The 240,236-nt window shown below is 39.8% G+C and overlaps 6 protein-coding genes and 1 long non-coding RNA gene across 16 annotated transcripts; 3 read left to right on the forward strand and 4 right to left on the reverse strand.

Annotated features, from left to right (window-relative positions):
- The first annotated feature begins 3,970 nt into the window (after nt 1-3,970).
- MCUB (mitochondrial calcium uniporter dominant negative subunit beta) lies at nt 3,971-99,187 on the forward strand. Its single transcript, XM_082389181.1, is given in 9 exon segments — nt 3,971-4,177; nt 78,360-78,435; nt 78,953-79,123; nt 83,155-83,259; nt 94,643-94,803; nt 96,677-96,880; nt 97,491-97,607; nt 98,978-99,006; nt 99,008-99,187. Coding segments are annotated over 9 exon segments (1,002 nt in total). The 5' UTR covers nt 3,971-4,081; the 3' UTR covers nt 99,051-99,187.
- Nucleotides 49,316-78,352, reverse strand: LOC309627327. Its single transcript, XR_014243675.1, has 2 exons — nt 78,230-78,352; nt 49,316-49,631 (listed from the first exon to the last, which is right to left on the reverse strand). It is a non-coding gene; the product is annotated as an uncharacterized lncRNA (long non-coding RNA).
- Nucleotides 99,188-99,710: 523 nt separating the features above from the next.
- CASP6 (caspase 6) lies at nt 99,711-119,672 on the reverse strand. 6 transcript variants are annotated; one of them, XM_082389183.1, is made up of 8 exons: nt 119,560-119,672; nt 118,806-118,984; nt 111,491-111,530; nt 109,525-109,671; nt 109,011-109,087; nt 106,943-107,118; nt 103,661-103,820; nt 99,711-103,007 (listed from the first exon to the last, which is right to left on the reverse strand). In XM_082389183.1, exons 2-8 carry the CDS (start codon nt 118,849-118,851, stop codon nt 102,769-102,771), a joined length of 885 nt encoding a protein of 294 aa, XP_082245309.1. In that variant the 5' UTR covers nt 118,852-118,984; nt 119,560-119,672; the 3' UTR covers nt 99,711-102,768. The 6 variants fall into 6 exon arrangements, with proteins under 6 accessions (XP_082245309.1, XP_082245308.1, XP_082245311.1 ...); XM_082389182.1 differs by lacking the exon at nt 119,560-119,672 and adding an exon at nt 119,327-119,428; XM_082389185.1 differs by lacking the exon at nt 118,806-118,984 and having other exon boundaries at nt 119,560-119,636.
- PLA2G12A (phospholipase A2 group XIIA) lies at nt 110,582-146,178 on the reverse strand. Its single transcript, XM_082389199.1, has 6 exons — nt 145,694-146,178; nt 128,849-128,925; nt 127,671-127,836; nt 119,560-125,651; nt 111,491-111,530; nt 110,582-110,885 (listed from the first exon to the last, which is right to left on the reverse strand). The coding sequence occupies exons 1-4, from the start codon at nt 145,899-145,901 to the stop codon at nt 125,533-125,535; spliced, it is 570 nt and encodes a 189-aa protein (XP_082245325.1). The 5' UTR covers nt 145,902-146,178; the 3' UTR covers nt 110,582-110,885; nt 111,491-111,530; nt 119,560-125,532.
- Nucleotides 146,179-155,151: 8,973 nt separating this feature from the next.
- Nucleotides 155,152-205,350, reverse strand: CFI (complement factor I). Its single transcript, XM_082389172.1, has 17 exons — nt 205,124-205,350; nt 195,066-195,246; nt 194,033-194,172; nt 193,552-193,689; nt 180,073-180,352; nt 178,087-178,240; nt 175,072-175,238; nt 174,089-174,202; nt 173,834-173,944; nt 170,255-170,278; nt 170,068-170,088; nt 167,421-167,456; nt 165,477-165,580; nt 165,202-165,305; nt 161,767-162,044; nt 156,970-157,074; nt 155,152-155,567 (listed from the first exon to the last, which is right to left on the reverse strand). Exons 3-17 carry the CDS (start codon nt 194,048-194,050, stop codon nt 155,350-155,352), a joined length of 1,872 nt encoding a protein of 623 aa, XP_082245298.1. The 5' UTR covers nt 194,051-194,172; nt 195,066-195,246; nt 205,124-205,350; the 3' UTR covers nt 155,152-155,349.
- Nucleotides 205,351-205,590: 240 nt separating this feature from the next.
- GAR1 (GAR1 ribonucleoprotein) lies at nt 205,591-212,176 on the forward strand. Of its 4 annotated transcripts, none has more exons than XM_082389194.1 (7): nt 205,591-205,741; nt 206,081-206,291; nt 207,788-207,942; nt 208,412-208,471; nt 209,762-209,900; nt 211,428-211,499; nt 211,859-212,176. In XM_082389194.1, exons 2-7 carry the CDS (start codon nt 206,093-206,095, stop codon nt 211,870-211,872), a joined length of 639 nt encoding a protein of 212 aa, XP_082245320.1. In that variant the 5' UTR covers nt 205,591-205,741; nt 206,081-206,092; the 3' UTR covers nt 211,873-212,176. The 4 variants fall into 4 exon arrangements, with proteins under 4 accessions (XP_082245320.1, XP_082245323.1, XP_082245322.1 ...); XM_082389196.1 differs by lacking the exon at nt 205,591-205,741 and adding an exon at nt 205,752-205,872; XM_082389195.1 differs by lacking the exon at nt 205,591-205,741 and adding an exon at nt 205,827-205,953.
- A 151-nt stretch (nt 212,177-212,327) lies between these two features.
- Nucleotides 212,328-236,272, forward strand: RRH (retinal pigment epithelium-derived rhodopsin homolog). Of its 2 annotated transcripts, XM_082389179.1 has the most exons (8): nt 219,389-219,414; nt 221,459-221,634; nt 227,083-227,273; nt 228,802-228,901; nt 229,441-229,594; nt 230,520-230,688; nt 234,659-234,837; nt 236,145-236,272. In XM_082389179.1, exons 2-8 carry the CDS (start codon nt 221,529-221,531, stop codon nt 236,257-236,259), a joined length of 1,014 nt encoding a protein of 337 aa, XP_082245305.1. In that variant the 5' UTR covers nt 219,389-219,414; nt 221,459-221,528; the 3' UTR covers nt 236,260-236,272. The 2 variants fall into 2 exon arrangements, with proteins under 2 accessions (XP_082245306.1, XP_082245305.1); XM_082389180.1 differs by lacking the exon at nt 236,145-236,272 and having other exon boundaries at nt 212,328-221,634; nt 233,800-234,776.
- Nucleotides 236,273-240,236: the final 3,964 nt, after the last annotated feature.

Below are 240,236 nucleotides of genomic sequence, written 5' to 3' on the forward strand. Positions count from 1 at the left end.
CCTGTCCACATGGTGGCTCAGCGCACGTGGGTCACTTTGGTGCACGACACACTTCACCACAGTGTGTGGGAATCTTGGTGAGACAGAACAGTTACTCCGAGCTAGTTCATTCATATACTTACATATTAGAACCTCTTCACATTTGAATCTCTGCTTTCCCTTTTCAGAAACAAACCAACCAACCATAAACAGCTTTGTTGGTGTCATTTATATACCACAAATTTCACTCAAAGCGTACAAATGATTTTCAGCAAATTTACAGACTTATGCAATAATCACCACAAATTTCGCTCAAAATGTACAAATGATTTTCAGCAAATGTACAGACTTATGCAATAATCTCCACAATCCAGTCAATTTAGGACGTTTCCATCACCCCAAAAAAAGATTCCTCATGCTTGTTTGCCTCACTCCCAATTCCACCTCCAGCCCCAGGCAACTACTAATCTACTTTCCATCTCTATAGATTTGCCCTTTCTGGACATCATATATAAATGGAATCACATTGGTTGTTTTAAAGGCCCTTCCTGTGCCTGTTTTCCATCTCTTTAGTCCTGAGGTCTCTGATCCTTGCCCTCCAGCCCTGGCAGGGCTCTTCCTTCTCTGCATATTGTTATCCTTCCCATCTGGAGCCACAGCTCCCGGACTTTTCTCCCGGCGCATTGGTTTTAAGTTGTTCTTGCAGTATCTCTTCCCGTCTATTGGCATAGTTTCATCTATTCATTGTTGCCGGAGTCTCTCATTTAAAGCAGGTCTTGTGCTAGGCACTCTGACACAGCACCTGCCCCTGCATTTATAATTGAGCTGGAGAGCCTGATATGAGTGTAAATAAAAAGTGTGATAAGTTCTACAAAATAGACAGGCACTAAGTGTTATGGAATGGTTTGGAGTAATAGTAATAGCATGTATTGATGACTTAGGTGTCAGCAAATTTGATTTAGCTTAAGCTTTCAGGGGTCTTCACTTGCACAAGCCTTTCCCAAGGCACCTGGTGAGGCATTGGTCCCTAGCAATGCATTCACTTGGTGATATGTTTTTGTAATATTTCTAAAAGTAAAATATTTTAACTGGAATCGATTAAGACCACTGTCTCTTTCCTCTCCAACCACCCCTCTGTCACATGTCCCCTTGTGTCAGGTGGCTGAGTGGCCACGGCCATTTTCAAGATCCAACAAAAAGTAAGTTGAGTTGGAGATACATTTATTTCGGGTTTAGTGGGATAACTGTACGTGGCTCACAGTGATTTCCATGTATTATTAAGTATTGTTAACCACGCCCATGTAGGAATGACTTCCAAGAATACTCCTCTCACTTACTGCTGTGACAGAAGTGCAGGGCCAGAGATTGCACTGCAGTATGAATGTGCCCTGCAGTGCCAAGTGACCAGAGTGTGTGGCTAGTAAAAAGAAATGATGCCAAAAAAGCAAACAAAAATAACAACCAAAAACCAAAAAACCCCCAAAACAACAAAAAAGAAATGATACTTGGAATGAATGGACTCAGAAGCTACTTGTGGACTATTCTTCCAAATGTTACAGCTCAGGTATGAAAAACACTTGATAGAACTTTTGCCAAATTTAAGAACAATCATAAGAATTGACATGACATTACCAATAGTGACTTTTAATGCTTAAAAACATTTTTCTAAACTATCAATGATATGTAAAAACAAATCAGCATGCTAGAGAGAAGACATTAATCTTTTCTATTCTCTCCATAGAAAGTATTACAAAATTGTTGTCCTATGAAAAGGCAATTGAAGGGAATGTAGCCCCCAAAAAACCTGTTGGAAAAAGAGTAATAGAGTGATATAGCAGCAGATTCTGTGCTCAAAATGGACATTTTCTCCTCCTCTTCTCCATTTCTCTCCAAATAAAACTCTTCTTTCTCCGACCCCCCTCCCAGCTCTATTGAGGTATAATTAACTGACAAATAAAAAGTGTATATATTTAAATGTACAATGTGATGGTTTGATATATGTATCCATTGTGAATGAACACAAGTTGATTAACACATCTATCACCTCATAGAGTTACCTTTTTTGTTTTTTTGGTGTGGTTAGTCCAGTTAAGATCTACTCTCTTGGCAAATTTCAAGTGTATAATACAGTACTATTAACTATAGTCACCATGCTGTACATTAGATTGTTAGAACTTATTCATCTTATAACTGAAAGTTTGTACTTTTTGACCAACATCTCCTCCATATTCCCCAACTTCCTGCCCCTGGGAACCACTGTTCTACTCTCTGGTTCTATGGATTTGACTTTTTTAGCTTCCACATATAAGGGAGGTCAGATAGTATTTGTCTTTCTGACTTATTTCACTTAGCATAATGTCCTTCAGGTTTATCTATATTGTCAAAATGGCAGGATTTCCTTCTATTTTATCGGTGAATAATATCTCATTATATATATAAACAGCATCTATATATCATTTTCTTTGTCCATTCATCCTTTGTTGGACACTTGGGTTGTTTCCATATTATGGCTACCGGAGAAAAGGGATGTCTTGTACACTGTTGGTGGGAATGTAAATTGGTGCAGCCATTATGGAAAGCAGTATCATGGTTCCTCAAAAAATTAAAATAGAACTACCATAGATCCAGCAATCCCACTACTGGGTATATATCCAAAAGAAAAGAAATAAGTACCTCAAAAAGATACCTGCATTCCCATGTTTATTGCAGCTTTATTCACGGTAGACAAATCTCTTTCATTTGGAGCACTAGCATATAGAAGGAAAGGACTCAGGTAAGGTAAGTTACTTCCCCTGTGGACTTAATGTTTAATGCATCACTATCTGTGCAGGGCAACGGTATTTTGAAACACAGATGCTCATTAACACATATGAATCGGCCTTAAGTGGTGACAAAGTTTTTGCTATCATAGAAACTTGTATCTTTTTTTCAATAAAGAAAGGAGATCGTCATCAGGTGAGATTTGCCACTTGTTGCACTGTTTGCCAGCTTTGATTCATTAACTCAAGCCTCTTGCAGATTTAGCAAATAAAAATACGGGATGCCCAGCTAAATTTGAATTACAGATAATAAATAATTTAGTATAAGTATATCCCAAATATTTCATAGAAAAGTATAAGTGTGACCCATGCAATATTTGGGACATACTTATGCTAAAAATATTATTTGTTGTTTATCTGAAAATCAAATTTAACTAGGCATTCTGTATTTTATCTAGCAACTCTGTTGTAAGTAAGCTATTTGAAAGTTGGACTAGGTTGCTCTTAAATGGTTTGTTTGTTTTCACAAACAAAAAGTCTCCAAGAAAAAACATTAGATTTCCCAGCTGTCGAGAAGACAGTTCCTGTTCCTTAGCTCCTTCAGTTAAAAACGTGCTTCAAAGGAGAAGCCAATTCGACTGTGGGAGAGATCATCCCAAAGAGCTCTGGGTGGGTCACCGCACACGTCTGGCAGAGGTAGGTCTGGGGTGACCTTCACAGCGCTCAGCAATGAGCGGCGCAGCCCGCAGCCCGCACTGAGCCAACTGAGAGGTGGCGCCTTGGTGGACCTGCTTCTCTCCCTCCTTTCCTCTCAGTCCAGGAGGGAAACTTCCAGAGAGACCCTGCCTCTCTCCAGATGGCCACTCAGGCCCGCACCTCCCTGCCGGCGGGGTGGAAGGCAGCAGACGGCCCCTAGGGCACTGAGTACCCAGAATTACTCGCGAGTTTTGAATTCAAGCGCCCGCAAGGTGCGAGGAGCCCGTTCTCGTTCATTTCAGAAGGGGCTTCCCCTGGAAGAAGCGAGGCGGTCCCAGCGTCCGCGCTGCCCCTGGAAACCCGAGATGCGGAGGGCGGTACCCCCACGCTCTCTTTCTCGCCCCCTTCCCTTTTAAAATTTTGGTCGGAGGAAAGAAAACAGTCTGGCGCCCAGCTGCGTGCGAAGACGAGAAGAGAGGAGAGCGACACACCCTCCCTTTAGCCCGCCCCGCGCTGCGCTGCGCTGCGCTGCGCTGCGCTGGGAGGCGGGGGCCCGGCGAGGCTGCGCCCACCGGGAACGCCCTCTCCCAGTCGTGCGGCTCGGAGGATGGCCCGCTGACAGGGGCGGGAGCGCCGCGCCGGGCGGAATGATGCTCCGGAGGGGCCCCTGGCCCTGGCGCGCGCGGCTGCTGCAGACGCCAGGAACCCAAGGCCGAACGCATCCGCGACCGCCGATGCCCCAGGTTAAGCCCGAGCCGGCGCCGGGGCCGGGGTTGGGGAGGGAGCTGGAGGGAGGCGGCTGGAAAAGTTTGCGTGGGGCAACTTCCGCGGGAGCGAAAGCCCAGCGGCCGGGACGTTCACTGCGTTTTGCTGACTCCCCGGCTTCGCGCGCGGGAGGACCCCGACAGGCGGTCGCCCGGGCCGCGGAAGTGGGCCCCGGGGTCCAGAGTCGGGGTCACCCCCAGGGGCCGAGGGAAGGAAAGGCCAGGAAGGAAAGGACGTGCGCCGGCGCATCACCTCGGTTAAGTTGGGGTGCGGGGACCATGGGGCTGCGGCCCGGGGAGCAACACAGTTACCCCGGCAGGCAGTTCCCCCGCGTCCAAACTACGGTCTTGAATAAGTTTTTAGAGCCGTTTTGCTGTCGGCTCGATCGTCGGTGCCGAAATGGCCGAAAGGGGCTAAGAAAACGGTAGCGCGAGCAGAGTACAGCCCCGAGTGTGCATTGTCGTAGGAGAGTGGAATTTCCATCCTGAAAACCGCGAGCACCTCCCTTTCAAAGAGGGAAGACAAATTCGCGTTTTGTTCCGAGACTCGAGAGACGGGGGAATCATGAGTGTGTGCTGGTGAGTAACGGTTGGCCTGACCCAGTTGTATTGTGGTCTGTGAAGGACCGTCGCTTGGGAGGAGGGAGGAGAGTGGATGTGCACTGAAAAAGACACAGGAAGACGGGGGAAAGTACTGATTGTAACTGGGATTGTGATGGAGCCTGACAGGCGCCCAGGAGCCCTAACTCTGAGCGTGATGCGGAAAGACAGCCTTTAAACTAGAGCCTTCCAGGTGTGCGCGGTTGCGGAGGGCGTGGTTTGCGTTTTAGTTCCCAGCACCGCCCCCCCACACCCTCATAAATCAGTTTCAGATTGTTAACCGGAAAGAGATTTATTTTTTCTTCCAGTTGTGCAGTTTGAAAGAAAAGCAGAAAGTAAGCGATGTCATTACCAGTATCTTGTCACTTTCACGTCCGCTTCATTTTTTCTCTTTTTTTTCCCCCCTCCAGCTCTCTCAGGGCTTCAGAGTTTGGAATGGTGGAAGAAATGTTTAAGTGCATTTTTAAAATGCCTTCCCTGAATGTTAGAAAGGGAATGAGGAAGGGCATTTTGTTCCTTATAACTAGGACAGGGGCAAACTTCTTAAAATGTAAAAGGGTAGACTTAATAGGCTAACGGGAGAGAGAGGCTTTTTTCATTTTGTGAAATTTGTGATTTTATTATAAATGTTGCACTTTACAGTCAAAGATATACCAAACAGTAAGACAACCCAATACAAGGAACCCCCTTCACTGGACACCATTTAAACTTAAATGATTGATTCACTTTTCTGTTAAATCTAATTAACATTTTGAGTAGAATGTTTGTGGATCCTAAGACTGGCTGCTCTTTCTCAGATTATCAACTCTAAACTCTTTTCTCCATGTTTCCCACCTGATGCTATCCAGGGTAGTGCCATTGCATGCCCCAGCAGGAATTAGATACTCTTTTAAAAGAGGTCGAAAATGATACAGTGGGGCTTACTAGGCTTAATCATAGGGGAATCATCTTAAGAAGCCTTATGTTTGACTGTCTCTAATTTACAGATTTTTGTTTTAGGTCTTGACTGTCTGTGCTATTAAGTCAATTTGCTGAACCTTAGAAATAGAAATGTTTCCATCATTTCACTTGTCTGATTAAAGACCCCCAAAGAATAAAGAGAAGCTTTGAGTGTGCTTCTGTATATGCTCTTTGAAATTGTACCATAAAGAAACTGACATATATCCTGGCTGCCTAGGAGTTTTAGCTAGGGCTACTAAACCATTTTCTGCAAATCAAATTAACTGGTTGTAGGGACATCTTTCATTCTAAGGTCTCACTGTTTTGTGATTGCCCCACTTGATATGAAAAGTCCTGTGGCTAAAGACAGGTGTTATTTCCATACATTTTTGCTGTAAACATTCAGATCTCTAGAGCCTGTGAAAGCAGCAGGAAAAAAAGAAGTGATACATGTGACCTGACAGCTCATAAAATCCTGGCTTGAAAGGACTTGTCATTAATAGTATCTCAAGTAAGCGTTCCCAATTATATTTGGCCTCTTCTGAAAGTAGGAGTGTGCCTTACAGGAGCATTTAGTGTTTTTGAAAAATAGACAATTTTTATGCTTCACATGGTAGGTGAGTAATTGCCAGTGATTTTTGGGTAGAAAAAAAGTTTGTCAACATGGGTATGTTTATTATAGCAGAATTGCTTTTTAAAGGACACATTTAGTCTGAAGCATAAGAGAGCCAGAGCACGCCATATTACCTTTGGCCAAGGCATGGCCTGGTGTCCATGGTTACGTTCCAGTCACAGAATCTCTGCTTGTCTGCAGCGCTGTGGCTGAGTGGTTGTCCCAGCAATCCACAGCTCCTGCCGGCCTGTCTTGTTCTCTAGGACGCAGCTTTGAGTGATCATGGTGCCTGATAAATTATCACTAAACAGAAAGCTCTTGCCTAATTGTGCCTTTCTTAATTTGGTTCTTCTGCTACTTAGTTGGAGAGACTCCCTGATGTGATTTCAAGCCGCCAGTACAGTATTTGGGTCCCTACATTGGCTATGTTTAAAATTTAAAAAAAATCAGGTGTACTTTGCAGAGAAGTTTGAGTGTGCTTTTTTTTTTTTTAACTCACAGAAACAAAGCATATACATGTTATAATGCCACCACCAAATGTTAAGAAGTTGTTTTCATCTTTTGAATTTAATAAACATGTCATTCTCGTTTGACACATTCCTATGATTCTACCTCATGTGTTTGTAATTGGTGCGTTGTATACTATAATCCTCGTTTCAGAGCTCTCTCCTGAGGATAGTGATTGATTTGTATGTTGGTGATCGTACTTACATTGTAGAAAAGACATGGATACTTTGGCCTCAAAGTAATTTTAGACCAGTTTGTTTATTAAATGTTAAACATTGCTACCTTCCCAGCACTTAGGTATTAGGGCTGGGTTTTTTGTTTGCTTATTTTTGTTTTTGTTTTACTTTACTGTTTATTGCAATTTAACAGTATTCTGTTTTACAGCAAACTCTAAGCTGGGAAATCATTTTGTGGCTTGGCAGATAAATATTTGTTGAATGAGGTCTCTATGAAACTACGGTAGAAAACCAGAGGCTAAATGTTGGTTAATCTAATAGCTATATAAACCAGATGTATTTACTTCATAGAACAGAAATGAGCAGCTAATTCAGTTGGTATTAGGCAACTGGGACATCTGAGGGCCAGCCCGGCCCTGCCACCACTTAGCTCCTGAACTTAGCCAAGTCATTCAGTCTACTTTGAGCCTGTTTTACTCCCTTTTCAAAACAAGATTTGTCTAAGTGGTCTCAAAAGCCCTTTCCATCTCTAAAATTGCCATTTTATTATTTTACTGTGGGTTGTAAATACTATAAAATAATAAAATATTGTCAGTGTCAGAATGTTTGTCTTAATGGTTGAAAATCCTCTTTTATGATCTTAGGCAGCCAGTAAAGTGGCAGTTTTAACTAATGATTGTAATAACTTTTCCCCTTTAAAAAGAAATTGGAATTTATTTGACATGGGGCAAGCATGGCATAATAGTATTCTCTTAGGAATTATGAATTGTCTTGCTCTAATACTTAATTCTGTCATTGCCGGTGATTTCAACTGTGAATTGTTGCTTATTCAAGAGAATCTAGCATTAGAACCCTAAAGCCATTATATAGTAGACATCTTGGCATAACGTATAGGCTATAAACCAATAGATAATAAAATAGCATTATCTTAGCTATATTCTAGAAGTATCTAATTTTTGATCCCATTTAACTTACCACAGTATTAACTTTCCTGGTTTTTAAAACAAATACCAGCTCTGTTCTCTGAGCTAGGTATTTAGACTGTGTGGTATGGGATCCCTCACCCAAATGTTTTACTAAACTTTCCTCATTGGCATACCTTTTAAGAAACAGGCCTATGAAACTTGGTAGTCAGTTAAGAGGTACTCTTTACGAGGACCCATGAAAGAAACTGCTGTGTAGTCTTAGTCTTAGAATTGGGTTTCTCCTGAGCTGATTTGGGGTTTATTATGCAGTGAGGTATACAGCCACGGGTGTTCTCTCTACACACTGGCTGCCAGAAAGCTTACGGTCAGATTTCCAACCCACCTTCTAACAAATGTTTAAGACCTTGTGACATGCCTTTTATGTATTTACCATACTTTTGGTTTCATCCTCTCTGCCTTCATTTTCCCTCCATTCATATCCTCACTCATTTTTCTGTGATCTCTTTTAAAGGGAAAAAGTGGTGCATAAATAAGATTTTATTAAATTTCAAAAATCAGCTCTTTGGTGTTCGAACAAATATGTTCTAAGTAGTTAATGGTGGAAGCGTGGCAAACCAGGCTCCTTGTTCACAGTATCCTTGGTGCTTCACTCATAGAAAGTGCTTCACACATACTGACTGCACTGAATTGAGTTAGTTGCTCTAAGAATCTACTTTTGATGCTATGGTTCTCTTTTTGTTTTAATTGAGATTTAATTGACAAATATTGTTGTCTCTTAAAGGTGGTGGTTACTCTCCTCTCACCTTTTTTCTTCTTACCACCCTCACCTGTTCTAACTCTTCCTATTTCCTTGCTACCTCCACTTTCCTCACCTGGGTAAAAATCGAGTTTGGGTCAACTACTAAGTCCCGTTAAATCTCTTAATTCTGAGTTTCCTATGTAAATTAACTCATAAATGATGTTATTTGATTTTACATCATTTTAACCTTAGTTTGCAGGAATGGAGAGCACGCAGTCCAGGCTTTTGTTTGGCAGCTCTTTTGAGGATAATTAGAGCTCAATGTAGGATTCACAGTACTGGTGAGAAATGATATGTGAAATCTGCACTATCAACAAAGTCCATTGAAGAGAATATCTCTGATTTGAGGGCCAGAAATAGGGAGCAGTGAAAAGAGAGGGGAGAGATGGAGCTAGAGTTGAAATTGTTATAGCCTGTGAGCAGAAACAAGAAGTAACATAAAACATTGAACCTCATATTAAGAAACTGACATGTACACAAGTTTTTATTGTGGCAGACTTAAGGGAGGAAAAAGTCTTCAAGATTTGACAAGGGTCACACCATGAATCTGGGTTCTGTCTGAGGGTCTTACGGTATTTACCAGGTTGAGTAGGTGGTTTGGTTTATAAAAGTGCTGTGGACACAGGTGGTAATCCTAAAATATTTAACTCCACTGGGAACTCTCAATTATTTTGTTGTAGTAGGAGTGTTTTTATAATGAATGCATTGCTCAAATCTCATTTCTGGGACCAAAAGATGGATTTGCTTATTTTCAACCTCTTAGGCATAACAATAAATAATAAATGCCCTGAACCTGTTTGGAGGAAAGAAGTTATCATTCTTCTTGATGAATTCTTGTTGTTTTTCTGACTGTGTGTGTGTTGGTGTGTGTGTGTGTTCATGTGTGGCTGTCTCTTTTGTTAAATATTTTGTTTTGGTATATGAGTTTCCCTAGTAGGGGAGTGGGCTATTTGAAGAGGGGATTTTAAAAGCTGTTGATGAATAACTTCTTTTTCCGCCAGTAATGCAACTGGAATACAAGTGTGCATTTTTATTAGAGAGACTGACAGTAATGTGGCCGTAAACCTGAAAAAAATTTTTTTTAGAAAATGTGTGCAAACAGATCAGCATAGCATTGGCCATCTAAGCCCTTGCTAGAGGATATTTGTTGTGACATTTTATAGTCTGATAACTCATTTCTGTAACTCTGCTTTGGGAATGTTTCAGATAATGCATCATGAAGCAATTTTCGTTTTTCAGGAGAAAGAATGGTTTCTTTTGACCTTGTAAATACGCTTTTGTGGGTTTGCTATTAGCGAAACCAAGGTAAGCCAGCTGTAAAACATAAGCAGCAGTTGATCCAGAAATCATGTGGCTTCATCCCTCCAATCCCACCTGCTACTCCATGCCCTGCGAGGCCCACATCCGGCCACGATGGACTAATACCTCTCCTTGTGGCTTGTCCCTGGTGGCGTTTATGATGTTCCCTGGGCAGCGTTGCCCCCGCCCCCATCACCCTCCCTCTTCACCTTCCTGAATTCTCGTCCCCCAAGGCTGAGTTCCAATACCTACCCACCCCCACCTCACCCCAGTTTTTATGTGGTTTCTGCAGGTCTCTGCCGGCAGAATTAATTACACCTTCCTTTTCACTCCCACGGTAACTGCAGTACTTCATCTTACCCTGTATTATAGTTAGTTGGGTTCATATGATTTTCCCACCTGGATTCTCTCAGCCCTTTGGTTTTTTGTTTTTTAATTTTTATTTTATATTGGTGTATAGTTGATTAACAATGTTGTGTTAGTCTCAGGTGTGCAGCAAAGTGATTCAGTTATACATATACATGTATCTATTCTTTTTCAAATTCTTTTCCCATATAGGTTATTACAGAATATTGAGCAGAGTTCCCTGTGCTATACAGTAGGTCCTTGTTGGTTATCTATTTTAACTATAGCAGTGTACACATGTCAATCCCAAATTTCTCCTTATCTCTGATGGCTTCTGCCCCGTCACAGTAGGTGCATAATAAATGCTTGTTGGGTAGAGGAATGAAGGGATAGATGATAAAGAACTGAATATCATATAGACTCCTTAATGGTGTATTCTCTTCAGGTCTGAACTTCTCAATTTCCTCTTCCCCACTGACTCTAGCCAGGGGGGCACCTAAATCGTTATTATCCAGCTTTTGTGATATGAGGCTTGAATAGTGAAGATTTTTTAAAGTTAATCAAAGTAATCTTTGTATGTATTGTATTTTCTAGTGAAAGAAAGCAGCAATCTTCAATTATATTTTGGTTAATTGTTTTGTTGTAGATATGCTTTCACATCAGGAGTTTTAAAGGACATAATCAACATAGTTTAGTGAAACATAAATTCTGTAAGGACAACCTGGCGTGTAAGTGTTTTCTTGGCTGTTCTGAAAGTGTGGTGGTGATTTAGGATGATTGTATGTGGGTAAGGCAGCGCTTTTCTCCACGGATGAGGACTTTCCTAAATGGCATTCTCAGAGTGTTAGATCATATTGGTTTTTGTTTTGTGACATGCTGTTTTGTGATTGCCAAAAATTATTAGTGTTGGTACTAAAAGCTCAGTCATGAAAACTTAAATAATTTAGAATGGTAATTTTATTTTATTTATTTATTTATGGCTGTGTTGGGTCTTTGTCGCTGCGAGCAGGCTTTCTCCAGTTGCGGCGAGCGGGGGCTACTCTCCGTTGCTGTGCGCAGGCTTCTCATTGCGGTGGCTTCTCTTGTTGTGGAGCACGGGCTCTAGGCGCGCGGGCTTCAGTAGTTGTGGCCTGTGGGCTCAGTAGTTGTGGCTCACGGGCGCCAGAGCACAGGCTCAGCAGTTGTAGTGCACGAACTAGAATGGTAATTTTAAAATCAATTATAAAAATTTTTATTTGTAAGATACAGTTTTATATTTTCCTGGGCAAAATATAAAATTAACCTTTTGGAAACCGCCCCCCCAAAAAAGGAATATAATTTTTGACATTAAGAAACATGCAGACCTTTACCTATTACAAGGCCCCCGTTACCACTGCAGAAGTGGGACATATTCCTCTAGAGCATGGAATTGCCATGAGTAAGATTATCATCCATTGGCCTTCCAGAACTTGGGGGCTGGTTAAGGGAGTGCCTTCAGGATACATAGCAAAATGTGTTGACTACCGTTGAATGTTCAAATATTGGATCGGTAAACCTGTATAGTGGTTGCCATTCATCTCTTTTACTGTACAGCCTAGAATCTGAGGTCTTTGAATAGGGACTTTTGATAAATCCAGAAGATTCATGCCACTGTCCCAGCATTTCTGGACTTTGGGGACAGAGGGGGTAAACAGGATGGCAGTGGAGGTTCCAGCTGCTACCTGAACTTGTGCTGCTGTCACCCTCACGAGCTCCAAGAGCTGGTTCTGGCTTGATTCCTCAAAATGTTTTAGCTGAAAGTTTGGCTTCTATTTCCCCCATCCTGGTGTTAGGTTCGTCTACTCTGAGATGTAGGTGCCACTTCTCATGCTTTTGGTTTTTCAGAGCCAAGCCCTGGTCTGTCGCATTTTAATTGCCCGTATTTCCCTTGTCTCTAAAGTGGGTTTCGACTCTTATCTAAGCCCTGAGATCTCAGTGGAGGAGTTGCGGTGCTTCATGCTAGGTCTGAAAGCTTGCAGAGAAGATCCTTAAAAGTTATGTGGAAGACAAGACACGTAAAAGAGATACATACATGTTCATTCACCAGTTGGCTCATGAGAGTCAAATATCAGAGACAATAAATACTAAAAGAATTCAGAGAAGAAACATCATTAGAAATTGAAGAGATGAAAAGAGGTGAGATTTTGACTAAGCTCTGAGACCAGGGTAAGGAAGGGTTTAGCAGACATATTTGGAGTAGGAAGAATGGGCATAAGCACAGAGGGTGGAATCTGAAAGGAGTTGGGGGTCTAGTAAGCACTCTGATGAGGCAGCAGGAAGTATTCTCTGGGAAGTGTGGTCCTTGATTTGACTTGTATTAGAGTTTTAGACACCATATTAAAACCTTATAGGAATTATGTTTATTAAATTAAACTGTATCACAAACTGATATCCTGTAGGACATTGATTCCTAGGATGTTAATAGATGTTTCAGAAAAACAAATTCCCTGTTCTTATAAGTTTGAAGAATTCTGGGTTAAGCCATACCAAGTTAGATGTGCTCCTTCACTACATACCTTTGCTAATGGGCGTTGGGACGATCTGAGAGCAGGAAGGAGGTTGATCACAGATCTCTATTACTCCACAGCATTCCTAGTAACTTCTCCCAAGAGAGTGGTCTACAGGATACAGTTTGGGGAGCACTGCATTAAAAAATTAGATTGGGGATGGATTATGTTGAAAAACACAAGAAATCCTCTTACTTCCGAGCCTATTTCCTCAGGTATAACTAATCTTGCCACTCCAGCTCTAGTGTATTGGACCATTCCTAGATACTACGTTCTTCAGCCTTCTTTGCAGCTAGCATGTGACCAAGTTCTGGATATCTCATGTGACATAGAAGTGTAATTTCTGTTCACATCCTTAATTAGGAAACTGATTTCTCTCTTCTACCTTTTACTCTCTCCCATGGGCTGCAATGTAGATGTGGAAGGGGTGAGCCAGCCTGGACCCTGTGGAGGCATATAACCCTCTAGATGATGGTGGGACAACTAGATAGAAGGGACCTGCATCCCTGGATGGCATTAATGTCCTCTTACCCTCAACTGCCTACCTACCAGAAAAACAAACATCTCTCTTGAGTCCATGTGCTTTGAGGTCTCTTTGTTACAGCAGCTTAGCTTGTGCCTTATCTTGTGCAGTGGAAGAGCAGCCCAACCAGAAGTCTCTGAATGGAAGGATTAAAGCAGAAGAGCAGGAAAAGAAAAAACAGGAGAAAAACCAGAGACATTATGAGACGGATGCTATTGGAGGCTCACAGAAAGCAGTACTACAAAAGCCCAAAGCATGGTTACTGATGGTTGAAACCTGAAGTTGAAAAACAACCAATTCGTGGCTGGAATATGTTTTATAGAGCATAAATTACAGTTTACCTTGTGCTGTCTCCACCTGCCATGCCCATGTTCTATTCCTGGTTAAAAGTCTGACCTTGGCTTCACCATTTTCGTAAATGAAACCTGTCTTGATTACTAGATGGAAATCATCTTTCCTTCTTTTTTTTTTGAAATTGAGATAGAATTGACATATAACATTACATAAAACATTAGTTTTAGGTGTATAGTATAATAATTTGATATTTGTATGTGTTATGAAAAGATCATCACGATAATACAGTTAACATCCATCACCACACATAGTTACAATTTTTTTTCATGTGATAAGAATTTTTAGGACTTACTCTTAGCAACTTTCAAATATACCGGGCAGTATTATTAACTATAGTCACCATGCTGTGTATTACATCCCCAGGACTTATTTATTTTATAACTACAAGTTTGTACCTTTTGACCTCCTTCATCCATTTCACCCACCCCTCAAATGGCAGGATTTCCTTCTTTTTATGGCTGAATAATATTCCATTGTGTATATGTACACCATATTTTCTCTATCCATTCATCCGTTGATGGACACTAAGGTTGTTTTCATGTTCTGGCTATTATAAATGATGCTGCAGTGAACGTGGGGGTGCAGATATCTTTTCCAGTTAGTGTTTTCATTTCCACTTCCCAGAAATGGAATTGCTGGATCATATGATAGTTCTGTTTTTAACTTTTTGAGGAACCTCCATACTGTTTTCCATAGTGGCTGCACCAACTTATGTTCCCACCAACAGTGCACGTGTTCCCTTTTCCCTGCCTCCTCACCATCACTTGTTATTTCTTGTCTTTTTGAATGGAGCCACTCTTAACAGGTATGAGGAGATACTTCATTGTGGTTTTGATTTTCATTTCTCTGATGATTAGTGATGTTGAGCACCTTTTCCTGTACATATTGCCATTTGTATATCTTCTTTGGAAAAATGTATACTCAGGCCCTCTGCCCATTTTTTTCCCCCATCTTTCCTTCCTGTGTCTGCCTAGTTGACTCATTTTACTACTCGTTTGGTACTTGTACACTCCCTCATATCAGGGCTTTTTGTGTCTGTATCTTACCAGCATGCCTGCTCCCCCTCATGAATATTCTTTTTCTCTGTACACTAGTAATTGCTGAAGAGTAAGTACCATATCTTTTAAATTTTTGGCGCCATATATACATGTTTATATATCTTGGTTTTTCTTATTCTGCTAGTACAGGTGCTTGTAGTGGTGCTAAATGAATGAGGTATAAGAAGATAGCTGCCATTGTCTTTCTGAGAAATGATGTTGGTCTATACCAGGTGTTGGTAAACGTTTCCTATAAAGGTCCAGAGGGTAAACATTTTAGGCTTTGCAGCCTATGAGCTGTCACAAGTCCTCGGTGTTGCCGTTGCAGTGCAAAAGCTGCCATTGAGGGCATGCCTGTGTTCCAATAAACTGTATTTACAAAAATGGCAACAGACCAGATTCAGCCCGTTTTCCAGCTGTAGTTTGCCAGCCCCTGATCTGTAGACTCTATACCAAGATTTTGGCAGTAGTAATAGAAATGTTATTTTAGAAGATGAATCTGGATTTAGTACTTCGGTGTACGTGTAGTGGGATGAGGCAAGTGAGTACGTTAATAAGGACCAGTCACGAAGTCATGGTCACTGTACATGGAGCTGAAATAACAGGACCTGGTACACTGGACAGACAAGAGGAAAAATGTGAAGACGTGTAGGAATTCCAGCGGTTTTCCACTATTAGGCTTACGTCTAACCATGAGGCCACAGTGCCTGGCACGTGAGAGAAGGAAGAGAATGGATGGCTGGGACTAAGATAATGAGCTGCTGTCTGAAATCAGGGGAGGAGTCCGAGTCCTGTGGTGAGGTCTCTTTCCTGTGGGAGAGGTGGCGTGATGGGTGAAGACGTGAAGACTTGGCTGAGTAATCTTCAAGAGGCCGTGCATTGGCCCAGGCATTTATTCCAGTAGGTTATTTCTCTCTGGAATTATTTAACCACGGGCATCATTTGTCTTTCATGTGAACCCAGCATTAGAGGTTACAGTCTTTTTTTATTTATTTATTTTTAAAAAATTTTTTATTTATTTTTTTAATTTTTATTTTATTTTATTTTATTTTTTTATTTTTTTGGCTACATTGGGTCTTCGTTGCTGCGCGCGGGCTTTCTCCAGTTGCGGTGAGCGTGGGCTACTCTTCGTTGCGGTGCACAGGCTTCTCACTGCGGTGGCTTCTCTTGTTGCAGAGCATGGGCTCTAGGCGCATGGGCTTCAGTAGTTGTGGCTCGTGGGCTCAGTAGTTGTGGCTCATGGACTCTAGAGCACAGGCTCAGTAGTTGTGGCGCACGGGCTTAGTTGCTCCGCGGCATGTGGGATCTTCCGGGATCAAGGCTCGAACCCGTGTCCCCTGCATTGGCAGGCGGATTCTTAACCACTGCACCACCAGGGAAGTCCCGAGGTTACAGTCTTTATGTATGTTTTTCCTCCATTTTCTTTCCCCAAACCTTTTTTCTTTTTTAAATGAATTTTGTTATCTCTGTTGATTAGCATAAGCTGTGCTGCTGAAACAAAAGACTCAACAGTACTTGAACTTCTGTATTCTTTAAGTCAATTTTCTCTCTCTCAGGAAATGGTTCTGAGGTAAGCTTTTCAGGTCAGCAGTAGGTCTGTTCCACACAGTCATTCAGGGACCCTAAGCTGACCAGTTCCTCTCTCGTCTTCAACACATGGCTTCCAAACTCAAAAGAGCCTGGAAGGGTTTTTTTAGGCTTGCGATAAAGGAGTAAAGGAGTAAAGGAGTGGTCGTTTTGAATACTGGTAAAGGAGTGGTCGTTTTGAATACAGCGCTGTAGTCTAGACCAGGGATCAGGGAACTTGACTGTTCTAGGAACAGAGAATGCAACCCAAATGAGAACAGATAAACCAGAGAGAGAGAGATTTAAAAAAAAAAAGTGGGAGACCTATAAGTGCATGAGGAAGTTAGACTGAGTAGATAGGATGGTGAGGAGTGGATTATCGAGAAGCCAAGAAGTAGGCTTAAGTAGGGGTGGTTGGAACCTGGGTGGGGTCCAGGTCAAACTGGGAGGTCAGCAGAGGTGAACTCTGAGGTTCCTTTCATCTCTGTGAGGTCCCTCAGGTGTACAGCCTTCGATATCCATCACAGAGTCAGAAACTGCTGCAGTCTGAGATTGATAAACCCAAACAGCTAGCTCAGAATTGATCCACTGCTGTACTTCCCTTGCTGACCACCTTGCTGACCACCTGTTACCGTCTGCCTTCCCCGCCAAGAAAAGGCTTTGGATTGTTCATAGTGTATTAGCTATTTAGTTGGGGTGGTTTGTGTTTTGGCCTTTTATTTGTATGATATTATCAATCTTTCTGTGAAGGTTTACAGGTTTAGAATGTTTGCTGTGAGGTTTTGCCTGGCAGTGACCCAGGCGTGCTGCTCATAACTGGTGTCCATTTGAGCTTTAAGCACCAGTGCTCTTTTAACAGGCTGTAGCCCTTCTTCACATATGAAAGTCACTTTATAATGAACCCAGGCAGTTTCATTTAATTAGTTTATTTAGTGGGATTGTGCCTCCATTTAATTAGTGAAGTCTGAATTCGTGCCAGTGACTAAGTTTTGTAATCGACAGTTGTGATGCCTGCAATTATGTGGAAACATCCAAGTCTAACCTCTCTTACAGAGTAATTGTATTACCTGAATGTGCCTTTGGAACTGAATTAGGGTGAAATACCTTAATATTCATAATTATCCTGCTTACTTAAAGCTATAGGATCTTAGAAAAGGTCTTCGTAGGCACAGCAGTGACCATTGAAAACTATTACTATTATATTTTGGCATGGTAATGCTCTTGGTTTTGAAACTTTAGAAAACATCTTTGTGGTCTCTGCTAGTCCTCTTGCTTTCTCTGGACACTTCTTTGCTCTTAAATACATGGTTATAACAGAATTGGCCATCTTAGTAGGACATGACTTTCATTCAACTGGTCACCTGACCGAGGAACTTGGAATTGGGTATAGGATTGCCATCTCTGCTGGCTGCCCTTTTGAATAGTGGAGTTATACACTTGGAGCTGTTGCATAATGATCATTTTCTACCCTGTGGACCAGGAAGCAGTGCAAATCATTTTGTAGTGATAAAGCAGAATGACGCTGACATGCAGAGAAAAGGGGGAATGAACTGTGGATCAAGAGGACTTCCCAATCTGAATATGACCCCCCAGTCCCTAGTTCTAGCCCATTCCCAGCACTCAGCTGAATCCTTCATTTAGGCTCCATGAGAGATACCCCTCTGTCCTTAAACTCCCATTCGTGCTTAAGCTAAGTCAAGTACATGTTTACTCCTTTCATCCAAGTGACAGATATATTTGAAGATCATTCAGACTTATTAAAAAAAAAAATCTAAGATCTTATAGAGAAATGGGCAAAGGGCATAAGTGATTTTCAGAAAAAGGAAATTTAAAATGCCTAATAAGCATATGAAAAATAGTAAACATCACTGATAGTCAAAAAATACAAAAACAACAAATAGCAAAGAAAACCAAAGACAATACTCAAAGTGTAAAGCATGTCACGATGTGGGAACTCCTCTGGACTGTTAAGAGTGTGAAGCCATTGTATAATCCAGAGTCCCAACAGGAAACAGATGGCTCAGTCAGGACAGGGTCATTAGAGGAGAGTTTATACACAAAGGGCTCTTCACAGAGTTGTGGGTACAGGGGAACTGCCAGGGATGGTGCAGTAACCCTGGGCTGGTGGTGGCAGGTTGGGGTGAGACGGACCCAAGGCCACCTCGAGGGGAGTACTGGCCCTGAGTTGAAGGACCCGGCCAGATAGTCACTCAGAAATTATTTTCTTATTGTTCCTTTAAATATTAACATTCATTAAAACTGAAATGACAAAATTCGCAGTCTTACCGGTCCAGTTTAAGATTTCAGGTGCTTTATTAACTCATTTTTAATGAAGAAGCTAATATTTTCAAAGTCAAGCCTCTAGGTATTGTTCTCCCTCTTTGACACCAGTGGCAATTGAAGTCAGCACTGCTTTTGTTTGATTCATACTATACGTGATGCTAGCTCAGACAGACCAGCTCTGTCAGCTCTCTCCCTGTGTTATCTCACAGCCCCCTCACCGAAGTCCTGGGAGACGGGTTCCCACATTGCCCCCCATCTAGTGATCATCTAAGGAAGCAACTAAGGCACAAACTCAGCCTGGCCCCTCTCAGGCCTCCACTCCCAACAGCTAGTCTGCTTTATAGTTGCCAGTCTGCTTTACAGTCGCCTTATCTTCTCTCCTACTTTGAAAAAAAATTATAAAATGATATCTTTTCAGGCTTTGAGTATGCAGATTCATTTGAAGAAGAGCTTTCAACCCCACTAAAACTTGATTGTTTCATAGTCTGAAATGGATACTTGAGTTCTGTAAGAGCCATGGGATTAAATTTTAAAGTGTACCACAAAGATGACCTCACTCTACCAGTTTCATGTGGAAATTTGTTTACGATGTAAAAGTATAAGTATAAAGTTTCCTAAAACCTTTTTAAAATGTTTCTAAATAAGTAAATAAATTGTTGAATAAAGTTCCAAATAAACTTTTTCTCCCAAAGAAGCAGTTGGCTTTCAAAAGAGAAAATTAAGTTAATTAACATGAATTAATTAAAATAGAATTCTTTGCAGAGTCAGTCAGTGTCGTGTGTGAATTCAGACAGTCCAAGAATATTGGGCAAGGAACTGCAAAAGACAGTTTGGGTCAGCATCATATTTTGTAGCAAGATTATAGCAAAATTATAGTTAAACTAGTACATGGCCATCTCCTGTCACCTAAAATCAGTCATTCAATTAATCTCTTTCTCTCTCTCTCTCGCTCTCTCTCGCTCTCTCTCGCTCTCCCCCGCCACAAAGAAAGTAGTCCAGTGTCTTAAATTTTTGACTTATTCTCTTAAGTACTCATGAAATAATACATAGTAATATAGTTCTTGAAATCTGAATTTCAAGACAGTTGATGGATGAAAATTTGATAACTCACTAAGAATAACTTACTACCTAAAAGTTTAAAAGATATTTTCTGTACACATGATCTCAGATCTCATGTAACTTCTATACAGCCTTGTCATACAGGTATTACTCTTTTACAAATGGGAACACTGAGGCCCAGAAAGGTTAATTAAATTATTCACACAGTCATTGGTGGAGCCGAACTTAAATCGAGGTCCTCTGATGATGAATCCCACAGAGACTTTCAGTAAACTACACTGCCCCAGTTTTCTCCTCTCCCTTTTGGAGCACAAAAATAATACCTAGACTTGGGCAAACCCCAGATTACCTCTAAAGAGGGAATTCTCTTAATTCCTGGATGATCAAAATGAGTAAGACAAGTAGCAAGAAAAAGCAGCTTGATGTTTGAAGGTGCCCTGACTTTCATATCCACTTCCATCTTTTTGAATATACAGGTCCCGCCCATTGGAGTCCCGCCTCCGACCTTCTGTTCTCTTCACTCTCCTTAGCTCTGGGTGGTGGATTGCCACTGATGCTTGATTCCACTGTTTGTGTCGTCATTGATTCTATTATACAGTGGGTTGATTTTCCCCATGTTTTGTACTTGTTAATTCAGTTAGCCTAGACATTCTCTGAGATCAGGGGCCGTATGTGAGACTTCTGTTTTGTACTTTGAAGTGTATTATTCAGGATTAGAAACTCAAGGTGTGGGGATTAATTTCTGTTTTTCCTCCATAGCGTATTTTATTGTTGGGACTCTGATTAAACCTCACATTTAAAGAAAAGCAGGACCACCATGTAGAGTTGTGCAGGCTTTGTATTACTCAAGGGCATACATCGAAGTGGGGACATTTTATCATAGACATTGTAGATAGGTCAGTTTATGATGCTTTTCTGATAAATGGCCATAAATGTATATGAGGAAGGAGAGCTGACTTTTAAATTCATTTATGGGTGACTATGAGTCAGTGCAAAAGCCCTGACCACTGCCACATAGAAGAGATTTATGTATTATAGTCAACTTGAAGTTTACCAAACTTATGGTTTCACAACTTTATAAATTTACTGCAAATCATTGATTGTTTCATACTTGAAATTAATGAATTTTATGGCATGTAAATTAAGCCTTAATGAAGCTGTTAAAAAAAAAAAAAACAAAAAAACCCCGAACAAACAAAAGAACTTTATCCAGAGATTGAGTCTAAACTAAAAATATTTGAAGCCTGACTGAGAATGACAATTAGATGGGCGGAGAAATAACCAAATCCCTGTAACAGAACAAAAAACTTTTGAAAATTACTTCCACAGCAACCTTGAAACAAAAGTTTGTGGAACTCAGCATATTCCTTTAAAAGATAGAGTTCTAGATTTTAGTAAGAAACAGTGACTGAATGACTAAATTATAAAGCTCTGTTTTACGTATTGCATCATTATTGAGATCATAATCTTTTTCTAAGACTTAGGCACATATAAAAACACATATAAGCCTATGCTGAAAGCTTTATAAATGAATTAAATTCAGAAGTATTTCTTTTCTCAGATATTATAAGTAGTAATTTTGCTGCCTTTGTTGTACTGGAAGATGAACACAGTAGAAATGAAAACTTGTTAACTGTTTCAGTTGATATGTTTGAAATAGTTAGAAGCAAAATCCTAAGTGGTTAATGGCTATAATATGGTCTAAAATACAGAAACTTTCAAGAGCTACATCCAGTATCTAAAGGACAGATCTGAAAATGTTGATTTGTTTGTCATGTAAGAAGTTAGTTTTTCAAAACTAAGTTGAGCTGTAACCTTCACCTTATGGTCATAGAAGCCAAATCACAACTTTCACCTTAATGCCCCAACTGAAGGGCCAGGTAGAATTGTGATGGAACTGGTAAGACTACATCTTGAAAAATGTATCACCTATTTCTCATCTTTAAAAATATTCATGCTAACAGGTGACATATCAAAGGGAGGGTGAAATTTTGCAGCCGATAGATGTGTGTTTGTTGTCTTGCTGTTGTGACGCAAACCATCAAGTAACTTGTTCTGTTTCCTTGGGCAGCAGCCTAGAAATTGCGTGTGACTGCAGTGAGAATGAACTCAGTATTTGAGTCAGTAAACTCAGTTGTGTTTTACTCCGTGGCAGCTGAACTGACATTTCTGTCTTCTGCTGAGTTTTTGGTAGTTGCATTCTGATGCTGAAATGATAGCTTTTAGCAGCATTTGATGCTGGAAATGGCCAAGTGAAAGAAAATCTTGTTTTACCCTCACCCCCAAATTGAGGATTCCATCTGCTATTTTTATCCCTTAGGAAGGGTTACATTTCCTAGTTCAGGACTAGCAAAAATTCCTTTCCTGACAAACTGCTTCCTTTTCTGTTGGGTGATAAGGGTGAGGTAAGTCAGTCTGACCTTTTTTCCTGCCATGCCTGTCATAGACAAGGGCCAAGTTTTCTGCCTCACTGTGATAGCTTTCATTGGCCAAGCATCACCAGTTCTTGGCTTTTATTTTTTAACACCTGTTTTAAATTATGTCTGTCATTTTTGGTAATTCCATATTTTGTGGGAACTGAATGGGGTCATAAATAATGATTGATAAATCAACCTGTAATGTCAGTGCAGTAAGATTTTCATGGAACCTGATAAACTAATTTTGAAATTCGTTTGGAAAAAAATAGAATAGTCAAAATTTTGCAAAAGAAAAATGAGAGGGACTTGTCCTAACAGATGTCATCTAAGACTATCATAACTAAGTGTAGTATCGGTTCAGGAATATCTAAATGGATGAGGGAATAGAAGAATGAGTAAAGAAACAGACTATATACTAATGGGAATTTAGTATATTATAAAAGTGGCATTTCAGACCAGTAAGAGAAGGGTAGATTATTCAGTCAGTGATTTGGGGATAATTGATTATCCATTTGGAAAAATAAAGAAGTGTAAGTTTGTACTTAATACATTCACAAGATAGACTTCATATGATTTGAAAAACTCAATATGAGAAACTTTGGAAGTACTAGAAGAAAATCTAGGAGAATATTTAAAATCTTAAAAATGAGATATAAGTGAAAATATTGATAAATTTCATTTTAAACTAATTATACCAAAGTAATAAAATTTGTAATAAGATTTGTGCAGTTATTAGTGTATTAGTAAAACTCTTAAGCATAATTTTTAAAAGCTGCGTAATAGTCCATAATGCAGCTGTACCATAACAGTTCTCAGTTGCATTTCAAGTTCTCATATAAAATTCCTGACATCCTTGAGTGAATTTATGTTTTCTAAAAGATGATATCTCTGAACTGGTTCAGATAATCCAGGAAAAACATTAAACTAGAAGCACCTCTTGGTCCAGATACTTCCTTTCTTAACATTTCACATTTGACTTTCTGATTAACTTAAAAAGTGCCCTTTTACATTTGTTCTTTTTATTTTTTAAATTTATTTAAATTTATTTTTTTTAATTATTATTATTATTTTTGGGCATGCTGTGTGGCTTGCAGAGTCTTAGTTCCCCAACCAGGGATTGAACTGAGGCCCTGGCAGTAAAAACGCCGAGTCCTAACCACTGGACCTCCAGGGAAGTCCCTGGTTTTTTTAAAAAGTGACTTTTTAAGTTGCATTTTAACATTTTTCTTTTAAAGTTAGTTTTTAGATGTATTTTATTCTTACCAATTTATTTGTTCCCCTATTTTATTTATGACTACCTGGTAAACCATTAGGAATCTAACAAGGTATAAACAACCTAGAATTAAAAGATTTTCAAATTTAGGTACTGGAATCTTGTTTTCAAGGGCTGTGTTTGGATGAAACCCCAAATACGTATTTTTTTCAATTTATTTTATTGACGGATAGTTGATTTACAATGTTGTGTTAATTTCTACTGTACAGCAAAGTGATTCAGTTATATATACATTTTTTTTTTTTTTTTTTTTTTGTCTGTGTTGGGTCTTCGTTGCTGTGCGCGGGCTTTCTGTAGCTGCGGTGAGCGGGGGCTGCTCTTTGTTGCGGTGCGCGGGCTTCTCATTGCGGTGGCTTCTCTTGTTGCGGAGCACGGGCTCTAGGCGCACGGGCTTCAGTAGTTGTGGCACTTGGGCTCAGTAGTTGTGGCACATGGGCTCTAGAGCGCAGGCTTAGTAGTTGTGGTGCACGGGCTTAGGTGCTCCGTGGCATGTGGGATCTTCCCGGATCAGGACTCGAACCCATGTCCCCTGCATTGGCAGGCGGATTCTTAACCACTGCGCCACCAGGGAAGTCCCTATATATACATTCTTTTTCGTATTCTTTTCCATTATGGTTTAACACTTAATGAATATAGTTCCCTGTGCTATACAGTAGGACTTTGTTGTTTATCCATTCTCTATATAATAGTTTGTGTCTGCTAATCCCAAACTCCCAATCCATCCCTCCCCCACTCTCTCCCCCTTGGTAACCACAAGTCTGTTCTCTATGTCTGTGAGACTGTTTCTGAAACTCCAAATATAAAACAGATGAAATGGACACCTGTGGTGAATGGCGCTGGGGTTCCAGACTCTGATGTGTCTGGTCATCCCTCCAGGTTTTTGGGGCACCTCTGCAGATTTCTTGAAACATGCTTTGAAAACCATTGATTGACAGTAAGAGCGCCTGGGTAAAAAAAGCAGAAAGGTGTAGTGAATAGGCTGACGGACTAGTGGGGTTCCCAGGATTTAAGTGCCGGTCTTCTTGAAAGTGAACGTGTTGTGCTTTTGGAAGTTACTTTTGTGGAGCCATGTTGGCGTTCTCCTAATAGTCCTCCAAATGACAGCCACTGCTGCTCTCATAAAGTTCTTTGGAGGGTGCAGCCTAAAGTATATGGTCTTTAGCCACTCCTTTTGCTTCAAGGTGAATTCCATGCCTGGCCCAACAAGTCCTGCCTTGTGTGGATGAGTAGGGCTGATGTACCAGAGCAGCGGTCCCCAGCCTCTTTGGCACCAGGGACTGGTTTCATGGAAGACAGTTTTTCGACGGGCGGGGGGCTGGGGTGGGGGCGGTGTTCAGGCGGTGAGGCGCGCGATGGGCAGCGATGGGGACGGCAGATGAAGCTTCGCTCGCCCGCCGCTCACCTCCTGCTCTGCGGCCCGGTTCCTAGCAGGCTGCGGACTGGTATTGGTCCATGGCCCGGGGGTTGGGGACCCCTGTTCCAGGGAACCCTGTTTGTCAGAAGGCAGGGCGGAGGGGTTTGACTCCTTGGTCTAACTCAGTATCTACGCGCTGGCATTTACCTCCCCTGCAGGAGTAACTTTCAAGGCGGTCTGTCTGCAGTCTGTCTTCTTGGTCCTTAGTTATTCTGTAGGAATAACATTCAAGTACTTGGAGCTTCAGTGTTTTCCCTCTCTCTGCAGACATGGATGGCGTGCTGGATACCTTAGCTCTCACCCCGCTTGCTTTAGTTCAAAGCAATAGAGAGAGCCTTTCGGTTTAGGCATCTTGGCCAAAGTTCTACAAATAACCTTCATTTCAGTCACTACCTCCTGTTCTGGGATATGGAAACTAAGATGTAGACAGGTTTTCTTTTATGGAATTGTCTTTTCAGTGGTGTTGCTTAAGATTAACTCCTGGGTGAACTTTAATCACATTTCTCATGGTGTCTTTCTTTCTTTCAACTCTGCTGACCAGTAGGTTTTATGAGGGCAGGGAGCATTTCGTGTCCCTTTCGTATCCCCAGGGCCTGGAGTAGTACCTGGCGCCTTGTAAGTGCTCAATACATGTTACTTCCCTGTCTGACTTTTGTCCGTCTGCCTGATTGGGTAGGAATCCTACTATTTCTTTCTTAGACACGGCCTGTATTCAGAGCTGCTTTATCATAAGAATGTTAGGAACATTTTGTGTTTCTTCCCTCAGTTGATACAGATCCAAAAAAATTACCATTGACAATTCATCTGGTGGTAGGCCCCCTACAGTGTTTCTTTTTTTAACTAGGGAGAAGTTCCCTTCAACAAATTCTTACCAGTTATCTGTTTTGTTTTTGTCATTTTATGAGGCTGTTAGAATTATGCTAAGAGTAATATCATAAGTCTGTTTTCTCTTAATTCTTACAGGAAGTTAGTAACCTTGTGATCCCCAGTTTCTCCACCTTTGGGAATTTTTATGAATTAGGGGTACGTTTGGAAGTATTTTGTGAACAGTAAGGTGCTTATGAAGTTGTCGTTGCTCTATACCTGGCTTCCTTTTGCTTTTGTTTGCTTATAGTTTACGTCCTTCCTAATCCAGTTTTAAAATATCGTTTGATTAAAGTAGTGAAAACTACATCTAATGCAATTTCCATCTTATCTAGCTGCTTTATGGAATTTTAAAATTGAACTTCTTTTTTATTGGAAAGACTGTGAAAAAGGTAAGGGAAAAAAAGCCAATTGAGTTTTTTTTTTGTTTTTTGTTTTAAAAATTAATTAATTAATTAATTTATGGCTGTGTTGGGTCTTCGTTTCTGTGCGAGGACTTTCTCTAGTTGTGGCAAGTGGGGGCCACTCTTCATCACGATGCGCGGGCCTCTCACTATCGCGGCCTCTCTTGTTGCGGAGCACAGGCTCCAGACGCGCAGGCTCAGTAATTGTGGCTCACGGGCCTAGTTGCTCCGCGGCATGTGGGATCTTCCCAGACCAGGGCTCGAACCCGTGTCCCCTGCATTGGCAGGCAGATTCTCAACCACTGCGCCACCAGGGAAGCCTCCGCCAATTGAGTTTTTAAAATTTAGTTTTTATTTTTATTGGATTTATACATGCAATCATTAGGAGTCAAATAGTTATACAAGTTGCTGTGAAAACATCATTTCCTAAAAGCAGGCACTTCCTCTTTTTAGCTGATAGGCTTGATTTACCATCATGGCTCTAAATGATATGCTTATATTGCTGTCCTTTGACATTTCAGTTTTAGGCACTTTCTGTTGACTTCTGCGGAAGATGAGGATTCAGCTGTCTTCACTCTGGCCTCATACTTCTGTCTCCAATTCTCTCTGTAAAGTTTTAATCTTAGCTCAGTGTTCAGGGCTTACTTTTCCTTTTCTGTCCAAGATTTGTCTCGCCCAAAGTTAAAAACTGTTGTTCTGTATCCAGGTGTGCACACACACTTGCACTGAATTTTCTTCCTACTACTCAGTAATTCAGTCTTAGACCTCCCTTCGGTTGGGTAAATCTCCTCTCGATGTGTTGAAAGTCATTAGAAATGCTTTCAATTGTATCTTCCCGAGGAGCTCTTTCTGGAGGCTTCTCCCTGCAGCTGTGCCTTCTGATCTGCCTTTGCCATCGTCTTCTGACGTGTTGGATCCTGACCCCTGGAGAGCTTTCTTGGTTTATTAAGTCAATTTGCTAGAGCAGCTCTTCCAGTGGATTTGGCGGGGGCGGGGGTGAGGGTCGGTGGGGGGGGGGGTTGACATATACGAATGCTAAATATTTTAAAGACTTTACATTGAGTAGTTTGCTTGCGTTAGCTGTGTATTGAACTCTGGATAGAAAAGCATTTTCCTCGGAATTTTGGAGGCATTTCTGCATTATATTTTAGCTTCCAGTGTTAAATCCAGTGCCATTCTGCTTCTTGGTTCTTCGTATGCATTTTTTTTTTTTTTTTTAATTTCTTGAAGCTTTTGGGGCCTTTGCCCTACAGAGAAATTTGACATTCAGAAGTTTCGTAGGGATGGGCCCGAGGCAAATATCTTTATTGTTGTGCTAGCTATTGGTAGGCTGTTTGAATCTGGAAACCATGTCCTTTAGCTCGGGGAATTTTTCTGTTTAATTGGTGAGTTCTCACATTCTCTGAGTGCTCCCTTACTTTGTGGTGCAACAAGATGTTCTAGGCTCATTTTGTGTTTTTGCTGCCATAACCTTGGCTTTTCCTCCAAAGAATCCAGGTTTCTTTTAGTGCCTAATGGTGATTTAAAAACTAAGATCTGGTGGCTTTGTGTGTTCCTTGCTACCAGTTGTAGCCGTTGCTACCAGTTGAAGACCAAGCTAGTAAGAAAAATAAAAAATAAATATATGTATACTATTCCTGTATAACACAGTATGTATATTTTATGTAACACACACACATATACCATGAGTTCATGTTTGATACCAACAATTCCAATCTAACACCAAAGGTTGCATATCTAACAGTGAGGAACCTTTCTGTATTATTTCAATTTATTTAATTTGGTCAAGCCTTGAATATGCATAAAATAGAAGTTTTCAAATAAGCATTCTGTACCACTGCTTAGAAAAGCTACTCCCTAGAGTTCAATATCTGTTTATAGTTCTTTTTTAGGTAAAATTTACATACAATGAAATACACACATCCTGTGTGCACAACTTATGAGTTTTGACAGGACATAGACCTGTGTAACCTATCCCTCTATAAAGCTGTAGAATATTTCCATCACACCAGAAAGTTCCCTTATGCTTTTTCTCCATCAGTCACGGGAAGAATTTAAAAGTAGTAACGTACGTGTGGAGATATTGAAAGTAAGAGAGCCAGGAAAAAAAATTAAGATATGTTCTGTGTTATAAATTCAGTCCTTTTTAGGCACTTACTTGGGAGACTTCAGTCATGGTTTAGTGTTTTCTTCATTTTTCCAGACAGCAGACTAATGTTTCTTTCAATGCCGAAAGTGCCAGTACTCACTTCAAGGCTAAGCATGTATGTGTGTGCAAGTGTAAACACACACATCTTATTTCATGTCAACCAGTATTTTTCTACATAATTAAGGAAAAACAGGAGCTTTCTCTCAAGACTGGGGACAATGTGCAGGGAATCACTAGAGTGTTAAGAACTGCTATAGTCCTAGGAATTCCCTGGAGGTCCAGTGGTTAGGACCCCATGCTTTCATTGCCGAGGGCCTGGGTTCTATCCCTGGTTGGGGAACTAAGATCCCACAAGCTGTTCCAAAAAAAGAAAAAGAAAGGAAGGAAGGAAGGAGGAAAGAAAGAAAGAAAGAAACACTGTAGTCCAGTCTTCTGTTGAAAAGCAAACTTGGGGAAAGATACCAAACACTCTTTATTTCCAGTTTTGTCACAAATTTGGGTAAAGCAACTATTGGAACTTGAAGACCCACCTGGTGTAGCCCTCTTGCCTTTCAGTATATGTAAGATGGAGACTGAATGATTATTTGAGGTCACTTCTGGGCCTTCTGAGAAGTACATGTGTCCCATTCCTTTCTGTGTCTGCATGTAATACTGATCAGATAAAGCATCCAAAGCATGAAATGATGATTGTTAGTAGAATTTATTTAGAACACCAAAGTGCATGTTCTTATTCAGAATGATGGAAAAGATTTGTTTGTAAACAGCCCCTATAATTGAGAGAACTTGATTTTAAGATTGTCAGTGCAGTATACACTTATATCTCCTACCTTGGATCTAGTCATAAAGTGAGCTAATGATGCCACATTAGAAGTTTTAGCCATTTGGAACTTTTCTGTAATCATCACCTTCAGTAATATAAGACAGTAAGTATACTTTCTAGATCATTTAGCTCAGTTACTCCCTAGCATTTTATCAGAGAGGTACAGTCAGGGAGGCAGAATTCAAGTTTGTGCAAATTTCCCTGGTGCTGCCTCTCTGCCTTTTGGACGTGCGGCCAGTCCAGGGGTAGTGTCAGCCCCCCAGAAGTGCTTGTCACCTTATTCGCAGACACAGTAATTGGCCAAGTGTTGCTCCTCTCACTGGAGCAGAAAAGCCTGGGGGAAGAGGTGTAGCCTTACTTCTTCCATTTATATGTGATGACACCTGCTGCCTTGCAGGCTGCCACTTCTAAATTTAGCAGATCTCTGAGCATTTCTACAACAGGGCATTTACCATGGCGAACAATCTGTATGGATTTCGGGCCCTCAGTAAATATCTGCCTTGAAAATCACTTCTTAGATTCCCTGCAGGTTGCTGAAAAGTGTGGTTCTGTTGTGAGGGTTACAGTGGGGTCCAGTCTGCATGTATTCTTCAGGAATGAAGCAGCAGTCTACCTGGTGACCTATTTGCATGAGATTCCTCAGCTTTCCAGGACCACCGTGAGGGGCAGCATGGGGGCATACTGTCAGGGCTAGACACTGGCATTAAAAAGAGGGAGAGAGGGACTTCCCTGGCAATGGCTAAGACTCTGTGCTTCCAATGCAGAAGGTGCGGGTTTGATCCCCGGTCAGGGAGCTAAGATCCCACATGCCGTGCAACGTGGCCAAAAAAACTAAAAAAAGAAAAAAAAAGAGGGCAGGAAAGGCAGCCCCCTGACTAACCCCTGGAGAGAACTCCTCACAAAGACATGGCAGCTCAGCCTGCAGTTCGGATGGAAAGGGGTGACCAGCAGGAGAAGTGTCCCAAATTGGGACAGAGGGACAGTGGGGAGGGCCTGCTACTGCAGTAACTATGAACGAAGGTATTCTGGAGTGAGTTTAGATCTCAGGAACATTGGGTTACCTTCTCTTTTACTTTTGATCTGGGCCCTTGATTTTTCGTATTGCCAGTGAGGCCTGATTAAAAATGATTTGTTTAGGGACTTCCCTGGCGGTCCAGTGGTTAAGACTTCGCCTTCCAATGCAGGGGGTGTGGGTTCGATCCCTGGTTGGGGAGCTAGGATCCCACGTGCCTCGCGGCCAAAAAGCAAAACATAAAACAGAAGCAATATTGTAACAAATTCAATAAAGACTTTAAAAATGGTCCACATCAAAAAAAATCTCAAAAAAAAAAAAATAAAAAGGATTTGTTTAAGAAAAAACTAAGACTTCTCTCACTGAATTCCTTTTACTTTTAAAATACATACATGCAGTTGTCTTTCCGCAGTCAAATGGTTTATTTTGTTTTGTTCCCTGAATTGGCATCAAAAGAAAGAAATTGTGAACGTATTTCAATAGACCAATCTGTATTCAGCTGTTCAAAATATAGTCAGTCAGCCATTCTACATCAGCCAAGTGTTGTGTCAGAATAAATAGGGTGGACATTTCTCATCTCTGAAGCATGCTTATATTTTAACTTTTGGATGAAAAGGCATTGACTGTCCTTGACATTTAATATGTTAAAAAAAAAACAAAAAAAACAAAAAAAACAGCCAGCTATCACTTCATTTGGAGAAGAAAGGTGAAAGTGGAGAAGGTAGAAGGCACTTTAATGCTGGATATTCAATTAAGCCCTGTGGTCCAAGAACAGAATTGGATATCATGGCTTACTGTGGAATTTGAAGCCTTAATTAATTGCTGAGCTTTGCTGGGGATTGAATGTCAAATCAGGTGAAACTCATACCTCATTTCCATTCAAAACCCCCTTCCATCCCCCGCACGGTTGTCTGATCCTCTTGGACCTTTTTTGGCTGTATATCTTATATGACAGAATAAGTCTTGGGAGCTATGGAAAACATCGGAGCTACTGGAAACAACTTTGCAGTCTTTACTCTTTTTTCTGGAGTTAAGTATTTTTAGCCCCAAAGCATGTGTTTAGAGTATCTAGGGTCTTTATACTGCATTAGTGTTGAGGGAAGGCTGTCTAGAAGGTCCTTGGAGGCAGCTCTACCTTAGAATGTTCTTCTCTGCTGGATCCTCTGAGTGGTCTCTTGGATTCAAAAATTTTGGTTTTATCGGTTCACTGTGCTGGTCTAGCCCCAGTGAGAACTGAGCTGTGCTGGCCAAATTTAGACCTCTTATTAAAACCATGTGAACATGAATTGGTAGTTAGGAATATTGTATGTCAGATGCGGGACAGTGTTTTCCTTGTATTGGGGTACCTTGGAGATGCCAGTCAATCAGAAGGTTGCTCACTGGACAAAGGCTTAAGGGATGTATTGTCCACGCTGTGATGAACAACCCATTTCCGCTATAGGAAATGCAGATTTTTAGTGATTAAATAGCAAAAGTACTTTATCGTGATTCAAGAGTCCTGGGTTCTAGTTCTAGTTCTGCCACTACCTGTATGACCTTAGCAGTCCTTTTACCTCTTGGGGCCCTGGTGCCCTTGTCTGAAAAAGAAGGGATGGAATTAGGTGGCCTAGAGTCTGAGCCTTAGCAGCTCAGATGCAGCATTTGCTTTGCCTTACTAGTGTTCAATGCCTGTAATAAATTCCACCTCTCATCCAGATACCAGGAGTAGCCTACATTTTCCTCCTTCTACTTTTTTGGTGCTATTGTAGTAAAATGGTCGACTCATAGATTCAAAGCTATTTTAAAGATCAGGCCAACACAATCATCCATCTGATGCTTGGGGGAGCCCACACTGATTTAAAAGCTATCAGCTCTTTGGGACTAAAACATTGCATTAGGTATTTAGACATCCCTGGGGCCCTACTAGCTAGGGGTCGGAGTAGGTCTTAGAGAGGGCTGGGAAAACCCCTGATCCCTGAACTTAGCTTGGAGAACGGGGTCTACTTAGGATGGGCTAGAATTGAGAGGCCCACGGCCCCTCCATGGGGGATCTTGAGGGGTTTTGAGACATGTTTTTATTATATCTTTTAATTCCATGATCCTGTATGAATCTCTCACCTCTGTGAAGGCTTTTCCTGTTAGACTTAATCTAAAATATATTGAGGGAGTCTCGTTTGCTTCCTAGTGGATGTTCCTTTTCTAACTTGCTTGTTTGCTCTTAGGTCTGCTAATCTGGACTGTTTTGTTAGGAACTTTGAAGGGTTTGAGATGCTAGCTTAGTGGTGTAGTTATGTGATTGATATGTGTGTGTGTGTGAGTACCGTAGAAAGATGTGGCATCTGGGTCAGGGAAAAGAGTTCTTTATTCATACAACCTGATCCACAACCAGAGTACCATCGCAGTGTTGGGCCCCTATACCTGGGCCCACAGGCAACACCTGAAAGCTCATGGAATTTCTCTATGGAGGTGGCAGGTTTCACCCCACTGACGAGAGACAGAGAACAGTGTATTTTCTTCTTTTAGAGAAAGTCCCTCCCCTCCCCTCACAAAAGGAGGGAGGAAAACCTTTGCTCCTTTGAGATAAGATGGAAAGTGACCTGGGTTCTGACCCTAACCTTTTAGAATGTAAATGCATCTTTGTGAGGGCAGGTTAAGCATTCCTGAAGGTTCTTATGACCAGGAGATGTCTCCAAGGCCTGGGCTTCTGTAAATACCTAGAGAGGTAGCCGTAGCTATCTGGAGATGATAGTTCTCCAGTCTTCCTGGCACTTTGGGAACTCAGCCAATGGGCCTAGTCTGGACTGTCACCATTTGGCTTCTTATAGAGATAAGAAAGTTTTATCATCCCTTTCAGATCAGAGCAATTAACTAGACAGATGGCTATAGATCTAATCCTTAGGGTACGTGAAAAGTAAAATGCATATAAGCGATGTGAAAGCAAGCATTCATTATCTTTATATTGTATATATTTCCGTGTCTCAAGGGGCTAGGGCTTTTTACAGGAGCACTGAGAAATCCAGGGGAGTTTTATTTCCCATCTACCAAGGATGCTTACACAATTCTGACATTCCCTTTTTTTTTTTTAAATAGAAACTTAATAGAGAAGTAAAAGGAGTAATTCAGTTGCTTCTATATCATATGAGTGAAGATTTCTGGAAATTAGGGCCAAATCTCACTGTGATTCAAATAGAACCCATAGTCGAGGCATGTATTTCTTTTTCTCTGTTAAAAAAAAAAAAAGGCTGACGTTTGAAGGCTATTTCTTTTTATTGGTATTACTCATGCTGTTGAAAATGAAGCAGATGGCAAACTGGGGCATTTTAAATTCCATTGCTAGCTAAGGCTATAAGAAAATAAAGCCCTCTGATTACGCTACATTGATCAAGTGATTAAAATGAAAAGGGTCATTTTGTAGCAGAATTCTCCTCATCTTCTGGACTAGACTCATGATGTGAAAATTTTAGAATAAAATGACTCATTTAAAAGAGACTGCTTGTTAATTTATTTTTCTCATTAATTTTGTTGGTCTTATGGTATATTAGTCATTTCCGGCTGTTATAACACAGTACCACTGACTGGGTGGTCTAAGCAACAGACATTGATTTCTCACAGTCCTGAAGGCTGGGAAGTCCAAGATCAAGGTGCTGGCAGATTTGGTTTTGGCGAGAACCCTTTTCCTGGGTAGCTGACAGCTGTCTTCTCACCGTATCCTCAACGTGGCGGAGAGAGAGAGCTCTGGTGTCTCTTCCTCATCTTCTAAGGGCACTGGTGCCATCATGGAGACTACACCCTTAAGATCTCATCTAAACCTAATTACCTCCCAAAGGCCCCGCCTCCTAATATCATTGCATTTGGGGTTAGGACTTCAACATATGAATTTGGGGCAGGAGTGGGGGACACAAACAGTTTGTCCCTAACAGAAGATTTGAGAGTGACTTCCAGTAAAAAATGGCAGGTTCAACAAATACATAATGGCTTCCTTCCTGAAACCCTAAGAAAGGAAGACTACAGGAATAAAAAAGAGATATAAGCCCACAAGGATGAAGGTGGTTTCTCTCGTTGCAGAGCACGGGCTCTAGGCACACGGGCTTCAGTAGTTGCGGTGTGCAGGCTCAGTAGTTGTGGCTCACGGGCTCTAGAGCGCAGGCTCAGTAGTTGTGGCACACAGGCTTAGCTGCTCTGTGGCATGTGGGATCTTCCCGGACCAGGGCTCGAACCCGTGTCCCCTGCATTGGCAGGCAGATTCCCAACCACTGCCACCAGGGAAGTCCCTGTGAAAGACTCTTTTTTTCTTCCAAGGGCACATCTGAGAAGGGTCACTATATGTAGTGCTGAGGGAGAGGACCCTCTTGACTAGCGACACCTGTCATTCATATCAATTCCCAAGCTCAGTGAGCAACAGGTGTCATCACTTATGCACCATCATGTCCACTTAGGCAAGAAAAGGAAGTACCTCCAACATGGTGAGTAGTAACTTATGAAATGGAGGGCATAGACCAAAAGTATAAGTTCAAAGAGGATACAAGTAAAATGAGGAGTGATAGATACATGGTGCTTTGGGGTTCTCACTCAGCAAACACTTGACAAAGGAATAAATGACTGAATATTTTGATACTTGTTTTTCCCCTTTAGTGCATATTTCTAAATTATCTTTCTAATTATTTCCTTTCCCAGTAATCAGCTTTGCTTAAATTGTAACTACCTCCTGCTAGAGAATTTTATGTGCTATTTTTACTGCTTTATCTTAGTAGTAGAACAAACTTCAGGTCTTCATTATGTGTACTATCCTGACTAATGGACCTTTTGCTTGTATGAATCTTAAAAGTCTTGCCAGTGAATTTTTTTTTTAATTAATTAATTTTTATTTTTGGCTGTGTTGGGTCTTCGTTGCTACATGCGGGCTTTCTCTAGTTGCAGCGAGCCGAGGCTACACTTCGTTGCGGTGTGCAGGCTTCTCATTGCGGTGGCTTCTCTTGTTGTGGAGCACAGGCTCTAGGCATGCGGGCTTCAGTAGTTGTGGCTCATGGGCTCTAGAGCACAGGCTCAGTAGTTGTGGCACACAGGTTTAGTTGCTCCGTGGCATGTGGGATCTTCCTGGACCAGGGCTGAAACCTGTGTCCCCTGCATTGGCAGGTGGATTCTTAACCACTGTGCCACCAGGGAAGTCCCTTGCCAGTGAGTTTGGATAGTACCTTACCTCTAGTAGAGAATACACAGTGGGGCTGTATTGACCATGGTCTGAGCCACTTATTGCCCAGCAGATAACCAACTATGAGGACGTAGCTCAGCTCTGAATCTTGTCATCCTTCCTTTCACTGAGCTTATTTTGCTTTCATTTGGACTTGACGCTAACCTTAAACACGTGTAACTTAGCCTGTTTTGCTGACTTTTGGATTTTCTTGAGGGCATTGCAGACTTATGTCTTTCATTTAAAATTTCAGTAAAGAAGAAAATGAAAACCTCTGATAATTCCACCACTGAGGAATAACCATACTAATATTTTGCTGTTTTCCTCACAGCCTTTCTCTGTACACAGTCATGTTTGTACATAATATGTTCTTAAAAACATGTACTGAAGTCAAAAGTACAAATGGTGTATAATATACTTTATGTGGATTTGTTCTCTTCCAAGAAAGTAAGAACATGTTATAAAATTGGAAACAATACCTCATCTGTTGGACACAATTTGTGATTATGAATTTCTATATTTGGAACATGGGGTTTAATTTTGTTCTTTTGATTTGCAACTGACTATACAGTTGGCAGAAGCCTAAATATGCAATTTCATGTTAAAAAGTCACCACTCTTTGCACCTCTCTTGATTTCCTTCTTTGTCCCAACCATGTTGTTGTAGCCTCTCTGCTTTGTAACACTAATATTAGCATTTTGAGGTACCCATCTCCACTCAGTTTTATAAAATAGTAGTGATATATGCAAATTGTAGTCCAAATTTGCTTCAACCTTCTGGCACAGATGCTTGCAAAACTGAGCTGTTGTCTGGCGTAGGATCATTCTAAGTGTTTATTCCTTAGCTTGTGGTTTTTACTGTTGGTGTTTTGGCAAGGCGGGTTTCTGTTCTCTTTAGCTTATTGCAGAATGTTTAGCGTCTCTGTTGAGCTATCATGTTTGTAGCACCCGCCAGTCGATATGGCAACTGAGAAAGGCTACCCACACATTTCCACGTGTGCTTGGGCTGCCGGGGGGTGGGGGCAACACACCACAGTTGGTTAGCTGATGCATTGGAGTCCAAATTTGGTGTAAAGGAAGTGAAAATGTATAGTTATGAAAGTGCTGGTTTTGAAATACAAAAATTTTTATTTATAAATAAACAAATTTATTCATACTTTTATACAAATGCATTAACATTATATGTAGTTTTGGATCTAACTTCTTTCAGATATCATTATCATGAGTCTTTCCTCATGTGGTAAATACTTTCTTGAAAACAGTTTTCTTTTTTTAATAAATTTATTTATTTTATTTTTATTTATTTTTGGCTGCGTTGGGTCTTCGTTGCTGGGCACGGGCTTTCTCTAGTTGCGGTGAGCGGGGGCTACTCTTCGTTGCGGTATGCGGGCTTCTCATTGTGGTGGCTTCTCTTGTTGCGGAGCTCGGGCTCTAGGAGCATGGGCTCAGTAGTTGTGGCATGTGGGCTCAGTAGTTGTGGCTCACGGGCTCCAGAGCGCAGGCTCAGTAGTTGTGGCTCACGGACTTAGTTGCTCTGTGGCATGTGGGATCTTCCTGGACCAGGGCTCGAATCCGTGTCCCCTGCATTGGCAGGCAGATTCTTAACCACTGCGCCACCAGGGAAGCCCTTGAAAACAGTTTTAATGGATGCATAATAATTGTATTTTATAGATTAATAATTTATTTAACGCTTCCATTATTATTGGATAGTTGGGTTGCTTCACTTTTTTTTTGTTTGTTTGTTTTGGTTTGCTGTTGTAAATAATATTGCAGTTAACCTCTTTGTGGAGATAAAATCTAATTAGATACTTAAGCCCACAATAAGGAATATGCAAAGATTTTATTTTCCTACTTGATCTCTTTTTAAACCTACTTTAGATAATGATGCTCTCAGAACTATTTGGGGAAGGTCAAAATAAGAGTACCTTCCCTTTATTCCTTGGAAGAGCCTGGGAAGTCTTGTTTTCACATGTAGCTTCTTGGTATTTTATGTCTAGTGGATGCCCCTGGTCCTTGCGCACATCCACTTTGTCGGCCTCTGATTTGTGGCTGTGATGGATGGTGTCTTGCAAATTCAGACTCACCTTCCACTGCAGGTGTTCCACCTCAAACTAATGTACACCCTATCTTTCTGCAAGCGCAGCCTGGAAGGGCAGTGGAGTTAGTGCCCCTCCCCCTCCCCCCAGGGGGCAATCCTCAACCAGGCTGAGTCAACGCTCTGGCCTCCTGTCTTCCAGATCGACGATCCTGGGAGATAGTTAAATGCTTCTCGTGGGTACTGGCAGAGTTTGTCCCCTATTGTCTCTAGCAGTGGCCTCAGTAATGCTCGTAGATTTAGCTTTTCTTCCTTCCCTGTCTCATGCCTCCCATCTCTCACTCTTGTTTCATAGGATCACCTCCAAAATACATTACTGCACCCACATCCTTGTCTTAGGCTCTACTTTCAGAGAAACCCAAACTAAGACTCATATAATAATTAACTTTTTTGGTTACTATATTTCTTATTAAATTAATATATTGCATTTTTACCTAACCAAATGGCAAGTGAGGAAACAGCCTAATAACAAATTATGGTTAGCAAAGATACAGAACAACTGCACCAAAGTCAAGTAGGAACCGTAGTAGAAATAAAATATCATGTGACCTGACTGAGGGTATGATTTTTCTAGTAAGTATCATTAGTCTTTAAATAGCTACATTGTCTAAAGTGTACTTTAAGTAGTGGTCTTTTTCCATAGGCTCTTTCTTGTTTATGACTTACATGCAGCAAAGAAAATTGTCAACTTAACTATAAGCTTCTTAGAGGATGCGCTTACTACCCTCCCCAAACTGGTGTCTTATATATTATACCAGCCATCCCAGTTGGTTTCATTCCATTATTGAGTATTGAATCTCTTTCTATGTTGTGCTGTTCTTCAAGAAATTAACAAAGCTTTTAGGTTATCCATGGAGTTAGTCTGTAATTGTGTATTGGAGTCATGTTGCTTCTGCCGAGAAATTACAATAATCATAACAGTAGAGTAATAGTAATGTTGGACTCACTGACTGTTAAGGTACTTTACACACCGGCTCAGCTTCAGTGCTTATGCGAACTCTGAGAGGTAGCAGTGTGATCCCCGTTGTGTAGATGAGCACACTTGAGATTTAGAGAAGTTAATGTACCCAGATCACATAGCTGCCGAGTGACAGTTTGGATGCTCATTCCTGTCTGCCTAACTTAACTCTGCCTTTAAATACTTTATCCTTTCTCATCAGATAGTTTCTGAGGGACTGACATGATGTCTCTGAGACGGGGGTAGAGGCACTACCTACCAAGCCTTCTGTTCTTCCGCTTTTTGTGCACAGGCCGTGCAGATGCCAGGCAGATGCCTTGATAACCTCTAACACCAGGGTCAATTTAAATTCTGGAACCCCACAGCAGAGGTTTACAGTGACTCCTTCTGGCTCACCAACCCCAGTGACAGGACAGGAGTGAGGCCTGCCCTTATCTGTTACTGATTTCTTTCTTTATTGCATATTGTGTGCAGGAAACAGTTCATCACTGGACAGTACTAATTCCAAGTTATTGCACCACAATTATCTTCCTTTTCTAGCCTTACTATTCAAACTTATACCATAGAGGGATTTTAGTTGGTCCCATTCACTGCTATAATTTATGGTACATGTGCCCTAAATAGCTCTTTATGAGGAAACTTCAAGTAACTTATTAGATGTAACAAGAATATGAGGTTAAGGAAAGGAATGTTTGTTGAGAGCCTCCCAAATGCCAGATGTTGTAATCTCACACATGCATACATTAATGTTCAGTTTTTATCATAACTGATTCTATGCACCAGTGATTTGATGGCAATAATTTATATGTTTTTTCTCTTTGTTACTGATATAAAGAGATAGGCAGTTGATTAAGAATAAAGAGCAATTAACCAAAAATCAGGCCCTCGAACGGGTGCATGGCATAGTGAGTTTAGTTTATTTCTTGTACTTGGTTGTAATAACAATGTTCATTAGAATATTTCTGGCCATGTTTGTACTAGATATGTTTTTCGAGTTGGTTTTAAAATTTTACCTTACTATGGGATACTTTTCATATATACAGAATACCATACTTCAAATTGTATGTTGATATAATAAATATTTTTAAACAAGCAAAAAAAGGTAAAGAGCATTTATTATATTAATAACACATTGTCAGGCTTCCCTGGTGGCGCAGTGGTTGAGAATCTGCCTGCCAATGCAGGCGACACGTGTTCAAGCCCTGGTCTGGGAGGATCCCACATGCCGCGGAGCAACTAGGCCCGTGAGCCACAACTACTGAACCTGCGGGTCTGGAGCCTGTGCTCCGCAACAAGAGAGGCCGCGGTAGTGAGAGGCCCGCGCACCGCGATGAAGAGTGGCCCCCGCTTGCCGCAACTAGAGAAAGCCCTCGCACAGAAACGAAGACCCAACACAGCCAAAAATAAATAAATAAATAAATTAATTAATTAAAAAAAAAATAACACATTGTCTTTATGATGCATGATAAATTTACAGACCCCCTTCCTCTGTGCTGTTAAGCACCTCCAGGTGGTAAAGAGGCAACTTGATCCCCATTTACGGGTGATGAGACTGAGGCTCAGAGGTACTAGATAACTTGCTCAAGAAGCCACAGCATCGACGTCTTCTAGCTGTAAGCTATAGTAAACCTCGCCAGTTTGGTTGAATTTATTTCTTTGATTTTCCATAACTATTAATAGAGTGGATTGGTTAGAAAGGAAAAATGGGTTGAAGAGAAAAGATTAAGAGACTAGAAGGAGTGGTTTTGGTTCTAAATTTTACAATTGAAGGCTCAGAGTCTGGGTCGTAGGAAGAGTTTGTATACTCCTTCTCCATCTTTTTCCTACACATTTGAGAGAAGTTAGTGATTACCCTAGTTATTTCTAATATACCATGCAGAAATGTTGCACCATAGATGGAGTGAAGGCTGTCTAACACTTTGAAATGCTTAGAAGAAAAACCATGTGAATCCGAGTTGGCAGTATGGAATTATAATATAATACCCTGAGAGAAAGGGACACAGTGTTCTATAGTAGCTGCACTCAGAGGCAAATTTTATCCCTCAAGATTTTATAGAATATACTATAATAAAGTAAGGGACGGAGCACATAAAATAGAGCAGTTTTATACTTGTTTCTGCTTAATGCCAAGTCACAAAATTATAATGTCACTACCAGTTATTACCCAAGAATAATTAAATCACAATGAAATGACTTTAGTGTACTTGCACCTCTGTAGTTGATCCATAGAAAACATGCACATCAAACAGTGTGTGGATTCTGTGGCATTATTTATTTATTTATTTAAAATTATTTATTTATTTATTTATTTTTGGCTGTGTTGGGTCTTCGTTTCTGTGCGAGGGCTTTCTCTAGTTGTGGCAAGCGGGGGCCACTCCTCATCGCGGTGCGCGGGCCTCTCACTATCGCGGCCTCTCTTGTTGCGGAGCACAGGCTCCAGACGCGCAGGCTCAGTAGTTGTGGCTCACGGGCTTAGTTGCCCCGCGGCATGTGGGATCTTCCCAGACCAGGGCTCGAACCCGTGTCCCCTGCATCGGCAGGCAGATTCTCAACCACTGCGCCACCAGGGAAGCCTGCGGCATTATTAATAAGTACATGTTTGTCAGTTACAAAAGGAGTATGTGCTTATTGTAAGCAACTTAAAGAATCCATTCTCCACATTCCCTCTCCCTTCTCACACCCAGTGGTAACATGTAATAATACATGTTTGTTTATTTTAAACATAAAGATGGAATAAGGAATATAAAAGCTAATGTTTTTGAAATCTGGGATGAAATATGTAAAATAGCCAAATTATTTATCGGCAAAGAGTTTTGAATGGATGGAAACTAAAAAGTTAAAACCTATAGGAAAGATCTTAAAGGATCTTCAGGATTTTGGAAAGTAATTGTGTGACTTCAAGGCTGTTTTATTTTTAATAGAAACGTCAGTATGATTTAAAATCGAGGACCATCTGAGGCATTTAGAAAACCAATTATTTAATTTTGTTAAAATATGCCCTAATTACTTCAAGATGGAATCCTATAGGTGTCTCTGTGGACGGACTCAGAGCACCCTCACCCATCATAGGTCTATCACACAGTATTACAACTGTTTATTTACCCCTTTGTCTCACAGTGTAGGGATTATATCTCGTTTACCAGTATATTTCCAGGGTACATTATATGGCAAATACAGTAAGTGCTCACTAAGTGGTTTTCGCTGAAAGGGAAAGAGGATGTTACAGCTCAGAAGGGATTGAGTTTTCATCTTTTCTGTGGTTATTTCAATTACAAATGAGTGTCCTAGATTAGGGTTCCTGTTAGCCAGTGTCCTACATTCTAAGGCAGCACCCCAACTGTAGTGTAGATGTCTGAGACTCTGCCAAAACTGACTTGTCAGCACTGTTTACTCTTAGCACTAGATTCTCTCTTCCTCACTTCCTTCCTAATTTTACAGTTCTCGCCCATTCCAAATTCCTTCTAGAAGTTTCTTACAGAAAATAAAGTTTGAAGATATTTCTTTTTTTTTAATTTTTCATCAGTCATCAATTTTATACACATCACTTTATACATTTCAATCCCAGTCGCCCAATTCAGCACACCACCATCCCCACCCCACCGCAGTTTTCCCCCTTTGGTGTCCATACGTTTGTTCTCTACATCTGTGTCTCAACTTCTGCCCTGCAACCCGGTTCATCTGTACCATTTTTCTAGGTTCCACATACATGCGTTAATATACGATATTTGTTTTTCTCTTTCTGACTTACTTCACTCTGTATGACAGTCTCTAGATCCATCCACGTCTCAACAAATGACTCAATTTCGTTCCTTTTTACGGCTGAGTAATATTCCATTGTATATATGTACCACAACTTCTTTATCCATTCATCTGTTGATGGGCATTTAGGTTGCTTCCATGACCTGGCTATTGTCAATGAACAATGAACAGTGCTGCAATGAACATTGGGGTGCCTGTGTCTTTTTGAATTATGGTTTTCTCTGGGTATATGCCCAGTAGTGGGATTGCTGGATCATATGGTAATTCTATTTTTAGTTTTTTAAGGAACCTCCATACTGTTCTCCATAGTGGCTGTATCAATTTACATTCCCACCAACAGTGCAAGAAGGTTCCCTTTTCTCCACACCCGCTCCAGCATTTGTTGTTTGTACATTTTCCGATGATGCCCATTCTAACTGGTGTGAGGTGATACCTCATTGTAGTTTTGATTTGCATTTCTCTAATAATTAGTGATGTTGAGCAGATTTTCATGTGCTTCATGGCCGTCTGTATGTCTTCTTTGGAGAAATGTCCATTTAGGTCCTCTGCCCGTTTTTGGATTGGGGTGTTTGTTTCTTTAATATTGAGCTGCATGAGCTGTTTATATATTTTGGAGATTAATCCTTTGTCCGTTGATTCGTTTGCAAATATTTTCTCCCATTCTGAGGGTTGTCTTTTCGTCTTGTTTATGGTTTCCCTTGCTGTGCAAAAGCTTTGAGGTTTCATTAGGTCCCATTTGTTTATTATTGTTTTTATTTCCATTACTCTAGGAGGTGGATCAAAAAAGATCTTGCTGTGATTTATGTCAAAGAGTGTTCTTCCTATGTTTTCCTCTAAGAGTTTTATAGTGTCCAGTCTTACATTTAGGTCTCTAATCCATTTTGAGTTTATTTTTGTGTATGGTGTTAGGGAGTATTCTAATTTCATTCTTTTACATGTAGCTGTCCAGTTTTCCCAGCACCACTTATTGAAGAGACTGTCTTTTTTCCATTGTATATCTTTGCCTCCTTTGTCATAGATTAGTTGACCACAGGTGCATGGGTTTATGTCTGGGCTTTCTATCCTGTTCCATTGATCTATATTTCTGTTTTTGTGCCAGTACCATATTGTCTTGATTACTGTAGCTTTGTAGTATAGTCTGAAGTCAGGGAGTCGGATTCCTCCAGCTCCGTTCTTTTCCCTCAAGACTGCTTTGGCTATTCGGGGTCTTTTGTGTCTCCATACAAATTTTAAGATGATTTGTTCTAGTTCTGTAAAAAATGCCATTGGTAATTTGATAGGGATTGCATTGAATTTGTAGATTGCTTTGGATAGTATAGTCATTTTCACAATATTGATTCTTCCAATCCAAGAACATGGTATATCTCTCCATCTGTTGGTATCATCTTTAATTTCTTTCATCAGTGTCTTATAGTTTTCTGCATAGAGGTGTTTTGTCTCCCTAGGTAGGTTTGTTCCTAGGTATTTTATTCTTTTTGTTGCAATGGTAAATGGGAGTGTTTCCATAATTTCTCTTTCAGATTTTTCATCATTAGTCTCTAGGAATGCAAGAGATTTCTGTGCATTAATTTTGTATCCTGCAACTTTACCAAATTCATTAATTAGCTCTAGCAGTTTTCTGGTGGCAGTTTTAGGATTCTCTGTGTATAGTATCATGTCATCTGCAAACAGTGACAGTTTTACTTCTTCTTTTCCAATTTGTATTCCTTTTATTTCTTTTTCTTCTGTGATTGCCATGGCTAGGACTTCCAGAACTATGTTGAATAATAGTGGTGAGAGTGGACATCCTTGTCTCGTTCCTGATCTTAGAGGAAATGGTTTCAGTTTTTCACCATTGAGAATGATGTTTGCTATGGGTTTGTCATATATGGCCTTTATTATGTTGAGGTAGGTTCCCTCTATGCCCACTTTCTGGAGAGTTTTTATCATAAATGGGTGTTGAATTTTGTCAAAAGCTTTTTCTGCATCTATTGAGATGATCATATGGTTTTTATTCTTCAATTTGTTAATATGGTGTATCACATTGATTGATTTGCGTATATTGAAGAATCCTTGCATCCCTGTGATAAATCCCACTTGATCATGGTGTATGATCCTTTTAATGTGTTGTTGGATTCTGTTTGCTACTATTTTGTTGAGGATTTTTGCATCTATATTCATCAGTGATATTGGTCTGTCATCTTCTTTTTTTGTAGTAACTTTGTCTGGTTTTGGTATCAGGGTGATGGTGGCCTCATAGAATGAGTTTGGGAGTGTTCCTTCCTCTGCAATTTTTTGGAAGAGTTTGAGAAGGATAGGTGTTAGCTCTTCTCTAAATGTTTGATAGAATTCACCTGTGAAGCCATCTGGTCCTGGGCTTTTGTTTGTTGGAAGATTTTTAATCACAGTTTCAATTTCACTACTTGTGATTGGTCCGTTCATATTTTCTATTTCTTCCTGGTTCAGTCTTGGAAGGTTATACCTTTCTAAGAATTTGTCCATTTCTTCCAGGTTGTCCATTTTATTGGCATAGAGTTGCTTGTAGTAGTCTCTTAGGATGCTTTGTATTTCTGCAGTGTCTGTTGTAACTTCTCCTTTTTCATTTCTGATTTTATTGATTTGAGTCCTCTCCCTCTTTTTCTTGATGAGTGTGGCTAATGGCTTATCAATTTTGTTTATCTTCTCAAAGAACCAGCTTTCAATTTTATTGATCTTTGCTATTGTCTTCTTTGTTTCTATTTCATTTATTTCCGCTCTGATCTTTATGATTTCTTTCCTTCTGCTAACTTTGGGTTTTGTTTGTTCTTCTTTCTCTAGTTTCTTTAGGTGTAAGGTTAGATTGTTTACTTGAGATTTTTCTTGTTTCTCTAGGTAGGCTTGTATAGCTATAAACTTCCCTCTTAGAACTGCTTTTGCTGCATCCCATAGGTTTTGGGTCATCGTGTTTTCATTGTCATTTGTCTCTAGGTATTTTTTGATTTCCTCTTTGATTTCTTCAGTGATCTTTTGGTTATTTAGTAACGTATTGTTTAACCTCCATGTGTTTGTGTTTTTTACGATTTTTCCCCTGTAATTCATTTCTAATCTCATAGCGTTGTGGTCAGAAAAGATACTTGATATGATTTCAGTTTTCTTAAATTTACTGAGGCTTGATTTGTGACCCAAGATGTGATCTATCCTGGAGAATGTTCCGTGCGCACTTGAGAAGAAAGTGTAATCTGCTGTTTTTGGATGGAATGTCCTAGAAATATCAATTAAATCTATCTGGTCTATTGTGTCATTTAAAACTTCTGTTTCCTTATTTATTTTCATTTTGGATGATCTGTCCATTGGTGTAAGTGAGGTGTTAAAGTCCCCCACTATTATTGTGTTACTGTCAATTTCCTCTTTTATAGCTGTTAGCAGTTGCTTTATGTATTGAGGTGCTCCTATGTTGGGTGCATATATATTTATAATTGTTATATCTTCTTCTTGGATTGAGCCCTTGATCATTATGTAGTGTCCTTCCTTGTCTCTTGTAACATTCTTTATTTTAAAGCCTATTTTATCTGATATGAGTATAGCTACTCCAGCTTTCTTTTGATTTCCATTTGCATGGAATATCTTTTTCCATCCCCTCGCTTTTAGTCTGTATGTGTCCCTAGGTCTAAAGTGGGTCTCTTGGGCTTCCCTGGTGGCGCAGTGGTTGAGAATCTGCCTGCCAATGCAGGGGACACGGGTTTGAGCCCTGGTCTGGGAAGATCTCACATGCTGCGGAGCAAGTAGTCCCGTGAGCCACAACTACTGAGCCTGCGCGTCTGGAGCCTGTGCTCCACAACAGGAGAGGCCGCGATAGTGAGAGGCCCGTGCACTGCGATGAAGTGTGGCCTCCGCTTGCCGCAACTAGAGAAAGCCCTCGCACAGAAACGAAGACCCAACACAGCCAAAAATAAATAATAAATAAATAATAAATAAATTAAAAAAAAATAAATAAAGTGGGTCTCTTGTAGACAGCATATATATGGGTCTGTTTTTGTATCCATTCAGCAAGCCTGTGTCTTTTGCCTGGAGCATTTAATCCATTCACGTTTAAGGTAATTATCGATATGTATGTTCCTATGACCATTTTCTTAATTGTTTTGGGTTTGTTTTTGTAGTCCTTTTCTTCTCTTGTGTTTCCCACTTAGAGAAGTTCCTTTAGCATTTGTTGTAGAGCTGGTTTGGTGGTGCTGAATTCTCTTAGCTTTTGCTTGTCTGTAAAGCTTTTGATTTCTCCATCAAATCTAAATGAGATCCTTGCCTGGTAGAGTAATCTTGGTTGTAGCTTCTTCCCTTTCATCACTTTAATTATATCATGCCACTCCCTTCTGGCTTGTAGAGTTTCTGCTGAGAAATCAGCTGTTAACCTTATGGGAGTTCCCTTGTATGTTATTTGTCATTTTTCCCTTGCTGCTTTCAATAATTTTTCTTTGTCTTTAATTTTTGCCACTTTGATTACTATGTGTCTCAGTGTGTTTCTCCTTGGGTTTATCCTGTATGGGACTCTCTGCGCTTCCTGGACTTGGGTGGCTATTTCCTTTCCCATGTTAGGGAAGTTTTCGACTATAATCTCTTCAAATATTTTCTCTGGTCCTTTCTCTCTCTCTTCTCCTTCTGGGACCCCTCTAATGCAAATGTTGTTGGGTTAAATGTTGTCCCAGAGGTCTCTTAGGCTGTCTTCATTTCTTTTCATTCTTTTTTCTTTAGTCTGTTCCGCAGCAGTGAATTCCACCATTCTGTCTTCCAGGTCACTTATCCGTTCTTCTGCCTCAGTTATTCTGCTATTGATTCCTTCTAGTGTAGTTTTCATTTCAGTTATTGTATTGTTCATCTCTGTTTGTTTGTTCTTTAATTCTTCTAGGTCTTTGTTAATCATTTCTTGTATCTTCTCAATCTTTGCCTCCATTCTTATTCCGAGGTCCCAGATCATCTTCACTATCATTATTCTGAATTCTTTTTCTGGAAGGTTGCTGATCTCCACTTCATTTAGTTGTTTTTCTGGGGTTTTTTCTTGGTCCTTCATCTGGCATATAGCCTTCTGCCTTTTCATCTTGTCTATCTTTCTGTAAATGTGGTTTTTGTTCCACAGGCTGCAGGATTGTAGTTTTTCTTGCTTCTGCTGTCTGCCCTCTGGTGGTTGAGGCTATCTAAGAGGCTTGATGGGAGGCTCTGATGGTGGGTAGAGCTGACTGTTGCTGTGGCGGTCAGAGCTCAGTAAAACTTTAATCCACTTGACTGTTGATGGGTGGGGCTGGGTTCCCTCCCTGTTGGTTGTTTGACCTGAGGCAACCCAACACTGGAGCCTACCTGGGCTCTTTGGTGGGCTAATGGCAGACTCTGGGAGGGCTCACGCCAAGGAGTACTTCCCAGAACCTCCTCCGCTGCCAGTGTCCTTGTCCCCACGGTGAAACAGAGCCAGTCCCCGCCTCTGCAGGAGATCCTCCAACACTAGCAGGTAGGTCTGGTTCAGTCTCCCCCAGGGTCACTGCTCCTTCCCCTGGGTCCTGATGCGCACACTATTCCGTGTGCGCCCTCCAAGAGTGGAGTCTCTGTTTCCCCCAGTCCTGTTGAAGTCCTGCAATCAATTCCCACTAGGCTTCAAAGTCTGATTCTCTATGAATTCCTCCTCCCGCTGCCGGACCCCCAGGTTGGGAAGCCTGACATGGGGCTCAGAACCTTCACTCCAGTGGGTGGACTTCTGTGGTATAAGTGTTTGCCACTCTGTGAGTCACCCACCCAGCAGTTATGGGATTTGATTTTACTCTGATTGCGCCCCTCCTACCATCTCACTGTGGCTTCTCCTCTGTCCTTGGACGTGGGGTATCCTCGTTGGTGAAGTCCAGTGTCTTCCTGTCAATGATTGTCCAGCAGCCAGTTGTGATTCTGGTATTCTTGCAAGAGGGAGAGCATGTCCTTCTAATCCGCCATCTTGGTTAATCTCTCTCTGAAGATATTTCTAGCAGAGAAAATTTACAAGAAAAAAGTTTTTATCACAATTTTCTTTTTCTTTAAAAAAGAAACTAGTCTGAAGAAGAATACAAAGACTTTAAAGAAGAGATTTAGTAAATTTAACATTCAAAAATTTAATATTCAGAATCATGGCTCTAGTACCTAAGTGATATCATATCCACTGCCACATGGATAAGTAATTATAGTTCTGAATACTCAGATTTATGAAAAGTCCTTTGAAAGCCAGGGGGTTTTGAAAATAAAAATAATAATATTAAAGGCAATGTGGCCTGGTGACTTTGAAGTCAGACCAGCCTGCATGTGAACTTGGACCCTGTGATTTGGGCCCTGTAAGCTACTTAACCCTTAGAGTCCCCTTAGGGAAACAGGAAGAAGAACACCTACCTCATGGGGTTTACTTGAGGATTAAATCATGTAACACAGACAAAGTGCTGCTATATAGATTTTCAATAGATGGTAGCTCCTGTCTCAACAGTAATATTACAGTTAAAGCAATACAGCACATTTGTATTGTCCTGTACCTTCCCTATATTAATTACAATTAATCTTGGTGAAAACAACAGAATCCTACTCTGACTTTCTTAAACGATGAGAAATCTATTGGAAGAACATTTTGGTAGTTTCTAGAAGGAATAGCTGGATACCTGTTTTCTGCAGGGATGGGAACCAGAGCAAGTCCGTGAACTTTGCATCGGGGAATCATCTGTCTCTCCAGGGCACTTCTATATGATGCTCCAACACCCTCGGTCACTTCCTGCTTGTTCCAGGAGAAGGTGGTGGCCTGGCTCAGGTCTGTAGCCCTGGTCAGCTAAGAAGGCTAAAGAGAGTCTGGCCATTGGAAAATCATTCTAGACAGGCCAGCTGCCCAACTGCCTCTCCTCTGTATAACATTTGAAGTATTTTTGAATTTTTTTCATTTTAATTTGTAAAACTTAGGCTCTTGAGGTAAGAAGCAAAACCGTGTATGTATTCGTCCAAAGTTAAATGAATAAATGTATTCATTTAACAAATTTTTTTGAGTACTTACTACGTGCCAGTCCCTGTGCCTGATTTCACAAATGACTAAGAATTTATTTCTGACTAGCCTAAGACATGCAGTTAGCGGCAGTCTGATTTTTCTGCAGTTTACTTCAGAGACAAAATGAGAGTAACTTTGAAATTTGATCGCCAGTAGGCGCCCGACATAATCTGTTCTTCACTCCCCCCCACCATCCTCCGTCCTCGTTTCCTTGCGAGAACACTTCATCTGTTTTTTTAGGAAGTAATGGTTTTATTGATTGACATTTGTGTTTTCTGCATCTATTTGTAGTATTAATTGTTGTAATGATTTATGAGTTTTCACAAGGACAGAATTTCAATGGTGATGGTAATGTAGAAATCACCTCGTCCCATTCCATCTTTTTCAGATGAATATATTGAGGTTAGGTGGCTTGTCAGTCATGCAATTTGTCACAGAATCAGGATTGGTGCTCCAGCTGTTATTCATTTCAGTCCAGGCTGTTTCAGAAATCCAGTCTTTCCTCCATGTATGAAAATTTTCAAGTAGTTTGGGATAAAGATACATGGAGCAGAGATGAGAGACCTCTGAAATAGGAAGGTATAGCAGATACTAAGTTTCTCTGGGAAAATGCTTATACCATACTTACCTATTATCATTAAATGCTCACCTCTTTTTTTTTAAAAACTAATACAAACTTTGATCTTAATACCTGATATTTTCTTTAAGAAATCAGGACTGTAATACATAAGTGACGTTATGTTACTTACCAAACAAATGCCTAGCTACCAGTTCAGCTGTTTAGACTTAATTATGCTCTCAAGGTGGTGTCTCAGTGTTTTGACTAATTTGTTTTCATTTTGTTAAGCTAGGTTTGTAATCTAGCTCAAAGAAAGAGCTAAAATTGTAAAAGGCTGGATGCTGTTGTCTACAGCTTTTGGAAGTTCAAGCTGGGTTTTAAGATAAATGGGAGCTGGCAGAAGTGTTAGGAATTTGCTGTTGTTTGTGTTTCTAAGAAGAATTCTATCTTAAGGAAGCCTGGATAACATTCTTACTTGCAGGATTGAACTGAATACGTTGAGGTGTATTTGCTGTGTTTTATTCTATTATGATTAAAACAGGCTCCTTTTTTTTTTTTCTTTCTTCATCGCACAACAGTTTTTTATTTGTGGATATTTGTTAAACATTGCAGGGTAGAGATGAGAAAAGGAAGAATCGTGGAGATTAATATGTGAAAAATAATGCTAGTATTACATGTTAGAGTAATGGATAAATGATTCCATTATTCACTTTTGCTAGGGAGATTAGGTTTTTTTTTTCTTTTAATTTCTAATAAAATTAACATAGCTCAAGATGCACCACAGCTTTCAATTCTAATCTTCTGACCATTATCGTTATTTCTAAATTTAGTTTCTTGAGATTTAAAAAAATGTCCTCAAAAGATACTAAGTTTATCCCCAAGTAGATCTTAATCCTTCAAGTTTTTCTGTGACCAGTAGAAGATGACCGATGTTTACTGGCATGTATCTGGAAGCATTTTGGAAGGAATGACAAAAGAAGTTTAATTTTTTATTGAAATATTTAGAGTAACTGACAAATCCTAAGGGTACTCAGGAAGAATTAAATTCATATCAGTAATTATTTGAGTAGAAGGGGATGTGCTGCATGATTTAGGGGAATTAAAGGGTCCGGGCTTTGCCTCCTCAAATAGAATCCATTAAGTAATTTAGGAGGTGAATAACTTTTGATGCGGTTCGGGATATGTGAGCCCAGAATATGGCTCCTTGACAAGAGAACATGAGTCAAGATCCCTGTTCTCTTGAAGTTTTAGTGGGGAGAGGCTAGTGAAAAGTGAACATGTAACTGATTTGATTGCAGGTCACAATAAGAACTAGGAAGAAGATAAAACAGGGAGAGGTGAGGGACGAGGAGTCCTGCAGCAGGAACACCATTGGACAGGCGGTGGGAAGTCCACGTGAGGAGGCAGCATTTGAGTGATAGCTGAGTGATAGCGGTCAGTGGTACACAGACTGAATGGAAGGGTGTTCCAGGCAGAGGAAGTGGCAAGCGCAAAGTCCCGGAGCAAGAATGAAATGGATGAATTTCAGGAACAGAGAGGAGGCCAGTAGCCTAGAGAGGACAGAGCGAAGGGAGGAGAAATAGAGGGGGACAGAGAGGTAGACAGAGGCCAGACAGTGGAGGAATTCAAATTTTATTCTAAGTGCAATTGGTGGGCTACTGAGTTTTTAGCAAGGGAGTAACAAGATTTAATTTATGCTTTTAGAAGATCATTTTGGCTCTTGTATGGAGAATAGATTGAAGAGGGCAAGAATAGAAGCTGGGAAACCAGTTAGGAGGTACTTAGAGGAGCTATGGAGAGGTGCTGGTGGCTTGGAGAAGGTTGGCAACAGTGGAAATAGGAAGAGTTTGCTCAATTTGGAGTTTGTTTTGGAAGTAGAGCAGATAGCACTTGCTGAGGGATTGTATGTGTGAAAAGAAAGGGCAATGAAGAAGGACTCCTTGGTTTTGAGCAGCTCAGTAGATGGTGGTAGCCTTTACTGAGATGGGGAGAGTCAGCAGTGGCTGATGTGGGAGAGAAAACTTAGCCTTTCTGCTTAGTTGGGGTTTTCTTGAGGGAGAGGAAAGTGAGGACCCAGAAAGGTTAGGACCTTGGGCATAGGTCCTGCAGCTAGAACCAGGACTCAGATTCAAACAGTCTGGCCTTGACCCTTGCACCCTTGTTTGGCTTCATGGCTAGAATTTTAAGGATAGAGTCGAGGAGGGGAGGGCATTTAAGGCAGAGGAGACTGTGGGCAACAAAGTGTGAAGCCTTGGAGCAGCAACGTGGGACTTGTTGCTGGAGAAGAGTTCTCTGTGGGTCCTGGCTGGTAGGGTCTCGGAGAAACCTACATCTAGTTTCCTTCTTGATCTCCCTAAGTTAAAATTCAGTCCATCCTCGAGACTTCCCTGGCAGTCCAGTGGTAAAGACTTCGCCTTCCAACACAGGGGGTGTGGGTTCTATCCCTGGTCAGGAAGCTAAGATTCCCACGTGCCTCGCGGCCAAAAACCCAAAACATAAAACAGAAGCAATATTGTAGCAAGTTCAATAAAGACATTAAAAATGGTCCACATCAAAAAAAAAAAAAAAAATCTTAAAATTCAGTCCATCCTCTTGAGAACTTCTAACAGCTGAAGCTAGAGCATTTCTCCAGGCTAGATGGTTTACTAGAAATTTGATTTGGGAAACATGGATTCTTTTTTCTTTTTCTTTTTTTCTTGTATCGGATTAAAAAAGAATCCTCTAAAATTCTTCTGAAGGGTTATTTTTAGCTGCAAAAGTCCTCTTTTTCCCTTGAATTATATGAACTGCCTTCCCTGGACTCTCATGTTGTATGAGCTGACTTGTTATTTGAAGAGTTCCTGAGCTTTGCCATTTCACAGATTTCAGAGCGTTTAGAATTCCCTTTAATTCTTTATGTAATAGTTTGCTCTCATCTTCATCTTTTCTGCCTAAATATCAATCTCCGGGTGAGGTCAGTGACATCACAGATGTGACCAAGCTAGGGTAATTTGCCGTGGAGGATATTCTTTCAGACGAAGCAAGTTGTATAAATAATTTCTGCTCAGGAAACAACTGAGTACCCATCCAGTCTCTATAGTTCTATTTAGTGTGGTATTTAATACCTGCCACACACAGTTGGGCAGCTGACTTGTAGCTTTCGATGATGAAGAACACATTTCTAGTTTATGAGTATTACCCAATCTCTTATGCTTTGGGACTTAGGAATTTGTTTTTCAGCTATCACATTTCCTTTTCTGTTTTTGTTTTTTTCCCCCAACACTGGATAACTAGATAGGAATGTGAAACTCCTCCAATTCACTAGAGGTCTTTTTAACTCTGAAAATAAGTTACATAATAGAATGAAGTTGAGTGCCTGTGGCTTGTTTTACTAAATACAGTGGGAAATATTGAATCTTACAATATATGCTAGCATGTTTTTCCTTAAAAAAAAAAAAAAAAGCAGGACAAAGTAGATGAGAAAAAAGAGGAAGTATGGTGTCAGTTATCAATTTATTATCCCTCAGCTTCAAATCTCCCCTTCTTTGCTTTGTGATATTGGAATTGGACCCTGTAAACCTTTCCCTTTTGCCAGCCGGTGCAGTGTTAGGCTTTGTCAGTAGAGGGACTGGAGAGACACTGCTAGGTGTATGGTCAGGCCACTCAAGATGGCTGCTCTCTTGCTCTCTGTACCGGCTCTGCTCGACCAGTGCCTGTTTCACCTACACCCTACTCACATGACTGACCTTCCTACATACTGGCCCCAGCCGAAGCTAGCGATTGTTCTTATCAAAGGGGTGGTGAGGAACGTGCCCCTTTGCTAGTTTCCCTGCTAACCGATGAGCCAACCTGACACCAATTCCCCCTATGACTGGCAATCTCCCCTTCCCCGGGAGTGAAGACTGCCACCATGTCCTGCCCACTGTAGGCCACACACAGTGGGGTGTTGCTCCAGGACCTTGCTTCAGACGTGTAAGCTGTCCCATCCATTAGACCATTGATGTCTCTGATGCTGACTCTGGGCTCTTTCTTTGGTCTTAAAGCTGAGCAAGCCTTGTAGATCTGCAGGGTACAGCCCAATACAAGGTGAGAGTAGCAGGAAGTACAGCTGACCCTTGAACAACAGGGGTTTGAACTGTGTGGGTCCAATTATATGTGGATGCTTTTCAATAGTAAGTACTACAGTACTATATGATCTGCAGCTGGTAGAACCCGTGGATGCAGAGGACCTGAGGATGGTGTGGAGGGCTGACTGTAAGTTATGTGTGGATTTTCCTCTGTGCAGAGGGGTCCCCTAACCCCCATGTGTTGTTCAGAGGTCAACTGTGCTTCTCTTCCCAGGTCTGAATCTCCGTTCTTTAGTGCAAGAGTTCAGGGGTCCTCACAGACCAATTTAAGCAACACCCTGGAGCCTTTGTCTCCTCATCTGCCAGCTGTTTCTTCAGCAGCTTCAGCTGTATCCGAGGCTGCATTCTTCCCACTGAGAGAGCTGGTCTTGACAAACGGCAGGCCCCTTGCACAGCCCAGCTCTGGCTGGTGCTCTCCTGGAAGTTTCGGTGCCACCAGCAGCTGCATGTTTCTCACGTAGCCAATAGCCACAGCCTCTGCGAAGGTGTCTGAATCTCAGCCTCAGGGAAAGAAGCCTCTCCTGAGTCCTCCACTCTTCATCAGCCTAGATGAGCGTTATTAAAGCCCACTAGGATGCAGACGATGAACTCAGAGCAGTACTTCCCTCCATTATGGGAGTTTATAGCAGAGGTCAGCACTCTTTTTTGGTTAAAGGCCAAATAGTAAATATTTCAGACTTTGTGGGCCACATACGGCGTCTGTTGCACATTCTTCTTCATTTTTTTAAAACAACCTTTAAAATTAAAAAAAAAAAAAAAAAGACTCAGGAGCCATAGTTTGCTGACCCCTAAGTTTAGAGGATGAATAGATTCGCACTTTTTTAAACTAGAAAGTTTAACCTAAAAAGACCTAAAACAGTGAGAATTTTAGATTTATCATAGACTTGTGTAACAATTCACCCCAAAAGTAAGCAGCTTAAAACAAAAATAATTTGTTAACTTTCCTGGTTTCTGTGTGGCAGGAATTGAGGAGCAGTTTGGACGGGCAGTTCTAGCTCAGTGTCTCCCGTGAGGTTGCAGGTCTGATGGAGCTGCCGTCACCTGCAGGCTCACGTGGCTGGCTGTTGGCTGGAGGCCTCAGTTCCTTTTCACATTGGCCTCTCCGCTGGGTTTCTTGGACATGCTCATCATGTGCTGCTGGCTTCCCCCAGAGAGAGTGATCCAAGAGACTAGGCAGAAGCTACAGTGCCTTTTATGCCTCAGAATTCACACACCATCACTTCTCTGGTATTGCGTTGGCCACTCAGGTCAGCCCTAATTCAGTGCAGGAGGGCATTACACAAGGGTGTGGATGCTAGGTTGTAGGGATTTGGGGGGACCATTTTGGAAGCTGGCTACCACAAGACTGTTACATGTAATTGTTTTTAAGTGTATTCAGTAATGCTTACTGAGTTAATGGTGTTGACAAGTAGAGAATCTTGCAAACCCAACTCTTTATTTAGCAATTCGATTAATGAAATAATGTATAATTAACACACAATTACATATACACAGCAGCTTCTAAAATGCTTAATTTATATTTATGCACAGTAAAAATGCTCTCTACTATCCATTTAATCAAATTCCTCTTAACCGAACCCCCCTTATACTTATTCCTTCCATCTGTAAAACATACAGGCATGCTTAATTCTTAAGGCTGTTACCGTCAATTGAATTGCTGACTTACCAAGAATTAACTGTTGGTTCCCAAGCATGTTTATTAGTTGTATTTGTTATTGTAATTATGTACTTCAACTAAATGTATATAAACCAAAGAAATATGACTATAAGAGTTATATCTATGAAAATTAAGTGAAATACTTTGGACGATTTGATGAATATGAGTTACTCAAATCTGCTGTTGAGTTAGACGTTGGCAAGCCAACAGTGAAAGCCTAGGAACAAAAATCATGAAAATCTAGAAAAGCTCTGAACTCAGATTGCTTTTGAGGGGTCTTAAAGGTCTTTCTCTAAAGAAACAGAAACTGGAGGTGTCAGAAGGTACCTTATGGGTATGGTTTTTGCAGAATACAATCAATGGATTCCCTCTCAAAGAAAAGAATTTAACCTTACAACAAAATATTGGCAAATGATTGAACACTTATTTGGTTTGGGTTAAAATTAAAATGTTTAAGGTATGTTTGTATTATTTAACATCTTTCCTCTCTACCAACTAACTACTCTTTGTGATTGCATTCGATAAGAGGAACAACCCCCCAGCCCCCCATCTTAAACTAGAAAGGCCTCTGGAAATGTGTAGTCTGGAGACTTATAACTTATGTTCCAGAGGGACCTACGGGCTTGGAAAATGTCTCTGGGGCTACATATTACAGGGAGGCAAGAGTGGTGGGATGGGTTAGGGAGAGTCACAGGGTCGTCCCGTCACTGGGGCTGTGGTCTTTCGGAACAGTTTCTCATGTGTCTATTTTATATATTCCTCCTGGGTAGGAATAGATTTGGACGTTCAAGGGTTTCACATTTAAAAAAATATTTGAAACCACTTATCTATTTAACTTATTAATTATACCCCTGAACAGGTCCTGGAAGAAGTTTTGGGATTTGCCCAAGAGAACATAGCTAGAGTGAATCAGTGAAAGAACCAACCAGATAAAAGGCTTAGCGAGCTGATGCCTCTACATTACTTTCCTGCTTCACTACACTCTGTCTCCTTAATAGATGAAGCAGTTTCTGAGAGAATTCTTTTTTTTTTTTTTTTTTGCCATTCTTTCCTTTACAAGCCTCTTAATCTTATATTGCATTTAAATACACTTTAACTGCATCTTGCTAAATTCAAAATGTAAGAAATCTAAGTCTAACGAGCTTTTATATACTGAAATAGTGAACTTCTATTGTTAAAAATGATGCTGTTTTGACCTGACAGATCAAAAGGAAACTCAATTCTATTTTATGAAATACTTTATTTCATCTTTTCCTGCATCAAAGCCATCAGTCCTCTGTTCTCCGTTCCCTCACTGCGTGAGTGCCTGCTTCCCATCTCTTGCCTCTGCTGATCTTCCACTTAGGTACCTTCTCCCAGGCCTTTCCTCCTTTACACTTCTACCTGTCTTCTAGGCCTAGCACGTTCAATGAATGTTTTTCTCCTCTGAAAGACTGTTGCACATGTAATCTGCCCCATGCCCCTTAGCAACCAGTTACACACTTTTTTTCCCTTCTGAGGTTATGTTGTCTTCACAGCCAGAGGGCTGGCTTCTTGAGGGCAAAGACAGTGTTCTGTCCCTACTGTGGTCCTAGACTCATATTCACTCTGCCATTATGTGTTGGGCTAATTGTCATTGGATTGCATATTATGGTTTCACTGAACCACCTTAAAAAATAATCATCTTTTCTAGATTTAATTAGATCTTTGTGTCGGTTTCTTTTCTGTTTTCTTTCTTTCTTAAAATAAATTACTGGATGCCGGTAGACCTAAAAGAGCATCTTGCCATAAGATGTGTTCTGCTGTATAGTTATTTTCAGGGGTGACTGACTAAGTAGTGATGATATTTTTAGTTGCTTTTTATTTTTGATCCCCTTGGAGTCTTCTGTCATTGCCAGTTTCTGTTTCAGCACCATCTTGATAGGTGTCAGGGTGTGGTGGCCAAGTGAATGTCAGGCCCTGAGGCTGATACTCCAAACTAATGATGGAGGCAGTAAGATGTGAGGTTAGAAAGCAGAGCTGTAAGAGGCAGACATGAGATAGAAATGCATACATTGTATTTTAGGAAGGAGTCCAAAATGAAATATATAATTATAAATTCATAACATTAGAAATGACAGAAGCAAAGAAATACCTGTTAAAGTTTAAATCATCCTGGCTTTCAGTTGAAGTCTTTTGTTTTGCATTTATTTGAATAGAACATAATATTTTACAAGAAATTTTTAAAAGAAACTGTAACTATGTCATTAAATACGCCTGCAGTGGAATAGATTGAAAGCATCTTGTGTGTTGGTTTACAGGACTTGAGTGGAGTTGCCAGCAGTGCTACCCCATGGGGCCCTCAGACTTCTATCATTTCAGACACCCAGGCATCAAAGCCAGGAAGACGACTTGATTAGCTCCATCTGGCTAGACCTCTCAAGTCTTGATTCTCTTCCTTTGAGAGAATTCTTGACAATAATTAGCCTAGATAAGGAGTAAAAAATTGGTAAATGTTCTTATCTGAAAGGCACTTCCCATGTAAAGTTTTTCTTCCTAAATGATTTCTTTCTCTGGGGCTCTATTATACTTTATTTGTTCTCTCCATTACTATACTTACTCTCATTATTCCTGTACTAAATCTGTTATTGTAAAGAATTATCACAAAGGAGAATTTAAATCTCAGTTCAAGAGTCCAGTTCAGATTTAGCTGAGAATCTTGAACAATAACATGCATATAGGAAGTGCATCGTGCATAAATTAAATGCATTTTCACAGAGTGAACATACCTATGCTATTAAAACCAGATCAAGAAACAGAATATTACCAGCACCCTAGAAGCCCCCTTACGCTCCCTTTTAGTCACTGCATAAACCCTGAAGTACAATCACCATCCTGCCTTCTAACACCATAGATTACTTTTCCCTGTTTTTGAAATTTATATAAATGGAATCTTAGAGCATATACTCTTTTGTACCGTTTTGCTTAGAATATTTGTGAGATTCATCCATGTTGTTGCATTGCTATAATAATCCATCTGATGAATATACCTCCATTTATTCATTGTACTGATGATGAAGATTTCTGTAGTTTCCAGTGTTTGCTTATTATAGAGAGTGCTTCTATGAATGTTCTTATGTTTGTCTTGTGAGCACATATGGGATTATTTCTCTTGGTTTATATCTAGGAGTGGAATTGCTGGGTCATTAGGTAGGTATGTATTTGGAGATACTGCCAGTTTTCAAAGTTGTAGTTTACACACTCACCAGCAGTGTTTGAGAATTCCAGTTTGAACACAGATTTAGCCTCAGTCAGATTCCTGGCATGGGAATCTGATTGGCCCAACTTGGAGCAGATGTCTCTTCAGTTGTGATGAAGGGACTGGGGCTCACATAATACAGACCTGGTTTTGGGCATCCTATCGTTGCTACGCTTTAGGTAGAATGAGAGGCAGTGTTTAGAAAATGGGAGATTGTATGAGCTAGGTAGATATCCTAAAAGATTTCATCATGTATACAAATTAGATGCATGAAGAGAGGCTCTGAATTGGGGATACATACAGCTTTGAGTCATCAGGAAAATAATGTAGTGGAAGCCATGTGACTAGGCGAGACTCCCCAAAGAGAATTCATACTGTGAGGTGAGAGAGGGTAGCGTATAGTGGAACTCTGGGAAACACCAACATTTAAAGGATGACAAGACAAAGACGCTCTAAAGGAGGCTGACTGAGAGGATGTGACCAGAGATCCAAGGGAACATGGTATCACAGAAGCCAAAAAAGAGAATGTTTCAAGGAGGGATCAAGAGTGACGGTTGCTTCTGTGAAGTCAGTGACTAAGGAGTTTTCATTTGCTTCGGAGACAAGGAGAGCAGTAGCCTTCTGTAATAATTTCAGTGAAACGATGAAACAAAAGCCAGGTTGCAGTAGGTAGAGAATGAGTGAAAGCTGAAGAAGTAAGACAGCAAATGTGACCAACCCTTTCGAGTCACTCAACTAAGAAGGGAAAAGGCAGATGGAGATGGAGGGAATACAGAAGGTAGGAGAGGCTTGAGCAGGCTTACCTGCTGATGATCTAACTGGGAAAATATTCAGAAAAGTGAGGTCTCTAGTGTAGCAGGGAGGGATGGAATCCCAAGCTCAGGGGAAATGTGTTAGCCTTAGGGGGACACAGAAAGACTTCATCCCTGTAACACTAAGAAGGCAGGGAAGGATGGCTGGATTGATGCAGAAGTTTGAAAGAGTTTGGTCACTCAGCACATAGCAGATACTCAGTAAATATTTGTTGAATTAACTGTTGACTGGAAGACTCCATATTTTCAGACATTATATACTGCGGTTTCATTTATCAGTTTCCTAAACATCCAGATCTCCGGTGCAAAGAGGTCTGCTGCATAGCTTCTGTCACTCTGGGGAGCAGTCACTTCCACGTCCCCCACAGTAGAGTGTGTAATAGACTGGAGTTCTGTGCTTCCTAAAGAAATCCTGATATGTTCCCTTTATATAACGCCCGTTTGTTTCCCGTTATGGAACTATCACTTTTGTCATAGAGAGATCTTCAGGTACCTTTGCAGTATATGAAGTTGTGACTATAAACAAATATGTGTGTATATGTATTCATTCTAATATGTATATAAATATATACATATTACATATATACTCTATAAATATACATAAATCTATAATATAAGTATATACATATTAGACCATATGTATCTAAATAAATATTTTTAGTTTGGGAAAATAGAGAATAATTACATTGACTTGGTAAAATACTATGACTCATTTTTGGAGTTGTTTTTAGACCTCGAGCCATGTTATTTTGCATATCTTTAAAGGTGATAAGAACTCACCATTTGATAGTTTCAAACAGCCAAATGTTAGGAAACAAGTCTGTTGCTTTTTCTTATCCAGTTTCCAGCTTCTGTCTTAAATCTTTTTAAAGTAAATTACACGATCTAATGATATCTATGAGATACAATTGAGCAATCCCTGAAAAGAAGCAATAATAATGGAGTTTACACTTGTGGATGTGGAAAGGGCAAATTGTAGTACCGCATTATTGTTGAAAGCCTCATACTGAGACTAGTGTCACATGGAGTGCTTTTGTAGTAGAGTAATTAAAGTCCTTCTAAAAATGCTTATATTTGGAAGTACTCTGATTTTGTTTTTCTGTATCAGTGTATCACTGTTGCCTTTCAGCTAAGAAATTTAAATATATACTGCTACTCCCTGATTTATATTCATTATGCAAATTAGGCTAGTTCCTGCTGTTGTCCATTATATACATCAGTATCTCTTCTTCACCCCACGTCAAAAAGTGGTTTCCTTTTATCATAAATGGGTGCTGAATTTTGTCAAAAGCTTTTTCTGCATCTATTGGGATGATCATATGGTTTTTATCCTTCAATTTGTTAATATGGTGTATCACATTGATTGATTTGCGTATTGAAGAATCAACATTGTGACAATGACTATACTACCCAAAGCAATCTACAGATTCAATGCAATCCCTATCAAACGACCAATGGCGTTTTTCACAGAACTAGAACAAAAAATTTCACAATTTGTATGGAAACAAAAAAGACCCCAAATAGCCAAAGCAATCTTGAGAAAGAAAAACGGAGCTGGAAGAATCAGGCTCCCTGACTTCAGACTGTACTACAAAGCTACAGTAATCAAGACAGTATGGTACTGGCACAAAAACAAAAATATAGATCAATGGAACAGGATAGAAAGCCCAGAGATAAACCCACACACATATGGTCACCTTATCTTTGATAAAGGAGGCAAGAATATACAATGGAGAAAAGACAGCCTCTTCAATAAGTGGTGCTGGGAAAACTGGACAGCTACATGTAAAAGAATGAAATTAGAACACTCCCTAACACCGTACACAAAAATAAACTCAAAATGGATTAAAGATCTAAATGTAAGGCCAGACACTATAAAACTCTTAGAGGAAAACATAGGCAGAACACTGTATGACATACATCACAGCAATATCCTTTTTGACCCACCTCCTAGAGAAATGGAAATAAAAACAAAAATAAACAAATGGGACCTAATGAAACTTACTTTTGCACAGCAAAGGAAACCATAAACAAGATGAAAAGACAACCCTCAGAATGGGAGAAAATATTTGCAAATGAAGCAACTGACAAAGGATTAATCCCCAAAATATACAAGCAGCTCATGCAGCTCAACATCAAAAAAAGAACAAGCAACCCAATCCAAAAATGGGCAGAGGACCTAAGTAGACATTTCTCCAAAGAAGATATACAGATTGCCAACAAACAGATGAAAGGATGCTCAACATCACTAATCATTAGAGAAATACAAATCAAAACTACAATGAGGTATCACCTCACACAGGTCAGAATGGCCATCATCAAAAAATCTAGAAACAATAAATGCTGGAGAGGGTGTGGAGAAAAGGGAACCCTCTTGCACTGTTCGTGGGAATGTAAATTGATACAGCGACTATGGAGAACAGTATGGAGGTTCCTTATAAAACTAAAAACAGAACTACCATATGACCCAGCAATCCCACTGCTGGGCATATACACTGAGAAAACCATAATTCAAAAAGAGTCATGTACCACAATGTTCATTGCAGCTCTATTTACAATAGCCAGGACATGGAAGCAACCTAAGTGTCCATTGACAGATGAATGGATAAAGAAGATGTGGCACATACATACCATGGAATATTACTCAGCCATAAAAAGAAACGAAATTGAGTTATTTGTAGTGAGGTGGATGGACCTAGAGACTGTCATACAACGTGAAGTAAGTCAGAAAGAGAAAAACAAATACCATATGCTAACACATATATATGGAATCTAAAAAAAAAATGGTTCTGACGAACCTAGGGGCAGGACAGGAATAAAGATGCAGATGTAGAGAATGGACTTGAGGACACGGGGAGGGGGAAGGGTAAGCTGGGAAGAAGTGAGAGAGTGGCATGGACATATATACACTACCAAATGTAAAACAGATAGCTAGTGGGAAGCAGCCGCATAGCACAGGGAGATCAGCTCTCGGTGCTTTGTGTCCAGTTAGAGGGGTGGGATAGGGAAGGTGGGAGGGAGATGCAAGAGGGAGGCAATATGGGGATATATGTATACATATAGCTGATTCACTTTGTTATACAGCAGCAACTAACACAACATTGTAAAGCAATTATGCTCCAATAAAGATGTTAAAGATAAATAAATAAAATGTGTTGGTTACTCTTAAAAAAAAAGTTGTTTCCTCTTCTAAGTCAGGCTGCTGCATCTTTTTCCTTTTCAAATGAGCTAGACTTCTTTTTAGGCCATATTTTCTACTTCTTGATACTTGGCATTTTCTTAATTCATTTAGAATATAAGGTTGGAGCACAAAAAACTGCTATTGCTACCTTAAAGGGATGAAAACAGTGAATTTTTTTTAAACTGATTTTTTCCTTCAGTCACACTCCCCGATGTATTTTTAGTGAATTGGCATGTAGTAGAGTTATTGTGATATACTCTCTACTAGACTTTAATACTGAAATAATTGATCATTTGTTAACATCCATGAGAAGCAGTATTACTCAAATTTGACTGTATAGGTCAGTTTATTTTACAAGTAACTGATGCTGTCCTGGAAATGTGAGCCCCTGACTGGGTTAGTACAGTAGCTGATAGACTTCTCAAGACGGGTCGCAGGCAGGATGTAAATTGAAAGAAGGAGCTGGGTTTGGGTTGAGTCAGTCTTGAAATAAACTCTGCGTGTGTGGTGTGTTTGTGTAAGATTTTCAGAATGGTCTTTTAATAATATCCTTCTAAGAAAGGGTTGTTGTAGGATAAATATGATAATTTCTCCTTTAAGCTTTACTGACATATGTCAGAAGGCTGCCAATTCCCTAAGTAATCATAGTTTCCCAGTGGCATGCAAAAAATGTTTGACCCCTTGTTAATAGGTCACTTCTCTCTATAAATGGTAATCTTGGTGTTTGTCTAAACCTATTGTTTTTAGCACTGTTTTATTTTGAAACAATTGCAAACTTGTAGAAAAGTTGTATGAATGCTTTGTTTCTGAACAATTTGAGAATAAAGTTGTTGACATGATGCCATTCCCTCTCAAGCGCAAGAACATTCTCCAACTTAACCATGAAGGGACATCAAAATCAGAAAACTAACATTACCACTACCTTAATTCTTAGACCGTGTGCAAATTTTGCTAGTTTTCCCAATAATGTTCTCTACTGCAAAAAGTTCAGAATCACAGTTGTGTTTCGTTGTCTTATCTCCAATCTGGAACTGTATCACATTCTTTCCTTGACTTTCAACAATTTTGACTCTTTTGAAGATTACAGTTATTTTGTAGAATGTCTCTGTTTGGGTTTGTCTGGTGTTCCCTTGGGGTTTGATTGAGGTTATACATCTTTGTCAGGAATATCACAAAAGTGTTGCATGTATTCTTTCTCACTGCATGATGTCAGTTTTCCCCATGACTGATAGTGTGCACTTTGATTGCTTGATTGAGGTGGTGTCTGCCAGACCTCTTCCCTTTGCAGTTACTGTTTTTCCTTTCGTATTAATGCTTTTGTGTGGAGGCATATTAAAACTTTGCAAACATCTTGTTACTTATCAAACTTTAAATTCATTTATTTACTTAATTATATCAGAGTGGGCTCATGGTTTCCTATTTTCTTCAATGGATTATAATCTGTTACTATCAGTATTTGTTTTAATGCCCAGATCGTTCATTCATGCCCAGATTTGATCATTGAGACTCCCTTCAAGCTGACTGGTGTGTCCTTTTGCTATGTCTCCTATCATTCATTGAGCACTTCCTTGCTTTCCAAGCTCATCTCGTCCTTTCCATGCCCCAGCCCTGGAAATTAGCCATTTCTTCAAGGAGCTCTGGTTCCCTTTGGGTAAGAATTGTATTTAGAAGACGAGAACTGGATGCCACATACGCTCATTATTGGGAGTGTTACTGTTCACAGTGCCCTTCAAAAAATTTTTATATAATTTTCTTTATATAAAAATATAAATATATAAAATTTAAATCTTTTACATTTATATACACATATACATTCAGTCTTTTTTGAAGTACTATATTTATTTTGTTGGTTTTATTTATTTATATTTTTACATATTAAAAACCGTGAATGCATACCAATACTTCCAATTTCATTCCAGTACTACAGGGTTCATTCCAGTTTTCTCCCTTTCCATAGTGTAGCTCCCTCCTTTGACAGAGTAAATCTGGCTTCCATTATTCTTGATATTTTTGCTTATTTGGTCAGTTTTCTGGTATGTGACAGCCTCTCATCTCTGCCACTAGTCCTTTCCTGCATAGATGCCTTCTTCACCCGATTTGAGGTCCAACACCTGGTTCTGAGCCTACCTTCCATGTGGATGCCCTCTTCACTCCCATTCAGGTTCTGCTATCCCCCACTAATCCCCCTTACACTATGTGGACAGCCTCCTTGCCATGCTTAGGTTCCGACACACCCCTGCCAGCTTCCCCTCTGCGTGGACGCCCTCTAGCCACGCTTGGATTCAGACTCCCCACTTCGGGCCACTCCTTTCCCCATGAGGACCCTTCTCAGAATGAATCTTTAAATTAAATAGAATGAATCCCAAGCAGGAAAATGAAATTAGATCTGTACCTGACACACTTTGGGGAAACTGTAGAACCCCAGAAGCAGAAAGATGGAAGAAAATCTTTCAGAAAGTCTTAAATTTACAGAAGATGTGATAATAGAGGGCAGAAGGCAAAGGAATATCTTCAAAGTTCTGAGGGCAAGTAACAACTTGGAATTTTATATCCAGTAAACTGTTATTTTCAACAGCATTAAGTTTAAGAGATTAAAAGATTCTTACTGAAAGTTCTTCTCAGGAAGCATGAAATTGAACACATAAACGGGGTGTAAGAAGAAATGGAGAGCAAAATAGTTGGAAAACTTACAGATGAATCTAAGAAACAATCACTATATAAAACAACATGAGATGCTAATTTGGGGGTTCTAAAAAAATAAGGTCAAAATAATTCATTCTTAATTGTGATTGATACTGTCTAAGATCCTGTTGTTGTTCAGCCGTAGGGTAGAGAAATTAACTTTACACACCAAGCCAAATAAGAATGTCTCAGAATGTAAAGGGCAAACACTAAAAGGATAGAAGAAAAAAAAAAACCCATATACTTCCAAACCAATAAAGAGAGATAAAGGAGTCTAAAAAAACAGTTAAATTATTAGGAGATAAGAAAGAAGAAGGAAGCAAAAGAAAATCAGGGTAAATAGAAAGCACAAAATAAGGTGACAGATATCCAAATTTATCTGAAATAACAATAAATGTAAACAGATTAAACTCAATAGGAAAAGGACAGAAATTGAATTTATAACATAGACTGAGGGTTTACTACTCATATATAGGCTCTCAGTGAAAGCACTAATCTAAGTTCTAGTGAGCAAAATTTACATGGAAGGAATAAGAATGCAGAAGAAGCGTTGAACAAGGAAATGGGTAAAATACAAGCATAAAAAAAGAATGAAACTCAATCATTTTAAACCATATTTTATGTACCACCTACAGTGGAGTTCTGTGGAATGTTTGAAGCAAGCAGATAAACTCCTTGGTTACATAATTGTTTTGCTTTGAAGCTTATCCTTGGGTTCATTAGTTTTCCACCCTGTGGTGCATCATGATTTTTTTGTAGAACCTCACACTGAGCTCCAAGCTTTCATGATTTCTTTTTGCTTCTCTGGACGAAAACAAAAATCAAACTCCTGTGTAGCAATTCTCTTTTGATGTTCTCTTCTGACTTGTCTCTAGATTTATATTTTAAATCTGCCCAACAAAAGTTGCATTTTGTAGCACACACTAGGCAGTTGTCTTAATTAATACTCCAGTCTCTTTCAGGTACTACATGAATCATCACTGTTAAAATAAATTTTTCTTTTTGATCTGAGCAGACCGAGAAGAGTAGTTAATATGCAACATGATTGAAACAAAAGAAACAGGAATAACAGCATATAGCACTTGGCTAGCAACCAATAATAACTTTCACTTGCTGACTGTAGATTCTCAGCCAGGCCACATTTATATCCCTCTAAACACTTGGCATTTAAGCCAGTGATCCTTCGTTCTCTGGACTGACCTCAGCAGGACCCCTGAAATTACTTTCGTGTGTGTTTGTGTGTGTGTGTGTGTATATGTGTATGTATCCCTCCCTCACTCCCTCCCTCCCTTCCTTCCTTCTCTCCTTCTTTCCTCCTTTCTTCATTCAACAAAGAAATGCTTTTGAGAGCAAAATTCTAAAGAAGGATTACAACCCAGAAAGATGATACTAGACTAATTTGCTTATCCTACTCTAGTCTGTTACAAAACATATTGAAATATTAGAGTATACTGGCTAAAAAATAAATTATTTACAATTAATAAATTGGTTTCAACATTATTGCATGAATGCAGTTTCTTAAGATTTGTTTGTGATAGAAGTACCTAGTATTTTATCCTTCTAGTTCAGATCGCTGGTACCTGGGAGCCTTCTTTACATGGGTTTCAATAGTGTGGAGCTGGTTTTAATAGGTGTTTCTATCTTCCCAGGATCCCTTCTTTACTCTTCATCTGGAAATAGAGCCCACTGCTCCCCACAGGTGTGGGCACAGCATGTGATAACCTGAGCCAGGATCCCTTTTCCCACTGGGTGACAGTACAGCGAAGCGATTTAAAGAGTCGGGGCTCCTAACAGCTTGACACTGTGCTCACTTATTAGCTGTGTGACTTTAGACAGATTACTTAATCTCCCTGTGTTCAGTATTCTGATAATTGAAATATGGGAAATAACCTGCACACATATGTTTATAGAAGCTTTATTCATAATTGCCAAATTCATAATTGGAAGCATTCAAGTTAAGTTAGCCAATAGATAAATTGTGGTACATCCAGACAAAGGAATATTAAAGCACTAAAAAGAAATGAGCAATATAGACAATAATGTGTTATAATCATTGAACTTGCTAGGAGACTAGATCTTAATTATTCCCACCACAAAATAGAAATGATACTTATGTGATGTGATAGAGATGCTAACTATCGCTACAGTGGCAATCATATTACAATGTATAAATGCATCAAATCAACATGCTGTACACCTTAAATTTACAGAATGTTGTATGTCAAATATATTTAAATAAAAAATTATAAAGAACAAAGAAATGAGCTATCAAGCTATGAAAAGACATGGAACAATCTTAAATGCGTATTACTAAGTGAAAGGAGCCAATCTGAAAAGGCTACATACTATATGATTCCAACTACTTGACATTCTGGAAAAGGCAAAACTATGGAGACAGTAAAAGGATCTGTGGTGGCCAGGCATTATAGAGGAGAGAGGGATGAGATGAATAGGCAAAGCAGAGGATTTTTAGGGCAGTGAAGCTACTCCCTGTGATACTACGATGGTGGATGTGTCAAAACCCATAGAATGTACAACACCAAGAGTGAACCCTAATATAAACTATGAACTTTGGGTGATAAAGGTGTTCAATATAGGTTCATGGATTGTAAAAGATGTACCACTCTGGTGCTGGATGAAAGGCCAGGAGTATATGAGAACTCTGTACTCTCTGCTCAATTTTACTGTTCTAAAACTGTGCTTAAAAAAAAAAAGAAGTGGGGGAGAGGCATGCTGGATTAGCCCCACATGCTCTCGTTTACCAACTCCATTCTCCAGTGACTTCCTATTATATCAATGTTCAGTTAAGTGATAAGTGAGCAGTAAATACATTTGAATGGAAAAAAGATGGAAAGTAATGGTATGTAGCTCATGCGGTTTCTATAAAGATTAAATAAGATACTGCATGTAAAACATTTAGTTATACAAAATGGGGGAGAAGAGCATCCTAGACAGAGAACAGCGTGTTATGCCCCTGAGATTTGAGAAACTTGTCATGTTCTAGGAATTGAGGGATGACAGTAGGATCAGAGTAAGGAAAGCAAGGAAGAAGAGGGGAATGAGATGAGATTGGCAAGACAAGCAGTGTCTAGGTCATGTAGCATCTCATTGGCCGTGATAAGCTTTTATTCTGTTGAAGTGTGAAGGGGAATCCATTGAAGAATTTTAAGCAAAGGAATGTGATGATACTATTTACATCTTAAGAAGATCACTTTTGATGCGTTGAGGAGGGTAGCATGGAGGAGAGCAAGGGTAGAAGCAAATAAACAAGTTTGGAAACTGCTGCAGTAGATAATGGTGGCCTGGACCGGAGCATTAACAATAAAAATGGAGAGAAATGGATGAACTATATAGGTAGAATGGATGGGTGGACGGAATTGACGGACTCAAGAATGACTCCTGGCTTTGACTTCAACAGCCAGGGAGGTGATGGGTCAGTTATTACAGGGAAAGATGAACCAGAGGAAGGGGTTTCAGGGGGAAATCAAGAGTTTCGTTCTGGATAAATTCACTTTCAGATGTGTGTGATTATGTGAGGGGAGATGTTAGTCAAGTATTGGATGTCCTAGTCTGGACCTCAGGAGGGGTCTGGCTACGTGGTTGAGGGGCTGGAGATAGAAGCCTGTTGGTAGTATGTTGGGTTTTTCTTTTTTTTTTTTTATTGAGGTTTAGTTGATGTACAATATTATATAAGTTTCAGGTGTACAACATAGTGATTCAAAATTTTTAAAGATTATACTCTGGTTATAGTTATTATCAAATATTGGCTATATTCCCTGTGCTGTACAACACATCTTTGTAACTTATTTATTTTATACATAATAGTTTGTACATCTTAAGATAGGTTGTTACCCCTGTCTTGCCTTCCCCACCCCCCGTTGGTAGTTTGTTTGACTGAATGGGAACCTTAAACTTGTACGGTGCTGTAAGTCTCAATAAAACTGGAAGAAAAACAGTTTTTTAAAGAGTGAATGGGAGTTGAAGATGAACCAGTGTAGACAAAATGAAAAGTTTGGCCAAGGAGAACATACAAATGTGCCAGAAGCTCGGGGGATATGTGGTTATTAGAAGGTTTGGAACTTTTTAAAGATGAGAGATATTATAGCATATTTGCTGATTGTATTGAACCTGTAGAGTGTGAGAGGCAGTGATTAAGAGGGAGTTAGGATTCTGAGAAAGCTTTGCCATGTATAAGATGGAGAACACCTGAGGAGGGATTGGCCTTTGAAAGTGAAGGTCACTTGACTGCAGTAGGAGGGAAGGAAGCAATGGTGGGAACAGATGGAGTTCTGTAGGTTTTATGGTGGGAAGGTGAGAGCACTAAGTGTAAGAGTTGGCCACGCAGGGTGGGTACATTGGGCAGGGCTTTCCAGGCAGGGATGGGAATAAGTGCGAAGGCAAGGAAGCATGAACAGTGTGCCATATTCGGGAAACGGCAGTACGCTCTGCATATCTGAAATAGCGGGTTGGGAGGGGGCCGGTGCTGGTCATGATAAGGGGAGGCGGGATAAGCGGACAGGAATCAGCTCAGGGAAAGTTTTCTTTGGAGTTGTTTCCCTTTGCAATAGAGAACAAACAGAGGTTTTAAAATCTAGAAATAGTTTGACTTTGTGTAATTTTAGAAGATTGGAGTAGATCTTAATCTGGAACGGATTGGTGGGAGAGGCCAGTTAGGAAGCTGTTACAGTGATCTGGGTGAGATGGTGAGGATCTGAACTAGGGCAGTGGAGGTGGAGATAGACGGGAGAGGATGGGTTTGAGAGCGCTGTAAGAAGTAGAACCGGTAGGCCTTAGTGACAGTTCAGTTGTAACTACTGGTCTACCAGCTATTTTATGGAATATTAGTTGTTTAGGATAACTCTCTAGTTATCTACGCCTCTAGTCTAATGACTAGTAATTAGTGGTGTGAGTCCATCAAGGAGAAGATCAGGTCCATGGAGGAACAAGAAAGAGCTTAGTTCAGGAGGTACTGAGCTTGAGGTACCTGTGGGCTGTCCCAGTGAAGATGTCTGGTAAGCCTGTCTGAGGATGAGCCTCCAGGGGGAAGCTTGTTGCTCCAGGGATGCCCAACTGGGTCTGTTACTGTTTGATTCTGAATCTTATGAAGATTTGCCTGTTTGGGTTCAGATTAATAATTTGGGTGTTCCATTGAGTAAAACAATGTGAAAGAAAGAAAATGTTCCCCCAAAAGTCTGATAATACATTATCAGGATCCTAAAACTATTACTACTTTGTGATCCAGTCACTCTGGAATCTACCCTAAAGGAAAAAAAAATGCAAACAAAGGACTTCCCTGGTGGCGCAGTGGTTAAGAATCCGCCTGCCAATGCAGGGGACACAGGTTCGAGCCCTGGTCCGGGAAGATCCCACATGCTGCAGAGCAACTAAGCCTGTGTGCCACAACTACTGAGCCTGCGCTCTAGAGCCCACAAGCCACAACTACTGAGCACACTTGCCACAACTACTGAAGCCCATGTGCCTAGAGCCCATGCTCTGCAACAAGGGAAGCCACCGCAATGAGAAGCCCGCGTGCTGCAATGAAGAGTAGCCCCCGCTCGCCGCAACTAAAGAAAGCCCGCGCACAGCAACGAAGACCCAATGCATCCAAAAATAAAAATAAATAAATAAGTAAATAAATTTATATTAAAAAATTGCAAACAGATTTACGTGCAAAGATGTTTTGAATCAGTTTAGTTGTAATGGTGAAAGCGAAATACAATACACATAGAAAATAAACTAGAAGGTATACGTCAGTGTTAACTGATAATTCTAGATGATGGCCTTATTGATGACTTTTATTTTCTTCTTTTTGTGAGTCTGTGATTTATAGATTTTTCTAAAATGAGCATGCATTCCTCTCTGACACAGAAAAAAACTTTGTAGAGATGGTGTATAAAATGGAAATGTCCAACAATAGGTATATAAATAATAAATTCTGTTACATCTGTAGGATAAGTGGCTATGGAGCAATTTAAATTATTTTGTTTATGAAAGTTTTTAATGAAGTAAGAAAATGCTTATAAAACATTAATGATGAGCTCTCAACTCTATGATTATATGAGCATATATATTTATGGAAAGGCTGGCATAAGTCAGGGGTTGGTGGAATTGTGTATGCTCATTTTCTCTATTTTCCAAGTTTCCACAATGAGCTTTTATTACATTTCTTTAAATCTTTTAAAAAATTTTTCTGGTTTCTATAGGGTTTTTTGCTTCTTTTTTCTACTTTCCTTGAAAAAGCTTGTTCTATTCTTTTTCCTTTTCTACCACTGTAGAAACTGTACTTTGAATGGTTTCCTTTAAGTGTTTAATATACACATACTCAACTATAACTTTCCTAACAAAGTCTTAGGTTTCTCACCATCTTTGCCCTCCTCTGAACGTGACGAGGATCTTCACATGTTCTAAGAATCCACTGAATATAGCATGCCAAATCTTGTTTAGCTTTCCACTCATTTTAACACAAGAAATGGTTTAAAATTTCTTACAATAAGTAGTTTATTTACCAACATATTTTACAGCTTTGGCTTTGTATTAGTTTCCTAGGGCTTCCATAACAAGAGTTCCTCAGATTCAGTAGCTTAAACAACAGATTTATTTTCTCACAATTCTGGAAGCCAGAAGTCCGAGGTAAAGGTGTTGGCAGGGTTGGTTTCTTCTGAGGCCTCTCTCCTTGGCTTGTGGACAGCTGCCTTCTCATTGTGTCCTCACAGGGTTTTCCTCTGTGTGCACACATGTCTGTGTCCAAATCTTCTCTTTTTATAAGGACACCAGTCACATTGGATTAGGGCCCACACTCATGACCTCATTTTAACTTACTTACCTCTTTAAAATACAGTCACATTCTGAGGTCTTGGGGGTTAGGACTCCAACATATGAATTTGGTGGGGAGGTGGGGACACAACTCAGCTCATAACTGTGTTCTCCTGCATCTGGGTTTAGTTCCCTTCTCTCTAGGAGGTTCCTTAGCAAAGATGTGTGGGAAAGAAACTATGATCTCTGTACATCTGAAAATCTCTTCATTTCCTTCAACCTTAAGTAATGTTCCTAAATATAATGTTTTAGATTGATAGTTATTTTCCCTTAGCACCTTGAAGATATTCATACATTCATTTACCATGTATTTATTGAGCCCCTATAGTATGTCAGGTACTATACTATTCCAGGTGCTGGAACTACAGTAGTCAGCCAGAGAGTATGCGCTCTAGAGGGACAAAATGAAATAGCATTTGTACAGTTGTATGAAGATAAGTTTTCATTTCTCTTGGGTAAACAGCTAGGAGTGGTATTGCTGGGTCACATGGAAGTGTGTGTTTAACTTTATAAGAAACTGCTAAAGGTTTTCCAGAATGGTTGTACCATTTTACTTTCTTGCCAGCAGTATATGAGATTGATTGCTTTTTAAAGGTTTAAAGTTTCTGTATCTTTCTGTGTTGTACCTGGGTGAAATATTGTCTAATTCACTCGTTTTCTTTTCTATTGACTTTATCTAGTCTAGAATTTATTTGGTTCATTAAAGCTGGGTTTTTTACATGTATATAGATTTTCTCCATTTTTGCCATAGAAATCCCTAATTAGTTGATCCAAGTTACTAATTTTTGTTTTATTTCTACCAGTTTAGTATCATAATTTCTTATTGATTTTCTGGAGGCTAATTCTCCTTTTTATCTCTTTGAAGACTCTAAATATAATTTGTGTTAAAGTCAGTTTTGGATGACTCTCTTATTTTTATTTTCCCTAAATGGAATTAAGGGAAATCGTCTAAATAAATTTGTTGGTTCCTTCTTAGCATTTAATTTCTCATATAGTAAAATTCTGGATTACAGACTCTAAGTAGGAGTTTATTTTTCATTCTGTACTCACCCCTTTCTGGCTAGTAATTTTATATTGCCTCCAACCAGGCTTTTGTGGCCAGAGCTCAGAATTGGTTCTTAAAGTGCCACCTTAAGGTCCCTGTCTGGGGAGGTTGCTGTGATATTGGTGATATCACAGATCAAGTCATCAAATCACTGGAAAGCTTAGCTTGATCTTGCCATGGGCTACTTTAGTCTGTCCTACCCCAAAAGAGTCAAACTCTTAGTTACTTCTTCTGTTCTGGACTATTAACAGATAATTTTTGGGAAAAGGTAAAAATACGACTCTCATACAGTTATAAGAATGAACATGCATTAAAGAATTTATTTTACTCTTATGATATGAAGGAAACCAGGCAGATGTAATATCCAGTTAAAAGGAAAAATCAAAACAGCACAAATTTATATGGAGAAAAGAATGTTAAGATGAATGCAGGTAGAGATAAAACCAGTGTTTGGGTTAGTGTGGGGTGTCAATTACATCACTGCCAGATTGGACAAAAGTGTGACATACCTGTCAATTACCTACAGCTCACAAGTAGTTCCAAAATGGCTTCAAACCAGTGAACAGGACTAGAATGTGATAACTTGAAAAAGTGTGCTGTGCACTATGTACAACAGTCAAGACATGGAAACAACCTGAGTGTCCGTCGACAGAGGAATGGATAAAGATGTGGTACATATATACAGTGGAATATTACTCGACATTTCTCCAGAGAAGATATACAGATGGCCAAGAGGCACATGAAAAGATGCTTAACATCACTAGTTATTAGAGAAATGCAAGTCAAAACTACAGTGAGATATCACCTCACACCAGTCAGAATGGCCATCATCAAAAAAGCTGCAAACAGTAAATGCTGGAGAGGGCGTGGAGAAAAGGGAACCCTCCTACACTGTTGGTAGGAATGTAGATTGGTACAGCCACTATGGAGAACAGTATGGAGGTTCCTTAAAAAACTAAAAATAGAGCCACCATATGATCCAGCAATCCCAGTCTTGGGTATACGTCCGGAGGAAAACATGGTTCGGAAAGATACATGCACCCCAGTGTTCATCGCCACTGTTTACAACAGCCAAGACATGGAAGCAACCTGAATGTCCACTGACAGATGAGTAGGTAAAGAAAGTGTGGTACATATATACAATGAAATATTACTCAGCCATTAAAAAGAATGAAATAATGCCATTTGCAGCAAAATGGATGGACCTGGAGATTATCATACTAAGTGAAGTAAGTCAGACAGAGAAAGACAAATATCATAAGATATCACTTATATGTGGAATCTAATAAAGAAAAGATACAAATGAACTTATCTACAAAACAGAAACAGACTCACAGACTTAGAGAATGAATTATCAAATTTATCATTACCAGGGGAAGGGGTGGGGGAAGGAATAGATTGAGAGTTTGGGATTGACATGTACACACTGCTGTATTTAAAATAAAATGCCTTTCCTGAAAAGAAAAAAGTTTACCAATAACAAGTACTGGAGAGGGTGTGGAGAAAAGGGAGCCCTCCTACACTGGTGGTGGGAATGTAAGTTGGTAAAGCCACTGTGGAGAACAGTATGGAGGTTCCTCAGAAAACTAAAAATAGAATTACCATATGATCCAGCAATCCCACTCCTGGGCATATATCCAGATGAAATTATAATTCAAAAAGATACATGCACCCCTATGTTCATAGCAGCACTATTTACAATAGCCAAGACATGGAAACAACCTAAATGTCCATCCACAGATGAATGGATAAAGAAGATGTGGTACATATGCACAGTGGACTACTACTCAGCCATAAAAAATGAAATAATGCTGTTTGCAGAAACAATGGATACAGCTAGAGATTATCATACTAAGTGAAGTAAGTCAGAAAGAGAAAGACAAATACCGTATGATATCACTTATATGTGGAATGAACCTATCTGTGAAACAGAAACAGAATCCGGACATAGAGAATAGATTGGTGGTTGCCAAGGGGAAGGGGGTTGGGGGAGGGATGGAGTGGGAGTTTGGGGTTAGCAGATGTGAGCTATTATATATAGAATGGATAAACAACAGGGTCCTACTGCGTAGCATAGAGAACTATATTCAATATCCTATGATAAACCATAATGGAAAAGAATTTTTTAAAAAAGGAATGTGTATATATATATGTATAACTGAATCACTTTGCTGTACAGCAGAAATTAAAATATTGTAAATCAACTAGACTTCAATTTAAAAAGTTGATTAAAAAAAGAAAGATAAATAAATTAAAAAAACATTGCCCACCCCCCACTCCCACCCAAAAAAAGTGTGCTGTAAACAGTACATCATTTTCCATTGAGACACTTTCCCTGCAGGACCCAGAACCTTAGCAGACTCCCTACTTGCTTGAGCCTTGCTTACCACATTGTTTCTGTCTTGGTTTTGGTACAGGGAGGGAGATACAGACGTTGTTTCTGAGCATGCAGCAGAGCTGACACTTAAGTGTTAACTTACACAATCTTGAATGTGAATTACATCTTTGTTTTGTTAATAATAATAAAGATATATACTATAAAATATGACGTAGCTCTCGAAGCAATCGGATCTTGTTAAGTGGCCCCAACATGTGATCATTATACATCTCCTTTCTGCCTCCCTTTTACTTTGAAACTCAAACAGATCTTTTCGTATTAATGACATTTTCCTTCTTTTAACTATAGCCCTGGCTTCTTTTTCTTTCCTTTCCCTTTCCTTTCCGCCAAACTCGTCCCCTTCTTTTTTCTCACAACCCGTTTCTTCCTGAACCCTCTGCCTGTCAAAGATCATGGCAGCTGCTATGTCTTGAAGCTGGGATTCCAGCTTGGTTCTGATGGCAAAGCCTTTGCCCTTCGCGCTCAACCATCATGACCCTGCAGGAAGGCTTAGGAAATGGCCTTTGAGCTGGGCCTGGAGGGAATGACAGGGTTTGTTAGGCGGAAGTGGATAAAGAAGGCGGCACTTTAATACATCGGTGGCGCACAGCTCGTCTGCCTGGGGCCTAAGCTCCTGCTGTAAGAGAACAGTAAGTGATGGAGCTGTGGAGGGAGGTGGCCTGTACTGCTCATGTGAGGCGCGTAGACCATACCTTACACTTGCTTGACGCTTTGTTTGTTTAATTTTTATATCTGCTCTGCAAGATAGATGTTGTTATCCCCACCTAACCCTTCAGAGAACAAAAGCACAGTCCTGTGACTTATCTGTGATCTCCAGCTATTAAGTGGTTAAATTGAGTTGAGAACTCTGGGGTCACTGTTCTTTCTACTTTATATAAACTGTTGAAGTCCCTGGGGTTTTAAGCAGGGTGTGAAGTGATTAGAATTGTATTTAGGAAAAAGATGTGATAAAAGAGAAGCCTGAGTCATCTTTTGACCTGATACTGAATATCATTTGAAGGCAGTAACCCTTGTCCCAGCGCTAAAATTTAGAGTTCAAAATGATTCTATGCAGAAGATTAGAAGTAGTGCCCTGAAGGCCTCAGAGGGTCTGCTAGAACCCAGCTACTCAAAAGGGTGAACTTCACACCTGTAACTTCAGTATAACCCTGGGGCTTATTAAAAATGCAAATTCTCATACCCCTACCTCAGACTTAATAGATCAAAAAATCTAGTAAAGGTGGAGTCCAGTAATCTGTTTTTAACAAGCCCTATCTATTTAGCAGTGGACAGTATTGTAGTAGCCAGGTGATTCTTAGGTATGCAAAAGCTTGAGAAAGCTTTAATATTCTTCCCTGGCCACTCTGCCTTCTTTCAACATTTCCTGGTTGTCAAGTGGTTGCCTCTAAAATGATAATAGTAGTAGAGAAACTTCATCAGCACATTAAATGATAAGTACTTTGTGAGCAGGAATTATCATCTTTGGCATCTAGGAATTTGACTTATAAACTGTCTTTAGCATTATATAAACTCTAGCATAAAATTTAACCCACGTGTAAAGGTGGCAGTATATGGGAAAAAGTTTGGAAGGATACACACCAAACCACTGTTAAAGAAAAAGTTATTCATGACACTTGTTAAGGAATGTAAGGTAGACTTTATTCAGGGGGACTGCTGCAGTGGGGTTTTGTAATAGGGGGGAGAGATTGGGCTCATCCCTTTCACAACTGGGAACAGTGGGGATTTATATCCAACGAGCAGAGTTGGAGGGGCGGTGAATGGGAATACTAAGAGGATGGAGTAATTCTTTGCTCACCTGACCTAGCAGGATTCTTGTTGAAGACAGACTAGGGTGATCAGATAATACCTGGGGAATGGTGGAGGATGAGGAATTTGATCGGATACTGAGGGTTGGGGGGTTCTGGCTAAACTAACTCGACAACATTCTTGCTAAAGCTGGCCTCCTGGAGGACATGCACGAGGATGGGGCTTAGTCAGGCTTAGAGGACCCTGACTAAAGTTTGGTTGAGGAGGGAGTCTTTGTCACCACTACCATGATTACCTAATACAGGGCTTCTCTGGTGGCGCAGTGGTTAAGAATCCGCCTGCCAATGCAGGGGACATGGTTTCGAGCCCTGGTCCGGGAAGATCCCACGTGCCGCGGAGCAACTAAGCCTGTGCGCCACAACTACTGAGCCTGCGCTCTAGAGCCCGCGAGCCACAACCACTGAGCCTGTGCGCCTAGAGCCCGTGCTCCGCAACAAGAAGCCTGCGCACCACAACGAGGAGTAGCCCCTGCTCGCCGCAACTAGAGAAAGCCCATGTGCAGCAACAAAGACCCAACACAGCCAAAAAAAAAAATTAATTAATTAATTAATTAATTAATTTTAAAAAAAAACAAACCACCAATACAAACCCTAGAAATACATCCCGTAGTAAGGTAGCCATTCAGATGTTCTAGACCCAGCAGTGCCGTCCAGTAGAACTTTCTGTGATGATGGAAATGATCTATTTCTGTGCTGTCCAATACGGTAGCTACTAGACCCAGAGCTATAGAGCAGTTGAAATGTGGCAAAGGTGACTGACTGTGAGAAACTGAATTTTTAGTGTTATTTAATTTTAACTGATTTAACTTTAAATGGCTGCATGTGACTAGTGGCTCCCATATGGGACAACACAGTCAGAAAGGTCTAGTGAGCTTCTCTAAGGGCTTACCTGGGTATGTGTGGGATGCTGAAGTTTTCGTCATGCTTGCCATACAACATTAAAACAGTCTTCTAGTACAGACACTTATTTCAGCTTTCCCACTTTTCCTAAAAGAAAAAAAATCATTTTTTTCTTACAGGTTTTGTGTGTGAAACTGTGTGGAAATCTGAAATTCTATCAATCAAATCTTTATAGTACAGTGGTGCCATCTGACGGTAAGTTTTCTTATCACTTCTTTGATTCCCCATGCTAATTTATTTCCGGTCTTCCAAATAAAGTGAGAAGTGTGAGTTTTGAGCAAAACAGACTTTTCTTGTATTGCCCCTCCCACCCCCCTCAGAGTTCAGTTCCTTCCTTTTCTGCTCCCATAAGATCTCTGATGTCTCTTGGCAAACTCCCACTCCAACAATCAAAGGAGCTACAGATGACTTAGAAGCAGTTTCTGCCCTCAATAAATTTTTACCTGGGAAGACTCTAAGCAGATAATTATAATAAAGTGTGATACATGCTTAATAAAATGTTATAGAATGGTGGGGAATATGTAAACTAGTATAATGAAGGCACAGTAGGCGTGATGTAAATTATTATAGGCATTCAGAGGGTTATGAATTCTATATTTAGGCATCCCTTCTAGAATTTTTGTAGTTAATAATCTTTTAATAATAATTTTAAAAGTTATTTTTAAAGGAAATTTTATCCATCCTCTATTACCATCTTTTTTTTTCTTAACAGAAATCACAATTAATTATAAACATGACCTTCCCTTGATAACACTTACTTTGCCATCCAGAAAAGAGCGCTGTCAATTTGTAGTCAAACCAATGTTATCAACAGTTGGTTCATTCCTTCAGGACCTACAAAATGAAGATAAAGGTATCAAAACGGCTGCCATCTTCACAGCAGGTATATACATGTTTTCTTCAACTTTGTCTTTTTCTCTTCTTCTGAACCTTTGTTTTGGTTCTTTACTTTTCTAGAAAATTGATTTTTTAATTCATTATATAATAAACAGTTGGCAGTTACTGAGTCCTTCATTTTTGAACATCAGTAATATAAAAAAAAATTAACTCTATTGAATAAAAAAGAAATGAAATAAGTTTAATGCATGTTTTGGTTACCTATTTCATAAACTTAGCCCCCAGATTTTTCTCTGAGAAAATTTTAATGACACAGTCATTAGCATCTAATTTTCTGTAAGAAATTTGAATAATTAGAAAATGAAATGCAGGCTCAATGATTGAAATAGGCAGTGAATAACTAAAATACACAAATAGTTCATTAATCTTTGTTATAAAGCAGTTATGGTCTAGCGTGTTTTTTGACAGCATTAGTTTTCAGGAAAGTATATGTGTGTGTGTGTGTGTATATATATAGTTTAATACCAGCAGAGGTGGTTAATCACATAGACATTTAAAATTTAGGATATAGCTTTTATGTTTTCATGGTCTGAGGACATAAAAGGAGGTCCTCCTGCCCCTAAAAGAGAATAAAGAATTCTTTACCCCAGTCCAATATACAGAGACTACTATAAATATAAATATGTGAATAAATTTGCACTGTTATTTTATTGTAGTATTACATACTTAGAATAAACTTATTTAAAAGTTAATGATTACTACTGCAATTTTGAAAAGGAAATTAACATTCTGCTTCCCTATCCAAGTTCAGAACCAATTAAGAGGTAGACATGGAAGTTGGAAAAATAGAGATTAAAGAATTTATTTACTCAGCAAATATTGAGCACCTAACAAATGTTGACCTGAAACAAAGAGACTGCCAGATATTTCTCCAGCAAAGATGGATTTATTGCAGATCAGCAGAGAATTGCAATTCAGGGTCTGCAACCATGGTGAGCCACATGTGAGGACTTGCAGGACAAGGGAAGGAGACCGCTTTTATAGAGGAAAAGGAAGTGAGGAGGGCTATAGTAAACAAACAGTCCGTGGCTTTTCATTGGCTGAGTCCTTGCTGGGAAAGAAGAGGAGTCTTTCTTCTTCCTGTTGGGCTCTGCTGTCCTCACAGGGTGTGAGAACTCCCCCTTTTGGTCTTTGGACTCTATTTAATTGAGGTTTCTGTGTATTAATTTTTTTACACTAACATATGCCAGGCACTGTTCTAGATGCTAGAGATAGAGCAAAGAACAACAGAGATTAAAACTCCTGTTCTTATGGAGCTTACATTTTAAGAGGAGAAAGAAACAAGGTAAAGAAATAAAATACATAATATGTTAGATAATTAGTGTTACAGTCAGAAATAAAGCAGAGTGATGGGGGGTGGGAGTTGTGTGTGTTGGTGGGAGGTGCTCACTCAGGTCACATTTGGGTGAAGACCTGCAAAAGATGAGAGAAGCTGTAGATGGGAGAAGAGCTCTCCAGGCAGAGGCCCTGAGGTGGGAGCTAACTCCATCCTCAACTGAAAAGGGAGGGAGCTGGGTCCAAGTAGGAGGGGAAGGGCAGGTTAGGGAAAGCCTTGTTGTAGGTTATTGTAAGGACTTTGGATTTAACCGGAAGGGGAGTTTCTTCCTGCTAAAACCAGGATCAGAGAAAGAAGGTTTTAGTCCTGTGACCACAGTGGCCTAATACTTCATCCCTGACTGGACCGACATCCCCTCCCCCCAGTCACAGGAACACTGAACCCCCTGGGCCTTCCCTGCAGGTCAGGGCCTGCCTTCCTCAGAGCAGGCAAATGCAAACCCAGAACTCAGAAGGGCACTGAGCACAGTTCTTGCCTGAAATTAGGTTAAAACATTGATGTGTACCCTGCTTGTTTCTAAAAAATAATTTGAGTAGCTTTAAAACGTAAAACACAAAGAAAAACCCTAGAAATCATAGAGTAAAGGGGCTCTTTGGACTGAGTGAAAACGCTGTGTTGGAGTTCATATCAGTACTTGCCCAAGAATAGGTGAAAAATTCATCACTGTATCGTTACCTCCTTAAAAGTGTTTCACATCAATCTCTTGCTGTTCCTATATTAGCATAAAGGATAATGTAGTACTTCAACTGAGAAATCATACTCAGTTGATTTCTTTTTATAATAATATTTTAAGGAGCATGTGTGAAGTCATTTAAATGTAAATTTTAAAATGACACTTGCAAAGTCAGATAAAAGGATTTGGTGTGTTGCTGATCTTTTTAAAAAGAGGCTCTGTGGGTGGAATTTGCCTGCATTTAATTTGGGCTTGAAAAGAGTGTTCTAAGCTTGTCACAGTTTTGCCCACAGTGTGGGCTGAGTTATTTGGCAATTCCTGGGAAGATGATCTCACCCCAGCTGATGAACAGGAACCCAAACAGCCAAATTCTAGGAACAGACCCAGGTGCAGACTTGACTTGCTGCCTTCTGGAACAGAAGAACTGCTGAGAGCCAGACAGGAGGCAGGCAAGCAGGTTCTTCCTGATTTTACTAGCAGTATTACTGTTGTCATGCATATCCGGTTGAATGCAGCTAAGCGATGCCAGGCCAGGCGAAAATATACATCCTAGACTCTATATCACGTAATTATATGTAGACCGTTCCGAAAGAAGAAGGATAGAGAAACCCCTACCAGCGCCAGTTTTTTGCTTATTGTTCAGTGAGTTTGAATCAACACCTGGGTTACATGAAAGTTCAAAAATATAACAGTAAAAGCTGGGCTATATAAGAAGCTGTGCAAAGCACGCTGACTCTGACATTCTCCTAGAGATTTTTTTTTTTTTCTGAACTGTTCCTGGGATATTTGAAATCACTATTAGAATCTCTCCACCTCTAGGAAATACACCGCACAAGTGCAGATTTACTCCTTTGGTTCAGCTGTGTTTGTCGCCCTCCCTGCCACCCCCAGCCGCTTGCAGTTTTGCCTCTTGTCGTCTTTGCTCGGCTAGAAAGGGAGGGAGCCCTGTGTGGCGGTGGTTGCGGTGCTACCAAGTTTCAGTCAACGCACATCAGTCCCTCTTAGCGGCTAAAAGTAAGAGAGAGGCGGGCTTCCACAACCGTTCCTGCCCGCATGCCTCCACAGAGCGGTTAGGCGTTTGGCTGCAAGCCGCCGAAATGGGCTCTGGCTAAGCAGGGGTGTGTGTCAGCAGGCTCTCTGACTGTAACTGGCAGAAAGCCAGGCCCAGAAGAGGGCAGAAGGGCTTCCCTGGCAGCGCAGTGGTTAGGAATCCGCCTGCCAATGCAGGGGACATGGGTTCGAGCCCCGGCCCGGGAAGATCCCACCTGCCGCGGGGCAACTAAGCCCGTGTGGCACGACTACTGAGCCTGCACTCTAGAGCCCACGAGCCACAGCTACTGAAGCCCGTGCACCACAACTACTGAGCCTGCACTCTAGAGCCCGCGAGTCACAGCTACTGAAGCCCACGTGCCACAACTACTGAAGCCCGCGCGCCTAGAGCCCATGCTCCGCAACAAGAGAAGCCACCACAATGAGAAGCCCGCACACCGCAATGAAGAGCAGCCCCCTCTCGCCGCAACTAGAGAAAGCCCGCGCACAGCAATGAACACCCAATGCAGCCAAAAATAAATAATTTTTTTTTTTTTAAAAAGAAGAGGGCAGGAGCCGAAGAAGGACGTGAGTAGAGAGGTTAGGCTGGGAACGGCGTGATGGGCTTTGCTGCCGACACCCACAGCCCCTCCACCGCCACCTCCACTGCTCTGGCCTTGCATGACCGTCTGCAGGTACAGCCTAACGAGGGACATCATCCTGGGTCCCAGCGCCGCCGACAGAGTGGGAGACGGGGTGCCTGCCTGTTCTTCTTGGTCCACTGTAATGGGCAGTAGAGCAGCAAGAGAGGATTGCTCCCGGTGGGAACAGTATCGGGTATGGGAAAGCCCCCCCACCCCCACCGAAAAGACAGATGTCTACTACTGTATTGTAGAGACCTGGATTAGCAAGTGTTTTTCCATATGTTGAAACATGGTTCTTACTATTGTAAAACAAGGACTTATTTTTGCATTTTCAGACGGCAGTGAAATTGCAGCTTCAACCTTGATGGAAATCTTGCTAATGAATGATTTTAAACTTGTCATTAATGAAATCACATACGATGTACAGTGCCCTAAGAAAGGTAAGAAACACAGCTATGCAAGTATCTTAACATTACCCTTTCTCTGTGGGCCTTTTTCAGGGAGCAGGCTTGTCCTAAGAATTTGTTTTAGTTAACCAAATGACCAAGAAGGCTTTGGAGAGCCAACGTTTAAGCTTTTCTAGCAAGGGTAGCAATGATTGGTAGAAGTCGTCTGTCAGGGCTTTTAGTCTCATATAGTCTTTCTAGACTTTTAAGGCTTCATTTTAGGATCTTGAATGCTTAATCTGACATTATTGGGTAAAGAAGAAGTGGACCTGAAAATCAGGAACTCCAGCGTATACTGTTGTACAGCTCTTAACTTTTTTTTTTTTTTAAGTAGGTTTTCTTTTTTCTAGGGCAGTTTCAGGTTCACAGCGTGGTGGAGCAGAGAGCACAGAGTTCCCATGAGCTCTACCCCTTGCCCACAGTCTCCCCCACTGTCAAGCACTGGAGTGGAACATTTTCTGTTGGGTGGGCCAAAACGTTTGTTCGCTTTTTTCCGTTTGATGGCTCTAGTAGCACTTAGCTATCTTTCACTTCATTCAAAACAATTTTGTTACATTGTATCGTGACAGCTGTCACATCAGCATGCATTTAAAAAAAGACATCAAAATTGATGAGTTTTTGTGTAGCCATTTTAATATGGAAGATGGAAGGAAAAAAGCAACATTTTCAGCATATTATGCTTTATTATTTCAAGAAAGGTAAAAATGCAACTGAAACGCAAAAAAAGATTTGTGCAGTGTATGGAGAAGGTGCTGTGACTGATCGAACGTGTCAAAAGTGGTTTGTGAAGTTTCGTGCTGGAGATTTCTCCATGATTGGGTAGACCAGTGGAAGTTGATAGAGATCAAATTGAAACAATAATTGAGAACAGTCAACGTTATGCCACTCGGGAGATAGCTGACATACTCAAAATATCCCAATCAAGCGTTGAAAATCATCTGCACCATCTTGGTTACGTTAATCGCTTTGATGTTTGGGTTCCACGTAAGTTAAGCGAAAAAAACCTTCTTTACCGTATTTCCACATGCGATTCTCTACTGAAATGTAATGAAAACGTTCCGTTTTTATCTTTTTTTATATCCTTTTTTTTTGAATTTTACTTAATTTTTTTATACAGCAGGTTCTTATTAGTTATCCATTTTATACATATTAGTGTATACATGTCAATCCCAACCTCCCCATTCATCACACCACCACCACCACCCCCCCGCCGCTTCCCCCCTTGGTGTCCATACATTTGTTCTCTACATCTGTGTCTCAATTTCTCCCCTGCAAACTGGTTCATCTGTACCATTTTTCTAGGTTCCACATATATGCATTACTATATGATATTTGTTTTTCTCTTTCTGACTTACTTCACTCTGTATGACGGTCTCTAGATTCATCCACGTCTCTACAAATGACCCAATATCGTTCCATTTTATGGCTGAGTAATATTCCATGGTATATATGTTACCACATCTTCTTTATCCATTTGTCTGTTGATGGGCATTTAGGTTGCTTCCATGACCTGGCTATTGTCAATGAACAATGAACAGTGCTGCAATGAACATTGGGGTGCCTGTGTCTTTTTGAATTATGGTTTTCTCTGGGTATGTGCCCAGTAGTGGGATTGCTGGATCGTATGGTAATTCTATTTTTAGTTTTTTAGGGAACCTCCATGCTGTTCTCCATAGTGGCTGTATCAATTTACATTCCCACCAACAGTGCAAGAGGGTTCCCTTTTCTCCACACCCTCTCCAGCATTTGTTGTCTGCAGATTTTCTGAAGATGCCCATTCTAACTGGTGTGAGGTGATAACCCCAGTGTAGTTTTGATTTGCATTTCTCTAATAATCAGTGGTGTTGAGCAGCTTTTCATGTGCCTCTTGGCCATCTGTATGTCTTCTTTGGAGAAATGTCTGTTTAGGTCTTCTGCCCATTTTTGTATTGGGTTGTTTGTTTTTTAATATTGAGCTGCATGAGCTGTTTATATATTTTGGAGATTAATCCTTTCCCCGTTGATTTGTTTGCAAATATTTTCTCCCATGCTGTGGGTTGCCTTTCGTCTTGCTTGTAGTTTCCTTTGCTTTGCAAAAGCTTTTAACTTTCATTAGGTCCCATTTGTTTATTTAGGTTTTTATTGCCATTACTCGAGGAGGTGGATCAAAAAAGATCTTGCTGTGATTTATGTCAGAGTGTTCTTCCTATGTTTTCCTCTAAGAGTTTTATAGTGTCCGGTCTTACAGGTAGGTCTCTAATCCATTTTGAGTTTATTTTTGTGTATGGTGTTAGCGAGTGTTCTAATTTCATTCTTTTACACGTAGCTGTCCAGTTTTCCCAGCACCACTTACTGAAGAGACTGTCTTTTCTCCATTGTATATCCTTGCCTCCTTTGTCAAAGATTACTTGACCATAGGTGTGTGGGTTTATCTCTGGGCTTTCTATCCTGTTCCATTGATCTATATTTCTGTTTTTGTGCCAGTACCGTATTGTCTTGATTACTGTAACCTGGTAGTATAGTCTGAAGTCAGAGAGCCTGATTCCTCCAGCTCCGTTTTTCTTTCTCAAGATTGTTTGGCTATTCGGGGTCTTTTGTGTTTCCATACAAATTGTGCAATTTTTTGTTCTAGTTCTGTGAAAAATGCCTTGGTAGTTTGATAGGGATTGCACTGAATCTGTAGTTTTCTTTGGGTAGTATAGTCATTTTCACAATGTTGATTTTTCCAATCCAAGAACATGGTATATCTCTCCATCTGTTTGTATCATCTTTAATTTCTTTCATCAGTGCCTTATAGTTTTCAACATACAGGTCTTTTGTCTCCTTAAGTGGGTTTATTCCTAGGTACTTTATTTTTTCTGTTGCAATGGTAGATGGGAGTGTTTCCTTAATTTCTCTTTCAGATTTTTCATCATTAGTGTATAGGAATGCAAGCGATTTCTGTGCATTAATTTTATATCCTGCAACTTTACCAGATTCATTGATTAGCTCTAGTAGTTTTCTGGTGGCATCTTTAGGATTCTCTATGTATAGTATCATGTCATCTGCAGACAGTGACAGTTTACTTCTTCTCTTCCAATTTGTAATCCTTTTATTTCTTTTTCTTCTCTGATTGCCATAGCTAGGGCTTCCAAAACTATGTTGAATAATAGTGGTGAGAGTGGACCTCCTTGTCTTGTTCCTGATCTTAGAGGAAATGGTTTCAGTTTTTCACCATTGAGAATGATGTTTGCTGTGGGTTTGTCGTATATGGCCTTTATTATGTTGAGGTAGGTTTCCTCTATGCATGCTTTCTGGAGAGTTTTTATCATAAATGGGTGTTGAATTTTGTCAAAAGCTTTTTCTGCATCTATTGAGATGATCATATGGTTTTTATTCTTCAGTTTGTTAATATGGTATATCACATTGATTGATTTGCATATTTTGAAGAATCCTTGCATCCCTGGGATAAATCCCACTTGATCATGGTGTGTGATCCTTTTAATGTGTTGTTGGATTCTGTTTGCTACTATTTTGTTGAGGATTTTTGCATCTGTATTCATCAGTGATATTGGTCTGTAATTTTCTTTTTTTTGTAGTATCTTTGTCTGGTTTTGGTATCAGGGTGATGGTGGGCTCGTAGAATGAGTTTGGGAGTGTTCCTTCCTCTGCAATTTTTTGGAAGAGTTTGAGAAGGATGGGTGTTAGCTCTTCTCTAAATGTTTGATAGAATTCACCTGTGAAGCCATCTGGTCCTGGACTTTTGTTTGTTGGAAGACTTTTAATCACAGTTTCAATTTCATTACTTGTGATTGGTCTGTTCATATTTTCTGTTTCTTCCTGGTTCAGTCTTGGAAGGTTATACCTTTCTAAGAATTTGTCCATTCCTTCCAGATTGTCCATTTTATTGGCATAGAGTTGCTTGTAGTAGTCTCTTAGGATGCTTTGTATTTCTGTGGTGTCTGTTGTAACTTCTCCTTTTTCATTTCTAATTTTATTGATTTGAGTCCTCTTCCTCTTTTTCTTGATGAGTCTGGCTAAAGGTTTATCAATTTTGTTTATCTTCTCAAAGAACCAGCTTTTAGTTTTATTGATCTTTGCTATTGTCTTCTTTGTTTCTATTTCATTTATTTCTGCTCTGATCTTTATGATTTCTTTCCTTCTGCTAACTTTGGGTTTTGTTTGTTCTTCTTTCTCTAGTTCCTTTAGGTCTAAACTTAAGTTGTTTATTTGAGATGTTTGTTGTTTCTTGAGGTAGGATTGTATTGCTATAAACTTTCCTCTTAGAACTGCTTTTGCTGCATCCCATGGGTTTTGGATCGTCGTGTTTTCATAGTCATTTGTCTCTAGGTATTTTTTGATTTCCTCTGATTTCTTCAGTGATCTCTTGGTTATTTAGTAACATATTGTTTAGCCTCCATGTGTTTGTGTTTTTACGTTTTATTCCCTGTAATTGATTTCTAATCTCATAGCGTTGTGGTCAGAAAAGATGCCTGATACGATTTCAGTTTTCTTAAATTTACTGAGGCTTGATTTGTGACCCAAGGTGTAATCTATCCTGGAGAATGTTCCATGCGCACTTGAGAAGAAAGTGTAATCTGCTGTTTTTGGATGGAATGTCCTATAAATATCAATTAAATCTATCTGGTCTATTGTGTCATTTAAAGCTTGTGTTTTCTTATTAATTTTCTGTTTGGATGATCTGTCCATTGGTGTAAGTGAGGTGTTAAAGTCTCCCACTATTTTTGTGTTACTTTCGATATCCTCTTTTATAGCTGTTAGCAGTTACCTTATGTATTGAGGTGCTCCTATGTTGGGTGCATATATATTTACAATTTTTATATCTTCTTGGATTGATCCCTTGATCATTATGTAGTGTCCTTCCTTGTCTCTTGTAACATTCTTTATTTTAAAGTCCATTTTATCTGATATGAGTATTGCTACTCCAGGTTTCTTTTGATTTCCATTTGCATGGAATATCTTTTTCCATCCCCTCACTTTCAGTCTGTATGTGTCCCTAGGTCTGAAGTGGGTCTGTTGTAGACCACCTATGTATGGGTCTTGTTTTTGTATCCATTCAGTGAGCCTGTGTCTTTTGGTTGGAGCACTTAATCCATTCATGTTTAAGGTAATTATCGATATGTATGTTCCTATTACCATTTTCTTAATTGTTTTGGGTTTGTTTTGTAGGTTCTTTTCTTCTCTTGTGTTTCCCACTTAGAGAAGTTCCTTTAGCATTTGTTGTAGTACTGGTTTGGTGGTGCTGAATTCTCCTAGCTTTCGCTTGTCTGTAAAGCTTTTGATTTCTCCATCGAATCTGAATGAGATCCTTGCCGGGTAGAGTAATCTTGGTTTTAGGTTCTCCCCTTTCATCACTTTAAATATGTCATGCCACTCCCTTCTGGCTTGTAGAGTTTCTGCTGAGAAATCAGCTGTTAACCTTACGGGAGTTCCCTTGTATATTATTTGTCTTTTTTCCCTTGCTGCTTTCAATAATTTTTCTTTGTCTTTAATTTTTGCCAATTTGATTACTATGTGTCTCGGTGTGTTTCTCCTTGGATTTATCCTGTATGGGACTCGCTTTGCTTCCTGGACTTGGGTGGCTATTTCCTTTCCCATGTTAGGGAAGTTTTCAACTATAATCTCTTCAAATATTTTCTCTGGTCCTTTCTCTCTCTCTTCTCCTTTTGGGTCCCCTATAATGTGAATGTTGTTGAGTTTAATGTTGTCCCAGAGGTCTCTTAGGCTGTCTTCATTTCTTTTCATTCTTTTTTCTTTAGTCTGTTCCACAGCAGTGAATTCCACCATTCTGTCTTCCAGGTCACTTATCCGTTCTGCCTCAGTTATTCTGCTGTTGATTCCTTCTAGTGTAGTTTTAATTTCAGTTATTGTATTGTTCATCTCTGTTTGTTTGTTCTTTAATTCTTCTAGGTCTTTGTTAAACATTTCTTGCAACTTCTCGATCTTTGCCGCCATTCTTTTTCCGAGGTCCTGGATCATCTTCACTATCATTATTCTGAATTCTTTTTCTGGAAGATTGCCTATCTCCACTTCATTTAGTTGTTTTTCTGGGGTTTTATCTTGTTCCTTCATCTGGTACATAGCCCTCTGCCTTTTCATCTTGTCTATCTTTCTGTGAATGTGGTTTTTGTTCCACAGGCTGCAGGATTGTAGTTCTTCTTGCTTCTGCTGTCTGCCCTCTGGGGGGATGAGGCTATCTAAGAAGCTTGTGCAAGTTTCCTGATGGGAGGGAGTGGTGGTGGTAGAGCTCGCTGTTGCTCTGGTGGGCAGAGCTCAGTAAAATGTTAACCCGCTTGTCTGCTGATGGGTGGGGCTGGGTTCCCTCCCTGTTGGTTGTTTGACCTGAGGCCACCCAACGCTGGAGCCTACCTGGGCTCTTTGGTGGGGCTGATGGCGGATTCTGGGAGGGCTCATGCCAAGGAGTACTTCCCAGAACTTCTGCTGCCAGTGTCCTTGTCCTCACGGTGAGCCACAGCCACCGCCTGCCTCTGCAGGAGACCCTCCAACACTATCTGGTAGTTCTGGTTCAGTCTTCTCTGGGGTCAGTACTCCTTCCCCTGGGTCCTGATGCGCACACTACTTTGTGTGTGTGCCCTCAAAGAGTGGAGTCTTTGTTTTCCTGAGGCCTGTGAACGTCCTGCAATCAAATCCTGCTAGCCTTCAAAGTCTGATTCTCTAGGAATTCTTCCCCCCGTTGCCTGACCCCCAGGTTGGGAAGCCTGACGTGGGGCTCAGAACCTTCACTCCAGTGGGTGGACTTTTGTGGTATAAGTGTTCTCCAGTTTTTGAGTCACCCACCCAGCAGTTATGGGATTTGATTTGATTGTGATTGCACCTCTCCTACCGTCTCATTGCGGCTTCTCCTTTGTCTTTGCATGTGGGTATCACCATGATCAGCCTCACTGATTCTTTTCCCCCTCTGTGTCTAGTTTACTGGTGAACCTGTCAGAGGCATTCTTCCTTTCTATTAAAGTGTTTTTGATTTCTGGCAATTCTTTTTGATTCTTTGTTACAATGTTCATCTCTCTGTTTACATTACTCATCTGTTCTTGCATGTTGTCAACTTTTTCCATCACAACCCTTACCATATTAATCATATTTGTCTTAATTTCCTGGTCTGAAAATTCCAAAATCTCTGGCATATCAGATTCTGATTCTGATGCTTGCTTTGTTTCTTTAGATTGTTTTTTCTTGCCTTGTAATTTTTGTTGAAAGCTAGACATGATATTATTAAAAATAGAAACTGAAGCAAGTAGGTCTTCAGTGTGAGGTTTTATGTGTATCTGACCAGGAGCTCAGCTGTTTACTGTTTGCTATAGCTGTAGGTATCAGAGGCTTCAGTTTTTTCTAGCGTCCCTGTTTCTCTACCCTGTTGTATTTGAGTTTCCCTAGAAATTCTTTCTTGAATGGAGTCTGTGTCTTGCACAGAACTGGAGCCCTGTTGATGTGGTGTTAAGGTGTTGGGGAGGAGAAGCATTCTATAATTTTATGATTAAATCTCAAGGTTTTTATTGGGCCAGGATTACTGTGCTGTAACCTTCAGAAGAGTTTCTTAGCCATTTTTTCCCTCCCCTATATGAGACAGGAAGGCTAGAGGGGGCTGGAGTTGGCTAATTGCCCTTTCTCCAGGCCAGACTAGGTTCTGATAAAGTACAGTTGACCCTTGAACAACATAGGTTTGAACTGCATGGGTCCACTTTACATGCAGATTTGTTTCAATAAGCACTGCAGTACTAAGTGGTCCACAGTTGGTTTAGTCCATGGAATCATGGATACACCGGGCCAACTATAAAGTTATACATGGATTTTTGACTGCATGTGGGGTTGGTGCCCCTATCCCCCATATTGTTTGAGGGTCAACTGTAATTTCCTTGGTATGGAGAAAGTAATGCTCAGGACTGTTTCAAAATGGTTACTTTTCTCCTTTCTCTGCTGGAAGCAGGGAGATATTTTTCTCTGATCTCTGACCTTCACTGTGAGAACCTGGTGGGACTCCTGGAGGTAAAACTCATGAACGTGTGACTGTTTTTATTTCTCAAACTAGTCAGCACTGAGCCTTCAGCAATTCAACAATTATAGTTTAGTGTTCCTATCAGTATTGGCTCCAGAGGTTTCTGCTCTCAGTAAGCTGTGGTTGTGGACTATCGGGGTTAGGATAAAGTAATACTGAGTCTATACCTTAATAAGTAGATGGTGAGATAAATAAATCAGTAAGTAAGGGAAGGTTCATGTTTGTAGTTGGAATGCCAAGTTCTGACTGGTAAATATGGGAGGGCTATTGTAGTTGAAAAATTATATTGCAGCCAAATTCAGACAAGAATCATCAGTAGATGCCAAGGGGATGGGGAGAGGTGGGGGGAGGTGATTTAGATACAGAAAATAAAACAGAGAAGAACTACGAAAACAACTAAGAAAAGTTAATAAAATGGCAGTAAGTACATACCTATCAATAATTACTTTAAATGTCAATGGACTAAATGCTCCACTCAAAAGACATAGGGGCAGCTGATTGGATAAAAAAACAAGAACCTTCTGTATGCTGCCTACAAGAGACTGACTTCAGAGCTAAAGACATACACAGACTGAAAACAAGGGGATGGAAAAATATATTTCATGCAAATGGAAACTGGGTGGAAGACCTGAATAGACATTTTTCCAAAGAAGACATACAGATAGCTAACAGGCCCATGAAAAGATGTTCAACATTGCTAATTATTAGAGAAATGCAAATCAAAACAATGAGATATCACCTCACAACTGTTAGAGTGGCTATCATCAAAACGTCTACAAATAACAAATGTTGGTGAGGATGTAGAGAAAAGGAAACCCTTGTACACTGTTGGTGGGAATGTAAATCAGTGCAGCCAGTATGGAAAACAGTGTGGAGGTTCCTCAAAAAAACTAGAAATAGGACTACCATATGATCCAGCAATTCCACTGCTGGTATGCCTATAGAAAAAAATGAAAACTAATTTGAAAAGATACGTGCACCCCAGTGTTCATAGCAACACTGTTTACAGTAGTTAACCCAAGTGTCCATCAACAGACGATTGGCTTAAGAAGATGTGGTATGTACACACACACACACTAGAATATTACTCAGCCATAAAAAAAGAATGAAATTCTGCCATTTGCAGCAACCTGGATGGACCTAGAAAATATTGCTTAGTCAGACAAAAACAAATACTGTATGATATCACTTATGTGTGGAATCTAAAAAATAAAACAAATGTATATAGCAAAACAGAAACAGACTCACAGGTATAGAAAACAAGCTAGTGGTTACCAGTTGGGGAGAGGCAAGATAGGGGTAGGGGATTAAGAGATACAAACTGTAAAATAAGCAACAAGGAGATACTATACAGCACAGGAAATTATAGCCATTATTTTGTAATAACTTTTAATGGAGTATAATATGTAAAAATACTCAATTACTATGCTGTATACCTGAAACTAATATAATATTGTAAGTCAACTATACTTCAACAAAAGAAAAAATAAGGAAATGCTAACAAAAAATGGGAGTAAGTCACAAGGACACAGGAGCCAGCTTAAGGGGCTCTTGCTAACCATATCTGGTACAATTTGAAGACCATTGGCTCCCATGTCCTTATGACTTGTCCCCATTTTTATTTTAAGCATTTTCTTACTTTCTGGTATAACTAGATGATCCAGGCTGATCTCGTGCTCCAGCACTGATATCAGCAATTACTCTGAAGATCCCTTGAGGAAAAAAATATATATATATTTTTTTTAAATTTTCAAACACAAATTAAGTATAGAGAAATTAAAACAAATCCATCATTTCAACAATTATGAACATTCTTCTATTCTTGATTCTTTTTAAAAATCAGGACAGTATTTAACACCAAAGACAAGGATGGAAGAAATTGAGAAAAATGAAAATGAAAATCCGTGTTGAGATAGAAATTTCATGTCCAGTGAGTTCCCAACACTCTGCAAGGTCTTCTACTTCCCATTTAGCATTTGAGGGAATAAGTGGAGATAAACATTTTCAGGGCACCTCATTGTTCTACTTGATCTTCCTCTTCTGGACAAGCGCCAGTTAACAGACCCAAATGGCCTGGTCACATTAAGCAACTTCCATTCCCACTTTTTGTAAATTTCCACTTCTGCTTAAGCCCCTTGATGTTCTCCTCCCTCCCTGAAAACGCCCCCCCACCTCTGCACAAATAGAAGTTGAGTTCAGTTCATGCCAGATCCCCTTCCCTAGTACAATAGTTACTGAATAAAATCTATCCTTACCACTTGAATTAGTGTCTGGCTTTGTTTATCTTTGTTATGTTCCACAGCTTTGGACAAAATCATGCCCCATCTCTGCCGTTTTTCTGTATGTAGACCTTTTATGTATCCATACATTTTTTTCATCACAGCAAAAAGGCTCTGACTGTTCTGCAAATCTCAGAAGGCTAAAAGGGAACTTCTCGTTTCTACCTCTTTGTGGAGCTTTAGCCTAGAATGTTGAAGGGATTAAAGACCACAATAAAGTCTTGAAGAAGTGGGTGGAGATAGAGGAAAATTAACTTCAGGACTGCTGTCACAGACTGGAAAACCTCTGGGATAATACTGACACTAGGATCATAAATCTCCCTTATCTGCAGTTGTTTCTGCTGCCCGGCAGGAAGGTCTGTCTTCTCTCCCCTCACTTTGTCCCCCTATCTCAAATTCTCTTACAGTGGTGGGGAACAGTTATAACCCTCAGAAAGGCATCATTACAGCCCAGTTTTATATAGATCTATAGATCCAGTGAAGTGGTAGTATGAGAGAAATCCAGAATCAAAAGAACTCTATGTTAAAAGCTCAGAAACTGATTCCCTTTCGTCAGTATGAACCTCCCTTCAGATCTATACCTTGTTGAAAAGAACTTACACTTGAATTGCTTTTCAAATGTATATTATACTTTTGTTTACATGTTTGTACACCAGTTTCCCTCCCCAGGGGATCCTAAAATGATTTTGGATAGATAGTTGAGGGTGAAGAAGGATCTTAGGTTAACTCAGGTATAAAAGTGAACCTGTAACTAATGTGTTACAAACTCAGGTGAGGTATTCACCTGGGTTCTGGTAGATGGATACTTCCTTTTCCTGTATTATTCTTCCTTTTTTAAAAAAAGAAACAGCACTAGTCATATTACAAAAGAAAAAAGACAAAAACATAATGAATTTTAAACCTACTGTCTGGTTATTTATTATTCCAGAGAGAGATGAATGGAATCACCTGAGACAGGAATAAAGGCTGGTACCAAATGCCCCCCGAGGAATGGGGAGCGCCCAAGTGGCCAGCCAGTGGAACTCAGATTTGGTTCCCTAGACTTACAAACCCTGGAGGAAAAGATGTGGTAACTGCCTTATGTTTCCCTTGTGTCTTCTTTTCTCAGAAAAACTGAGTAGTGAGCACACTACTGAGATGGAAAACATGAAATCCTTGGTTCACAGACTGTTCACAGCCTTGCATTTAGAAGAGTTTCAGAAAAAGAGAGAGCACCACCTGCTGGAGAAAATTGACCACCTGAAGGGACAGCTGCAGCCCCTCGAACAGGTTCGGAAGCATCACCCGTTGAGTCTGTTTGTAAATAATACCCGATATTTATTGGTATTATTGCTCCATGTTGAGTGTTTTTCTGAATGCTTTACATAGGCTTATTTTCTCCTTTAATCCTCACAATGAGCCTCTGAGTTTGGTATTGTTATCGTCCTCATTCTTCAGGTGAGGAAACTAAGACAGCAAAGGTATACAAGCTAATACGTATTAGAGCCAGAACTTGAACTCTGGTGGTCTGACTCCAGGCTGCTGTTGTAAACTCTGTGCCGTGCGTCCTTCCCATGGATTGGCCGTAGTATCTTGGTAACTGAGTATAAGATGAGCTGGGATGTGCTAGCTGGAGCATTGCCACAGTTTGTTTTTCAGAGAACAGGCCCACGGCTCCCAATCTGCTCAATGGAATTGCAGCTGGAAAGTTAGCAGTGGCTTCCTAACATCTGAAGTTAATCAGTGGTGGAGGAAAAAAAAAACAAACAGCTTTTCTGGGAAGGAGGGGCAGGAGTCTGTTTTAATTTAAGGGAAAAATGCATTTTTTAAACCTCTGATCCCACTTGTGATTTTTAAAAATGAGTAGGTGTATGTGTATCTTTGTGTATGAATAAAAAGTTTCTAGAGGTAGAAGAAACTTTTGTTGTTGTTTTATGAAAGTATAGTTGTGTTAAATTCTGTACAGCATTGATTTAGTTATACATACATTTTTTTAATATTCTTTTCCATTACGATTTATCACAGGATATTGAATATAGATCCCTGTGCTATATACAGTAGGACCTTGTTGTTAAAAGAAACTTTTTTGTGGGGAGGGGGCTGCGTTGGGTCTTCCTTGCGGCACGTGGGCTTCAGAGTGCTTGGGCTCTGTAGTTGTGGCGTGTGTGCTCTCTAGTTGAGGTGCGCGAGCTCAGTAGTTGGTGGCGCACGGGCTTAGTTGCCCCACAGCATGTGGGATCTAAGTTCCCTGACCAGGGATCGAACCTGCGTCCCCTGCATTGGAAGGCTAATTCTTTACCCCTGGACCTACAGGGAAGTCCCTAAAAGAAACTTTTGATAGTGATTACCTCTAAGAATACTTAGGGGATGCCAGAGAGAGGGACTTTTTCATTTGTTGGATGGTACGTTTTAATTTTTTCTTTACTTTTTAAAAAGTTGGTGATATTTACTTGTGTTAAGATTTTAAAACCTAAAAAGGTGGCCAATGGAAGGTTTTCCTCCTACTGTCCTCCCAGTACCATATCCCTGAACCTGTGAATCATTTCAGGTTTTCTTTATCTATGTGCAAACAAATGCAAATATATTATTATTTTGTTCCCTTTTCCAGGAAACAGTATATGCTATGATACACTTTTCTCACCTTTTTTCACTAACAATATATCCTGGAAAGATCTCCGTATTGGTACATAGAGAGCCTCCTCACTATAGCTGCATGATACCCTGATGAAAAATTGGATAATTTATGGTCTTTTACTCTTAAGAATGAACCTATGATGAATCACATGTGCGCAAGTGTACCTGTAGGATGAATTCCCAGAAGTGAAATTGCTGAGTCAAAGAAAATAGGCATGTAATTTTTAGTTAGGTTTCAGAGGATGACTTCTGAATTTTTCATTGTATACCCTTCTATACTATTTAAATTTTTTTCCATGGGCAGGTATTGCCTTTATAATTTAAAAAATGGTTTATTAGTGAACTGGTTTGGAAATAAGTGATCGCTCATGAATGTATATGTTTTATACATTCTATTTTTTCATAAATCAGACCTCTTTAAAGTAATACAGATGTGTATTACTTTACTTCTCTTCCTTTTCTGCTTTTTTTTTTTTTTTTAAGTTGGTGCACTGTAAACTGAAGTAACAGTCACTTTTTTTCCCCTCAGATGAAAGCGAGCATTGAAGCTCGCTCAGAAGTCAAAACCAACGGACTTCTGTGGGCTGGACTAGCGCTGCTGTCCGTTCAGGGCGGGGCACTGGCCTGGCTCACCTGGTGGGTGTACTCCTGGGATATCATGGAGCCAGTTACATACTTCATCACAATTTCAAATTCCATGGTCTTTTTTGCATACTTTATAGTCACTCGACAGGTGAGTAGTTTGTTAAGAAAATGGTAAGTTATAACATCTTTTATAAATAATTTCTTATCCAAGTAATGAGCAATAAAACCTTTTTATTTATTGAATTACTGCTATCTGGGTTTTTATCAGGTGTTAAATTTTGTTGTTTTCCAGAGGATGGAGATTTATATATACCACAGAGAAACTGTGTATAACCTCTATAGAGAAATAAATAGTACAACTTAACAAATGCCTCCGTTGAGATAAACACATCAAATTTGTGTACCCTGTGTCCTGTTTATAAATAAAATTGAATTTGTATTGCAAACCACCCAGTAACTTTAGCTTATCTCGTGATTATTTTGCCAAAAATCTGCATTTTCCTTTTTCTCTTTTCTTTCCCTATATGTGTAATTTCTCTTCCCAGCTTGCTTGCTTTTGAAAGGAGCAGCTGATCTCAAATGAGACTAAATGTTTTTCTTGTGTTGCCTTATGCTTGCTCTGATGGCCACTGCACGTATTTTACTCATCTGCCTTCCTTTGCTTTGTTGTTGCTAAGGCACGTTTCTTGCAGAGGTATTATGTTCATTTAAAGCATGTTCTGTTCTGGTTTTATGTCTTTTTTTTTTTTTTTTTTTAGGATTACACTTACTCAGCTGTTAAGAGTAGGCAGTTTCTTCACTTCTTCCATAAGAAATCAAAGCAACAGCATTTTGATGTGGTGCAGTACAACAAGTTACAGGAAGATCTTGCTAAGGTACCTTATTGCAAATACGACATCTTATAGCTGGTCTTGTTTGGAAGCCAGAATTTAGTGTCAGGGAAATACAATCGGTGGCTCATCCTCATGCGTTAAATCTTGGCCCTGCATAGGCTTCTCTGTATTGCGGTTTTGTTCAGTGAAATAGCTGACATGTCCCGATACTAATTTCCTACAGTTTTATTCTTGTCATCTGTATTCTACATTGGCATAGCTTTAAATGTATATGGAAAATGTCTTAAATGACTTTGAGATAGTAAAATAACAGTTTTCAATAGAAATCTATCTCTAAGTGAATATGTGTTTTTAAAGAACAAAGTCCAATATCAAGCTCAATCGCAGATTCTGTAACTATTAAGAACTAAAAGAAAGTAGAATTTTAGGAAGATGAGCACTCTGATAAACAATTTTAAGCTCTCGAAAGGTTTTTACAAGTTTCTTCTGCTTATAAATAGAATCAATGTGGTATTCCTCCTTTCATCATTTCCTTCTTTCAGATGGGAAAACAGAGGTTATGCACTGTTAGAAAGTGGGGAAACCAAGTTATGAAGCTAAAAGTTTGGATCCTGTGCTCTGGAGCACTTCCATATAATCTGTTTCCTAGGCAGCTTTTACCTTTGGCCTCCCAGTGGACTCATTAGCTTTTTAAATTTTTCTTAGTAATTTTATAAGAAAAAAGTTTTGGTAGAAATATCTTCCACTGCTCAATGCATGATCATTTAATAGCCAGTAATCATCATATCTTTTGTTACCCGTAACTTCTAAACTACCCATCCCTGAAATTTAAAAAAAGGAAGGATTTAACAAGAATTTGTAGTCCAAAAATTGGAGATAAAGAGCCTTTAAAAAATATGTTTAAATTCCATATAATCATTACTTAGGAAAAATATAATGATCTTTTTTTTTTTTTTTTTTTTTTAATTTAGTGGATACCTTTGCATTTAAATGATCCAATCCGTGAAGGCTAAGGAATGGTCTTTCAACTAGTTATAGCACTGGGCATTGAAGATTTAGAGTAGCAAACTGTAAAGTTTTGTTTTTTTTTTTTAAGGTAATAAAGTTGAGAAAAAAAAGGGAAACTGATAGGTCAGAGTAGTGGGGTTTTGTTTGGTTTTTTATAAACTGGAAAAACCACTGTAAAGGGGAAAACTAACATTACAAGAACTATAAGGATGAACTAGAAACTCTAAACTCATCTTTTACAAGAGGATCCACATAAATTGAAATATTGTAGGCAGTTTCCACTCATAGTTTAGATCTATATATTGACCTAAGGAGACGTTAAAGGTATAGAATTCCTTGTGAACAGTAATCTGATACGTTTGTGGTCCTCTCTGATCAGTGCCTCTTCTTCTTCCCATGGACAGGCTACTGAAGCCCTGAGACGGGTGCGCCACTCTATTTGCAATGCAAATAGAGGAACTCGATGAAAAGAAGTAATCTTACATTTTTAAATGTCAATGAATTTTTCCATTATGTGTTCATTTTGCAACTTAGCAACTGGAACTTTCGTCCCATAGTTCATTTGAATTTGACTGTTTCAATCTCTTGTTAATAAAAAAAAAATGCTTGCAAAACACAGGTATTCTTTGATGTTCTCATTTGAGATTTTCAGTTTGTGGATTTTCACAGCTTGTTGAGGTTTACTGCTGGAAGGAGCTTGGATGCGTCTGTCAAAATCAAAGCTGCTGCTATTACAGTTCAGCATTTAAGAAGCTTTGTCAGCCTGTCCTGTGTTCATTCCCGTGCGGAGGTGAAACGGTCGGTGTTCTTGGCTTCACTTTGATTTTTAGGCTTCATTTAGAATCATCTGGTCATTAATTTCTTTTTAAATTCACAGTAGTTGCAAGATTTTTATCATTAAATATAGTTAAAATTATTATAAAATGTCATTTGAAATGTTTCATCATAACTAATATTTACTTAGATACTATTTACCATTTGTTGTCAAGTACTGTTCTAGGCACTTCACATATATGTTATTTGTAATCCTATAATCCTAGGAGGTAGCTGTTTTTAATCCCAATTTAATAATAAGGAAACAGTTCAGAGAGGTTAATTTGCCCAAGTGCACACAGCTAGAAAAGATTTTTTTAAAAAAATTAATTAATTAATTTATTTATTTTTGGCTGCATTGGGTCCTCGTTGCTGCACGCGGGCTTTCTCTAGTTGCGGCGAGCAGGGGCTACTCTTCATTGCGGTGTGCGGGCTTCTCATTGCGGTGGCTTCTCTTGTTGCAGAGCACGGCCTCTAGGCGCGTGGGCTTCAGTAGTTGTGGCATGAGGGCTCAGTAGTTGTGGCGCACGGGCTTAGTTGCTCCGAGGCATGTGGGATCTTCCCGGACCAGGGATCGAACCCGTGTCCCCTGCATTGGCAGGTGGACTCCCAACCACTGTGCCACCAGGGAAGCTCCGAGAAAAGATTTAAGCATCTACTCATAGTAAATCATAAATCTTTATAAATGTACAACTAATGGTATTTAATCCATCATCCAGGATGTCACCTTTTACATGTTTGACTATGGGACAGAAAGGGTAATGATGACACCCTGATATTAAGAGATTTGCTTAAAAAAAATACCAGTGTTTGCAGGGTATATCTTTCAACCTAATCAGATTCAAACTTCCTACACCTTAAGTAGAGCAACACACTGTGACCACCTGCTGGTTTCTATCAGTATCTCCGAAACCTGGAGATTCTGAATTAGCAGTATGTTAGTATGTTTTATTAACAAGCTAAGAATATGCACTAATATGTTTTTATAATGAGTATCACCAGGTTAAGTATTATGACAAATTCTTAGGACATGTTCTGCGTTTGAGGAACTCTATTCCCAGGAAGACAAGACTGTCAATATAATGAAAGAACAGGGAGTGTTGTTTGCTTTATTCACTGATGCATCCATCCCAAGTGCCACGAATACCTGGCTCCTATGAGGTACCCAAGAGAGACAGGTTTAAGGTCTGTGGAAATTTCAGGTATAGTGCTGGGGAAAAGCTGAGACTAGGAAAGTAGAAAGGATGGCTTCTGAATTCTCAAACCGTCTAAAGGAAAACCTGGGGAAAAGGGGTAGACTAGAGCCTGTTTTTGTACGTAAAGTTTTATTGGAACACAGCTATGCCCACTGATGCACTGACTGTGGCTGTTCTCACACTATAGCAGCAGGGTTGACTGCAGCAGAGACAGCGGGCCTACAAAGCCCAGCAGAGTTACTCTCTGGTTCTTTACAGAAAAATTTTACTGAACCCTGAACTAGAATGTGAAAGACAATTATCAAAGAACACGTCTGTGTTTTTAGGGCTTCAGAAAATTTGTCATGCGAAAAATGAATTAATTCTTAGTAAAGATAGCTCCCTTTGACTTGGATCTTCCCACTTTACAAAGTAAAATAAAGTTTAATTCTTCAGAGAAGGAGCTACATGTAGGTCACATTGTACTTGCTTTATGACAGGTGAAACTGATTTCTGAGTACCCAGGGGATGACAGCTCGGTGATCAGAGGCAAGACACTCTGACCTTTTTAGTAATTAAACTGTAGTTTCTCAAATGAGACATGTCATTTATGTTAAACCTTTATAGATCAGTTATTAACATAAACAGAGTATGAAATTTCTACTCAAGTTCCAAGTTGTAAGTTAAACAGATTGGAACTAAAACTAAAGGAGTCCAAATTACACGTTAGTTTTATTACAAAAGAATTGTTTTATCCTGAGACAACTGTTATAAACGAAATTCAACTGTGTCCCTATGGCTTCCACAGCTCAAATTTGATGGCATTTTGACGCCCAGATATGTAGGTACCAACGTCACTGCATCTGAACAAGAGGATTTTATTCAGATAAACCCTCTGACTGATCACATTCAAGGGAAAAAAAAAATTGTGTGTGTGAGGGGGGTTTGTTGAGCTTTTTAATAACGTGAGCTAATTTCTCTCAGGTAACCAGAGCTGTATATTCTTTGCCTAGAGGGCCAGGCCCGTGTTCATTGGATGAACTGAGGAGAGTTTCTGTAGTCATTTGCTCTTGCAAGAAGAGCCGGCAGCACCTGTGGGTCGGGGGTTAAAGGAAAGGTACAATGTTCAACTGACAGTGAAGTCCCTGTCATGACCACAAAAAAAAGGTATAAATGTCCCACTGACCTTAGCATATAGTTGGCACGTGTTTTGAACTACAGCTGAAACAGCACAGGCAAACTACTGGTTCTGAACTAGCAACTCACAAGTGTGTTATCAAAGCCCAAACTTTTAATCATATTCAGCCTCCGGCAGGTTATTAACAAAACATATTACTCAAAATTTACATATCATATTAGTAAGAACTGAATCTTAAAAGTAACATCTGGGACTTCCCTGGCGGTCCAGTGGTTAAGACTCCGCACTTCCACTGCAGGGGGCACGGGTTCATTTGCTGGTCTGGGAACTAAGATCCTGCATGCCACATGCCGCGTGGCACAGCCAAAAAAAAAGGTAACATCTATTATTCCATGAACATGATGATGGTCTGTGAGTGGGACTGCCGGACAGTGAATAGTAATTAACATGCAAGATACTGACAGAATCAAACTTTGCAAGTGTGTAGCCTCTACTGACTAAGAATTAACTGTGTTTTATATTTCTTCCTCAGAATGCCATGTAATAGTTCTTGAAGGCTCATTTTTTATTAAAGTGAGAGTTAAAGAAGTCCTATATAAAAAGTGATAATTCATATGTAGATTAATTTATATGACCAAGTAAAACAAGTCATCTATAAATTATACAAATGAGTAAGAATGTGAATTAGAAAAATTTAATAGAGTGAATTTCAGATATTAAAGGAAAACAATGAATTATTAGGTTCAAAAACTTTTAAAAACATTATAAAGTTTTATAAAGTCACAAAACACAAGTTAAATCAGTCAGATATTTTGAGTAACCTTGCAATTTACTACAAAAGTCAAGTATTACAAATGCTTGTGGATTTTTATTTATAGGAATTCCCTGAGGATTTCATTTCTACATATATCAAACCCCTTCACCATGTCCAATATGAGCTATTTTTTTGTAAAGTTCTCTCATTAAAGCTTAAGACATTTAAAATTGTTGCACCATTTAAATTGCTTCAACCTAGAGATACTTCTTTATATAAAAATACAGATACATAAAACAAAATAGCACCTATCAATCATTTAGATTTTGGAAAGAAATGCAGCTTTTTAGTTAGCATTGAGGCAAAGCAGGGAACCTGCTTCTTTCCAATTGCACTTGGGTCTCTGCAGATGCCCACTCGGCGCTGAGAAACTTTCCTGTTCACCAGTGTGAGGAGTTCTGTGAACTCTAAGGAGGAACCGAACTTTCCCAGCATCTCGCACAGATCTTGAATGTACCATGAGCCATTCACAGTTTCCCGATGAGAGTAATAACCTAAAAAAGATAGATAGGAGGAACCACTGAAGTTTTCTGGTCACTTACTGTGACAGAAAAACACCTTTAAAAAGTCTGAGTTCTTAAAAATCCTTGGAGAAGACTAAGATGTGCCATGATACAGTTTTAAAAGTTTTCTGTTGACTATTCTCACGTGGGAAAAAAGATTAATTCCATACAGTTCTATAAAAATAGGGTTAATGCTACGTAATTTTCTCCATTTCCTAAAAATTCCCAAGATAGCAGTAACCAGGCAATGATTTCTGAGACAAGAGATTAGAAAAAAGAAAAACATAAAATTATTTACTGCAAGAGCAGAGAACTGTCATCAGAATATTTTTCAACGTCTTCCATGAGTGTTACCACAAAAGCAGTGTCACCATCAGTAATTGACATATTCTGCTGCTAATAGTCAATATAATTAGCCTTGTAGCTTTAACATAGTTCTCAGGAAGGATTTTTCTATAAGGTATTTTATGCTTTTAGATATCACTCTGATCACATGGCACAAAGAAGTCCATTAAGCCTCTGAGCTTCACGACCAAATCACATGCCCCATTAGAAAGACCTCAACTAAATCAAGCCAAGGTGAAACTTACAGGAGTACTTAGCCAAGAAAGCCAATTACACATTTGTATTAAACACCCACACACCTTCTGCCACAGAGTAACACATGAGGAAGTCTGCTCCAGCAGGAAGTGTATAAACCGAGGCTGCATCCACCTGGGTTAGGTTGACATCCAGCTTGTTTGTCTGATGATCCACTACATCCGAAGGGATGACTGGCACATCGTGCTGGTTTCCCCGACATGCCTACGAGACAAGGAGGAAAATCCCCTCCTTTACTTACCTATTCTTCCCAATGCTTCATGTTCACAGTGAATCTGTGATTCAGTACGCCTCCACTGCAACATCAACAGAAGCCACTTTATAGGCGCTTCAGAAACAACGCATTCAGGTTTAGAGCAGGCCAAAGCTGACAGGTTTTTTTTCCTACTTACGTTTTCTTATAGTTAATGTTGATTGAATGGTACACTGTAAAAGGGAAAGCATCTGCGGTTTTACAGTTTCTTATGGATTATCCACACCATAGCACCAAGAGTCACCCTTTCTTTTAAAAGCTATAGTATTTGCCTAAGTGTTTCTATATAATCAGGTAATATATTCCCAGATTGGGTTTTCCTTGCCAAGCTGCTGCCATAAATTAAGGGTCAAAATGACACCACATGACCTGAGAGGACATCTATTAATGTGCCTCCTGCCTTTTGCTCCTACTTTAAAGTGAGGGCTCAAATTCTTACTAATTCTGACTCACACAAGGGCTAAAATTAATTTCTACTCAAATAACTATTATGGGCTGCATTTTTGTCCCTCCCCCCATTTATACACTAAGGACTTATATATATCATATATAACCCCCAGTGTTTCAAATGTGACTGTATTTGCTGATATGGCCTTTAAAGAGAGAATTAAGGTAAAATGAGGTCCTACTGGTGGGCCCTAACCCACTATGACTGGCATCCTTATAAAGAGAGACCAGGACACAGACATGCACAGAGGAAAGAGCGTGTGAACAGAAGCCACCTCCCAGACAAGGAGAGAGGCCTCAGAAGAAATCAACCCTGCTGACACCTTGATCTCAGACTCCTAACCTCCAGAACCGCAAGAAAAATTTCTCTTGTCTAACCTACCCAGTTTGTGTACAGGCAGACCTCAGAGATACTGCAGATTCGGTTCCAGACCACAGCAACACAGCGAGTATCATGATAAAGTGAGTCACATGAATTTTTTGGTTTCCCAGTGCATATAAAAGTTATGTTTACACTATACTGTAGTCTATTAAGTGTGCAGTAGCATTATGTCTAAAAAAAGTACAGACCTTAATTAAAAAATACTTTATAGCTAAAAAATGCTAACCATCACCTGAATCTTCAGCTAGTCATAATCGTTTTGCAATAGTAATGTCAAAATCACAGATCATCATAACAAATGTAATAATGGAAAAGTCTGAAATATGAAAATTACCAAAATGTGACACAGAAATGAAGTGAGCAAATGCTGTTGGAAAAATGGCATCAACACAGGGTTGCCACAAACCTTCAATTTGTTAAAAAAAAAAAAAAAAAAGCACTATCTGCAAAGTGCAATAAAGTGAGGTATGCCTGTACTTTGTTCTGGCAGCCCCAGTAAACTTAATACAGTGCTCTAACAAGATTCCGCTGTAGTATTATAAATGCATTCATCAATTCTGAAATGGCTGAAGAATTAGAAGCTTTAAAAGAAACAGTTCTGATGGATTTCAGAGTTATCATATAAATAGAAGATCCCTAATATCCTATTTTTTACAGGGAGATTTTGATCTTACATAGTATTACCAGGCTTATTTTCAGACCTTATTTTCAACTGTCTTCCTAAATGGAATGTAGAACACATGGAACTCAATGCCATCACTTGCCAAATCAACTGCAGTAAGAATAAGAGCCAGCCTTTACTGGGGGCCTGCCATGTGCCAGGCACTGTTCGAAGTGTTTTTCATTTGTTAGGCCAGATCATTTTATCCTCTCAACCACCCCATGAGCCAGTGCTATTTTACCCCTATGTCACAGATGAAGAATCTGAGGCATAGAGAAATGAAATAACTTGGCAAAACATTTTCCTTCTTTGTGGCCCATGAGTTATTTCCAATTCTCCTGTCTGACAGTGCTGGCCACTCCCTTTTCATGAGCAGTCACCTGTCTTTTTTTTTTTTTAATATTTATTTATTTTTTGGCTGCGTTGGGTCTTCGTTGCTGTGCGCAGGCGGGCTTTTCTCTCTAGTTGTGGCGAGCAGGAGCTACTCTTTGTTGTGGTGCGCGGGCTTCTCACTGCGGTGGCTTCTCTTGCCGCGGAGCACGGGCTCTAGGCACGCGGGCTTTAGTAGTTGTGGTGTGTGGTCTCAGTAGTTGTGGCTCGCGGGCTCTAGAGCACAGGCTCAGTAGTTGTGGTACATGGGCTTAGTTGCTCCGCGACTTGCAGGATCTTAGTTCCCCGACCAGGGATTGAACTCGGGGCCCTGGCAGTGAGAGCACTGAGTCCTAACCTCTGGACCACCACGGAATTCCCTCTACACTCGTTTTCCAGGCTATACTTGACATGGGGAAACTCATCTACTCCCATGCCTTCCAGTACCACCCATCCCCTCATTACTCCCAAACTTATTTCTCTAATCCAGGCTGCCTGTCTCAAGTTCTAGACCTGAATCTCCAACGACATGTCCCACAGACACCCCAATGCAGCTGTCCAAACATGAAACCAGGGAGTCATCCTTGACTTTTTTTTTTTTTTTTTATAGCCCCCCTTGCTCCCTTCCTCAAGGTACGGCAGGGTGTGAAACGTGGCTGTGTCCTCCATGCCGTTCATAGAAATAGAGGATTGCAGCCCTGGAACGTGAGGAATTCTTTTTTGTTCAGAATCCTTATTGAGGTACCAAATGATGCTATTCAAGCCCCCAAATATTTTTATCCCTAATATCAGTTTGGCAGTGGGTAACTGCATTTTGGCCTAAGGGAAAATGTGAAAGGACGAGGCAAGCTTGGACTAGAAGTCTTTATGCCCACATTCTTCCCACCAGCTAGCATGCTCTCCAGCCCCCAAACCAAACCTGGTCTGAACAGGTGGCCCTGCACTGCACTTGCCCACCAGCAGATGCTCGTCCAGCGGCTCTGCCTTGACACTGGGCTGAGCCAGGGAGCAGCACATTCGTTGTTTTGAGTCATTTCCAATGTCAATCCAAGTGATAAAGATACTAACAGCTCAAACTGCGACTCCGCTAGGATTCAAAAAGGGCCTTTCCGATTACTGGAGAAAGTTACTTCCGAAATCAGCTTTAGTCCTTTCTAGTCACATGTACAGAACCATGGCCTTGATAACTAAGACTATAACATAATCAGTCTTACCTGAATGATAAATATCTTGGGTTTTCCAACCAGGCTCTGACACTTGTCTCCTTTGAACAAGCCAGTCAGTGTCTGAATTTCAATCTTCGCATCATATGCATAGATGTGGTTGCCTTCACCATGACTCAGGAAAACACACAAAAAGCAATCGGCGTCTGCATGGCTAGCGGTTGATGCTAAAAAGGCCCCCAAAAGTTATTTAGAAATGAAAATAAGGTGCTTATTATCTACATCTAAAAATTTAATTTACTAATATTAGAATAAAGTTACATACATACAACTGAGGGAGGGGGGAAATTTATTATTATAATATAAAATGTCTGTAATGAAACATAACTTATTTTAGTATTTAATCAAGCAATAATTTATACCATACTATATCTGATTTTTAAAAAATCCAAATTATTGCAGTTCAAAGTAATAGAGTTGAACAGATTTTGTTAGCTCTTCTAAAACACAGAATAATGACATGGAAAACCTAAAGGGATTATTGTGGGGAACACCCTTAAAAGATCCAAGTCATTTTGGCAATATAAGTTTCCTTGAATCAGCAGAGACCTTCTGGAAAGACCCAAAAACTACTACATAACACCTCCCTATGTGTCGCTGCACCTCCAAGGAGTGCAGCACCTTCACTCTATGTCCGCGGCGCTCAGAGCTTCCGAAAGAGTGTTAAGACGGGAGAGTGATGTCCTCCAAAGCTGAGGAGCAAGCAAAGTAGAAAACCTGGTAAGCAGCCAGTTGAAATTATTTACAGGTTAAAGAAGAACTCTGGTACGAGGTTCCTCAAAAAATTAAAAATAGAACTACTGTATCCCGCACTTCCACTTCTGGGTATTTATCCGAAGACAACAAAAACGCTCATTTGAAAAGATATATATGAACCCTCATATTCGTTGCAGCAATTATTACAACAGCCAAGATATGGAAGCAACCTAAATGTCCAACAATGGATGAATGGATAAAGAAGACGTGTGTATATACAGTGGCTTACCATTCAGCCATTAAGAAAAGAAATCTCACCATTTGCAACAACATGACTGAATCCTGAGAGCCTTATGCTAGGTGAGAGAAGGCAGAAAAAGACATGGTCTCACTATATGTGGAATCCAAAACACCAGCCAGCAAGCAGGCGACCAACCTCAAAGATGCAGAGAACAGACTGGTGGCTGCTGGGGCAGAGGCAGGGATGGGGGGTGTGTGGCAAAATGGGGGAGGGGGCAGAAGGTACTAACTTCCAGTTACACAAATACGTAAGTCCCAGGGATGTAATGGACAGCATGATGACTGTAGTTAACAATACGGCATCGCATACTGGAAAGCTGCCGAGAGAGGAGATCTTCAAAAGTCCTCATCACAAGAAAAGACAGTCTTTGTAAGTACGTATGGTGACAGACGGTCACTAGATTTCCTGTGGTGATCGTTTCCCACTGTATGCAAATATCAAATCATTATGCTGTATACCTGAAACTAATGTTATATGTCAATTATACCTCAATTAAAAAAAAAAAAGAGCTCGGAAGAAAGTTTAATTATGTAAATGTTATAATAGTCCATTGACAAATTACTTAAAAATCCATGACATGTAGTGATTATTATAAACGTAAGTTGTTCATTTACCTACTACTGCATAGTGATGTAGAAATTAAGAGAGAATGTATATAAATCAACAGTATTTTGAAGCCAGTAAAAAACTTGGGTATGGAAGGAGTCAATTAAAAAATGACTACCCAGCATCTGTAGTATTTGCATTTTCGGCTTTTAATTGCCAAATGAAAAGATCATTTCATTCATTTCTAGAGTAATAGACTGTAACTAGTGGTATATAGACTGTAACTTTGGAGGCATAATACTTTGCAAAGGTCTCTAAATCTGGTAGGTAACACAATCAGAGAGGCACAACCAAAACCTATAACCCATGCTAAATTAATTGACAAGCCTTTTTCACAATACAGTTAATTATTTGGATAATAATTAACACATAGGATAATTGTCTTTACACATAGGATAATTGAAAACTACTCAATCCCATCAGAGGAATATGAATAAGAAAACTATTGATACCTACCCTCGTGAATTTTGAGCAGTAGTTCTTCTGCTTTAAGATCATCAAAGCATTTCACTTCAAATCCTAGATCTGAAAACCTGGAGATAAATTAAATTGGATGTTAGCTTATGAGCTATTCAAAGCTGTCACATACCCCTAATTATTTGAGGAATCTATACACATTTTTATGACATATAAATTGACTTTTCTTTAGGGAGAAAGAAAAATCAAATATGACAATGATGGTTTTCCTTGATAACCCACGGTAGGAAGGGATTTATTCATAACTGATATAAGTTAGAATACTGCCATCTACTATGCAGATAGATTTATAACAATGCAAAGAATGTAAACATTTAATAGAACAGGATTAGGGGGGAAATTCAGGCAAGTTCTTAAGGGAGGCTGTGCCCAAATGAGGTTCATCCTCAAATACTCTTGCTCTGTCTGTTATTTCATCAGTGTGGACAAGTTTTGATAAGTAGTTATCACTTAAATACCTCACCATCTTGACATGTAGATCAAACCATACTACCTGCGCTTAAGACTGTCTCTGTCGGCGCTGGTGCCCTGCCTGTCTGGTAGGGTTAAGTGCCAGAAGAACCTCTCATGATTGAAGATTAAAGCAATTCCTCTCCTCTTGTGGTCCATTTTGTACGTTTCTGCCGGATCAAACACTTCTCTGTTTATGAAAAGTTTTAAAAACAATCACTTAAGTCATATTAAATAATGAGCTCCTCCAAGCCCAAGGTCAACATATAGAGCAGATAGAGGTCTGCTGCGTCCTCCTCCTCTGCCAGGTGGACCGACCACTGGAGTGCCCCAGGGAAGCCTCCCAGCCACACTGGCAAGGGAAGTCCTGAAATATTGGGTGGGCCAAAAAGTTCCTTCGGAATTTAAGTAAAAGACAGACACATTTTCCATCTTCACCAAGAACTTTATTGAACAACATATTCACCGTTTTGTTGCACTACCTTCTGCCATTTTTCAGGCAACTTCAATTCCATCTTCTCAAAACTTTTTCTCTTTTTGAGCAAAGAACTGTTCCAGTTGCCTTTTACAGTCTTCCAGGGGATTGAAATTTTTTCCATTAAGAGAATTTTGTAAAGACTGAAATAAATGGAGATCTGAAGATGCAATGTCTGGTGAATACAGCAGATGAATCAGAACTTCCCAGCCAAGCTGTAACAGTATTTGCCTGGTCATCAGAGGAACATGCAGTCTTGCATTATCCTGATGGAAGATTATGCATTTTCTGTTGACTAGTTCTGGACGCTTTCATCAAGTGCTGCTTTCAGTTGGTCTAATTGGGAGCAGTACTTGTTGGAATGAATCGTTTGGTTTTCCGGAAGGAGCTCATAATACAGAACTCTTCCAATCCCACCATGTACACAACATCACCTTCTTTGGATGAAGACTGGCCTTTGGTGTGGTTGATGGTGGCTCATTTCGCTTGCCCCACGATCTCTTCCGTTCCACATTATTGCACAGTATCCACTTTTCATCGCCCGTCACAATTTGTTTTAAAAATGGAACGTTTTCATTACATAAAGAATCGCATGTGGAAATACGGTCAAGAAGGTTTTTTTCACTTAACTTATGTGGAACCCAAACATCAAAGTGACTGACATAACCAAGCTGGTGCAGATGATTTTCAGTGCTTGATTTGGGTATTTTGAGTATGTCAGCTATCTCCTGAGTGGTATAACGTTGACTGTCCTCAATTAATGTCTCGATTTGATCGCTATCAACTTCAACTGGTCTACCCGACTGTGGAGCATCGTCCGGCGAGCAATCTCCAGCACAAAACTTCGCAAACCACTTCTGACACGTTCAGTCAGCCACAGCACCTTCTCCACAAATCTTTTTTTGTGTTTCGGTTGCATTTTTACCTTTCTTGAAATAATAAAGCATAATATGTTGGAAATGTTGCTTTTTTCCTTCCATCTTCAATATTAAAATGGCTACACAAAAATTCAATTTTGATAACTTTTTTTTTCAAATGCATGCTGATATGACAGCTGTCACAATACAGTCTAACAAAATTGTTTTGAATGAAGTTAAAGACAACTAAGTGCTACTAGAGCCATCGAACGGAAAAAAGCGAACAAGCTTTTTGGCCCACCCAATATTTCTGTACCAACAGGTAACGGCAGCCATCCTGGGCACCCCTACGCCCACCCCAATCCCTCTGCGTGGGTGTCTTCCCCCCAGGTCTCCAGGAGTCAGCGACCAAGGACAACGGCCTGGCCCAGGCCTAGCCCCAGGGCCCATGCCGTCCCAATTGTTCAGTATTTTGAACCTCAGTCTAGGTCCCTTCACAGCCAGGGGCGGCACATCTACACTAACCTGCACATCTACAAACCAACCCTCCAAATGCTAAAACCTGACATTCTCAGTTCTGCTCTCTAGCTCCCAGGTCCCTTTCTTGCTTTGATTTCTGTAGGCTGATCATGATCACCAAAGGAAAAGAGCTTTACTGGTAAAGAGCACATTTTTACCTCATAGGGAAGGCATCTGTTTCTGTCATGTTTTGTTCACCTATTAAAAAAAAGTTGGGTTTTGTTAATATACTTTTTGACTAATGGTCATAAAACACATCAGGAACTCCCAGCTGCCTTGACTCCTATACTCTTAAGCCCCTTCTGTCTTGGTTAGTTTAAAGGTCAAAGTATGTGAGAAGGAGTAAGGGAGAAGGAAGGGAAAGTGCTATTAATAATAAACAAATTAGAGTGGCATGGACTTATATATACTACCAAATGTAAAACAGATAGCTAGTGGGAAGCAGCTGCATAGCACAGGGAGATCAGCTCGGTGCTCTGTGACCACCTAGAGGGGTGGGATAGGGAGAGTGGGAGGGAGGGAGACGCAAGGGGGAAGAGATATGGGAACATATGTATATGTATAACTGATTCACTTTGTTATACAGCAGAAACTAACACACCATTGTAAAGCAATTATACTCCAATAAAGATGTTAAAAAAAATAAATAACTATAAATTAACAGCTCAATTTTTTCTCACCCTCAACTCTTACGTGCAAAATAAAACAGATTAGAAATGGAGAAAATTAAAAAAATAAAAATGGAGAAAATATTACTCAAACACATTCATTGCAAAATATGTCTAAAGTAACAAATGTAGTTCTGTGATTATGCAGCTCAAATGAAATACGAAATTGCTTGATTCTGCAGAAAATGTTTTTGCAAATATTCTCTGAAACAGAGACAGGATTAAGTCAAGCAAGAGAACTGAACAGAGCGTGGTTAATACTGGATTACCCTGCCACCTGGAAGAGGTAGACGTTTGGGGGAGGAAGGGAAGGGGCAAAGGCTCAGACTTTGATCTCCTGAATGACACATGCGCACTTACGACCCTATAATCGGGACCCTCTGCTCCTGACCCACGAACAGACTTCCCCACCCCCGAGACAGCCTCTCACTGAATCCCTCTCTACTCCCGGGAACAGGCTGTGCAACAGAGCTCTCTGCAATGACAGAATTCCCTACACCAGAGCTGTCCCATAGGGCAGCCACTGGCCACATGTGGTCTTGAGCACTTGAGATGTGGCTAGTGTAACTGAGGAACTCAGTTAATTAAATTAATTTAAACGTGTGGCCAGTGGCTTCTGTACTGGACAGCACAGTCAGTCTAGCATCTTCTACAAGAAGGGCCCATACGCTCATAAATCTGTTTTTACCTGATAAACTTGAGCTTAAGAGGGGAGGGGAGAGAAGGTAATACAATATCAACAGTATAGCAAGATGCACCTCTCAGCTGAGGTCTTTGAAGGAAGCGCAATAGACCCCAAGGGTAGACTCCTACCCATCATCTCCTAGTCAAGAGGGTGGGGTCCCCCTCTCTCCTTGGAGTCTCTCCTTGGAGTCTCTCCCTGACGCCTGATTGTTCTAACCTCACGTCTCCTCACTGACAAAAATCCACCCAGGGAGGGAGGATGAGGTGAGATGGGGAATTCAACTCCAGGGCCCTTTACTAGTCACTCTCAGGCTGTTCCTCCTGTAATGCACCCAGCATTCCAGCCAAGACCCCACGGTGGCCTTCCCCTTCCCCTGTGCCATACACCCCAGTTTTTCTTGCATCATTTCCTGGCCTGGGTGATAAAATGCAGATTCCTGGATCCTAACCCTGACTTACAGAATCAGAATCCTGGGAAAGGGCTTCCCTGGTGGCGCAGTGGTTAAGAATCCACCTGCCAATGCAGGGGACAAGGGTTCGGTCCCTGGTCCGGGAAGATCCCACATGCCGTGGAGCAACTAAGCCCGTGCGCCACAACTATTGAGCCTGCGCTCTAGAGCCTGCGAGCCACAACTACTGAAGCCCAGGCGCCTAGAGCCCGTGCTCCACAACAACAGAAGCCACCGTGATGAGAAGCCCGCGCACCGCAACGAAGAGTAGCCCCCCGCTCGCCACAACTAGAGAAAGCCCGCGCGCAGGAACGAAGACCCAATGCAGCCAAAAATAAAATAAATAAATTTATTAAAAAAAAAAAAAGAATCCTGGGAAAGGATCTTTCCCAGGATCTGCATATTTACAAGGTGATTTTTACTCACACCAAAGATTAGGAGTCAAAAGCAGCCTCTAATGCATCCTCCCCACTCTCCCAAAGTTTCCGTGCTACTCCACATCCTGCTCTAAGGTGGATACTTCATATTCCACACCCTGCTTTACTGGGAATACTTCCTACCAAGCACTCCTCTATCCAGGGGGACTTCCCTACTGGACAGCTGCTCTACTGGGGGATTTCCTACTCCACGCGATGTTCTAAAAGGGATCCCACCGACTCCACCCACGGCTCTACTAAGGTTACGTGGTAGCTCATTCACTGTTCCACCAGAACACTTCCTCCCCCACGCACTGATGCTGGGGATACTTCCTGCTGTACACACTGTCCTCCCAGGGACAGTACTTACTCCACACACTTTTCTACTAGAACACTTTCTGCTCTGCACACTCGACACTGAGGATACTTCCTACCACGCACAGCGCTCTCCAGGGATCCACAAACTCCTCTACCCAGAATACTTCCTATACCACACACTAGTCTACCATGAAACCTCCAGCCCTACTCTACTACCAGGGCACTTCCTCCTCCACACACTGCTCTACTGGGGACACGTCCTACCCCACACACTGCCGTACAGCTGATGCTTCCTAATAAGACACCCCCCTACTTGGGATGCTGACCCAGTGAGCACACGGCTCTCCGGGGGATACTTCCGATTCCACAGTTATGCCCAGGGTACCTCCTCCTACACACTCCGTTCCACCGGGGTTGCTTCCTACGCCACACGGTGTTCTACCCGGGATACAGAAACTGCTCTACTCGGAATACTTCCTACTCCACACAATGATAAACCGGGATACAGAAACTGCTCTACTCGGAATACTTCCTACTCCACACAATGATAAACCGGGATACTTCCTAGTCCACACACTGCTCTGCTACGGATACTTCGAATCCACATACTGCCCTACCCAGGACACATCCTATTCCACAGCACGCTCTATCCTGGACACTTCCTACTTCACACACTGATCTACCAAGGGTACCTGGTAGCACCCACACCCTGCCCTCCCCGGGACACGTCCTGCTCCACACACTGCTTTACCAGGTCACTCCCCGGGACATGTCCTACTCCTCCTACTCTACCAATTACTCCACCCAGAACTCTCCCTACTCCACACACTGCTCTATGGAGGCTACTTCCTTCTCCGCACACTTTCCACCGGCCATACTTCCGGTTCCACTCGCTGCTCAGCCGAGGACACATCCTGCCTTTCCTACTCCACACACTGCACTACAGGAGAGATTTCCTACTCCACGCTGCTCTACCTGGGATCTTCCTACGCCACAGTGTTCTACGTGCAGAACGCTACTGCACACACTGCTCTGTGTGACACACTTCTTCCTACGACAGTGCTCCGCCGGAGGAGAGTTCCTTAACAGAGACCTCTTCACCCGGATACCTCCTCCTCAACAGCGCTGTACCCCGGGCCACCTCCCTACTGCACTCAGTGCTCAGCCAGCACACTTGCTACCCCACGCGCTGCTCCACTGCACACACATCCTCCTCTTCCCACTCCACAAGCAGCCATACCCGGGATACTTCCTACTGCACACGCTGTTCCTCTACGGGGGATACTTCCTACTCCACACGCTGTTCCTCTACGGGGGATACTTCCTACTCCACACGCTGTTCCTCTACAGGGGATGCTTCCTACTCCACACGCTGTTCCTCTACGGGGGATACTTCCTACTCCATGCGGCTCTGTGAGGGATACTTCCTACTCCACGCGGCTCTGTGGGGGATGCTTCCTACTCCACACGCTGTTCCTCTACAGGGGATGCTTCCTACTCCACACGCTGTTCCTCTATGGGGGATACTTCCTACTCCATGCGGCTCTGTGGGGGATACTTCCTACTCCACGCGGCTCTGTGGGGGATGCTTCCTACTCCACACGCTGTTCCTCTACGGGGGATACTTCCTACTCCACACGCTGTTCCTCTACGGGGGATGCTTCCTACCCCACACGCTGTTCCTCTACGGGGGATGCTTCCTACCCCACACGCTGTTCCTCTACGGGGGATACTTCCTACTCCACACGCTGTTGCTCTACGGGGGATACTTCCTACTCCACACGCTGTTCCTCTACGGGGGATGCTTCCTACTCCACACGCTGTTCCTCTACGGGGGATACTTTCTACTCCACGCGGCTCTATGGGGATGCTTCCTACTCCACACGCTGTTCCTCTACGGGGGATACTTCCTACTCCACACGCTGTTCCTCTACAGGGGATACTTCCTACTCCACACGCTGTTCCTCTACAGGGGATGCTTCCTACTCCACACGCTGTTCCTCTACGGGGGATACTTCCTACTCCACGCGGCTCTATGGGGATGCTTCCTACTCCACACGCTGTTCCCCTACGGGGGATACTTCCTACTCCACGCGGCTCTGTGGGGGATACTTCCTACTCCACATGCTGTTCCTCTACGGGGGATACTTCCTACTCCACGCGGCTCTGTGGGGGATACTTCCTACTCCACATGCTGTTCCTCTACGGGGGATACTTCCTACTCCACGCGGCTCTGTGGGGGATGCTTCCTACTCCACATGCTGTTCCTCTACGGGGCATACTTCCTACTCCACGCGGCTCTGTGGGGGATACTTCCTACTCCACATGCTGTTCCTCTACGGGGGATACTTCCTACTCCACACGCTGTTCCTCTACGGGGGATACTTCCTACTCCACGCGGCTCTGTGGGGGATGCTTCCTACTCCACGCGGCTCTGTGGGGGATGCTTCCTACTCCACGCGGCTCTGTGGGGGATGCTTCCTACTCCACGCGGCTCTGTGGGGGATGCTTCCTACTCCACGCGGCTCTGTGGGGGATGCTTCCTACTCCACGCGGCTCTGTGGGGGATGCTTCCTACTAAGACGCCCCGCTCCTCAGGCATTCTGCCCTTCTGAACACACTGCTCTTCTAGCGCGTAAACTCCTCCACCCAGAGTACTTCCTACAACACACTGATGCATCAGGATACTTTCTAGTCCACACGCTGCTCCCCCTGGACACGTCCCACTTCTGACAAGGCTCTATTGGGGCTACTTCCAACTCACACACTGTTCTAACTGGGATTCCTCCTACCCCACAATTGCTCTTCCCTGAAGAGCTCCACACCCTGTCTACCGGGGTTACTTCCTGCTCTACCAGAGCAGTGCAGGGTTTTCTCTCCTTCCATTTTCAAAAGCTTTTGTTCCGGGATCCTTTGAATAACCTCACGTCCTGATCATTAAACCAATTATACAATAAAGAAATAGACCCACTCAAACTAAACACATTAAATCCATATCTGAAAGCCAATCACCTCCTTCACCCGCCAAGAACCTGCACAGGCTGGAGAGCACCTGAGTCTCTTCTGTGACGCCCAGAGTAGTAGCAGACCCAGCATTTCACCTCTCCCAGCTTTTGCACCTTGTTGTCTAGTGAGCCTAAGGCAGCTTGAAGTGTCCCTGGCGGAAGCTGTGCCAACTGGCCGGTCACCAAACTCACTGAAGTCCTTGAGGGTGAAAGCACGGGAGAGGTACACTCGACTGGGTCTTTCAAGTTCCTTTTTCACAGTCTGAGGAAGGAGCTTCACAATTCTCCTGGGCTGGATGTAATTTATGCTGTGCATTTGGGTCATCTCAAATACTGCCCTCAGCTTACAGACTTAGGAAAGATGGCCAGTTTTAAGTTGCTCAAGATTAATTTGTTTAAAATGGCATTCAGTTTCAAAGTTAACAGATAGGACAATCTCAGTGAGGCATTTTTTAAAGTTTTTTTTGTTGTCACTGTTAACATGATAGATGTAGAAAGACACTGGGCTGTGAAAACTTTAGTTCTGATCCTCACAGGCTCTAACCTTCACTCTGCTATAAACAGGCACCCTGTATCCTGCAATACCAATTACCGACCAAGTCCAGCTGCCACTCTGTTCTAGCGGTTTGTTGAATCAGAACAGAAAGCTATGAAGACAGACATTAGAACCGAGGTTCCAATACTTTTCTTGGAGTTGATCAATTTTACCCTGCTTCCAGAGAACATACAATGCGACTCTGTCGCAGTCACTTTAAACTGTATGTACCCAGCAGACCAGCTTTCAGGAAGGGTGCGCTTTAACAAGTATCATCGTACTGCATGAATACAAACTGGCTTTGTTGACATGGAGAAAATAAATCTTAATGAGGGAGATACCCTATATAACAGATTTACAAATTCCTGTTCATCTGCAATCTATTCATCAAAAATGGGTCCGACACTAAACCTGACTCTTGACCTCTTCTCCCTTCTCCTTGTCTCTGATTTAAGCAATTTTCCTCTCCACCATAATGCAACCATGACCCCTTTGCTCCTTAAACAAGTTTAATTTTTACAAAACAAATCATTCCTTTTTCCTCCACACCTTAATCTGTCAATGCCTCCAGCTACCATTTGTTGATGGTGTGGCACTTTAGATAACTTTATCTCACTCTGCTCCACAGGCCCTGTGAGACAGAGAAAGTGCAAGAGATTTGTCCAAGGTCAGTGCCCTGGAGTTGGTACTGAAGACCCGGTTCTGCCTGTAGATTCCAAAGTCCCTACACGCCCATGTTAAAACCGCTCCCACCAGAGAGAGACCAAAAACTTTTCTAAACTAAGTGTTCATTTCTCCCAACTTCTTCAGCATCTACTGTTGTCATCTTCATTCACTGCAGTACCTATGAAAATCTACCCATATTCCCTATCAACAATTGGTTTATTAATCCTACTTTGAGTGACTCATGTCAGGCCTGGAACACACTGGAAAAGGGGTGGGGTGGAGATTGAAAAGGGAGCAAGTAGGAAAAGGAAGGAAGCCATAAAAAGAACGGTGGGCGACATGCGGTGACTAGCGGTCCCTCAAGCATCCTGGACCCCTGCCCCAGCTTCCCACCCCTCACCACTGGTTCCAAAAGGGAAATGGCCACTGGACCTCGCACTGTCCATCAGGGTAATGCCACTTCCTCCTGAACAACCATGGTGACTTTTACAACTTGCCTCTGGGGCAAAAGGCTTGTTTTGTGCAGCGAAGAATAAAAAGCTCTGAAATAAAGGCGCTCTGCATCGACTGACTGCCAGCGCTTCAAACCACCCCCCACTTTTTTTCTTTTTACTATGGCCAGAATTTCTAAACCTTATCAGTAAAATAATTAATAAGTGACAGGGAAGAACGTTCTAAAGCATGCGTTTAGCAGTTGATCATTTTGTAGAGAATAGTTACTGTGGCTTTAACCTAAATTCACGAACAACTGCAGGTTTCCTGGAGGCAGGAGAGCCATGGGGGCTGTGCAGCCGCCGACGCCTGGCTTTCGTCTCCAGGTTCAGAGCGGGCAAGCCCGGGGGTCTCTCCGCCCGGGCACTGCCTCGGGCCGGTCACGCTCCATTGTTACTGCAGGCAACCACTTCTTTTGACTGAGAAGTGAGAAAACAAAACAAGATCCAACCTCCAAAAGTTAACTTTCTTATGACCAGGCGCAGTTAAAGTTTAAATAGCCCCGACGGCTAGAAAGAGATCAGCGCCCGGAGGACAAAAGCGGCCAGGGCACGCCCCAGCGCTCGGCGCCGCCACCAGGGACCGCAAGGAGGCGGCGGGGAGGTTCCCGAGTTGTTTTTCTGAGCCCAGAAGCTAAGCTGCGCCCACCGGACCTGAGCGCTTCGCTCCAAGACCCTCAACTTCTTCTGGCCGCCGAACAAAGCCAGAGGAGCCCGCGTCCCCGCCCCCGCCTGCGCGCCCCCTCGGCACCCGCAGCCTACCTGCACCGCGAGCCCCGCGGAGCCCCGGCGCCGAGCTCATCGCGGCCGAGCGCGCAGCACCGATGCCCAGGCGGCCTCCGCTTCCTGCCGCCGGACTGCAGCCCCCGCCCCTTCCTCCCCCCGCCCCCGCCCGCCCCCCCGGCGCCCGCGCTCCCTGCCCGTCGCCTGCTGGAGGGTGGGACGGGGTCGGTGGTGGCAGTGCCCCCCGCAGAGTTAAGGCCCCTTTCCCTCACGCGGAGTTCGCCGAGGCAAGAGCGCCCAGGCAGAGCAGGGGACGCGGTCTCGTCCGCCTGGCGCCTTGGAGAGCCGAACCCTGCCGTGGGGAGACGTCAGATTCTACCCCGAGCACGAGCGGCGGTCCCGGGGTGGGAGGCTCCAGGCAACTGCAGATCACCTGCGGCGAGCTCCACGCTCAAGCCCCGCCCCAAGCGTTTGCTCCTCCTCACGCCCTCAAAGGTGCAGGCTGTTGTGTGTTCCTGTTTCCCTAGTAGTCCTTTCTCCAGTACGAGTTACTTCATAGGATTTGTAAGAATTTACAATATTTTAAAACGCTCTTTGTTTGTATAGCGGATTCGGGCCAAAGTAAACTAGATGCCACTCCAGGATTCTCAAGTGTGGCTTTTATAAGTAGAGGTAATTCGGGGAAGGAATCATGCAGAAATCAGGAGACCGGACTCTGGGGTCTGTAGACTATGGCTTTTAACGACCCAGAGCATGTCTGCTGCATTTAATTGAGCTCCTCTTCGGGTGGTTGGCTAGTGTGTAAATGTACTTCAACGAACAACTCTGAAATCGGAAGAAAAGGTGGCTTCCTCTTTCCATCTTCTCTGGGTCTTGCCATTTAACAAGTAACCGTCATCAGACTGGGGGATAAAATGTGTTAAGGCACCATTTCTAATACATTAAAATAAGTATAAGGGATCCGTCTTCTATAAGCATCACCCCTTTATTGGGGAGGGAAAAATAAAATCTAACTTGGTAACTTTTCCTACATGTACTTGTGGTTCAGAAGTCTTGCTTGGTCACTGAATAGAATATGAAATCAAAGGATTTTACTCACCCCATGCCACTTACTGTTCAGTTCCTTGTAGGCATAAAATATTTCCCGAGTCACTAGCTTTGTTCCTTATTCTGCGGTGAAGACATGGAGTATCGGTATCTCCCTTGTATGGTGGTTGTAACAACTGAGTTAAATCACTGTATTCAGAACAGTGCCTGGCTTGTGAAGAGCTCAATACATTTTTATTGCCACCATCTTAAGCTTATTGAAAGCAAAATTGGCCTTCTTTCGGTTTCCCCATTACAAAGCAGTTGCTTAGTATGTAGGAGGTGCTCAATAAATATTTATTTATCCATTGAATGAGATTCAGGGTTTCAGCATTTGCACTCTGGACTTTACCCAGTTTCAATGAGTTATCTGACCACCAGAGCCTCCTGTCCTCCTGCCTGGTTTTCAGGGTCTACTCTGCTTGAGCCCTGAAAACACTCCTTATATAGAAGCGGAACTCCAATTGGCTGACCTTCCATTTATCTGAAAGGAGCAGATGAAAGGAATTTTTTTTCCCCTTAAGTGTCTTGTTATCTCAGAATATTGTATTGCTTTTATAGCATGTGGTTATATAAAGATACTGTCTACCTTAAGAGACATAAATACAAAGCATTAGGATACTTATTTTACAATTATAAATGCTAAATTCTAGCTTTTTAAAGCAACAGCTATCCCCCCAGTAAAAAGGGTAAGTGCCTGGGATTGGGAAATGGGCTGTCTAGGTTCTAATCCTGGCTCCATGATTTTATTGGCTGTGAGACCATGGACAAGTACTTAAGGCAGTTTAACCTCTCCCAGCTTCAAATTCTTCTCCGTAAAATGGGGATCAAATTTACTCAATAGCTGAGATAGTAACTGCCAAAATTCCAGAATAGTACCCAGCCCACAGTAAGTTTTCAGTACATGTTATTTTTAGCTACTGAAGATTACCTACACCAGTTCTCAAACCGTAGTCTCTGAATCAGCAGGATCAACATCATCTGGGAACATACTAGAAATGCAAACTCTTGGGACCTACACAATCAGACCTACTGGATGAGAAACTGGGGGTGGGGTCCAGCAGCTCATTTTAACAAGCCCTCCAGTGATTCTGCTGCATGCTCACGTTTGAGACATAGACTAATTAGAATCCTACAAGGAATCTCTTCCTTCTCAAGAAGAACCCAAAGCAATTCCATATTATTAAAATAATTAAGATATACTAAAGACCAAAAGTTAATGGGCAGGATGGCTTGATTCTTGCCATTATAGTGACTTTTAGTGACTTTTTTTAGTGACTTTTAGAAGTCACTTTTATGGAATTTTCTGAAACTGAAGCTCTTAGCCAACTGTTACCTATCCAAAGAATGAAATATATGGAATAAAGTTAAATTCAGAGATACTTCTAAAACTTAAATTTTGGCCTTTTTTCTTTTTTCAGTGTTTACCCCACTAAACCTTGTTTTTTTCCTGTATAAATCATAGGAATACCAAATTTCTATAATTCTGATTACTACACTTAAGAAAACCTGAGAGCCAACAAAGACATATTTGTAAAGTAGTCAGCAAGGAGACTCTGAAGGATGTTCTGGAAACCTAATAAGCCCGAGACAAAAAAAAGCATAACATCACGTGACCTGTATGCAAATATGACACTGCTGATCTGGTTTTATTTTTATTGATAACTATTAATTTAGCTATTTTTCATATACTGGTTGTACACAATTCTGTGAGGAAAAACAGCAAACTAAAGGGGCTATTTCAATCATTAGAGCCAGGTGTTATACAAGACTTGAATATACTGCAGGGAGTATCTGTCAATTTTGACCAATGCAATGTAATCTATATGGAAGGATCCTTACCTAATAGGTTTCATTCTACTCCCCAAAGTTACTAAAGTCAGTCTACTAAAAAGAGTTGTTTTTACAGAAGGACTCCACTGTCTTCATTTTGTTAGATGTTATTCCTGTTTTGTACCAGGATAAAATAATGACCATTCTGACCTCCTGCCAACCTTGTACATCTATAAATAGTGACAGAAATATCACTTTTTCATTTTAGGGAGAAGTAGTTATAAGCTAACAAAACTTTTTAATTAGTACTACTAGTCTAGACTAGTCTAGGGGGTCACTGAAGGAAATCCTGCTCGAGAAGATGTGTTTGCCCTCATGTTTCAATTCTGTCTTCCTTACAACTTCTTTGTGCCTTGGTTTCTCCACCTATGAAATGAATACAGCCATGTCTGTCCCTGGAAGAGGTGTGCCAAAAGACTTTAAAAAGACAGGCATTATTTGAAGGCAATATAGTTTTATTATTTTAAAATATCAATGTATGTCTTGCAAACAGCTGCTAAAAGCTAGTTTTTTTGGGGTGATTTTGTTTTTTAATTTATTCTGTGGATAAGGAAAATACCATCCTTAAAGCTTAAATATATGCCCTGTCGTACAGAATTCAAGTGAAGACAGTACAAACTTATCTTCAGCTTAATATATATACACATAAATAATTACAGATATGTACATGTACATGGGTTAATATACACATATTTCCTAGCTCTGTTTGCTGGGAGGGTCTAGAAGCAGTGATACCCCAGTAGAACCAAGCTATCCAATGTCCAGATCTTGGTTTCTAAGTTCCACTGTAAACCATTCTTCAATAAAAGGAACCTTTGAAAAGAGGCTGATTCTAGGGCTGGGGCTGGGAATATATAAGATGAGCCTGAAGCAACTTTCCTACTTTCTTACCAGAAAGGATGGAGATGCTCAAAAGTCAAAAGGATGGTTCAGGTCAAAGACACACAGAGTCAAACTGACGTAACTCCCAATGGCCAAGCTGGAACAATTTGTAAATATTACCCACAGTACAAAAGAAATAGGCATGAATCCATACTGACACAAATAACTGAATAATAAATGGATATGGGGAGGGGCGGATGGTGACAAGAATTTCAAGTACTACAATAGATACACCCCCCTCCCAGGAGGCAGAATATAATCTTGCCCACCCCTCGCCTCCCACAGACTGGACTTGGTGACTGGTTTCCAAAGAACAAAAGCATGGAAAGGGAAAAACAGTAGCTTTACAGTGGAGGAAACTAACAGACACTACCTTAATCAAATGTCTAGAGTTTACACAACATCAAGTCGATAGCAGTCAACTACCTATATGATTTGATGAGAAAAACCACTCGCCTCTTGGTTTTCTTCCTAAAAATCCATAACCCTAGTCCAAACATGAGGAAAACGTAAGACTAACCCAAATTGAGGGACAGTCTACAAGACACCTGACCAGTACGCCTCAAAACTGTCAAGGTTATGAAAAACAAGGAAAGACGAGGAACCATCACAGACTAGAGGCTAAGTAGACATGGTGTATCCTAAAGTCGATCATGGAAAAGGAAAACGACATTAGTGGAAAACCTAGTGTAATCCTAATAAAGTCTAGAGTTTTGTTAATAGTAATTACCAATGTTGGTTTCTTAACAAATGTTTCGTGTTTATGTAAAATGTTAACATTGGGGTAAGGGGTATACAAGAAGCCTCTATACTGTCTCTGCAACTCTTCTGTAAATCTAAAATTATTCCTAGATAAGTTTTTAAAATTTGAACATAAAAACTGCTTCTACTGATTTTTGTACATAATTTATGACCATGAATTAAATATTTTACAAAGACATTGACTTTGTCCTCTTGAGAAAGCCAATACTGCCAAGAAAATCCATGAATTTATTACATGTTTAAAGTTACCTGGTCAAGTAATACAACTGGAGCCCAGTTTGCTTACTTAGCCCTGAGGGATACACTTGCCTTGTCTAATAGAGGACACATCTATTAGCAGAATAGCTGCCACCATCTCAGTCTGGGAAGCCATCAGGTTCTCAGCGATAACATATATTCAAAGTGAGGAATGTGGCCCTTTTTCCAGAACATATTTTTCATTCATCCCAATTCTGCCTGTATTGATTTAGAAAGAACCACTTCTGCTGGTGCTGTCTTTCTCTGACTTTCCAAGCAGTTCATCTTAATAACTTTGGCCAGAGGTTACCCAAAAGATATACATGGCTAGGGAAAGTCGACAGCCAGTGATAAGCAAAGAATGGTAGAGGAACACAGCTGAGCTTTCCAAGGGGTTGAAAAGCTTTTAATCCTCACAGACATTTTCAGAGGCAGTTGAAGTTCTGGGATTTGCTCTTAAACATCTGTTAATAATTTTCCATAAAAGATAGTTCTTTGGATCCTGCTTTTCCATCCCTTTTGACTCCACAGTTAAAGACTTAAAAAACCCAACAATATCAAGAACAATTTTTATGAAGGCCAATATTAGTAAAAGGTTTACAGTCTTTTAAAAATATCCCAGAATCTACCAAGAGTAAGTCCTAGGGAGTAAACACCAAAGCATATAACGCATATAATGCTCTGATGTGTATATTAAACAACTTTTCATTTGTCTCATTAAATCCATCTTTTCTCCAATTTAGGCAAAGTTTATATAGCAAAATATGAAATTTGTCATGAGTGGTTCATAAAATGGGCTATGCTTCTGAATTTTGTTCACGTCACCTTCTAGGCACATATTAATACCTAAATATCCTAGTTTTGTTTCCTAAGAGGTCCCAGGAGATGGTTCCAATTTTACAAGAGAAACAGACATGTCCTTGTAACTAGTCCTGTCATTCATAGAAGTGTGGCTTATTCATATGCTCAGTGGGCTATGGAAAAACTGTTTGTGTTAATTAAAAGAGCAAAAATAAAGTCAGATCTTTCTGGGCATAAATGTATATTTTAAATTTTACAGTAAACAAACATACTTTTAAGTGAAGATTTCCCCATATTTCCAAATAAGATAATGTTGAACATACCTTACAATGAATTTTACATTTGACCTTATTTTTTGATAAATATAGTTGTGAAAATTGAGTTAGACTCTTTCTTTTAAAAAATTCTCCCTTAACATGCACCTCTTTCTGTGATCGTCAAGACAATATGGCACACTAAGGCAGCAACATCCAGGAAGATAACCTGCATTTGTTTCTTTAGTTTGAAGTTTTAATGTCAAAATAAGGTCTTAAAATAATCCTTTCACAAAAATAAGGCAGCTTTATGCTGTGAAAACATTAGCTCTTTGTCAAAGGTTATGTTCTTCTATCCTCATCTGCTGTCACCACCTGTCAGTATCTTCTTTAAAGATCAGTTTTTCCTTCGTAGCGACACCTACATGCGGCTCGTTGGCTGTCCAGGTACGGCTTACAGCCTAAATGTATAACGCTGTCAAACAAGACCTCCACGGTGGTTTCACATGCTGCAAAGTAAGAAAGTGCCATTACTGTTAGGCAACTGCAAAGCATCACTCTCTCTTCACATATATTACATGTTTCAGCACAATGTCAGGCACAGGCTTAGTGGGCACTTACACCTATTTTAGGTGAAAGTCTTCCCAACCCTCGCAAACTAGTAGCATATATATACAAAGACTTTCTGTTTCAGCCTCTCTACCTGTATCTACTTTTTCTTTGCATGCAACTATTCAAACCAACTTTCTGTACTAGACAGTCTCTCTCAATAGCACTGATCAGTTCATCACTGTTGATTTTCCTTTTATATGAAAAATATCACTAATAGAGATGCCTGATAACACTCAAGTTTGCACTTTAAGGAAGGACTTCCAGGTGCAGAAAAAAATGAAGGTTAAAAATAGAGAAACATCAAAACATTTAATTATAGCCAATAGCTTTTAACGATCACACATGATTTAAGATGCTTAAAGTATGAAATGGACCCCAGTCTCTTTCTTTGACCAATATCCAAATTTGGCTTGGGAGGGGAGACACAGGAATCCAAGGTGTTTTTTCCTCTGGTGGGGTTTCTTAATTTTTTTGAAAGACTATAAAAAAGATAACAGATTTAACTTTTCTTATTCTAAGAAACCTGGAACACTCAGGTAAGATTATCTTAATATACTATACTTACAGAGACATGGCACAGAGTGGCTTTTAGTTATCCAAATACTTCTGGTTTCCAATATTCATGTTAAGAAAGAAACTTTTCATTACAAAATCTTGGCATTTTCAAAGTTTTCCAAAAGGCTATGCCATTAAGGAATACAACCAACCACAGAAGTGTAAAGGTTATGATTACTAAATAGGAGACTGCAAGGAAACTGGTTTCATCATTTAACATTAGCATATCCTTAGGTCAGAAAACAGGAAACACATCTATCTGTGCTTCAACTGGACAACTAGTTTACCTTAGCCAAAAGCTTTCAAAGGGATTCAGAGGTTGTGAGTTCAAGCTTCACCTGGAGCAGAGATTTCCTCCTTGTTATTACTTCCTAGTTATTACTAGAATTTCAGAATAACACCTATAATATGAGACTATTTGGGGAATACTGGAATAGAACACAAGTTTTAAAGTATGCAACTTGGGACAAGTTACTTCTTTCTGAACCTCAATTTCCTTCCTTTAAAAAGGGGCATAATGCCAACTAGTACTTTGGGTTTCTGTGAACATCAATGAAAACATATCTCAAGTATCTAGCACAGTATCTTACAGAAAGTGCTTAAAAATGGTAGTTTCCTTTCTTGCCCCTTCTTACTGCCCCTCCTCTTCTGATTTCAGTGTATGGTACGTTCTTTGGCTTGACAGTAAAGAAATCTTGTTGACTATTAGTATTTGTACAGCAATGTGTATTTCTACAAATATTTCATTTTATCCTTATGACAACTCTACAAGATGGGTATTACCGTTCTCATTTTATAAATGAGGACACTGAAACGCCTATTACCTTTGCTGACTTTGTTTTGTATCCCTTCACTGCAATAATCATCACCGTGAGTATGACTACATGCTGAGCCCTGTGAGTTCTCTTGGCAAATCACTGAACCTGGGGGGGGGGGGTGGTTTTGAGGACCTTCCTGACACAGATACATATGAAGAGACAGAGTTAAGACTCAAATCTTCCAGAACTTCCTACTCCAAATCCAATGTGCTATACTCCGAACTTCACTGGATCCAGAATTTCAAACTTCAGGCTCTGGGTAATTAGAACTACACTACAGGGCACAAGATTTTGGATGAATTCTTCTCTAGCTCACACACCCTCCTCCCCAGGTTTCCTAACACTTCTTGCTTCTGTGATTGCAAACCATTTTAGATGGTAAAATCATTGACTTCTCAGCTCAGAAAATTGAAGGGGCTGTTTCACCATAGATAAGGTAATACATAGTGAAAGATTTCTATCGGTATATCTTGTACTAACACAAAAGCATCTAATAAAACTTCCCAGACTGCACTCATCCCCATCCCACCGAATCAGCCTTACCCTGCACATGCTGAGCTAGCCCTAGTGTTTTCTGCACATCTCGGCAAATCTTGGAGAGGCAATACTGAAACTCCTCATCACAGTCGTTTTTGCTTTTGCCGCAGGTCTCATAGCACCTGTCGTGTTGGTTGCAGCACTTTGTCAAGGAAGGGATGCCAATGTTAAGCTGAAAGAGACATTTGGATGGATGATTGCTGATGAAATTCAAACCTTCTCTGAAGTAGCGCATCAAAGAAACTTAGAAATCAAAGACAACACTGTTATATAGATAATTTCCAAAATTCGTTTCTGCCTCCAAATGCTTTCCAGGTTAGATTTCTCTCCATCACCCTCACTTGCACCCACCCATGTTACTCCATCCTCTCAGCCATGCCTCAAAGCTCCCTATTGTGCAATGTTAGAGAATTCACAGTCATTTGCCGGTAGCAAACGCAACTTCCAATTGTCCAAAACACAAAACATAATTTTAAGAATAGAAAGATAAAGCTAGGAGCTTTAGAAGACTTTTGCAGGGGCTATGCAAGTATGATTTTTGGATATTCCCAAGTATTTTGCGCCTCCTCCTTCAATAAAATGTACTTTATATGAAATGTCACCAACAACTTCTAAGTTCCTACAACTCAAACTTTATTTTTGGTTTTTATGGTTTAATCTTTAAGTGTTCATCCATTCCCTAAAGACGTTATTCCTTCGAATCTGTAATTATCTTTAACTATTTTAAATAACTTTATATGCAAAACCCTTGTGTCTAGGAATCACTTTCATAAAACATTTTTCTCCCATAATACTGGCTCAGATTCAGCCTCCCTTACAACAAACACACAGCTATCCCACTTAGCCTAGTTTTAATATAGAAAATATTATGCTTTCCTGTACTTTTTCATCCTAAGTAGTGTTACTTCTATACTCTAAACTTTTCAATCATACTTGTGACATGAGGAAATATTATTTAAATGGTATTAACATCTACAAGATTAAAAAATAAAACATGACTTTTACTCCATTTAGTTTCATTAGGACTTATTAAATGTGTTTTAGCTATAAAAGAATATAACAAACCTGATCACTATTACAAAAAACAAAATTATTTCTGAGCCTGAGAACATACTGATGGTGTATCAAGAGTATTCCGTAGCCTACCAATCATAAAAACTTCGCAAATAAAAAATGATATTTACATGAACACCGAACAGTGGGGAGCCACATCCATTCGGCGGGGAGGGTTTATATCCGTAACGTGGAACAGGCTTAGATCCTATAAAATATAAATGGTATCATAATTAATTTTCAAATATGCTAGAGAATACATACACAAAAAGGTCTACAATGTGCTAGACTAGCCCTGGAAATATTTACTATTTGGATGCTAACATAAGTGACTATGTGTTTATTCGGATGAGCATTAAAAATGCTAATTTGTCTACTGAATTATTTTTACTTTTCCTGAAGCAAAATATGTACAAACGTGTACATGTACGCATAGATGGCAGTTCATAAAATATTATGGTGGTTCATAAAATGTAATTATATTTGCAAGCCTACACCATACAAACATGTGAATCCTTATTCTGGACTTCTGTCAATTTCAGAGCTTACATGCCAGACTAGGTCCATATATGTGAAACATAAATCCACACCATTTTCCTGTACATTCTAATGCTTATATATTTAGGTTAAAATCTACAGGGCAAGAACTGTATCTTCCCAACCTCAGCCAACGCTCCATTGTACACAAACCTCAATAACCATTAACTAGAGCCTAAAGCTAAGGAAGACACGGTCATCTGATCATTTAATTACTTTAATATCATTATAAGACATTACAGGACCATTCTAGCCCAGACTCCAACCAACCATTTCACAAATATACTCCTCTGCCATCTAAGGAAAAAGGCAAGAAACAAAGATAGCTTGGTAAACTATTACTCCAGTTATACTCTCCTTAATAGCACCAATAGTTCAGTAACAAGGAGAAAGATGACATTATCAAAGCAATCTTAAATGTTGGAAGATACTCCAGAAATATCTCTCCTCATGTAATACAGAAATCACTTCAATATACCGAAGAGTTTTTGAATGTTTCCCACAATCCTATAGTGTCAGGAAACAGCCTACTCCATTGTGGACTGGCATTAACTGTTGAGTTCTTTCTTCTCTTTTTTGCGTAAATTCTACCTGTAAGCAATCCTCTGCCCTCTGGGGGACACAAAGCCACCCAATTCCCTATTTTACATGATAATCCTTTCACACACCTGGGGCTACCATTTATCTTCCACAAATAAAATATCCCCAGTTATTCCAAATACCACCCCACATTTGGATACTTCGGAGAGACACAAAGTATTCCACCAACTTTCATTCAATTAACATTTATAACTAGGAGACTTTAAGTTTGCCCTCCAAAAGTAAAGTGAGGAAGAAAAAAAGCAACCCTTCCAGTAATCAGCCATCAAAATAAGTAATCCACTCAAAGTAATGAACTAAAAATGGTTTAAGGGCGCTGCTAAGACTCACATGCTCAACTGAGGTGACCAAGGAGAGCCTCAAGAGAGCATAACTTCACGGAGATATAAAGTTCCACCCAGTCTGAAGAACAATGTGTACAAAAGGGAATCGTTATGATGGATCTAGCAAAGAGGAGGCCAATGACAGAAGTTTCTCTAGCACTGTCCAAGAGGAGGGCTGTTCCTGGGCCCTTGGAAGATGAAGGTAGATGCCTCAGGCTATCACAGGTGAGTCACTGTGATCCTTCAACTCCTGCTTTTAGTCCTTCACTCTTAAGAAAACTCTTTACGATTTCGCATTCCACTCTAAAGGGGCTACAGAGAGAGGATATTCTAACTATCAATACTTGGATATCTAATGGGCACCTCAAACTTAAGGTGTACCTCCTGCCATTCACCCCCAAACCTGCTCCATCCACAGTTCCCTCTTCTCAGGTAACAGAAATCCATCCTTCCATGTGCTCAGGGAAAAAACCTCAGCCATCTTTAACTCTCTCATTTTCTTATATCCCACATCCAATTCAACAGCATATCCTGTTGACTCTACCTTCAAAATATTCAGAATCTAACCACTTCTCACCACCTCCACTGCTACCATCCTGCTCCAAGTCACCATGGATTACTGCCATAACCCAACTAGTCTTTTTGGTTTCCCCACCCAACACCACCTCCAGCTATGGTCCAATCTCAACACTGAACCTGAGTGATCCTATTAAAATATATGTTAGATTAAGTCTTTGCTCTGCCAAAACCCCTCCAATGGTTTGCTAGTATTTTATTCAGAATAAAAGCTGGGACTTTCCTGGTGGTCCAGTGGTTAAAACTCTGCACTTCCACTGAGGGGTGCGTGGGTTCGAACCCTGGTTGGGGAACTAAGATCCTATATGCCATGCTGCACAGCCAGAAAAAAGAAAAAAGTCAAAAGTCCTTTCATTGTCTATAAGCCCTATATAATGGCATCTCCGACCTCATCTCCTTACTGTTCTCTCTCCTCTTCCTTCCTTCCTCACTCCATCCCATCACATCTGACCTCTTTGCTGGGCCACAGACACTCCAGGTCTGCTCTTGCCTTAGTGTCACTGAAGCTGCTGTTTTTCTATGTGGATACTCTTCCTCCTGACATCTACATACTTCTTCATGTTCAAGGCCTTTTCTGACCATACCATTGGTAGCACATATGACCTTCTAACATATTACTAACCTATTTTGTTTATTATCTGTCACCCCATATTAAAATATAAACTCTTTGAGGGCAGGGATTTTTGTCTATTTTGTACCCCCAACGCATAGTGCAATGTCTGGCATATAGTTAGGTTCTCAATAAATATTTGTTGATGAATGAATGAATGAAGAATACTTGGAAGCCTAATATTCATGGCAGTTATAATACTCATTATAAATAAACGGGTACTGCTGTTTACCCTTCAGTCTCTTTTGAGTTTGGTGAGCATTCATCAGCTTCCAAAGACTGATCACTTCTAGTTTGTCACATCCAGAATGTGGCACCCCAAACTGAACACCATTAGGAATGATGGGTCTATTTTGAGCTGGATAAACTACTTGTATTAATATAACCTAAGACAGCATATGTTTCAGCTATGTCTCAGTGCTAAAATACAGCACAGGACTTCCCTGGTGGCACAGTGGCTAAGAATCCACTTGCCAATGCAGGGGACACGGGTTTGAGGCCTGGTCCGGGAAGATCCCACATGCCGAGCAATGAAGCCCGTGTGCCACAACTACTGAGCCTGCACTCTAGAGCCTGTGAGCCACAACTACTGAGCTTGTACTCTAGGGCCTGTGAGCCACAACTACTGAGCCCGCATGGCACAACTACTGAAGCCCATGCACCTAGAGCCCGTGCTCCGCAACGAGAAGCCACCACAATGAGAAGCCCGCGCACCGCAGCGAAAAGTAGCCCCCGCTTGCCGTAACTAGAGAAAGCCCACGCGCAGCAATGAAGACCCAATGCAGCCAAAAAATAAATAAATTTTAAAAAATAAAATAAAATACAGCACAATAACAGTAGAAAAAAGTTTTTTTTCTAAAATGAACTTTTTAACATCTACTGCTAGAGGCTCAGCACTTCTGCCATTTAATTTTTGAGCCTAAAACACTAGGTTATAAAACTCTTATCTTGTTAGTTTTAGTTCATCATTCAGGACTGTTAAGCAGATTTTAAATCTAGAGGTATTCACCCAGTGTTACTTGTTATACCCAGATATTCACAAACTTGAGACACTGATTTAACCAGGACAGAGATCTGCAACACCCTGCTAGAGATGAGCCCTCTCTACAAGAAGCCATGACGTCATTAACCCAATCCTTTGGGTAGACCGCTTAGCCAGTTGTGATTTCACCTAAAACAAGTTCTATCCAGCCTACACTTCTCATGGGAGTATCATGAGAGACTAGGCATCTGATCTACCCTACCATGCTAGAAACCTCTTCACCGAAAGGGAGGAAGGCTGAATCAGCATTATATCCTTGGGGAAGCCATTCTAGCCCCTTGAAGTTCTCTCTTGTCAAGGGTTTTAACAATCAACTGTCTAAAATGTTTAGAAACTCATGTAGCAAGAGATACTAAGCAGTGAGTCACATTTATAGTCTGAAAAAAGTACAATAAATATGCCAAAGAGTGTTCAAAAAGTCTGGAAACAGAAAAAATAGTTTATTTAATATACATATTTTTTTCAGGTTAACAACTGGACTTTTTGCTTTAAATTAAGAAGCATATCACCTTAAAAGGTGCCTGGAGATTGAAGCAACACATATCAGGCATATTACTTGAAAATCTAACCAACAAGCTGTTTATCCTGTTTCCAACTTTGTGGATACCCCGTACACTACCCCTGCCAGTCTCCAGATTTCTGGTACTTATCTCTTCTCTATGAGGATCAAAGATTACCACCCTCAGACAACTGATACGGGCCTAGAGTTTTAAAGGCATGTGGATGTCTAATCTCTTCAAGTGTCTGTTTTTTTTTTTTTTTAACCAGAAAGTTATTTCTCTCAATGTTATACAACAGTAGCACTTCTATTTTCCCTTCCCTTTGTTTTTTATATAAACCCATACACTTTTCTTCGATTTTGGGTCTATAAAAACATTTCTGAACATTCTGATGTGTACAATAATAGTGATACATACCTGTGTGCATATGTGTTGATATATACAGACATTACCTCATTTTGTAAAAGATAATTACCTTTGAACGGGAGAACGATTAGAAGCAAATGAAGTCAGGGAAAACAAAACAAAATATACTTACTATAAGAGAATAAAGAGGAAAAGAGTACAGAGAAAATCAGCTGGCAAAAATGAAAATGGAGGCAAGGATGGAAGTAGTAGTCATCTCAAACATGGCTAGTGCTTAAAACTGTCCTAAGAGAGGAGCTGCTAAAATGGAGTAATAAAGAACATAGATCTACTGTATGTGAAATACTAGACAATAACACCATGAAATAAGTGCTGGTAAAACTGGCTCTCCAGTGTAAGTGGAAAAAGGGGCATGTGTTTCTTTTTTGTTTCTTTTGAAGGAACCTACTATTATCAGTTCCTCAGAGAGGCCTTTCTTACTCACTCTATTTGGAATAGTGCCCCTTCACTTTTATATCCATTCCATACACCCACGGTTGGCTTTATTTTTCTTTCTAACATTTATTAACCAAATTAACATAATTAGTTTCTATGGAGACAGCAATTTTGTCTTGCTCACCTAGAAGATGCCTGGCACAAAGTGGGTGCACAGGAAATCACCAGATGAAAAAATGAGAAACATTCCTTGCTGAAATTAAAATCTTCTTTATCCACAGCAAAACATAAAACAAAACAAAACCAAAACAAACAAAACAACCCCCCCCCCAAAAAAAACCCCAGAAAATTGAACTAGTTTCCTGAAATTTTTAAAAGTGTTTTAAATTCTAAATTCATCTTTATGTTGAAATAATTATTTCTGAGCAACTTACACAGAAGGTTGTTGATTTAAGATTAAGTGGATATGGCGAAGGCTGAGAGGAGTGAGGACAAGGTGGCGGAGTGGAAGGATCTGAGCTCAGCCCCTCTCATGAAAACACCAAAATCACAACTAATTGCTGAACAACCACTGAAAAGGACTGGAACCTACCAAAAACGATATTCTACTCCCAAAGACAAAGAAACCACAAGACGGTGGTAGGAGGGTGCATTTGCCATACAATCAAATCCCATACCCGCCAGGTGGATGACCGACAAAATGGAAAATAATTATATCACAGACTTATCTCCCACTAAGAGTTCTGAGCCCCAGGTCAGGCTCCCCAGTCTGGGCGTGTGGCATCAGGAGGAGGAACCCCCAGAACATTGTGCTTTGAAGGTCAGGGGGGCTTGACTGCAGGAAATCAACAGGACGGGAGAAAACAGAAAGGCCTCTCTTGGAGGACACACACAAGGCCTTGGGTGCATCGGGACCCAGGGGAAAAAGCGGTGACTTCATAAGACCAGACCTACCTGCTGATCTTGGAGGGTCTCCTGGGGAGACGGGGGGCACTTATGGCTCACTGTGGGGACAAGGACACTGGCAGCAGAGTTATTTGGAAGTACTCGTTGGCATGAGCTGTCGTGGAGACCACCATTTTGATGCCAAGACCTGGCCCCACCCTCCCCTGTGCTGGGAAGCCTCAGGCTAAACAACCAACAAGGAAGGAACACAGCCCCACCAATCAGCAGACAGGCTACTTAAAGTCTTCTTGAGCCCACAGCCACCTCTAAACACACTGTTTGACATGGCCCTGCCCACCAGAGGGACAACACCCAGCTCCACGCCCCAGTGGCACCAGTCCCTCCCACCAGGAAGCCTGCACAAGCCTCCTAGACCACTCTCACCCACAGAAGCAAGAGGAACTACAATCCTGCAGCCTGTGGGACCACAAACACAGAGTTAGACAAAATGAGACAGCAGAGGAGTATGTTCCAAACAAAGGAAAAGACAAAACCCCTGAAGAACTAAGTGAAGTGGAGATAAGCAATCTACCCGAAAAACAATTCAGAATAATGATAGTAAAGATGATCCAAGATCTCAGAAAAGGTGGAGGCACAGATCGAGGATATACAAGAAATGTTTCACAGAGAGCTAGAAGAATTAAAGTACAAACAGAGTTCAACAATACAATAAATGCAATAAAAAATACATTAGAAGGAATCAATAGCAGAACAAATGAAGCAGAAGAACGGATAAGTGAGCTGAAGACAGAATGGTGTAAATCACTGCCGTGGAACAGAATAAAGAAAAAAGAATGAAAAGAAATGAGGACAGTCTCAGAGACCTCTGAGACAACATTAAATGCACCAACATTCACATTGTAGGGGTTCCAGAAAGAGAAAAGAGACAGAAAGAGTCTGAGAAAATACTTGAAGAGATAATAGCTGAAAACTTCCCTAACATGGGAAAGGAAACAGTCACCCGAGTCCAGGAAGTGCAGAGAGTCCCATACAGGATCACCCAAAGAGGAACACACTGAGACACATATTAATCAAACGGACAAAAATTAAAGACAAAGAGAAAATATTAAGAACAACAAGGGAAAAGCAACAAATAACATACAAAGGAATCCCCATAAGGTTATCAGATGATTTTTCAGCAGAAACTCTGCAGGCCAGAAGGGAGTGGCACAATATATTTAAAATGATGAAAGGGGAAAACCTACAACCAAGAATACTCTACCAGCAAGGCTCTCATTTAGATTCGAGGAAGAAATCAAAAGCTTTACAGACAAGCGAAAGCTAAGAGAATTCAGCACCACCAAACCAGCTTTACAACAAATGCTAAAGGAACTTCTCTAGGTGGAAAAGAAAAAGCCACAACTAGAAACAAGAAAATTATGAGCGGGAAAGCTCACCAGTAAAAGCAAACACACAGTAAAGATAGGAAATCATCCACACACAAATACGATATCAAAACCAGCAATCGTGGGGCTTCCCCGGTGGCACAGTGGTTAAGAATCCGCCTGCCAATGCAGGGGACATGGGTTCAAGCCCTGCTCCGGGAAGATCCCACATGACGCAGAGCAACTAAGCCTGTGTGCCACAGCTACTGAGCATGTGCTCTAGAGCCCCCGAGTCACAACTACTGAGCCCATGTGCCACAACTACTGAAGCCCACGTGCCTAGAGCCCGTGCTCCACAAGAGAAGCCACCGCAATGAGAAGCCTGCGCACTGCAATGAAGAGTAGCACCCACTCGCTGCAACTAGATAAAGCCCGTGTGCAGCAACAAAGACCCAACACAGCTAAAAATAAATTAAAAGAAAAAACCAAACAAAAAAACCCAGCAATCGTGAGAAGAGGAGAGTACAAATGCAGGATATAGGAAATGTATTTGAAATTAAGAGACCAACAACTTAAAACAATCTTGTATATGTACAGACTGCTATAGCAAAACCTCATGGTAACCGCAAACCAAAAATCTACAATAGATAGACACACACAGACAAAATAGGAATCCAAACACAACATTAAAGATAGTCATCCAGTCACAAGACAGGAGAACAAAAAAGGTAGGGAAGAAAAAAGACCTACAAAAACAAATCCAAAACAATTAACAAAACGGCAGTAAGAACATAGATATCAATAATTACCTTAAATGTAGATGAATTAAATGCTCCAATCAAAAGACACAGACTGGCTGAATGAATACAAAAACAAGACCCATGTATATGCTGTCTACTAGAGGCCCACTTCAGATCTAGGGACACACACAGACTGAAAGTGAGGGGATGGAAAAAGGTATTCCATGCAAATGGAAATCAAAATAAAATGGGAGTAGCAATACTCATATCTGACAAAATCGACTTTAAAGACTGCTACAAGAGACAAAGAAGGACACTACATACGATCAAGGGAGCAATCCAAGAAGAAGATATAACAATTATAAATATATATGCACTCAACGTAGGAGCACCCCAATATATAAAGGAAATGCTAATAGCCATAAAAGAAGAAATCAACAGTAACAGAATAATAGTGGGGGACTTTGACACCCCACTTACATCAATGGACAGATCATCCAGACAGAAAGTCAATAAGGAAACACAGGCCTTCAATGATACATCAGACCAGATGGACTTAATTGATATTTATAGAACATTCCATCCAAAAGCAGCAGAATACACATTCCTTTCAAGTGCACACAAAACATTCTCCAGGATAGATCACATGCTGGGGCCTAAAGCAAGCTTTGGTAAATTTAAGAAAACTGAAATCATATCAAGCATCTTTTCTGACAAACAATGAGATTAGAAATCAGCTACAAGAAAAAAACTGTAAAAATCACAAACATGTGGAGGGTAAGCAATATGTTACTAAACAACCAATGGATCACTGAAGAAATCAAAGAGGAAATCAAAAACTACTTACAGACATTATGAAATTATATTCATATAATTATATGAAGTTATACCTATTGGTTTATACTAAAGGAGACTATGACCACTAAAAAAAAAAAAATACCTACAGACAAATGAAAACAAAAATATGATCCAAACCCTATGGGACACAGCAAAAGCAGTTCTAAGAGGGAAGTTTATAGCAATACAATCTTACCTCAGGAAACAAGAAAAATCACAAATAAATAACCTAAACTTACACCTAAAGCAACCAGAGAAAGAAGAACAAAAAACCCAAAGTTAGCAGAAGGAAAGAAATCATAAAGATCAGAGCAAAAATAAATGAAATAGAGATGAAGAAAACAATAGAAAAGATCAATGAAACCAAAGGCTGGTTCTTTGAGAAGATAAACAAAATTGATAAACCTTTAGCCAGACTCATCAAGAAAAAAAGGGAGAGGGCTCAAATCAATAAAATGAGAAATGAAAAAGGAGAAGTTACAACTGACACCACAGAAATACAAAGGATCTTAAGAGACTACTACAAGCAACTATATGCCAATAAAATGGACAAATTCTTAGAAAGGTACAATCTCCCAAAACTGAACCAGGAAGAAATAGAAAATATGAAGAGACCAATCACAAGCACTGAAATTGAAACTGTGATGAAAAATCTTCCAACAAACAAAAGTCCAGGACCAGATGGTTTCACAGGCGAATTCTAGCAAACATTTAGAGAAGAGTTAACACCTATCCTCCTCCAACTATTTCCAAAATTGCAGAGGAAGGAACACTTGTAAACTCATTCTATGAGGCCACCATCACCTTGATACCAAAACCAGACAAAGATACCACAAAGAAAGAAAATTGCAGGCCAATATCACTGATGAACATAGATGTAAAAATCCTCAACAAAATACTAGCAAACCAAATCCAACAATACATTCGAAGGCTCATACACCATAGTCAAGTGGGATTTATCCCAGGGATGCAAGGATTTTTTTAATTCCACAAATCAATCAGTGTGATACACCACATTAACTAACTGAAGAATAAAAACCATGTGATCATCTCAACAGATGCAGAAAAAGCTTTTGACAAAATCCAACACCCATTTGTGATAAAAGCTCTCCAGAAAGTGGGTATAGAGGGAACATACCTCAACATAATAAAGGCCATATATCACAAACCCACAGATGACATCATACTCAATGGCGAAAAGCTAAAAGTATTTCCTCTATAATAAGGAACAAGAGAAGGATGTCCACTCTCACTACTTTTATTCAACATTGTTTTGGAAGTCCTAGCCATGGCAATCAGAGAAGAAAAAGAAATAAAAGGAATCCAAATTGGAAAAGAAGTTAAACTGTCACTGTTTGCAGATGACATAATACTATACATCACAGAAAATCCTAAAGGTGACACCAGAAAACTACTAGAGCTCATCAATGAATTTGGTAAAATTGCAGGATACAAAATTAATACACAGAAATCTGTTGCATTTCTATACATTAACAAAAGATCAGGAAAAGAAATGAAGGAAACAATCCCATTTACCACTGCAACAAAAAGAATACCTAGGAATAAACCTACCTAAGGAAGCAAAAGATCTATTCTCTGAAAACTATAAGATGCTGATGAAAGAAATTGAAGATGACACAGACAGATGGAAAAATATACCATGTTCTTGATTGGAAGAATCAATATTGTCAAAATGACTATACTACCCAAGGTAATCTACAGATTCAATGCAATCCCTATCAAATTACCAATGGCATTTTTCATGGAACTAGAACAAATAATTCTAAAATTTGTATGGAAACACAAAAGACTCTCAATAGCCAAAGCAGTACTGAGAAAGAAAAACGGAGCTGGAGGAATCAGGCTTCCTGAGTTCAGACTATACTCTAAAGCTACAGTATTCAAAACACTATGGTACTGGCACAAAGACTTATAGATCAATGTAACAAGACAGAAAGCCCAGAAATAAACCTATGCCCCTATGGTCAATTAATCTATGACAAAGGAGGCAAGGGTATACAGTGGAGAAAAGACAGTTTCTTCAATAAGTGGTGTTGGGAAAACTGGACAGCTACATGTAAAAGAATGAAATTAGAACATTCTCTAACACCATACACAAAAATAAACTCAAAATGGATTAAAGACCTATATGTAAGACTGGATACTATAAAACTCTTAGAGGAAAACATAGGCACAACACTCTTTGACATAAATTGCAGCAATATCTTTTTGGATCCACCTCCCAAACTAATGAAAATAAAAACAAAAATAAACAAATGGGACCGAATTAAACTCAAAAGCTTTTGCACAGCAAAGGAAACCATACACAAAATAAAAAGACAAGCCCCAGAATGGGAGAAAATATTTGCAAATGATGTGACCAACAAGGGATTAATCTCCAAAATATACAAACAGCTCATGCAGCTCAATAAAAAAATAACAAACAACCCAATCAAAAACTGGGCAGAAGACCTAAATAGACATTTCTCCAAAAAGCACATGAAAAGATGCTCAACATCACTAATTATTAGAGAAATGCAAATCAAAACTACAATGAGGTATCACCTCACAGTGGTCAGAATGGGCATCATCAAAAAGTCTACAAACAATAAATGCTGGAGAGAATGTGGAGAAAAGCGAACCCTCCTACACTGCTGGTTGGAATGTAAGTCAGTACAGCCACTATGGAGAACAGTATGGAGGTTCCTTAAAAAAACTAAAAATAGATCTACCATATGATCCAGCAATCCCACTTCTGGGCACATATCCGGAGAAAACCATACTTTGAAAAGATACATGCAACCCAATGTTCACTGCAGTACTATTTACAACAGCCAAGACATGGAAGCAACCTAAATGTCCATCGACAGATGAGTGGATAAAGAAGATGTGGTACATATGTACAATGGAATATTACTCAGCCATAAAAAAGAATGAAATAATGCCATTCGCAGCAATATGGATGGGCCTAGAGATTATCATACTAAGTGACAAAAGTCACACAAAATGATACAAATGAATTTATTTACAAAACAGAAACAGATTCACAGACTTAGAAAACAAACTTATGGTTACCAGAGGGGAAAGGTGGGGGAGGGATAAATTAGGAGGTTGGGATTAACACATACACAGTACTATATATAAAACAGATAAACAACAAGGACCTACTGTATAGCACAGGGAACTCCACTCAGTACTCTGTAATAATTTACATGGGGAAAGAATCTAAGAATAGATGTATGTATATGTATAACTAAATCACTTTGCTGTACACCTGAAACTAACACAACACTGTAAATCAACTATACTCCAATGTAAAATAAAAATTAAAAAATAAATAAAAGTTAAAAAAAGAAAAAATGGTTAGGTTGATATAGATACCATGATTACAACTGTATTCATATCATTTTAAGTGTTGTTATAAAAGGTGTTATAAGCTGCTGATCATTAAAAATATTTAGCATTTCTACTGGTGCCAGTTTTTACTAAGTACTATGAACCGAAATGTGTCCCCGCCAAAATCATATACTGAAGTCCTAACTCTCAATGTATTTGGTGATAGGGCCTTTAGGAGGTAATTAGGGTTAGACAAGGTCACGAGGGTAGGGCCCTCATGACAGGATTAGTACCCTTATAAGAAGAGGCACCAGAGAACTTACTTTCCCTTCACCCCCTGCCCCTACCATGCAAGAAGGCAGCTGTCTGCAAGCCAGAAAGAGAGCTCTCACCACAGAAAAGTGTTGGCTAGGGCTTTCCTGGTGGCGCAGTGGTTAAGAATCCACCTGCCAATGCAGGGGATACGGATGCGATCCCTGGCCCAGGAAGATCCCACATGCCGCGGAGCAACTGAGCCCACGTGCCACAACTACTGAGCCCACGTGCCACAACTACTGAAGCCCATGTGCCTAGAGCCCGTGCTCGGCAACACGAGAAGCCACCGCAATGAGAAGCCCGCGCACCGCAAGGAAGAGTGGCCCCCGCTCGCCGCAACTAGAGAAAGCCCTTGCGCAGCAACGAAGACCCAAAGCAGCCAAAAATAAATAAATAAATACATTAAAAAAAAAAAAAAGTGTTGGCTAAACCCTGATCTTGGACTTTCTAGTCTTCAGAACTGTAAGAAATAAACTCCTGTTGTTTACATCACCCCAGTCTGTGGTATTTTATTATAGCAACCTGGGCAGACTACTACACAAAGCAAGCAAAAACTCAACAGTAGAATAAACAACATCAGAGTCAAACCAAAAATCCATGATGTGTTGGGGTCACCGTCCCCTAAAATTTGTAAGCAGAAATTACAAATTACAATATCTTAGCTTTATTGTACAGAAAGCTAAGAAAAAAAATGAGATCGGAATAAGAGTTTTTAAAACAAACCAGGGACTTCCCTGGCGGTCCAGTGGTTAAGACTCTGCCCTTCCACTGCAGGGGGTGCAGGTTCGATCCCTGGTCGGGGAGCTAAGATTCTACATGCCACAGGGTGCTGCCAAACAAAACAAAACAGAACAAAACAAAAACCAAATCCACTACATACAACTACATGGAAATACTATTCACTGATTTCACTTTTTGACTAAGCGACTGCTCTTATCTGATGCTTTATGTTTTATCATCTGTATGGGCAGTTGAAATCTAAAGATTCTCCTGGACTGAGACAATGATACTTCTTTTCTACATATTTTTCTTAATTTGGTGTAAATACCTTCAAGAGACCAATTTCCTTCACCTGAAAGACATTGAAATGGACGAGAAGCATGAAGGGAAGCCTGTTGGGTCACAGAAAGATCTTATCACTGTGTTTTGTATGAAGCCGTACAGAATCCCAACCTGCTTTCCCAAACACTTGAAACTTTAAATTCCTGATTATTAATCTCCAAAGGGCCCTTATGCTACTTTATTTTTCTAGTACATTCACTTTCCTATTTTCCTCAATCTCCAACACTTCTATTCCCACCTTCTCACTCAGCTGATGACCTCGATTCCTACTTCACTGAGAAAACCAAGGCAATGAGAGGATAACTTGAACACTACCCACCTAACTGGCATCTGTGCCCATATCCTCTCTGCTCTTGGCCAATCTATTTATGTACTAGAACTCACTCCTCTCACCTAAGGACATGACTCCAATAATTCTCCTTCCTCTCTCCCTTATTAGTGTTTTTACTCTCTGCTGAATCATTCTCAAAAGCATACAAATATGCTGTTATTTTTCCTAATGAACCGAAAACTAGTTTTTCCATGATCACCACCCCCGGCTCCCCCCAACCGCTCCCCCCCCACAACCGCTTTCAGTTAATGGCAACACCATCCTTACAATTATTCAGGCTGAAAACTTTGGAATCCTTTTTTAGTTTACTCACAGCCTCCTTCTAAGCCATTAGCAAATGCTTTAGGCTCTTCCTTCAAAATACACCCCAAATCCAACCACTTCTCACCACCTTTATTGCTACCACCCTGAACAAAACTACCACCATGTTTGGTCTGAATTTTTGCACCCGTCACTCCGCCTCCATTCTTGCTCCCCCACCTCTCTCGACCCTTTTTATTCTGAGCACGACAGCCAAAGGGATCCTGTTAAGATATCAATTACTGAATGAATTGATGACTTATTCATAATTCTAAAAACATTTTACAAGCCAATTTTGTTTTCTATTTTTAAAGGAAATTGGAAAATTTTCTTCCTCAATCTTCTCTGCTGTCAGGGAGAAAAAAGTTAAAAGAAAAAAACAGTGACCATTAAATTTGCCCCCCTAAGTAAATTTATTTCACTCTCCGTAAAGCCTTGTTCCCACCCTAGGCAGGATGGCCAGAAGGAGCAAATCTCCATAATGCTGGCCCTTCACCAGAGCAAAGATAAGTGAATGCAACAAATCTGTGCCCTTTAATCCAACACCTCTCCCTCCGTTAAGTCTTTTTTTTTAAGGTTCCCTTGACCTCTTTACTGCGACTATTAATCACCCCTTAATCACCATGCTCCTTTAATTTTGAGACTTGTCTGTTTCTGTTTGGTCCTGATTTGGTCACTAATATTCCAGAATACAGGAAAGGTTGAGACAGTGTTCCAGGGAGACTGCTCAAGTAACAGCAATTAAAGAACAATCTTCATTATGTTGGAATTATCAACACGGTGACTTGGAACCACAATCCTATGAGCAGACAGTACTTGCTAAGTACTAAAAGATTTTCACTGAAGCATACTGTTTCCTAAATTCTCGAGTCCATTTGTGTTTTTTTAAGCTGGAGACCTTGCTCTAAACTCCAAATGGTAAATTTTGTGAGGCTTGTGGAAGAGAAGAGGATTAAGAAAAAGGAAAGATTAAAATAATATTTTTAATAAGAATAGTATCCGTTTAACTTCAGAGATATTTTAAATGTAATAAACGAAACTAAATAAACTCTAGAACGCTTGACTCATAATAAATTTATGAAGACTGATCCTTCCAAGTCTTTCCTATCTCAGTAAATGGCAACTACATCCTTCCTCTGGCTCAGGCCAAAACCTTCAGAGTCATCCTTGCCTGGCATTTCAGCTCTGGTCCTTTACACTTGCTGTTCCCTCTGCCTGGATTGTTCTTTCCCTAGATAATCACAGTGCCACCTTCCCCATTTCAGATTTCTTCTCAAATACTATCTCATCAGTGAGGCCTTCCCCCAACCTATTTAAAAGAGTAAACTAACGCCTCCCAACACCGCCACTGACGGTTCCCCTGCTGTACTGTTCTGGAATCACTGGCACACTGCAGATCTACACACACTGCAGATTTGGCTTGTTTTACTTATTCTTTAGTTTACTGTCTCTCCCCAGCAGAATGTAAGCTCCATGGACAGAAATTCTGTCAGTTTTGTTCACTGCCAAATCTCCAATTGGTACAACGCCTGACACATAGCAGGCACTCAATTATTTGTTTAATGAATGGGGATGACCAAGTAAAACTATGACATCTGCCTCAGGAAAAGCAACCATTTAATCTTCAAATTACTCACTTAACTTATTCCTCCTAACAAGCTCTACAAGGACAAAAACATCCTTCCTGATTGAACACTGGTGGTAACGTTTAGGCATACATTTAGGAAGGAATGAAATTTAGCAATTCATAGCATATAAGATATAGTTCATTCTTTACCTCCATTAACAGAAAACTAGAAATTATGACCGCATGTTGCATCACGTTTTCACATGACAGAGGTCCCTTTACAATTCACCTACGTATAGTCCAGTTTTACCTCTAAAGTCCTTTAGTTCCCTATTATTTTGAGCTGCCAAGCATTAAATTAACTAGGCCCAAACCTTGTCCACTTTTATTGGAAACATGACCTCCCAATTACTTTCTTAACATTTTGAGATTCAAAAAAGAAGCCCAAGTACTTTGTCTGAACTATTACAACATCTAAGCATTCAAAAAAGTCAAGTGCTTCAAAAGAACGATCTCTGCCTGAAATACTAAGTTATTATAACCAACAATGCCACCAAACAAGTTCTCAGATTCAAACAGAATTAAAGTTTAAAAATATGAAAAAGTAAATCAAAAGAATAATATTAATAGCAACCAACAATGAGGAGGCAGCGTCACTGGTATCTAAGGAAAGAAAATTCCTGTCAAGTACTGCTAGAATCATTTCCTAGAAGAGTTAATCAGAACTCTTTCTCAACAGTAAAGTACACCAAAAGTCTGTACAAAGGTCGCAATTTATTGTCTGTAGCTTTGCAGAAAAAAAAAAAAATTTAAACCAATTCTTGAGAAAGTTAAAAAAGCATGACTTTAAAATTCCTGCTGTTTTGCGTGTTCAGCTAATTTAAAGGCGCTAAAATCAGTCTGTTTCACTCCATCCCCATGATGCTACGTCACTAACTTCTTAGGCAACTTTCATGCAATTTCAACAATAACAACAAAAGTAAATCAGACGCAACGAAAACAGAATGGAGAGTACACTCCCAGGCGATCTCTCACATTCTAACAATAGTGGCGCGAACTCCTCAGCAGGTTTCTCAATCACAAAAATGGCAAGAATCTAGCGATAGTTAAGTTTTTCCAGGGCCAGAAGACACCGTCAAGGTCTGCCTGGCATCTCACACCTCCACGACCTCGGTCCCCCCCAAAAGCCCTGAAAGCACGGGCCTCGCAGGGCCTGGGGCTCCCCTCACCGTCATTGCACTTATACTGGCAGAGCCCGTCCTCGCCTCCCAGGAGGTCCAAGGCGGCGTTCAGGTACGTGTCTATCTTGTGAACGCCGTTCCGGATGGTCTTCAGGGTGGCTCTCCAGTCGGTGGTCTGGGCCTGCTCCTGGCACCTGAAAGCGGCGGTCAGGAGGAGAAGAAGGACGGCGAGCACGGGCCGCAGGAGCAGGGCCATCCGCGCAGCGCCGGGCCGTGCTAGGCCGCACGGGTCCCCGGAGCCGCGCCCTAGGCAGCGTCCCTCGGGTCGCCCTAGGCAGCGGCGCGGGCCCGGGGCTTGGCGACGGCGGCCAGCTCCATGCCCACGCCTCCTGCCCGGCTGGGAGGCGGGCCCTCACCGCCTGCAACAAGCTCCCGCTGGGAGACAGTGCGCCGGCGGAGATCAGGGAGCGGCACACGCGCCCACCTGGGCGGGCCGCGGGCCCTGTGCGCCTGCGCCAAGCGTGGTGCGTCTGAGGCGTGGGGGAGGCGGGAGCGCAGAGCGGCCGCTGCGTCCTCCCCACCCACGTGGTGGTCGCGGCGCGCCCCTGAGGCCGGCTCACCTGGCCCTCGTTAGTACTACCTTAGGGGTTGGTTGTACTAATTAAATACCCATGCCGGCCCCGTACCCCAGACAGGCAGATTAGTTCGTCCCGGTGTCAGTGGACATCGGTATTTTTTGAAAGCTCCCGGGGTAGTTGTAGGGTGCAGCCAGGTGGCGAACCCTTGTGACCTCATCTGACCTGTCGGGGTGCAGCCCAGCCACCCGAGCGACAAGCTTTTCATGGTGTAGACAACATCAGAGAAATGAGCCAACCCCCACTCTCCCTACCCGTAATCCCCTGCAGAGAGCGCTGTTTGAAATCGTGATTCTGCAGGATACGTGGGCCGAACGCGCATCTCACCTCCTCGGGCCCTCACCCGGTCCTCTCGAACCGCGGTGGCAGCGGTTGGGGGATCGGGATTGGAACATATTAATCCAAGGCCGTGGTGGTGCCTGGCTGACAAAGACGAGCTAGATGCTAGTTTAGAAATTTCGGAAGAAGAAAATGGTTTGACAGTAAAACCATGAGTTTTCTTCCCTGGTAAGGAAGAAGCCGTACTCCGTACTTGAACGCAGTTTTAAAAAAAAAAAAAAGGAAAGCACAGTTTTCCTACTCAAGATATTTTGTAACTTGATGGCTCCAGTGACATTTCCCTGTATTTTTTCCCAGTGCAGCGCAGAATCCTTAAATAACAATTGCAGTAATTTCGACCAGAGCTATAAATAGTTATTTAGTATCCTGGCAGTTTCCAAGAATTTTACAGTAAGATCCAGGGCAATATTGCGAGTGTTGAGAAAATATGTGTCCTTTCTATAAGAATTACCAATAAATTCTAGTTTGCCGTTTTGTGTTTCTTACAAGCTTCATGAGTTGATAATAAATGTGCAGTGCAGAGCTCATAAGAATTATCTCTATTTAGAGCTTAGTCTGTGCCAGGCACTTCATGGACTTAATCTCTCACACTCAGAACACCACTTTTCAGGAATACAACCTTTGGGCGAATTAGAAACAAAAAAGTTTAGTGGAGAGCGGCCTGCCTTAAGTCTGCCCTCAGATGCTCAGCCAGGCACCCTTGGGCTGTGATCAACTTGAACTACAGTGGAAGAAGAGGAGAAATGTGCTTGAGAGGTATTATCCTTTTTACAGTAAAGGAGTTGAGGTGCCCGCAGAGCAGTCATGTGACAGTATCCAGTCAAATCAAGGTGGCTTGCGGCATCTTAGTTCCCCCACCAGGGATGGAACCCTGGCAGTGAGAGCGCCGAGTCCTAACACTGGACCGCCAGGGAATTCCCAAGGTCTCTTTCTGCCACCACGAGATGCCAAAGATTTTTTTTTTCTTTAATTTTTGGACAGCACATTTCAACAGCTGGGAAAAGGAAACAGAATTCTTTTTTTTAAAGCTTCCTGGAGCTTTGGTTTTCTCATCTCTAAAGTTTGGATGTTGTACCAGATTACCTCTGAGGTCCCACCTAGCTCCACCAGGGGAACACTTAAACCAGGTTCAGCTCTTTCAGAGAAACTCACTGGTATGGGAATAAGTCTTCAGAAAGAAAAGACAGAATACTGTATAGTAATGTTACCTGGTTCCAGCCCTGTTATAGATGCCCCAAATCTCTCCTTTATACCTTTTCTGTATACATTTACTCCTTGGTGATCTCATCTAATTTCTTTACCCTAAATACAGCCTTAGCTCTGAGGATTCAGGTTTAGTCTTTTTTGTCTCATCTTTCCTTAGGGATTAAATTCTCAAACTCCATTTCCTCTGGCTGATAGAAATCTCTTTTTTTTTTTTTTTTAATTAATTAATTAATTTATTTTTGGCTGTGTTGGGTCTTCGTTTCTGTGCGAGGGCTTTCTCTTGTTGCAGTGAGCGGGGGCCACTCTTCATTGCGGTGCACGGGCCTCTCACTATCATGGCCTCTCTTGTTGCAGAGCACAGGTTCCAGACGTGCAGGCTCAGTAGTTTTGGCTCACGGGCCCAGTTGCTCTGCAGCATGTGGGATCTTCCCAGGCCAGGGCTCGAACCCGTGTCGCCTGCATTGGCAGGCAGATTCTCAACCACTGCGCCACTAGGGAAGCCCAGAAATCTCTTTTTCTCTTAAACAAATCTCCTTTTCTACTGTGTTCTTCATGGAAATCACTGCCATCTTTCCAGAAAACAAGATTCTAAGTTTTATTTTCACATTCTTTTCATAATCAATCATTAGATATTTGTTCTGCTGTAATGATTCCAAGATTTACTTTTTCCTCTTAATTCCTGCTGTCAGATACCAGGGTATGGCATTGACCACAGGACCAGCTACGTGATTTGCAGGGCTCAGCACAAAGTAAAAATGCAAGGCCCCTTGTTCAAAAATTATTAAGAATTTCAAGGTGATAACGGGAGATATGAAAGCAAGTCTGGAACCCTCCTAGGTTCAGGGCCTTGTGCATTGGCACAGGGTGCTTGCTGGTGAAGTCAGCCCTGATTGACCATATCACGTAACTCCTAGATGACCCACTTTCATCTTTTCTTCCAAATAGCATAAAATGTTTGAAAGAGGCTTCTTTACAGGGCACTTTCATCTACTCAGCAAAACCTGTTATTATCGAGACAGACACTATTGGTTGCAAACCCACAGCTTCCAGGTCTTGCCTGCTAGCAAATGGCTAGTTTGTCTATATATACGTTGACTGTGGATGGGCAGGAGCGGAAGTCAGGAAGCCAGTTAGGACATTATAAACCAGGTAAGATATTATTATGGCTTGGCCCAAGGAGGAAGCAGTGGAGGTGTGAAAAGTGGTCACGTTCTAGATGTAACTTGATGGTAGATCCAACAGAATTTACTGATGGATTGAATGTGGTGTAAAGGGAAAGAAGACTCAAGGACAACACTGAGGTTTTGGCTTAAACGGTTGGAAAGATAGAGAGTTCTTACCAGCTAAAATGGGGAGGATTCCAGAAGAAGCAGATTTCAGGGAAAATTTAGAAAATTAATTTCAGACATACCATGTTTGAGAAGCTTATACTGAATTTGTAGTTCAGAAGTGAGATAAGAGCTGGAAATAAACTTGGAAGTCGTCAGCATAGAAATGGCTTTTAAGCCATGGGACTAGATAAGATCCTCTAAAAAGTGAGCATGTAAAGAGGAGCAGAACAGGGTCTAAGTTGTAGGAGGTCAGGTAACTAAGCAGCAGCAAAGGAGACTAAGAAGGAACAGCCAAGTGCAGCAGGAGAGTGCTACATTCCAGTGTGTCTAAGAAAGATAGAACCATCACTTCAGTGGGTGTGCAACAAGGTGAGGACAGGATATTGATCACTGGATTTAATAACATGTAGGTTATTGGTGAACTTCACAAGAGACATGTCCATGGAGTACTGGGGAAAAAACACAATTGTACTTCCAGGAAGAAAAAATAGAAAGAGGAACTAGGGAAAGAAATTATGGTCAAAATTATCAAAATAAATTATGAAAATATAAAATATGCTGTTTTTGTGCTGATTTTTGTCTGAATGATTAAATGCCTTGGAATGGGAACTTTTGGGTGCCTGCAACTAGGCTGTGTTTTTTCTGTTTTTTTAAATTATTAATTAATTTATTTATTTATTTATTTTTGGCTGTGTTGGGTCTTAGTTGCTTCACACGGGCTTTCTCTAGCTGTGGTGAGCGGGGGCTACTCTTCGTTGAGGTGCGCGCGCTTCTTGTTGCGGTGGGTTTTCTTGTCACGGAGCACCGGCTCTAGGCGCACAGGCTTCAGTAGCTGTGGCTCGCGGGCTTTAGAGCGCAGGCTCAGTAATTGTGGCACACAGGCTTAGTTGCTCCACAGCATGTGGGATCTTCCTGGGCCAAGGCTCAAACCCGTGTCCCCTGCATTGGCAGGTGGATTCTTAACCACTGTTCCACCAGGGAAGTCCCTAGGCTGTGTTTTTTATAGAGAGCTTCCAAGTACAGTTATAAGCATGATCAATCAGATACCCTTCTAAATACCCCTAATGATCTCTTCACTGGACATGGACATCATGGAACATGATGGTATTAATGAAGTAAGAATGCAAAATTTATTGGGTTTAATGTAACATATTAACTCAGAATGCTTGGAAACTAGGATATTATGCAACCCTTTGTGTTGTGTGAAATAATGCAAAATCAACAAAATACAAATGACCAAGGGCAGTTTCTGTTTTTAGTCTTTTCCAACGTCTCATTAAATGGCCTCAGCAGTGTTATCGTAATGAAAATAAATGCCGCATGGTGAAACAATTCCAGCCATAATGATCAATCTTTACCCAGTGCTAAGGCTGGAAGGTTAGTTTCTAAAAGAGGCTCAAATTAAGGTGAAATAAGTGCTAGGTTCCAGCCTCTGCCTTTAAGAAAGAAAGAAAAATAAATAAACCAAACTCAAAAAACAAACAAAAACCCCCCAATGGCTGAATAGCTTTCAAGCTGGGAATGAAGTGAAGGACAAGAAATGGCTGTATCAGATCTGTGAACAAGAGCTGGTTCCGTGATGTGTTGAAGGTAATGGCTCTTTGCTTGGGGAGGTCTATCATCAGACAAATCTCTCTGGGCTGCTGTAATAAAATGCCACAGACTGGGTGGCTTATAAACAACAGAAGTTTATTTCTCACAGTTCTGGAGGCTGGAATTTCAAGATCAGGGTGCCAGCATGGTGGGGTTCTGGAGAAAGCCCTCTTCAGGGTTGCGACTGCTGACTTTTCGCTGTGTCCTCACATGGTGGAAGAGGTGTGGGATCTCTGAGGTCTCTTTTATAAGAATACTAATCTCATTCGTGAGGGTTCCAACCTCATGACCTAGACACCTCCCAAAGACCCCACTTCCTAATACCATCACACTGGGTATTAGGATTTCAACATATAAATTTGGAGGGTTAACCTAAAACAATAAAACACCCAGTTATTTTACCAGCAAGACAGGTTTATTCTGGAGCGGCAAAGAATTACATTTCAAGACATGCAACTATGGTGAACCACATGCAAGTCCACATGCAAGCAAAGGAGAGGAAACTTTTATAAAGGAGAAGGGGAACTTGGCAGGGGCTGTTATAAGCAAAAAGTCCATTGGAGAAAACTAGGAGCTTGAAGTATAGGAGCTTTTCATTGGCTGATTTGTGACAGTCTCTCATTGGCTGAGCTGTTGCCAGGCAAGGAAAAAATCTTTTTTCCTTCTGCTGGTGGTAGTAAAGTAGTGGTGTCAATTCCTGCTGGAAAGGCAAAGTAGTCTCTTCCTATTGGGATCTGTACTATTGATTGATATATGGAGTGGTATGTGCATGAGCGCTCGCCCTTTTAGCCTCTCAACTCCCATTTTAGTGAAGTTTCCCTTTGCTAATTTTCACAGGGGGATGCAAACATTCAGACCATAACAATCAGGGAGAGAGATTTTCAAGTGACGTTTGTGGTTAGAATGTATGATTATTTGGCACACAAAGAGGAAACACTGGAGAAGACGGAAAGGAACCTGCTTAGGTGAAATCGCAGGTTTTAGACCATCAGGATAAATTCAGGTGCGTGGTTTCTCTAGGTAGGGTTTCTGGCTACTTTCAAACTCTGGTTGATTTTGAGCTTTATATTTCCTACTATTTGTCTTCCCTGGGATCCTATAGATAGCACAGCTTCAAAATATCCCTAACTAACTAAACCTACTTCTATTCCTTTCTTCCCTTTATTTCTGCAATCAGTGGTAACACCAATCACCCCATTATCGAAGAGAAAACCTGGGAGTTATCCTAGACTTCTATCCCTCTGCCTAGTGCCCCACCTCTTCTGTCCCCAGATGTCATCTGTTTCACTCCTTAACATATCTAGAATTAGTCCCATTCTTTTTATAAGTGCCCTGCTTTGGTTTCTACATTCATCATTTTTCATTTGGAGTACTCCTATAACCTCAACTCTCTTCCCTAACTCATCTCACTCCCTCCAGTATATCTTCCTCAATGCCTCCAGCATGAACTTTCCAGAGTGTTTCACTGGTGCCAGATCTTTGGCATGAGGCCCTCCCTGATCTGGCCTTTCCTCCCTCTCCAGCTCCTCAGCTGCGCCCTGGGCTCCAGTCATGCTGAATTGCTCTCTGTCCCCTTGATGTTGAGTTTGGCTTCTCAAGCCACAGGGCCTTTGCTTTGCATCTGCCTGGAAAGTTCTTCCATAATTCAGATTAAGCTCACCTCTGGGGAAGCCTTCTTGGACTCTTAAGGCTGATTTATGATTCTCCTATGAGGTTTCCTTACCATTGTACCTGGCAAAGTGACGCTTTATAATTTATTTTCGCATCTCCCTCATAAGATGGTGAGTTCTGAGACCAGGGTTAAGTGAGATGATGACCTCTGTTTGTTGACTGCCTTTGGGGAAGACCATGCTAACTCACAGAAGCAGTGATGGCGAAGGGTCAAGCAGTAGCATCCAATGCCCAGCCTCTGCAGTACAAGCTGTGCATAGATCCTTGGACCCAAGCTGGTGGCAGTGGGAATCTCTGATGAGTGGTCCTACAGTGGTCTTTGTAGCCTCCATCTTTCTGGCTTTTCTGGAGATTCTGTGAACTGCATGATATATTTGGATAAATCTATTTTTTTTTTCATTAAACCAATGCTATTGGCTTCTGTGGTGTGCAACCAGGAGCCCTCACACAGACCTCTAAATTGGGAGAGCCCAGAAGTCAGGTCACCCCACTTTTGCTGCTCCTGGTCTCTGCCACACAGGGTCACTATGGAGAAGCGGGCTCTTCACACTTCATGCCCCACCGTGATCCACTCTGCTGTGAAGCCTCCAGGTCTCGAGTCATTGTGCAGACTGGTCCTTCAAAGGGCCACAATGCTACTCCTTCCTAAGATCAGCTGAGGGTGCCCATATGCTGGGTTTCCAGCTTGCAGCCCTTAGTACTCTTCTCTTTTTGCTCATAAACAGACACCTGCTAAAGCGCCACATGCTCCAGGTTTGCTGGGTCAGGACAAGGTGGTGGTTTTGAAATATGCCACACATTCTTTGACACCCTTCCCATCAAGAGATGGATTATATTTCTTCCCCTTGAACCTGGTCAGGTCTTTGTGATGGAAGTGAGGCTAAATGACTTTCCAGGCTAGGTATAAAAAGCCAGTGCAGGTTCCGCAGGTTTTCCTGGGACACTTGTCAGCTGCTATATAAGAAGTCTGGCAACCCCAAGTCACCATGTTGAGAGCCCATGTGGAAAGACCACATAGATAGAGATGCCTGAGAACCCCAGCTGTTGAGTCTCCCAGCCCAGGCACCAGACACGAGCCATGAGTGAAGAAGCCTTGGAGATGACCCTTGTCCCAGCCCCATCTGATGGCAGCTGCATGAGAGGATGGAAGAACTGTCCAGCCAGCCCAGTCAATCCCCAGATGCAAGAGCAAAATCATAAAGAATTGTTATGTAAATCACTACTTTGGGGTTCTTTCTTTCACAGCTATAAGTAACCAAATACTCTCATGCCTTCAATGACAAAAGGAATTGAAAATGGGCAGCATGGGAGGGGAGGAGGAGTTACTGCTTAATGTTTCAGGAGTTTCACTTTGGGAAGATAAAAGATTTCTGGAGATGGTTGCATAAAAATGTGAATATACTTAATGCTACGGAACGGTACAGTTCAAAATGGTTAAAATGGTAAAAAAAATAAAAAAACATTTTTATGTATATTTTACTAAAATTTTAAAAAGGAAAAAAATCTGGGCAGTAACTGATTTTGGAATATATGTAGAAATGGGCATTTGTATTATTAAAACAATTGGGCTGTATCCAGAACTGGACCCCAGGTTTTTTTTTCGTTTTTTTTTTTTCTTTTTACCTCAGGTTTTAAAGGTAATATTTATGTGAAAAATATACCTCTGCCTTCAGGATGATGATAGCTGTGCTTTAAAAAATAATAATAATAATAAAAGCAGTGAGCACCGTTTATGAACAAAGTGCTAGGGATGCTGATGAAAGGAAGCCAAAATCTTTCTTCTCCTGTGTCTTACAGTGTAGTGGGGCCAGTGGGCTGGTGGGTGAAGAGGCAGACAATGAAAGCAGAATATGTTGGGTGATGACAAGTGCTACACTGGGATTAAGGCAGGCTCATGTGATAGAAAGAGACCGGGTGCCCACTCTACGCTGAGGTCATGGGGGATCTACTAAGGAGGGAGGAAGAGGTTTAAGAAGGGGCAGAGTTTGGGGTTGGCCTTCTTTCTTTGAAAATGCTCTTAGATATCCAGAAGGAGATGTTAACTGCTCAGGAGATACAGTCTGGAGTTCTAGGAAAGGTCAGGGCTGGAGACATGGATTTGTGCACCGCTGGACTGTGGTGGGATTTAAAGCTGAATCTAGATGACACAGAATGAGAGAGGGGACCAGAAGGAAGAGGCTGGGAAGGAAGCTGAGACCAGCAGGCGGGGAGGCAGCAGGCCTCAGAGTGTGACGCCCTGAGGGGTTGACTGCGTAGTGCTGCTGCTGCGGGGCTGGGGGAGGTGAACATGGCTTCCTGGCTGTGAGGTTTGGCACCAAGGAGGTCAGTGGTTGTGTCATGGTATCTGTGGGGAGGTTTAAAGAAAGGGTCAAGGAGAACTTGTGAAACGAGGAACTCTAAGTTTTCAAGAGCTCTGAATACTTAAAGAAGCAGAAAAATGGGACAAGAGCTGTGAGGTCCGTTATTTCCCTGTGACGGGTATCATGCCAAACATTTTACTTTAGCATGCAGCTTCATTTTCTCAAAATTCCAGTTTCCACTTTAAAAGTGGAAAATGAGACACAGAAAAGATAATAAATTGACCAGGGTCAAGCAAGGAGTAGGTGGTAGGGTTGGGGTTTGAACCAGGCTTATGTGAAGCCAATCCAACTAGCTAAACCTTTAGTACAGTCAATACAGCACTCCTGTATGAAGAGATCATTTAATCACATTTTCTAATAAATAAAATATGTATGCTTGACTAGAATATTTATTTGAGAATTGTACAGAATTCCAAAATGGCATAAACTTTGTAGAGACCTTTAAAAAATGTCCAATAAAATTGCCTTTATTTTTTTCCTTGAAGAAGTACTACTTATGCAGTATCATTTCAATTAAAATGTAACTCCTGAGACAAAAAGAGTAGAAAGAAGAGAGAGAGCACAGTTTTTTATACATTGTGCTGAGAAATACGAGACCTTCCTACATGAAGACTAATCCAGTCAAAATAATTGGCCACTTTTGTGTAAACGCCTGGGAACTCTGAATTTCCACAGTTTTCACCCCAACTCACAACACCCCAAACATAAGTCACATTGTTGGCGTCCTTACAGACTAAGGGGCCTCCAGAGTCCCCTTTACAGGCATCAATAGAACCATCATCTGTACCTGAGAAAGACCAAGGAAAAAGAAAATCACACATTTACTTCCATTTGTCTAGGCTGCCATGCCGACTTCCTGCCTCTTCCACCAACGCCTGTACTGACACTGACTTTCTTACACTTTCCTAACAGGCAATAACACATGCGCTCCCTTACAGAGCGGGCCCACAGACTTGTAGAGATGCAGGCTGGCAAATGCTGTGTCTTCTACTCATTCTCCAAGTTTAGCAAGTGCTTCCCCCTGCTTCCTCTACTTTGTGGAAGCATATACTATGATGAGATAGGAATCTGAAAGTAGCATCAAAGGCTGAGTGGGAAAATAATAGGAATACCTAGTGATCATTGAGCGCTTAGTATGTATTAGTCATTCATTGTTTTAATCCTCGCCACAACCTTATGAGAGAAGCATCATTATTATCCCTATTTTAAGATGAGACAAGACACAGAGAGGTTAACTAACTTGTCTAAGGTCATACAGCTAATAAGTGGCAGAGCCTGGACTTGAACCCAGGCAGCCAGACCTCGGAGCTTGTCCTCTTAACTGTGCTATTGCCCCTTGGTAGATTTTGTGCTATTCTCTCCTTTTGTCCTCTGTAATCCTGAACTCCATTTTAAGATGGGAAGGCACAGGAAATGGCCTGTTTACTTTCTTCTCACTCTTATGACTTTCTAAGATTTTAAATCACTGTATCCAAGAAGTTATAGGAGGTCAATAACTCTGCCTTTTTCTATAACCCACTATTTATAAGTGGTTTCAATAAAGTGTCCTAAATGCACTACCCTGGCTGGTACCCTGCCTTTGGGTCACCAACAAAAGAAGGGACTGCTGTAGTTGTGTTAGATAGTGGCAGTAGCACCCCTGTGATCTTAAAGGAGAGAGTGGAAGGTATCGTGGGAAGCATAAAGGGATTTCCGAGGAGGGAGAATTTACTCCCAACTGGACGCATTTGAAATGAGATCATTTGGATTTTTACTTAGAAGTCTGGGTTTTGATCCCGAATATACCACTTCTTGTCTGTAAGACTTGGGCAACTTATATAACTGCTCTGCATCTCACTTTCCTCATCTATTAAGATCACCAAGGTTGCAGATGAGGAAACTTGCTTAAGGTCACACATGTAGTAATTGGTAAAAACCGGAATGTAAACCCAGGCAGTCTGGTTCCAGAGGCTGTGCTCTTCATCACCTTGCTAGACTGCTGCATAATGGCTTAAGGAAGATTTTTCCTCTTGGTATTAGATTGTGGAACTTGAGCTGAGGCAAAGGGACTGAAAACGTTTGATGATGCAACAGCCAGAGGCCAAAGGAAAAGAGTTGGAGGCCCAGATAAAGGGGGTGACTCAGTGGGGAGGAAAAACATGTTTGGTTAGTGCGTTAGAGACATCTCTGAGAAGTCTCTCAGTGCTTACCTGCACACTCCATTTCTTTTTCAAAGTAGCGACCTGGGTAGAACTTAGAGCAGTTTGCTATTAGGTGAACTTCACCCCACTTAAGTGAATAGACTTTTTGGTTGTCTAAACAAAGAGAGAAAACAAATAGACATTTTGAAGTTACAAATGAGAACTCTAAGTAAGTATTTACTTTCATAATTTAGTAAACCATTAGGAACATATAAGAATATATATTTTCCTTAATACATATGTAAACTTATGAGGATAACTGATTAGCAAACTTAGTCATACAACTGATGGTATCCCCAGTTTCTAGAATTGTCTTTCTAAAAATAGTCAAGGGGCATTATTGAATATCTGGCCTGGGTACTGTGAGATGAATAGGATAGACTCCTTCCACTCTGGTCACTGAGTCCAGTGGCAGGGGTGGGGGATGGTTAGAAATCTGTTATCAGCTTACGTAAATAGCTCCTGTCTTCTTACAGTCCCTTATTTCCTTGAAAGTGCTTGTTAGAGTGAAAACAACTTTTTAATATAAGAATTTAAGATGAAGGAAGTACATATGAAGTTACCAGTATCTATGTGTTTTTGTGTCTGTGAGGAACTCTATCTCCTAAATGATTTGAAAGCGATTGAAAGAGGATTTAGGATTTCCTTTCCTTTTAAGTCACAGATTTGGGACTTGAACTTGGTCCAAGGAAAGAGAAGGACCAGGTGCGGTTGCTGATTGACAGTCCAGGGAAGATGAGAAAGACCTAAGAACACAGGGTGAGATGTCTCAGGTATAAGGAGTGAACTTTTGCCCTGTCTCCCCTCTTCCTTTCTCCCAGCTTGCAGCAATTTTTATGTGCTCTAAGAGGGCAGGGGCTAAGCCTGATTCATTCACTGCTGCACCAGCACCCAGCCTCATGCTAGCACAAATCAGTTACTTAATAAATATTTATGTAATTAATGCAGGAACTCAGTAATTCTATTATACACTAAATATTTTATGCCAAATGACTTGGCTCCTCAATTAATCTCTAAACTACCTGGGGACAGAGACCTCTTGCTTATCCTGAGAGGACACCGCCACAGACCCTAGCAGTGTATTGAGCACGTAGTAGTTAACTGGAGGACTAATATTCTTCTCTTCTGGGAAGCAGAGGAAGAAACGAATCCACCAATGTATGTAGCAAATCAGGAAAGAGTTTTTTTCTCCTTCAACTCCTACTTCAAGTTAGTCTTAAGATGACTACCTTATTCAGGATAACAGCTTTTCAAAAATTAGTAATTTATTATTTCCCCTAACTCAGGATAAGCCTTCAAAAACTGGGAGCTCTTGTAACATGTGAGTGATTTTTAAGACTTGGGAGATTGCTTCCTCCCCTGAACTCTTGTTTTGTATGCTTCTTGAAGCCTCCGTCACGTTCTGCTGTCTGGTGGTGGCATTCACGTCTGATGGCGCCTTTGTACTGTAAGTCCCTTGAGAGCTGGCCTTTGCCATCCCACTTTGTAGCCTCAGCACCTTTGTTTGTTGGCTGCGTCCATATTTTTCATCAGTGAGATCTTAGCACTTTAGCCTTACTATCTTGCACTCACAGAAAGGGCTCAATAAATGTGTTGAATCACATTTGATTAATAAATAAATCAGTGCATAAGAATATATCTACTAGTTTATAGAAAATACATGGAATAGAAGCACATGTTAAATGCTACATCAAGGATACAATCATCCAAACTCAAGGTGTGGAAATTCTAAAATAAGAATGACCCAGTTTCATTTAAAATAAATACGTTTTAAATGAAACGAAGAGGTAACTGTTCTAGATCAAAAGAGACTGAAGAAAAATAGCCACTGAATGCAATGTGTGGACTTTGTTTGGATCCCAATGGAAATAATCTGATTGTAAAAATTTTTTGTAAATAATTAAGGCACATTCAACACAGCTGGTTATTAGACGATATTACAGAATCATTTTTATTTTGTTGGGTATGAAGGGTGTTGTGGTTTTGTTTTTGTTTTCTAAGTCCTTACCTGGTAAAGATGTATACTGGAGTATTCATGGGTAAAATTACATGATAGCTGGGATTTGATTTGATATGCTCCAGGAAAAAATAAGTGCATGTGGGGGAATATGTTGAAAAGCTCCTGATTTGTCATTCGGATCCTTTCTCCACCCTTCAATGCCCTGCCCTCTGCCCTGAGAGCCTGAGCTGGAGGGATTGCCTCCATAGGAATGCCTTCACCTCTGGCTTCCAGCTGCTTTCCAGCAGAGGACTCCAGCAGAGGGAAGGAGGGAAGGAGAGAGGATAGTGAGATTGGGGCTGGCTATAACCTTCAACCCAAGGTCATTACTTCTCTCAAGGTAGCCTGCTTTACCTAAGACTCTTTCTCCTTCTGGTAACTTCTCCTTCACCTTATACCTTCAGATCTAGGAAAGGTCTCAGTTCTGGTACTGTTAGTCCTGGGTTCCTGCATAGCCCTTGTGGTTCCCCAACCTCCCACCTACATCTTTGTTATTAACTCCTTTATGAATAAGCTTTCCTAATTATCCTATTGTGATTGTGATCAGTTCAGGGAGCTAAAACAAGAATGGTGGAACGTTGATAACTGTGAAAACTGCGTGAGGAAAGGTAGGTTTATTTTACTTTTATCTCTACTTTTGTGAGTACATGTGAATGTACATAATAAAAGTTTCTAAAAAACAGAACATGGAATTCCCTGGCTGTCCAGTGGTTAGGACTCTGCGCTGTCACTGCCAAAGACCAGGGTTCAATCCCTGGTTGGGGAACTAAGATCCCACAAGCCACAAGGTGCAGCCAAAATAAAATAACATAAAATATTAAAATGTTGATATTAAAAAAAAAAACAGCCAAGAGGCACATGAGAAGATGCTCAATATCACTAATTATTAGAGAAATGCAAATTGAAACTACTATGAGGTATCACCTCACACCGGTTAGAATGGCCATCATCAAAGAATCTACAAACAATAAATGCTGGAGAGGGTGTGGAGAAAAGGGAAACTTCTTGCACTGTTGGTGAGAATAAAAATTGGTACAGCCACTATGGAGAACAGTATGGAGATCCCTTAAAAAAAACGAAAAATAGAGCTACCATATGATCCAGCAATCCCACTCCTAGGCATATCCGAAGAAAACCATAATTCGAAAGAATACATGCACTCCAATGTTCATTGTAGCACTATTTACAATAGCCAGGACATGGAAGCAACCTAAATGTCCATAGACAGAGGAATGGATAAAGAAGATGTGGTACATATATACAATGGAATATTACTCAGCCATAAAAAGAATGAAATAATGTCATTTGCAGCAACATGGATGGACCTAGAGATTGTCATACTGAGTGAAGTAAGTCAGACAAAGACAAATATCACATGATATTGCTTATATGTGGAATCTAAAAAAATGGTACAAATTAACCTATTTACAAAACAGAAATTGAGTTACATGTAGAAAACAAACTTATGGTTACCAAGGGAAAAGGGGAGGGAGGGGATAAATTGGGAGATTGGGATTGACATATAACCATAACTTATGGTTACCAAGGGGAAAGGGGGTGGGAGGGATAAATCGGGAGATTGGGATTGACATATGACATAGTAGACATATAAAGTCTACTATATATAAAATAGATAACTAACAAGAACCTAATGTATAACACAGAGAATTCTATTCAATACTCTGTAATGACCTATATAGGAATAGAATCTAAAAAAAGAGTGGATATATGTATATGTATAACTGATTCACTTTGCTGTACAGCAGAAATTCACACAACATTGTAAATCAACTATACTCCAATAAAAAATTTAATTAAAAAAAAGAACAACTATAAGGACATAATACTTTCTGGATGAATTGATTACTAATAAAATTTTAGTATTTTGTAAATCTTGGGTTTTCAAACATACCACAAATCCAGGTTCATTTACATGCATATTTTATACTTTTCAATATGGCAATTATAAAGAATGTGTTGGAATAAGAGTCTATTAGACTAATGCAGTGAAGTTATTTACAAAGAGAGTTTAAGGGGTCAAAAGGAAGCTAAATTTCTAGGCTGACTTCGAGACGAAGGGAAAAGCATTGCTTAAATTAATTCTAATCTATCTCCAATTTAGCATGTCTTTCTAATAATTTGTCCCTAAGGGTCTACATCTCTTATTCATATGAATTTTCACCTCAAGTCTTCTTAGAAGCTCAAAGAATGAATTCTTTATGTTCTCTTTCTCTTTGTGGGATGTGGAGGTGTGAGGCATGGAGAATAGCGGAGAGCAGCGGAGAGAGCTGAAGGGTTGTGGGATCACTGACTCAGCATATACTATGACTATCCCTTTGAAAACCTTTTTATCTTTCATCCGTATCATTCCAACAAATCCAGAAAGTCCATGCTATATGTCCCCCGTCACTCTATTTTTTTTCTTGGTGAATGGTTACCCCTCAATGTACATTCTGTATCACAGAGTATAGGTATCCTTTGAAACTCTAGGTCAGGATCAATTACATAATTTGCAGAACCAAGTGAAAATTGAAAATGTGAGGTGGGGCCTCTGCAAAAATTATTCAGAATTTCTTGATGGTGACAATAGAGCATTACACCAAGCACAAGGCTCTTCGGTGCCCAGAGCCCAGGGTGCTGTGCAACCACACAGGTCCTATGCCCGTGAGCTGGCCTTGGCTGGACATTCACTTTTCTGGATTTGATGCAATGTTTCTCTCTGAACACTAGGAGATTGGCTCCTATGCATTTCTATTCCTATTCATTTTTCAGCCCCTGGATTCTGATTAACAAACTGTAAAACATACCTTTTTCTCGACCCCAGCCAGAAACGATGCATTTATCATTAGGTTGAAATAGATAGGGAGACCAGGGGACACAGGCAGGGACGGAATGAGGCAACACACATTCTTTTCGGCTTGGGTGTTTTTTCATTTCAATCAAAGCTATGTCATTTTGGTAGGTGGCTCCACTGTACTTATCGTGGATAATAATTTGATTTACCAACTGAACAGCTATCTGAGAGTCAGGTTTTATTAAGTCTGTAAATGATGTCCATATCTGGTAACGACGAATTTTGCTGATTCTGTAACAGAAAGGAAAAGGGAAATAAATATATTGAGGAAAAAAAAAACAACTCTCGGGCTTCCCTCGAGGCGCAGTGGTTGAGAATCTGCCTGCTAAGGCAGGGGACACAGGTTCGAGCCCTGGTCTGGGAAGATCCCACATGCCGCGGAGCAACTGGGGCCGTGAGCCACAATTACTGAGCCTGCGCGTCTGGAGCCTGTGCTCCGCAACGAGAGGCCGCGATAGTGAGAGGCCCGCGCACCGCGATGAAGAGTGGCCCCCGCTTGCCGCAACTAGAGAAAGCCCTCGCACAGAAACGAAGACCCAACACAGCTAAAAATAAATAAATAAATAAATAAAGTAGCTATTAATTAAAAAAAAAAACCAACAACTCTAAATTGGACTTCTGATGCTTCATCTTTAAATTCTCCCTTTTAAAGGAAGTTTTTCATTTTCCCGGATTTTTTTTTTTTTTATCTTTGCTGTCATGAAGCAGTGCAACTAAATTTTCTTAGGACAGAATTAAAGTCCATGGGTAAATGAAGAGAGGGATAGTGCATCTAACTGCTCAATATTAGGGACATAAAGATCTTACTAATTACCAGATATGCCAGAAGTAGAATGAGTTGGCTGCCTCTGAAGTAAGAGCACCGGCACTGAAGGTGTTTAAGCAGAGACCAGAGAGCATCCAGCAAGAAATGTGCTTGAGGAAATAGGGAGTCAGAGCACAGAACCCCAGAGGTTCCCAGGGTGAAGACCACAGCAGTCATCATTCTGACCTTTAAAACTGACTTCATCCTAACTTTGCATTGTATTTATTTGCTCACAAGCCTTTCTTCCTGTTTGTGCTACCTGAAGTCAAAGATAGGGTCTTATCATCTATAGATAGATGCCTGTGTTGAGTATTATACCTGGAACACAGCAGCTGTTTTAGAATTTGGTTGAAATGGTGAATGGGCTAAATATTGCCTGTCCCAATGCCTCTATTTTCATATCAATTTTCACCTCGTGGTTTCCAGCAAATTGGGTGTCTACCATCACTTTCTCAGGGAATCACCTTACAGTTAAACAGTGATGTCCTAGGAACTAATGAGTGTTCAGGATGCTTTTATTTAAACTTAGAGTTCCAAGAATGCTGTGTTTCATATTACTTTTGGTTGTTTTTCAGGATCAGAGGTCCTGAATATTGTTTAATGTTTAACTGTTGATCCATTCAATTTACTTAACAAATATTTAGTGTGTACCTACTATCACCAGGCACTGTGTTAGCCACTGGGATGCAGAAATGAGCAAATCAGAAATAGTTTCTGCCTTCATGGAACTCAGGGTCTAGGAAAGGATGCAGCATTAAATGGATAATCACACCAATGAAGATATGTATTCTACTGTAAAAAGGAGAGGAACTCACAGCACATGGGTTCTGAGAACATATCAGGAGGGCTTAGACTTTAGGGAGTCGGGGAAGGTTCTCTGAGGAAGTGAGGATTGAGCTGAGATCTGAATAACGAGTAGCACTAACTAGGGAAACAAGGTAGGAAAGATGCTTTCAGGCATGGGAAACCATATGTGAAGGTCTCTTTGCAGCAGGGAGCAAGGTACACTTGAATAACGGAAAGAAGGCCAGAGCAGGTGGAATAGGGGCAAGAAGTGACGCTGTGGGGCAAGATGAGATCGGCAAAGGTAAATAGGGGTCACATCACTTGGGGCCTAATGAGCTGTGTTAAACATTTTGTTTAGTTTTTTATCCCAAGAGGAATGCAAAGCCGTCGAATTTTAAGTGGGAAGTGGTCAAAACCAGGTCTGGAACTACTACTCTTGCTGCACAGTAGGCAATGGATAGATGGGGGCGGCACTGGGCAGAGTGACTGTGGGTAAGCCAATTCGGAATCGGTTGGTATAATCCAGGAGAGAGGCGGGAGCAGGGTAATAGTGGAGATGGAAAGAAGTTTTGAGAATTAAATAATTGGAAATTAAAGATGCCATCTGGAGTTGGTGATATACTGGCTGAGCTATGGTAGGGGCTGAGGGAGTGAAGTGCGAAGATTTTCAGATTTCTGCCCCGTGTAGCTAGATGAATGGTGTTGTCATTTGCTGAGATAGGGAACACTGGGTCAGGACCATATCTGGGGGAAGGGGCATATCATGAGCTCGGTCTTAGACCTTTTGAATTTGATTTACTTCTGATAGAGCCAAGATAGTCAGTGTACTGTAGGGTCAGGTTTGGAGAAGATGTCTAGGCTGGAAATATCGTTGTGTCAGCATACGGTGGTATTTTAAAGTACAGATAATTTTAGGAAGAAGAAGTAAGAAGAGAAGAGGAAGGCAGGATACACCTTGAGGAACTCAGGTATTTCACGTAAGCAATAATGCTCAGTCACTGGAGGAGGAAGCTGCAGAAAGGCAGAGAAGGTGTGACCAGAGAGGTAGGTAGAAAACCAGGAGAGTGTTGTGTAACAGAAGCCAAGAGAAAAGGGTCATTCAGAAGCAAGAAACTAGAGTTGGTGCATTTCTCCAATCCATGAGGATTTTTATGGGTGTCATTCAGCAGATTTCCTATCTCTCTCAACTTTGGGTCACCTGCAGATTTTCTAAGCAGGCCTTCATCTAAGTTACTGTCAGATACGTTGAACTTGATTTTACCCTGGCTCTGCAACTGACTTGTAATGTTGCTTTAGCCAAGTTATGTAACTTCTAGTCTCAGTCTGCTTATCTAGAAAATGGGAGGAATAATATTTACCTCTTAGGACTGTTAAGAATATTAAAACAAAATAACATATATGAAAGTGCTGGACACAGTATCTGGTCTGTAAGAGGTGCTCAATAAATGGTGTTTCATTCATTCTAAAGGTCATAACTGAGGGCAGAATTCTGAACCTGTTCTCCAAGCTGACCTTGAACCATGCAAATGAGCCAAGTGAAATAACTTGGTACCTACAGGTTTGATCTGCCCTTGCCAGCTGGGATCAACAGTTTGGTCTGAGGGGAACACAGTGGGTTCTGGGGAAGTGGCCTCTGGGATCCCGATCATGAATATCAGAGGGCGTTTAGCAGATAAATACAGTGGAACTTGTCAATGACTTTTCTTATATATGTTTTTATTTATCACCTGCCACAATCTCTATTACCTAATTTCATTGTTTCAGGAAAACCAGCATCTACTGGAGATATTTTTTTACCTGACACAATGTGCAGCAGTCAGAATCCAACAGCCACCGATATAAATTCCTCCACAGTTGATTTTCTCATCTTCCTTAATTGCCACCTGCCATGGGAAGTCTCCCTGTAAAGACATTTGTGTGGTCACTGCCATCCTCCCAGACAGGTGGCTCGAAGATATTTCCATTACAAGACTCTCAGTCTCTTGTAATTACCACATTCCACCCCCACGTTTATTTTTTCAAACTTGGGCTGCTCCTGGGAAGTGACATTATAACTTTTTGTGTGGGTTTACCACTTTTGCCGGCTTTCCTCCTATGACTCGTTTCCTTCGAATGTGCATGCTGTTTTTAACTCCACAGGATAGTTTAGGGAAAAACGATTTTATCCGTTTTCTTTCTTTAAGAAAGGAAGAGATTGTATCATTATGATTTTGAAACCATTACCTTCTGGGCAAACTTCTTGATTATCTATGCCATAAAAACAGCAGAGTCACAGCTAATATGAAACAGGCCAGATTCATTAGTAAATTATTTTGGATGCTAAACTGTGCTATTCACCTTGTTGAAAAATTCTGGCTTAATATTAAAATTGGCTTGATTCTCTGAAGTTCTGCCCAAGCTGGAGTAGTGACAGAAAGAGGCTGCCTGAGGGGTTAAACATTTACCAGCCTCTGGAATATAAGAGAAGCCACATGCCCAGGCATTACTACCATGACAGTTCAGGATGGGGGTCACATGCAGAACTCCAGCTTCTTATTTTCATAGTTTTTACTTTCTAGAGGCTGTTTATATGGGACTCTTTTCAATAATATTAACATTAATGATGTTAATGTTGAGTACTTTCTATCTGTCAGGCCCCATGCTAAGTACTTTGTATATAATTTATATCATTTAATCATCATATTAACCCTGAGAGGTAATGTGCCAGGAATCCCTGGACAATCCAGGATCAGTGGGCTGGGAGGGGGGTTGTGTTTTTAGCCACTTGACATGTGATGATATTTCCTTTCTCTGTGAGCACTCAGACAAGGCACGTTTGTCACTGGGAGACATGGTAGAGCAAGGCTTAAGACATGAATTTGCAAGAGAATTCATGACAAAGGAAGAAAGTAAAAGTATAAGATGCTCTTCTTATTCTCTCACTCTATTTTATCATGTCACAAAAATTTCTGCAATCCCAAATGAGAAAGGAAAATTAATATCACTCTCAATTACTTTGAACATATAAGAAGGAGGTAGGTCCTCAAGGGAGAGAAGCTGTGAACAAATGTGGATAAAAGATTTTGGGGGGAGTCCCATCCATCCTAAGAACTGTGTTGGGGGAAGAGTGTGATGATAAATTTTAAATTTCTGCTTGGACCTTTGAAAGAAGAGGGACCCCATCATTTGAGGACTATGAAACCAGCTTGGGTAGTATCTGAAAATTAATGTTACCTTGAGTAGAAAATAAAGGGCCTTTGCTGGAAATCCCTCTAACTGATATCTGTAGCTTTGAGATCTAAATCCTTCACTCATTGCCTGATTTTTAAAAAATTGATAGTTTTTGGGCCTGGCAATTGGAAGGGAGTCTTACATGAACTTCAGTTTTTAAACCTCCTAAAATAGGGAGGTATTTCATTCCTAATTTGCATTTGAGCTTGTTACTCACCTAAGGTCACACAACTAACAGGTAACTGAGTCAGGATTTAATACAAGTCATTCTGACTCAAAAGCTCTTATCAGTTACTGTCTTCCCAGAAACTTAATACTTTAATTAAATTTGGCCCTCAGTGCAGAACTGGCCAAGATACAGATCTTCACACACCTCCTGTGATCATGGTTTAAAATATTGCAAAAGAGCAGGTTCCTTCAATTAACATCTATTATTTTTCTATTTAAAAATGTATGTCCTGGGTCACACTTGAAATCTGGTTGTTTTTGACAAAACTGACCTAACAAATCTCATAACAAACAGAAAAATATTTTGTAGGACTAGAGTGTTGTTTTCATTTCAAAACTAGCCATATGAATTAACCCATTTTAAAAGCAGTTCTCAAGAAGTATTTATGCTTGTTTTTCTTAAAAATGATAAGGAAAGTAGTAATGTTATTTTTTTCTATTTAAGTTGATATCAAAGCTAATTGTTGCTTGAATCAATTATATTGCATATATGCATACATACTCACACACACGCAAATGACATTAAAATGCAAATTTAACCAGTGAAGCACCAGTAAAAAAGAATAATGCTAACTTACCTGCATCCATATCAGCAGTCAACATTTCTGTTTCTTCTATAATCAAACAAAAGTTCCAATGTTTAATATTGTGTTTATAGTACAAATTAAATCATTAAAATCATTTAAACTTTGATAATAATTATCTGTCTAAACCTTGTCCTACCTTTAAAAAGGACAGTACAAAATCTTATTTCCTTTCTATAGCTAGGTAATTGTGAAGGCTCAAGATGAACTATGTAAGAAAATTTTCAGGCACAAACTAGAGGTGTCTGTTGGCACAAGTGAATGGTTAGACTCCTGGTGCTGCAGAGTTCTGCATTTAGAGCAGGCGAAATGCCCGGTTCAGAGAAGAAAAGCATCTCTTTCAACTCTGCATTTGCAAGGTCTTTATATAAGGTAGGGAGCAGTTATAGACACCGACCGAAATAGTTCTGAGCTGACATTAAAAAGGGTCTTCTCATTTTGTATATATAATAAGGCACCTCTTAACAGGGGTCATGCAATGTTTAATTGGTTTCAGTATTAGGCATAGTTATTATTAGTCATCTGGGATGCAGAAGTCAAAAGTTAAACAAAAAGAAAAACAGAAACACATTCTCTCTTCTTCCTTTTTTTCTCTTAGACCTTTGCTTGAAGTTATATGGGATGATTCCATCTTCACTCTGCTGTCCTAGAACATTTCAGTCATGGACAGGATCATCAGTTCTTTGACCTGAGGATCCAAAGGTGAATTCCCGCAACATGTTGTTCTGTCTTGGATGAGGTTGCAGCCCAGAGGGGCAATGTTACTTTGCTGCAGCAATCCTGCGTTTTATCACTGGATTTCCCAACTTCTTTTTGGGTGAGACATACATGTATCTGTTATGCTACACATCTAGGTTATTTTCTGCTCAGAGCTTTCACAAAAGCAACAACATGAACCAAAGAGAAGACTTCATATTAAATGCTCAACAAAGGAAGATGGGGAAAGCCCAGTGTAGCTGAGATATACTGGATATTAGAAGAGCAGCATAAAACTCCAAAAGCGCAGACCGTAAGAAAAACAATCAATGACTTTGATTAAATAAAGATTTAAACATTTAAAGATTAAATTTAATCTTTAATCTTGGCTAAAGTTAATAGATGGGTGACAGAATGGAAGAAGGTATTTGCATGTCTAAAACTGAAAATGGATTAATATCTAGAATGCGACAAGAAAGAAGACTGCAGCCCCAATATGAAATGAGGCAAAAGATGTGAACTGGAAAAAGGACAGAAGAAAGAAAAGGAAGAGGAAACTCAAAAAGCTAGTATGCATATGAAGAGAAACCCAAAATCATTGGTTATGACAAAAATTCAAATTAATAAACAATGCCATATCACTTGAGAGTATGAGACTAGCAAAATTAGAAAGCTGCATAGTACTAAGTGTTAGTGGGTTTGAGGCAAGCCCTTGGGTGTTGTCGGTGGAGGTGAGGACCACTCTGCCAGAGAACGAGCAGGCACTAGTTTGTCAGATTAAGTAGAGGCATACCCCAAGACCCAACAATTCTTGGCCCAGCTAGATGTCTCAAAGAAATCCTCCCACACATCCTTAAGGAGAGGATATTCATTGCACTGTGAGTGCGGGCTGAGAGTCCATTACTGTCACTTGTGAAAGATGAACACCGCAGTGTTTTATCATGTGGCAGTCAGAAGCAACAGATTAGATGGAAACATCGCAACATGGACAGATCTTAAAAACGTAACGCTTTGTGAAAAGATAAAAAGGAAATATAAGATCTAGAACACAATACTATGTGAATTACAAATGTATGCTCGCAAGATAACAGTATGCACTGGATAAGAATGTATACAAACAAAAAGCCATACACATTAAATCACATTAAAATGGTTGCTTATGGGGAATGGGAGTAAGGTACAGGAATAAAGGAGAATAAATAAAGCAAGAGAGGGGGCTTGCCTGGACAGAGATGATCACGTGCAATGAGCTGAGGAATATCACTAAGTCATCTCTTTGCCCCTGAGGGCTGAAACTAGCAAGGAAGGAAGGACAAGAAGGAGGGAAGGCGAAAAGGAATAAAGAAGAGGAAACAAACAAACAAAAACAAAACAAAACAAAAAGGACAGCAGCCTTGGAGGGCAAAATGACAAGAGGGATGGAACACAAAGAAATAGTTGAAATTGCCGTTTAGAACAGGGCTGATCTTGAGCATATAAAAGTCACTCAGGAACCCTAAGGAGGACCGTAAACTTTTAGTAGTCATTTTATATGAATAATGAAGAAAGGGATGACCCTGAAGAGCTGGAAGATTTCGGGATATCTGTTACAAAAGTAAATAAGAAAATACCTGTCATAAAAAGATGTTATCTTTCCTCTGGTGACAATTTCTTCAGGAGCTGCCTTGGTTTTGGGGAAAAAGCAAAGGAAGAGAAGGGTATTTGGCAGAGGTGAAATGTGCAGGGAATGCGCCTTGGGTGGTTTTTGGCTAGCAGGCTGTGAACGGGGAGTGTGAGAATGAAAGTTTACCACACTGCGGGGAAAAGGCCACTGTGCCTAAACAAATGTTAAAACTGGTTATGTCATCCTCAGTTAATAGTTACCTTAAAATATAAGATAACAGCAGTGCTCCCTTGTATTTTGTTTCAATTCTGCAATATCCTGAGAATTTAATAAATTTTTTACCTTGAGCCGTATGTAAAGCACCTGAAAAAAAAAACAAAATCAAAAAAATTACCACAGCAAAGGATAATTTTTATTTGGAAAATAAATGCATACCATTTCAAGTTAGAACACCTTATTCTTCTTCTCAATTTTGTAATATAAATTTACAAAATTTATTTATTTAAATCTATTGTAAAAATAGATTTACCTTTAATTTCAGGATGTCCAGTTCCTAAAAACAAAACAAAAAACTCACTGTAGCAAAGAGATCATTTTCACTTGAATTAAATATACACTAATCATTAATATTTCAGTAATAGTGTAACAACTTTAATATTTACAAAAAGATAAAAGGGAACCACAGTATGCCATTTTTTGTGGGCACAACCAAATACTTTGATTTTTAATACTGCCTAACAAATGTTTCATCTTACATTTAAACACACACCAGTTTCACCACAGCAAGGAAATCATTTTAACTTGAGTTTTACAAAGAGATTCGTATTTTAGATATATTTGAATACATATCCAACAGCAGACTTATTATATAGTTAAACAAAATTTATTTACTCTTTTTAACTTATATTAATAAAAAGTGGGTTTATAAAGGATAAATGAAATTAAGGTATACTCCAAACCTCCCTTGGTTTAGTGATTCTGATCTGTTCCCTGAAAGGAGAGATCAATGAATATATTAATATATTTATTTCACATCTCTGCTCTCACTTGCTCTTTCTCAGAGAGGGAAAAATTCGAATCATTATTGAAATACAAAGCGGAGCTCACTCTAAAGATGGATAAACTGAAGTAACAATGACAGTTGACAAAATGTATTTTTGATATGGATTCAAGAAATTAATACTAAAAGTAAGCTTTATGTTGTAGTTAGTCCCTTGCAGTAGGATTCTTTTTTTTTTTTTTTTTCTGATAAACTAACAAATTCTGAGGAGGAGGAGAGGGAGGGAGAGGGGAAGAAGAGGAGGAGGTGGAGAGGAAACCCAAAATATTATTATACTGAAGCAGTGAAATCAAACTGTAGAGCTTCAGAGAGAGACAAATATGGTATTGTTTCACTTATATATGGCATCTAAAAAATCCAAACTCATAGAAAAAGAGGTCAGATTTGTGGCTACCAGAGGCAGGGGTTGAGGGCTAGGGGATTGGGTGAAGGTGGGGAACTGGGTGAAGGTGGTCAAAAGGTACAAACTTGCAGTTAGGAGGTAAATAAGCACTGGGGCTAGTGACGTCACCAGCATGGTGACGATAGTTAACACTGCTGTATGATATACTTGAAAGTTGCTTTGAGTAAATCCTGAAAGTTCTCATCACAAGGAAAAAGAATTGTAACTATATGAGGTGATGGATATCAACTAAACTTATTTTGGTGATAATTTTGCAATAAATGAGTCAAGCTCATGCTGTACACCTTAAACTTCTACAGTGTTGTATGTCAATTATATCTCAGTAAAACTGAGGGCGAGGGAAGCTATCAAGCTTCACTGGCAAAAGTCAGGGCACTGTCTTCCTCCCTGAAAAATTTTTTGAAATTTCTTTCTCTCCTCTCTTCACTAAGGATTTCACTACATTTAACCAACATTAAAGTATTTTGCTCAACTGCTTTATACCCTTCAAAAAAAATTAACGTGATTTGAAATCCTAAAAAGTGTGTCTTTTAAGAACTGATATCAATGGAAAATTAAACAAAATTTCATTAAAGTCAAATACTTGGCATACCAAGCAATTATACATGATATAATTAATATCAATTAACTTATCCATACATATCTTCAACATTTATTTAATGCTTATGTGGAAGGCACTTTACCTGGGACATTTGGAACGTAAAAATAATTTGATCCTGTTTTAAAGGTGTTTGCTGTTGAGAAGGAAAGGTAAGACGAGTACAAAAAACCACAATAAACCATTAACAGTAACTCAGTGGTGTCCTGACACAGACTTTACCACTACACAGGAGGCTGTTGTGTCACTTCCCAGTTTGTGTTCTGTGACATCATGTCAATGGCTTGAAATCACCCATGGCGGGAGTAATTCACACCCCAGAAATTAGCAAAAGCTACAAATCAGGGAGTCCCTGTCCCTCTTCAAAGCCAACTGTTAAATATTTACCAGCGCACCACTGGATTCGTTCCATAAGTGAGGTGGATTCAAGGACCCACACTCCTCCTGCAGCCTTCGCATCTTTGAAGAAAGCAGCTCCATCCTTTCCATTCTCAGGCCAAAGCCCCTGGAGCCGCCCTTGACTGCTCATTTGTTCTCACACCCCCATCCAATCTACCAGCCAATCTTTTTGGCTCTAGTTTCAAAACATATCCAGAATCTGACTGCTTCTCATCGTTTCCATTCCTACCAACTTATCCTAGTCACTATCATCTCTTCCCTGGATTACTGCAGTAGCTTCCTCATTGGTTGCCCTGCTTCGCCCCTCGCCCTCATACAGCCTATTCCCCACCCAGCAGCCAGGGTAATCGTGATTTAAAATGTAAGTCAGATCATGCCAGTTCCTCTGCTTAGAGACCCACTTTCACTCACGAACAGGCCTCACTGGATCTGCCCTGATCTTCCACCCAAGCACCGCTCCAACCTCTCTCACTGCTTGTCTTTTAACCCACTAACCCCACCTGGAACACCTGCCACACTAGCCGCCTTGCTGATTGGCTCTCAAACATACTGGAATGGTCCTGTCTTAGGAACACTGCATTGGTTGTTGCCTCTGCCTAGAATACTCTTCCGCAGACGTCTGCATGGCTGGCGCCAGCTTTTCCTTCGGCGCTTTGCCTAAAAGTAATAGTGAGTGAGCCTTCCCAAGCCACCTTCCCTAAAATTTCAGAACTTACTGCCACCCCCCTCCCCGGGGCATTTGATATCTTCCTTGCTTGCTTTATTTTTTTTCTTAGTACTTATTATTTTACTAGATATTTTTGCTTATTTCTCTTTATTGTTTCTCTTCCTCCACTAGAATATAAGATCCATGAGGGGGCAGGGATTTTGAAATGTTATTCACTATTGTAACCCCAGCATCTGGAACAGGACCTGACACACATAGTAAGAACTTAATAAATATCCGTTGAGTAGATGAATGAATATATTAACTTAGGGAGATTTTTCCTCCAGAGAGCATCAATGGGAGCAAGAAGTCAGTCTGTGTGGGACACAGTAGGTACCTAGTAAATATTTTCCACCTTTGGAGGTTTTCCAATGAGCACCAAAAAGCAAAGAACACCTACTCACTGCTTTGAAACTTGGTAAGTAAAGGGAAAGAATTAAATATCATTCTGCCTTTCTACGATGAACTGAATTTCATGGAAACAAAATAGTTCTTCTCTATAGAATTCCAGTTAATAAATGCAGAAGGAATGTTGAGTTAGAAATTGCCATTTTTAAAGAGAAGGGGGGAGAGATAAATTAGGAGTTAACATATACACACTACTATATATAAAATGGATAACCAACAAGGACCTACTGTATAGCACAGGGAACTCTACTCAATATTTTGTAATAACCTATAAGGGAAAAGAATCTGAAAAAGAATATATATATATATAAATATATATACATAAAAAAAAAAAATATATATATATGTTACTGTGCTGTACACCTGAAACTAACACAGCATTGTAAATTAACTATACTTCAATAAAAATTTTTAAAAATGAAATTGCCATTTTATAGTCCCTATTGACGAATTGGCTCTAGGCAATAATTACAAAGCCTGCTAAAACCCCTGGGTCCAATAATGAAGAAAAGTAACCACGAAACTTTAAATTACCTTCACAATCAATTTCATCTTCTCCAGTAATGCAGTCCACCTCGCCATTGCACTTATACTGCTTTGGAATACAAACACCCGATTTACAGAAAAAACTTTCACCTCGGCACTCTGTGCAAACATAAATACAAGAGGGGTGTTTTTTTTCATTCTTAAAATGGCATGAGATGGAATCTTAATTCAGTGGTAAAGTTGCTTCCACTTTCTTAGTCAAAAGAATGCTTTTGAGGGTTTAAAGGCTAGATTCATTGCTACCTTTACAGCACAACTCGTCACTCTGGTCTCCACAATCATTGACACCATCACAGGCCTTCTTCTGAGGAATGAGTTTCCCATTCACACATGGAAAGGAGTCGTTTGTTGGAGAAACTGCAAAGTAGGAATGATCTTTGTGAAATATATCTATGGAGCTGTGGGTGACATCTTTATCACATGTTTGGAATAATGGGGACCTGAAGATAAAGCCAGGCACAAATAAAAAATGATATAAAATGTATGGGTGGTAGCATTGACATAGTATACATGATTAATAAGGAAACTAAATGCCAAAGCTGGCTTACGGACGCCCTTTTATAATCTCTGAAAACCAGCATTTATTGTGGAGGTCTCTGCTCGCTGAGATGGGGCAGGGGATTCGGGAATCAGGAGCCCTTGCTGACACTGGCGAACTCTGGTGCTCATCCATTCCTTTCATGCTACTACTTTATCCCCCACCCCAATCCTGAGGCTTACTTGGCAGTGCTGTTTACATTTTGATGGTACTTTTTTTTTAGCACCAAAAAAGGCTTTGGTCTTTAATACTGTATATATGGCTAAAATATTCCAAGGTCAGGATGAAGGAGAAAAGTGACATTGATTGCCTGAGGCACAGATGTGGTCACTTAACCATTTTAAAGGAATGTGTAATCGGCTGGACCTCTCGAGGGAGATGCTGAGTTTCTTCTAATGTTTTATTAACTTGTGTTTGCTACATCAACTTTAATCCATATGTTCAAGGAGTCAAAGGGGAGTCAAGCAACTTTACTTCCCATATAGGAACCTGGATAGAAGTAATATTTGAATGGCAGAAAGGTACAATAGGGGAAAAGCACCCATTTCGGCTCTAAAACCCAAAATATGATTTTGCCATTGTGTGTGACTGGCAAGAGGGTATCTGTAATTTATTTGTTTACTACAGACTTGATGTGAAATAAACAACCTTGAAGGAAGGGAAAATATCAGGCCAGTACTCCACTAACCTGCACTCCCTGTGTAACACACCACACCAGCCAAACCCTCGGAACTGCTAGTTAGTCCCTTAGTAAAAGTACATTCAGCCAAACTGGTCTCAAATCCTCGACAATGCACATGTAGACATTCAGTGGAATTTGTATGAGGATCTCTCCTTTGAGTATCAAGAGCACCTCTGCAAATCAAATAAATGAAACAGAAAGGTAGAATAATTAGTACTTTGTATTTATGACTTTACTGTAGGCGGTAAGGGACTAATTTCCTCTTATTTTCTACACATGGGTGATAGATTGGGCAATATGCTTAAATTCTCTGAGCTTCAGTATCTTCACCTGTAACAGGGAATATAACTACCTCATTGAGTTTTGCAAAGATTAACTAAAACAATCAGCTTAAACAGACTGGCCAAAGTTCAAAACATGGCAAGCACCCACAAATATTGGTTTCCTCTCCTCTGTTTCTTGTTAAGGAGGAATGCCTCTTCATCCACACTGCTGATTTCTTTCCAACCTGAGATGTGTCATTCTTGGCCTCTCTCTAAGGTTTAACTCCTCTTCTCTCCAGGAAGGGAGTGGATTAATTTTATCAGGGAATTTTGGAAATGTAAACCAGGAAAGGTCAGCCCAGCTCTTCCATTTTTTTCCTTTTGGGTCCTCTTCACCTGCTGAATGCTGTAAGTCTTACCTGGTTGGCCCCATTGTTGCCTGGGATCAGGGAGGTTCAGTTAGTTTGATTCTAGCAGGTCCATTTTGCTTTCACGCTAAGCTACATCCTCAATTCAGTCTTGACAGTATTAAGTGATATTTTGACATCTATGTGCCATTGCTTGGACTTCTCAGTTTGTTCAGAATTTGTGTAGCTAAGAGGCTACCTCAGTGACCCGATATCCTAGAGATGATGAGTTACAGTGAGCTATTCTTCCAGAATATTCAATTGCTCCCTGCTTTTCTCTAGAAGTTAATGGGGAAAATGGGTTAAAATAAAAGGTTGAGCAAAGGTGCATCAGGCATATGTAAACAAAAATTAAGCAGTAATGGCAATATAAATATCAGATAAATCACAATGAAAGGGAAAAAGAGAGCAATTAAAGGGAACAAAGAAGTTCAGATCCATAATGAAGATATAGTGGTCATGAAACTGTGCCAAACCACATCGAAATATGAGAACAGATGGGAGCCATTTGGGGCAATCTGACAGGTGAATAATCTGAAAAACCTCTCAACCTATAAATATCTAAAAGTACTAGATAAATGTCCTCAATGAGCTCTTAAGGAATTAAGGGAAATACCCACTGGCTAAAATCAGAGAAGTCTGTTCATGAGCTTATACAAAATATAAGAACAAAAATTGGGAGATCAAAGAGTGAGAGAGTTTGCCATTAGGTTGAATCATAGGTTGTAGGTCACAAACTGTCGAAAATAAGAAATACTCTACGGCTCAATGTAATGATAAGAGACTCTCACTAATGAACTACTAGCAGATGTGGTTTAGGCAGAAGAAAATTGAAGCCAGAACAAAGAAGTGAGATGAAAGAAGCAACAACAAACCAGGAAGTTGGTAAACATGAAGTACATCTGAGTAAGCACTGACTGAACAAAAGTGATGATAATTGCTTATTATATAATGATAGCCATTAACTTCGGGAATATATAAAAATAAGGTTGAACAAAATACTGGAAACTTGACACAGTAATGCCATTCTTTGTATTGATATTATTCCTGAAGAGGCCAAGGACTTTCTAAGTTAAGGGTTCATGGTATAAATGTAAAGATAACCACTAAAGGAATAGAAATAGGATGTATATAATTTTCAAACCAATTAGAGGAAGAAAAAGGAGAAGATTAAGAAACAACAACATCAGCTTTATTAACCTAACAGAAATTTTAAAAGGAAGAAACAAGAGGACAGAAAAAGCAGGGTAACTAATAAGCCCAAAACAAGATAGGAAAAATAAATTCAACAATGTAAATAATCACAATAATGTAAATGGACTAAACTCTTCAGACAGTTATTGTCATATTGTATTTTTTTTTAAAAATCTAGATATGTGTTGTTTATAAGGGACAAACTTAAAAGATAAAAACATAGAAAACCTGTAAGTAAATAAATGGGAAAATATTTGAATAAAACAATCAACAAGCTTGCTTATTCTAATGAATAACACATCTATTATGCAGAACCCTGCACATGAAGCATTTAAAATATACTCAGTACAAAGCAAGTCTCAAAAAAATATTTAAACAATTGTCATCATATGGAGACATTCTCTCTCCACAATAAAATTAAATGGCAAATCTATATAAAAAAGTTAACCAAAAGTGAACTAATATACTCATTAGGAATGTAAAAAAAATAAACTTCTAAATTATGTATGAGTCAAAGAAGAAATTATATTGAAAATTAGAAAATATTTTGAATTGAACAATAAATAAAATACCCACTTATAGAGGGTTATGGCATGCAGATGAAACATTACCTAGAGGGAAATTTGTACATTAAATGCTCATATTAGAAAATAAGAAAAACTGAAAATTGATGAGCTAAGCATTTTAACTAACAGAATTAGAAAAAATACAATAGGGAAAAGAAGAGAGAGAGCCAAAGATAAAAGTTAATGAAAATAAAGAAACAAGAGATAATTTACAAATACAAAAATCAAAAACACTAATCAAATAGACAAATCTCTGCAAGGTTGAGAAAAAAAAAGAGAGAAGGCATATATAAACAACATTAGGTATGAAGGAGTGGACGTAATCATAGGTGAATAGAGATAATGATGAATGTATTTGCAAGTCTACAGATGGGCAAAAGATTGCATCCAGATACCTGAGGAAACTTTGTGTGCTCAGCAGTGTTCTAAGTGCTAGTTGAGCATAAACCCACTTCATCCTCATGACAGGCAGTTAATATGCTCAGGTTACAGTTGAGGAAGTTGAGGCACAGAAAGATAGGGTAATCAAAAAAAAAAAAAGTTGGAATAATAAAATCAGCCCTGGGAAAATTCAGTGACACAAGCACTCACAGTTGAAATCCAAGGTCAAGGCAGGCCACGTTGGCCTGTGTAATGCTCCAGCTTTTTCCACACACAAACATTTTTTTATCTTGGTCTATAAGTTTTACTTCAACAATTCCTTCTGAATGTCCTTTTTCATTCTCCAAGGAAACACTAAATTGTTCTAAAATTAAAAAAAAAAAGAATGAGCAATATTCAGGCACTCTTTCTCCTCTTGATTAAGTCTCTAAAGTAATAAAATACATAATTTCTAATTAACTTTGAACACCATGAAGATTTTTTTCTTTTTTTGGCTGCGTTGGGTCTTCGTTGCTGGGCACGGGCTTTCTCTAGTTGCAGTGAGCGGGGGCTACTCTTCGTTGTGGTGCGCAGGCTTCTCATTGCGGTGGCTTTTCTTGTTGCAAAGCACGGGCTCTAGGTGCACGGGCTTCAGTAGTTGTGGCTCGCGGGCTTAGTTGCTCCGCGGTATGTGGGATCTTCCCGAACCAGGGATTGAACCCGTGTCCCCTGCATTGGCAGGCGGATTCTTAACCACTACGCCACCAGGGAAGACCCACCATGAAGAGTCTAACAAATGGTAAGCAATCATTTTATGAGGGCTTATTATGTGTCAGTAGCTGTGCTACCCAGTTGTAAAAAAAAGTACCATAAAATCCTCATATCAACCCTGTGAAGATTAGGGTGATATTTATCCCTATTTTTACACATGAGGAATCTAAATTTATCCATTTTTATACATGAGATTAAGTTACTTGCTCAAGGACTGAAGCCAGGAATCTGAACCTGCTATATTGATCTGACTCCAAAATCCGTGCTCTTAAAAGTTAGCCAAGCAAATAATGAAAATGTAAGAAAGGTTTATGTATTCTCATATATTTAAGGCATTTCATGCCTCAAGAGAACAAAAGTCTGACCCTGACAAAATAATCTCCACAGTTGCTTTCGTCCTCTCCAACAAGTAAGAGGGATGGACTCAATTACGGATCTTTCTTCTTCCTGTTCCACAGTACCTTAACATCTTAACTCAGCAATACAAAAATATTTAGGCTACTGTGTGCTGGCATATGTCATGGTAACTTTAAAAAGAACGTTTTAAGCATTCTTCTGTAAATTCATGAAATGTCTGTGATAATTCATATCAGAAGACAACGAGCTTAAGGTTTGCTGTCACAGCTAAAATTTCATGAGTGTTCTCTGTGTACTATTTACAGAGCTTTGCATACATCATGTTATTTAATTTTCACAAGAGTCTTATGAGTTAGGAACTACTGTTACTCACATTTTACAGATGTGGAAACTGCATTCCAGAGAGGCCACATAGTCTGTCAATAATCGAGGTGGGGCTTGTAGGGGCTTACAGCTAAATCTGACTGACAGTGAGACCCTTAAATCTTAACCACTCTACTAATCTACATATTAGGGTTCCAGCCTCCTCACTACATTAGGCACCTGGATGAAGTCTTGACAAGCTGTCTCATCTGATGTGCCAAGTTTGCTAGGTTGGAGTATATCCTAGGCCAGCAATGGCCTGAGCTAAACCTTGGATCAGGGCTGATGGTTTGGGGCTAGGGAAAGGGGTAGGGACTGGTGGGATGGATGCTAGAAGAAATTATTGGGGCTGGGGTCCAAAGGGGTTCCATATCAGTACCAGTCTCATGTAAAGCCCTTTTCACTGGGCTCTGAACCAACTCAACAGCTCCGGGAATAATCCTTTTAGCCAAGTAGAAGTGAGAGTGGGGATAATTCTGAAGGGCTGGGCAGCAGAGTGGCATAGGCACTGAGGGGAAGGACCAGCCTCAGGGCCTCATACTCTGGACTCAAGGGCTGGCTAGATTCTGATGATCCCCTAACTTCTTTAGTTATCACCCCAGTTACTAGTGAGGGTCTAGAGAAGAATTTTGAGTTGTCGTCATAACATTTCATAGGAAAAGTATTTTCTAATAGAAAATATAGTAGACAATTTTCTTCTTACAAAATAAACTAGGCTTTTCCTACCTTCACCTGTGCATGCTCCCGTTTTTAAAAACTTTGCCTCTGGACGAAGACATTCAAAACTCTTTTGCTGACAGTAAGTTGGGTAGCTTTTCCCATTAACTGAACACACCCTGGTACCATTCTTTGGGCACTGATAAGGAAGTTTACAAATACAGGTCCCGTCGATGCATTTCTGCCATGGTTGGCAGAAGACTTTATTGCAGGAGAGACATGTGTATTTTTCAGTTAAGCACTTTTTCTCCAAGAGATCCTCTTGAAATGTGTCTGATGTTGAAGTGGACTATAAAGCACAAAATAAACATTAGCTTAGCAACAAACTAAAATCTTTTTAAAGATGAATACATGAGCTACAAATGACCAGTGATACATAGGTATTCAGATTGATCAGTATCACCGTCCCAGAGGAATGCATACAGTATAAGACATGTTTCATCAGTGATAATTCTCTATGCCGATAAGGGAAGTGTGATAGATAATTTTTAAACTCAAATCATGGAAATAAATGTTGATATAACCTTCTTCAGATGCTGTGTATCAAAATCTTCCCCTTCCTGGAATTTATTAACAATAGAAAAATAGTCTAAACATATGTTATCAGGACATCATTTACGTATATTATGGCACATTAAAAAAGAAAAGATGAATACATGAAGGATAGGAACAAAACAGACTCATATATCCCACAGTATAGATGAGGGTAATGTGTTCTGGTGGTTTTTAGAATCAAACAACCCTGGCTTCTAGTCTCAACTGGGGCACTTATATGGCCTTGAGCAAGTTACTTACCCTCATGAAACATGTTTCCTCATCTGTAAAATGTTTCCTTCTATTTTGCAAGGTTATTTTAAGGATTAGAAATAAAATGTGTAAAATGGTTGGCAGGTACTAGGCATGAAATCAGTGGGAGCTGTTATTATTCAAAAGCCAACATAAAATTCTGCCTTTGAAGAAATCAATGAATCTCGACAGTTATGTTAAGGAGTAGAAAATTTGGTGGTAATTATAGTCTCATGGAATGAATTGAGGAATGAAATTGATTAATTCTATTAATAAATGCAAAACCATTTGCTAAACTCCTACTTTGTGCAAAATCCTGCTAAGATGAACATGACATGGGCTCTGTCTTCCAAGGGCTTGATATCTGGACAGTAAGATAGAAACATGCATAATAACTGGGGTAAGTGATATAACAGTCATACAAATAAGATACAGTATTCTTGGAGATCCAGAGTGGGAGAGAACAAGTCTTTCCGGGGGCATTTTTTTTTTTGGCTGCTCCCTGTGGCATGCAGGATCGGGGATCCCAACTAGGGATTGAACCCGTGCTCCCTGCAGTGGAAGCGCAGAGTCTTAACCACTGGACCACCAGGGAAGTCCCTCCAGGGGCATTTTAAACAGCCTCATGGAGCATCTGAGCAAGGTGAGGAAGGTCAGGTGTTAGCAGAGGGTAGGTGCTAGCAAAACACAGGAGGAATGGTGCACAGTGTATTTAGGGAATCGTGAGCAGTCCCAAGTGATGGGCTTGTGTGTGCTTCAACTGGGATGGTCATTGGTTAGGAAACTGGGGAGGAAGAGGCAGCAGGAGTGGAACAAGAAAATGATTTGGAAAGACACTTGAACAAGCAAAAGCAAGAGGACTGGACAATTTAATGCATGTAGGGGTTGACAGTAGAACTAGGTTTTGAGGCTGAGTGTTAGTAAGGATGTATAATGCCATTCATCAATATAGATATTAAGTTAAGGTAGAGAATTATGAGTTTGGCTTGGGACCTGTTGATTCTGATATGCCTGAAGGATGTGCATTTGGAGATATTTTGTAGAAAAGGGAAATGTGTGTCTGAAGCTTGGAAAACAGATGATTAGCTCATTCATCAGTTAATTCACTGAATGATTTAGTAAGCACCACTCTGTGCCATGGAACAGCCTGAGGCTAGGATCAGAGGGATAAAAATCCCTGCCTAAGGAGTGCACCAACCAGAAGAGAGACAGGCAAGCCTGACTGACAGTTTCCCTGGTAGTCGTGGGCCGGGGATGCCATTAGGACAGTGGGCCCGTGGCCTGACTAGGAGGCTTGAGAACATCTCCCAGAAGAGCTGATGTCTGGGATGAGCACTGAGAGCACTGAGAAGGAGTCAGCTGGCAAGGGTGGTGGGAGGTGCTCCGGGCAGGACTGTGAGAACAAGAACAGCAAGAACAGGCAGCCACTGAGAGACTGAACAGTGGAGCAAATTTGCATTTGAGGAAGATCTTTCTGGAGATCAGATCAGACTAACAGGCAGGAGGCCAATTAGACCTGCAGGAATCCAGAGGAAATACAATGAAGGCTGGGAATAGGTCAACTGGGTCAAAAGCCAGTTGTGGAAAGTCAACGCTCTCTCTCTGTCCCCTAGACACCCCTTTTGGAGGATGGGCATCCTTTTGTCCAGTCTCCCCAGCCTCCAGCCATAGCACCCCCCAACCTTGCTCAGTGCCCTCCAGCTGCAGTAACAGCAAGCTGGGGCAGAAACAAATTGAACGATCTTTAAGGGCTATGATGAAGACAAATAAAAACCAGTCATTTAGAAACCACACAAATATTTGCAAAAGCTGTGAAAGTCATTCTATCCAACATGCTTTTCAGTAAACTTTATCAAATAGCCAGGAAATTTGACAAATTTGTCGTTAACTACACTGGTTTTTGACACACTGATCTAGAATAAAATCTAGTAGTTACTTACTTTTCATGGTTCCATGTACCTCTTTTGTAGCACTTATTAGAGTTGACAGTTTTGTAATTACTTAGCTCCTGTGTCTTCCACTGACAAAATTTAAGTGCCCTGACAGCTGGGACTGTCAGCTTTTACGTATCACCTTTCTATTGAAAGAGCAATACTCTAATTGGGTGCAAGCAGAAAAAACTTGATTTTTTTTCCCCAAATTGATCCCTTTCTGAGGTGTCATTTTTCCTTGATCTTTAGAAAGAAACTTGGGCAAGTGCCATCAACTTTTCAGTCACTCTTAGATTAGAGCAAAAATGAAAGATTAAAAGACTTTTGGTCCCAGGAACAGTCATATGTAACAGACATATATTACAATGTCCAGTTTTGGGTAATCATTTAGACTCTGACCTTCATTTCAGGTGAAAGGTCCTTTCTCCTAGCTCAGACTTTCTTCAGGGGCATGGTGGGCCTGGTATTCATTGAATGAATGGTGAAAAACAAAAACAAAAACAAAAAGAGAACACTGAGGAGAATTTTACGTTTTAGGAGCTGAAGATTTTAGGAGCACGGGCTCTAGGCGCGTGGGCTTCAGTAGTTGTGGTATGTGGGCTCAGTAGTTGTGGCTCGTGGGCTCTAGAGCACAGGCTCAGTAGTTGTGGCACGTGGGCTTAGTTGCTCCGTGGCATGTGGGATCTTCCCAGAGCAGGACTCAAACCCCCCACGTCACCTGCATTGGCAGGCAGATTCTTAACACTGCACCACCAGGGAAGTCCCAAGCCTAGTATATTTTTAAACAACAGATACTTTTTTTTGGCTGTGTTGGGTCTTCGTTTCTGTGCGAGGGCTTTCTCTAGTTGCGGCAAGTGGGGGCCACTCTTCATTGCATGCGCGGGCCTCTCACTATCGCGGCCTCCCTTGTTGCGGAGCACAGGCTCCAGACGCGCAGGCTCAGTAGTTGTGGCGCACGGGCCCAGTTGCTCCGCGGCATGTGGGATCTTCCCAGACCAGGGCTCGAACCCGTGTCCCCTGCATTGGCAGGCAGATTCTCAACCACTGCACCACCAGGGAAGCCCAACAACAGATACTTTTTAAACAACCCCCCTACAGAACAAAATTATTTTCAGTAAAAATCATGAAAGAAATGAATAATAAATTATAGAGAAAAATTTAAACAGCAAATATTTTCTTTTATTGAAATTTCATATATAAATATGTAAAAAATCATGCTTGTGAAAAATAAAAAAGTAAAAAGTAAAATTCATAGTATGGTACAAATAAGGAAAAAAGTACTAGACAAATATTTTAAATTACATTCATATACTTAATGAAAAAGGAAAAACTATACCTATATATAGGCCTGTTGCAGTAATGAATAATAATATTACAGTTTAAGGATAATTAAATATATTAATAAAAATAATAAATTTCATTTTAAAGATGCTGAATAGTATCTTTCAGTATCTTTACCTAATCTGATATTTTACCTAATATTAGGTAAAATATTTCCTGTATGAGCTACTGTTTGCACTTAGCAAACAAAAATATTACACCTTTCAGGCTGCATGGTTTTTACTATTTTATATTTTGAAAACAAAAATTCCAAATGGCCATTAGAATGACAAAACTGAAAAACTCAGCTTTTTTTGTTTCTTCACTCTTATAATCGCTGTGACAACACTTTATTTTGAATCTATTATAAATTCAGGAAAACGTAAGAACATAGAGTTTGAAGATGAACTATACTTGAAGTGAATTTGAACAATTCCAATGCATAATGCATATGAGACTGCCTAAGTCAGGGTAGAACTGAAAGTTGGCTGAATTAACTTCCATTTTTAATACAATGTCTATTAAAGAATAAGTTTTAAAAAGTGCTCATTTGAAGTTTACATTTGTATTTTAAAAACTCAACCTCAGCAACCCCAGCAATTGTTGATAGTGCCATCTAATAAAATAGCCACTAACCAAAAGTGGATATTTACATTAAAATTACTAAAATTAAATGGGAATTCTTCTGTTTCTAGTCAAGATAGACTTATAAGGGTACCAAAGCTACCCTAGTTCTTATTCAGCCTAAACCAATCAAGAAATAGACAAAATACAGAAGACAATGATTTTCAAGACACTGGACATCAGGCAATGAAGGGTAGAGATCCCTGAGACTAAAGAAACAAATGAGGTAGGTGAGCCCTACAGCTGTTCCATGTGATTTCCTTCAGAGAGTTTCCAGACTGTGGTGCGGAGAGGAGGAACTTGAGCTGAGCCCAAGGGACTTCTTGAGTTGAGGAGACAAAGCTGAGAGTCTTGGGAGACCAAGGCAGCTATACTTCACAGAATAAAGTACTGCAAACAAGTAAGTGGCATAGAGAGAGAACTTTGTAGCTCTGTAGAAGATCCCCTTTTAATTGTTCAGCTGAGTATTTATCAGCACCCAAATGTGAAGAAACTACCAGAGACTGGGGAAAGAACCACCCAATAGAAATCAAGGTAACAGGGCCCACGCTCAAATGGTGCCATGAATACTGCTTGTTCTCAACATTCAGACTGGAAAATTTCATTATTCATGGGGCATTGGAAGGAGTACAAAGAAGGATCTTGCCTCAGTAATAGGGAACAATTAGTCCTAGACTGAGCATTGTTCTGGTCCTACCTATGAATGCTCAAAAGCAAGACCTGAAAGGATCAAACTGTTTTCAAGTAACTTAACTGCATCTCAGAACAAAGCTCAAGAATATGTATAGGAATACAAAAATACCCAGCATCTAACAGGATAATATTCATAACAGCTGGCATCCAATAAAATATACAGGCATGCAAAACTACAGGAAAATACGACCCACAGTGAGGAGAAAAATTAAATTGATTGAAATTTACCCAGAATCCTTAATATAGATGTTAGAATTTGCAGGCAAGTATATTATAATATTTATTATAACTGTATTCCTTATGTTCAAAAAGTAGAGACAAGAAAAATATACAAGAGATCCAAATTGAACTTCTAGGGATGAAAATGACAATATTGGAGATAAAAATACACTGGATGGAACTAACAACAGATAGGACATTGCAGAAGATTAACAAACCTAAAGATTTATTCATAGAAACTATCCAGAATGAAATGTGGAAGTAATAGAGAATTTTTTAAAAAGAACAGGGCATGAGTGAGCTGTGGGACAGGTTCAAGTGGTGTAGTATACGTAGTATATGTGTAATTGGAGTTCCACAGGAGATGAGAATGAGATGGGAACAAAAAAGTTATTCGAAGAAATAATGGCTGAAATTTTTCCAAATTTGATAAAAATTATAAATCCACAGATTCAATAAACTTAATGAATCCCAAGCAGAAGAAACATGAAGGAAACTCCACCAAGGCACATCATCTCAAATTGCTCAAATAACAACAGTGAGAAAATCTTCAAAACAGCCAAAGAAAAAGACCCATGTGCAAAGGAACAAAGGTAAGGGTGACAACAGAGGTCTCATGCAAATGAGAAGACAGTGAAGCAACATTTAAAAAATACCAGAAAAAAACCCCTGTCAACCTATAATTCTATACCCCGCAAAAATATCACTTGAAAATTAAGGCAAAATAAAAACCTTTTTAGACATATAACAGTTGAAAGAACTAATCACCAGCGTATCTGCACTACAAGAAATGTTAAAAAAAAAAAAGTCCTTCAAGCAGAAGGGAAATTATCCTAGATGAAAATCTGTAGCTACATGCAGGAATGAAGAATACTGGAAACATCTGGAATTTTTTTTTTTTTTTTAGAAGATGTGACACAGCTGTGGGTCTTTTTTTTAATTTATTTTATTTTTATAGCTGTGTTGGGTCTTCGTTTCTGTGCAAGGGCTTTCTCTAGTTGTGGCAAGCGGGGGCCACTCTTCATCGCGGTGCGCAGGCCTCTCACTATTGCGGCCTCTCTTGTTGCAGAGCACAGGCTCCAGACGCACAGGCTCAGTAATTGTGGCTCACGGGCCCAGTTGCTCCGCGGCATGTGGGATCTTCCCAGACCAGGGCTCGAACCCGTGTCCCCTGCATTGGCAGGCAGATTCTCAACCACTGCACCACCAAGGAAGCCCTGGAATTTTTTATATGGGGGTGGGGAGGAGGTAGCCGTTATCTCTGCTTTGTACCTTTTCTGGTAGTATCTTTGACTTTGGTATCAGAGTAACATTGACCTCATGGAATGATTTAGGAAGTAAGTGTTCTCTCCTTTTTAGCAGGGGGGCAAAAGAGTTTGAGAAGATTTGGTGTTGTTATTTGGTAGAATTCACCAGTGAAGCCATCTGGTTTTAGACATTTCTTTGATAGAAGTTTTTTCTTTCTTTCTTTTCTTCCTCCCTTCCCTCCTTCCTTCCTTCCTTTCTTTCTCTTCCTTCCTTCCTTCCTTCCTTCCTTCCTTCCTTCCTTCCTTCCTTCCTTCCTTCCTTTCTTTCTTTCTTTCTTCCCTTCTTTCTTTCTTCCTTTCTTTTTAAATCACTGATTTAATCTCTTGTTACATGTCTGTTCACATTTCCTATTTTTTCTTGAGTTGGTTTTGGTAATTTGTATGCTTCTAGGAATTTGTCCATTAATCTAGGTTATCTAATTTGTTGGCATATAATTGTTCACAGTATTCTCTTATCATTCTTTTGATTTATGTAAGGTCAGTAATAATGTCTCCACTTTCTGATTTTATTTATTTGAATCTTCTCTGTTTTTTGTCAGTCTAGCTAAGGTTTGTCAATTTGGTTGATCTTTTCAAAGAACAAAATTTTGGTGTAATTGATTTTATTGTCTTACTATTTAAAAAAATTTTTCTATTTCTATCCAAATATTTATTATTTCCTTCCTTCTCCTAGCTTTGAATTTAGTTTGCTCCTCTTTTCCTAGTTTTTTGAGGTGTAAAGGTAGGTTATTGATTTGAGATTTTTGTTCCTTTGTAATGTAGGTATTTACTGCTACAATTTTCCCTCTAAGTACTGCTTTTGCCAATCCCATATGTTTTGGAATGTTGTATTTTGTTTTCACTCATCTCTAAGTATTTTCCAATTTCCTTTATTATTTCTTCTCTGATTACTGGTTAAGAGTATGTTGTTTATGTTCCACATATTTGTGAGTTTTCCAGTTTTCCTTCTGTTACTGATTTCTAGCTTTATTCCATTGTCTTTAGAGAAGCTACTTCATCTGATTTCAGTATTTTTAAATTACTGAGATATGTTTTGTGGTCTAACATATGGTCTATCCTGGAGAATGTTCCATGTGCACTTGAGAAAAGAGTGTATTCTGCTGTTGTTGTGAGGAGTGCTTCTATATGTCTAGTTGTCAGGTCAGGTTGGCTTACAGTGCTGTTAAAGTCCTCTATTTCCTTATTGATCTTCTGTCTAGGTTTTCTCTCCATTTTGAAAAGTGGGTATTGAAGTCTCCAACTATTATTGTAGAATTGTCTCTTCCTCCCTTTAATTGTCAATATTTGTATCATGAATTTGGGGCTCTATTTTTTGGTGTGTATATGTTTATAATTATATATTTTTAACAAACTGACTCTGTTATCAATATCTAATGTCTTCTTTGTCTCTTGTAACAAGAGACAATTAAGGTCAATTTTGTCTGATATTAGTGTGGCACTCCAGGTCTCTTTTGGTTACTATATGCATGGAATATTGTTTTCCATCCTTTCACTTTCAACCCATTTGTGTCTTTGGATCACAAATTTGTCTTACAGATAGCATATAATTACATCTTTTTTAAAATAAATAAATTCTACCAATCTATGCCTATTTATTAGAGAACTTAATCCTTTTACATTTAAATTAATTACTGATAAGAAGGCCTCACTTTTGACATTTTGCTGTTTGTTTTCTGTATGGCTTATACCTTTATTGTCATTTCCTCCATATTGCCTTCTTTCACGTTTAGTTGATTTTTTTGTAGTGAACAATTTTGATTTTTTTCTCATTTTCTTTTCTTTTGATTATTTAAAAAATATTTTCTTTGTGGTTACCATGGGGATTATACTTAACATCTTAAATTTATAGCAGTCTAGTTTGAATTCATACCAACCTAGCTTCAAGAGCATATACAAACTCTGCTCCTATACAGTTCCATCCCCTTTTATGTTGTTACTGTTACACATTACATCTTTATACATTGTGTGCCTGTTAATTTATAATTTTTAAATACATTTGTCTTTTAAACAGTGTAGGAAATAAAAAGGAGTTACAAGCCAAAAATAAAATTACATTGGCTTTTGTATTTATCTATGTAGTTACCTTTACTGGAATTCTTTATTTCTTCATATGGCTTCAAGTTACTGTCTAATGTACTTTCATTTAGCCTGAAGGACTCCCTTTCTTGTAATGTCTTTCTTTCTTTCTTCCTTCCTTCCTTCCTTCCTTCCTTCCCTCTTTCCTTTTTCTTCTTGTAGTGTGTTTCTTATAGAGCAGGTATACTAGCACCTTCATCAGCTTTTGTTTACCTGAGAATGTTTTAATTTCTCCTTCATTCTTAAAGGATAGCTTTGCTGGATATAGAATTCCTGGCTGATAGTTCTTTTCTTTCAGCACTTAAAAAATGTCATCCCATTGTCTTCTGGCCTTTATGGTTATTGCTGAGAAAGATGCTGCTAATCTTATTAAGGATCCTTTGTCCATGATGAGTTGCTTTTCTCTTGCTGCTTTCAAGATCTTCTGTTTTGTTTCTCGGCTTTTAATAACTTCATTATTATGCATCTTGGTGTGGATTTCTTAGTGTTATCTTTTTGGGGACCAGTAAGCACCCTGAATCTGTAGATTCATTATCTGTTATCAAATTTAAGAAGTTTTTGGCTATTATTTCTTCAAATATTCCCTGACCCTTTCTCTCTTCTCCTTCTGAGATTCCTATTTTGTATATATTGATGGTATCATACAGGTCTCTTAGGCTCTTACTCTTTTTTCTTTCTGTTCCTCAGATTGGATAATTTAATTGAACAATCTTCAAGTTCATTTACTCTTCTGCCTGCTCAAATCTGCTATTAAAACCCTCTAGTGAGTTCTTTGTTATACTTTTCAGTCTAATTCCTTTTATGATTTCTGTCTCTTCATGGATATTCTCTATTTGTTCATACATCATCCTCCTGGTTTCCTTTAGCTCTTTGAACATATTTAAGATGGTTGACTTAAAGTCTTTGTCTGGTAAGTTTAAAGTCTGTTCTTCCTCAGAAATAATTTCTGTTAATTTTTCCTGTGAATGGGACATATTTTCTTGTTTCATTACATGCTTCATAATTTTGGGTTGATGACTGGATATTTTGAATATTATAATGTAGTCATTCTTGAAATCAAATTCTTTCTTCTCCTCAGGGTTTGCTTCCCTTGCTTCCTGTAGATTGTAGCTGTTTGTTTACTAACTTTTCTAAACTGTTTTTGTAAAGTTTGTTTTTTTGTCTTGTGTGGTCCCTGAAGTCTTGGTTCCTTTACCTTGCATTCAGCTAGGGTTTAGACAAAGATTTCCTTGAAAACAAGGAACCAGAAAGAGAGAAAGAGAAAGGGAAAGGGAGAGAGAGGGGGAAAAAAAAGAAAGAAAGAAAGAGAGAAAGAGAGAGAGAGAAAGAAAGAAAGGAAGGAAGGAAGAAAGAAAGAAAGAAAGAAAAAGGAACCTCTCAAATTGAGAACAACAACAAAAAAACTCCCCCAGGTTTGCAAATTGGCTCTGTGCTGGGGCACTCCTTCAATGCTTAGCCAGCCCATTTACAATTATGTCTTAGCCTTTACTTCATGCTTGCACTGGGCCTGGAGGTATAGTCTTAGAGTCTTCTTAGGTGTTTTCTGAGCTGCATCCTGCCCTGGGCACGTGTGCTGCTTTCTAAATTCCCCAGTATACACAGGGACTTTTGAATGCACTAATTTCCCATTGAAACTCTAACTTTTCCTTCCAAGCTTTGGCATGCTATTGTATGTCTCAACTGTAATCTTTTGTCCCAGGTGGCTGTATGTTGTTTTTTTGCTTGCTTTCTAATGTTTTTGAGAAACGTCTGCTGGCTTTCCACTCTGAGTTCCAAGTTAGATGAAACAAAGACAAGTACATTGTGTCAGTCTTTCAAGTAGTCCCCGGGTAGGTTAGAACAAACACAGTTCTTTTTAAATAAAGTCTGCTCTGCTCCTTTTAGAGCCAGGGACTAGAGTTCCACGCTGGGAACGTGGACTGCCATCTTCAAGACTGCCACTGAGTTGGGAACAGGGTGGGGTAAGGGCAAGTAGAAATGCCACAGTTTTCCTACCATTTTTAAATTGTCTTTTTCCTTCATTCAGCATTCACTTGGGTGCTGTAGGCCTCTGATAACTGGAGTTCTGACGAAGGTGGTTCTGAAAGTTTGCTTGATTTTTCTATTTTTTTGTGGAGGGACAAGTGTTTGGGTTTGCCTACTCTGCCATGGTTGCTGACATCACTCTCTGCATTATGTGTTGCCTCCTGTGCATATCCTCTTTCCAGCATTTTGTCACTCTGCTGAACATCACCCTACTTCTTTCCTTCCAAAATACTACCCATATAAACCAAGGTTTGCAGTATGCTTTTAGGGTAAAATAAAAATTTAAGGTTTCAGTCAGGGATTATGTCACAGCACAGTACTATCACTGTAGGTAACCATATTGACTGAAATATCTGGCTTCCCTGTTCTTTAATATCCCTTGGTTATTGATACAGCAGCCACTACCTCTGTGCTCTGAGTTTCTCTCCATCCTTTCCTAAGTCCCCTTACCTCTTTGTCTGGGTAGGTTCAGTAAAACCAGAATTCTCATTTCACTATTCAGAACAACTTAAGTCTAACCCACTGCCAGCCCACCCCATCATTGACATCATTGATTCAATGACATAATCCACCCATCATTGACATATGATGGGTAGATTATCAGTCTATCAAAATGGACTCCAAATCAGTCCCTCAGAATGTTTTGATATAAAAAGGGAGTGGGGCTTTTTATTCCCTAGAAGGAAATCTGCTCCCAGCTTTCAAAATAACAAACGTTTCTCCTAGCTGTACGTATTTTATTTCATGTTGAAAATGTAGATATATTTTAAAACTTCTTTGAACACATTTATGTTGTCTCTATGGTAACCTCCATTTTAAAATGGTTATTTCTCAGCAGGTGGGATAAAAAATCATTCCATTTTCTTTTATAAACTAATATTTTAAGAAGTTCTGGAATTTTCACAAATATGGTATTAACTCTTTTCAAAATGCTGTTTCTTAAAGGAATGAAGACAACTTTATTGTTGGATGATTTTTCAGTAAAAGAAAGAGGCTCTTTTCCTTTGTGTAAGTGAAAACTACTATATTCAGTTTTGGTTTTTTTTTTCCTGTTTTTTGTCCAGGAATCCAAAATGTGGCTGAAATATCTTTTTTTCAAAAAACAAATTTTTCTTGTTATAATGTAACATATTTATTTGGTATTTAAAAAAGAAAAATAAAGAATGAATAAAACAGAATTTCTGAACTCTGAAAATTCATAAATGCATAAAACATAAAATAAAAATCACCAGCAATCCCATTACTCAGAGATACCAACTGTTATTTATTTGATATACATTCCTCATGAACTTTTAAATTGCCATTTATATAAGCAGTTATATGTGTGTATTTGTGTGTGTGTGTGTGTGTGTATTTTTCTCTTTAACAAAAATAAGATTTTTAGTGAGGGTTTTTTTATTTCAATAAATATAAAAGCACAATTTTAATGGCTACATGATAGTTCATTTATGGACTACAATAATTTAATCAATTTTAATCAACAAGCACTTACTTTACTTCCATTTGTTCTGTACTATAAACATTGCATATAGATTTTAGAAGTTACAAGAAACAAAGTATATAATTCTGATTTCTTAGGTAGTTTTCTTTAAATATTTGCTGCTATAAACAGGCATTAAAACAAATTTTGGAATTGTTTCAAAACTCTTTGATCACAAAAGCAGGCAATCATCAATAAGTGTCTAAAATGTCTTAAACATTTCTAACTTTAATAGACCAGCTTTCAGACTGCCTACAATCTGTCATTTCGGTTTTAACTCCTTGAGTTGCCTACAAAGCCTCTACTCTGATCAAACGGGTTTATTCATCTGGAAGAGCCCAGTGCTGTGCTATCTTTCTGCCATAACACTTGCTGCTTTTTCAGGCTGAAAACTCACTTCCTCTTTCTCTCCACTGATCAAATCTAATCCAGAATTATAGGCCTAGCTCAAATCCTATTTGACCCATAAACTCTCCCTGACCTCCTAGCAGGAAGGGATTTTCCTCTCATTAATGCCCCTTGGCAGATAGTATTTGTACCATTTTTTGGCAATTAAATATATATGTCTTTTAAAAGTTCCTTCTCTTGTGTTTTCATATATTATTTAAATTTTGCTTATTTCCTCATTGGCATACTTGTATCGTCTTTCTACAACTGTACCAAACGGTTACTGAAGGAAGAGATCAGTCTTGCCATTTGCCCAGCACTCTACCTTGTACATAGATAGAGGTAGCTTGATAAATGTTTACTGATTTAATAATTACTGTAAATATAGATCTATATTAGTAAAATTCTCATTCAGTTCAATTTCTATGCACAGAGAATAGCACATGAAAAAAGCAATTTCTTAAAGCTCTTTCATCAAGATGTTAACATAAAATCTTTGTTACTGACTAGATACTGTCATTGTTGGCAACGGAACTATGTAATCCTTAAGTCAAAATAGTATCCTTAAGATGTTTTCTGTATTTTTATAGTATTTGAAATATCTACTTAAAATAGTTTGCATAAATATTGAATTACTTACCTCACAAAAACTTAAGCAGAAGCACAAAAGTAACAGAACAGCATGAGCAAACTTCATGTTGGAGACAATCAGGGTCTGTATCTCTGCTGTGGACTCTTCTGCACCCCAGATATTCTTTTGAAATTTAATTTTTAACCTCTGAAAAAATATTTAAAAAGAGCAAGCCTCCTAAAGAGCTTTGTACTTTTGAACTCATGTAGATTTTGGCAAAATTCCAGAGTTTTACCGTAACTGAAACCAAAAAGGGCCTCAGTAAATAGCTGAGGGACTGTGTTTCCTGGAGAGGAAACTGATGCCCCACCTTGATACTGAACAATGCCTCGTTCTGTTTTCTAGAGAAGACAGAAATCACTAGAAGAAATTTCTTATGTTTTGGTAAAATAGAATTATATATTTTTCTTTAAGGACAAAAACTAGTAAATGGTAAGAAGTAAAAGTCCATCATATTGAAGGTTATGCTGAATACATTAAAAATCCTCACCAAAACGCTTCCTTTCATTCACAAGTTGTTCTGTGATCAAATTATTTTCTCTAAGCAGAAATGCTGTCAACAGTTTGGATTCTCCTGAAGCAGATGTGAGACAGAGTTTGGGGTGTGAGATACTTATCAGGAATCAGCTCCTGGGAAAGGAAGGGAGGAGAAGCAGGAATGAGCAGAAAATCAGACTGCAATGCAGGTTTGACAAAGCCTTGCCCAGCTCATGGGGGCCTCTGGAGCAACAGTGGCCAGTCACAGTGGCCCTGGGTCATGCAGAAATGGCTAGATCCTGCCTGCCTTGCTCAGTCACCTGGTGAGGGCTGCCCAGGAAATGCTTGCCCTTAGGTGAGGCAGGTCTCTGTTGCTGAGGCAGACCTTGAAGGATCTGACAGTTAGTTGCTGTCAGAAGGAAGTGTCAGCTGACCACACACTTCACGGCCAGGCAGCCAGACCTTCCTTGAAGGCGGATCTGGGAAACTCATCTCCCTGTTTTTCAGAGTCTACCATTTGCACCTTTTAGATCTACTTTCCATCTATGCTTCAAGGGTGGCTCCTTCAAAACTGCAGTGGACCTTTCTTCCTGAGAGATTATTTAGGAGAGGGAGGTTGCGGAGAGGGGGAGGGGAGGGAACTGTAGCCCCTGCCCTTGCAGTTGACCTTGGGGCTGCAGTTGATACTCACCCCCTGCCTCCTTCCTATCCATTCTAGATTCCCTTCACCCTGAGTTTCCACCTCTGCTGACCTCAGTGGCTTACCTGGTGGGATGACCCACAACCTCTTCCAGGAGTTATCCAGCCCCTGATTACCATTCACTTCTCAGACCACTGTTGCTGTTTCTATCCCTTTACTGTCACAAGAGACACCTGAGCAGCTCATATGGTTCCATACACATTTCTCCCTACCCTCATTGTATAATAGCAGCCTAACTTCCTCTGAAGGATCAGGGTCAGTTACTCCTGTCAAGATGGTGACGCCCCCTCTTTCCTGCTGGTCCCCAGACACAAGCAGCTCAGTGTGCACCAGGCAGAAGGCTCACCTTATAGTTCAGTGGGATTCCTGTTGTGCCGAAGGACAAAAGTGCGCTTCCTGTGAGGAACAGACCTCAGGGTACAAAGTGTGGAGACAAGAGCACACGGCCTCCAGGTGGTCATCAGAAGCGATGGTAAGTGTGGTTATTCCTGCTTCTGCTCCTTGGCTCCCAGACCTGTGTCTTCTCTCTGTTGGGGATACAATGCTATATGAAGGTCCTTTGATTCAATGCATATACTGCTTCCTGGAGGATAGCACCCAGTCCTCACAGAGTATTGCCTTTAAGTAGCACCTCAGCTTGGCATTCAGCAGGCTACTCCAATGCTCCATAAGGCTGCCAGCTTCACAGTGGTATAGTATGTGATATGACCAGTGGATTGCATGGTCATAGGCCCACGCTCACATCTCCTTTGCTGTAAAGTGGGTTCCCTTGTCTGGCAGGATGTTATACGGGATCCCCTGTTGGAGGATTAAATACTCTGTAATCCTTTGGCTCATGATCCTGAGGCCCTGCAGACAGAAAAGGTACATCCTTATCCACAATTTATGTCTATTCCTGTGAGAATGTACCACTGGCCCTTTTAAGATTGAAAGAACCGAATGTGTCAATTTGCCAGCAAGTAGCTAGCTGGTATCCTTGATGAATTGTGCCATCTTGGGAGCTCAGTTGTGCCATCTTGGGGGCTTGGTATCCTTGATGAGTTGTGCCATCTTGGGGGCTCAGCATTGGTCTCTGTTGCTGTCAGATTGGACATTTGTTGATGGCAGTAGCTAAAGAAACCTTCAGGGTCCACGCTATTGGCCTCATGGGTATCTTCCATCTCTGCCACCATGGCCACTTTATTCTTGTGCCCATTGTGCTAGTACTGAGGTGGTTGATGACTGAGATTGGCTGATTATCAATTGGCTGAGTCATTTTGTTGATTATTTATTACTTTTCTCTGGTGGATGTTCTCTGGTGGGCGTTAACACGTGATACAAAGATTTCTACACTTCAGCCCTACTCCTCCTATATGTACATCCACATGTTTCTCCCCTTCTAGAAACTGTGATTCCATATATAGTCTAACCTTAGGCCACTTATTTTTCCACACAAAGTGGAGAGCCAGGTGTGCCACCTGAAGCTCTACCCATGGGGACGACTTTCTTTCACCACTGTCTTTCAGAACCATTACTAAGTATGGCTGTAATGCAGCTGCTATTTTCAGGTTGTACCTACATGCTGAGCCCATCTGTGAACCAAACCCAAACTTTTCCCTCCTCCTTTAGCTGGTCATTACCAGAGTCCCCACAGAGCCACAGGTGTGAGCTGAGGGAGGAACACAGGTTCAATGGTTTGGATTTGGGGGAAAGGGGGGAATTGGGGCCACCTGCTCATGTACTTTGCTTGTGCCCTTTTTTGCTGTTTGTATTTGGTTCCAGATGTAACATTTTCATCTTACGTTTTTGCTAGGCCTCCTCAGCTTTGTACTTCATGGGTCTGTTAGGACCCAGCTCCTAACGGGCATCTCTGCCACAAGGTGACACAGTGTCATGTTCGGTTGTTCCACATTTACCAGGGTTCAGTAGTGCCCAGGTTGTTTCTCAAACAGAATATAATTCTCTGCTACAGATGGCATGGCCTTGCTCCAGAACCCCAGGGTCCTGTATTGTAGTTCTCCCAAACACTCTGAGTCTTCCTCAAACACTCTGCAATGTTTTCTCCCACCACTGATACCTCCAACACTGCAGGGTCTTCTGGATAACTGCAGAACTCTTTCCTGCTCTGGTAGCCAATGAACTATTCTTCAGTGTGAAATATTTGCCCAGAAGTCAAATATTCCCCAAAGGGAATATCCCCAAAAATGTTCACTAAATTCTGTGCTTCCTTCTTTGTGAAATGAAGTACAAAGTAATTTATCTTTTAATTTAGAGAAGATGTTCTGGAAGGTTTCTGAGCGCTGTTTTCCTAAAATTTGACGGATGTGCCAGGATTTATCACCTCTGGAGCATGTGTGTCTAATCAAGGCATTCAGTATGTTAGCCACCTCTTGCTTATCTGCTCTGATTAAGGTAATGCCATTAATGTACTAAAACAATGTAATGTTTTATAAGAAGTCCAGATGATACCCAGATTTCTTCAGACTTTATTATGGCAGAAGTTGGGACATAAGACCTATGAAAAAATTCTAAATGTATATTGTTGTTCATCCCACATGAATGCAAACTGTTTCCAATATTCTTTTCTGCTTAAAATACTTATAGTGGTTTTGGTTTTCCTGACCAAATTCTTATTGATATACTTTATAATATTGCTAAAACTAGAATCAAGGTTCTTATCTCTAAAAGAAATTTTATTGAAACAAATATTAAACCTTAGGTAGGGGGTGAAATTTCTAAGCTTAGAAAGAAGAAAGCAAAAAGACATTTATATATCCAAGTTATGTTAAAATTTTTATAACAAAAAAAGCACTGAAAAAAATGAACTAAGCATGCAACTCAGGATACCATTAAAAAATATCAAAAAGAATCAAAATGATAGAAAGGAACTAATAAAGACATAAGCAATAGTAAATAAACCAAAAAGTAAAAAAGTAGTAGACTTGATAAATAACCCGAGTCATTTTGAGAAATAATTTTTAAAAAGAGAGAGTAAAACAATTTTAGAGGAAAGCTATTTCAGTGGACATTTTTAGGGGGCTGCCAGCATCCATTATCCTTCATAATAGGTTCCCAATTTTCTGTGCGGAATTATCTTTCTTCTATTATGAGTTGTTTTGGTGGGAGAGTAATTCCAGGCACCTGCTTTCCAAATGGAAGTTGAGAAATCCATATCCAGCCTCTTTCCATTCCTTTTTATAGCCCAGGGACTGATCAAAGAGCCTCTGTCTCTCTCTCTCTCTCTGGTGTTGGAGTCTTGAGTTAAGTGATAAGAGAACAAAGGAACAGTTGTGAATTATTTATTGAGGCAGCAGAAGCAGCAGCAGCATACTGGTTAGACTGCTTCAGCTATAAAATAAGCTTCTTTTGATTCCCTTTGGCCTTGTTAAGTATCTTTAGTTCTTAAGCCTAGGTGCTTAGTCACCTGTCAGTACTGTAAACATCCTATTATCTTCCAAGTGAATTTTCGTTTACTAAAGTTAGCCAGAGTTGGTTTGGTGGCTTGTCACTTAGAACCTTAAGTGATAAAATCATGTGCAATTTATCAAATAATCTGAAGATCTGGAAGAAAATTTCCAGGAAAAATAGAATTATTGGAATTGACTCAGGAAGAGATAGAAAATTCAAATAAATTAATAGCTAAGAAGACATGGAAAAGTTAAAGATTTTAAACCCCCAAAGATACTAAGTTTTACCAACTCTTTTAGGAAAGATCATTCTTCTGTTATTTAAACTTTTCCAGAACATGAAAAAAGATTAAAAGCTCTCCAACTTATTAGCAATACTCTAATATACTTATCCAAAACTGGATAAGACAAGCCTCTGAAAGAAATCTATAAGCTACTCTTAATTATTAATATACATGCAAAGACCCTAAATAAAATGTTAGCAAACCATATACCATAAACCACAATATAGTAAAAGAATAACATACCATGACCAAGTGGGGACCATTTCAGAAATGTGGGGGTGTTCAACATTAGGATATCAGAGTAATTCAGTATATTAAAATCTTTAATTAAAATAATAGATTAAATAAGAGAGTCTGTATAATTATATCACAAGATATGGAAAAGGTATTTGATATGAGTTTAACACCAATTCTTAATTTTAAAAAAAGTGAGCAATCTAGGAAAAGAACAAATATCATTAACCTGATAAAGGGTAGAAACCAACAGTAAACACCATATACACTGGTGAAACACTAGAGCCAAACCCATTAGAATTGGGAATAAAAGCAAGGATGCAATATTTCAATATTGCTGTTATTGGAGGGAATAAACATGAAAAAAATTATAAATATTGGAGTAGAAGAGACAAAATTGCCATTATTTGTAGATGAAATGACTGTCTACTTAGATAAAATTAATTGAAAACTATTAGACCTAAAGTCAAAGTTTATTAAAGCGACTGGATACACAATCAACATAAGAAAATGACTTTTCCTATTTGTCAGCAATTAACAAATAGAAAATGTAATAAATGGCTCACAATGACAGACATTCTATATAGTTTACATCTCTTCCCTTCCAACATCTCAGTAAAAATAAATATAAAAATAATTCCATTGCACCATTGAAAAATGAAGAGGGAGTCCATCAACAGGATACAAACAGTGAAGATTTACTGGAAGACATAAAACAGAGAGGAAGAGATCAACTGCAAAACTTAAAGGAGGTTTTGAAATGTTAAACGGATGTAAGTGACAACAATTGTATCCAGAATAAGGGAGACCACAAAGTAAAGACAGTGGAATCTGTGAGAAGTGATAGACTAGGTAATCAATTAAATAAAGAGCAAAACAGTTGAGCCAGTACCCCATTCTTCAGGAAACTTACTTCAGCATTTGCTCCAGGATAAAGCCTACAAAAGGCTCTCTGCAGTGCATGTTCTAACCTAGTTCCCCTGGAGTGAACACTGGGACAGGAGAAGCAGAGAACCATTCCAGGTACAACTTCATGGGGTTCAGGGTATCTCTGCACTTAAAAAGCAAGTTATAGGCAATCTCCCAAGGCCTCACATCCCACCCCACCTTCTCCTACACAATCATCCACATAGTGCTCTGTAGTCAGAAGCTACACAACCAGTATGTACGGCACAATAAAAAGGAAGACCAACCTCATTTATGACTATAGGTGCAAAAATCCTAAACAAAATATCAGCAAACTGATACAAACAAAATCTTAAATAGGATTCAGCAGTCTGTTAATAATAACATTAACACTTGACAACTTTTTATGCACACACACATACATATGTATATAGGCTCAAGTAAATAAGTAATTATGTTAATGTCATAATTTCAGGGGAGGAGAGGCACATGTTTAAATTCAAAAGAAGCAAAAACCCTTTAGTCTTAACTTTGGACATATCAGTACAAACCATGTTTTTTTTTTTCTTTCTTTCTAAAAATATGTACTAAAGATATCTCCTATCTCTGTCCAATGATAAGGCATGGAAGTCGTGATAATCCAGAAGCAATGACCACCCCTTAGTGCCAGATTGTGTTCTTTACATACCCTTTCCTACTAAAAGGAACAAGGGCTCCCTAAAGAAAGGGCTGGGGCAGGAAATGTATAAGATATGTTAGATAGAGACATCTGGTGTCAGAGAGCAAGGAAGCTATCAGAGGCTAGTAAGTGGTATTAACAGACATAGGACCAAACTTGAAGGGTTTCTCACAGCCAAAGATGAAACAATTTAAGCATTAAAAAGGACAATGATAACAAAGGATTTAAGTAAAAATAAATATTAAAAAATGAAGAAAAGTTCTTTATTTCAGCTAATAATTGCTAAAGAAAGATAAAATTAGCATATCACCATTTTGCAATCCCTCATGAATAGATGAATCTAGATGAGGATCACTGATAGCTGCTAAAGCCATCAGGTGAAGAGCTGGCAGGGAACTTTCTCACAGATGGATCAGGGTGATATACTGATCCCACTGATCACTCTTAACAACACCAAAAGAGAAACAACCAGATGTCATGTGCCTCCTCGTGTGATGCTGTAAGAAGTGTTCTTGGAAAAAAAAAATTGAACCTGAACATAATCAATTCTCCAGATCTCACTACCAGGCAACTACCAGTTTCCAGGAAACACAGAGGACAGAGAAACATGGTTTATACGACCAAGAAGATGGGAAATTCTACAAGATAAAAAACTCAGTTTCTACAACAAGTAGATGCCATGAAAGAAAATAAGGAGAGAAAACTGATAAAGAAGAAAAGAGACTTAAGAGACGTATCAATCAAATGTAATGCATGGATAGAGCTTGTATGTTAATAGTGAATTGTTGTTATAAGGATTTCATTTTTCTTTTCTGATTTCCTTGTTTAGTTTGATTGTTTTACACTTTATTAACACCTGTTTTACAAACATGACTTAGAGTTCAATGTGGTGATTTTTGAAGACAAAGTGGGAGATGAAAGAGAATTCTAGGTCTAGGTAATTCTGAAAGTAATAAAGAATCACAACTTATAAATGCAGCAATGGCTCCAGAAAAATTGAAAAGACACTCAAATCACAGTAAGAGAGCAAATAATTTCAAATGGCCTTTGGAATCCCAGAGTAAAAAACTTGTTTAAAAAAAGTCACCTTTTAGAAAGGCAGTTATCAAGTGGCAGAACTTTTTGACTAAAAAAGGAAAAAAAGCCCACAGTTAGGAAGAACCTCACAATTTTAGTATATAAATTTAGAGAGAGCAAAATGTCAGGATAAGACATTATATGAGAAACTAAAAAGGTTTCACTCTCAAAGTTTGATAAATTGATGTAATTGATGACATCACATGATGCTAAAGAGATTTTGTATAATAAACCAAAAAACAACCTTTTATCCAGACTGATGGATCAACAGATTTCAACAACAAATGTCATATGATAGCACTTGTAAGATGTAAATTATGGTGAAATTTGAGAAAATTTTTCTGCTATAAAATGCTGCCCCAAACAAGCAAAGGCCAAGATACATTTACTGTTTTGTCTTCATATTGGAAACAAAAGGTACATCTTGGAAGAAATGTGTTGGCAACTGACTGATGGTGCCCTGTCAATGATTTGAGCATTGTTCCCTGAGATGGTTCACTTTCATAAAAGAGAAAATTCTAATGAATTCACAACACCCTTCTTTCCTCCAGGAGAGTTGCTGGTGTCAGAAACTTTTGGAACTGAAATGAAAAAAATTCTGGATAATGATACAAAAATGATTAACCTTATCAAAGACCAGTTTACCTGAGAACATTTAAAAAAACTGTGTAAAAACCTGGACAAAGACCACATAAATCTGCCACATGCATAAAATCTTATGACTCAAGAGATCATTTGTTCTGGGGGAAGACAGCTGCCATGTCATGAGAATGCTTAAGCGCTCTGTAAAGAAGCCCACGTGGTAAGGAACTGAGGGCACCTCAGAGATTGATCCTCCACTCCCAGTCGTGCCTTCAGATGACTGCAGCCCCAGTCAACGTCATGACTGCTACGTCATGAGACCCAGAGCCAGACCACCTAGCTAAGCTGCTCCTGAATTTCTGACTTATGGAGATTATTCAAGATAATGTTTATTACATTGAGCCATTAAGTTTTGGGGTAATTTGTTATACAGTAAGAGAAACTAATATTGATTTTGGTTCTTAACAGGATGCTTCAGCTGAAAAGTGAATTGTGGGAATACTAGGGTCTGGAGAAAATATCTTGATTTCAAGTGACAAGATTCTTGGTTTTAAATGGAAACTGAAACTCTGGAAAAATCATACGGCAAAAATAATCTTGAAATGTTTCTACTGTTGCTTGCACTTTAGAGTGAGGAAGTCTCAAGTTAAGACCAAACCATCTGAGGGAATTGCAGAACAAAACTGAACCGTATTTTCCCTCCCCTTAACACAAGTAAATGACTGAATGAGGGTTCCTTTCTCTGAATCTGCTCCTCAACCTGTGCACCTGACTTTGAGAGAAGAGGGAGAGTTTGTAAGATTATGATTATAAACGTAAGATGAAACTTAACTGATTTGCCTTTCTATGAGTTCTGGATTTTTGTGAAAGAGTATCCTGCCATTCGTACGAAATAAACATTTTACTGTACTTTCCAACTTCTTACTTGTGTGAGCAAGCTTTTTCTTTGAGCTTAAAAACAGTGACTGAAATAATCTTATTTCAGCTGAAAATGAGATCTGTGTATCTGAGTCTCAAGATCAACTCAGCATTGACCATATATGTAGCAAAAGACAAACAAACATTTCACATTTTCTTTAGTTTCAAAAATAGCACTTCTATGCACATATAGGCCTATAAAAAGATTAATATCCATTAAAATCAATTTTTGCAATCTAATAAATTAAATGAAAAATTGAAGTTTCCTCTCCCACTTAATTTGCATCAGAATTGATATCCTATTTTAAAATAACTATAAGTGGAGTGTAACCTTTAAAAATTATTAATAACTATATTGTACACCTGTAACTTATATAATATTGTACAGCAACTCTACTTCAATAAAAAAATTTAAAAAAAGAATTGAGATCCTTTGTGAGAGGGGGGAAACTACACAGAGTAGGCTAGTAAGTTGGACAAAAATAAACAGATTCATAGAAAAACACCATTCTCTACTCAAAAGAGCACCAAGTTACACAATGTGAACCACTGAACTATACACTTCAAAATGATTAATGTGGTACAGTTTATGTGTATTTTACTACAATTGAAAAAAAGAGCATTGACAATTATTATTGGACTACCATGTCTATATGTCTATAAGCTGCTGATCATGTTAACGTACTAGGATGGAGATATATATATATATGTATATATATATGTTTATATTACATATATATTTATATTATGTAGGGTTTTCTGAGACATAAAAATTACTCCAATGGTTCTTCCAGGGTAAAAAGATAGAAAAAGGCTGGTCTAATGGATGGCAAATGGAGCTTTTCCAAGAAGGACGTGATTGCCAATGGCAGGAAAAGAGAAGCAAGGCAATGATGCTGGCCTGATGGGGCAGAGGAATGGTGTACAGCACTGGAGGGAAATAAAATTAATTATATAGAGGGCCTAGTCAATGGAGAGATTTTACTTTAGACTTGTTGTTAAAGGAAATGGAGAACTGTTTGGGATCCTGAGGATGGCTGTGGTACAAGGAAATTTTAATAAGTTCAGTATGTCATCACATGCAGTACAGATGGGAGGAAGAACAGCCTGGAAGCATTTAATTTGAGACAACAAAGATGCTCAGAACGTGAGGATGTTATAGTTCCCTGTAATTGTTTCTCAACTTTTGAGTTGCCGTAGATTATACTGGGTGATTTCGGTTAGGAATAACAGAGGAAAGTGTGGTAGTGGCAACAGAAGGCCTGTAACAACAGTACAAGCTTTAGATGGAATGAACAGAAATTGAGCGCTTTAGATAAAAGAGACTGCAACCAAGGTTGGGTGGGGATGGTGACAAAGATGATGGAGAGTGCTCAAAGGCTTGAGTCCAAAGATGCAGAAATCAAGAGTATGATGCTACTATGAGGACAAACAGGGAATTAGAATGATGAATAATTTGGAGAGAGCAAGGAGTGAGACTGGGGGTGGTGGTACAGCAAAGGACTGAGGGCTGTGAGAATCCATGGTTCCACTTTGTCCCGCTAACTAGCTGGGGAAGTTACTTCGCTTCTCTGTCAGTTCCTTACATGTAAGATAAAGGGGCACCACGTAATCTTGAAGGTCCCATAAAAGTTCAATGGTTTCATCACACTGAGTTGAGGATAATACTGGGACACCAAATGGAAATAAAACATTGAATGTAAACAGAGTAAAATAGAGCAGGGCAGTTATGAATAATTCTACCTCTGTATGGTGTATAGAATTTAAAGTATCAAATCTGAATAAAAACTCATTTACCAAAATTTTTTTATCTCTATGACTGATGCTTTTTCAAGAAGCTTACACTTTAGTGTAGAAGACATACTGTGATTCCTAATATTTCCATAGTTAAGTTTACGAAGTTCTTCCAATATGAAAATAACCCTCTAAAAAATGTACCAATCCCCACCCTCTTTCAAAGAGGCGGTTGACTGCGTTAAATATCAAGGTAAGGTCTCAGAAGATTCGAGTGAAAAGAGACCAACCAAATTTAACAAATAGAAGCGCTAGCGCTATTCTTTGGGAGAGAAGTCTTAGCGGAAGTTGAAGTCAAATATCAAGGACTTAAAGACAGAAGGGGAGAGGGGCTTGTAGTATAGACAGTGTCCTGCGGGTCTGAAAACGTACTTGACAAAGGAATAAACTATCTGGTACAAAAGACAAAAATATAGTCTGGCTTTCTGTCAGGTAACAGTTTCTTTAAAAGGACACACACACAGGCACACACACTTTTTCTTCTTCCTTTCGTGAAACCATACTACAAAACGACGGGCGCAGTACTGCCCACAATCGTGCGTACTTCGAAAGATCCGGAAGAAACAAGCGACTCGAAAGAACGCAGACAAGCCCTTCCACTAAGTTCCGACGCGGCCAGATCCACCACCCGGCAGAGCGCGGCTCAAACGTCCTCAGATCCGCGGGCAGCACAGTTGCTGGAGCCGCAACCCACTGACGAGCGAGGGGACTGCAGCCCAGCCTGAGAGGACAGGGTGCATGGCCACTCAGCTGCCTCCAGGAACAGCCGAGCCGCTGGGAGAGGGGCGGTCCCTGACGCCAGCCATCGCCAAGGGCAACGCCGCGGGGCGGCACTTCCTGCAACGTCACGCTGCCAAGGACGCCGCTATTGTACGTCACTTCCTCCGCTCTCCGTAGGCAAATAGACCTAACTGTTGTAAAGTAGCGGTTGACATTAGATATTATTGATACCCTTCCAACGCTGAAGGCTTTTTCGTGCAGGTGACAGCGTCCCTGATTCCGCGGGTGACTGGCTGGCTTTCTGAACCAGTTATTCGAGTTTCTAGTTGGTTCCCTCCCGACCTCCGTTTTGTGCCGGTACGGTGGCCGAAGAGGCTCGTGTGCGGCGGAAGTACCGGGCGGGAGGGTGTGAGCCTCCGGGCCTGAGGTGCACGTGGCGCCGGTGAGTGGCGGGAGGGGGCCGGGCGGTCTGAGGATGCTGGAGGTGGAACCCAGCGGAGGGAGGGGGGGAATGCGGCTGAGGACCTTGCTGCCAGCTGGGGGAGGAAGTACTCACCGGGGGTGACGGGGCTGGTGAGTGGTTGGTCGGCGCTCACGGGGCTATGGGGAGGTGACGCTCCCCCTTCGGGCTCGTCGCTGGCCGCCTTGCCATGGGTGAGGTGGCAGGGTTGCTATTATTATTGTTGTCCACTTTTATGGTTTCTGACTGAGGCTCAGAGGGGTTTGGTGGTGCCCCCAGAGGCCACAGTGACTGAAAGGCACGCCCTGTTTTTCTAACCAGGTGGGAGCAAGCATGTCTTTTCGAGGCAGAGGTCGCGGAGGCTTTAATCGAGGTGGCGGCTTCGGTCGCGGCGGCGGCAGCAGCAACCACCACTTCCGAGGTGGAGGCGGCGGCAATTTCAGAGGCGGCGGCAGAGGAGGATTTGGACGAGGGGGCGGCCGCGGAGGTTTTAACAAAGGCCAGGACCAAGGACCTCCAGAGCAAGTAGTTTGTAAGTAGGCTTCAAAGCTTGGCCCACCAGGGGGCGAGGGTGGAGTGGGGTCGGGGGACGGAGGTTGTGGGTTTGTGTTATTAGTAAGTTTGACTGGGAGTCGGGTGCTGAAAGATAGATCCACCAGCTCTCCTACGGAGGTTGCTGCTTGACTGGGGAGTCAAGCCTACGGAGAGGCTGTGAAGTGACATATAATCGTGCTGTCGAAGTAAGGGGGAGATAAGAAAGCTGAAGGACACTTAGAATGCATCGTGGAGATGGAACTTGGGTTTGGGCTGAAAGGGAGATACAACTACGTAATATTGTGCGTTTACCCCTACTGTCCCCATTTTACAGATAAGAAAACTGTGATTCTGCGTTAAGTTTCTTTGCTAGGGTCATAGTGATTAGTGATCAGTAAGTGATGTATTTGAGAGACAAAGCCAAGTTTCCTGACTCCAAAGCCCATGCTTTTAATTGCTACTCATAACTAAGTGAAGTGAGTAAAAAAAACTTGCTCAGAAGGGAAACTACGGGGGGGAGTCAAGAAAAAGACCTAATTAGAGGAGTTTTGGAGTAATTATCAAAGAGGTAGAATGGAAGTCATGGAAAGTGAGAGATTTGACAGTAGAAGCCTACATCAAAGAAGAGAAAGGATGAACAGAGTCTAATATAAAGAGTAGGATGGATCAGTATGCAAAATGGTTTGAAGAGGTCAATGGCTAGAGTCAAAGGTCCTAGCTCCATAACGGTCCACGCATGACACATCAGAGCAAGGTGAAAGTGAGGAAAAAAAGAAGGGTTCGATGGGAGAGATATTTCAATGCAAACAGACTCAGTAGAACTTGGCTAATACTAGGAATAAAAGGCTCCAGGTTTTGAGCTTGGGTGATAGGAATTGAGAGTCGGTTTTGCAGGAATATGATGAGTATTTTAGTTTGGGGTGACTGTAAGTCAGATATATAGGTAGTTATTTTGAGATTCCAGACTTCCTTGGAAAAGATCGAAGAGTCATTGGTGAAGAGGTGGTAGTAGGAACTTAGGAAAGGGGAGAAAAAAAGAAAGGGCCAGAGAACAACAAAGACTGACTTAGAGTTAGGGATGGGGAGAAGGAAGAGACAACAGAATGAAGCATAGTGTTGTTTAATCAAATAATAATAGTTATTATAGTAAAATAACTGTTATTGTAGATTGAGTGGTCTCAGTATGCCAGGCATTTTCTAAGCACTTGACATTTATTATTGCACTTAATCTTCATAATACTATATGTTAGGTGTCAGTACTGTTGTTAGCCCTACATTAAAGATGAAGACACTGAAGCACAGAGAAGGTGAGACCCGTACCCCAGGTCACATAGCTAGTATTTTGTGGAGTTGGTATACTAACCCAGGAAGGCTTTTCTGCCTCAGAACAGATATGGTGAAATCCCAGGCAGCCAAGAGGAAAGCTTCCAGAAGAGGTTGGTCAATATCATTTGAAATTGTTTTATATTTTAACATTTCCATGTCCTATTTCAGTATTAGGAGAGTTCCTGCACCCCTGTGAGGATGACATAGTTTGTAAATGTACCACAGATGAAAATAAAGTGCCTTATTTCAATGCTCCAGTTTATTTAGAAAACAAAGAACAAATTGGAAAAGTGGATGAAATATTTGGACAACTTAGAGATTTTGTATCCTTTTTAATTGGAAGATGTAGCTATCTCATTAAAAGGTTACTGTTCATTTTTTCTGGGGTTAAGTATTGATTAAACTAAACTTGCTGCTTCATTAAAGTGGATGGAGTATTGCTAAGATTGGACCATAAAGGAGAATCAAGAAGGGGGATGTATTTTCACATATATTGAAAAGATAGGCCTTATAAGTGTGACTTCCTTTTTGGAAGGTTTTAGAAATGATTGCCACTTGGATCAGTGCCACAGGGTTGAGGTACTTTGCTTTGGATATGATGATGCCACTGCAATAGGATGGTGGAATTGGAAGTTTTAAAACCAAAATTAAAATTTCACTTCTGTTTGGAAAGTCATTTCTTACTTTTCCTAAATATTTCTGTATATTCTAACCTTGTTATTTTAAAACTTACATGTGAATTCAGAAGATTATCTTTGATATTAATTGCTTATTCCTTAATAAAATTAATAGTATTTTTCAGTTAAATTGTCAGAGAACATGAAGGCATCTTCCTTTAAAAAACTGCAGAAGGTGAGTCAAGTTTATGATACCTAGATCCTTGGTTTTATAAACGAATGACCTACCTTAGGACAATTTTACTTAAGGCACTTGAGACTTCCCCAGTGTATCACTAGTGAAGCTCTTAAACTGAGATGTTCTGTACTTTAGACACTGAACTTACTAATCTTTAAAAGTAATGTGTTTAATTCAGGTTTTCAGAAAGTAATCTGTGGTCATATTAGCAATTCTGTAACTGCTGGAGTACATTTTTAATTTTATGTACAAATTTTATTGAAAAGCTTTCATTCTAAGTATAATGTTAAATTATAAAGCTTATATTATTTGGGAGAAATCAGATATTAAATGATTTCATAGATATTTCAATAACATTATGATATATGCTGTAAAGGAGTAATACATGTTGGTATGAGAATGTTAGTAGTGAGACCAAATTTAGTGCATTAGCTTTCTGAGAATGTGAGTTTGAAGCGGAGACCTGAAAGTTGACCACAGGTGACTCCCAAACCTGGCTGCACATCAGAATTACCTGGGGGAGCTTTTAAGAAGATGTATTTCTAGGTCCCACTCCTAGAAGTTTGACCGAGTAGGTGTTAGGTAGGGACGAGGATTCAGTTTTTAAAAGGAAACTTCTGGATGATTTTGATGAAGGTTAGGCCAGCACTTGGGAACCACTGCTCTAGTCACAGAGGAGGAGGAAGTGCATTTCAAGTAAGGAAAACAGCATGTGCAAGTAAAGCCACCTTATGGATCTGAAAAAGGCAGAGGTAGAACTTGGACACAGAACATTTAGGAGGGGTGGGGAAAGTTGTGAAGTAATGACTAGCAAGGTAGGCAGGGGCTAGATTAGTTAAGGCCTTCAGGTCATGGGAAAGAATTTAGACTTTAGTCTTCATTTTGTTTTTAACTATCAGGATATATACGGTTAAATTTGTACTTAAAAGAGAGTGCTAGAAAAATAAAAGAGCACCCTGGAAAGAGGTCAGTACTGTGTGTGAAGGGGCCAGGTTGGATGCTGTTGCTTTAGTCCTGAAAGAGTGGAAATGGAGAAAAGTGGATGGTTTCATGAGAGAGATAGGAAGTAGAATCGATAGGTCTTGGTAATTGGTTAGCTGTTGAAGTTGAAATAAAAAATATCACCATCTTTCAGATGTCTCATTGCAACAGCTTTGTGGATGATGTCACCATTCACTGAAATGGGCAATACTGGAGAAGAAGGGAATTAGGGGAAGATAATGAATTCAGTTTTGGACATAATGAGTGTGAAGCACATCACACTAATTATTTCTGTTATACTTCCAGTTTTATATAGACCCATATAAGCTGCTGCCGTTGCAGAGGTTTCTACCTCGACCTCCGGGTGAGAAGGGGCCTCCACGAGGCGGTGGCAGGGGAGGTCGAGGAGGAGGAAGAGGCGGAGGTGGCAGAGGTGGAAGGGGTGGTAAGTTACCTGCGGGGGAGATTTCTAATGAGATTTCAAAGCCGCAGCCAACTTATATAGCACAATTTAGTTTTGTATAGAAGCGGACCTCCCTTATAGTTATTTATCTTTTTAAATAAAGCTGCTTCCAATCTTGGCACATTACCATAGTAATAATGCTTAGTTTCTGTAAAGTATAGTATTATCTTAATTGAATTTTAAATTTTTAGTTAATATCATTGAGTGGCGATTATATACCAAGAGCTGGTCATATATTCTTTTAATATCCAAGTATATTCTTTTAATATTTAGCAAAACCTTGTGAAGGTGGGTGATATCCTTTTTTTAATGGATGAGGAAATGCAGGCTTACAAAAGTTAATTTGCTCTAATCAAACAATTGGCAGCTCAGAAATAAAACCCGTATCTTCTGATGTCATGCCAAAGACTATTACAATAAGTTCATTGCTTTGATTTCAGTATTTTGACATATGTATTTCCCCACAGCTTGGGTACATTCATCATTGTGGGCAGCTGGATAATGAGCAGGGCTGGGGATGAGGTGGGATACAGCATTGGCTATGCTTAGATCTGCAAATGGTGTGGTGGGTGGGTGACTGGGTGATGGGCAGAGCCAAAGAGATAAGGAAGAGGAGCTGCGCAGCGGGGTTGGACAGCTTCTGGTACAGGATCAGAAAAGAGAGAATTCTGTTTTCACTTTTGCCTCTCAATGTAATTATCACTTCACTCCTTAAATGTACCTTTTTGGGGTCCCGATAGCTTGGAGATAATCTCTTAAGAGATAGTAACATATATCTTTAAGTATTTTTGGGAGTACCCCTTTAAGAATTTGATGAATGGAGATCCCCTCATTTCCATTTTATATTCAGTCTCATATATGACATTTTAAAGCATTCACAACTATATTTTCTTAAAATCTTAATTTTTTTATATCAGTATTTTGGAAGTATGTGTTTGTTTCCTCATTTTATAATTTCTGTTTTTATATTTCATCATTCTTTACAAAGTTAGCCCCCAAAATGAGTAAAAATAGAGACTGCTATAGGAAGCCAAACGTGTTGGATAATAGAAAAAAATGATTTAAAAATTTTAAATTTCAAGGCTCATCAGCATGTGACCATCAGTGTTGATGTGTTTGCAGCTCCATTGACCTTAAACATTGTATTTATGGTAGTATCCCCAGAGCCAAACCACCCATACCTGCTACCCTTTGTTCTTAGGGTAAAAACAATTTAAAAAGTATATATAATAAGCAAAAGTTGAGGTACTCATGCATTTAATGGTAGGGCTAAATTGACCTTTAAAGTAACAAGCTTTTCTAATTTATTAAAACAGAAAACTTGTTTAAAAAGTTGTAACCTAGGATTTTAGCCTGCTGCTGGACAGTTTCTCCATTTTTATCTTAAAAAATTCTGTAAGGTAAAATATGTGAATATATATTCATTACAACTGCAAGAATTATATTGATATTTACAGGCTTATAAAAATATGATAGGTTACAGTTAATGAATGTTTCCTTTATTTTTAGGTGGTTTTAGAGGTGGAAGAGGAAGTGGAGGTGGAGGTTTCAGAGGAGGAAGAGGGGGTGGTGGTTTTAGAGGTGAGTGGAAAAAAAACTTTAAATGACTGAATTTCTAGAAATGGTAATGTCTACCAACTTTTATTTCTGTTTGCCAGCAAGTACATAGAACACCATGGTGTTCTTTGCTTTAGCCTAATAGATAGTTTCATTTTATATCACTTTTCCCTTTGAATTTTTTCACCTACTTCTACTTTACTTTGCTGTATTATTAATTTGAAAAACAAAAAAGTGTAATACAAATGACAGTTAAATTTGGTAAAATACTTTTGCTAAACCTTACAAGAACTAATGCTGATTTTAAACTTGAGTTTTGGGTAATAGTATTATTAAATATTCATTTTTCTGTACCCTTAATACTTTCATTTTCTCTTAATCAGGAAGAGGACATTAAGTGTAACAGTTGACAGAGAAACTTCACCAGTTGACTTCAGCATTAACCTCATGATGTACATCTATGGATCAGAAACTCGTTTCTTGATCAAATCTTGAAGAACTGGTCATTTTATGACAGTGGAGCTAAAATGTCAACGTCATGCAAAAACGAGTGTGGCAGAACAGGCAATTTTGCTCTAAAAGAGTATGAACAAGTGTTTAATGTTTTGTACAATGCTTGGAACTTGTGGGTGGTCAGTAAAGGGGCAGCTTTCATCCGAAGCGTATTTGAATTTTTAAAATAAAGTGTTTTATTCCTTTAAGTTATTTAGAGCTGTGTTTATTAAACCAGAGCTATTTTTGAGTTAAAAGGGACAACCCACAAGTTAAGTAGATTCTATCTTAAATCTACTGATGTAAGATAGAAAAAAAGGTGTTTGCATATATAACTGATCTTTTAAAAAAATAGGCTAGTAGAGCAGTACTTCAACATTCTCTATAAATTAACACTCCCTTTCAAAATGTTTGCCTTTTGTATATGAGAACATCAGCACACTTTATTGTATTTTCCCTTTTGTGTGTTAGTACATAAATCAAAGTTAGTAAGGCAGCTTCTCTAATTAGTAATTGATTAGAAAATTTTAGTATTGGTTATGAATCTATTAAAGATGGAACAGCTCTGTTCAAGTTGAGAACTAGAAGTTCATGACATTTCTTAAGAAATGTTTAATTTTTCTCATTCAACATAGATGGAATGTTGAAAGTTTTACTGAATGTATTTATTTTCCTTTTTTTAAGGGACTCAAAGTTTAAGATGTTACTGACCATAAATAAATATTTGATTGCCTGCTACACATTCAGATTCCTGGGTAGGGACATTACAAATGAAATTGGTTTTGGTCCTCACTGCTATTGTAGTATCAAGACATAACCATGATAGCAAGTTAGAATACTGTGATATAGGATAATTTCCCCTGCCACTGATTTTCCCCCCTCCCATGTGTTCATTCTCAGAAGGAATGGGATTGCCATATCTTTTAAGTTTTCTAGCATGTTTTACCTAATACTGCCTAAATCAGTATTTTGGGTTTTATGTAACTTTTTTGATTAATGGAATTGCAGCAGGATGAATAAATATGTAAGCCATAAGTATATATGATGAACAAATATGCTGAAAATTTTTCACAGGAAGAAGCGGTTATGCTTTTACAACTTGGGAAAGGAGAGACTGTTTGATTTAGAATACTTGGGTTGAAACTTTCAGTGAGAGTTAGGGCCGGGGTTTTTTACTCTTGGTCTGTAAAAGACATAGCAAGCAATTATTTGTCCTTGATATTGCCCCAAGGACAAATAATAGTGCAAATTCCTACGCTTTTTTTAACATTTAAAATGTCTAAACTGGCTGATGGAAGTAACGTTGGTAGATAAATCACTTGAGATTTCACCTTTTACCTTAGGTATATCTTTTGGTCATTAGCTATCTTTAAACTCTATTTTTCTCTTTTCTTCCTTATAGTAGTTCTTCCTGGGTTTCCTTTGGGGCATTTAGTTGTTTTTTTTTTTTGGCCACACCGCATGGCGTGTGGGATCTTAGTTCCCTGACCAGGGATTGAACCCATGCCCCCTGGACCGCCAGGGAAGTTCCCCAGGGTATTTGGTTTTGAATCGAGTTCATATGTTTAGGGAGCCTAACGTTAATGCATTTGGTACTGTGGTATCACTGAGCTCCACTGTAAAAGATACTTTGATGCTTATTCACATATTAAATCTTTTGAGTTGTTAACCAAATAACATTCTGACTGCTTGCATCATGCTAAAATGTACTTGTTACCACAGCACTGAAAAGATTTAGTGGAATACAAGCAATATTTCCTGGCGTTCCTGAAAATTTGGGAGGAGTTATGAAAGGAGGACTGACTTTAGGCCAGTTAAGGTTTATGAAACTGAAGAATCATGAGCTGTGTAAACTTGACATGCTTATAATTATATTTAGTATTCTAAGCCTCATCCCAATATAGCTTTTCCATATCACTTGTAAAGGAAGCATTAAAAAGTACGTTGAATGCATCTACCACACTCATAATCTGTAAAACTTGTAGCTACAGCAAATAGCTGGCCATTTTTGGAATTATTTTTTCTTCAGTTCTTTTTTTTTTTGAATTTTTGAATTTTATTCATTTTTTATACAGCAGGTTCTTATTAGTTATCTATTTTATACATATTAGTGTATATATGTCAATCCCAATCTCCCAATTCATCCCACCACCACCACCCCCACTGCCGCTTTCCCCCCTTGGTGTCCATATGTTTTTTCTCTACATCTGTGTCTCTATTTCTGCCCTGCAAACCGGTTCATCTGTACCATTTTTCTAGGTTCCACATATGTGCATTAATATACGATATTTGTTTTTCTGACTTCACTCTGTATGATAGTCTCTAGCTCCATCCACGTCTCTACAAATGACTCAATTTTGTTCCTTTTTATGGCTGAGTAATATTCCATTGTATATCTGTACCACATCTTCTTTATCCATTCGTCTGTCGATGGGCATTTAGGTTGCTTCGATGACCTGGCTATTGTAAATAGTGCTGCAATGAACACTGAGATGCATGTGTCTTTTTGAATTATGGTTTTCTCTGGGTATATGCCCAGTAGTGGGATTGCTGGGTCATATGGTAGTTCTATTTTTAATTTTTTAAGGAACCTCCATACTGTTCTCATAGTGGCTGTATCATTTTACATTCCCACCAACAGTGCAAGAGGGGGGTTCCCTTTTCCCCACACCTCTCCAGCATTTGTTGTCTGTAGATTTTCTGATGCTGCCCATTCTAACTGGTGTGAGATGATACCTCATTGTAGTTTTGATTTGCATTTCTCTAATAATTAGTGATGTTGAGCAGCTTTTCATGTGCTTCTTGGCCATCTGCATGTCTTTGGACAAATGTCTATTTAGGTCTTCTGCCCATTTTTGGATTGGGTTGTTTGTTTCTTTAATATTGAGCTGCATGAGCTGTTTATATATTTTGGAGATTAATCCTTTAATGTCCGTTGATTCATTTGCAAATATTTTCTCCCATTCTGTGGGTTGTCTTTTCGTCTTGTTTGTAGTTTCCTTTGCTTTGCAAAAGCTTTTAAGTTTCATTAGGTCCCATTTGTTTATTTTGGTTTTTATTGCCATTACTCTAGGAGGTGGATCAAAAAAGATCTTGCTGTGATTTATGTCAGAGTGTTCTTCCTATGTTTTTCTCTAAGAGTTTTGTAGTGTCCGGTCTTACATGTAGGTCTTTAATCCATTTTGAGTTTATTTTTGTGTATGGTGTTAGGGAGTGTTCTAATTTCATTCTTTTACACGTAGCTGTCCAGTTTTCCCAGCACCACTTATTGAAGAGACTGTCTTTTCTCCATTGTATATCCTTGCCTCCTTTGTCATAGATTAGTTGACCAAAGGTGCGTGGGTTTATCTCTGGGGTTTCTATCCTGTTCCATTGATCTATATTTCTGGTTTTGTGCCAGTACCATATTGTCTTGATTACTGTAGCTTTGTAATATAGTCTGAAGTCAGGGACTCTGATTCCTCCAGCTCCGTTTTTTTCCCTCAAGACTGCTTTGGCTATTTGGGGTCTTTTGTGTCTCCATACAAATTTTAAGATTTTTTGTTCTAGTTCTGTAAAAAAATGCTGTTGGTAATTTGATAGGGATTGCATTGAATCTGTGGATTGCTTTGGGTAGTATAGTCATCTTCACAGTATTGATTCTTCCAATCCAAGAACATGGTATATCTCTCCATCTGTTGGTATCATCTTTAATTTCTTTCATCAGTGTCTTATAGTTTTCTGCATAGAGGTCTTTTGTCTCCCTAGGTAGGTTTATTCCTAGGTATTTTATTCTTTTTGTTGCAATGGTAAATGGGAGTGTTTCCATAATTTCTCTTTCAGATTTTTCATCATTAGTGTATAGGAATGCAAGAGATTTCTGTGCATTAATTTTGTATCCTGCAACTTTACCAAATTCGTTGATTAGCTCTAGTAGTTTTCTGGTGGCATTTTTAGGATTTTCTATGTATAGTATCATGTCATCTGCAAACAGTGACAGTTTTACTTCTTTTCCAATTTGTATTTCTTTTATTTCTTTTTCTTCTCTGATTGCCTTGGCTAGGACTTCCAAAACTATGTTGAACAGTAGTGGCGAGAGTGGACATTCTTGTCTTGCTCCTGATCTTAGAGGAAATGCTTTCAGTTTTTCACCATTGAGAATGATGTTTGCTGTGGGTTTGTTGTATATGGCCTTTATTATGTTGAGGTAGGTTCCCTCTATGCTCACTATCTGGAGAGTTTTTATCATAAATGGGTGTTGAATTTTGTCAAAAGCTTTTTCTGCATCTATTGAGATGATCATATGGGTTTTATTCTCCAGTTTGTTAATATGGTGTATTATATTGACACACCATATTGATTTGCGTTTGAAGAATCCTTGCATCCCTGGGATAAATCCCACTTGATCATGGTGTATGATCCTTTTAATGTGTTGTTGGATTCTGTTTGCTACTATTTTGTTGAGGATTTTTGCATCTGTATTCATCAGTGATAATTGGTCTGTAATTTTCCTTTTTAGTAGTATTTTTGTCTGGTTTTGGTATCAGGGTGATGGTGGTCTCATAGAATGAGTTTGGGAGTGTTCCTTCCTCTGCAGTTTTTTGAAAGAGTTTGAGAAGGATGGGTGTTAGCTCTTCTCTAAATGTTTGATAGAATTTGCCTGTGAAGCCATCTGGTCCTGGACTTTTGTTTGTTGGAAGATTTTTAATCACAGTTTCAATTTCATTACTTGTGATTGGTCTGTTCATATTTTCTATTTCTTCCTGGTTCAGTCTTGGAAGGTTATACCTTTCTAAGAATTTGTCCATTTCTTCCAGGTTGTCCATTTTATTGGCATAAAGTTGCTTGTAGTAGTCTCTTAGGATGCTTTGTATTTCTGCAGTGTCTGTTGTAACTTCTCCTTTTTCATTTCTGATTTTATTGATTTGAGTCCTCTCCCTCTTTTTCTTGATGAGTCTGGCTAATGGTTTATCAATTTTGTTTATCTTCTCATAGAACCAGCTTTTAGTTTTATTGATCTGTGCTATTGTTTTCTTTGTTTCTATTTCATTTATTTCTGCTCTGATCTTTATGATTTCTTTCCTTCTAACTTTGGGTTTTGTTTGTTCTTCTTTCTCTAGTTCCTTTAGGCATAAGGTTAGATTGTTTATTTGAGATTTTTCTTGTTTCTTGAGGTAGGCTTGTATTGCTATAAACTTCCTTCTTAGAATGGCTTTTGCTGCATCCCATAGGTTTTGGATCATCGTGTTTTCGTTGTAATCTGTCTCTAGGTGTTTTTTGATTTCCTCTTTGATTTCTTCAGTGATCTCTTGGTTATTTAGTAGCGTATTGTTTAGCCTCCATGTGTTTGTGTTTTTTACGTTTTTTCTGCCTGTTATTGATTTCTAATCTCATAGCGTTGTGGTCGGAAAAGATACTTGATATGATTTCAGTTTTCTTAAATTTACCGAGGCTTGATTTGTGACCCAAGCTGTGATCTCTCCTGGAGAATGTTCCGTGTGCACTTGAGAAGAAAGTGTAATCTGCTGTTTTTGGATGGAATGTCCTTTAAATATCAATTAAATCTGTCTGGTCTGTTGTGTCATTTAAAGCTTCTGTTTCCTTATTTATTTTCATTTTGGATGATCTGTCCATTGGTGTAAGTGAGGTGTTAAAGTCCCCCACTATTATTGTGTTACTGTCTATTTCCTCTTTTATAGCTGTTAGCAGTTGCCTTATGTATTGAGGTGCTCCTGTGTTGGGTGCATATATATTTACAATTGTTATATCTTCTTATTGGATTGATCCCTTGATCATTATGTAGTGTCCTTCCTTGTCTCTTGTAACATTCTTTATTTTAAAGTTTATTTTATCTGATATGAGTATTGCTACTCCAGCTTTCTTTTGATTTCCATTTGCATGGAGTATCTTTTTCCATTGCCTCACTTTCAGTCTGTATGTGTCTCTAGGTCTGAAGTGGGTCTCCTGAAGACAGCATATATATGGGTCTTGTTTTTGTATCCATTCAGCAAGCCTGTGTCTTTTGGTTGGAGCATTTAATCCGTTCACGTTTAAGGTAATTATCAATATGTATGTTCCTATGACCATTTTCTTAATTGTTATGGGTTTGTTTTTGTAGGTCCTTTTCTTCTCTTGTGTTTCCCACTTAGAGAAGTTCCTTTAGCATTTGTGGAGCTGGTTTGTTGGTGCTGAATTCTCTTAGCTCTTGCTTGTCTGTAAAACTTTTGATTTCTCCGTTGAATCTGAATGAGATCCTTGCTGGGTAGAGTAATCTTGGTTGTAGGTTCTTCCCTTTTATCACTTTAAATATATCATGCCACTCCCTTGTGGCTTATAGAGTTTCTGCTGAGAAATCAGCTGTTAACCTTATGGGAGTTCCCTTGTATGTTATTTGTTGTTTTTCCCTTGTTGCTTTCAGTGATTTTTCTTTGTCTTTAGTTTTTGTCAATTTGATTACTATGTGTCTCGGCGTGTTTCTCCTGTTTGGGACTCTCTGCGCTTCCTGGACTTGGGTGGCTATTTCCTCTCCTATGTTAAGGAATTTTTCAACTATAATCTCTTCAAATATTTTCTCGGGTCCTGTCTCTCTCTCTTCTTCTTTTGGGACCTCTATAATGCGAATGTTGTTGTGGTTAATCTTGTTCCAGAGGTCTCTTAGGCTGTCTTCATTTCTTCTCATTCTTTTTTCTTTGTTCTGTTCTGTGGCAGTGAATTCCACCATTCTGTCTTCCAGGTCACTTATCTGTTCTACCTCAGTTATTCTGCTATTGATTCCTTCTAGTGTATTTTTCATTTCAGTTATTGGATTGTTCATCTCTGTTTGTTTGTTCTTTAATTCTTCTAGGTGTTTGTTCTTTAATTCTTCTAAGTTTGTTAAACATTTCTTCCATCTTCTTGATCTTCACCTCCATTCTTTTTCCAAGGTCCTGGATCATCTTCACTATCATTATTCTGAATTCTTTTTCTGGAAGGTTGCCTATCTCCACTTCATTTAGTTGTTTTTCTGGGGTTTTATCTTGTTTCTTCATCTGGTACAAAGTCCTCTGCCTTTTCATTTTGTCTGTCTTTCTGTGAATCTGGTTTTCCTTCCACAGGCTGCAGAACTGTAGTTCTTCTTGCTTCTGTTCTCTGCCCTCTGGTGGGTGAGGCTGTGTAAGAGGCTTGTGCAAGCTTCCTGATGGGAGGGACTGGTGGTGGGTAGAGCTGGGTGTTGCCCTGGTGCACAGAGCTCAGTAAAACTTTAATATACTTCTCTGCTGATGAGTGGGACTGGGTTCCCTCCCTGTTGGTTGTTTGGCCTGAGGCGACCCAGCACTGGAACCTACCCTGCTGTTTGGTGGGGCTAATGGTGGACTCTGGGAGGGCTCACACCAAGGAGTACTTCCCAGAACTTCTGCTGCCAGTGTTCTTGTCCCCCGGTGAGCCACAGCTACCCTCGCCTCTGCAGGAGACCCTCCAACACTAGCAGGTAGGTCTGGTTCAGTCTCCTATGGGGTCCCTGCTCCTTCCCCTGGGTCCCAATGCGCACACTACTTTGTGTGTGTCCTCCAAGAGTGGAGTCTCTGTTTCCCCCAGTCCTTTTGAAGTCCTGCAATCAAATCCCGCTAGCCTTCAAAGTCTGATTCCCTAGGAATTTCTCCTCCCGTTGCCGGACCCCCAGGTTGGGAAGCCTGATGTGGGGCTCAGAACCTTCACTCCAGTGGGTGGACTTCTGTGGTATAAGTGTTCTCCAGTTTGTGAGTCACCCACCCAGCAGTTATGGGATTTGATTTTATTGTGATTGCGCCCCTCCTACCATCTCATTGTGGCTTCTCCTTTGTCTTGGATGTGGGGTATCTTTTTTGGTGAGTTCCAGTGTCTTCCTGTCAATGATTGTTCAGCAGTTAGTTGTGATTCCAGTGCTCTCACAAGAGGGAGTGAGAGCACGTCCTTCTACTCCGCCATCTTGAACCAATCTCTCCTCTTCAGTTCTTATAAATAGAAATAATTATTTCTGGAAAATTTAAATGGGTACTACAACTAACTAGGCATAATCCATTACAGAAAAGGAAGGGAGTATGAACCAAAGTAAACTCAAAAAATTTTGAGTGAATGGTGAATGCAAAAACAAAGAAAAAAGAGAAAGACTTAAAACCTAACAACCCATAGATTTTTAAAAGGGAGAGGTTATCTTAGGTATTATGTTCATTGCTTTAGGGTCATTTGAAAATATTTTGATACTGGAATACTAAAAAGATTCACTTTCCTAGTATAGATGCACTTCCGAATATTTCATTACACTTATAAAAATTTGATTACTAGTAGCTATGGTATCTGGGACAGATTGACCAACCTGATTTCAACTTCTTCAGTTTACATATGTGTATAACTGAAAATTGAGGCAAAAGGATTATCCAGTCCCTTCTTGCTGTGCCATTCTAAGATTTATAAAATTAAATTAAGTGGGTAAATATAGCCCTCTAGTGGTTCTCTTATATGCTTACACTGTTAACTTTGGTGCATCTAGCACTTCTCTAAAGTTACTGATTTTTAGAAATTCACTATTGAGAAGAATCAGATTTTTATAATATTACATGGCATAAAGAATATGAGGGAAAAAGGTATAGGGATACATTATTCTAACAATAAATGTTCATATTAGATTGTCACCCACTTATGTTACCCACTTTTGGAGTTATAACAAGATAAGCCAGAATATTAGAATTGCCCTGTACTTTACAAGATGAATTACTGAATCTAGATACTTTGCTGGTTCATGCTATGATTATTACCAGATTAACTACTTGTGCATATCAAAGTGTAGGGTAAATGAACTGAGGTGAATTGTGAAGTAGATCATGCTATATCCATGCTTTATTGACCTGGAATTTATGGTATGGCTTTAGGGGAAAACAAATTACAGAATCATTTTATATATACATAGCTCCCCATTTTTTGAAAAGAATGAAAAAAAAAGCCTCAAACAGTTGTATAAATATATGTTTCTATAAGCAAAGTAAAGCAGAATATACACTGGACAATATTATTACCATTAGGGGAATAAAATTTGGAAGGATGGGGGAGATTACTTCTTTACTTATCTCTAATGATTTAAATTGTTATGGAAAAAACAAAAGGAATTGAAATGGAAAACTTGAAAGGGTCAAACAGAAAACAGGGACCTTAATCTGAATAGTTTTAGAGGACTAAGGCTGGCTCTTAATTTTGAAACTGATTTCCAGCAGAAATCAGTTAAGTCAGGTCCTGATCTGATTTTCTGAGTTTGTTTATTGTTTACATGTGATGTGTGCACTTGGTAATCTCCTTGGATATAAAGCTGATGCCCTAATTGGTTAAAATGTGTGTTGCTTGTTATTTCTCTTTATTTTGCTAATAAGCTTTTCTCTTGTTCTGGGAATTAAAAATCCTTTCCTCTTTAGCCCAATTAAATTTGTTAAGGGAGGGCCTCTATGAAAAGGCCCTTCTTTGAGGTCTTTAAGTGGAAATGATTGGTTCTGAAAATTCTTCCCTAGGTGGCTTTTGAAACATTTCATAGATATTGAAGGCCCATTATGAAGGCTATCTTGATATCTTCCCTCCAAAATGCTAAGGAATAATTTAGGCAACAGTTCAGACTCTAAAAATGAAGACGGCTCGGCCTTTTCACAGACTGAACACAATATTGTTGCAGCTTACTTGATTACGGCAGGTATGGATGTTTACTCCATTAACAGTTATTTTGTTTTTGAATAAGTGAAGAAAAGCAGAGGTTTTCAGCATAAGGTAGTAGAAAAAGCATGGGTTCAGAGATAATGTTTCAAGTTCTATATTGTTGGCCAACCTTGACAAGTCACTTATCCTTTCTCAGTTGGGGTGCTCATGTGATAAATAAGGATGATAATACTTGCTCTACTTCCTGGCTGTAAGTATCAAAAAGAGAATGTAGGTGAAAGAATAAATGGAAACATTAATGGTGGTTAATATAACAAGTTATTTTGAATTTTGATAGGCAGTGAGAGCCGTGAAATGGGGCTGAGGAAAGTTTTCTATAAAATGAGTAATTATCCATATATTTGGTTATTACATTGTCAAATTAAGTTTTTATTGGGGAATAGTGTGCACCGTGACAAAAATGTATTTTTTATAGCATTTACTATTCTCATACATACTTTCTGTAGTTTTGTCCTTGGTGGTGGAATCTAGTTAAGATCGAAAGATCCTGGAAAGAAAATTAAAGTCGTAAAAAGAGAGAGCAGAGTGTATTGTCACTGAGGACAGAGTTTGAAAATTGAGCTCATTTTCCAATGCTGTATTGGAAAACTGAGCTTTGGTTTTCATTTTTTAGTATCTTTGCAACAGTGAGCAAGTTTTTTGTTTTTCCATTTTCATATCTGTAAAATGGGGATAAGAATAAGCTACTGTCACAATTGTTTTGAAGAGTAAAATTAAATAATGCACAAATATACCTAAATGATACATACAGTATATGTTGGACAAATGTTTCTTTCTCCCCACATACACACACTCATTGATGCATATATTGGATTAAGATAAAGACTTGTTGGCTGAAAAAAAGGGATGAGGAAATTGACAATAGAAGTTCTCTGATTACCTTTTTTATGTATAGGTTGAATTGTGGTATTAATTTTATGCTTAGCAGTCACTTCATTTTCAACTTTATGCTTAGTAATGAGTTTTAGAAGTAACTTTTATTATTTTTTGGATTGACTTATGAAAATTTTCAAATATATTCAAAAGTAGAGTAAAAACATAACAAATCCTACTGTACCCAGTTTATTCTTTATAATTGCTTAGTTTCCCCATAATTCACAGAGTATTACTTCTGTGATAGAAAATGTGGTTCCTCAGCTAACTTTTTCATTTGAATACCTCTGTATGATAAGCACTGGATAAGTTCTGTTTTCTTTTTGATTTTTTTTTTTTTTTTTTTTGGTGTTGCAACAGGAAGGAGAAAACAATATACTACTTAAAGAGGTAAGCTCCTTATCACAATTACATAGAAGTACTTTGTATACAAACTTTTGGTTTAGTTAGTTTTTGGTAGATGACCAAGAAAAGCTATCTTTTTTGATCTGGTTACAAAAGAAGCATGCAAAGAAATTTTCCTGTTAAGAAAATATTCTTGCTGGTTCTTATCCCTGTAACAGTAACAGTAATAGTAATAGTAATAGTAATCTTACTATGATGACAATGATGACTTCTACTAGAATTACTATTACTACTGCTACTACTACTCCAACCACCACCACCACCGCTACTACTACTGCTACCACTACTAATGTTATTATTGGAATACTTGGTATATACCAAGCACTGTTCTAAATATTTACATGTACAGAATAATTCATCCTTATGCTAATTCAGTAAGTAAATTTTATTTTCCCTGTTTACAGATAAAGAGTTTAAATAACTTTCCCAACACACACATCTACTAAGTAGCTACGCCAGGATTTGAACTCAGGTATTTTGACTCTAGAACCCTCAGGTATAACCACAAGGATCAGTTTTATCAATACTATGAGTACGTGTTGTTTGTTTGTGTTTTTAGTAGATGAACTGAAGGGAGCATATCTAACTTCTTTATGCTTTTGTTCAAACGTTTATTGTTCTTTGGACCCCCCAATCCCTCCCTTTAACAAAACTCACTTAAATGTCCAAATCGAAACCACAACTATGAGGAAAAGAATTTAGTCAAAGCGTTTATTTCATTTGTTACTTTTACCAAGAGCCTATTTAGATTTTTCATTTTAAATTTAATTTTTAGTTTAATATTTCTCTTAGATTGTAGCTCTTACAAACGTTACCAACTTGAGCACTCTCCCTTTCTCCAGTTAATGCTGGGGAGCAAGAGGGCATGGCAAATTAAGGATCTGAAATAGATTCATTATGGGTGACTTGTAGGATGAAGCATGAGAGATACTAGGCTGAGAGGATGGCTGTGTACCAGCTAATGAAAGACCTAAGCCATCAAGGCGATAGGGGAATCACTGAATGACATGATCCAATTTGTATTTTAGAAATGCGCTGTAGTGGTAGCTAAGAGACCAGGTAGGTGGCCCCTGTGTGATTAAGATTAAAAAGACTTCTGAGGAGGAAGTAGTAGCATTGAAGATAGAAATAGACACATTCAAGAGCTAGAAGTTAGAATTGATGGTTGGATGTGGAGACTGGGGGAGAAGGTGAGGGAGCATCAAAGATGACATCTAGGTTTCTTTTCTGGGCCACTGGATAGATGGTGAAGCTATTCATCAAGATGGGAGCACATCTGGGGAAGCACATGTTTGGGTCAAGAGAGAAAATCTCTGGGTTCTGTTTGAGAGAAGTCCCGTAAAAAGCTGCACACATGAGTTTGAATTTTATGAGGTTGATCTGGAAAGTAACAGCATATAGCCTTGAATCTGTGTGAAATCACTGAGTGTATATTGAATGTGAAAAGAAAGAAGGTCCAGGACAGAAACTTGGACAATGCATATATTTAATAAGGTAGACATGAAGAAAGAAAGGCCAGGAAGTAGATTAAGAAGGATCTGCCAAAGAGATTGGAGGAGAGCCACAGAAACCAAGGGGAAATTAACTGAACATAGACCTAAGTACTAAATGATCTATTGTCTACTCATTAGAAAACACCTACAGCTAGGAAATAAAGCAGAGTGCTTGAGACAGCTGCAGAGAAAATAGAAAAAGGGCTAAATTGATTACCTCATTCTCCCTGTTATATCTAAAACCGCCCCCAAAGCACAATTACTTTATTCTGGTTGCATACTTGGTAGGCAACAATTTACTGCACTGTGCTTTTACCTGACTTAAAAATCATCAAATCTGTAACTAGCCCAGAAAGATTCTTCAATTCACTAAACTTTTTGGAGCTACAGTACTAGATGCAAAAATATTGAGCCAGGGGCTTCCCTGGTGGTGCAGTGGTTGAGAATCTGCCTGCCAATGCAGGGGACACGGGTTCGAGCCCTGGTCTGGGAAGATCCCACATGCCGCGGAGCGACTAGGCCCGTGAGCCACAATTACTGAGCCTGCGCGTCTGGAGCCTGTGCTCTGCAACAAGAGAGGCCGCGATAGTGAGAGGCCCGCGCACCGCGATGAAGAGTGGCCCCTGCTTGCCACAACTAGAGAAAGCCCTCACACAGAAACGAAGACCTAACACAGCCATAAATAAATAAATAAACAAATAAAATTAAAAAACAAAAAAAGCTTACTCTGCCAGCCACAGGAGTGGTGGGAGATAAGAGGTAGGGTTGCCAGAATTAACAAAATAAAAATACAGGAATTAAAAAAAAAATATTGAGCCAAAGAATCATCAAATTTGATATCATTGTGCCTTAATTATGCTTGCAGGAGTAATAGACATTCAGCAATATGAGTTTTAGTTGTCCGTTTATTAAATAAATCTGCTATATGTCATATATATAACATAGAAATGATTAGAAGCCTAAAATCTACACAGGAAGACTAGGCATATATGGATTAAATAATATAGCATCACATAAGATAAAGTATAATATAAACAAGTACTTTGAGAATTTAGAGAAGAGAGGATACTATGCGAAGGACAAGTCTTTGGGGTAGAATTGGCCTTGAACAGAATTTTGAAGGGTAGCATTTGGAAAGGTAGAGGAAAGGAGTAGGGTGTTCCAAGTGGGAGAAATGAAAGTCGAAATTTACCACAAGCCTGGTGCATTTGATAAATAATTAGATGGAGGGCTTGTTTGACAAGTGTGACAATTTGCTTAGAGAGGGTAAAAACAGATTGAGGCAAGGAGTCTGGAATACCAGGCTGGGACATATGGACTTTATCCCTCAGACGTTGGGGTGTATTGGAGGTTTTGAGAAGAGCCTTGGTTAATTCTATGTTATAGAAAGTTTATTCTGCCAGCAGCATTCAGGAGGAAAGAACAGGAACCTGGAAGATTAGTATAACAGGATGTTGAATGGAAGTTTTGACCAAGGTGCCAAGATATAATAGAAGTTCTTCCTTAGCTGATACATTTGGGTGTTGGTGCTTGGAAACCTTCCCTCTCTCCGGCAATAGCTGGAGCTGATCATCAGAGTTCTCTTCATGATGGTGAACACCACTCTGTTCCTTTTGTTCCTTACCTCTCCCTTAGCCCTTAGGAATCTGGTAATAGCTCTAGCCTCTCTCAGCTGTTAGGACCTAATATGGCCCACATCTGGCTTATGGGAAATGTGTGCATCCTTTGTTGCATGTAGGGAATGTTAAACAGGCTAACATGCACATCCAGTCCACTCAACAATATTTCTTGTTGTAAATGAATACACTGGCATTCAGATTAAGAAGTTCAGTCATCAGTCTACCTGAATCCAGCCAATTCTGGGGCACCGACAACATTGAGTTTCTGGACCTGCAGGGCTAGGAGTCGGATCCCAGGCTGTGGAGACTTGACTAGGGTGATATGGCCTGTGAGGCTTCTCAGTGGACCTGAAAGCCAGTCCGACTTCCTCTCTGGATAGCCAAACCTTGCAGTGTGCATTCTTCTATAGGTGTGTGTGTTTGTGTGTGTGTGTAATGAAGAATTTAGATTTGAATATGTTGAGTTTCAAGTGATATTGAAACAGTCATATGATCTTACATACTGTAGATGCTTAATAAATGTTTAATGGCAATGAATTGTATGAAAAGGGATGCAGGACTGGAGCATATTTCCGGGATGGAAAGTGACAGAAATACTGTTAGGATAGAATGATAGCTGAGGCTTGAGAAACTGTAGAGAAAGGAGAGCCTCAGGCTTCAGGAAGGAGGATGAGAAAATTAAGCTGCCAAAGGAGATTGTATGATCATATGTATATCCTAAAAATCAGTGGTGGTGGTATCATGACATGCAAGGGAATAATATCAAGGATAGTGATCAATAGTGATGACATTAACACCAGTCTTTGGTGCTGGTTTATGCAATTGGTAGATTCTTTGTGCTTTAATTTTTATATTTCTATTTCACAAAAGGGCTGTGAAGATATTACAACTAGCTTGAAGAATAGCTGAAGCTCTTCAAATAAACGAACCAAAACGGATTTGCTATATTTTTGAAGGAGCTTAAATATTTAATTTGATTCTACTTTTACACATTCAAATTAAACAAAATGTGTGTTTTTTTGTTTATGTTCTCAGGTATGATAAGTGTTCTCGGCAACATAATAGTTCTGGGCATCTTCATTAAGTACAAGGAGCTTCGGACACCCACAAATGCAATTATCATTAACTTGGCTGTTACTGATATAGGGGTCAGTAGCATTGGCTACCCCATGTCTGCTGCTTCAGATCTGCATGGAAGTTGGAAGTTTGGATATGCAGGATGTCAGGTATTCGAGATCTTTAGAATCAAAGCAAAATAAAGTAGATTAAGAAAATGTACATTTAAATGTCTTTAAAAAATCCCAAGGGTTTCAATCAAATAAGATTATGTAGAATAATAGATATGGTGCTCTTAATAAAAATGGCTTCAGGAGTGACTGGGAAATATATTCTTTAATAAGAGAAATGAAATCAGTCACCATCATTATATTTTCAAAATTTCCCCAACTCAAAGGAAAAAACTAAACTAACAAAAAAATTAGCAGTCAGCTAGAGAAGAAAAGTGAACATTTGCATATTCAAATAAAAACTTGCATATTACAAATTCAAAAACAAATACTCTGCTTTCATTTGAAACAATAAAATATTTAATGACTATGTCATAATATCTAAGTAATGTAGTTAAACTACATGTTGCTGATTTTTTTCTATGGAAAGTTCTCCATGAGAATTGCTGGTGAATATATCTACTATGATTTTTACTGACAAGAAAATAAATTAATATTAATTAGCATTAATGACTTTTGGCCTAATTTTTTAAAACAGCTATTTTAAGCTATAAAACTATAGAGAATAAAATGAAAAGAGCAGAGAGTAGTGAATACCCATGTGTGCACCAACCAGTTTTGTCAAATCTTAATGTTTTGCAATATGTGCTTCAGGTTGTTTGGGGTTTTTAAAAATTTTTTTCTTTTTTTCTCTGGCTGCACCGTGTGGCTTGGCTTGTGGGATCTTAGTTCCCCGACCAGGGATGGAACCCAGGCCTCATCAGTGAAAGCACCGAGTCCTAACCACTGGACTGCCAGAGAATTCCCTGTTTCCAATTTTTTTAAACCACAAACAAGGCTTCAATAAATTGTTCTCATACATGTCTTTTTCTGCAATGTGTGAAGGTTTAGATACATTACTAGGAAAGAAATGGTTTGGTTGTAGATAATGTTTATCTTCAATTTTATCAGATGTGGACAAATTTCTCTCCAAAATGGTTGTGCCAGTTGCTAGAACTTCTGTTACTCCACATTTTCTCCAACACTTGGGGTTGTCAGACTTTTGAATTTGTAGCATTTTGATGGTTATAAAATAGTATCTTATAATTTGCATTTCTTTCAAGATTTAATGTGATTGTACATCTTATGTCATAAACATGCAGGTTTCCTCTTGTGTGAATAGCCCATTTTTCTGTTTGTCTTTTTCCCCTGTTGAATTGTCTGTCTTCTGAATAGCGGTCTTTTGTTGGTTTATGCATTGCACTTAATTTATGGTTTGTTTTTGCACTCCACAGAATATGTATAGAAGTTTTACTTTAAGCCTTAACATTTTTTAAAAAGTTTATTTTAATTAATGAAGTCTCAAAACATTTTCTATAAATGCCTTTATTAAACCACTTATAATTTGACAATAGATGATATATTTTAAAATTAGTAAAATAAAAAACACTCAGTGTATTTAAAATATATTTTAGCAATGGGATAAAAGTGTAAATGTCTCTTGGGAGGATGTGTAGAATGGTGGAATCTTTCCAATTTTGATCTTCAGATTTATGCTGGATTGAATATCTTTTTTGGAATGGCAAGTATTGGATTGCTCACAGTTGTGGCTGTGGATCGATACCTGACCATCTGCTGTCCTGATGCAGGTACAGCACTTTTCTCAGCTTTCTCAATGAACCCATTTTTGCCTAAGTACTGCTCGATACCCATTCACTTCAAAATGTAAATGTAATGGCTTGCAACATGGTCAGTCATATTTCTCTGATAATCCTTGACTGAAAGTTCCAGTGATTTTCTATTATACCTAGAATAAAACCCAAATTTCATAACACAGCCTCCAAGGTCCCACGCATTCTGGCCCCTGGCTACCTTTCCAGTGTGGTCTGGGGTCCTCTCACTTTGGGGTACTAGCCAAACCCTTTCCCACTTTGGGGTCTTGGTAAATGCTATTTCCCTAGTGTTTCTCCATTTCTATCCTCTGACTGATCATTTTATCATTCAGGTTTCAGCTTAAATGTCATTTTTTTTTTCAGAATGTGAATTCATGTAGATAGGCTTTGTGTGAACTAAAGTGCTCTGTGAAGAATCTATTTGATGACAACTTTGAATAATCAGTTAAAACAAAATGAAGATATGAATCACATCATTGGGAAATGACTTTGATGTTCCATATGTTTGTTAATAGGAAGAAGAATGACCACCAACACTTACATCAGCATGATTCTGGGGGCCTGGATCAATGGCCTCTTTTGGGCTTTGATGCCTATTGTTGGGTGGGCTAGTTATGCCCCAGATCCTACTGGGGCCACCTGTACCATAAACTGGCGGAAAAACGATGTGTAAGAGACATGATTACACTTTATAATCAAATGCTTCTAGTGTAGACATTTTCTCACCATTTCAAATTTAAGGTCAGATCAAATGTTTCTCATACAGAGATGGCAAAGAGCTTCCTTGGTATAGATGATATGATTACAGCAGAGATGAATTGAGAAAAGTGAATTATGCTTATTTGCAAGGAAAGGCCATCCAGCTCCCCTTGTCCCCTGCTCTGTTCCTTCCTCTATCTTCTGGCAGCAAAGGTGAAACAGAGAATCCTTCCAATAGCCGCACCTTAGAGGTAGGACCTGATGGGGAAAAGGAGAGTTAGTGGAGCTAGACAGTGCGCAGATCTGGCAAAAGTCCAGGCTTCCTTTTCTAGATGATCTGGTGATAAAGCATCTCCTGAGAATTATGCAGCAAAAGCACAGTCACTGCGAGGATTTGCTTGCTCATCAGTGATGCTTTTCTATATTTACCAGGGAAAAGGGGGTAATTTAGTTTATTAAAGGAAATGAAAGGTTATGAAGAAGAGCAAATAGAAAATTTCTAGCTCTCAAACTAAATCTAAAACTTTTTAGATTTAGTGCAAGGTCAAAAAATAAATATTTTAGGCTTTACAGGCAAGACTGTCTCCATTGCAACTACTCAACTCTGCCTGTGATAGCAGCCCTAGACTGTATGTAATGAATGTGGTTCCAATAAAGTTTCATTTACAAAGACAGGCGACAGGCTGGATTTGGCCCACAGGTCATAGTTTGCCAACCTCTAGTCCAAATGAACTCAAAGTCAAATGCACTTCCTAAGCTATTTAATAATATAATGACTGCTGGACAGTGCCAGTATTATTTCTGATAATTATCTTGTTTCCCTTACTCTATTTAGTATATTAAATGAGTAGTGATTTAATGTCATGATTTAATTATTTCCTTTTCTTACTTTCAGATCTTTTGTTTCTTACACCATGATGGTTGTTGCGATAAATTTTATTGTGCCCTTGATAATGATGTTTTACTGCTATTACCATGTCACTCGATCCATTAAACATCATGCTACTAGTAACTGCACTGAGTATCTCAACAGAGATTGGTCAGATCAGGTAGATGTAACAAAGGTAAGACATTAAAATCCTTAAAAAGGTTTTGTAATCAAGCTTTTACATGGACATGGTTCCTTGGCCCCTGCAGTCACCTCTCCCCAACTCCCGATTCTTACTCTCTGGCTCTTTTTTCTGGTGTTGGCCTCCATATTTCTAAGTGATGTGCTTATCTGCTGTTTTGGGTAAATTTTTTTTTTTAATTTATTTATTTATTTGTTTTTGGCTGCGTTGGGTCTTCGTTGCTGCACGTGGGCTTTCTCTAGTTGCAGTGAGCGGGGGCTACTCTTTGTTGTGGTGTGCGGGCTTCTCATTGCAGTGGCTTCTCTTGTTGCGAGGCATGAGCTCTAGGCGCGCGGGCTCAGTAGTTGCGGCACATGGGCTTAGTTGCTCCGCGGCATGTGGGATCTTCCTGGACCAGGGCTCGAACCCATGTCCCCTGCATTGGCAGACGGATTCTTAACCACTGCGCCACCAGGGAAGCCCTGTTTTGGGTATTTTTCTTTGCTGTTACTTCTTGATTTCCTACTATAGACAAAGAAAATTTTTCTTATACCACCAACCTTTCCTACTCCTCCCCACCAACATTTATCTCTCATCTTCTCAGTAAAATGTTAATATTTGGTTAGATGAAGAGCCAATATTACATTATTGTGATTATCTAAATTTTATTTATTGAAAATCTCTGTAAGACTCTATGATTTATATTTCTTTTTTTATACAACTTTTCCCCCTTTGGAGTTAACAATTCATTCCTTTTCTCTTTCTCTTCCTCCGTTCATCTCTCTCCACTTCTCTTCTCTCCCTCTCTCTCTCTCTGTAGCTTTGTTTGCTGACTCTTCTGTGTACCTGTCACTAATTCATCTCTAAACTCTCCACCAGGAGCTTCAGTCTCCTCTTAGTATTTTCAAATACATCAGAGACTAGGTCGACTTTATCCTTTTCTTGGCACTACCCTCCTGACACCCGCCAGATCTCTTGCTCTAGTCTACACTGGCTGTTCTTTAGGATGACTACCTAGGAAGCCAGCATCCCCACATCTCCTTTGTCACCAGCTGGGAATGCCTTTGGCCTGTCTCGTAGGTCAGATCTCCCGTTTTCTGGATTGCATGTCTTCCCTTTTTTTTTTGGTTAACTCCTTTACATTTGGTGTAACACATTCTCTAATAGAGTCCTGAGAAGGTCACAAGGAAGTCAAATTTTTAAGATTTTGCATGCCTGAAAATGTCTTAATTCTACGATCATGTTTGACCGATTGTTTGCTTGGTATGGAATTCTAAGTAGAAAAAATGACTTACAAAGAATTTTGAAGGCATTACCCTATATAGTCTCTCAGCTTCAGGTGTCACTATTGAGAAGGCTGACAGCATTCCGGTGATCTGCATTCTCTCTGGAAGCTTGTGATTTTCTCTGTGTCTCCAGTTTTCTGAAATGTCACGCCGATATGCCTTGGTGTGGCTCTTTATTCACCCATGTGCTGGGTACTGGGTGAGTGCTTTCTATGTCGAGACTCAGGTCTTCCCTTCTGGGAGTTTCCTTGTATTATTTCTCTGGTGAGTTTCACCTCCCATTTTGTTTTCTCTGTTCTCTTTTTCTGGAACTCTTTTTATTTGAGTATTTAATCTCCTGGATTTGTCTTTTAATTTTCTTAGATATTCTCTCCTGCATTATTTCTGTTTTTTGTTTTGTTTTTATTTATTTATTTATTTTTGCCTGTGTTGGGTCTTCATTGCTGCACGTGGGCTTTCTCTAGTTGCGGTGAGCAGGGGCTACTCTTTGTTGCGGAGCACGGGCTTTAGGCATGCAGGCTTCAGTAGTTGTGGTGCACGGGCTTAGTTGCTCTGCGGTATGTGGGATCTTCCCAGAGCAGGACTCGAACCCATGTCCCGTGCATTGGCAGGTGGATTCTTAACCACTGCACCACCAGGGAAGTCCCCTGTTTGTTTGTTTTTGTTTCTACTTTCTTCTTTTTTAAAAATTTTTTTTGATGTGGACCATTTTTAAAGTCTTTATTGAATTTGTTACAATATTCCTTCTGTTTTATGTTTTGGTTTTTTGGCTGGGAGGCCTGTGGGATCTTAGCTCCCCAACCAGCGATCGAACCCACACCCCCTGCATTGGAAGGCGAAGTCTTAACCACTGGACTGCCAGGGAAGTCCCTGTTTCTACTTCCTGAGAGATTTCCTCAACCATGTCCAGGACTGGATTGGGTGAGGAGAGTGAGGCTCAAGCCTGGGGTGCAAAATTTAAGCAGGCACCAAAAAGCTCAGTAATCATAAAAACAAGTAGTTAGTGCAGTATTTTAAAAAATCAAAATTTACGTAAAAAATCCACATTGAACAAAATATAAAATATTAAAGACAGGATCTGACCCTGCACTTGCACAGTTCACCTTATTTACCTCACCCTTACCCTGGCTGACCATACATTTCAACCTTCCTATTGCATTTTTAAAATTCTGCTTTCACTTTTATAGATGAGATAGAAGCATTATTTTATACTCTGTACTTCTTTTTGATAGCGTCCTCTTCTTGTTTAATGCATGTGTATCTTCTCTCATTTCTGTGATGATATTGTGTATATAATTACATTTTCCTTCTGTTCATCACATATTTTTTTTTCCCGAGTTCCTGCACTGTTTTAGTCTCTGCCTGTCAGTTTGCATGTTTCCTCAATGCATGGTGATCAATGACTGTCCCTGCATATTTAAGAGTGATGCGCTAAAAAGTTGATTGTGAGCTCTCGCTGTGCTCTTTCACTGGGATATGTCTTTGGAGAGGGGGGGTTCTGATGATCTGTACCTCTGGGTATTTTCTTCTGGGCTGGTCAGTTTCCAAGGAGAGAAGATTCTTTCACCTTTCTGGGTAGGAGGTACAAGTCTGTGTACCCACATTCTCATGGCTCAGTGCAGGGAAGGGACAGCGTGCAGCCCCCCTCTTTTCAGGACAGTACGCCAGCTCTCAGCTGAGCCCAGTGTCCCCCAGTCCCAAGTTTCCCTGCTTTACCCTCTCTTACACTGACCCTTGGGATTCTTCTGGGGAGAGGGGGCTGTTTCCTAGCTGAATAGAGAGGGGATTCAGAAGTCTAACTGCTTCTTTTTGCAGATTTTAATGAGTTTTTGTGTTTTAGGTTCCAAGTGCAGCCCCACATTCAGAACTGTCACCTCCAATTCCTGAGACTTTCTGTAGTTCTGTGGAGTGGATTCATCTGTATCTGATTTTCCCTCATTCCTGGCTCCTTAAAATTAAAAAAGAATATTTAAAAAAAAATCATTCTCAGGTCTGATAAGTAATATGCCACTTGTATAATGGTTATTCAATTTTAACTTTTACAAAGCTGCCTAATCTGTGGTTCTCAGGCCTTATGCGTTTATGTCTTTTTAAACCTTTTCTATCGTTTTAGTGGGCAATCAGGAGGGAGCAATGTACAATTATAATTTTTCATTCAAACAAAATGTAAGGGTAACTTCTTTACAAAATTATCTGCACTGTATGTATTATATGTGATTTATTATATACCAAGCTCAAATGGCCTGTATGAGAATTCACTGAGCTCAATAGAGGACTTTTTTTTTTCTTCACATTGAGTTTAGAAAGTTAGAAAGTTGTTTTTTAGATTAGCAGATGAGAGTGAGGAAAAGAAAGCTCAACACCAGCAGTCCCTAGCACAGTTACTCCAAGTGGGCCAGGAGTGGGTCCTTCTGCCTGTCATCCAAGCCAGCTTTTGTATTCTCCCCAGCTCACCAAAAGAAAGAGGGCATTCTTTACATTCGTGCACCAGTCTATCCATTTCACAAGCTCTTGTTATCATAGATGACCTCAGGCACATTAGCAAAGTATGAGGGGAAAAATTCAGTTTTTCCTCTGTGTCTTCAACAACATAAATTTATTCAAGTTCCAATCCAGATAATTTTTCATGCAGTTTAAGATATATTAGTTATTTTGATATTTTAGATATTGGGTTTGGTGAATATTGATTTCTTTTACAGATGTCTGTGATAATGATACTCATGTTCCTGGTGGCGTGGTCCCCTTATTCCATCGTGTGCTTATGGGCTTCTTTTGGTGACCCAAAGAAGATTCCTCCCTCAATGGCCATTCTAGCTCCACTGTTTGCAAAATCTTCTACATTCTACAATCCCTGTATTTATGTGATTGCTAATAAAAAGTAAGTTATGTCTAAAATGCTTCTCAACTAAAAACAGCGTATACAGAAAGAATGTTAAAAAGGCAATGGATAATGTTCTAAAACTTTTGGGGAGGTAAGTGACAGAAACTCACTTCAGATGAATGTAAAAGTTATTTGGTTCATGCAACTTGAGAAGCATTTAGGACCTTAAATGTCTAGGGCTCCAGTTCTGTGACAGGCTCTTCCCACACAGAGGCGAGATAATCACGGATAACTCAAGACCCAAGTTCCACAAGCTAAGCATCCCCAAATGTGAATTTCATCTCACATGGCTTTCTGGCAGAAGCGGCCCTGGATGGTCATTGGTGAGCTCAGCTTGGATCACATGGTTACCCCATTTAAAATACACGGAATTGGTTTTGCAAAGAAGAAAATAGTTCTATTACTGGAAAATGGACAAAGCAAGGCCACTTGGGCTCCCTAAGTGGGTAGCATAGTTGTATATTTACTAGGAGGAAGACATATCATTCAAATGCAAGAGAAAAATTCAGTGCTAACATAAAGGGCTTCAGGAGTGTGTAGTCACTCAGGATAGTCGAGAATCTTCCCCTTCCCCCTTTGCTGAGCCTCTGAGCAAGGATTTCTTTCCTGCCTCCTCAGTGAAGCTTAGACTACTTCATTTCCTGTTACTGCTTAAATATGTAACAGTAGATGAACCAATCTACAGTAGATTGGGATGAACCAATCTACTGTGCTTAAATATTTGACCAGAAAAATCTCAGTAGAGGTGCAGTAATTTGATCCTGGAATGCCAATGCTGCTTCTATTACACTTATGTATTTATGCACATGTTAGGGAAAGCAACTTTAGCCACAGGTATATGAAGAAACGTAAAAACTTTTAAGACCAAGCAGACCACATAAGAAGCATAAAGAACACATTTTAAATTCAGAGTCTCTTGGTAGTTCTTTAGGAAAGGTCAGGCATTATCAAACGCCTCTTAATTTAAACTGGCCTTTGCTCAGAAGAACAAATGCATGAAATACACATCCTTAGTTCAAGTAAATAATTCCTTGCAAATGACGTTAGATGCACCATCTTAGACATAATTAGTGGTTTTTATTAAGTGTCTTCAATGTTAATAGTCAGTGGTGCACAAGTGGTCTTTAACTGTGTCATACACTTGATACATTGACCAAGGGTCTCAACAGCAGATGTTAAAGCTGGAAGCAGAAATTTATCTGGAGATGCCAGTTGGTAGTAGTGGCACCTTAGCCATGTTTGAGAGTACTCTAAAAGTGCCAGGTCCTCGTGGGTAATGCCAGATTTTCCCTTTTTTATTGTAGGTTCCGGAGGGCGATGCTTGCCATGTTCAAATGTCAGACTCACCAAGCAATGCCCGTGGCGAGTATCTTACCAATGGATGTACCCCAAAACCCACTGACTTCTGGAAAAGTCTGAAATAAGAGGAAAGCACACATTATCAAAATATTTGCTTTACTTTTTTTTTTCAATGATTTAATTTCACTTAAAATCTGAGCCCATTTCAGTCAAATGCAGACATAGAGGATTGTCCTAATAGACTGTAGATTTCTCACGTGTAGTGTATAAGTTCTTCTGTTGGTGCACTGGCCACTGTAGGGAATGTTTCATTGTCTCCTTATATGTAAACTTATTGCTTATCTCCTTTGGTTAACAGAGGCACATGAGATTAAGGCCTCTTCTCTTTCTCCCTATCATGGCATGTATTACACTGTACCTGGTATCTTGCCTAGTCCCTCCATTAGATCAGAAGCAACTGCTATTTTAATGTTAGAATAAATTAATAATAATAATAAATAATAGTCTTTAATAAATAATTACTGAAATGAGTTGTTGGATGTTCCCAGCTAGAATGGAAAACATTTTTAGCACTTCACAATTTAAAAAATTTAATGCAATTATTTATTAACAGTCTACTTAATAAAAATGATCAAATGAATATTAAGCACTATTGCTTTTAAATCACATCAGTCAATGCACATATATATTTTATATAGCAATTTATAATCTGTGCATACTATTATGTGTTCTTCATTTTTAATTACTGTTTTCATGTGTATGTATTTCCATATATTTGGCACTAGAATTAAGTTTAATCAGAGTGAGGGTTTTTGTATGTTTGTGTTTTTTTTCCTATCTTTTGTTTTATTGATGAAAAAATTAATCAATAGTCAGTGTAAGAAAGAAATGGAAAGTTTTATTTGAGCCAACCTCAAGATTATATCCCAAGAGACAGTCTTTCAGAAAGCTCTAAGGACTGTTCCAAAGAGGTAAGGTGGGAGGCCAGTATATAGTGCAATCAAGTACACATCTCGGTAGACGTTTACTGCTATATGCAAGGAATAGATATCTTAGTTAATGTTTTTAGTGCTTTTCTAAGTTTGGGAAGATGCAAAAAACTGGGTTCATAAAATTTTCTCCTGAAAATATCTAACTATGAGGGCTGGTTCAGCTAGTTTTCCCAGAGAACAAAGTGCCTCATCCTGATCTTCACCCTGAATTCCTTTCAGGGTGTATTGTAGGTCCACGACTGCAGTGCCTAATGACTTGATTCTTGTAGAACTGGATAGTGGGAAATATCTTTATTTCATAATCCCCTCCTTTTTGGTCATGATTTTGACCAAGGTTTGAGAGGCATTTCGTGACCAATTTGTCCCACAGTGCTAGGAATGCTCATTCCCAGTTCAAGCGAGGATTTTGTTGATAGGCCACTCAGTGTGCTATTACTGGACTAGGCCCTGTTAGCAGTAGCCAAAGCCTCTGGACCACCTGTCTTACTAGTCTTCTGTGGTCCAGGAACTGATTCCTTCTTGTTGCTTCTTCCCATATCTAGAGTTACACTGTTACAGTCATTGATCTTATTGTAGAACTATATATTTGGTCAATTGTTTTAAGTTGTCTAGTCATAATTATTTTTATCAGAGGTTCAGTCACACATTTAGTAATGCAAGAAACAATAATCTTATAAAATAGGCTGAATAATGAAAGGATGCTCAACATCACTAATCATTAGAGAAATGCAAATCAAAACTACAATGAGGTATCACCTCACACTGGTCAGAATAGCCATCATCAAAATATCTACAAACAATAAATGCTGGAGAGGGTGTGGAGAAAAGGGAACCCTCTTGCACTGTTGGTGGGAATGTTAATTGATACAGCCACTATGGAGAACAGTATGGAGTTTCCTTAAAAAACTAAAAATAATGTGATGAATTGGGAGATTGGGATTGACATATATACACTAATATGTATAAAATGGATAACTAATAAGAACCTGCTATATAAAAAAATAAAATAAAATTCAAAACAAAAACAAAAACAAAAACTAAAAATAGAACTACTATACGACCCAGCCATCCCACTACTGGGCATATACACTGAGAAAACCATAATTCAAAAAGAGTCATGTACCACAATGTTCATTGTAGCTCTATTTACAATAGCTAGGACATGGAAGCAACCTAAGTGTCCATCGAGAGATGAATGGATAAAGAAGATGTGGCACATGTATACAATGGAATATTACTCAGCCATAAAAAGAAACGAAATTGAGTTATTTGTAGTGAGGTGGATGGACCTAGAATCTGTCATACAGAGTGAAGTAAGTCAGAAAGAGAAAAACAAATACCATATGCTAACACATATATGTGGAATCTAAAAAAAAAAAAATGGTTCTGAAGAACCTAGGGGCCGGACAGGAATAAAGACGCAGATGTAGAGAATGGACTTGAGGACACGGGGAGGGGGAAGTGTAAGTTGGGATGAAGTGAGAGAGTGGCATGGACATATATACACTACCAAATGTAAAATAGATAGCTAGTGGGAAGCAGCCGCATAGCACAGGGAGATCAGCTTGGTGCTTTGTGACCACCTAGAGGGGTGGGATAGGGAGGGTGGGAGGGAGATGCAAGAGGGAGGGGATATGGGGATATAAGTATATGTATAGCTGATTCACTTTGTTATACAGCAGAAACTAACACAACAATGTAAAGCAATTATACTCCAATAATGATGTTAAAAAAATAGGCTGAATATAAGTAATATAGCTAGTAACATTAATAAGGTTATAAGTAAGTATTTAAGCTAAGAACTTCCACTAGGTGCCACCCAGTGTATCCCCAGGTCACCTGACCCAGTCTGTTCTGTACTAATCGTGGACCAATAGTGGACATTTAAATTGCTTCCAATTCTTAGGTTTATGGATGAACCACTGGGAATATTTTAGTACAAATACTTTTTTTGGGGGGGAGGGATTATTCTGTTTGAGTGTTTCCTCAGGCTAGAATTACTAGATAAAAATATAGAAACAGTATTATTGTTGCTAGCTTGCTCTCTGGAAGGACTGAACTAATTTGCACTGCCACTGTCAGTGAATGAGTTCACTTTCCCCATCATATTCCTGCTAATAGTGCTGTATCAATTTTTTTAAACTATAAGCTATATATTATAACAAATTCATTTTATTTCACATTTCCTTAACGGCTAGTGAGGCTGTGTATCTTTGCATATTGTATTTTCTTATCTTTATTTTATTTTATTTTTTTTTAAATTTGTCTCTTTAGCACCTTTGGTTGCATATAAAGGAAAATAAGGGCATTAGTCCTATATATATACAACTGTCTCTATATATTTGGAATCGTAAACTGCCCTAATAATCTCTTAATTTATTTCCGCGTCCTCTGCCTTTCTCCACTGCAGTCAATGCATCAAGTTTATAACTAGAATAACTTTTTAAAAATAAAGTTCCAATCCCCCAAATCTTCAGCTCAAAAACTCTTCAATCACCTGCCAAGTAAGTATAAATCTGTCAGTTGGACCTTCATGACCCTCTTCAACATGGTCCCACAGGGACTTTTCAGGCTTTTGTCTTTCCCCTTGGCCAAATTAAATGTTTAGTGTTCCCAGAGAGCTCTGAGTGTCTTTGTGCCACTAGCTCTTTGCTCGTCCTGTCCTCTGTAAAGTTGTTGGAAGTTGTTTTTAAAATTTAATTTAATTTTTATTTTCTGATAGAGCCTAATATATGCTAAAAACAGGACGGTTAAGCTTCAGATAAGGTTTGATTGCCCATAACTTGGGAAACTAACTTGGAATAAAATATATTCTTGAAAAAAGATAATGGCTTCACTAAAAAAATAAATGTGTTGGGATGAGCCTGCATGGCACAGAAATGACCTGGGAGAGCTGCACGACGCACTGTTGCCACAGTCCTAGTGCTGCCACGACAGTGACGGATGGAAGCATCTTGCCTAAAAAACTCTAGGTACTGGAATCTGTTTAGTTTGTTTTGGGGGCTAACCAGTATGTGGCAATGTTGATTACTCAATCAATTTTATGTCATGCGCTTCTATTTCTAAAGCTAAATTTTATAAAACTAAATATTATTCATACTGGAA

This window comes from Balaenoptera borealis, assembly GCF_965194805.1.
Source record: "Balaenoptera borealis genome assembly, chromosome: 4".
Taxonomy (NCBI): domain Eukaryota; kingdom Metazoa; phylum Chordata; class Mammalia; order Artiodactyla; family Balaenopteridae; genus Balaenoptera; species Balaenoptera borealis.

Coding starts and splice junctions, on each gene's coding strand:
- CASP6 (XM_082389183.1), bottom strand. CDS start 118,851: ATGGCTCTCCTGCCTCCAGGAAACCTGCAGTTGTTCGTGAATTTAG. Junction 109,088..109,524: donor AGAGACAGTCTTAAGCGCAG/GTAGTATGGTTT, acceptor ATTTATCTCCAG/GTTTTCAGATCTAGGATTTG. Junction 107,119..109,010: donor ACTGCTCAAAATTCACGAGG/GTAGGTATCAAT, acceptor GGGCCTTTTTAG/CATCAACCGCTAGCCATGCA.
- PLA2G12A (XM_082389199.1), bottom strand. CDS start 145,901: ATGGCCCTGCTCCTGCGGCCCGTGCTCGCCGTCCTTCTTCTCCTCCTG. Junction 127,837..128,848: donor CCCCACTGTTCGGTGTTCAT/GTAAATATCATT, acceptor TGTCTCTTTCAG/CTTAACATTGGCATCCCTTC. Junction 125,652..127,670: donor GCTAGCTCAGCATGTGCAGG/GTAAGGCTGATT, acceptor CTTACTTTGCAG/CATGTGAAACCACCGTGGAG.
- CFI (XM_082389172.1), bottom strand. Junction 170,279..173,833: donor AGATGAAATTGATTGTGAAG/GTAATTTAAAGT, acceptor TTTTGTTTTTAG/GAACTGGACATCCTGAAATT. Junction 155,568..156,969: donor AAAAGAAATGGAGTGTGCAG/GTAAGCACTGAG, acceptor GGTCTTTCTCAG/GTACAGATGATGGTTCTATT.
- GAR1 (XM_082389194.1), top strand. CDS start 206,093: ATGTCTTTTCGAGGCAGAGGTCGCGGAGGCTTTAATCGAGGTGGCGGC. Junction 207,943..208,411: donor TTGGACAACTTAGAGATTTT/GTATCCTTTTTA, acceptor TAAAATTAATAG/TATTTTTCAGTTAAATTGTC. Junction 208,472..209,761: donor CCTTTAAAAAACTGCAGAAG/GTGAGTCAAGTT, acceptor TTATACTTCCAG/TTTTATATAGACCCATATAA.
- RRH (XM_082389179.1), top strand. CDS start 221,529: ATGCTAAGGAATAATTTAGGCAACAGTTCAGACTCTAAAAATGAAGAC. Junction 229,595..230,519: donor AACTGGCGGAAAAACGATGT/GTAAGAGACATG, acceptor TCTTACTTTCAG/ATCTTTTGTTTCTTACACCA. Junction 230,689..234,658: donor ATCAGGTAGATGTAACAAAG/GTAAGACATTAA, acceptor TTTCTTTTACAG/ATGTCTGTGATAATGATACT.